This window comes from Drosophila innubila, chromosome X, assembly GCF_004354385.1.
Source record: "Drosophila innubila isolate TH190305 chromosome X, UK_Dinn_1.0, whole genome shotgun sequence".
Classification (NCBI taxonomy): domain Eukaryota; kingdom Metazoa; phylum Arthropoda; class Insecta; order Diptera; family Drosophilidae; genus Drosophila; species Drosophila innubila.
In genome coordinates this window covers 11,821,386-12,108,575 of record NC_047626.1, presented here as the reverse complement: position 1 = coordinate 12,108,575, position 287,190 = coordinate 11,821,386, and the positions used below count along the sequence as shown (strand labels likewise).

At 35.3% G+C, this 287,190-nt stretch overlaps 14 protein-coding genes and 3 long non-coding RNA genes across 24 annotated transcripts; 10 read left to right on the top strand and 7 right to left on the bottom strand.

Moving 5' to 3' along the window:
• The first annotated feature begins 14,503 nt into the window (after nucleotides 1-14,503).
• On the top strand, nucleotides 14,504-14,987 carry LOC117791263. The gene is made up of 2 exons (XR_004618036.1): nucleotides 14,504-14,637; nucleotides 14,885-14,987. It is a non-coding gene; the product is annotated as an uncharacterized LOC117791263 (long non-coding RNA).
• Nucleotides 14,988-27,334: 12,347 nt separating this feature from the next.
• Nucleotides 27,335-52,473, top strand: LOC117791224 (insulin-like growth factor 2 mRNA-binding protein 1). 6 transcript variants are annotated; one of them, XM_034630939.1, is made up of 7 exons: nucleotides 37,498-37,840; nucleotides 40,018-40,229; nucleotides 45,064-45,237; nucleotides 46,005-46,379; nucleotides 47,047-47,755; nucleotides 48,452-48,607; nucleotides 48,684-52,473. In XM_034630939.1, the coding sequence occupies exons 2-7, from the start codon at nucleotides 40,072-40,074 to the stop codon at nucleotides 49,128-49,130; spliced, it is 2,019 nt and encodes a 672-aa protein (XP_034486830.1). In that variant the 5' UTR covers nucleotides 37,498-37,840; nucleotides 40,018-40,071; the 3' UTR covers nucleotides 49,131-52,473. The 6 variants fall into 6 exon arrangements, with proteins under 6 accessions (XP_034486837.1, XP_034486854.1, XP_034486830.1 ...); XM_034630932.1 differs by having other exon boundaries at nucleotides 37,498-37,940; XM_034630923.1 differs by having other exon boundaries at nucleotides 37,498-37,940; nucleotides 39,845-40,229.
• Nucleotides 52,474-61,434: 8,961 nt separating this feature from the next.
• Nucleotides 61,435-69,711, top strand: LOC117790359 (coactosin-like protein). The gene is made up of 3 exons (XM_034629794.1): nucleotides 61,435-61,888; nucleotides 68,800-69,123; nucleotides 69,457-69,711. Exons 1-3 carry the CDS (start codon nucleotides 61,838-61,840, stop codon nucleotides 69,571-69,573), a joined length of 492 nt encoding a protein of 163 aa, XP_034485685.1. The 5' UTR covers nucleotides 61,435-61,837; the 3' UTR covers nucleotides 69,574-69,711.
• A 2,117-nt stretch (nucleotides 69,712-71,828) lies between these two features.
• Nucleotides 71,829-73,884, bottom strand: LOC117793574. Its single transcript, XM_034633928.1, has 4 exons — nucleotides 73,632-73,884; nucleotides 73,019-73,530; nucleotides 72,214-72,955; nucleotides 71,829-72,133 (listed from the first exon to the last, which is right to left on the bottom strand). The coding sequence occupies exons 1-4, from the start codon at nucleotides 73,712-73,714 to the stop codon at nucleotides 72,052-72,054; spliced, it is 1,419 nt and encodes a 472-aa protein (XP_034489819.1). The 5' UTR covers nucleotides 73,715-73,884; the 3' UTR covers nucleotides 71,829-72,051.
• A 276-nt stretch (nucleotides 73,885-74,160) lies between these two features.
• LOC117793616 (platelet-activating factor acetylhydrolase IB subunit beta homolog) lies at nucleotides 74,161-76,199 on the top strand. Its single transcript, XM_034633984.1, has 2 exons — nucleotides 74,161-74,735; nucleotides 75,153-76,199. Exons 1-2 carry the CDS (start codon nucleotides 74,340-74,342, stop codon nucleotides 75,432-75,434), a joined length of 678 nt encoding a protein of 225 aa, XP_034489875.1. The 5' UTR covers nucleotides 74,161-74,339; the 3' UTR covers nucleotides 75,435-76,199.
• A 274-nt stretch (nucleotides 76,200-76,473) lies between these two features.
• On the top strand, nucleotides 76,474-78,001 carry LOC117793416 (abscission/NoCut checkpoint regulator). Its single transcript, XM_034633726.1, has 4 exons — nucleotides 76,474-76,628; nucleotides 76,690-76,934; nucleotides 76,993-77,500; nucleotides 77,563-78,001. Exons 1-4 carry the CDS (start codon nucleotides 76,581-76,583, stop codon nucleotides 77,821-77,823), a joined length of 1,062 nt encoding a protein of 353 aa, XP_034489617.1. The 5' UTR covers nucleotides 76,474-76,580; the 3' UTR covers nucleotides 77,824-78,001.
• A 238-nt stretch (nucleotides 78,002-78,239) lies between these two features.
• On the bottom strand, nucleotides 78,240-80,877 carry LOC117793415 (glycosyltransferase-like domain-containing protein 1-like). Its single transcript, XM_034633725.1, has 3 exons — nucleotides 80,469-80,877; nucleotides 80,107-80,389; nucleotides 78,240-79,615 (listed from the first exon to the last, which is right to left on the bottom strand). Exons 1-3 carry the CDS (start codon nucleotides 80,548-80,550, stop codon nucleotides 78,868-78,870), a joined length of 1,113 nt encoding a protein of 370 aa, XP_034489616.1. The 5' UTR covers nucleotides 80,551-80,877; the 3' UTR covers nucleotides 78,240-78,867.
• A 640-nt stretch (nucleotides 80,878-81,517) lies between these two features.
• LOC117785316 (protein stunted) lies at nucleotides 81,518-82,666 on the top strand. Of its 2 annotated transcripts, XM_034623273.1 has the most exons (4): nucleotides 81,518-81,670; nucleotides 81,833-81,963; nucleotides 82,153-82,188; nucleotides 82,537-82,666. In XM_034623273.1, the coding sequence occupies exons 1-3, from the start codon at nucleotides 81,639-81,641 to the stop codon at nucleotides 82,164-82,166; spliced, it is 177 nt and encodes a 58-aa protein (XP_034479164.1). In that variant the 5' UTR covers nucleotides 81,518-81,638; the 3' UTR covers nucleotides 82,167-82,188; nucleotides 82,537-82,666. The 2 variants fall into 2 exon arrangements, with proteins under 2 accessions (XP_034479164.1, XP_034479156.1); XM_034623265.1 differs by lacking the exon at nucleotides 82,153-82,188 and having other exon boundaries at nucleotides 81,519-81,670.
• A 41-nt stretch (nucleotides 82,667-82,707) lies between these two features.
• On the bottom strand, nucleotides 82,708-84,874 carry LOC117785299 (peptidoglycan-recognition protein LE). Of its 2 annotated transcripts, none has more exons than XM_034623243.1 (6): nucleotides 84,630-84,874; nucleotides 84,270-84,525; nucleotides 83,887-84,198; nucleotides 83,413-83,526; nucleotides 83,293-83,357; nucleotides 82,708-83,229 (listed from the first exon to the last, which is right to left on the bottom strand). In XM_034623243.1, exons 1-6 carry the CDS (start codon nucleotides 84,633-84,635, stop codon nucleotides 82,873-82,875), a joined length of 1,110 nt encoding a protein of 369 aa, XP_034479134.1. In that variant the 5' UTR covers nucleotides 84,636-84,874; the 3' UTR covers nucleotides 82,708-82,872. The 2 variants fall into 2 exon arrangements, with proteins under 2 accessions (XP_034479134.1, XP_034479143.1); XM_034623252.1 differs by having other exon boundaries at nucleotides 84,634-84,874.
• Nucleotides 84,875-85,274: 400 nt separating this feature from the next.
• On the top strand, nucleotides 85,275-87,203 carry LOC117793567 (28S ribosomal protein S30, mitochondrial). The gene is made up of 2 exons (XM_034633920.1): nucleotides 85,275-85,831; nucleotides 85,883-87,203. The coding sequence occupies exons 1-2, from the start codon at nucleotides 85,368-85,370 to the stop codon at nucleotides 87,108-87,110; spliced, it is 1,692 nt and encodes a 563-aa protein (XP_034489811.1). The 5' UTR covers nucleotides 85,275-85,367; the 3' UTR covers nucleotides 87,111-87,203.
• Nucleotides 87,204-97,925: 10,722 nt separating this feature from the next.
• On the bottom strand, nucleotides 97,926-235,361 carry LOC117786406 (neuronal acetylcholine receptor subunit alpha-7-like). Its single transcript, XM_034624648.1, has 10 exons — nucleotides 234,851-235,361; nucleotides 169,819-169,958; nucleotides 148,606-148,650; nucleotides 143,108-143,217; nucleotides 138,253-138,433; nucleotides 112,139-112,214; nucleotides 111,708-111,902; nucleotides 108,053-108,139; nucleotides 100,210-100,319; nucleotides 97,926-97,964 (listed from the first exon to the last, which is right to left on the bottom strand). Exons 1-10 carry the CDS (start codon nucleotides 234,966-234,968, stop codon nucleotides 97,926-97,928), a joined length of 1,101 nt encoding a protein of 366 aa, XP_034480539.1. The 5' UTR covers nucleotides 234,969-235,361.
• A 1,322-nt stretch (nucleotides 235,362-236,683) lies between these two features.
• LOC117792453 lies at nucleotides 236,684-259,109 on the bottom strand. The gene is made up of 2 exons (XR_004618175.1): nucleotides 258,845-259,109; nucleotides 236,684-236,774 (listed from the first exon to the last, which is right to left on the bottom strand). It is a non-coding gene; the product is annotated as an uncharacterized LOC117792453 (long non-coding RNA).
• LOC117792459 lies at nucleotides 246,900-255,445 on the bottom strand. The gene is made up of 2 exons (XR_004618176.1): nucleotides 255,414-255,445; nucleotides 246,900-246,992 (listed from the first exon to the last, which is right to left on the bottom strand). It is a non-coding gene; the product is annotated as an uncharacterized LOC117792459 (long non-coding RNA).
• Nucleotides 259,110-266,404: 7,295 nt separating the features above from the next.
• LOC117786391 (cold and drought-regulated protein CORA-like) lies at nucleotides 266,405-267,301 on the top strand. Its single transcript, XM_034624612.1, has 2 exons — nucleotides 266,405-266,410; nucleotides 266,488-267,301. The coding sequence occupies exons 1-2, from the start codon at nucleotides 266,405-266,407 to the stop codon at nucleotides 267,277-267,279; spliced, it is 798 nt and encodes a 265-aa protein (XP_034480503.1). The 3' UTR covers nucleotides 267,280-267,301.
• Nucleotides 267,302-272,572: 5,271 nt separating this feature from the next.
• LOC117792498 (acanthoscurrin-2-like) lies at nucleotides 272,573-273,592 on the top strand. The gene is made up of 2 exons (XM_034632671.1): nucleotides 272,573-272,648; nucleotides 272,839-273,592. Exons 1-2 carry the CDS (start codon nucleotides 272,643-272,645, stop codon nucleotides 273,502-273,504), a joined length of 672 nt encoding a protein of 223 aa, XP_034488562.1. The 5' UTR covers nucleotides 272,573-272,642; the 3' UTR covers nucleotides 273,505-273,592.
• Nucleotides 273,593-277,139: 3,547 nt separating this feature from the next.
• On the top strand, nucleotides 277,140-279,103 carry LOC117791978 (antigen 5 like allergen Cul n 1). The gene is made up of 3 exons (XM_034631929.1): nucleotides 277,140-277,277; nucleotides 278,315-278,694; nucleotides 278,768-279,103. The coding sequence occupies exons 1-3, from the start codon at nucleotides 277,170-277,172 to the stop codon at nucleotides 279,018-279,020; spliced, it is 741 nt and encodes a 246-aa protein (XP_034487820.1). The 5' UTR covers nucleotides 277,140-277,169; the 3' UTR covers nucleotides 279,021-279,103.
• Nucleotides 279,104-279,569: 466 nt separating this feature from the next.
• LOC117789947 lies at nucleotides 279,570-282,943 on the bottom strand. The gene is made up of 9 exons (XM_034629163.1): nucleotides 282,692-282,943; nucleotides 282,530-282,634; nucleotides 282,323-282,466; nucleotides 282,054-282,165; nucleotides 281,867-282,000; nucleotides 281,673-281,813; nucleotides 281,448-281,609; nucleotides 280,908-281,369; nucleotides 279,570-280,005 (listed from the first exon to the last, which is right to left on the bottom strand). Exons 1-9 carry the CDS (start codon nucleotides 282,890-282,892, stop codon nucleotides 279,619-279,621), a joined length of 1,848 nt encoding a protein of 615 aa, XP_034485054.1. The 5' UTR covers nucleotides 282,893-282,943; the 3' UTR covers nucleotides 279,570-279,618.
• Nucleotides 282,944-287,190: the final 4,247 nt, after the last annotated feature.

The following is a 287,190-nucleotide window of genomic DNA, read 5'->3' as shown; positions in this document are numbered from 1 at the left end:
GGAATGGGAACGTGAAATCGCAATCAAGCGCTAAGGATCAGCACAGTACGTTGACGCTGGAGACCGGGACCGTCGCATAATCCGGCTGTCGCAGGATCAGAACACGAAGCGTGGATTCGCTCGTTCAGTCGGAACATTTTCGGCAATTACCCAAAAGTAAAGAAGCGAATTAATGTGAGAAAGCAAACAGAGAAAACAGCAAAAAAAAAAAGAAAAAAAAAAACAAATGCAGCAAAAATATAAAAAGAGTTTTTGCACCTGTCCAGTCAAATGCAAAGGAACCACAACGACAACGGCAACGGCAACGGCAACGGGACAACAGCCGGGGCGCAAGTAAGAAGAAGAAAAAAGTAAACGAAATTAAGGATAAGCAGTGCAAGGATCAAGCGAGGACAACCGCGCGTGCCACTAAAAATTCCAGCTTAATTTCGCGAAAGGTGCACACGCCGAAAAAAAAGAACCAAAAAAAAAATATATATATATACATATAAACAGATACCCCTGGGAACCCGGCGTGAATCCCCTTCAACACCGCTGCAGCTAGTGGGTGAGTCCAGAGACCAGAGTCCTGGCTCCTCTACATCTCTCTCTCTCTCCCTCCAGTCTCTCTTCCTCTTGCTTAACGTTGAACTGTGGCTCATTTGGCTAAATTACGCTACAATTTGATGTGGTTTGCTTAAGTAATGGCTCTAATAACTTATAAAATGGTTTTATATTTACATTTGAAATATTTAAAAAAATAAATAAATACTCTATGGGTAAATATAAATACTGAAACTTTTTTTTAGCATATCTTTAAATCGACCTAAGATTTGGTATACAAAATTTCTTTATGCTAATAGCTTATTTGAAAAAAAAATAAAAAATAAAATAAAATTTAAAAAAAAATTAAATTAATGCAAAAAATATTTTCTTTACCTATGAACCTATAATTGAGAACAATTTTCCAACTTGGCGTTGATTTCCAAAATTGATTTTAACCAGTTTTTTCTATAAATATTTAAGAAAAAATTAAAAAAAAAAATAACTAAAGTAGAACAAAAAAAAAAAAAACGTTTTATAAGGTCAACTTTTGAACAGTTTAATTTTTAATATAGCTAAGGTTTGCTATACAATTTTTTTATGTTACTTACTTATTATTAAACTAACTAAAATAAAATTGAAAAAAAAATTTTTTTCTTTAAACCTATAATTGTAAATAATTCTCCAACTTAGCGTTGTTTTTTAAAATAAATATTACACAATATGACTTTTGTAAACGATTCTGTAAATATTCAAGAAGATATTTTAAGAAAAATACTGAATAAGAACAATAAGTATATCTTTAAAACGATAACTAAAATAAAATATTAAATTAATAAAACAAAAACAATTTTTTCTATGAACCTATAAACTTGTGTGACTTTTCAAGTAAGGGCTAATTTTCAAAAAAATGTCTATTCATTTTGACTTTTCACTTTCCGTAAATATTCAAGATGATATTTCAATAAAAAAACATTTGGTCTGAGTATTGTTTAAAGTGTTTGGAATATATATTTAAAATTACAGACGTATATATTGGTTAGTTTCAAAGTGAAAGATTTTTGCCAGCTATTTGTCTGAAATGTGCCATAGTGCGTTGTCTAAGCTTTGCGTGCCGTTCGCTTTTTGTTCGCATTTCATTCACATTTGTAGCCCCCTTTTTGGCCGCATCTCATTGTTATGCATTTTAAATATGAATTTTTTATTACCGCCAGACATGCAACACACATGCAGCATTGCAGCATTGCAGCATAAATGTCCTGTTTCCATTTAATTTAATTTAATATTTTGTTGTTTTTTTTTTGGTCAGCTTTGTCGGTTTGATCCTCGTTTTCTTTTGTTGTCCAACTAAATGCTCGTTAATTCCTGGCGTTAATGAGCATGAGCGCTCGGGGCGCTCATCACATTGGGTGGCCTGCAGATGTCCTGCAGGATCGAGGACTCACTACACTCTGCACTCCGCACTCCTTCTCTTCCACACTCTACACTCTACACTCTACAGTCTACAGTCTCGTTCCTTGCAATTGTCATTATTCGGCAGCAATTAAAAGTTCTCCTTTGTGAGCGCTAATTAAGTGTCATTAACACTAAGGTCTTAAGCAGACAGAATCCTTAATAAGACTCATCAAAAACCTATAAATTCTCTAGACTGTTGCGATTTTTTTGTTTTTTATTTTTTCATTTAAAGTTTTCTCTTTTGCCGAAGAAAATAAAGAGATCTTTCGATGCATTTGTTGTAATTTTTTATAATTTAAAAACTTTTTAATTTAAATATCTATAACATTAAAATGTAGAATTTTTTTTAAAGGATTTTTAACAAAATTTATCATTTTTGCCTACCTCAGATCTAACTTTAATTTTTTTTTTCTTTACAGCTCATAATTTATATTTTATTTTATTTGTATTTTTATACTTGGTAATTTTTTCTTTGCCGACTGCTTTTAGTCGTGCATAAATAAATATATATAAAAAAAAAACTTGATATGATGATAATATTACAAGCTAAGTATATTTACATAGTTCATAATTTATAATAAAAAAAATGCTGAAGTTGTGAAAATACATCGAAAATTGCATTTCGCCAATTTCAACTACTTTAATTTATTGTTTAAAAAAATTTAATGAGCTTAAAAATGCTTCCTCTTTGCAATTCATTAGAGCTCGTTTTTTTTGTTACCTATATTTAAGTTATGATTTATTAATAATCTTAAAAATTGATATGCATTAATAAATCCAGAAATTAAGAAACAAAGTCGATCTTGTGATCATCAGAGTAAAAATTTTTATACACTGCTGACAATCAAATAAATTCAAAGCTTTTTATACAGAAATGTCGTTTTTTAAATCAAAATATGATTATTCTACAAAAAAATATTATTTATATATTATTTAGCAATCATTTCTTAGTTAAGTTTAAAAAAAATAAGCGCCGCAAGTGGAAAGATTATTTTTTAATATTTATTTTTGTGGGTGTAACTCAAAGTGACATTAACACTCAATATGAGTTTAATATTTGTTGACTCTGTTGCTTGTCGTTTCGCTCTTTGTCCCGCTGTCCTTAAACAGTTGTGTCTTAGCCCTCTTCTGTCTTCTTAGTCTGTCTTCGTTTCTCAGGGCTGCATAATGATCTGTTTGCCACAAATTGCTTTATCACTCGACGATGGGCATATTAATTACGGCGCTGCTTTTAATTGAGCTGCAATAAATACATAAATACATGTACATTTCTGTGTACCTACACAGTGAAAAAAATCCGAAATGCCGTAATAAAGTAAAACAAAATATTTCTTTAATGGTAATCTATGCAATTTCACTATTACTTTAAGATTGATGATTTTTATTATTTTACTTATAAAATAATCTATTTTTTTTTTTGATTCAAAAAAATAAAACTCAAGAAATAATTATTATTCTTTGAGTTTTATTTTGTTGTTCACAAATAATGATTATTCCTGAGTTTTATATTTTTTTGATCAAAATTAATCATAAGTAAAATAATAAAACTCAAAAAATAATGATTATTTCTTAAGTTTTATAATAAAACTTAAAATAAATAATGATTATTTCTTGAGTTTTATAATAAAACTGAAAATGATTACAGTTTCTGTTTTCAACTTGAATTTTAAAATGATTTTTTTTTTTTTTCTGTGTACATATGTTATGTATGCCGTTGTCAGGTTGACGCCCCAAAATGTTTGGCGCAGCATTAAGTGCAGCTCCTTTTGCCGCACTGACAGTGCCACAAAATGTTGCCCCTTCCTCCCTCCTGCCACCAATATGCTGGCTATAATTGCTGTGCGGCGTCGTCTCCAATTTCGGGCTCGGTTTCAGTTGTTGTTGTTGTTGTTGTTGCCACCGTTGCAGTTGCAACTGGCATGCAGATGCAGCGCGTGCCACACCTTGAAAAAAAAACATATATATATATTTAAATGAATAAAAAAAAAAGATAAAGAGGGCAACACTTGAATTCTGCCACACAAAACTTGCCCCGTTGCGTTAGCTGCAATCACAACACATTAAGCGCAGATTAAGACACACAACACACACACACACACACACTTGCAACACACAAAAGCGCAGTCACAACAACAACAACAACAAGAAGAAGAAGAAGTAGAAGAGCAAGAGGAAGAGGAAGAGGACGAAAAGCCAAAGACAGATCAGATTGCACATCGTCCTGCATAAATTGGCCTTTTGGCCTCTTGGCCGTGGCTGTGGCTGTGGCACGAGCCCAAAGGAGGCTGCAACGCCACAAGCTGCAACCAAAATGAGAGAAAAAAATACCAGAACCAAAACCAAAAGGGGTTGCAACCGTCGACGCATGCCACAATCGACGACTCTGGCGACGTTATGCAGTTTTTGGATAAAACTGCAATTGCCTGCAATTTCCTCTCTTCTCCCCTCGTTTCCTCTTTCTTGTTGCTGTCGCTGTTCATTCACTAAAGTTGTTGTTGCTCTTGATGATATGATAATTATGAGAAACTGGCGTAGGGATCAAGTTGCAACGTTAATTCCGTTGCATTCACCTCTGTCACTTGGCACTTTGCCACATTCCCTTCCCCTTCCTCTTCCTCTTCCCTCTCTTCTATGGCCTGCTATCTTTTCTTTTTTTCATAATTATAGTCTACCAGTCCGTAATCCGAGTCCCTTTACTTCGAATTAAAACCTTCAATTCAATGAAAAATTATTTATAACTAATTAATTTTTTCAAGCTTGATTTTACAATTGTATAAAGTTTCAAATTATATTAAAATCATTGTTGTAAAGTTTAAAATTATATTTAAGTCATGGTTATCTTAAGTGAGATATTTATTTATTTATTTATTCTAAAATTTTATTGACTTAATATTTTTTTAATAAAAATGCAAAACAAATGAGCAAATCAAATAACAATTTTGTATAAATATGTATAAGTAAAATTCCCTAAATTTTTAAGGGATTACAGTCTGGTTTTTCTTTCTCCTACCTTTCTGTTTATCTGTCACATCTGCCACATCTTTTTTCTCCGCCATTCTTCCCAACTTTATTCCCATTTTTCTCTTTCAAAATTTTGTAGCTCCACTTGATTCTTTTTTTTTTGTCTATTCTATAAGCTCTCGTCTGCTTCTTCTTCTTTCTTTCTCTAATGTCTCTTCTCTTCCCTCTCTTTATCTTATCTCCTTTCTTTCTCTCTTTCTCTTATCTCTAACTGTTTTGTCTACTTTTACCTATTCGCTTTCCTCTTTCTCTCTCCTGTCTCTACACAACTCTCACCACCTTTCCAACTTGATCTTCTGTCTGTTCTTTTATCACTCTTCTTTCGTTTTCCTCCTCCTCTTCTCTCCACTCTACACTCGCATCATCTTAGCTCCTCGAACTCCACTCTTCCTTTTCCCTCTGCCTGCTTTGTTTCTCCACTTACCTCTTAACTCTCACCTGCCCTCTTCTCATCTCTCTCGCTCTTCTCCACTCCTATCTCCACTCCTATCTTCCCTGTCTTCCTCTCTCTTCACCAGTGTTTACTTTTGCACGTTTCGTCGCCTCATAAAAGTGACCCGAAAACAAATAACTGTTGAAAATGAGCCGCGTTACCGTTAACCGTTAACAGCTATAGGGGTTGCCCTCTGCTCCCCTCTGTCCTTCTCTGCTCCCCTCTCTGTCCCACGTCTGCCAGTCGGCTTTGTGGCTCGTGCGGCTTGTGGCACGTTGCGCAGGTGCAGCTGACGTCGCGGCATTGATGTTGACGTTGATAAGTAAACGAACGGCAAAACCCCCTCACCCTCCCCATCCTCCCTTACTCCCTCCCCCTTCTCGCTGGCCCACTTTTAACCCTGCTCCTCCCCCGAGTGTCGCTCTGCTTTTTGGTACTCATTGCTCATTTGATGCATATATGTAGCATATACACATAGTAAAGTACTCGTATGTTGCATGCCACACGCTTTCTTTACAGCCAACTTGCTCCCTTGCGGCTGCATCTAACAGACTGGACGCCTGCTTGCATGGACTCTTTCTCCTCCTCATCCTCCTCCTCCTCCTGCTTCTGCTCCTGCTCCTTCTGATCCTGCCACGTCACGTCTGTTGTTGCATGAGATTAACATCAATCCAATCAGCCGAAAGTCGAAAATGTCGAAAGCCGAAAGCATTAAAAAGCAAATATTCATAACTTAAGCAGAACTTATTAAAAGCGCATTGAGGTCACAGAACCCTTTTCTGCATTTATTTAAGTACACAGCGATCGCTATTAATCGATAACAATAACGATAACAGCACAAGCTGAAGAACTTTCAGCTACTTGGAGAAATGAACTCGGATGTGATTAACGAATGCACTAAAATGACGAGATAGAAATAGAACAAAAAGGGGAGAATAATTAAGGAAGGAAACATAGATTAAGATATAGACACATGGGAAGACCTAAAGCGATAGATACTTGGATAAAAAAGATCGAAAAATACTTAAAAATTGAAATAAATACAGATAGATTTAGAGATAAAGAAAAAATTTAAGATAGAAATAAAATAAGTGAAAGAGATACAAAAAAAACTCAGATATTGATAGAGATATTTCTATATATCTCACAAAATAGATACAGATAGAGATAGAAATAAAGATAGAATTTGAGATAGAAATCAGGGAATCAAACCGAAACAAGTATAGGTTACGGTTTCGGTTCCGGTACGTCCCAAAATAATAACTGTTTCGGTAAAAGGTTCTATTTCAGTTTTTTTCTCTCGGTTCCGGTATCAGTACCACTACGTAACAGTACAGCAAATCAATTTTGAATCATATTAAAATTTTAAGATGTCGTTTTTTAATAAATATGACATCGAAATAAACAGACCTAGGGCAAAAAAACATGTTTTTGAACGAATTTAAAAATATTTGAATGCAGAATGTATTAAGAGGTTAAATCATGATCAAAATGACATTCCTCTTTAAAATCTGTTCAGTTTTGATCAAGTTATGACAGTTTGAAATTGGTCAGACTGCGGACTTAGCCACTTTACAAGTCCAAATTTTTGTTCAATTTCACATGATTTTTTACAAAAAAAATGAAAGGTCTAAGAATCAAGTTTAAAGTGTTGTTTTATACAAATTACTATATAAGGAGTTGATTAAATGTGAAAGCTTTAGATTTTAAATTTGAATTTTCGAAATTTCAAAGGGGGGACCCTTAGCATCGAAATCAATATCTAGCAGAATCTAGAGAAAAATATTTTTTTTAAAGAAATTATTAAAATTTAAATGCAGAATGAATTAAAATGCCAAATAATGATTAAAATGACATTCAGCTTAAAAATCGGTTCAGTTTTGACCAAGTTATGACAGTTTGAAGTTGATCACACTGCGGATTTAACCACTTTACAAGTCAAAATTTTTGTTCAATTTCACATGATTTTTTACAAAAATATGAAAGGTCTCAGAATCAAGTTTGAAGTGTTGTTCTATACTAATTATGATATAAGGAGTTGATTAAAAGTGAAAACCTGAGATTTAAAATTTTGAATTTTCGAAATTCCAAAGGGGGGACCCTTAGCATCGAAATCGAATTTTGATTGAAAATAATTAAATTTTCTAAATGAACAAAAATTGAATACAGAATGAATTTAGAGGCCAATCCATGGTCAAAATGACATTCCGTTTGAAAATCTATTCAGCTTTGATCAAGTTATGACAATTGGAAGTTGGACAACTCTTTGAGCTAGCAACTTTACCACAAATAAAATAAGTGAAATAGATACAGAAAAACTCAGATATTGATAGAGATATTTCTATATCTCACAAAGAGAGGGAGATTTAGAGATTAAGAAAGAGTTTTAGAAAGAAATAAAATTAGTGAGATAGATACAAAACAACTCAAATATTTATAGAGATATTTCTATATATCTCACAAACTTAAAGTTCGATTAAATTTTATAAACGATTCTTTTCTTATTCTGTATTTTCTTTTGGGTTTTCTGTAGAGTAAATGATTTTGATTAACTGCTGTGAATTCTCTTTGAGTTTTTCATAAAGAAATTTTACCGTTTGTTTTATTTATTAACAAAGACGAGTCTTCGCAAAATATATAGCTCCAATTTAAGATCAATTTGTAGAGGATCTTAAAACAATCTCTAATCCATTTGAGAAGAATTCTCACTTAATTTCTCTGCTTCTATCTTTCTCTTGCTCCATTTCTCTCTTTCTGGAACTGACCTGACGCCATGTTGCAGCATCCGCGTGACGTCAGCGTCTGCCACATAAAGAAGAAGAGTGTGAGATGGGGAGGGGAGGAGAATGGAGGGGAAGGAGAGACCGAATTCGTCGAGTGCGTCTTTTCTGAATGGAACTCGATGAAAGCAAGTTGAAATTCGCCGACAAAAATGTTGGCAAACATTTTTTACGCACTTCGCGAAGCAGCGGCACGGGACACGAAAAACGGGACACGGGGCAACGGGACACGGGGCAGGGGGACATGAGTAACGGGACAAAGGACACGCACAGTCCTTGCTACATTACGAGGGTTGCAATCTAATGAAATAATAATAATAAAAAGCAAAGGCTCACACAACAATACCAAATAACGCTGTGGGGTTGAGGAAATCGGTTAGGGGTAGGGTCAGAGGGTAGTGGAAGCTTACGTTAACCGTTTTGTGCCGATCCTGTTCAAAGTGCGTCAGACAGAGCGAGACAGCAACAGCGCGTAACGGGACACTCGACTTAGACGCAACTTCGGCTCGAGCCTCAAACCGAAGATGAACGCGACTTGGGGGGTGGCTAGACCTGTGGCGGAGGGGCGGGGGCAGGGGCAGGGGCGGCATTTACGCACTAGTGATGTAAATGCAAACTGAAATGGGTTTTTAAACATCGCCATTGAAAACATCAAATTCATTAATTTTCTATGCAAAATTTCCAAATGAAAAAAGTCTAACAGGGTTAATATCAATTCCTGGGCTTATTTATGCATATTATATTATTTATTTGCAGTTTTTAGAACTCATTAAAATCTTTACTTTCGTAATTTCGAAGACGAATTTATAAAAAGAGCGAAAAAGAACTGCAAAGATGCAAAGTTTTCATGATCATCGATATATTTTACTAGATTAATTGCCAGAAAAAAAGAAGTATTTAAAACATGATATACACTGAAAAAAAGACCAACTTTTAATATCAAGAAAATTCATCTTAAATATTTTGTTCTTAAAATAAAAACATTTTTTTAATGTACTAAGAATATTAATCTAAAAAATCAAAGTACTTAATACAAGAATAAAAATCTTAAATTGTAAGGAAAGTATAGATATGCACTATTTCACAAAAACAAATGGTGATTATAAATATAAAAATCATTTTTAATTATTTTTATTTTTTGATTTTAATTTTAAGAACATTTATTCTTAAAATAAGAGCTTCTTCTTATAAATTTCAAGTTCTCTACGCACTATTAGACCAAAATGCGTAGTTTTGAGACCAAAATCTTGATTTTAGAACATTTTTTTTTATCAGTGTGCCCAAGTATTCATTTTTACATCACTATTAGTTACTGCATCAAACTCACATTGGATTCCGAATCCGATTCCGATGTCGATTCCTATGCCGATTACTTTTTCAAATACGAATCCAACTACGCATTGGATTGTGGGATTTATGCGCGTTCCTTTTTTGGGGGTGGATGCTGCATTGGTTGCGTTAGCTGTTTTCATGGGTTGTGGCACTGTCCCAGGACCAGGACCAGAAACAGAACCAGGACGAGGACGAGGACGAGACAGGGGTACAGGGTAGTGCCGGCTGTAACATTCCAGGCATACGCATCCGCATCCGCATCTAGTTTCTCCCCCCAACCAACTTTAGATTTTTTTTTTTGTTTTTCTGGGGTTGAAAAACTACCGAAATTTCCAAAACGGGACGCGTTCAAAATGTGCGAATTTTGGGTATGGGGGAATGTCTACAATGTGTGTGTGTGCGTGTGTGTGTGTGTGTGTTGGGTTGGTAACAACACAGACGACACATCTAAACAACAACGTGGCAACAAATTTTTCGGGGTGCGCATTGGATTCAGCAAAAGGCGTTGTAAATGGGAAAACAGAAATCAAAGGAAGCAGCAGAAAACCGTTGCAAGGTCATAGACAACGTTTCCAACACTACCTTGAAAATGAGACACAGCAACACAAGGAGAATAAGCGAGATAGAGACATATAATGAGAGTGAGAACTGCTCAACCGGAACTGTAAGGTAACTTCTCATATCATCAACAATTTTCTTAAAGGAAAACCCCAATTTGAAGTCGTTTTTAGCAACAGCAAGATTGTAAACTCTACTTGTATGGTATATGCTTATCTAATTGGATCTATTCGATATGATCAAAATAAAATCTGACTAAATATCTATTTGGATTAAGAGCACAAATTTATTCTTAAAAAAAATTGTTAGAATTCCTAGAGTTATCAGAAAGTTTTTACTTTACTTAATAAATACTGTCAATATGATTAGTTACACAATATCTTATTTTATTATCTACAAACTATTATAGAACTATTTAGAATGATCAGATCGTACACAGAAAAAATTAAAAAAAATCATTCTTAAATTCAAGTTTAAGATTCTTGATTTTAGCAAGAATTTTTTAAGTATGTATTCAGAATATTATTGTTAAATTAAGATAAAACGTAGATAAAATGACAACAATATTAAAAATTCAACATTAAAAAGTCAAGGAAGCCTAAATTATTTGATATAACTGAAAACCAATCTTCCAGAAACACGAAAGTAAAAATATTGTTGAAAGTATTAAGTATTTTGTATTCGGTTTAAGAGAATCCGGGATTACCGTTCTTCGCTTCGGATTAATTTTAGCCCGGAATCCCAAATTTTCTTTTTCTGTATATCAGCTACAATAGTTTGAGATACAAGTATTTCTTTTTAGCGAATACGCTATAATTTAAAGAGCGTATTTGGAAAATGTTTTCGATATATTTTTTTAAGAAACCAGCGAAATTTCGATAAACATTTTAGCACTATTAACTAGAATCATTTCCTATAAATATACGACCATGTTCTCGTATAGTCACCCTTGTTGTGTTAGAAAATAAGCTTAAAATCAAATAAATCTTAAGCATGCTTCATGTTAACTCAATTTAAAACGCATTCAACTGACCATGGAGGACATTACATACTACAAAGATGGCAGGCAAACAAACAAACAGAATGTTGGCACTGGCGTTGCCAGACATGCTAAGCTAAAGCATCAATATGGCTGACGTTTACCGTTATCCCGGACAACAGTAAATGTCAGCAAGCAGACTATGAGCACAGCTAAATCCTTGAGATATAACAAGTTAAACATCTTGATGTAACCACGACAGAACGTTTATGGAATACTCTCATTAAACGTATATGTTATAATAAAATTCATTAAATAAAATATCTGCATAAGTCTTCAAATTAATCTTACTCTTAATCAACTTTACTTAAGTTTGCAATCCAGAAAGTTTTTCAATAAAAGAAATTAAATATTTTATAAGTTCTATAAGCTGGTTTGTATACTCTTCATTGTATTCTTTGGATATAATATATTTTCTACAATTCAAAATCAATAAAAATCAAGGAGAAAGAAATCATATAGATAGAGTAATATTATATTATATGGATAAAATAGTTCGACTTGAGTTTTTTGATTATGATAAACATAAATCGACAAAAGAGTTTAATTTAAGCTAGCATTTTAAAAGTGATTATAATTATGTTAGCTATGTTTATTGGAGAACCTTTTATTATCTTTAAAGATAAAGGCTAGTTATTATACAATAAATCAGGTTACTAATTATTAATCCTAATGAATGTTTCATACACTTTTAAATCCGTTTATTATAATGAAACTTAGTAGCTCGATTAATCGATATGACAAATATATACTTATTGATTTTGATTCCATGGAAAGTTTTTTATTATTATGAATTCTTATAAAACCTTAGATGATTTTAAGCGATAACGTATCCATATCGATTACTATTATCGATTTAATGATTATTATCTTAGCGGATGTATCTTTTTAAATAAGTACTCAAATGATCTTATCTCATTTGGTCCTATCAGAAGTGTCTTTTCCAAATGGACGGATAGACTTGTAGGACCTTCAGTTAGGTGATTGTTAAATCATTGAGGATACCAGTGTAAAGCAACTGAGAAAACTCAACAGTCAGCGACGGAGTCAGGCAAAGAGGAATACAGTAACACTCAAACACACACACACGCACATATATATATACATGTGCATAGACAGGCAGCTGAATTTTCCGTATTTTCCACAGCTCGCTTGTGACACTCACAGAGAGTCGCTGCCAACGCTTGGCGTCAGCGTCGGCGTCAGCTTCGCTGTCGGCGTCAACGTCGCTGCCGACATTGCCACCCTTGTAGTCAACGTGCCAGCGTACAAACATACACACATCTACATATACATACATATGAGTTTTCCTCGCATTTTCGTTTTCCTTCGTGTTAATTTTGGGTTTTTTTCTGCTTTCTGTTCTCCGCTTGTTGTTGGTTTTCCTTTCGTTTCGTCACAAAACATGAAATGAAAATTCGCTTTTCATGCTCTCACTTCACCCTCAACTTCGTTGAGAGCTCAATGTCAACGTCGACGTCGCTGCCAGCGTCGCAGTCGGCAAATGGCAAACCATTCACATGGAAAATATTCGGTTATCCGTTTGAAGCCGTATTTCTTCTTCAATGGAGGAGCACACAGGTCGATACAGTGCCGCCTAAAAGTATGGCAGCTCAGTGACAAAACATGTTACAATTAAATTAAAACTTTAATTGTTTAGTCATCTTAATTGTCTTAATAATAATGCTTTAAATAACTTTAAAAAGATTTCAAAAAAAGAAAATGTTTCTAAATGTGTAAAAAATATTCAACTTCAGAAGGAAGTTAACTTTAAAAAATGTATTTCAAATTTCTAAAATTAATATAATGTTAACTTACTGCAAAGGAAAATCTAAATAAAAAGATTCTTATATGATTTTATTTTTATGTAACAATTTTACTAAACAACAATTGTCTTTAATCTATAAAAGATTATTAATTTGGGGTATATGTTAAGTGTGTAGAAAGGTTGTGGATAAAAGGTTGTGAGGAGTTTCAGGATTAAGGTAGCAGCGAAAACAATAGATCTATTAAATATCTTAAGACTCTATTAGCTGAAAACTTTAATATTTTGAAAGAGAAGAATGTGGAAAATGTATATACAATTTGTGGTTAAAAGAAAGTTTGCTTGTCAAGACTGTGAGTTAACTGCTGGCAGGCACTATACGTATGCCTAAGCTGACAAGAACAGGAACCGTTAGACGAAGAAGAAGAAGAAGAAGAAAATGATGAAGCGCAAGAGGAAGAGTAAGCAGAGGTGGAAGGGAAATGGTTGCTCTTCGACTTGAACTTCGATTGCGACACTGTGTTTGAATGTGTGTGTGTGTGTACGGATAAACTGCCGGATAGACGCCGCACACACATACACACATACACGTGTCAGCCATTTTGGTTTGACGCCGCCGCAAAAACGAGAACAGGCACAACTTTCACTGAAAAAGGCAACGTCAGCGTCGGCGTCGGCGTCAACATCGCGCTGCGTTGCGACGCCAGCGTCAACCGCAGCAGCAGCAACAGCAGCAGCAGCAGCTGCGCCGCCTTCGTGTGGATTTTCCACAGAAATTTTCATTGAAACGTTTTAGCGTCCGTTGGCAGTTTACTCGTCGCCGTGCTGCGCGTTCGTTCGTTCGTTCGTCTCTCAGCTCTCGAATCCGAAACCGAATCCAAATCCAAATCCAAACCAAAAGAAAAGCAAAGAAAGCAAACAAAAAAAAAGAGAAGAATAAAAGAAAATAGCAAAAGCCGAAGAAGAAAACAGCGAAAACCGTTAAACGTCGTCGGTGCGTCACATTGTTGTTGTTTTTTATTTTGTCTGGTGCGAAAACACAAGTGAAAAGCAGTGGAAAAAGAAGAGCAGAAAAGCAAGCAAGAAAAGTGTCGCCCCGCAATAAGGCAGCTAACGAAAGCGATAACGATAACGCTAACGATAATCACAACGATAACGATAACGCGCCACAATTGATATTTATAATTGTAAGCAAAATAAAAAAAAACAAAAAAATATAGAAACATTTTCCAGTTTTCTTATTTGGGCAGCGGCGTCAGCGTCGCCGTCGGCGTTTTACGCACACGACACGCAGCTGCACGCTGTCTCGCTCGCACACGCGGCAACGCGCTCTTCTCTCTCCCTCTCTCTCTCTCACACACACACTCACGCACTCTCTTTCATGCTCTCTGTCCCTTTACACGCTGTTTCTGACTCCACTTTTCGTCTATTTTTTTTTTTTGTGTTTTTGTCACCTACGCCAAAAAGTAATCGATGAAAATGAATTTCCAAACTGTTTTCCTTGGTTGTCTTTTGTTTTCGCTCCGAAAATCAATCGAATTTAAAGAGAGTGATGTGCGCTCGCCTGCTCAGTGAGCGTTTTCCAACACTGCGTGCGCTTGATTGATTGAGTAGAAAAACGTAGAAAGCATTTGCCAAATTGTTGGGATACAAAGTCGAATCAAGAGAGTTGTGCGATGAGAAGGCGCCTAGGAAATAACAATCAACAAATCACAAATCACACATTTCACACGTCAGTTTCAATTTTCAATTTTCAATTTTCAATTTTTCTACCCGCAACAACAACAAAAATTATCCAAAAACTAAAAATCCAAAAAAGTATTTAAACACTATCAAAATCCGAGCAATTCTAATCTTCAATCTCATCATTTGTCGTTTCCATAAATAACACTCAATTTTTTTGCTTTTTATTTACGTTTCGGCACTTAAAATAATTTAAATTTAAATTCATTCATATGTATGTTCTGTATAATCTCTAGCCTATAGCCGAATTTTTTGATCAAGCTCAGCATTAGACGGCGCTCGTATATATACATATATATACCCACATCAAATCTATAGTGCATCTCTAATAACAAAAAACAACAGAAACAATTCGATCGATATACAAGAAATACTGATAACTCCTTTCGATTCAAAACAATCAACAATTAATTGTTGTATTTATTAAAGAGGGAGAGAGAGACATCTTGAGAGTTGATGGAAACTGAAAAAACAAAACAAAATAGCAAAATACTCAGCCAAAAACGGTGCTCTTCATTTTCATCCCAGATTAAACATCGACACATCTTTCTGGAAACTGGCAACATTTGGAAAACGTATTGGAAACCTCAACTTGCTATTCAACTTGATATTGAACGCGCTGTGAAATTAATACCGAACAGAAAGCATACAAATCAATAGCCAAGCCATCAATCAGTCAGTCAGTCAATCAGTCAAACAATCAAGTCAACTCAATCATCTGTAAGTATATATAGAATCCAATTGGAAGACTACTTTGTATGTCTGTCTGTTGCTTCTTCAATCAATCAATCATTGCCCTTCAATCAAATATCTATAAACTCAAGTACCACTGAATTATATAGAAAACTAGCTTTAATCCACTTATAACTAGAATATACACATGTTTACTAGTAATATAACTTGATTGCTGACATTTTTCAATCATTAACAACTTGATTGATAAGAAAGGTACTGAAAGATGTAACAAATACAAAATACTGTTTACGGTTTTCTATATGAAAAAAGTCGTAGCTATTGAAATTTTGCTAGTTAATCGGATTGGACTGATTAATCAACCTGTAGATCAATTAAAGTTCCCTAATATTACAATATATAAAGGATAATTTTGGGTGCTAAAGGCAGGAATAGATAATCGTCATAAAAGAAACCTAGACACGATTCTTAAACTATATACAAATCACCAACACTGCTTTTAATAGATAGGCTTACAGATAAAAGAAATATAAATTGTTCTAATTAATTGAGTATACTCTTGTTACTAGAGATTACACAGTAGGGTGCAAAATGTTACCCCATATTCGTAATCTACGGTAAATTCAAAGATATTTTTACCAAGAAACCATAGTTCTAAAATCAATTCCTAGTCCCCGCTTTTTGAGTTGAAAAATTATGCGTTTTTAATCCTTGCAAGGACGAAAGATATGTTTTAATGACAATTTGTCTTTGTATTTGAAAGTCCTGGTCCTAGCACGAGTTTTGATACCAACCTTGTCAGGATCGGACTGAAAATACTCAAGATATAGTAATAATTCATGATAAGAAATATACAAAAAAAAACACGTTTTTCAACTCAAAAAGCAGGGACTAAGAATTGATTTTAGAACTATGGTTTCTTAGTGAAAACTTCTTAAAATTGACCGTAGATTACAAATATCCCATACAAATCCATGCACTCTATTACACAGTGTAGATTTGTATACAAGGATATGTTTTCTCTAGAAAGATTTGAATAGCCAGAAATAATTTTTACTTAGCCTCTACAATGTAGATAAGAATTGGGATTTCCTTAGAATCTACAGTCTACTTCTTATTAGACTCTACAGTGTAGAATCAATACTATAGATTAAACAATTGCATAGTGGTTAACAATTCTACACTGAGAAAAACAAAAAAAAAATATATCTATGTTGTATGTATTTAAAACTGAAGTATGTATGTATGATGAAGATTGAAAAAATTGATATTGACAATCTACAAAACTAATGAGAAAGAATAGATAAAGGATATGGAAAGAAAGAAAAAAATTCTATTGAGTGAGAAAACTTCAATTAAAGCGAAGAAAAGCGTGTGAAAGAAGCAAATCTCGAAATAAAGGCACATTTGTGTCAGAAGACACTTAAGATCAAAGCTTTTGCTGTCTGATAAGTGATAAGAGAGAGATGCCACATGCCTGATGCTTGCAACATTGTTGTGGCCGTGTTGCAACATTGGGCATGCCTATTTTCGAATCGTTTTGGGGCAAATGCATCGTCGCGACGATGCAACGTCTATTTTAAATGTCGACTGACGACTGTCGACTGTGTCGGAAGGGGGCGTTGGAGCGTGCGGGGCGTGGCATGAATGAAGTTGATGTGTGCGTGTGTGTGTGTATGTATGGGATTATTGTGTCTAATCCACATTGCGTTGCGTCTGTGGCATGGCTAAATTTAATGCATTCTCAAATACCCCCTACCCACTACCCCCTCCTGCTACCCTCCTCCTCATCACTTCTTGCAATGTGTTGCGCATGGAAACGCGCAAAATGTTTTCAAATCAATTCGAAAAGTTCAACAGCCGCAAAATCACACACTGCGGAAGAAAGAGACACACACAGAGAGAAAGAGAGAGAGAGTACACTGAAAAAATACCAACTTACTAATACTAAGCAGGAACCCTAAATAATGATTATTATTTTTTTTTAAATACAAAAATCCCTCAAACATTATTTTTAATCAAAAAAATAAAAATCAATAATACTGATTATAAACTATTTTTATTTTGTAGTTTATGGCTTCTGTGTTAAACTTTTCGCCGATATGATTACATATTCTGGATCTATGATTTAAAACCTTTTATATGATACATCACATGTCGGCGAAAAGTTTTACACAGAAAAAACACTAAATCATTTATAATCATTATATTTGAGTTTTATTTTTGTAATCAAAAATAATGATTATCGGTGAAGAAATTTTGTAAAAATCATTATATAATCATTAAAACGTAATTTTTTAAATAAAACTTATAATGATAACGGTCCCTATTACTAAGAATATTAGTTTAAGGAATCACAGCTCTTAACATAAAACTAAAAATCTTAAATTGTTAGGAAAGACATATTTTATTAAAAGCCAAAAGTGTTCACGTGGTGCGCGGGTTCCCACTATTTTCAAGGAAAAACAAGGTAAAGGATATTTATAAATTTAACAAGGCGGACAAAAAATTTATATTAAAAAAAAAAGCAGAAACAAAAAAGTTAACTTTAAAATCTTGCTTATTTTTTAATATTTGTAGACCTAAATTTTAAGAACTTATATTCTTATAAAAAGAACTTGCTCTTTTGTTAAGTGATGTGAAAACCAAAATGTGTTTTCCAAAACTCTTAGTTTTGAGACCGAAATCTTGATTTAAGAACACTGTTTTTTATCAGTGTAGGGGCGAGAGAGAGAAAGAGAGAGAGTGTGTGTGCGAGCGCATGGAAGAGGCATAAAATTAGATTACGATTTGTTCGGGGCGCGCATTCCACAGACGCGGAAATGGCGCGTCTTGGACTTTGTCTGAGGTGGGTGCAGACAAATTCCACACCACCCCACCCCACACCAGCCCACACGCTGTGCTTCTACTTTCGCTTTCTTTCTCGCTTTCGGACTGCACTAACAAGATCAGTGGCAAAAAGCTTAGCGGCCAAAAGCTGCAGCTGGCAGCGTAACTGTACCGCGACAAAAAAAAAAAAAAAAACCATAAAATCAAATAAAAAAAATACAAATACTTTATGCGGTTGTCCTTGAGCTCGACGCGTTCTTCGTTCGCGTCCTTTGAGTGCTCTCGTAATAAGCTTAGAGCCAGCACTGACTATCTCTCCCTCTCTTTCTGTCGCTCTCTCACTCGCACAGTTTAATTATATAATATGGTACATACTAGTTCTATCAGCTTTCCCCCCCACCCCTTCTACTCCTCCTCCTCGCACTCGCGCTCTTTGCCCCGTTTGAGCTTATTGAATTACTTGTCTGCTCTCTGTGTGTATACGTGTGTGTGTGTGCATGTGTTTGTGTGTGTGTGTGTTTGTTCGTCTTGCCGTTTGCTTTCTTCATGCCATTTCGTTTTCAATTGTTTAATGTCCTGTTTTATGCTGTTTTCCTTTTTTTTTTCTGTTTGATTGTGGCGGGTTGCCAACTGGTCCTGTTTCTGTTGCTGGCCTCGTCCTCTTTCTCGTCCTCACCTTCTTCCTTGTCCTGGCTGTCGACTGACGACTCTGCTTCTTACGTTTCTACTTCTTCTTATTTTTCTTCTTGTTATTTAACTACATTTTTTTCACACGACACACGCACAATAGACACATGGATTTTGCATTTTGCATTCTTTTTCATAGTCTTGTTCACCTTTAACTGTTGTTGCTGCTGCTATATTTCATAATTTTGATTTGTTGTTTTTTGCTGCGTTCTCTCTCTCTTTGAGCTGATCTATTGCTTTAAGCTTTGCAATCGCTGCCGTTTGTTTGTGCAGGCCGCCATTTTGTAAGCCTCTCTCAGCGACACCCACACGCTTTGCACTCTGCACACACACACACATACACGCGTACATAAATCTGAGCTCAATCATTCGCCGTCTGGCTTTTGCTAATCTTGCAGTCGGCTCTCTTGCACTCGCTCTCTTAAACTTCTAGCACTGAGCTGATCTATTACTTTAAGCTTTGTTTTGTTACTCAATTGCCGCTGTCGCTGTCGACGTCGCAGCTACGAACATTTGCATTGCATTTTACATACATATTTTATTAGTTCATTTAACGTCTACTGGAAACAGTCGCCAACAAATCAATTGAGTTAATATTTAAATTAAAAGATATGTTTACTAAAAGTAAACAAAATTATTTTAATTATAAAAAGAAGAAAAAGAATAACTAAAATAATTTTAAAAATTATTTTAATTATAAAAAAGTATAACTAAAATAATTTTAATTATAAAAAATAATGAGTAATAATAATAAATGAGGATGTTCGCAAAATGTTATAATTGATTCGATATTGGATGCAAGAATTGGTGAAAGCTTAGAGGGTTTTATCTTTTACAATTACTTCTACTGCTCTCGCTCGTCTTTTACTATATAAATACATATTTTGTATATGGATGTATATATACATATGTATATATGTATGTATGTGTTGCTAAGCTGATCTATTGCTTCAAGCTTTGCTTTGCTTTGCTTGTCTGTCGCTGTCGCTGTCACTGTCGCTGCCGCAGTCGGCATCGCTGTCGCTTTTATCTGCCTTTCAAAGCTTGTGCACGCCGCCATTTTGCTAGTCTCTCTCAGCGACACACGCACACTCGTATACATTTGCAGTGCATTTTGCAATGCATTGCACACCCACGCACACATACGCACAAATATGTAAGCAGCGATTCGCAGGCTGACTTTTTTGCCAGGCCTCTATATTTCTCGCTCTCTCCCTCACTCAAGCTCTCGCTCCGCTCACTCTAGCGCACGCATTGGATGTTTGTGTGACGTCGCATAGCTTTTTATTGCATACTTTGCAGGGTTGCTGCCGTTGCAGTTGCTGCGCGCGCCATTTTTCGTGTTGCACTTGTTGTGCCAACACACACACACACACACACAGATACACACTGAGACTTGTGAGTAACCCTTTGCTGTGTGGCAAGCAGCAGCGAGTGCAACTGCAACACGCAACAGAAATCAAAATGTCGCTCTCAATGCCTCGTCTCTCATTCGTTGCACGCGCATGCAAATTCTTCAACTCTTCAACGCCCACAAGCATCCTTAACCCCTTGACCCTTGACCACAACACATACCCCAAGCCACTGTGGCTAAAAGAGTCTTATATTTGGACATAAAGACAATTTTGTTGTGGTTCAATATCTTGAACAAATTCTAATTTTCTAAATCTGAATACTCAAGATAGTTTTTTATTTTTATTTATTTTTTTAGGCACTACCTTTCATGCTTGTAGCTCAAATAAGTAAATAAATGAATATTATAAATTCTTTTTTACTTTAACACACAAATAGGCAAAATTTCAAGTATCTAGTTTTACATTTAGAGTTTTTAACAAATTTTGAATTTTTTTCAGTGGTCAAATTAAAAGAAAAAAAAACATGAAATTTTAGATTTTCTTCTAAATTTCAAGTCTTTTGATTTTATAAAAATATATTTTTATCAAAATAAATATAAATATTAAAGTTATTAATATTTGAATAATTCTTAAATTTTGTTTCACATGCCAAATTTCAATTCTCTATCTTTACATTTGAAGTTTAGGCCAAAAAATATCGCACTTTTCCCATAGTACAACCCTCAACCCCCTTCCCCTTTCCCTCGCTGTGCTGCAACATTGCACGCACTGTGTGTGTGTGTGTGTTTTTTTTCGGGCTGCAACAACAATGAACAATGTGAAGAACATGTTGCAACCCCTAACCTTTAACCCCTGCAAGGCTGCGTGGCCTTTTGATGTGTGTATGTATGTATGTAAAACAGGATGCACTTTTTGTTGTGCTTTCAATTATTGGCAAATAAAAAGGCATGCAAAGCTTTCAACTTTAATTGGCCTGTCGCATAGCAAAAGCCAAAAAAAAAAAAAAAAAAAAATAGCTGCAATCTGTCTATCTCACTTGCTCTCGCTATCGCTCTCGCTCGCTCTGGCCTCCCCTCGCCTCGTCTCGCCTCGTCTTCTTTCGTCTCTGTTGTTGCCCATTAAACGTCAATTAATGTCACCTTCAACAACTGCAATTGCAACAGCAACAACAACAATGATTAAGGCAACCCTTGAACCTTGCAACTTGCCCCTCGTTCCCCGTTCCCCGTTCCACATTTCTCATTTCCCATACCTCATTGCTCGTTTCTCCTGCTCCTCGCTGATTTTGTTTTGATTGCGACGCGTGCTTTGCTGTCACTTTGCTTTTGTCCCCTTTTTGCCATGCACCTGGTCTCTCAACAAGCCAGAGTGAGTGAGAGCGAGTGAGCGAGTGAGCGAGAGAGTGTGAGTGGGAGGGAGATGCAGAGAGCGCATGTTGCAAGACAGCTGCATGTGCAACAAGTGTCCTGCATTTCGCACGCGTGCTGTCCTTGAAGCGCTTTCCAATTATTGTTTTGTTTTGATTCAACAACTATAAGTCTCTCCCTCTCTTCCTCCTCCTCTCCCTCTCTCTCACTCACTATCTCTGTGTGCTTTTCTAGTGCAAGCAATTAGAGCAATATTGATACAAGTATTGTCTAGCTTGTTGTATTGACGCTTTTTCCAACATATGGCAAAAACTATAGCACGCAATTGAACTTAGCCAAGTGCCAAAATAAACAGAAATTATTATTATTATTATTTATTTGCAGAAAATATATTAGTTCTAAGCTACAAATGATTTTTTAAGCAACGTTGGCCATCTAGCTAAATAAACAAAATAACATTGTTTTAAATAATACGCAATTTAGGAAAAAAAAATTCTTAGAATTCATGAAAATGGAAAAAAATTTAAAAACTTGTAAATCTAAGCATATATAATAATAATAATAATACACGTAATAATAATACTAATAAGGTTTCTCTCAAAAAAATTATGATTTTGTTATTCATAGCTTAAGTAGGGCAATAAATCTATTCAATGTTGTTTGTGACTAAGAATATCCTTGTAGAATAAGAATATAAGACAAATAAATAAATTATTAAATAAAAATAACCAAGTGCCAATATAAACACAAAAACATACAGTTAGTCGAGTAATTGCTTAAAAAAATATAACAAATTGCAACTCTATGTTGCAATAAAAAATAAACAATCTTTTTTTAGCATTATATTTAATAACTATTTTTTATGTATATTATTTAGTTGCTTAGAACACGTTTCAAATGAATAATCATATAAATAACATTAACACACAGTCACTTGTCTATCCATTCATTAATTTCTGTATTTGATTATAAACCTTTTTAAAAATAAAACAACATAAATATTTTGAGTTTTCTTAGCGCTTAATTAACTTTCAAATTTTAAAATTAACCTATGGTATTTGTTAATTTTATTAACAAAAATTATCTGTTCTTTAAAACAAATACGTGTCGAACTGCAGTTAAAATTAATATATAGCAGACTTTAGCTTATTTAGGTTAGTTTAGCTGGCAGTTATAAAAACATCAATAAATCGATTGAAAAACCGAATTTATAGAAAATGTATACATTTCAATGCGACTTCCTCCTTTTTAAATAATAATCCTCAACTTGATTTACACTAAGAGATTCACTTTAAAGCGGAAGAAGATACACATACATAATTAATACTTAAATAAATTAATTATTTTCAGAATTAAAAAAGTTCTTTATTAATATTAAATGTAACTTCCTTGTTAAGAAATTGTAACTTTCTAGCAATAAGGGATTAAATTCGCTTTAAAAAAAGTTTATAAACAAATTATGAAGCCTGTAATTATTTATTATTATTATTTATGTAGATAAATACCACTTTTTAAAAATAATATTAATACTGTAGTCCGTCTTTAATTAATTTCCACTCTAACTGCATACCATTTTAATAAATTTGTATTGGAATTACTGTCTGCATTTGTTTACAAAAACATTAAGCAAAATTATAAAGAATTGTAGATTCTTAATTTTCATTAAAATTTTACATTTTTGCCATTTTATAGTTTTTACTAATTTCTAAAATTTGAAAAGTTAAAAAACAAATAAGTTTAAATGGGAGAAAAAGAGACTTTTAAAAGCACATTAGATAAATATTCGATTTGGTTTTCATATGGATTTTTTGTCTTTAATAAGTTCGATAGATTTAATTTGAATTTTCGAGTTTAAAGAAATACAAAAGAAAACTCTAAGAAAAGCTTCAACTTATTGTACTTGTTGAAAATTCCAAGTTGACACACGTTTCCACTTTGCCAGCTTTTTTGCCATCTTGAAATAAACATACATACTCGTAAATACACAAGTACATAAGTACTATCGATAGCTTATCAATTATCCTACTTTCAACAGTTCCAAGGATTCTTTAAAAGCTGTCAGATAAAAAGCTTCAAGCTGTTGCTGTCTTTTGAACTTTTGTTGGACATCTACAATACATACAAATGAGAATTTAAGAGAGGTATCTAAGCTTAACAGTTTGTCAGAAATTAACTTAAAGTGGCGCATACCTTGGCGTCTGCATTTACAGGGTATGCTTTGGTTAAACAAATGTTTGATATTTGTGCCAAGTTCGCAAGTACATAGCTAGATACATAGATACATACATATATACATTTGTACGTATGTATGTAAGTATCTTCAATTATATATACATACATACATGTGTGTGTGTATTTCGGTTCTGCAAACAGCTCAAAGCGTACGGCTCGCAGTTCACTTCCTTTGCTGCTTCCTTCTTCCTTTTTAGCGCTTAAGCGCCGCCGCCGTCGACGTCGTCGCCGCATTCAATTTTTTGGCAACGCCGACGTCGGCAGCGACGCAGCGCAACATTATCCTGGCATCTGCTCTCAAACTCACACACAAACACACACATGCACACTCGTTATTTCCAAGTCTGCTGTGACCGTAGCCAAAGCTCCCGGTTCCATTGCCAGCCTGCGCGTGCCCCTCTCTCTCTTTCTCTTTCTCTCTTGGCTCACTCTTCGTTTGAGTCAAAATTTTGAGTGGCTTACAAATTGAAAGAGTTTAGTAGTAGAAGCTCTGATCTTAGTTTGGCAATTATTGCAAAATTCTTAATCACCTAACGCACTCAATCTTGCTTTGTTTTCGCTTTTATCAATTTACTCATACAACACTTTGAGTCAATTCAAAATCTCAAGAAAGTCACTCCGTTTTTTCGGCTGACGGCGGCGCTCATTTCTTATTCCACTCATACTCATTAAAATTTCGGCAAAAGACACACTCACCTATACCTATACAAACGTGCACACAGGCATACACAGCGAGGGGCATACATAAAAACATCGCACATTGCTTTTGTATTGTGTGCTTGTCTTTCGCTTGGCTGCGGTCGCGTTCAATGCTGTCGCTGCCGCTGCTGCTGTCGCTGTCGCTGCCGCTGCCGCTGCCACTGCTTGTGCATATGTTTGTATGTGCTCAAGCATAGGAATTTCGGCTAAGGCAAAAGAGCAGAGCGTTGGCGGCCAAAAAAAATACTTGAGTGGAACTGTTAAGTGATAAATGTTACGCACTCCGGCTTCGCTCTCTCTCGCTCTCTCTCGTTCACTCACTCGCCTTTCGTCTATCTCATTCTCTGTCTGCTGCTGCTGCCGCTGCCCTCTGCTGCCGTCGTCGTCGTCGTCGTCAGAATACCGCATGCACGTCGTCGTTCATTTTTGTATTTGGAAACACAATTCCGTTCCGTCATTTGTATTTGGAACGCCGCAGCAGAAAGAAGGTCGACAAAAAGCAATTTTTATTGGCAGAATATTTTCGGCAAAAAGCACAAAAATAAAACAACACAACACACACACACACAAAAAATAAAGCGCAAAGAATCAAATAAAGTTTAAATATGCATTAACGTGTCGTCCGCCTCGTCTCCGTATTCGTTGTTCATTGTTTTTTTTCTCTCTGTTGTGTTTGTTCGTAAATAGTTTTTATTTTCTGTTTTTGTTGAAAGAAAAGCAAAGAAAAAACAACCGCAAAGTGATCTTGATCTGCAGTTGCTTCTTCCTACGTTCGTTCGTTCCTAAACGTAAGCAAAGAAATTATAAAAAAAAACAAAAACCAAAAAACCAACGACGCAAAGAAAAGAAAAAGAGCGCGCACAAAACGCCAAAAAATCGAAAATCAAAGAATCAAAATCAAATGAAATCCCCCACAAAATACCGAACATAAAATAGACAAGCGAAAATCATTCACATAAACATACATACATACTTGGTGTATGTATGTAATCACACACACACACACACTTGCACTTATTGCGATGTTTTTACAATTGCTAAATATGTACATATAACTAACAAATAAGTATGTATATTAAAACAAAAACGGAAATAAGCAAACTGTTAATTGTTGTTGTTACTTGTCAAATCAAATAATTAGCAACAACAACATTGGCAAAACAAAAACACAACAGCAACAAGAACAACGTTTTGACAGTAGCTGGGGGTGGGGGGGCTATTAGTTGCCGTGGACTGTGGGTTGTGGATTGTGGGCTGCGGGCCGATGCCTACATAGGTAGCATAGGGGCGGAGGAGGGGGAGGGGCAGCAGTAGCTTTTGCCATTTGGATGTCGCTGCTTCTGCTGCCGTTGGCGCTGACGTTGCTGCTAAAACTGTTTCTTTTTTTTCGTGGCATATTTTCTTGAAATGTGTGTGTGTGTGTATATGTGCGCGCGCGTGTTTTTGTCTCTTTTTATCGTCTTACAAATCTTAGTTTTTTTTTTTGTGGTTTTTAGTTGTGCATAAACAAATTTGCAAATTCATACATATGTATATATTTTTACATAATTTCTTAAATACTAATTGCAAAGTTTACTCGTTGCAAAGTCAAACAAATGCAAATTCAAAAAAAGTAAACGCAAAAAAATAACAAAAACAAAAACAGCAACAGCAACAGAAAAATATTTAAAAGTCGCTCTGACATCATCAACAAAAAGCATAAGCAGCGACAACAACTGCAAACACAGAAAGTAAGCAGCAACAACAACAACAACATTTGAGTAACAACAATCAAATATATATGTATATAAATATGTACATAGAACAACAACAAGTGTTGAAAATTTTTTATCCATTTTTGGGCCGTTTTGCAAAATCAATTGTGTTTTTGCTTTGCGCCTACTTTATTCACCACACAAACAAAAAATGCCAACAACAAAAACAATTGCCGAAAAAGCAACACCAACGCACACACACACAAACACAAACATACAGGCCAAGATCAAAGTCAACATGACGGCAGAGGCAGCGGCGGCGACAGCGGCAGCGCAGCAACTAACATCGCGCGCAAAGCTCGCTCGCTCACTCAATCTCTCCTGCACACTCAGTTTCAGTGTTGGACTCTACGCATTTAATCTCTTCTAATGCCCCTGCTCACGCGCCCACTCAACGGCATCGCTGTTGCGGACAGAGCTTTTTTGTTTTTGTTCTTTTTTTTTTGTTTCGTCTGTGTTTGGTTAGCAACATGTCGCCGGCCGGCCCGGCAGAGACAGAGATGTTAGGCCAGTGCGATCGCTAATCGCTGCAGCAACCAGCTGTTGCGTCGTCATCGTTACGTCTGAGCAGAGACTGCAAATGGCGCTAACAGTAGGGGGTGGGCCAATGGGATGCTCCCACTGTTAAAAGCGCTGTTAAGCGTTTGTTTAAATATGTACAAGAATAACAAACATAGTGTTTGGGGGGAATGTACTCTCTATGTAGCTGTTAATCTGTTAACCCTTAATACCATTTCACTGTACAAATAGTTACGTTAATTTTGATCTCTCATTTTTCTGTTGCAGGTTTTCATCCCCTTTGGGCCAAATTGACACATTTACCATTTCGAATTGTACAACATTCAAACGGGCCTAAAACCGAGCAAGATAAATTTTTTTTTCGAAATTCACCGGAGAAGACATCGAAAAAGGTTTTCGAAAATTGAAAATAAAGCCAGCGCGCGCGGGCAAAAAAAAGCTATAAGAAAAGCAAAAAGTTTAAACAAAAGCAATGCAACAGCAGCTACAACAACTAAAACGACAGCTGCAACAATAATAAATGATTAAATTAAATTGAAAGCACAATATTAGTTATCGGTATACAAAACAAATACGACGCCAAAACGAAAAGGAAAACGAAAAGGAAAGGAAAGGAAAGCCAAGGACATGAGTCAAAGCGAAAACTGAGAGAAAGCACAAAACGTCCTTCCTTTATTTTTTTTTAAAACATTCCACACCCCACAAAACAAGCGTAATAACAATAGAAAAATCTGTAAAGAAGAAAAGAAGAAACAACATCAATAAAATAATAACTAACCGGAAAATTCTCTCAAAATACGCCCAAAATTCCAAAGTGTTCAAAGAGTCGCAAAGTGTTAAATTCAATTAATTTTTGTTAAAGTTCTTAACAATAATAACAACAAATAATAATAATTATAATAGACCAGAAAACAAAGGCAAGAAATTGTTATTAAATATATACAGATATTTTTTTTGCACGTACGTCGAGTTGAACTCCTTTTCCAAAAAGAAAACGCCAACAAAAAAGTGCCCCCAACCCCCTCAAAAAAAATAACAACAAACAAACAACAAGACAGGAAATAAAAAAAAGACAAAAGTGAAAAAATTGAAATTGCAAGCAAAGTTTTATTTAACGCTCACGCCGCAGCAAAGTAGTTGAAGAAGAAGACGTAAAAGAAAGCACAAGAGAGAGAAGAAACAGCATCAAAACAACAACAAAAACAACAACAAGCAGCAGCAGAAAGGTACAGTTTTAAAGATGGCTTCCGAACTGGATCAATTCGCCGATTTGGAATTATCAAAAGAGGATCGTGAGCAAATCTTCGATCCGCCATTAGACCGGCAGCAATTGGAAGGTGCTGGCACCTCAAGGTATTTATCATTGTTCTCTATCTCTCCCCCCACCCCCAAAACCCTTTAAATTTCCTACCCCCTTTTTGCCTCATCTAAATATACATATATCGATATCATCTTTTGACAAACTTAAACACAAAATGAGAAAAATGAAAAATGATAAATGAAACAACTAACATTAAGAAAAAGAAACTCTCCAATCACAAGAAAAAAAGAAAAAAAAAAAACAAATCCCCCCTCTACATTTTCACTACTTTGTATTATCTCGATTCATCATTAGATCCATGCATAAATGTGTCGTCTCTCTTCTATATAATTATATACATATGTAGTTACTTTTGTAGTGCCTCTCTTATTAGTACTAAATATGTCCCTAAATTCCCTAACGTAGTTGTTGTAAATGCTTTGGAATTTGTACAGTTCTTCTAATTTTATTCTATGCAACTTTAACTGGGAGCTTTCTTTTAACCAAATGATGTGGAATGATTTAGTGAAATGATCTCATTTCTATGATTTCATTGTAAGCGCTAAATTTAAAATCACTCTTAAACTCTTGTCAATAATAAGAGCAACTCTATTTTTCTAAAATTGTTACATAAAGCTTCTTTTTTCGAAATGATCTCTTGTCACTAATTGTAATTTTCAAAACTTTAAACAAAAGCTTTCTAACTGAATGTAAGCTTAAAGTTGAAGAAGTCTTAGGAATGATCTTTTGTCTATGACTTAAATCAAGTTGTTTGGATTTTTTTTTTTTTATCAATTTCTTTACATAAACTATATATAGCTATAGACTTACTTTGGGAGTGTTCTATGCCTACTTGGTAGGGTTGACATCACTTGAGATTGTAGGAAAATCGTGTTTTTGGACGCCCACCAGTGGCCAATTAGTTGAAATACCCTGAACCATAACCTCAAGTAGTCTTTTCAAAATGGCGCAACAACAATGACAACAATTTTAGATGCGCCTTACTCACGCGCTGGTAACGCTAGTTTCATCTAACCCGTAACCCGTAACCCTAAACCCTCCAACTCCCCTTTGACTGAGAAACCAGAAACCGAACCTACACGATAGAGAGGGGGGTAGTGTCGGTTAGGGGCAGAGTAGGGTGCCAGAGCCTAGGCGAGAATAAAAAGCTCGTATCTGCAATCCACAATTGCACAAATTATCACGCCAAATAACAAGAAGTTTGCCTTTCTATGTGGCACACCCGCTGCCTGAGACTCATAACTGAGGCCCCCTCCCTCCTCCTACCGACACAAAAACCCACAGACCCTTTTTTTTTTTTTACTGTTTGTTGCAAACCTACAACGCTGCTAAATAGCAGCTAATTTCCTGTGATAAATTGGGCATATCACAGAAGCAGGAGAAGCAAAAAAACCCAAAAAAAAAAAAAAAGTACTGTGTTGGAAAAAAAAAAAAGCTCTCAGAGACCCAACTCACAAGCGAAATTCGACCCTCATCAAATCTTCTGCGAGTTAAGCTCAAGTGGTGTAAGTAAACACTGAGCCGTAGTAGATCAGAATAGGAATAGGGGAATAGTTATTATCATTGTCACATGCATCATGCTAGGATCTTCCAACTACCATCTACCATCGAGCATCTCTCATCTACCATCAACAAACTGCAACCAGCTTCCTTTTCTACCTGTGCCCAGTACTCAAGTTCACAAGGCACCCTTTCAAAGGAAGGATTTGCCGAAAAACAAAAAAAAACTAAACATTTATATACAGCCTCCTCTTCTGCCTCCTCCTTCAGGCTCTTCAATCTGCATCACAAGCGATCTACTCACAGAGATCATATCGCCTCGGGTTTGCTTATCAAGCTGACAAAACTGGCCAAAAATGTTTGAGGGGAGCCTTAAGTAGTCGAATTTTCGTTTAGAAATTTGCAAAGTCCAGATTCTATCTACGTAAAAAATAACAGTCGAAAATCTGCATAACTGTTTTGACTACATTTAAGCTCTTTATTTGTATATAAGGCAAGTTTTTTAAGCTCTTAACGGATACAATTTAATATTTAGACAGGCTTTCACTTTTGATTAATATTATCTTATTTGAATATTGAGGCAAACTTTATTTAAAATCGATCTATCAGACAAACTTTATTTAAAATCGATCTTTAAGTTTGATTTTAAAGCAAAACTATGATTTCCAAACGATCTGCGTTTGATACATGGATCTCAGTTTGATTTTCAGCGAAGCTTTTGCTCCTTAAAGCTCTTCGGTTGTAATCGATTTTCTTGTTTAATATTATGACTATGGCTTTTCAAAAATTTCGCTTTCTCTCTCTTTCTGATATTGAAACAATTTTGGATTGTATTTTAAACTATGTATTGATCCTTGCTTAACTTTGGGTCAAACTTAAGCTGTTATTGAGCTTTTAATTTCATTTTGAAACAAGTACATGGGTCTCTTGCTTTAAAACAATTTTGTATTATAAAAATTGAAAAATCTATTCATTTAATTCAAAAAAAAAGTGCATAAAGCTCGTCGAAAGCGATATCATAAATATAGGAGCATTATATCGCTTTTATATCGCTGGCAGGCAAGCTCAGGCCGCATAGAAAGCTCTGTAAAAAGCTCTTGTTAGTCAGCATTAGACGCTGAACAAGGCGATTGTTGCTATGAAACCGTGTTAAGCCGCTTGTTGCAACATCGGCTAAGCTCTGCGGGTAAGCGTCAACGTTGGCGTCAGCGTCAACGCAACGCCGGCGCCGTCAGCAAGCTTTTGCAGCGTCTCCAAAGCCGTTAAAAAGAGGAAACAACAAGAGGAGGAAAAAAAAAATACTTAACTAATTTCTAAAAAAAAAAAAAAAAAAAAAAATTTAAAGGAAATAAAAAAATGGAACGCAATGAAAGCACAAAACAGCCAAAAAGGAATCTCATGCAAAGCAGCACACACACAAGCACACACACACACAGCACACAACCTGAGACTGAAATCTTTTTCTGTAGCATTCGTTTAATCCGGCAAAGAAAACATGCCGCGGCGTCAGCTTCAGCTTCAGCTTTTGCTTCAGCTTCAGCTTCACGACACCGGAGGCTGCTTAGAAAACAGCTCTAACAAAAGGGTTGACGCAAAGAGATCTACACACAACATTGTGTGTGTGTGTGTGTGTGTGTGTGTGCTGTTGTGTGTTTGTAATCAGGTTTCGTTGCTGACGTTGGCGTTTTGTGTAGAAGCCTTAGATACTTAGGCCACAACTCGCTGCGTTTTCCCTCATTTCCTTCTCGGTTTTGGTTTCTTTTTTTTTTTTTTTTTTTGCCTCTTTCCTTTTTGGGCAAATTGCGAAACGAGTTTCTCACATTTCCGTGTGCATGCAACTTCTTGTCCGCCACCCCATGCAACATTTGTATTTTTAATTATACGCAAGGATTTTTGGGCATCCTTTGCTTCTAATGTTTGTTCACTTGGCAGAGAAGCGTCTTTCGCATCTCAGGATCACAACAGATCTCTGCTCAGTGGTGCGTTGTCGTGTCCTTTTTGCCCAATTTGTCGCGCATACAGTGCATAGATGGACAAATAAATGAAAAGGGGGGAGTACTGGGTTTTGAATACCTTTTTCTAATCGACATTGCGTTTTACCCTATTTTACTTGTTGCTACCTTTTTGGCTGTCATACGATGCGTTGCAAGTATGTGTGTGTGTGTGTGTGTGTGTGTGTGTGTGTGTGTATTGTATTTTTGTATCTTGTTTCTTTTGCAGGGAACAGGGGAATCTAATCCTTTGCTCGCTGCCTTGATATTGCCTCCTATTTGATTTCAATCGATTCATTATCATCAACCTACTTTTTATTTTCTACTCTTTTCATCTTGATACATCTCTTGTGCTGCTGATTCTTCTTCTTTTCCGGCGCGTCCTTTGATTGACAGTCGAATTAGTTGCTACAATTTAGGGGGTTAATTAGATTACGCATACGCCATGTGATCGCAGCTGTGGCAGCGATAGAAAATCTGACCTTGTAATGTGTGTGTGTGTGTGTGTGTGTGTGAGTCTACTATGCTCCATTAAAGACAAGACAGCACCACACCCCCCCCCCTCTACCCTCTACAGCTTCTCCAACATTTGTGTTTTTTTTTTTTGATTCAAACTCGTTTCACGATCTACACAAGAAAACAGCCACAACATATACATGTGTGTGTGAGCTATATATGTGTGTGTGTGTGATTTGTAGAAAAAGCAAATCAGCATCAAATGCGGCATTTGAATGAAATCGCAGCTAAAAAGAGTAAGAAGAGTGAATAAAGGCGGGGGAGGGGTTAATGCGACCTTAGGCATTAACCCCTTGTTGTGCGATATTTGTTGCGGGGGCGGCCAAAGGAGGGCGTGTCACTTTTGCTATGTTATTTTGCCCAGCGGAAGAGCAGAAGGACAACGAGTTTCTTCTGCTTCTTGTTCGGCTTTTTGTTGTTCCCAAAAATCCGAAACAGGATGCAAATTTTGGCAAGACAACCCAGAAACACACTAAAAAGAGATAGAGAGAGAGAATGGAGAACAGAGACCAGGTAGTTTATGCGGGTGTGTGGTGTGTGTGGGTGTGTGTGTGTTTGTATAGGACGCAGGTAAAAGGCAGCAGGGGCACGTTTAAGGGGTTGCACTGCCCTGCCCTAACTCTGTACTTGAAACCCAATAAAATCCAAACTGAACTGACTAAATTTCGAAATTAGCTTTTATCACTTTACACACTCACTTTTACTGTTAGCACTCTCTTCTTGAATTCCATGCACTAATATTCTCAAGTTGCGTTTTCTAACTAAAGTTTCTTTCTTAAGAGTAGCTTAAAGCTTCTTCTCTTTTCCTTTCACCTCGACATTCCGCTTATCTTCTCTTAAATTCCATGCAGAAAGAGAGAGAGAGAGAGAGTTTTCAATTGTATCCTGCCTTGTCTCGATCTTTTCTAAGTTCCACAGAAGCTTAAAGCTCTTCTTCAGCCCAAAGGGTTTTCTTTAACCCTCTCTTTACATCTGTCATCATTGTTTGTAAATCTTATACAGCAATGCTGGTTCAAAAATGTATCTAAAGTGGAGCTTAAAGCTCCTTCCCTCTTCCCTCCTTCCCTGCAAGAGTAAGTAGCTTGTTTAAGCTTTCATTTTGACCTTTCCTCCTGCCTTGCATTATTCTATCTAATTTCTGAATACGCTGCAGGAATACTTACCCAAAGTTGCGCCTTGAGATGAGCTTAAAACGGCTCCCTTCTTTCCCCCTCATTGCTGTACTTCCTGCAGATTTTAGCTAGACTCTCGCTATTAAAAACTTCTATGTATCCATGCGGCGTTTTCAACGTCTGCGTCGGCGCACACATGCCCTGCCCTTCATCCAAAAAACCCATTCTATAAGCATGTGTGTGTGTGTGTGTATGAGTGCCTTACTTGATTCTCATGGGCTCTTCTCACGTTCCGCTTATTTGTACTCATTTAGCGTGCGTTTGATCCACATTATTTCGTTTTTGTTGTTGTTTTTTTTTTTTATTTTTGAGTTTTTTTTTTTTTTGTTCTCTACATTTTTGTGTGCTCCTTTTTGTGTTTGTGTTCATTAGAAATTTCCAAGAATTCAACGACACAACAAACACACACACACACACACATACACAGCCAGCGAGTTTGTGGCACGATGACGAGATTCGTGTTACTGCTGGCTTAGTTTTTCAAGAATGCTGCTCTATACAGGGCCCACCACAAGAGCGACAGAGAGAGGGTTAGCGCACTGAGAGAGCAGCTCAAATCCGGGCAATGAAATCTCAAATTCTCATGGCCAGTGGCAAAAAAAAAAAAATAATAATAAAAAAAACTAAAACGAAAACGAAAAAAAAACAAAAACAGAAATTAATGCAAGCAATGAAAGAATTTCTTTACCTCTACAACGAATGCAACATTACAATATTATACAGTCAAACTTGTCTAGAATGAAAAATCGAAAAATTACTTCATAATCGTGGGAATTTATTTTATCGAATTGATTGTCGTTTACATTACTATAACAAAAGTTTTTTTTTTATTAATTTGAAAAAACTGATCTTCCAAATATTTGCTTCATTAAAGCTCATGCTTTGTACAAGCACACAATATACGTATCATTTTATAAAGGTCTATTTTGCTGGGCCTATTTCAAATAAAAAAAAAGCCCCCCAAATAGAGGGCAATTTATCATAAATTTAGCTAAAAAAAAAAATTAGATTGGGGACTCGACTAGTTTTTTTTTAAATCTTTGAAGTTTCCATACAAATTGCCTATTTTTGTTGTTGTTTTGTGCAACTTGTCACTACTATGGACCGTTTACCAACACTGGTTTTGCTTAATTTGTCGATATTATGGCCAGTTTACCAAGTACATAATGTATCTGTAGTTTTTTTTTTGAAAAAAATTCAATCGAAAAATAATATAATGAAAAAAGATATTTATTTTGAATATTTGGTCAAGCTCCAATTCAAAAAGAAGTTGGAGGAGCACTGGAGAAGCATTTATAAGATTTTTTATTCTAGTGAAGCGTATGTGCAATCGTAAAAAAAAAGCGTCGCAGGTAAAAATTTTTATTTTTTTTTTAAATAAAATAATAAACGTAAAATCTCCTCTTTAACAAATAGAATTCTGCAAATTCTTGTATAATTAAACGTTCAAAAAACATTTGACAGAGCTTTCATTCACTTAAAGCTGTGTTTACTGTATGCAGCTAACAAAACGGCATTTGTCTCTTTCTCGTCTTTGTATTCTGTCACCCTCGCTCTTTCTTTATTTTTTTTTTTTTAGTTTTTTTTGTTTATTTGGCTATTTGGCGCGCTTGTTGGCCAACTGTCGCGACACGTGCAACTCTTAAACTGATGATGATCACAAGAAAATATTGTAGAATGGTATTTTTGTTGTTTTGTTTTTTTTTTTTTATTTTTTGGTCAGAATTGGGTTCAATTCCCGATCGCTAACCCGTTGACTTGCGACGGACGGACTTTCTTCTTTCTATAGAATAACCGTTATTTCACCGGTTGAGCGAGCGACGATCACTTTCTTTCATGTTTCGATCCTTCGATCCTTTTATCCTTGCTTGCTTTGCAGCAGCTGCAATTTGCACTGCATCATCAACCCTTTTTGGCCAGCTCCATATGCTTTTCACTCGGCACTCTCTGATCCTTGCGCTCGACACGCAAACAGGAGCAGGAGCAGCAGCAGGAGCAGAAACAGGAGCACAGGTAGAAGGGGTATTACCTGAGCATTGTTTTGCCATTTGTTGTTGTCACCCAGCGCGAGTCTGCTGATAACGCAGGGGAAGAAAGCATTTCACTTACAGGCAAACAAAGCAACTTCAAAAAAAAAAAGGGTTGCAGCATAACAGTTTTATCTCTCCCTCTTCCTTTCTTTCTTTTTTTGGGAGAGGGAGTCAATTTTGCCACATTTTGTTTTTTTTTTATTTTTAATTTTGTTTGCTGCGCTCTTTCTCTGCCGAAAATTCTGTCGCGACAGCTGCATTGTGGGATCAACAGCCAAAAAGCTCAGAGATAGAAAGAGAGAGTGAGCAGCAATACTACCATTGCACTTGCAAATATGCAGCCCAGCAACACTGTTTGACAATAAATGCTGACACAGTAGCAACACTTGCACTTGCACTTTTATTTTTTGCAGATCAGCTACACTGTTCTATGACAAATGCTCTCAAACAAAAAGTGGAGCTTTTGCTTAAAAGAGAGGCAGTGCGACGACGACGTCGCTACTATTGTTGCTCTCGCTGCGCGTTATCAGCAATTTACGATCAAAGCTAACCAATGCGATCGGCCAGCCGGCTGGCTGTTAGCGTCGGCAGCGACAGTGGCAGCGGCTGCTGCTGCTTTTTTATTGGGGCCATTGAACTAACGAAATGTAGTCGAAATTTTTATTTATTTTTATTTTTAATATACTTAAGCGATTGTTGCTGCTGCCTGTCTGCTTACAACTGTTTTTACCGTTTTTCTTTTATTTACTTAGTTGCCAAGTTTTTGCCCGTTTTTGCGGTCATACACATACATACATACAATACGTACAAAAATACATGCGTACATACATATGTACATAAATATTTAGTTTTGTATTTGTTGGCAAACGTTAAGAACAAATTGTCCGGCGCCAGCTTCAAATGTTTGTGGCAACCTCGTAGACGTCACCGTAAGCAAAACAAAAATAAAACAATAAATGACCGGAAATAACAACTAGTTGAGACGCGCTGACTCTGCCTCTGCCTGTGCCTCTGTCGACGCCGCTGTCGCTGTCGCGCGTCTCGGCGCACGCATGCAATGCGAATGCGTGACGTAATCGCAGGCAGCTCGGCAAAGTTGTTGCACTTTTCGTACAAAGACAAAACGAAAACACGTAATAAAAAAAAATGAAAACAACAAAAGAAACGAAAGAGCAAACGAGCAAAAACAACTTTAACTTGACTTGCGAGAGATCTGCATGTGTTGTTGTTGTTGTATACTTGTCAGAGTGTGCTTGTGTGCGTGTGAAAAAGCGCAACAATTTGAAAAGAGAACGCGTGAGTGCGAGAGGCAACGCGCGAGCGCCAACGCCGACGCCAACGTACGTTGCTGCCGGTGGATTGAGCTTGAGAAGGCTGCTGCTAACGCTGCTGCTGTTGCCGCTGCTGCTGCGTTCCGTGCTTTGAGCTTTTGTCGCGCTACACTTGACAGCCATCAACAGAGTTGTCAAGGCTGTCAATTCCTGGTACTCTGCTTATATTGATGAAAGCTAGATATAACAGCACATGTGCATACTTACATTTATACACACATATGTACATATGTATATTTAAATGTTACATACATATGCATATTTAAATGTTAAGCATATCTATGGATATGTACATATATGTGCATAAAGCATATTGAAATTAATTAATTACTAATTTGAAATGCAAGCTTACTTAACGTTAACGTGCTACAAGTGTTGCCAGACGTAAAGTGCTTACGCGATGCCAACTGTTGCCCCTATCTGGCAACACCAAAAGAATAAAAGACGTTAAACGTAACGCATATTGGCACTTCTCCTACTTTATGCTGCTCCGCTGCTCTCTCCCCCTCTCTCTCTCTACTGCGCTGTCTTCTCCTCGTTTTCGCTTTTTTCGCAAGTGTTGCGCGCTAATCATGTTGTTGCTTTGCCTTTACTTCATAAACAACAACAAAAACAACAGTAACAAAGACTTTGGCGTTTATTGTCGCTTTGCAGCCGCGTAGCCGGCAGTTTGCCTCTTTTTTTTGTTCTTTCGCTCTCTCTCCCACTCTCAATCTCTCTGGCAACGGTGCTCCAAAGCGCTGGCACTTGCGTTTTTGCTTTAACGTCGCGTCCGTCCGTCTGTCTGTCCCTCTGTCCGCCCATTCGCCGTCGTCGCCATCGTCATCGTCGTCGCTTTGCGCCTTGCTCTTTGGCGTGTCTGTTTTAGTTTCAGTAGTTAAATGCTCTTTGCATTTTGCGGTCGTCTTTTTCCGAAATACGCGACGTAGTCGATACAACAACAACAACAGCGGCAACAACAAATACAAATACAACAGCCACAAAAACGACAACAACAACAAATTCAACGCAAAGCAACAGCAAAAATTATAAAATATTTTACGCCTGCTGTTGTTGGTGTCAGTGTCTGCGTGTGTGTGTGTGTGCGCCAGTGTATTTACTCTTTTTTTTTTTTGTAATAGTCATCGGTCGCTGGTCGTCGTGGGCGCAAAAAAAAAGAAAGAAAATAAATAAATTTAATAAAATACAACAAAAAAGTAAACATCAAAATTGTGTTGCGTTCTGCTAAATTAGCTTAAAGCTTTTAGTGATATTCTTATTGGAACAACAACAACAAATAGAAACAAGCTGTGAAAAGTGAGTGACGAGTGTTAGAAAATCATAAAAAGCAAAAGAGTAGAAATAACAACAAAACGTAGACGACAAAAAAGTGTCTGGTCGTTTTATTCTTCTTTTTTTGCACATAGTTTTGCGTAGTTTCGGTTTTTTCTCTGCGATTCCTTTATCTAAGTAGAAACTTACACAGAGGCATAAGGCATATGGTAGTGTGTGAAAGAGAAAGAGAGAGCGCAAAACTGACTTACATATGCATGTACCGTTATGACGACTGCAACAAGCCGGCGTTTGTGTGTGTGTGTGTGTGATAGTTGTTTTTTTTTTTTTCTTTTATTAAATTTTTGTTCTCTCCTTTAACGCTCGTCTCTTTTGGCATGGCAATTGCAGCGACTGCGACGTCGGCAATTATTGAACAAAAATGCGCTTAAATCAAGCAATGCATGACAATAAAAATCAATTTAAGCAGGATATAATTTGTATGTACATATATGTATATACTAACAGATAATATAATATGTACATGTATAGTATTGGCACACACTATTTTTATTTAACTAGTTGCGCCCAGTCGAAAAGCAATAAGCAAATAAATAAACTGACCTACTTTGCTCCACTCTGACTTGTGTAGTTCGTCGTTTTGTCCGAGTCTGTGCTCTGTCTCAGAGAGAGAGAGAGTGAGAGCGGAAGCGGGAGCGAGAATAATGTACAATTGATCTGTAGCAGGCAGCCTTGTTGCTTTTGTTTTCAATGCACTTTTTTGAAGTTCTCTCTCACTTTGCAGGCGCTTCGGCAGCATTCGGCTGAGCCGAATTATCAGCGCTGTCATTCGGCTAAACCGTATTATCAGCGCTGCCTAACGACATTTTTTGCTCAATTGCCGTTAAGCCAATGCTGCCCATGCGCCCACATGCAGTCAAAAAGTGTTTTGACAAAACCAAAAACTTGCAAAATTTATACTTCAGAATATTTATTTTAATTTTTAGTTCATTATTTATGGCTTTGATTCTTAGAACAAGTTTAAAAAAAAAAGATAAATCATTTTTATTAAATCAAAAACAAATGTGAACTTCTATTTTGTCAAAACACTTGCTGGACTAAGTGTGTGTAAATTATGTGGGCAAAGGGGTGGCAACAATATACATACATATGTACATTTATTTTCAACTGCGCTTCTTGCTAATTAGTCAGACACGTATTATACACACATACGTGTACCAACTGTGGAAACATGTAGTTTAATCAAATATTGAAACTGAAATCTACAAAATGTTAGCGATAACGTGGACTATCGATAGAGCATTTGCTGCTATCGATATGTTTTGCGCATGCAAGCAGTTTGTGAATAACGTGCGCAGTGCACTCAAAACTGTATTCTCGTGAGTCAGCGTCGCTGTCGACTTCGCAGTCGCCGTCGCGGTCGCAGCCTTTTGCCTTCTCTCCCCCCACTCCAGTTCGTAAGGAAGAGAGCAAGCAAGTTGCTAATGCGAATCAAAGCCCATACGCGTGACTAAAAGAAAAAGCAAGAAGCAGCAACAGCGCTAAAAGATCAACAGCAACAACAACAACAATGGGGGAACGAATGAACGAACAAGCAAATGAAATATAATCATAATCATATCAGTTCACAAATTCTGCTACACATTTTTATTTTATTTTGCTGCGTGTGATTAACAAATGAGCAAAGCAAAGCGTAAGAAGAGAACGTGTGCATGTGTGTGTAGAAATGAGCTAATGCCACTGCTGCTGCTCGGCCGCGTCTACGTCATGACCGCGACGTATCAAATTGTATTTGTAAAAGCACTTATCATGCTCCTCCCGCTCCTATTTCTGTTCGTTCTCTCGCTCTCGCATTCTCGTTGTGTTAGCATGTGTCTGTGTGTGTGGGTTGCTTAGTCTCAATGCTGTTTTTTGTCTCTTTGGTATAGTTCTTTTTGTAAAGTAAAGCAATAACTGCGAAACGAGGAACAACAACAAATAGCAAAAGTGGGAACTGCTATTTTTTCTACATACATACATATGCATGGCAAAGAGTGTGGCAGGTTAGCGGGACACACACGTAAACACACAAATAAACAAATATAAACATACATACACATAGAAAACAACACTAAATTACTGCAGCAGCAAAAGCACAAAATAAAACAAACTAAAAATGCACAGCAGCAGTAATTACCAATTACCCAACAACAACAACACCAACAATAGCAACAGAATAAATATCAACAATAATAATCATCATTATTATAATCATCATCTGCAACAACAACAACAACAACAACAAAATACGAAAGTTCCACGTTTTTATGATCGGTGAGTTTTTCAATTGTCTGACACTCTTTCCCTCTCCCTCTATATTTCCTCTCTTCGTCTTGCTCGTTGTCCTGGACCAACTAAGCGCTATTGCTGGCACTCGATTCGATTCGATTTTTGATCGATTAAATCGATTTTCAAATTATTCTTTGTGTAAATCGATATTGTTTTTTGAATATAGCCTGAAATAAAGGAAATGCCAAAATTACAAATGAATGGGTTTTTTTTTTTAAAAATCGATTGAAATTGATTCTAAACCGAACCGAATCGATTGGCAAAAAAATAGAGCATTTTCAGCTCTAGTGGAATTTGTGTATGTTTAATATTATATATTGTTAAAAATACTAAATACTATTAAACAGTACGATAGCATTGAAAACACAACATTATCAATCATTAAATCAATCAATCAAACGATCATTCAACCTGATTAAAACAAGGATTCCTTTAAAGTAAAATGCAATAACCCAATTCTCTCATTTAATCGATCGAGTATAAACTGAGTGTTATCGTATCAATAGCTTAACACATTTTCGAATTATCAATAAGAATTGAATGTTGTGTTGTTGCAGAGAATTTAGATTGTTGTGATAATAATTTGCATCCCTCTCTCTCACTCTCGGTTATCATTGCTATCATTACTATGGCTTGCCATATGGCCACGCCCACCATCCCCTCAGCCTCCTCAATTCCCACAACCCTCAACCCACAAGTGCGCCATTTTGTTCAGCGACCTATTTTTTAACTTTGTATGGTTAAAAAAGAAAAACCCAACAACAACAACAGGAAACAGGAACAAGGGTTAGATAAACATACATATATACATATGCACATGTATGCGTGTGTGCGTGTGTGTATGTATATGTATGTATGTGCTTGCTTGCAACGTTTTTTGCCGGCCAATTTGGGTCAAATCAACAGCAACAATGCAACTGCAGTTTTTGTTGTTGTTGTTGCTGCTGCTGCGTACAAGAAACAAGTTTGTATGTGCACACATACAAGTATATACATATATAAATATACAGCCATGTGCATATTAATAAGAACATCTTTTTACTAAATTAAAAGTTTATTTGTTTATTTATTTAGTTTCAAAATTTAATTATGAAAAATGTCGATAAATTAAAAATTTTAATTTAAATTAAAACTGAAATGATAAAAAAAACATTAAAAAATGGTGCAAGAACACCAATTGTGTTTAATACATATAGTGTTAAGACTGCTTAAGGAATCGATGATCTTATGACGATTACTCTGCTTATTTTACACATTTTTGAGTTAACTCAACAGAGTTATCAGGATCATCTCAAATCTGAATATTTTGGTATATAAATACTAACAAATTTTTAAAGCTCTTTTAGAAAACTTGAAAAGTAATAAGAGATTATTATAAGAAACTGTTCTTATTATTTTGCACACATCTGTACATTGTACACACTTTGACGAAGACAAATTCTTTTGCTGGTTGGCCAAAGAGGTGGATGTGAAGAAGGAGGTGGGTTAGGTGGGCAATAGATAAGCACAGCAAATAAATTGCAATAAAAGAAAATGCAACAACAACAGCAGCAGAAGCATTCGCAACTAAGTACAGAGAAAATGCCAACGACGAAAACTAACGGTAGCTTGCAGTCGACGCTGACGTAGCGCAAAAATAAGTAAGCAGCGACAAACAACAACAAGATTGCGACGCCCAAAGCAACTTGTGGAATGCTATGGAAATAGAACGGACAAATCCCACACACACACACACACACGCATGCAAGTATGCGTCATGAAATGCGTGAGTTTACATAAACGATAAACGAACGAAGTTGCAGCCAATACAAGAACATAAGAGAAACGAAAGAAAGAGAAACAAATGCAGCTATAACAAAACAAACAACAACAACAACGACAGCAGCCGACGCAACAGATTTCTGACTTTTCATTCATAAAATTTTCAATAAATAAAAAAAAAAGGAAGCAAGCAAACAAAGCGTGTGCACACACACACACACACACACGCATGCATTAAAATTAAACGATGCAACATGTGTGTGTAACGAGCGCCGCCTATCTACACATGTACATATTTATGTACAAACATATATGTATGTATGTATGTGTATATAAATAAATATGTATGTGCGTTCATTTAAAGCCAACACAATTTGTGTTGTTTAAACAACACAATGCAAGCAGCAGACGACGACTAGGCTGTTGACTGCGCTGCAGGCGCTATTGATTGCGAGACCTGCACACACACACACAGACATACATACACACCAGGCCTAATGTGCATTGATAACAACTCAGGTGTCTGTGTATGAGTGTGCGAGAGAGAGAGTGCCAAGCAGAGGTCATTTGCTTAGCTGCAACAGGCGCCAGCGTCAATCACATGTCAAATAAAATACAAAGAAAAGAAATGTCGCCTCTGCTTTTGCTCTTTTGGCGCCTGTCTCTCTCTTTAACGCTTACATTCGCCTTCTCACACTCTCGTTCTGCCTGCCTGGCTGTCTGTCGTCATATGAAGAGAGAGCAAAAACATAAGTGCGAAAGCTTATTGGTGCAGTAGGCGACGTCAACGAACTGCAGCAGCAGAAGCAGCGCAGCAGCGTTGACATTTGCATATTGAGGCTGGACATGGGTGGGCTACAAAGCGACACCCCTCGCTCTAAATACATGTGTATGAGTGCGTGCGTGCGTGCGTGCGTGTGTGTGTATGTATGTGACGTGTGACGCATGCGCAATGCTGCTTAATCTGTGCGCAACAGTTTGAGAGCACATGTGCTCTCCAAACTGCGCTCATCTGTAGAAAATGCAAGACAAGCAAAAGCAAGATAAAAAGCAACAACAACAGCAACAACAACAACAACAGGAGCAACATGAAGAAGGGGAAATAACATGCGCTAAGGGATTTGGCTACTCAAATGTAAAAATCTCACACACGAAACGAAAAAAAGAGCAAGAGTAGCAAATTTTTTGTTGTCGTTTCAACTTCAATTCCTGGAAAAGCGAGCAAAAAATATTTACATACAAACATACATACATATGTACAATCCCAGACGCAAGCAATTATGGCATAAACTGCAACAACAAGAAAAACAATAAATAAGAATAAAAATAAAGAGAGCGTCTGGCGGAGAGAGAGAGCAAAGAGAGACGACTGAGATACACAAGTGGCAATGGAATGCGGCTTCGGCTGCTGAAGGAGTCTGCCTGTGGCATGTGGCCTGTGGCATGTGGCAACTGTTGCTGCTGCCTTTATTTTGTTTTGAAGGTTCAAATACGCTCTCTTTCTGCTCACTCTCTTTTCTCTTAAGACACTGGCCGCTTTCATTCTTAAAAAAAAATAAATACCGAGCTGCCATAAAGTTGATATTGCTTCCAAAAAAAGTTTTTAAAAGCTTTGCTGAACTTGTTAAGGCAATAATTAAGTTGCAATTGATGTAAGCAAAGGGTATTTAAGCTTCGGTCTAGTGCTCTCTTTATTGCGCTCACGCTCTGCCTCTCTCTCTGTCTCTTTTTTTTTTTTGTTGATTTAGTTGTTCTTGTTTTGGTGGCTTTGCATCGTCGTCGTCTTTGGCGTCGACTGGAGTGAAATTACTTCCAAGAAAAATAAACACGATATTAAATGTGCAACATTCCAGTCGACGGCGTGGCAAGGCACCAACAACAACAACAACAACACTTTGAGATATTGCACTGATCTTGTTGTTGTTGGAGTAGCACCAAAAGCGCTTTTGCAGTTGTTGTTGTTGTTAGTGTTTGTTGGTTGTCTGTTGTCTGTTATAGCCCCGTTATGGCAACAGGATGTTATAAGTTGTTCCCCCCTCTGCCACCCCATTATTTCTGACGCTTTTCTCTGGTGTCTGTCATTTATGGATTCATGTGACTTACATTCTAGATAAATGCTTAGATACATAACTTACATACATAGTTAGATAAACAGATATGTAGTTTATGTTCCTTATAGATTTCAATATCATTCTCCTCTCTTATTATCTCTACATGACTGTTATTCTTATGCTTTTTTTATGGGGCTCAATAAATAATCAAATTTACACACATTAATTGGGATCTCAACTCTATAAAATAAACGTCATAATCAACAAAAAAAAACAACAATAACAAGCATTGCAATTCAGATTTCACTTCTGGCATTCCCCATATCCTTCAATATCGCTCTCGCTCTCTTTTAAACGTAAAACATGCGCAGCCAACTTAACATGGGGTACACTAAGCATAAATATTTGATTTGATATGTCTGGCAACGCTCTGTCTTAAAAGTGATATTTTGATTTGAATGTCCTAGCAACAAAAGTACACGTAACCGTCGCACTCTCTCTCACGCTCTTGCCTTTGCTCTCTCTCGCTCTCTCTACGCTCATTTATCTAACCCATTTGAACCGTTACAAACACGGTACAAGTAAAAAAAAAAACATGCAGATTCTCGCTCGCTCTCATATTTCACGCTCGCCATGTCTCACTCTCTCTCTCTCTCTCTCTCTCAATGTATAGATGTTAGTTGCGCTGTTGAGACTCTCTTTACTGACATACTGCTCTCGTTTCTTTTCTTTTCTTTTCTTCCCTTCTCTTTTCATTTCTTTTTATCACAATTATTAAAAAAAAAAAAAACAAAATCAATCAATTTCACTTTCATATTATTTATTATTTTAATTTTTATTTTCTTTCACTATACTTTCAATGTGCTTTGTTTTGTTTTTTGTTTCGCTTGTGCTTTTTGTTTCACTGTAACATTTTTGTTTGTTTCTGTTGTTCATTTCTCTTTTGTCATTTTTTTTTTGTTTTTGTTTTTGTTTTCGTGTGTGTTTTTACGCTATTTTCTTCACAGTGTTACGACATCAAAAATCTTAATAAGCGGCATACCGCTGCAAACACGTTTCGAAGACATCGAACCGCTACTGAAGCCCTATGGCATCGTCAAACAATGTGAGGCTATTTCTAGTAAGGATCAAAATACTCAAACAGTACATATTACATTCGAAAATCCTGAGCAGGCGCAAAGGTATATACAACAACAAAACAATAATAAAAAAAAAAATTATAATAATCATAATAATTTGCAAATCGATAACTTAACACTAGATTTGTAGAAAATCAAATCAATTTTGTGTACGCCAAAAACTATATCGAAAAAAAAACTTTTGCTTAAATCTAGTGTTAAGTGCAAATATATATACAATATATATGTCTATAATATCTAATTAAGTGCTGTAAAACGATCGATAGTTAGGCACGATGATTCGAGTGATCGTTCTTGACCTATCGTCAGACTATCGATTGCTTTCCAGCTCTCCATCTCAATCAATTTCTTTCTTTTCCCTCTCTCTCTCTCTCTCAAACACACACACACACACACATACATACTATATCTCTCCGTATGCTCTCTATTCCATATATATACTTATGTATGGCTAAATTTTTTGAGTGGGTGGGAGAGGGGGAGGAGGAGGGGGGTACAATGAGGCTGTGACTGGTGGGCGGAGCTTGTGTGATGTGTTGTTAGGGCGACTACCCAAAATTATTAATCTGCTTCTTGTTGTGTAACAAACATGTCTGAAAACCGATCTGAACTCTGATCTTCTCTGATCGCTCTTCAATTGAATGTCATCTCTCTCTTTTTATCTCAACACACTATACATATACAAACCTATATATATATATATATATATATAAATATATCATTCATTAGATTCGTTTCTCGAATATTCATTGTAAATCGTACTCATATATCTTTGTCTATATCCTATATCCCATATGTATCCAATGTAGAGCTGCTGGTGGTCTAAACGGCGTCGAATTTGAGGGCAGTAAACTGCACGCCGAGCAATTGGACAAAAATCAACGTCGCAGCCAACGTAATCAACGTAATCCGTATCCGGGAATGCCGGGACCCGGACGTCAAGCGGATTTCCCGCTACGTATATTGGTACAAAGTGAGATGGTCGGTGCGATCATTGGACGTCAGGGTAGCACCATCAGGACCATTACACAACAGAGTCGTGCTCGGGTCGATGTGCATCGCAAGGAGAACGTCGGCTCGTTGGAGAAATCAATAACCATCTATGGCAATCCGGAGAACTGCACCAATGCATGCAAGCGCATATTGGAGGTTATGCAACAGGAGGCGCTGTCCACGAATAAGGGGTAAGTCTGCTCATAAGCAAAAAAATAAAACAAGATAAAAATAATTATATCACTCAAAAAGTCTTGAAATTTAAAATAAAATATAGAAAGAAAATCGTAAAATCATATTAAATGAAAGAAATCTAACAATGATAGTAAAAAAATATGTATAACAAGTACAAAAATTGCCTTCTCACGATATTCCCTATTTGTATACTCCACATAAATTTGAATGATATTTGTATCAGGAACCGCCGTAATCATTATAAGTTTTATTTAAAAAATCACGTTTTAATGATTATATAATGATTTTTACGATTTTCTTCACGGATTATGATTATTTTTGATTACAAAAATAAAACCCAAAAATAATGATTAAAAATAATTATTTTTTTTTTGTTGCTCAAAATAAAACTCACTATTAGTTTATGGCTTCTGTGTTAAACTTTTCGCTGACATGTGATGTATCATATTTTTTGAGCGAAAAAAATAAAAATCATTTATTATAATTAATTTTGAGCTTTATTATTTTTTTTTTATCAAAAATAATCATTATTTTTGAGTTTTATTTTTTGGATCAAAAATAATAATTGTCGAGTGATTTTTTTATTTAAAAAAAAAAAGAATTATTTACGATATATGTATATATATATATTAATTTAAAAATTCCGCTTATAATTTTTATTAGGGAAATCTGTTTGAAGATACTTGCCCATAATAATTTAATTGGCCGCATTATTGGCAAGAGTGGCAACACTATTAAACGCATTATGCAGGACACGGACACGAAGATAACCGTTAGCTCAATTAATGATATAAACAGCTACAATTTGGAACGCATCATTACGGTTAAGGGCCTGATTGAGAATATGTCGAGAGCGGAAAACCAAATCAGTACGAAACTTCGCCAAAGCTATGAGAACGATCTACAGGCAATGGCACCCCAGAGTCTTATGTTCCCCGGTCTCCATCCCATGGCAATGATGTCGACACCGGGTAACGGCATGGTCTTCAACACGAGCATGCCGTTCCCCTCGTGTCAAGGCTTTGCCATGTCTAAGACACCGGCCAGTGTGGTGCCGCCGGCATTTCCAAACGATATGCAGGAGACAACATATCTCTATATACCGAATAATGCTGTTGGCGCCATTATTGGCACCAAGGGATCCCATATCCGCAGCATAATGCGTTTCTCAAGTGCATCCCTCAAGATTGCGCCCCTCGATGCCGACAAGCCGCTGGACCAACAAACGGAGCGCAAGGTCACGATTGTTGGGACACCGGAGGGTCAGTGGAAGGCGCAATATATGATATTTGAAAAGATGCGCGAGGAGGGATTCATGTGCGGCACTGACGATGTTCGCCTAACTGTCGAGCTGCTTGTCGCCAGCTCTCAGGTGTGTATATATCATCTTGATCATCCAATTACCATTTTTTTTCCCCCTTATCGATAGTTTATCTTATCCAATTACCCTTTTTTCCCACTTATCGATAGTTTATCTTAAATACAGCGACAGTTACACGATCGTTTGAACAATCGAAACAGTTCTGAAAATGCAGTAAATACAAAATTATTAATAAAACTTATTTTTCAATATTAATAAACTTTCACGAATTGGAACTACTTAATTTATTGGTCAATTTGAATTTACAAGAGTCCTATTAAAAAAAACTCATTAAATTAACATAAAAACTTTAACTGAAAATAAATAAAATGTTATACAGTAAAACTTATTAGGAAAATTTTAAATTTTTTGTATAACTTGAATTACGAAAATTGAAATTAGTTTCAATTATTGATGGATATCAAAACCAAATGTTGTCAATTATGATAAAGTAAAAGTAAATAAAAAGGAAAGGAAGTAAAGGTAAACGGAAAATAAATTGTTTACTATTCAAAAGTTGCTTATTGATGTTCGTTATTCAAGTGTTATCGATACCATCATCATTAAGAGACAATCGCTTAAACTTTGAAAACAATTTGAATTGTTGACAAATTGGATATCGAAAAATTTCAAAATTGTATAACAGTTTGGGTATTGTTTTATATAGTTTCGCCATTTTTGATATCTGAATTTCTGGCTCTCTTGCAGGTTGGACGCATTATTGGCAAGGGCGGACAGAACGTGCGTGAGCTGCAACGTGTCACGGGTAGCGTCATTAAGCTGCCAGAGCATGCGCTGGCGCCACCTTCTGGCGGCGACGAGGAGACACCTGTGCACATCATTGGGCCATTCTACAGCGTTCAGGTGAGTAAAATATAGTTGTTAAATAAAATATAAAGTTAAAAACTTGCATTAATTCGATTATTTGAACTTTTTGTAGTCTGCACAACGTCGAATTCGCGCCATGATGCTATCGACGAATCCACCTCCAGTGACCAAAAAACAGAAAGCTGCCAAAGAACAACAGTTGCAACAACAACAACAGACCTTAGCCGGCGCAGCGCCAAGTGGGACTCAACAACAACAACAACAGCAGCAGCAACAACAACAACAACAACAGTCGCCGTCGCAGCAGCAGCCGCTGCCGCTGCAATCGCATCATCAATCGTCGGCGGCGTCGTCGTCGGCGCCACCTGCGCATCATCAGCAGCAGGCGTCGTCGACAGCGTCTTCACATCAATTGCAGCAGCAGCAGCAGCAGCAGCAACAACAACAACAGCAACAGCAACAGCAGCAACAACCATCACCGCCACCCGGCAATGCATCGGGCGCCACACAGCAGCAACAACAACAACAACAGCAACAACTGGCGAGCTCACAGCAGTAAACAGTTGCCGGGGGGTTATGGGGAGGGGGCCAACAGATGGAGCAGCCCAACAACAACAACAATAACAACAACAATACAAATAATAATAATAATTACAAAAATAATAATAATAATAATCATAATTGCAATAGTTAAAACAATTCTCAACTTATATTCGGATTTGTCAAGGCAGTTTTCTTGTACGTTTTATTCACTTGCAACAACAACGATAACAACTGCAGCCACAGCAGCAGCAACAACAATAACAATAACAACAATCAGCACAGCAAACGTCGGCATAAAAAGAGAATGAACGAAAGAAAGAAAAACGCAAAGGATTAACAGAATGCGATCTCTCTCGCTCTTTAGTATAACAGCTGCAGCAGCCGATTTTGTGTTGTATAACAGTTGTTGTTAAACGAAAGCTTGTCTCGTAAAAGAGAGCCCAAAATAAATGCTATTAACGTATTGTTATACTATGCCCTAATTGTTATACGTCAAACTGTTATATGTGGCGATTTATGCTGCCGCTAAGAGAGTAGACTGGCATTTTTGTTATACACACACACACACAAACACCACACATCAGTTAAAGTTGAAGAAAACTTGAAGAATGCCGACAGAAAACGAAAGCGAGTAACTGTAATTGGAATAAACAACAACAACAACCACAACAACTTGTGCTGTAGAGCAGCCCCCGCCACAGCAAACAACAACAAAAACAACCATTGTACATCATTTGAAAAGGAAATTATACAAAAACAACAACAACAACAAGAATACAAACACTACAAAATGAAAGGATAGAAAAAAGATGAAAACTAAACAAAACAATAAAAAAAAAAAAATACAAAAAATCAACAAAAAACAAATACAAAATTTAAGCCGTAAAATGCAGTTAATTTCGTTTTTTATATATAGAAATATAAAATTTAATTTTTTATGAATTATTTTATTTTTTTTTTATTAAAACCATTTTTAGTAAGCGTACATTAAGTGAAAAAAACAACTACTACTACAACAAAAAGTAAAAACAACTAAGTGAAAAATAAGAAAACAAAACAAAAACCAATCATTTGGTTTATGTGTGTTTTTTTGATGTTTTTTTTTTTGATTTTTGTTTGTTATAATATCGAAAAATTCAAAAAGAGAATAGAATGTCAGAGAGAGGAGGACTAATGAGGAAAACTGAAAACTGTATGTTTTGTTTATATAATTATAATTATTACTACTACTTCTAAATACAACTGCGGTCTATTTATCTACTTTGTTATCATAAAATTTGTCGTGTATTCAAACAACAACAACAATCACAAGAAAACGAAGCGAAATTTCAAGCAGGTGTCAACTTCAGCCCACCTCAACAACGACAAAAACAAAAACAACAACAGGAAATCTAAACTAATCAATGGAAACGAGAACCTGTAAAAATAAAAGAGAAACATGAAAACCAAAACAGGATAACTAATAATAATAACAATCACCATAATAATAATATTTTTTGGAAAAGAAAAAAAAAACAAATTCAGATTTAGATGGTCGAAATAGAGAGTTTACGTCTATATATAATATGTATTCTGTACTCGATGTAAAGGAAATAATGAAGCTTGTAAAACACACAAAAAAAGATCACAGCTCATGCAACTGTTATACATCAGGTATAACAGCGATAAACACACACATACAAACTATGTTGTGTCTCTCAACCTAATGCCAACCAAGCAATCTTAGTGTACAGCTGTATAATAGTTTTCGAGAATTGAGAATTTGAGAATTTCGAGACGTGAATTTATGAAAAAAAAAAAAAAAATGAATTGTTAATATTGTTTGAGCGAACTAAGAAGTCTAGAGAGATAGAGAGAGAGAGAAAGAAAGAGAGAGAGAATGTAATGTGTTTGCCTTGAAACAAAAATAACGGTGCTGAAATGTTAATTTTTTTTATATAACGATAAAGCGAGCGACAAGTGTTACATAACGTCTTATATTAAATGAAATGAAATAGGAGCAATGCGAAACAAAACTGTTATAATTCAATATACACCACACTCACACACACATACACACACACACTACACTACCTTACACTGTACATCTAGTTTCACATAGTTTTCAACATGTCTTTACTTGCATTTGTTCATAGAAATACAATATCATATATATTTAGTGTATAACAGTTATATCAATAGAGAAAGAAACGGTAACTTATGTAACTGAATCGGAGCAACAAACAATCAAACAACAACAAAACCAAGAAACCCAAGACAATAGCCCAATTTTGTTGAAATATGCATTAAAATAGTATAACGTGACGTTTTTTTTTTATTATAACACTTTTATTTTGTTTATTTATAAATAAATACATACATACATTAACATATACATATATAGATATATACAATAATACAATACATACCTACATTAATTAATCATCTGCTTTTTGTTTGTGTGTTTCGTTTATATTTTTGCCTTACTTTATTTTAGTTAGAGTCTTAGAAATAGTTAACAGCAGCAGCTCATATTAGCTCAGTTTGTATAACACTTGCAATATTCAACTGTTATACCATAACAAAAATCAACATTTCGGCCAAAAAAAAAAAAATATATAAAAAAAATCACTAAATTAAAGTTTCGAAAAGAATACAACAAATCAAATCCAATTCGAAAAGAAATTTTCAATCAAAAGAAGGTAAAAGAACAGCAGGAGAAGATAAGCTTTTTTAGGGGCGATTTAGGACAGATATTTTGACATACATACAATACAATACGATACGATATGATACATAACAAAAAAACATGTGTAAAAGATCTATTGATGAAGATTGAAAAAGTAATTAAAATACCTCAATGTAAGTGCATTATCTTCTACGACAAAAACAAAAAGATAAACAAATGTTAAAACCTAACGAATATGTAAAGTGTGAGCTAAAGCTAAACAAAACAAACCAACTAATAATAATAATGATAACAAGAAACAAAAAAAAAAAACTATAACTAAATGAAGAAATACAAAAAGAAAATCATAAAGATAATTATGATAGTTTTAAGCAATGAAACAAAATAAGGATTAAAGAACCTAAAATGGGCTACATACTATAACAAGAAAAACAACAAATAACTGAAACAACAACAACTACTACAACAAACAACAACTAGCAACAACAACAACAACAACTTAAAGGCATATCAATAAATCAAGTGAAATGCTTAACACAGATTTCATGTTCATGAATCCCAGCAAGTTTTTTTACTGTGAAATCGGTTAGCATAAACAGTTCCAGTAATAACATAAACAACAACAACAACAACAGACTTGTAACTCCGACCCAGATATTGACAACAGACACTCAGATCAGATTAGGAATCATAAGGAAAGGGAACCGAAGACGAAGATAAAGATACAGATACTAAATGAGAAATTGTTAAAGTTTTGGTATTTCCTATATATGTGAAACCTATATACAGTCTTTAAGTGAAATCTCAAGTGTACATAGGCATATATATATATATTGATATATATGTATATATATATATATATACGATACATTTATAAATATTATATATTATGTATGTATGTGGATATGTTGGAAATGCGAAAACCTAACTTGTTTTTGTTATAAATGATAACTTAAATTGTAATCTTTTTTTTTTTAACATGCATACATACATATATACATATGTGTATATATATATATTATATATATAATTTTTAATTTTTTGTCAATGGCGTCTTGAAGCATAGTGCATAGGAAAAAAACAAATGTCCAAAGTTGTCAATACAAAGAGAATATACCTTATATATATATATATACTATATAGACAGACCTATAAATGACCTATACTATACGATGATATGCATGATTCTTGGTGATGATGCCTATGCATTTTATTTATATATATACGAAAGAAAGAAAACAAAATGAAATCGACACAAACAAAACAAAACCAAAAAACAAAAAAAAAAAAAAGAGTAAAACGAATTTTTATAAAAAATTCCAAAAATGTAAACTAGATAAAACATTGGCAATGTTTTTGAACTTGCATTGTTTTTATTTTGCATAAAATTCCAAATGCTGAAGCAAGAGAAAAGAGAGAGAGAGAGAGAGGAGCAGCGTGGTTGAGTTAACTAACTAATTGCTCTGTTTAAGGGGGGTTTACCAAAACACTATTAAGAAATATATATACATAATAATTATAAACGAAGATAAAGACAAATTGAAAGATATAAAGAGAGACCACAATAGAATGTGAGTTAAGCGTGCGCGTTGAAAACGACAGCGAGAAATGAGAGAGAGAGCGGAAGAGAGCAGCAAAGAAATTATTTTTTAGTATTTAGAGGCTATTTTATATCGTTATTAAAAAGCAGGCAGAGCGAAGGAGATAAAAATGAGGGGAAAAAAGGGATAGAAGAAAATTAAATTTTAACTTGAGGTTGAAAAGAGAAGAGCAAATAATAACAACAACAGCAGCTCTGGTTGCATGTGAATAAGGTGGCAACTCTGTGCGCACGTACAGTCGCCAGCCACAGTCGATAACTATTGCTTTACAAACTTATCGGTAGCTCAGGAACATGGCAGGGTGTTGGCTTATCAATTCTGAACTTGATTCAAATTCATTCTATCATTTACAATATACATATATGTGAACATATGTATCTTTTTGGCCATTATTTGTAGTTTGTCATTTCTACACACACCCACACACTCACACACACACACACACACACACAAAACGTAGACAGAGACAGCGACATTGACAGAGGACGAAACAAAAGTCAAACGGGTTTTTTTTTATATATTCTTTTCACACTAAAAACAACAACCACAAAAGAATGAAAGAAGGAATCAATAAAAGGAAAAGCAAGAACGAATGAACGAGGAAACAAAAGTTAAAATTTAATTTTTCTAAAAGTACTTTTTTGTGTTGTAAGTTGTGCCAAGTACTGATAACGTTTAAGGTGTGATAAACTCGTTTTAAAATTTAACAACTATTTAAACTATGACTAAAACAAACAAAAACAAAAAAAAATTTACAAAAATTCAAAAAAAAATTATTATTATTTTTATAAAAATGCTTTCGATATATATACAACATACACACACACACACACTCAAACTCACACACACCAGACTTCAAAAGTACTTTGACATTTGATTTGACAGCAACAACAACAACTACCACACAACAACAAATTGCTTTGCTATTACAATTTACTAATTAATTTATTCATACATATATATATGTATATGTATATATATATCTCTATATATGTATACCTATATATATCTATATAAATATACTTTTTTTCATATAATTTGTTAACGTACCTATAAAAAAAAATTTTACTCTTTGAAGGATAAAAAATCGATTTAAAACTAAATTTTTAAAATGAAAAAAATTATAAGAGAAAAGGAAAAGAAGTGAGAAGAATAAGATGGGAGGATACTTTTTAAAAGGGCATATTTTTTTATATACATATATTTACATATTTACATAAAGTTTTTAGCGGTACAAACATCGTGAGTACAAATCAATATTTATTTTTTTTTTGTTTTCGGTTTTTTTTTGTCTTTGATTATATAAAAAAAAAAACAAAATGAATTTAGGGGTTTTCTTAAAACAAAAAAAAAAAAAACAAAAACAAACAAATATTGAGAGAATTTGTTTTGAATTGTTCAATTGTTAGGCGAGTAAAAGTTAGGATGATGAAGGAATGGAGAAGCAGTTGAAACACTTTTTTAAACGATGATTAACGATGGTTAACGCTATTTAACGATGATCACAATAACGATATAAAGCGAGTTTTAAACATAGGCTTTACGACACGCCTAGCAAGTTGGAAGAGCCGAGCAAAAGCAGCAGCAAATAGCCAAAATAAAGAAAGCCGTCACCTCACTCACACTAAATACCAAAATAAGAATTGAAAAAGTGAATGAAAAAAAAAACCAAATCGGATAACGATATTACAACAAAAAGGTATTCAAATGAAAACTCTAAACAGCGCGCCGAAAAGTAAAGAAAATGGAAGTAAAAAGTAATGAAAGAAATATATATATATAATAATAAATTACAAATGGGGGTTCAATTTCTCTTAAAATGCTTTTTTTTTTTTTGTTAAATTTATCAAAAAATTGAAGTAAATTTGGACGCAAAATCAGTCAGTCAGCAGCAGCACATTAAACGGAATGAAATGGAAATGAAACAAAGCAAAAAGAATAAGAAAACAAAACATAACCGGACATAGAATGAGATACATAGGTCAATGTTATAAAACAACCGATTAGAACCGATCAAGATCAGTTTACCTAAGCAGAAAAGAACCGAAACGAACCGAAACAGAACAGAATCAGTAAAATTAATCCTCGGATACGACACAACTGTACTAAAAAAAAAAAACAAAATTAAATTGAAATATTGAAACGTATGGCATGAAACATGCACATATATGAAGAAACTGTTGTCAAACAATGCAACAATAATAATAAAAGAAAAAAGAAAACAAACAAAATACAATAAAAATAACTACAACAACAAACAACCACAACAAGAAAACTATTCAAATGAAATGAATAAAATATTCATACATATATATTTTTAGCATTTAAGCGCATACAAAACAAAACAAAAAGAAATACAAAGAAAATATGAAAAACAAGAAAACAGAAATCAATATTGTCAGCCGTAAGAATTTACATACATGTACTAAAAAAATTTTTAAACAAAAACAATGTGAAAAAAAATGATAAAACATGAAAAAAATCTAAAGAAAAAAAGCCCACAATCTAAAGAAAAAAAGCCCACAAATTACATGCATACAACATACACACATACGACAAGTACATAAACAAATACGATATGCGATTATATAGTGTACAACAAAACACACTTTATATACATACATGCAAACCCTCTTATTAGTATATGTGTATTAGAAACACCCACAAAAAAACTACAGCAAATTTATTATACACTGTTTTATGTCCACTAAACAATTGGCTAAACAAATAGATTTATATATATATATACCATGTACTATAGAATACGAGAGATATTCAAACCGAAAATAGTGTGCAAGGAAACGAAATGGAATTGAAACACTCCGTTTGTTTCGCTTCATTATTGGTTTTGTTCTTTTTTTTTTTGTATGTATATTTTGCATATCTTTCACATTTCACATTTTTATTTTTTCTATTTCATTCAAAACATATTTAAATTAATAATATTAATAATGTTTTTTTAACTGTAATAAATTCATACGGTAATCAACTGGAGACTGAGCTACAACATATATTTAGTTACCGTTATGTTTATTGCATTTGAAAAAATTCACAACAACAACAACAACAACACACCTATATACACAATACATAAGATATGTTAATGACGATAACCCTTATACATATATATCCTTTTATACTAGATTTCATGAGATAATTTCAATAATTTTATTGATTTTTAATATTCATGAATTCCATAAATTGCAAAAAATTCATTTGATGCCAAGGCCATTTCACAACACAACACAACCAAACTCACACCCTCATACCCCCACCAATGTGCACCCCTTCCACTCCCCCCTTCCCCCACACCACAAAAAAATAAATAAATCCCTTTAAAAAACATCCAGTAAACGATTTGCCTGTGTGATAGTAGTTTATAATTAAAATCGTTTACTGGATCCGTTCACCACACACCCTATAAAGCACACTTAGCCACAAAAAAAAAAAAAAAAAAACACCACATCGCATTTTAAATGGCAAGAAACGTAGAAAACCACAAGGAAAAATATTATATAAAATACATACATATAAATAATTCGAAAAGAAATAAATATTATAATAACAACAAATGGAAAGAGTTGAATATTAAAAAAAAATCCTACACAAGAAATATAATAATAATACGAGTAACACTTACAATATATTTTTATTTACTTTAATTATTTTTAAAGTACCTATTCTGTAGTTTAAAGTTTTTTTTTCGTCGTCGTCGTATACATGTAAATGTTAAGTTCATTAATTAATCTACATAAATAATCTACATGCTAATGTGGACGGAGAGAATGTCCTTTACATTGTACATTGTATCTACATTACAGCGCTAAATATCTATAAATATTATAAACATACAAAAAAAAAAACAGTAAAATATTATTAAAAAAAACCAAAAAAAAAAAAAAAAAAAATTGTTGATCTTTTTATTTCAATTGGTATTTATTTTTCTTTTAGTTTGTGGTTCAGTTTTCGTCACCGGTTTCGTTTCCGCTTCCGTTTTTGTTTCATTTTCAGTTGCAGCTCAAAGAGAGTTTCAAATGTTTTATTGTGTTTCATTCCATTTGTTTCGGTTGCGGCGCTATTCAAACAATCAATCAAACCTCCAAATGATGCCAATGCGTTAAAGGGCCAAAATGTGCTTTCCCAATATGTTGCATGTTGTATGTATCTCCTCCTATATATATATATATATGTAGGTAACTTAACTACCCCACGAGCCCATGATTCAAATCAAATCAAACCAAAAAAATACCTTGAATTTAATGTTTATGTATGTGTAAAAGCAAAAAGTAAAATACAAGTAAAGAAAGAGCTAAAACGAAAGAATGAATATGAAAATGAAACAAAAAAACAAAACAAAACAAAATACACTAGAATCAAATACAATTAAAGAGAATGCATGTAAGTACATTTATATAGGCATACATACATATACATATACGATACATACTAACTAAAATATAATAAAATATTAAATGAATTAACTACCTCAGCTTTGAATATTTCTATAGAAATGTTATTAAATGTATTTGAATGGGCGACAGTAAGGAGAAACTAAAGAAAAACTTAAGAAAACAAATTAAAGAAAAATGGCATTAAACCAGTTTTAGAGCTGCATTTATATACTAGTAACAATACTAATTATATTAAGTGTACGTTTTGCATATTCCTATATAGTTAAATAAACATTAAAAGCAAACTAAATAATATTTAAACATACAAACATATATTAAAAAACAAATAACAATAATTTTGCGTCCATTTTTGTTGTTTCCTATACAAAGAATGAAATGAAAAAAAAAAAAATTATCATAAAAACAGTCATTTTTGAATACATATATAATTGTTTTAATTGTGATCGTAATCAAATGCAACAAAAATCAGATCCAGTTTCAGATGCAAATGCAGATCTCATGGATGATACACTACTACATACTCCATACAAACAAACAAACATACATACATGCATATTCCTATACACACATACTAAATATATCAACAAAATCTGTGTATGTTTTGTACTTTCTGCCATTGAAAATAAAATGAAAACTAAAAAAAAAATATGAAAATAAGCCAAGAAATTAAATTAAAATCCATAAGGAAGCTTTCTCGGTGTCAGTTGTGTCATAGTTTAGATTCAATACAAACTAAGAATTTAATGAAGAATATAATTAAAATTTAAAAAAAAAAAAAATACAAAACAAATATTCGCAAACCAAAAAATTAACCATATTATTTGCAAGACTTGCACCTAAAAATACAATAACTAAATGAAAAGGTCAGTCAGTCCTATATGGCATATTTATGCTAAATTTTCTCCTTTTCGGTGTAATTGAATGTTAAATGCTAGCGCAAAATGTGAAAAATCTAACAAAAAACAATACAATACGAACGCATAAAACATTAAACAAATTACTTATATACAAAACAACATTCAAAACTAAAAATTCAACACGCTTACACACTACACTACAATGCAACAAGAGAAATACTCGTGCATAAATCCAAAATTGATTAATCAAACAAAAAACACAGCTACAAAATGTTTAAAAACATCCAACTACAATTTTTGTGAACATGTGAAAAATAAAAATCGAAAAGAAATTTACTCAATAAATGATTTTTCGTATAAATGACTTGTGTTTAAATATATATATGGCGGTTAACAGCACTGTTAGAGTCTATCGGTTTGCTCGATAAGTCATGTTAGTTACGATCAAGACTATTAACAGACTGTTATTAAACAGCATGCTATTGGAAAACATGAAAATGTAATTAACATAACTCAGAACTGTTTATATTTCAAAAATGCTGGCGTAACGGAAAATTGATTGCTCAGTGGCATTTAAATCAATTGCTGTAAGAAATTAAAAAACCAAACCTTAAATTTCTTTTAGCATTGCATTTGCTATTCACACTCTATCAATACATTGACTGTCGGAATTGCTAACTTAGTTGATTTCAGTCTATTCTTTTTTATTTTTCTTCAAGTGTTATGCCAATTGTTTGTTCAGACTGCGAATAAAATGCGAATACAATGAGTATTATCTGCATTGTTGTACTCTGATAACACGCGAAAAACAGCTTTGCTATTAGATTGGCAATGTTACTAGTTTCTACATAAGATGCCTACATACATACATATAAGTATATTCACACATGTTTGTCCCTTGCTCCCTGACACTTCAATGGATTAGTCATTCCAGTACCTGGAAAATTCTTTGCAATTTTTTTATTTTCAATATGTTTTTTCTGTTTAATTTCCGAAGTTATAGAGATATACTTATATGGTATACAAACAGATAAATGATAAGTTCTCTCTTTATTGTTGCAGTGAATTTTATTGCGTTATTCCTTCGTCTTATTTCTGTCTTTCATATTTGTTTCTTTTTGATTGCTTGTTCGCTTGGCCTGATAAAACGTCGTGGCTGACGCTGGCGACGATAAGCCCTGCACCGGATAAGCCGCAAATGCCCCTAAAGCCCCCTGCCACAGCCGACCGACACGAATTGCATTGCACAAATACATACATATGTATACATATACACGCATAGCTGGCATTGTCGGTTAGTACGTGCGCACTTGATTGCAATGTGCCCGTCTTTATTTTCAGTGTCTTAGTCTCAGTCTCAGTCTCATTCTCAGTCTCATTCTCAGTCTCTCACCTCTCTCTCGCTCTCGCTCTCTCTATTCTAGGCTGTTGCCGTCAAGGCTGATGCAAGGCTGATGCGGCACTGATTGCTTGCCGAAGATTCCGTTAAACCTACACCTGAACTTGCAATTGGCCAACCCGTCGATTGACTATGCAACAGTGTCCAACATAAAATCATTTATCTATTTTCGAGCAATATCTATAATATTCCAAGTTCCACTTATCCATTTACAAGCTTCTTGGTGATTAAAATAAAGTGTTGTAGAATAATCTGAGCTAAGTAGTATTTAATACAAAACTAAAAATCAATTTTTTAAGTATGTATTCATACGAATTAAAAACTTAACATTAAAAAAGTCAAAAAAGCATATATTATTTGATCTAATTGAATACAAATCTTACAGAACGCCTCAAACAAAAATATTGTTCAGAGAAATTGGTCTTGATTTGAGTATTTTGTACTTGGCTTAAAAGAATCCGGGATTACCGTACTTCTGATACCGTATGGGTTTAATTTTAGCCCGGAATCCCGGTTTTTATTTCTGTGTTCTGTGAAAGAACCAGTACATACATACATACATGTATTCAAAAAATAAAAATATTGATTAAGAATTAAAACTTAGTTTGATGCTCTACCACCGGGCCAACAAACCAACAGATATTCCTTGTCCAAACTTCAAAGTCAGTTTTGTGAATGCCGAATTAGAAATCATTATGGTTGAAATTGTCCTTGAAATTGGGTTCTTTTTTTATTAAGGCGAGAACGGAATGTCTTAAATTCTCGTTTTTTACAAAGTTAAAATAACCTTTACACATTTTGAGTACGAGTTTGAAACATGTAACTACTACTTATTCAAACACATGAAATACGTACGTTTTAGCAAGTATTTAACATATATATGTAAGTACATGTATTTATATATATGTATACGTCTGTGTGTACACAGCGTTAAGTGAATCCTTAATCATCCATAAATGAAATGCTGTTGCATAGTGCTGCTGCATCCTCAATCGTGCCCCCGCATACACGACCAGAAATACGCAGCATACATACATACACACACACACACACAGGCGCGCAGCATTGGCCAAACATTTTGTCAACGTCTCTGTTGGCGTCGCTGCCCGCGCACTTTCAACTCTGAAACTGAAACTGAAAATAAAACCAAATGCGTCGCTGTCGCTAGCTCTATCGCTCTCATTGTATCGGTGCTCCACAATGCGCTCCCACTTGCTCGGTCACTGCTGCCGTCTGCCGAATACCGAACACCGAATACTAAATGCCGGCTACGAGCTGAGAGCTGGCGGCTGCGCTGCTCGCTTCGTATTTTCGACGTTATGCTTTGTGCTTGGCGCTTGTCGCTGCTTCTGCGTCAGCCACTTCGTTGGAGTTGCACGCGCTGCCGGCCGCATTCGTGAGCAACAATTCGTGCGAGTCGGACGGAGTCGGTTACTCCGATTTAAAAGAAGAAGCCTTTGCCTTTGACATTGTTTTTTTTTAATATTAATTTTTATTATTAACTTTTTGTTGCTGTTTATCGTGATATATTCGCCATTTTTGTACATTTTCGTCGCGTCGTTGTGTTCTTGTTGTACTTAGTTACTAAAAAAGCAACCAAAAAAAAAAAAAAGAAAATCAAAAGATACACCAAAGCCAAGCGGCAAAAATTCATTGAACTCTCACTTGAGTGCAGCGCAGCGCAGGAGCGACCCAGCAACAACACACAGAACACTACAACAACACTACAGCATCCCAGTCCCAATCCCAGTCCAGCAACAAGAGCAGCAACAACAACAGCAGCAACATGTCAGACGGCATTGAAGTTGAACAAATCGTTGAGAGCAAGCCGAGAAGGGTGAGAGATACTTTTACACATGCATCCACATACATACATACATACAGTAAGTCAAGCAAGTGCTTTGACAAAATCAAAGTTCACATATTTTATTTTATTATTATTTTTTAACTTGTTCAAGGATACAAAATAAATCTTTTTTTTTAAGATAACATTTTAATATATTTGATTTTGTCAAAACACTTTCTTGAATAGCTGTAGATAAATTCCCATATTATACGTTGATCAGACAAAATAAATGAATAAAAAAGGAGATTTTTTAATAATCAAAAATAAATTTAAATAAAAAAATTTGCATTTATTTTGTCAAAAATATTACATGACTTACTGTATATATGTAGGTACAATACATATGTATGCATAGGTATGTAAGACAATATTAAGACAAGCAGAAAGAATTAGACTCGTAAAAGATGCGACAAAGGGGCAGAGCGTGTGTGAGAGAGAGAGAGAGTGAAGCGCAAGAGTACGAGAGCACATTAGCTGGCCAAAGGAAGAGGAAGAGAGCGAGGCTGTGTCAGACGCGCTAAGAGTTGGAGCCTCAAGCCCAAAGTCAAGTGTGTGTGTGTGTGTGCCTGCGCATACATATATTGATAAGTGTGTGTAGATGAACCGGCCAGGGCCAAACACACAGGCACACACACACACAGACATAGCCGGTGCCGTTGCCAGACAATAAAAACTTGAAGAAGGAAGCAAGAAAAGGCAATAAGAATAAAAATGTATATTTTTGGCATTTGCCATTACTGCGGGGGAGGCTGCAGCATATGCAAAGGGTTAAGTTGAGAAACAGCAGCAGCAACAACAACAAAGACACACATATCAAGTTCAAGTGCGCAACGGCGGTGGCGACGGCGACAGAGGCAGCAACGTCGCGTCGCAGCTGCACTTGTGCACAAAACAGTTACGCTGTACAGTGGCTTCCAGTTTATTTGACCCACTACTTTTACATATTTAAAATTTTAATGGCAAGTAGATATAAATCAAATGTAAATGCAGTTTTGTAAATTAATGCTTAAACTTGAGTTGAACATTTTTATATATATATATATTTTATAATTATATCTGAGTTAAGCAGTAAAATCCAATCAAAATTATAAATGTAGTGTCTCAATGGAGCTGTAAGCCACTGTATATATTTTTACCTTCTTACCTACATATACACGTACATATGAATTTTTGTACATGTGTACTAGTATGTAGACATATGTATGTATTTACAGTTTTATCTAAAAATATTTATATCTTATCAAGAAAACTGTTGTGATTTGCTACAGTGGCAACTATCAATGGCATATTGTTGCCACTGTTGGTACAGCATTTGATTCAAATGCTGATATATGTAGCACTTTAAGTCAGTAATCTGTACTGAGTACAGTATGAATGATGATTCGATTGATTCACAGTGAGTCATAACAGCTGCAATGCCACAAAATGCGAGTCCACATGACTCAAGAGTTAATCACAGAGTTTTTTCCTTTTTTTTTTTTTTTTGTTTTCCACTTGGTTTTCACAGCAGTTGCAAACTAATAATTTAATTTATTTACATGCAAGTGTGTGTGTGTATGTTGTGTGTGTATATAAGCCTAATCTGTCGGAGCAGAGACGCACCATTTACGGTTATAGCTCAATCAATAAGTCAAACAAAGCGCGCACACACAAAACACAATAAAAGAGCCATGAAAATTGAAACGAAATGCGTTCAAGCAGGCTTCGACAACAACAGCAACAATATCAAAAACAACAACAATAACGCCAACAACATTATAAAATTCAATGCCAATAAATAATACATATTGAATATCGTTTTGAGGTACGCAATACGCGGCGTATGCGCAATGCCGCAAACTGCTCCTCATATCAATGACAAACTTCATACCATACAATAAATACAATTACAATACATAACTGTGCCTGATATACAATTGTGCAGCCAACTTAATAAGCATACATATTAACATACTTGTTAAGTTGGCTGCGCTTCCGGATGCGCCAATTTTGGTCAACGATTTGCAACTTCTACTTATTGTTTTAAGTATTTCTCAATACGTTGTGAGTCACACGCACACAAATCAACAACTGCAACAATGCCAACAACAACTGCAACACAAGTTCATTCCTTTGTGTTTCAGCCAAAATAAAGTAAATAAAGTAAGCAAATAAAAAAAATACTGAAGAATTATTAATACATACAGCAAAAGCAATATAACAACGACCGCGCGACTACCAAAAAAGAACGACCTCCCCTTCCTACCACACCCCACACCCCTCAACCCCCTTCGGTGGTATTGCCCCTTCCCCTTTTGGCCACATACCACTTGCCGTTCCTTCCACTTGTCACGGGGCAAATGAACGCGCGCATTGCCGCTGATTCATGCGAATTTTGCCGTCAGTTGCATTTTTATTATTTTTACACACACACACACACACACACACAAACATACACATTTGGAAAATGTTTTCGAACGCAAACAGCATATAAGTATGCAAAACAAAGCGTAACAGATGTTTTCCCCGATAATTCTTCAGTTTATGATCCATCCAAAAACCACAGCAACACCTTCAGTTGCAGCTATATACTATATGTGCAGCATGTGGGTTACAGACAAATATATTTAGAATCTCCCCTGATATAAGATCAGGCAGGCAGACATTTACCATCGCCTCACATTTCATTTAATGAAATTTACAAAGTGAGAACATGCCAAAAACATAACTTTAATGATTTAATACAAATAAAATAGATCTCTGTTGTATAATCTTCTACAATACAAATGAATATTTGTCAATGAATGTCAATTTTTATGTATTATCCAAGCACAACTATATTTATAATACAATATGTTCACAATTAAAAATAAGAGTTTTATTAAGATTTTAAATTATTGTTCAATACATTTTTGACTAAGATTATTTTTTTAGATTTTGATATACATATTACATTTTAAAAAGAATTAATCTTTGCGGTCGGTGAATTCAATTATTCGTTAACTTTGCAATGTTTTTAACACTAAGTCATAGTGAGTAAAACTGAAATACACTCAACTTCCTGATTGACTAATCCTTTTTCAAGAACTTGACTGTGAGTCACAATTTGCGGCTCTTGTACTTGCCACATGCTGCTAAAGTTCAATCTTAGTTTTTTGTCCTCAGCCACGCACTTACTATGTATAGTAGCTGACTCAATAATGTTTGTGGTTGTTGCTGTTGTTGTTGGCGTTGCGTGTTGCATTTAGCACAAAGTCTCATTGAATTAAATGTGGAACTTGATTTGATTGTGACCGACGCTTATCTGAAAATGCATTAGTCAACATTAAACAATTTCAATGTTGAAAACCACATTCTGTGTGTATCAGTATATCTATAAGCGTATATATATTTTTACTTATATATCGTTTAGGCATTTTTGGGTGTCGCTTACGTATCAGTTTTTTTTGTTTTTTTTTTTTTTGTTTTCATTAGCTGCACATTTTTGATTAAATCACCGGGCCAAAACAAACAAAAAAATTGCTGATACAGTCACACATACATAAGTAGATACTGATACTGATATTTATAGATATATATACATATTTCATATATATTTACTTATTATCGCCTGGCATTTTAGTTGAGTAATTAAAACGAAACAAAATGTTAACTAAAAGCAAACAATTGCTTAACTAAAGTGTGCTCGATCAGTTAATACCCAACATGCGATAATTTCTTGAATAACTTATGTGTCTATAATGCTATAATGATATGAAACTTTGATTATCTAGATTTCACTTGTAATTATTTAAGTTTAACTAAGGATTTTGACCCGAAAATAATTTTAAAATGCATAAAATGAATAAAGTTCACTAAATTGGATTATAGATCTCATTATAAAACATTATTCTACATTATTAACCATTTATCATAAAAATTTCAACAAAAGTGTTCAGGCTAAAGGTAAATTTAAGGAAATTAATGTAAATATTTAATGTAATAGTCAAAAATTATATTGCATTCTGAAAAAATATTCTAAAAATCCCATTTTTGTCTTTAAACTAAAAACTTTCAAATACAAATTTTTTTAAATTGATTGTAATATCTGCTCAAAGAAGATTCTTGATTTTTCACATACTAACGTTATTTCTACTGCCAAGTTAATCAAAATTTGATGCCACCATAAAAACGAAAGACTAACTCTTGAAATATCTACAAGTTCGGGGAATAATATAATACAACATTGCACACACAAGCATATGGGCTTAAGATTAGATAAAGATAACGACTAAAAGTCGCATGAATTAAGTAAACGTAATGCACTTGGCAACAAATCTCGCTCCCTGGTTGAGTGTGTTTGTGTTTGTGACTGTGTCTGTGTTCGATAAAGAAGTAATCAATAAATGTTATACTATTATTACAAATAAGTGATGGTAACCCCATGTCGACTTATCGATCGATCACTTTTGCTTTCGTTCCATCTGGATACAGAATTAAAGTTCAGTTAAGACTACATACAGAGACGAACATTAATTAGAAGAATTACTTGAAGATTGAAAGATTGCTCAACACGAATTACCAAGAAGAACGAGCAGCAGAAGAAGAAGTGGGAAGAACAAACAAGTGTCGTTGGAGCTACTATAAATCAATTTCGATGTCGTTGTCATCGTCATCGTCGTCGTCGTTGGTGTTGTGGCTTATCTGGAGAATAGGGAATTGAGATTACATTTTGCGTCAATGCTGCACCCGCACAGAGACCCGAAGTCACACCCAATCCAATCCCGCACCCCGTTTGTAAAACAAACATACATCAAAATACACATCATACGACTTTCTATACTATATTTGTGGTTATATCCGACACGCCCAGTCTGGGAAATGGCCTTATCAGAAATGCCGTTAATTGTTGCGCTCCAAATTATGATATCTAATTTAGAATACGATATGATACGATCAGCAGAGTCATAATTCTAAATTTATTTCTCCTATGTATATGCCAAATTGAGCAAACAGTTAGTTTTATTTCTTTCTTATTTTTGCATCTCTTTCTCTGCGTTTTCTTTCTATTTGGCACAGTTTGGCATCATTTGTTGCATATTTTTTAGTTTTTTTTTTGGGTAAATTAATTCAGCTAGAGTTCGACCTGAAGTTTTGTCATCGGTCGTGAAAGTCATTTCTTTTCGGCGTTCTTTTATTTCTCATCTTTCTAATCGTTTCGCTTTTCAGTGCGCAACTTTTCTAATTGATTTTTCTCACAGCTCTCGAACAACAGCAATCAAATCGGTCAATGAACGCATTATGTTGTGTGTGTGTGTGTGTGTTTGTGTCTTAGTAAAAAGCTGGAGACAGTTTTTCGTTCATCTTTAGCTCTTGTTTTTCGGATGCTCATATCTCTCTTCCAGTTGCCAGTTCCCAAAATCAGATCAAAACCCAAATAAAATACACACATACATCATCATCCATCTCCCCATCATCATCGTTTCCATTCAACACGAACATCGCCTCGTTTCGTGGGGCGACAACAAAATTATCTTTAAACCGTTTCAGTTTTTCCGTTTCTTTTTTTCCTCATTTTTTTTTTTTTTTTTTTGTTATTGTTCATTTTTTCTGTCGGCAGCTGATTGAAAAATTGTGAGGCTTAAATTGTTTCAAATGGAGCAAAACAATGCATAAATCTTGATTGAAGTCGACTCAGCAAAAGATACATTTCGTAGATACTTTCGATGTGCAGACACAAATCTATGGAGGAAAGTCTTTCTTAGCACTCGTGACGTTATGTGGGCTTCATTTCAACCTACAAACTCGAAATTATATTGATAAATTATTGTGATGCTGGCACTCTAAACTGTATTCAATTTATTTCTTTATGCTTTTTTTATATGTCAGTGTAAATATATATATATATATATGGTTTTCCCCTTATTACTCAATATTCGTTATGTTTGATCTTCAATTTTTTTTTAATCACGAAGTTTTTATTACTCGCTTTGGATTTGTTTTCACATTGTTGAATCATAAAACTCTTCAGTCTCTTATAGTTTAAACTGTTCTCCATAAGCGTCATGAATTTTCATTGGAATTTGTGTCGGAAAACATTCAAGTACATTCTGAATAACGGTCGTTTACCTTATCGCATGCTTTATACTGTGATTCAAGGTTTAAATTGAAAAAAAAAACGTAAAGTTTTGGAAATAAAAATGTTTGTATTAAAACTAATAATTGATTGTTAAAAATTGTATTCACATATATTGCTATTGCGTAGGTCTCATCAATATCTACACCCTGGCCGATAGTACAAGCGATAGTTTTCTGCACTAAACACGTGAGCAGCACTGTGTTTTTGTGCGCTTCTTTATACACTTACGTGCACAAATATATACTCACTTGTAGTGTTGCATTGCTTGTTTTCATTTACTGCATTTTAATTTTCAAGGAAATCGAAAACAACAAATTTTAAAAACAACAACAAATATGTTGAATAATTTATGCAACACTCTTGAGCTGAACAAATTGAAGAGTTTTGTGCAAAATGTAAAATGCATTGGCGTGATTGATTTGTAAATTTATTGCTATTATTTTTATTATTATGGTTATTGTTATTGTTTTGGCTCTTGGCACGGAAACGAAACGCAAACGAAAACGAAAGTATCTGAGAGGCGAGACGCGCAATGTATCTGATGGATACGTGCCATGCTTAAGACAAGTTGAAAGCACTTGGCGCTGCCTCAATGCGCCGACGCGCCACATACATTAAACATCAGCCTTAATCCCACACGATAATCACGAAATTCACAAAAAATATAAAAAACAAAGTGGTTGTAAATACAGACAAAGTAAATGAACTTTTGGGGGGAACTGGGAATAGCGTATTTGCTGCCACCACTAATTGTGCATATATAAAACAACAAATAAACATGTAGTATAATCCTGTGCCGTTATAGATGCCACTGGCGACATCATTGGATAAGGATGCCATACGCGAGGCCTACGAGGATGTCCGCTCCGATCTCACAGACACCGAGTGGGCGGTCTTCAAATTTGATGGCGCACAGATAATTGTCCATGGGCGTGGCCAGTGTTTCGAGGAGTTCCGCCAACAGTTTGGCGATTCGGAACGCGCTTTCGGCTACATCCGCATCCAAATGGGCGATGAGATATCCAAGCGCAAGAAGTTCATTTTCCTCACGTGGATCGGACAGGAAGTGGGCGTCATACAGCGTGCCAAAATGTCGACAGACAAGGCGCTCATCAAGGATGTGCTAAATGTAAGTGTTAAGTATCAAAAAAAAAAGGTTTCTACGACCCATAAAGATTTTATACCCTTACCGATCACTATGGCCTTAACAAATATTTATATTGAAAAGATTGGATTTAAGCATCTGCAATAAAAATTTAACGATTATATCCAAATTTATTCAGTCTATTTAAAACTTGTTCATAATTTAAAATGTTTAACCATGAAATGAATAATTTAAAAAACAATCAACTTTTAAGTGATCATTCCTATGGCTGCTAATTGATATAGTCATCCAATCTTGTTCAAATTATTTTATCATATTTATTTCATAAATTTTCTACCTTTCTCCGTCTATTTATAGAATTTTGCCGTGGAGCTGCAGGCGGGCGTGGAGGCTGAACTGGACATTGAACTGTTCCGGGAGGCATTGAATCGCGCTGGAGGCGCCAACTATGGCACCGGCATCCGGGACAATTGAGCAGCTGCCCAGCTGCCGCCGATTGGCCGACAATCTTCATAATTATTTTTTTTTTGTGTGCAACCTCTTCAATTGCTGACTTAACTCTGCTACTTTTTTTACTTAATTATTATGAATTAATTTTATGCGATCTTAAAATATTTACTGTACATTTTATGTAATATGTAATAAACAATTAAACAAGAAAGAAAACAAAAGTCCAAAGCAGTTGTAACAACTTATTAGGGAAAATCTTTAATTTCAGCATTGTGACTTGTAAAATTGTTGAGTAAAAAGTCGCAACAGTTTCAAACTTTAATAATAAAACCCTCTAGATCTGGGTTTCGATTTTAATACCAAAGGGTCCCCCCTTTGGAATTTTGGCATTTGAAAATTTTAAATCTTAAGTTTTCACTTTTAATCAACTCCTTATAGCGTAATTAGTATAAAACAACACATTAAATTAGATTCTGAGATCTTTCATTTTTCTGTAAAAAATCATGTCAAATCGCACACAAATTTAGACTTGTAAAGCTGCTAGGTCAAAGGTTGGACCAACTTCAAACTTTCATTACTTTGTCGAACCTGGACCGATTTTCAAGCGGAATGTCATTTTGATCTTGGTTTAGCCTCTAAATTCGTTCTGCATTCAAATTTAATTAATTTTGTAAAAAAAATTATTTTCCTCTAGATCATGGGTTCGATGCTAAGGGTCCCCCCTTTGGAATTTTGAAAAATGAAAATTTTAAATCTCAAGTTTTTACTTTTAATCGACTCCTTATATTGTAATTAGTATAAAACATAACTTTAAATTTGATTTTGAGACCTTTCATTTTTCTGTAAAAAATCATGTCAAATCGCACAAAAATTTTGACTTGTAAAGTTGCCTGGTCAAAGGTTCAACCAACTTCAAACGTTCATAACTTTGTCAAACATGGACCAATTTTAAGCGGAATCTCATTTTGATCTTGATTTGGCCTCTAAATTCGTTCTGCATTCAAATTCAATTAATTTTGTAAAAAAAATTATTTTCCTCTAGATCATGGGTTCGATGCTAAGGGTCCCCCCTTTGGAATTTTGAAAAATGAAAATTTTAAATCTCAAGTTTTTACTTTTAATCGACTCCTTATATTGTAATTAGTATAAAACATAACTTTAAATTTGATTTTGAGACCTTTCATTTTTCTGTAAAAAATCATGTCAAATCGCACAAAAATTTTGACTTGTAAAGTTGCCTGGTCAAAGGTTCAACCAACTTCAAACGTTCATAACTTTGTCAAACATGGACCAATTTTTAAGCGGAATCTCATTTTGATCTTGATTTGGCCTCTAAATTCGTTCTGCATTCAAATTCAATTAATTTTGTAAAAAAAATTATTTTCCTCTAGATCATGGGTTCGATGCTAAGGGTCCCCCCTTTGGAATTTTGAAAAATGAAAATTTTAAATCTTAAGTTTTCACTTTTAATCAACTCCTTATAGCGTAATTAGTATAAAACAACACATTAAATTAGATTCTGAGATCTTTCATTTTTCTGTAAAAAATCATGTCCTATCGGGCAAAAATTTTGACTTGTAAAGTTGCTAGGTCAAAGGTTCAACCAACTTCAAACGTTCATAAGTTTGTCAAACATGGACCAATTTTTAAGCGGAATCTCATTTTGATCTTGGTTTGGCCTCTTAATTCGTTCTGCATTCAAATTCAATTAATTTTGTAAAAAAAATTATTTTCCTCTAGATCATGGGTTCGATGCTAAGGGTCCCCCCTTTGGAATTTTGAAAAATGAAAATTTTAAATCTCAAGTTTTTACTTTTAATCGACTCCTTATATTGTAATTAGTATAAAACATAACTTTAAATTTGATTTTGAGACCTTTCATTTTTCTGTAAAAAATCATGTCAAATCGCACAAAAATTTTGACTTGTAAAGTTGCCTGGTCAAAGGTTCAACCAACTTCAAACGTTCATAACTTTGTCAAACATGGACCAATTTTTAAGCGGAATCTCATTTTGATCTTGATTTGGCCTCTAAATTCGTTCTGCATTAAAAGCTAATTAATATCGTTAAAAAATTTTCCCTCTAGATCCGGATTTTGATTTTTATACCCTACTTATACTTATACCAAAAAGTATCATACAACCGTTTTTGATATAGCTGCCATGCTGCAGAAATTTTTTCAGAGTTATGTTTTAGATTTCACTTACCTTATCAAATGATATATATGATATATAATATGATATGCTATTTCTCCATTGAAATAATTTAATTTAAAATGCTTGGATATAAACTTGGCTATCTGTTTACTGAGCTGGCGTCGGTTATATATCGTTTAACCAACGAATACAAAATGTGTTTTTGTTGCAGACTTATGTCTAAGTAAGGGGAAAGAATTTAGAGATGAGTGTGTGTGATGATTGATGCTTTGATAAATCGTGGGATGTTTGTTGATGAAATGTTTAATGTAGTGTCTGGGATGAAGAAGGCGTTTCCCCGGTTGCTTTAACGATCCCGAAAGAGTACTGAGTGTAGGGCATCAATGTCCACCTCCACACCCGACGAGTTGGTGGTCACGGTGCGAGAGCTGATCAAGATAGAGATGGCGAAGGGGAGAGAGTTAGTAGAGCATAGACTTGGGAGCAAGGAGTATAGCTGACAACTTACCTCACCGAGTGGGCACTGCGATTGGATGAGTGTGGATTGACCAGGACACAGTGCATAGGCTGGCCATCGAACTCACGCTGATGATAGGCATCCACAGCCATCTCAGCATGCTCCAGCGACTTGTAAATGACCTCGGCGGTGCCGGGACGCACCACATGAGCATCGTACATTGGTCCAATGTCGTTAAACAGCTCCCTTATGTCGGCTGTTGTGACATTTGTGTGCAGATTGCTAACAAGCAAACGATAGCCGGGCTTATTGTTCACCACGCTCAGTGGCAACGGCATTGACATCGATGGCGGACTGCGACGCTGGTGCATATTCATTGATGACATGCCGGCTGCAGCCTGATGTCCGCTGCCATTCTCATTGGCATAGATGCCATGGGAGACGCGACGGTCGGGCTCGTTGCCAAAAAGGCGGGCGCGTAGCGAATCTGGTAAATTGGATGTTGCCACCAAATTGCGCTGTCGCCGCTCAAACAGTTGCTCGCCATTATCACCATGGCCAACATGGCCAAGCGGTGGCGGTGGCAGCGAGGGTCGCTCTACACGATTGCGTGCCGATTCGTAAATGGAAAAGGGATCAGCGGCCATAGTGTTGCTGCCGCCTGGCGATGTTATTTCCACACCGTCCATTTCGAGGTCATAGCCATCATAGGCACGTGCCAGCCTTGGACGCGCCACTCCCGCCTGTTGGCTGCTGTTGTAGCTGCCCATGTGCAGCGTGCGTGCAATTTCCTCTGCAAAATGCAAAAATGGAAAATGTGAGTCAACCAGTCAACAATTCAATTGTTGTTGCTTACCATCCTCCAGCTGCTGCATGTTGTCATAGTCCACATAGCCGCGTGGCACAAATGGCTTGGCGGCAGCATTGAGACGACTCGATTTGTAGCCACTGTGTGTTGGCATTTCATCCTTGGGATCCCAAAGTGTTTGCACCATAGCGCCCGGCCGATTTCCGACTGTAATTATACGTTGACCAAATCGTCCTTTGTGCACGCCACCTCCAATGCCTCCAATGCCACCGCCACCTCCTCCAACTCCAGCTCCAGCACGACCAACGCCAGTTACTCGCGATTGCATGCGCGATGATTGTGGTGGCAGGGGCATGGGCAATGGCATGCGCTCCTTCTTCCGCTCGAGCAGCACGTTGCGGGCATCGATGCCAGAGTCGCGTATATTCTGATTGAGTATATCGCGTGCATCGACTATTTTGGCGCGCGTCTTTTGTATTATCTTGTTACGTGCATCGAATGTACGCTGATGTCCGGCCGGCTTGTTAAGCGGCTTTCGAGGCTTCATTTGAACTGCATTGCTGTGTACAAATCAAAATCAAAATAAACGGCCAACTCAAATTTTTACCAAAATCAGCGCCATTTTCTTTTGGCCTTTTTTTTAGATGTGTGTAAAACTTACAGTCTTTTTTCATTGGCCCGGGGAGGGGGGTTGTGTGTGCGCTTGCGCTCGATTATTTCATCTAGGCTGAGGTCCACGTCCATGGTATTCTAATTGTGCACTCCGCACTTGCAATTATTCGATTAGAAAACTTTGTTCTCCATGCAATCAATATGCTTAAATGTTACAACAAAATTCTACAGTTGCGATGTTGTCTTGTCGTCGTTGCCGTATGCAGCCAAAGAAAAGTGTCAAGCGGCGGCTAGAGATGCAACACTATCGTCCATAATATCGATTGGCCAATTAGCAATGGCAAGCTGTTATCGATTGTAAAATTCAATTTGTTTATTACGTTTACTTTATTGATTATGTCGACTATAATTTTGAAACTTACATATTTTAAACATTTTTATTAACTGTAACGCAGCGACAAATACAACGGTTAAAAATAAGATACAATAATATCGCAGAATTATATCGATATGGATACTATCGTCAGAAAAATATATCACCGTCAAAAATATCTATCGATATAGTAATATTATGAACAACCCTACACAACTCTAGTTGTCAATTTATTCTTTTGGTAATAATTATTTTCACCTGCACTCGCTATCCGAGTTCTTGAGTGTAACTCACTGCAAAGGTGTCCCCACTGTAATAAGAGCTGTAACAGCGTCCGCCGCATGCTGAGTAATAAACAAAAAACACCGCAACAAATAAGACAAGATGAATCCCTGCGCTGTGCCCACAGCCGTGCCCGATGTTGACGGAGACAAGCGCTGGCAGAGTATACATCGCCGGTTTATATCCGATTGCCGCGAAAAGGATCCCGATGTGATATTTCTGGGTGATTGCATATTCGAAACGCTGCAGGACACCGAAACCTGGAATCAATACTTTGCACCACTGCACTGCCTCAACTTTAGCATACGCGAAGATCGCACCGAGCACGTACTCTGGCGCATCGAGAACGGCGCCCTCGACAATGTCAATCCCAAAATAGTTGTTCTACACGTCGGCACCAACAACGTGGGCAACAGTGCCGCCGAAGTTGCCGAGGGTCTGCTCGCTAATGTCGCCAAGATACGCCAAAAACTGCCGGGTGCCTATATTTTGATACCGGTAAATACCCGTATTCGTACTCGTTACTCGTACTCGTACTCGTTTGACTCCCTAAGAATTCCCAATTTGGGGGCAAGATACAGTGCCTCACAACTTATTTCAACCAGCACCTAGCACTTATAAAAGCAGATTTATTAATTAATGTTTTGGCTTAAGCTTAATATTTGAATTTTTTTATGTATACATATATATATATTATCAGAGGTGTTCCAGAAATGTAAAAAAACCGAAAAAAAAAGACATAATGTATGGATTTTGGTTGGTTTGCAGTTGATTTGCATTATTGGAACACCCCTGTATATAGTAATATAATCACAGTATAGTTAAAAGTGTAGTATGGTCATATAAATTGTGAACCACTGTATGTATGATCCGAACCTTATCGACATCTATATTTAAATTATATTTTTTTTACAGTCGCTGTTACCACGAGGACAGCACCCGAATTCGCTGCGTGACAAAAATAAAGAGATTAATGAATTGGTTAAGGAGCAGACAAAGGGATTGGATCGGGTGCAAACCGTTGCCATCGACAAGGGTGTAGTGCAAGGAGATGGCAGCATCAGTCACCATGATATGTTCGACTATAAAAATCTAACCAATACCGGCGCCCATAAAATACTCGAACCTTTGCATGATTTGCTATCGCAAATACTCAATGAAAATGAACTAGAACGCGATCTCACTCCATCTGAATAGTTCTCTCAATCATGGTGGGAGCATAATGAGATAAAGTCATGAGAGAGTATTCACTCTCATTAGCTTTACCATATGCTCTCAGCTAACTCAATAAAAAAACAAAATCAAATATTAAAAAAAATAATAATTTCAAAACAGATGAAATAATACCAACAAAAATCCAAATCCACTCCAGCTGCTTGATATTTAGCAATGAAAGTATTTACTCGTGCATTAATCGGAATTGATTTTGTTTTCGTACACAAAACGAAAGTTTCCTTAACCACATCATCATTATGATATTTAATTTTATTTTCCTCCCTTCTCCCCTCACACAGTCCGTTAGATTTAAGAAATACCTAATAACAACAGGATATACAAACACACGAGAATTTTGTATTTTGCATTTATACTAAAATATAATTATGATTAACATACATTTAACTTAATATGCATAGTAGTTTCATGGCCGCCAGATGAAAAATGAAACTTACATTCCCTGGAATTTTTCAAAATATTTCATATGTAGTCTTTTAAATATACACATTCTTATATAAAATGTAATATTTTTTTGAAAACAAAACTCATGAAAATTCACGTATTTAAGCTTGCAAGTGTCGGCAATAGGACACACAATCCCACTAATAGTGTAAATTGGATGTGCGCCAGTAGAAACTTCCGGCGTATGGTGATGAAAATGTGAAATATGTGAGATTTACATCTGTGGCAGCTAAATAGGAATACAGTTGCTGCTTGTAATCTTGAATAAATGAAATGTCTTAAGTATTTGTGTGTATCTTTATATATAAATTAATGAGAGCCTTCAATCGCGTCAAAATGAAAAGAGAAAAAAGATAGTACTGTTTCCCGGAGGGAAAGTAAATCTACAAAACCTCACAAGAAATTGTTTTGGTTTCACATGTTTTCAATCTTCCCGCAAAAATTAGTTTTTTCTGCCCAAAAGTTGGCATCACTGGTGCCTTAGAGACATGGAGTGCTAAATATCGAAGCTATCGATAGCATCAATATACAGTATATATCGTGACTCACAATTTGTGAGCGCTGATTTTGTCTAATAAGACACTTTTGTTTACATTTATTTCTTCTGTCCTTCTTGCAAACTTTACAAAGAGCTGACGTTTTTTTGTTTTTTGCACTCGTTACAAAATGAGTTGCTATGGATGCAGTCGCAAATATGGTCTCTTCTGCAAGGAGGTAAGCACTGACAAAGCATGAGTAAGCTAATTGGGATTAATTGGATTTGGGATTTGTATAGCACGGTTGTCCCAACTGCGGTTACTCCTACTGCGCCAAGTGCCTGAAGAGGCCAATGCCGGTGCCACGTCAAGCCAACAAAGTGCTCAACGTCTGCCTCATCTGCTATGACAAATTGTCGAAAATGCAGGCGGTCGCCGATGCCGAAAAGGTTGTGGACTGTGAAGCTCTGCCTGGTGAGCTGGTGACCAAGTTGCGTCTGCCCCCAAAGAGCACAGACATCGAGGCAGCTGATGCGCTTTTCGAGTGAGTATGCGGGCTATTCTCTACTGTTCATATAAAGTATCTGTTCATGCATTTCTAGCAACGTGCTGCCTTCGGAGGAACTGGCTGCTGTGCTGGCGCCCATAAGCACTACGGCGCCTGACGAGGTGACAGCAGCTCCAACAGCTGCAACTACAGATATTGACGAGAATCTGGACAGCGCCATAAGCAAACGTTTGCAAAATCTAAAGGCTGTGGAGTCGACTGATGACGAGATACGTGCACGTCTCTCCAGTTTGAGTGGCATGCCGCATCAAAAGAACTATGATAAAAAGGATCTTCTGTTGTCGACGGACAAACGAAGCGATCAGGACAAGATCAAGGATCTGCTGCAACAGTTCATGGGTGAAACTGAGCTAGATCAACGCATCGATGTTGAACGCACTGATGCCATTTCTGATATTGAAAGACGTTTACGCGCTTTACGCGATGCTCCCATTGAGGGTGGAACTGGAGCTGGAGCTGCAGCCAGCACATCGGCCACTAATACTCCCAGCGACAATGAGGATGAGAATGATGAAACTGTTTTGCAAAATATCATGAAAAAGGTAACCTTCTCTCTATACTCTTAAATCCACTGTCTTCTCACGTTCTCCGCTTACATTTTCAGTATGTCGCTGAATCACGTTTGCCGGCAGAGGCTGTTCTGGACGCGGAACTGGGTACGACACCCAAACCTAGCACTAATGACACCGAGGAGCTGCCCTGGTGCAACATCTGCAATGAGGATGCCGTCTTCCGTTGCCTTGGCTGTGATGGCGATCTCTTTTGCGCTCAATGCTATCGGGAATGCCACGACGATGAGGAATATCGTGCCCATGTCAAGCAGAAGTACACAATGCCACCAAAATTTAAAGAGAATCATTTCTGAAACATTTATGTTACCAAAGTTTTGTTGAATTTTATTTTACTCTCATTTATGCTTTGTTTTTCTGTTCATTTTTAAACTCGTTCTCCAAGTAAATTAGCTAGTTTTTTAAGCCTGTGTACATACATGTGAATATGTACTATAACTGTCAATATTAAAATATTATTTGTTAAGCTATAAATCATTTGTTTAATTAACTAGTTCTTATAATTAAAGAAAAGGTTAATTTCTGTCTGTAGAAAAGTATTTAAAAATCAAATCGAAAGTCATGAAATAGAAAGGGACGAACATAGGATAGAGAAACCGGCAATGCTCGTGTTTAAACAGACAATTTTCAACCTCGACTAAAATTTTCCATAATTAAAAGTAGACTGTTCAAAAATTTGCTTTAAGATACAGCTACAAATAAATCTCTTAAATACACTTTCTTTCACAGAGCATTTAATCCAAAATCATATAGCAATAAAACGTTAAAGATAATTGTTTATAAAAAACATATGTCTGTGTGTGGATCGCTTAGATCATAACAAAAGCAATTTTAACTTATTGCTAAACGCATATTTAATTACAACAACATGCATTTACAGCATTTTAAGTAATTGTTTTGGCTAAGAAAAATATATTGACATTTGTTTTCAATTTTTAAGATCTCATAATATCAATGCAGTTGTAATAAATGATGTTAAATTTGTGACTTACATCCATTGCCAAAACAATTACTTGACATACTGTATATAGCTGCTAACAACTGTATATAAAATTAACAAGTTTTAAGAGGAAATCGTAAATTAGATAATTGACAAATATTGAAATGAAAAAAAAAAATAAAATCAAGTACATAAAATCTGTATTAAGCTATCAACCTATATATACATACATATATGTATAGTTTAGTCTGGTAAATTGGTCAGTTATGATTACTTTATAATTTGCATATTGGCTTATGAACTAAATTCGATGCGTATTGCACAAAACAGCAACTGGAATTCTCATATTATATATGTATTTTAGATATCATCTTAATTATATATGTTTATAAGGCCCACTTTAAACGGAAATGCGCATCTTTTCCAGATATTTGGGCACCAAGTGTTGTGCCGAGTAACGTTCAAAGGTAAAATAATCAAAGAATTTGTCACGATGCCGACGAAAGATTTGGGGATTTCGGCACCAATTGTAAAGCATTTTGATAAGCGAATTGGACGTATTATATAGATTCTCCTTTGGATAGATTTCGGGATAGACGAGCTTATTGGGGGCAATCGGATAGCAACCACAATAGGTGGCTTCCAACATGGCAACACCGTAGAACTCATGGCCAGCCGTCGAGATGACAATGTCGCCAGTTAACAAGGTTTTAATATACTTCTCGCGTGTCAAGTGACCAAAGTTGATCAGCTTGGCGCCCAGTTTCTCCTGAATGCCCTCAAAGGCCTCTGGTATCGCCTGATAGCTCTCTCCACATATTGTCACCTTAAAGTCAACCTGTCGCTTATTCAGCTCCATTAAGACTTCCACCAGCAACTTGGGATTCTTGTCATGCTCCCAGCGATGTGGCCATATCAGATGCAAGCAATCCAACTCCGTGTTCAACTCCGCCGTGTCCATAATGTGTCGCTTGTTGGGAAACGCATGAAACTTGATCGGAAAATACAGTACTTCGCATTTCTTTTCGATGCGTTCACGTATGTGCTTCAGTTTAAAGTCCGGCTGTATGTTCAGAAAGGGCTGCACATTGTCCAGAAATGACATGCGATTGAAGTTGGAGTTAAAGAGGACGATGTCCGCAGCCAGGCTGAAGATAGAGAATTCGAATTTATTTATTTAATATTTAGTGTAAACTAAGAACAGTTGATTAAAATTTAATAAAAACTGTAAAAAATGTCTATAAGTTTTAAATTTTTTCTTAATTTTCGTGAATTGAATTTGAGCATTTTTAATAATTTTTGGATTCTTACAATATTTACATTTTACTGCCTATTTGTATATTTTTAAAAAGTACTTCAGTACAAATTTTCCATAGTTTTATTTAAAAAAATTAAATGTTCATGAAATAAGTTTTTTGTCTTTTTTTTTTTTTTATTTTTACTTAAATAACAAATTTTCAATAGTTTAAATTTAAAAAAAAAAAACAATGAAATTAAGTTTTTCCTGCTAATGAAAATATTTTAATAGTTTTTGGATTCTTACAATTTCTCTTGTTTTTTGGTGGAGCTTTTGGTATATTTTTTCAATGATATTTTATAGGTATGAGTTTTTTCAATAGTTAGTTATGAAAATAGTTACCAGGTGAGAATCTCATTCAAGCCATATTGACAATCGCGCTCTTTCACCTCACGTACGGGATAAACCAGTTGATTCTCATGGAAGTAGACAATCTTCCGGCAAGTGACGAGATCGGGACGCACGCCTATCAACTCGGCCAAGTTCAGCACGGAGCTCGTGATGAGCACTTTGTAATCGTGCTCCGGCGGAATGAGTTGCGAGAAATACAAAGCTGAGGTGCGAGCACGCCAGTGCCATTTCTTGGCGGGAAGACTGAATATCTCATAGTCGGCCTGATTGAGACCTGATCAGATCAATAAAAAGCATGTATATATAAGTACATAAGTGTGTCTGCAAGTTCAACAATAACAGATATTACTTACACTCGACTAACGTATCTATTAGCTGCTTATGGCTGCCACCAAAGAATGGCTCAATGATTAAAATTGGCGGCTTGGCAGACATTGCACTGTACCAATTGGACACTGGGGACTGGGCACTGAGGACTGGAAACTGAGAATGGGAATGGGACTAGGCGAGAGAGTTGTGCAATTGACAAAAAGTGCGTTCAGTCTAACCTTAACCCTTGGCTAGACTCGTTGCACATGTTTTCTCACATATTCCATGTAAACGTAAATACATTAATCACTGGCAAAAATCAATTCATTACGATCTTAGCTTGTCGTCTCGAAATAACATATGTTATGAATCTGATTCTCTATAAATGTTAATTTAAATATTAAATTAACTGGTCAAGTTGTTAGTCCATCGACCATGAGTGTTAAACAACAACTGTTTCACATGTGTGCAAGCGAGACACAACATAAACAAAGCTGTCAGACTGAGTACATTTGCAGCAGCAGCAGCAAAGCATCGATGTTATATCGCTATCGCTTCAAATGCAAACAACCTAATCTTTGTTATCGATGGTAAACTGATTTTTTGGATAAAAATTATAAAAATTTAGTTTAACATTTTAATGAAGGTTTGCAGTTCGTCAGCTTTCGGAAAGAGAAAATATAAAAATTAATTCTAGAAAAAATTTTTTTGAAAAAATGTACAAAAATTCAGAATACCTTTTTCGGAAATGTAAAATTTTTTTAAGTAAAAAAATCAAACCAGATTGGAAATTTCTACTGGAGTGGTAGCCCGAAAAACAACGGCACTTTTCGTTCACTAAAACAGTCGTTTTTCAGAGTTGGCGCCATACAGCGATAAACTTAAACTTAGGTATTGCAAATATCAAAATACCATAACTTTGCAATGCATTAATAATTTTAAGAAACTTTTAAATTCGAAGTTCCATAAAATTAAGATAAGCATTTTACTGAAGGTATGAAAATTCCCACAAAAGCTCTGCAAAAATGTTAAGTTACCAATTTTGTCACTTGACCCAATGTGGTGCATATTGCCAGATCGGTGAGCTTAACAGGGTGGCAACTTTTGGTCCAAAACAGTGTTTCCGAACGATTCGATACAACTCTAGCCTGGCAGTAGGAAAGGTTCGACTTTTGTGTTCATCGTGCGAATAATCTGCAAAAAAATTTGACAAAATGACCAACGCCTGGAGAGCAGCAGGACTTACGTAAGTTAATAATATACGCACTTATTTGCAGCATACAAAAGTTGCATAGCAGCGGCATTGTTATGTCTGGCTGCGTTTGCAAGCGTTACGTAATTGTTGTTTGCTGAAATGTCATGCACATGCAGAAAAAATGGCTAATGATAATATTTGTGCATGTTGCAGCTACATCCAATATTCCAACATTGCGGCCCGTGTCCTGCGCCAAGCTTTGCGCCCGGAAATGCGTGTGGAAGCCGCCAGACGCGACGCCAGCCACGTGAAGTTCACTCCTTGGGCCAACGGCAGGCCAGCACGTAAGTAATCGTTGTGCAATCCACACACAATCCACACACGATCCACACAGACCGGGCTCTGTTTATGAATTGCTCCAGCAGTGTTCGCTGGATATGAGAGTGGATTATGTAAAACCAAATCCGATCTATGCAGTTAAGCAGTCACACAATTAAGTCTAAAATTTATATATATATTTATGTCAATTGCAGATGAAAAAGATTAAATTATCAGTCATGTAGCAAGGTGTAAGTTATTGAGCTACCCCGCGTTAAATAAAGTTAAAATAAATGTATCAAGTTCTAATGCGTCTGTTAAACCTGCATAAATACTAATTAGCTTTACAGCTCCCAAAATTCCCAACCAATACTTTTGATTAAATGTGTTTCTCGATGATATATATTTAACAATATTTCTATCGATTCCCCCCAAAATTGCGACTGATTAAAGAAAGAAAGCTATTCAAAAAAGTCTTCTCTCTTGTTTCCATTTCTATGTTTGTATCAATTGATTAACTAACTGCAAGTCTTGCCATTTGTTGTAAACATCCGATCAATATTAATATAACTATATTCTTGTTTCATTTATAAATCCAGCACGCAAAGCGGAAACTGCCTAGATGATCCCTAATAAACTGGCGGCCAACGAGATTCGACGGCAATCAGCTGAGATGTTTCCATAATTAAATTATACGAATTAAAAGAATATTAAATATGAAAACAATTTGAAAAACAACAAAAAAAAACTGTCGATTAATTGATTTTAAATGCATGAAATTGTTATACTGTTGCCAGTATATTTATATATTTATATAAAGACACAAAAAAATGGTAACAACAAATTATTAAATACTAAAGCCAATATTTGTCCAGGACAATCACCAATTTATATTTAACGAACTTCAGTTCGAAATGTCATGTAAATCGCATCTGTTAATCTTCCTGAGCGATATTATAGAAATGTGGCCAGGTTTGGATCTCCTCAAACAGTCGACGACCCGGACTCTCGGTCGAATTGCATTGGCAGTGACAAATTAGCCGGTAATCTGGACTTATATGACCGTCCTCGACGCCGCGCGCCAACAGATTCCGGCACATATTAAGCGCATCCGTTGTGGGCAACTCACGCATAAAGCATCCAATGAAACCAAAACCCAGGGCTTTTTTATTATAGCCCAGGGTGTGTGCTCCCACAGTTTCCCAGCCACGACCCTCGTATACATTGCCATCGCAGCCGATAAGAAAATTATATGCAATGTCATTCCAGCCACGACCCTCGATATGAAAGGACTATAATTAAATAGACAACAATTAGTCACATTTTCTTAACATCCATCCATATTTTATACTCACCTGAATGTCGCGGATTAATCGCACATTTATGGCTCTTTTCTCGGAGCTCTCGGTGGCAGTGTGTACTACATTAAGTATGGAGATTAGTTGAGAAAATCTCAGATCATGTTGGATACTTACATATGACTACATATTTAACGGGCAGCTCTAGTTTTACGGGATCCTCCATGGGCTTTTGGGCTAGCCAGGAGTGTCGGGGCACTATGGAACATAGCTCTTTGGGTAATTTGAATTCTAGAAATGTGGAAAAAAATTAAGATCGCTTAAGACGAGTCCTTAGTCTTAAATACCCGTTACTCAATCTAAATATGTATTAATTGTATCTATAAAGCTTCAAGTGTAACAAAAACTAGAAAAATTATTTAACGATTGTTATGTTTATCCAATCTTGAAGCGATTACGAGGCAATATTATGAAACCATGTGTGTTAAATCGGGTTACTCTATCTCTTTACAATTCTCAAAATTAGTTTTTAACACAGCTGCCGATGCTGATTAAGAATACCTTGCTTATACTTAATATACCCTTGAGTTCCATGAGTAACGGGTATAATAAATAATGCGATTTTCTCTGGGCAAATGTGCTACTGCTTACTTTGGCTACTGATAAAAACATTGGCACTGACACGTTCCTCGGACTCATCCAGCTCCTGTTCCTCATGGTTCTGTTCCGGATCTGGCTTATTCACCGGTGACACCTTTCGACGCACTCGACGATGTGTGTTGCGGGGACGTGATGCTGCAGGGGTCTCAGCGATGATCTGTATGTTGCCGTTGATGTTGGTGACATTGCCAATGTGAACGTTGGTGGAATTGCTGATGTTCACATTGCCCACCGTTTGAATGCTGTTGATAGAGTTGATCAGATCGCGCAGTGTGTCTCTTATGATGGAGCCTTTGCTATCGCCTATTGTTAAATGTATTTATAAATAAATTGTGAACATATGTATATGTACACTATATATGTTAATGACTCACCCATTCGTGTGCCCAGTGCCATGGTGCTGACTTCTTCGCCAGCGTCGTCATCATCATCATCATCATCATTGTCTTCTAGTTCGGTGAACGTGTGCTCACTGTATTTATAATCATCCAAGCTATCGACCACCGATGACTCCGCAATCGATTCCAGCTCATCCTCCTGGGATTCCAGCCATTCTCGAGTGCGCTCCTGCGCCGCTGTCAATATTGGCATATTGGACATTTCTTTTCCTTTTAACACTTTTTCCCCTTTCTGAGCGCGTGACGTCCACAATTAATTTTGATTATCAATATTTTAATAAGAGTGCTATGCACAATAGTATTTACATGTGTACATATGTTTATATTTTTACATACATACATATATTGATTCGTAGTTATTTGATAAGTTTCCCACAATATTGATAAGATACTGTGGTCAGCGAATTTGGTATGGTGAATATATGCAGCAAGGACAGTTGGGATTCACATTCATCTGTGATTTACAATAGAAGCTAAAAATAACAATGTTTAGTCGTTTCACATAATTTCACAAATACTGTGCAAAAGCAAAACAAAGCGATCGTCATTAAAGGACTAGTATGCTGTTAACCGATATTGCAAGCAAAATACGTATAGACAAAGCAAATCTTATGCAAGCGAAAGTTGTTATTATCTAATCTAATACAAAATTTTCTTAATTATTTAATTTAAATATGCATGTTGCCTCATTATTCAATATGGCAAAAACTGTTCATCAGTCTACGCAGAATAATTATTTAATGCAACACATAATGTAAGTGTGGCAAAAGATTTTATAAAATTTAGCAATTAGTTTTCTGAGTTTGTTTGCACGGATTTAAATTTGCTACATTGATAAATGTTTGCAGGTGAGTATGTTGAGCTGCATACTCAGCTGTTTACGATGTATTGCACGGCTGCCAACGATACTTTCTAATGAAGTATCGATAACGTGCGGTTTACAATTTGACAGTTGCTATCGTTATCGTTCTTGCTAGGCCCGATGTCATAACCTCGTTGGCGGCGACTTACGGCTCTGCCATTCCTACTTTATTTACTTTAATAATTCTGTATTAAACTTGACGAACAGCGAAAATGTTGACGCTGCGCCGTGGAGAGCAGTTGCGTGCGCGTCTCCATGCAGTCTGTCGCCGCTACTTGGCCATCAAAGCGGAGCCCAAGGCTGTGGCCGTCGCTGATTCGGAGTACAGCGCAGAGCCGGAGTATCCACCAATTCGGGATACCAGTTTTAAGGCACGCAAGGCGCAAACGGCTGCCGAGTGGCACAGTGAGATACGTGAGGTGGCCACCGTTGAGGAGAAAATGATAAAAGTAAATATGCCGCGTTATTATGGTTACAAGGTGGTGGATCTCACCGACTCCTCCGTGCCCTACAATGCCCTGCCGCTGACGCAACACTACACGCGCACTGTGCTGGAGGAGCTGCCGTTATTGCAGTCCACAACGGAGTCCGACAACAAGGCGAAGATGGATGCAATTGTGAAGGCGGCACGTGAGGACGTTATTGAGGCATTGGAATACGCTCACGATCTCTACAAGTAAGTTGAGTGAGTTTTAAGGAGTACATCGAGTATAACATGCAATTGCAGGCATCAGCTGACGCTGCTGCAGACGCCACCAGATGCCGTGACACGGGAACGACAATTGACACAGATCATCTTGGAGCAGATTAATCGAGCTGCTTTGCAGGTGCTTAGCGCGGACTACGCGCACCTGCAGGATATCGAGATTGATTACAATCCACGCCACGAGGCCTTTTGGGCAGTCGGTGGCGTCGATCCCCCCAAGAATGTTGTCAAATCGAAAAAGGGCCGAGAATGGCAGAAAGAAGATGCCAACGACAGTGTGGACCGTCTGGTGCAATACACCGGTGAGCCGTACCTGGCGCTGCGCCATCGCCATCAGCTGCCGACGTGGAGGACAAACGAGGAGAGCGAGAACCTGGCGCTGGCCAAGCAGCTACCACGATATAAGCACGATGCACGCACCTTGGGCTACAGCACAAAGCATCAGCATGCGATTAATGTGCCCGGCTATTGGCCCAGTGCCAATGCACCCAACTTTGGCCTGCTCTCGTTCCAGTCGCGTGCCCATCTTCAGCTGCGTCCCAAATCCTATGGGGAGCGTGATGAGCAGGAGGCATTGCATGCACTGGCAATTCAATCATCTTATGCCTGGCTGCTGGCACAGGCTAATTACAATGGCTTCAATACCTACAATGAGTTGACCTATCCGCTGAACACTCAGACTGTGATCACCAATGGACGCGACTGGAGTTTCTACGAGTATCAGCTGAATACACTGCTCATTCATGGTTCAAATGTCGATGAGAATCGCCGTGTGAATTTCTGTCGCGGCACAGCAGCACAGCCACTGTATGCTGAAATCTCGCCCGAGGGTAAATGTGTGGACTTTAATGAGGCGACGCTGCGTCAGTTGCTCATCCTTTACAGCAATGTGCCCAGCATTCAACGTACTGCAGATGAGCTGCTTCCCTATGTGAAAGGACCGACGCTGCGTCGTGTCGCCGACTACGAGCACGCGGAGAAACGTGAATTTCTTGAGCAAATGTTCAAGCATTTGGCGTCTAAGCGACAGCGTCACTTGGAGCTGCCTGAGATCTACATGTGGGAGAAGCTCTACAAGATCGATAACAGCACACGCAACATGGAGGCGCGTCGTCGTTTCTTTGAGTTGGACATTAATCCGTGGCGTCGCACACTCGACCAGCACGACAAGGAGTATGTGCCGCGTGCGGTGCGGCCGGGTGGACGCAAGGATCGCGAGGGTCGCTTCAAGAAAACCTACTATCCATAAACACTACTGTTGTCCCATTAATATTTTTTCTTTTTTTTTAATTTTAAAAGTGTAGCAACTATTAATTAAAATAAAATTGTTTTGTTGTACAAAGCAACGATGAAATTTCTCTCACTCTCCCCCATTTCTCCATGTTCCGGAACTCAGTAATGCAACTAATTCTTTATTTTAAAATTATTAAGGAAAACAGCAAATATTTTGTATTCCAGCCCAGTTGAAAAACAATTTGCATTTGTTTAATTCCATATGAATTTGCATTCTTTAATATCCGTTTTATTCTTCTGTTTTTTTTTTATTGTTTAAAACATTTTATTTAATTGCATATTGTATCGTTTCTTGTGTTTTATTTACTAAGTTAACATTTTTTTGCCGTTGAGTAGTTGTTGGCATTTTAAATTTTTTAGTTTTTTTTTTTAAATTGCTTGTTTTTTATTTTTTTAGTTTCTCATTTTATAATGCATTTCTGTGTATTTGTGTGTGTATGCAGTACATTTACTTTGTGTTTTGTTTTTTTTTGTTTTATTTTGCTTTGCTTTAAACGTGTTTATCTTTTTTATTTCTAAAACAAGTTATTTACTTTGATTTTTTAAATTTGGATTTTACTTTTGTTTTTTTATTTTTATTATACAACCATATGCTTGCTTGTTGTTGTTGTTGTTGTTGTTTTTATGTTCATGGTTTCGAATAATAAAAGTTGCGGACACACACAACAATCGAATACGAGTGAGAATATTCATAACTACAATTTGAGGCCTTGTTTGTTGTAACGATTTATTGTCCTAGACCAAATGAAGTGTCCATAGAGCCCCGTTTCCAATTACACTTTCTCAACGATTTCACCAACAAAACTTTTAGCAAATTCTTGTATTTTTACGTTCGTGCCAAACATGTTACTTTAAGATAAAGTGTGATTGGATTCAGTTTAAACCATACGAGTTTTCGTAAAGGTCAACATTGGGATTAATGCCTTATTAGAGAGGTATGCCACATAGGCTGCAATTCCTGTCACAACTGTTGTGCATTTCACTTTCGCAACAATTTCGGGGCAAAAAGTATTTCCCTAAAAGGAGTTTGGAAAAGGGAAATAAAAGCTGGTGAGATAATAACTTTGTTATGATCTATCAAATTGCGATATTTTTGGATGTTTTACTCGTGTGTGTCTTGTGTCACAAACTATAGAAACTGCCCTCGCTGTTGTGTGGTGTATGTGTGAGTTGTATATATGCATTATAGTTCTACTCTTTCAAATGTAAGTCACGCTCCTTATTTGCAGCATTTTGCCTAATCACTAATTAGAATTAAGGATTTATAGATGTACTTTCTACATGCTATATTAAAATTACATACTTTTGGCTTTTCAATTATTTTAATTTTTTTAAGTATATTTTATATTTATTTATTGTTTTTTATTTAGCACTTATTTGAAACACAGCTAATAAACATGTGTATTTACTTCAAGTTTTTTTTTTTCATTTAATTCATTGAAGTTGTCTTAGAAACTAAGCTTAACTTAAGTACGATTAGTTTCTAACTCATCACGAGCATGAACACACTGTACATAGTAGAGTATCTGTGTGTCTGCTTGTCTCTCTGCCGGTCTGCGACTGTGTATCTTAAGTATTTAGTTTAGATATTTGCTTTACACCAACATCACTTGCAATGTTTATCGTTTATTTGAAGTCCATTCCGAATATTACTTTCGCCTCAATTCCCTAAAATTCCTTTTTGGCATAGTTTTCTTTCTTATCGTGTTTTTGGCACTTTAATTTTTTCCATCTATGGATTGACGCAAAAATAAAATTCGGAACAGTTATTTCTGAGTTAATTTTATTTTCTATTTATTTTGTGCCTATTAAATTGTAATATGAATTTAAGACCTCGAATTTCATGACATTTCCTTTGTATATTTGGAGATAGATTTAGAAAGATTGGTAGAAAGAGGGAAATATATAGACAAATCATGTATCTTATGCTTAGATTTTGTTCTTCGAAGAAACAATTTAAGAAAACGAAACCCAAACTTAATATAAGGAAACTAAGCGACCCCAAGAAACTGTACTGAAACTAAATAAAAAAAATAAATGTGTATATATAATCCTTTCTCTGATCTGTTGTTGAGGTCAAACTCTACGTTTATCAATTGAAGAATTTAAAGAATTTGCAATTGATTTTCATATTATCATTTATATTTTTTTTTTGCTTAGATATGTGTAGGAATGAAGCTAAGCCAGTTCTATGGCATATGTATTACAAAGTCGATTGAATTAGGTTCTTATTGTTGCTTGATTGCCAATCCTAAATACTTGTAGTAGTATGTAGTACTTATAGGGATAGGTACTCGTATTAGAACGCCTGTGCCTGTGGATTAGTCTTTAAAGATCTCTAAACTAAAGCAAGTTTAATTTCTCCGTCATTTTATAAGTAAGTAAGACTTGTGTTATCATTTTCAAAGATTTTTTTTCACTTTTTTTTTTGGAAACCGAATAAAGTTGAGGTTCTTATTGAGTTCATTGAGTAAGCCAAATCTATATATATTATTATACTCATCTGTGTATTTTGCCATTAGGAGTGTGTCGAAATTCCTGGCATTTTTTCAATTCGATAAACCGTTCTAAAGGGACCCAAAGATCGACAAAATTAAAAATCATATCAAAATCTAAGTACTTCCATAACCTTTTTTCCTATTGTCAAAATGATATTCATATGTATAATATATATACATAAGTATTACATATTATTGATTTGGCGATTGTCTATACATACTTGTATAAGATGAAAGTAATTACTTAGGTGATAGTTTCAGTTAATAATTCAAACAGAGACGAGACTCAAGCAAGAGTACTAATTACTGGAATGATTCGATTGATTCAAATGATTCTATTTATTCGAATTATTCAAATGACTCGATTGATTTGAGTGTTCTGATACAGCGACAATTGTTTTTTGAGCAAAAGAGCTCGAGCAAAAGCTATAATAATTAAAATGATTTAGTTATTCAAATGATTAATATGATTTGTAAAAGAAACATATGGAAGTATGGCGAATTAATGAAATTGCTAAGAGTTTATTTCATTAGATTGAATATTTTACGGTCAAACCCATCTTTTTGTGAGTATAGTAAGTGATTTGGAATTCGAGGGAAATATTTATGTAAAAACGAATTTTGTTATTGTTGTTGCTGCTAATACTCTTGTTGTTGCTGAATACTTTCTGTGTGTATGAAACCATTTGCATTATTAATTAATACATACATACATATATTTACTAAAAAAAGTTGATCAAAAAAGTGTTACTGTTCGTTTTGCATTTGGGTTTTCTTGTTCTTCTGCTTCTATATTCGTGTTGTTTTTTTGTTCATAAATTTAATTAACTTATCTCAATCTAAAAAAAAAAAAACAAATTGTACAACAAAAGTGTATTATATTATTTTCTTTTTGTTTTGTTTTATTTTTTTTGGCAATGCTACGAGGAAAAAATTACCCTTTAGTTGTTGTTGTTGCTGTTACTGTCGTTGTTGTTGTTAGTGATACACTGGCCTTACCGTTATGATTTCTTAGTCATTTTGAACTCTATTTGCATCTTTCATATTTGGTTTTGAATTGCTTCTGGGTGTAAATTCGCGTTCAGTTTTAATTGGCTTTTTATTTAAGTATTCAAGCAGAAATTTAGTTAAGTTTTTTTTGTTTAAATTCCTTATTTAAATTTAGTGTTTATTTAATTTAATTTTAATTAAGATTTAATTTAAATTTTAGTTTAATTTTGTGTGTATTTTTTAGTGCATACTTTAAGCATTTAAAATGTTGTTTAATAAGTATTTATAATTAGAGACATAGTTCAAGTTAGCCGCCGCGCATCGAAGTGTTTGCCTGCCAGCCAGCATGTTGGTCTTAGTAACTTGCGCCGGAGTGTAGCACAAGACAGATAAGAACGGTTGCACAGACATCGATTGAGAAAGGAAAAATTTCGAAATCTCTTACAAGCTACCAGGAAAGTAAGTGGGGATGATTTTACCTATGTATATCAAAAGTAAATGCAAATAAATTTGAATATACTCATCAAATTTATAAATTCTTATAAAAGTAAAGTTGAATTCTTGAATCATTTTTTTCATACCTAAGTGTATCAAAAGTTGAAGTAAATGCAAAATTAAAGTTTCTCTCTAGTGAATTCAATGAATAGCAGCACGCATTATGATATAGTTCAGAAAATTTACAGTTGTATTTGTACGAAATACTTTAGGTATGTCATTGTAATTACAACATAAGTTTCAGCTTAAAATTTTTGTAAAATACCAAATTTACATTGGTCGGAAGATTATTTGAAACGTTTAACTATCTTTTAATTACTTATTAAACCTATTGAAAGATTGATATATCTGACAATTATAATAAATCTAGGTATTGCAGCTAAACATTTTTAAATTATTCCTGAATTTTATTTGTCAGGCCACGGTTTTTTTTCTCAGTAATTAAAAACTCTACGAATAAAAGAATTTTTGTTCAACTTACAGCTTAACATATTTTCGTAACAGGCAGTTTATTAGAAGTGCGCTTTTATAGCATTGAGCTTTTCGACCTTATTCCGAGTGTGCTTGTGTTGCTTTTCTGCCAAATGGCTGTGCAAGCTTTCGACCAACAAACGAATGTTTATGGCTGATGTTTGTTTATGTGTGTGTGTGTGTGTTAGTGTAAGGTGTTTGTCTCAAACTTGAGCAGAGCTTTATGTGCAGTCGCTAGACGACGCTAAAAGCTCCGCTGTAAGGCTAACAGACGGCTAACAGTTATTGGATATATTCGTTAAATGTTGCATTTAAATATTTTTGTTTTTGTTTTTGTTTTAAATTTAAATCAGTTTACTTTTCAAACGACTTAGTTAAAGTTCTCATGCAATTATTTAATTAAGTTTCTTTTAGCTTTGAGTTTTATTTATTAGGTTTTAACTCTTTTTGTTGAACGTTGCGTTTAATGCATGCTCGGTTTAAATATTGTAAGTAATTTATTTATTTGTTGTGTGACCTTGTTTTAAGATTTTAAGATTAAGGAAGACCTTTGCCCTTGTGCATAGCCCTTAGCAGCATTTTTTATAATTTATTTTTAATTATTGGTGTTCGGTTTTTGCAGCTGTTGATTTGTATCCTATATATGTATATGTGTATTGCTGACTTTTGCATGTAATTGGCTGCCTAATTGATATATATATATTTGCAAATGTGTGTGTCTTGTGTGTTGCTTTTACTATAAAAATACAGTTATTATTGTAGCTTACGTGGCTAAAAAAAAAAAAACAAACACGGATTTATCAAGTTTGATTTGCCAATCTATTCTATATATATATATATATATATGTATATATGTATATATAGTATATAGCTAATACTTAGTACTTGTTTATAAGAAGCATGTCAATGTGACACAAGAAATAATAATTCGTTTACAGCGTAAATGTTCTTCGGGGTCTGAATGTATTATATTTGGCGTATGCTAGGGGTATTCCCCGTTATCGTGTGTTGTTGTAAGCCTTATGCAAAGAAAAATACATACACAATGTCTATTATTTGATTTTCATTTAGAAAAAAAATCTTAACAAAAAATAACCGTATGTGTGGTGTTTGATTGTTTTTTAACCTTTTTTTTTTAAGTTATTAATTTTTTGTTTATGTTTTGTAGTATGTCTGTAGACTGAATACATTTGTTGTTGTTTTACGCTACGCACGAATTTGCTGTTAACTTTTTGCTGTTCTTTGTTTTGAAATTTTTCGTTTAAAAATTTATTAATCTCTATATTATATTTATATATTCATTTGTTTATATATATGTATGTATATATAATATTATGTGTATGTAGCTTAAATAAATGTCATATGTATATGTATATTTGACTAACCTTTCGCTCTAATGCTTTATCTAACACTTACGTCTAAGTACTGTAATTATTATTATTGTTTATTATTCTTTTTGATTTACTTTTTTGTTTTTTTTTTTTTTCATTCAAGTTTTATTTTTACTTTTTATAAGCTTTACTTAGATTTTTATTTTGCAAAATTCATTTCCATTTTGTTTCTGTTTCATTCCGCTACTTTCCGTTTATATATATTTTTTTGACTCGTATATATGTATATATAATATTTAAAAATAGTTAACTTTATACTTTGTTTTCGACTTCTAGACTTAATCGCTTACTTCGCTTTGATCTTTCACCTGCTGCTTCCTAGCATACATTTTCTTCCTCTTTCTCATATACTTGTATTACTTAGCTGATTCATTTCCATAACATTTTGTTTCATTTCCATTTGTATTTGTTTTGTTTTCTTTTGGCCATGTTGTTTTCTGTATTCAGTATTCAGTTGTTCAGTTGTATTTTGTATTCATAACATAATATCAACAATTTTGAATCGAATCAAATTGAATCGTTTTATATTCAGTTTCAAAATTGTGCTCTGTTTTTGTCATTATTAGTATTATTTTTAATGGTTTTTTTTTGTTTCTTTTTCATTGTTCTCTGTATCTCAATTTAAGGAATGCGGTGCATGTTGTGCTTGGAAATATCAAATAAGTTGGTACAAAACACATACTTTCAGTGTTGTTCCGATTTACAATTTCGCTAGAACTTAACCTGCAATTTTAGCATCGTCTTAGTTAATTTTCGTTAAAATTTAAACGTCATTGTAATTCAGAACAGACCTGTACGGTACAAGCTAGGCTATAACTAACTATATATCGAATTGGTAGATAGATATACATAAACAGGTTTTGCGTAATGTGCGTTTGCCAATGTTGTTAATTATAAAATGACAACTACAGTCGAACTGTGCTATAAAGAACATGTAAGGAAACGATTTTACTTTTATGTTTTACAAGCGATATCCGAAATGAGAATCGTTTGAAATTAGCACAGCTTGACTGTTAATGTTAGTAATTGCTTTTTGTTTGTAATTTTCGGATAAAATCAAAATAAATTTAAAACATAATAACAAGTATGTATTGACTGTGCATGTGGGTGTCAGTGTTTGTGTGTGTGTCAGTGTTTGTGTGTGTGCTTGTGTGTATGTGAGTGTATATGCCTTTGCGTGTGTGTGTGTCTTGGTTCACATTGAATTTGAAATTTATTGTGACTGGTTTACGTTTTGTTCATACATTTTTCTATCACAGCAACATATTTGTATACACTATTTTACATACTAAAAATCAAAATTATAACAACAAAAAAATAAAGACAACATCAAAAATTTTAGACTTAAAAAAATTAACTATTTTACAATAATTTGAAAGAAAAAAAAATGATAATTATTACGCCAGAGTTGGAAGTTAATAGTAAATTAAAAACAAACTGTCGTACAATTTGTTGAAAACTTTCATTTTATTGAAAAAAGTAAAATTTATAAATATTAATTTGGTTTTCGTATATAATTTTAGAATTGTTCGAAATGAAGTTGAAATTGAAAAGCATTTACTTGTTTATGTATTCTTTACATAGATTTCTTCTTTTTGATTTTATTTGTTTACTTTTGCGTGTGGATTTCTTTTCGATGATGATTATTTTACAAAAGTAGAAACAATATTTTGTACGACTTGAGTCAACTGAAGGATTGCGTAGATCGTTGATAGCTGTGTAAAGGCATCAGTATGGAATCTCAGATAGAAAGAGAGAGCAGCATGGCAGATAGACTTCGTTGAATGGGCGCCTGTACATACACGTGCGTTAACGACAAAGAGAAAGGTAAAACACACCGCATCCAACGTGGTCTATAACAGGTCAATCGCGTGATCATTCTCAATAATTCAATTAATTCAGACTTGAAAAGAATATCGCTTTCACCAACAAAAAGTTCAATTTCAGCTAAGTATTGAATTTCAACCAACCTGAGATCAGACAAGCGCAAACATTGAGTACAGCGCGCCGTTGACCCGCCGCAACGATCCGAGTATCAGTGCGAAATGATACCGCGAGATGAGTTTTTCTGGTGTGCGAACGGCATTAAGGTGCATACAGCGACATGAGCATCCTACAGGACCCAGCACCACTGCCATCGTCGCCTTGCCTGTGAGAATAGCTCATTAAATGTATCAATCAATCGCAAAGTCAATCAATCACTCAATCTTCTAAAAGTATGTTATTTGTATTCTCTCTTCTATGCTAACAAAAAGTTATTCACTACTGCTTATATGGAAAACGAAAAATCATGTTATCTTGGTAAACACGCACGCGCGCCGTTGACAAAGTTGATATTTTTTCCCCCTTTTTCTTTTTTTATTCACTTCCATTTTGATACATTTTGATGACTTTTTTTTTCTTGATTATATGATTACTTCTGCTCGTTAACTTATGAATTATAATCACTTTCATCCCATACTATACTATGAGTGCGATTAATATTTATACCCGTTACTCAAAAAATAAGTCAAAGGGCATATTGTGTTCGTAGGAATGTATGTAACAGGGAGAAGCAGGCATCTCCGACTCCATAAAGTATATATATTCTTGATCAGCATCAACAGCCGTCTGTCCGTCTGTCTGTCTGTCCGCCTAGATCTCAGAGACTATAAGAGGCAGAGTTAACAATTTTGGCACACAGATTTCTATAGGCCCCACGCAGGTCAAGTTTGTTTTAAATTTTTGACCCGCCCCACCACAACCAAAACAGTTTTTCAGATAATACAGCTTTTATGGTATTCACATATAACTATTAATAGCATTATTCTAATATCACTTATATTTCAATCAATCAGAGTCATCGGCCAAAGCACACTTCGCTGACTCTGTTTAACATTTTGTTTAGTCTTCTCCTTGATTGGTTTTTTCAGGCGCAATAAAAGACGGCAAAGTGCTTGTGTGCACATATTTTATAGCAAAATCAAAGGCAAAAGCAAACGCCAATTATTGCACAACTCAATTGTAAATTAAATTGACGCGTAAATATTTTCAATTCGTTATAACTAGCAGTCAATAATATTATGAAGCTGTCAGCTGTGTTAAAGCAGTAAACCCGATTAAACTACTATCTATAAAATGGTTGAACCAATAAACAGGGGTTCCTACACAAATTGACCGTAATGACATCAAAAGTAAGTATATTTGCTTATTTGTGTAAGAGTTTTCCGATTTTACTTTGGCTAATGACCATTTGATAATGTTATCAGAAAGAACAGTCTACTCTGTTGATATTACGGATATAAAACAAACTGAATCTTTAGAACTGCAATAGGAATAATACATATTGCCAGCGGGGCGTATGCGTGATATCTTCATTCACTTCAACTGCACTTACGACTTGTGTGTCAGAGCCTAGAGCTAACCTTGGGCCAATATTTGATCAGTTTATAGAATCAACTTCGTTTCATTTGTTTATTGCTTGTTATCAAATGTTTTGATCGTCGTGTGTTTTGTTCAAACTGATAAGAGTTTGCTGCTGCTTTTCTTGAATACCGTCTGGCAAGGGTTAGATGTATTTGTGCCTGTCAAAAATCAAATTATAAAGCAATTAAATTTTTGACTGCCAAATAAGTTTTGTCTGCCGGAATAATTTATTGCCGTGCGTAGGCAGGCGTCATAAACCCATAAATGAAACTGTGAAAAAATGATTGTACTGTAAATACAAGTGCGAAATTTGGGCGGAGCAATTGTGTACACAGGAGAAAAGGATGAGAATTAACCACGAGTTTTAATATGTAGTATACAAAATTAAAACCAGTACCTTGGGATAGCATATTAAAATCTTTGTTAAATATTATAGTTTTAATGAAGAAAAATTATTAATATGAAAAAAAAGTAGCTAAAGTGGTATCAATTTTAATAATGTTTAATTTTGCTCACTACAAAAAATTGAGGATTATAGAAATCTGCTAATGATAAAGTGATAAACTTCATGGGTTTCTAGCTCCTATTTGTTACCTAATGGTTAGCTATTATGCCATTTCACAGTACCCAAGTGATTCTCACTATCATCTTTTCACATAAAAAACACATTTTACCCTATTCTGACCATTTTAAATGGGCTGGGGTATAAAAAAGAAACGGTAACAGCTGTTTGATTCTCATACTCTACACAATTTCTACACTATTTTGTCGCTTGTTGTTTGCTGTGTTTTACGCTTGTTTTCTTTCTCTCCACCTTTTCGATTTTTTATGATGTACAGCACACGCACACAGACACACACACACGCACACACACTCACACTATCTGGGGATGTGTGCTGGGTTCCCCTATAGCTGCCTCATAACTGCCAACACGTGTCAAACTGGGGCGACGATGACGCCGACAAATCCGGTCAGAACAGGGAAAAGGGAGGAGCAGGTAGTGGTGACGGAGTGATGACCCTGACCTAGCCAAATCGTTTTGAGTGTCAAAGGCAGCGCTGGACTCTTCGACTGCGGACTTTGGACTTTGGACATATGCAAATGCAGCTGTCGACTTGCCCGGGGGGCTGGCTGATGCATATTTAAAGGGTTTTAAGTTTACTATAAAGAACGCCGAACGACATTGATTGCCACGGCAAAGCAAAGTGGGATCATCCCTCCCTATATTTCTTTGCCTTTGTCTCTCCATCTCTCATTGAAAAGTGTACGTAGTTTTGAAATACAATATTTACACTTTGCAATTTATTTTAACACGTATACGCCGTATTGTACAAACAGCTGTCGTGCTGTGACAATGCTTTCTGTGACATTTTATCAGCATGTCATGCAAATACATTTTCTGTTTTTCTTTTTCACACTCCAACTCTGTCATTCTAGATTTATATTTGTATGTTTTGCATGTCCTTCAATACGCATCAAAACTGCAAATGATTTACAGCACGCTTCAAATCTAAACCCAAATCAAACCCTAACCCAAAAAGAGACATAAATCGATTTCAGCTGTCCATTCAATTAGCTCAACCCAAAGCATATTGTTGGCCCATTTTACACCCAAGAATCCTTTTAGCCGTTCCAAGCTGTTGCCACTTCGATTAGTCATAAAAGAAAGAAACGAACAAACTGAACTCTTCAACTACATTTCGTCTGTTATTGCTGTTGCCTTTTTTTTTATTGTGCTGATTGAGTGCTGATTAAATAGGATGCAACAGCAGCGAAATTTTTGTTGTTGTTGTTGTAGTACGAAGATAGTTAGTTATATAGTTAGTTAGTTAGTTACAGGGAGTGAAAGATAGTTGAAGAGGCATTTGAGTTGAGTAGTTTTTTTTTAAGCGTTGAGAGTTTGCCAGTTAACGTAGTAATAGTAGTAGTAGTAGTTGTTGTTGTTGTTGTTGTTATTGTTGTAGTTTTGTAGTAGTTGTTGTTGGCCAGAGTTTTTGTTAGAGAAATAAAAGTTTTTGGTGTGATTATTGTGCTTTTTTTAATATTTTTTTTTCATAGTTTGTAATGCAAGTTGTAAGGTACAAATACAGATACGTATAAGGCAATTAAGTTAAGGTTAAAGTTAAGATTAACGTTAAGGTAAAAGCATGTCATCAATTGTACTAAATATGTAATAACTAAATGTGATAAGTTTGTTTTAAAACACAGACACATCTCTGTTTGACATACCAAGAATTGTTTATATATGTAGGAGTTTAATATATTATTTATTTAAAATTTAACTTTAAGCTTTGTTTTTATATATTTAACTTTAAATACCTGCTTAAAATCATAAATATAATCTGAATTTTGTTTGGGAAACTCTGTTAACTAGGGGTCAATTTTGTTGATGATTGATGACGGATTGATGCATGTTTCTAAAACCAAATCTAATCTCAATTGGATGATACAAATTGAAGTTATAATATCTGCAGTTTTTCTTCTCCAAAGACTTGGTATCAACTTAAGATAAGCATGTGAGAGTATTTACACGATGTTTGGTCGTGATTCGAGATGTGCGTGACTGTTGAAAGCTATCAAAAATATCGCATTCGCTAAAGCTCTTGCAGATTTTCATTTTTGTCGATTGTAATGGGATTATGTTTACTATTCTGATTCAGTAGTTTTTATTCGAAAGACGTTCAAATATAAATATCTTTAATTATTGGTCAAAATATTAGAATTTCTTTACTGAATTTTAAATTTTTATATAAAACTCGCTATAAATCTTTGTTATCTAAAAAAGGCTCCAATCTTTTTTTCTCTTAAGCAAAATTTAAAAAAAACATATTTATTACGATTTTCGTAGGGCTTTCATTAGCCAGAGATTCGGTATTTTCTATTCACCCATTATTATCAAAAAAAAAAATTAAAAGTTTATTTAATTATTTTTCGTTTAGTATTTTTAAAAATAAATTATACAAATAATATTTCAACTGCCGCGCACACCTCTAGTTTATCTTGTTAACGGAATTGATAGATGGTTCTAGATCTTAATGGGAATTACCAATAGAAAAAGCTAACTATACATAAAATAATTAAGTAGCATTTTTTCGCTCATCTTTTACTTTTTTTTTGTTTTTCTTTTTTTCTCTTATTATTGATGACTTGCAAAATGTTTTGGCATGCAAAATAGTGTAAAAAGAGAGTATACGGCAATTGTTAAATGCAAACGAGGGAGTTGCTGAGTAATTGGCAATTTCTGTTTGTGAGTGTACGAGTATTTTAATAGAGTTCTGCGTCTAAATGTCTAACACTATACATAGGTGTTAGATGTATAGTATATATTTGGTATATAGTTTGTATTAAGTACTTATAAGTATGTTAAAAAAAGTGTTTTCAAGTTTTCGGTATGTACAATGGGGAGAACTTAATTTTTTGTTTGTTTTTTCAGGTGACGATTTTGTGTGGTTTTTGGGGGTGTTGATTGTTTTTGGGGTATTGGTTGGTTGTTGTTGTTGTTGGTATTGGTATTTCAAATATTCGATTGAAATGTTCGTTTCGTTCATATTCATTTTGTGACAAAACAAAAGCAATCGATAACGTATCGGTATCTCTCAGAACGCTCAAAAAACCCAAAACGAAAATAATTGTTAGTTGAAGAATGTTGAACAAAAGTGGAACGAACACAAAAAAAAAGAGGTGGAATAGATATGATATATATATTATTTGTTTGGTATTTTTTTATGTAAAGTAAGTAAGTAAGTAAGTAAGTAGTTAGCAAGTAAGTTAGTTAAATTTTTAGTAATTTGAATATAAATATTACCCATTCACTCATTTCATGCGTATCTGGATTTCTATGATGATAATTGAGGATAAGTATGGTTGACACAACTGATGAGGCCACCATAAACATAATGCAATTGAAATAAGTTCCTAGAAGGACACAAAAATGACACAAAAACGTTGTGGTAATAATATTCATCGATTTCCATTCGATTTCCATGTATCGAACTCGCAATATTCGATACAATTCTATTCTAGTTGTTTTTTTAGATTGTATATTATTATGTGTATAATATCATTTCGAATGCGAAATCAACCTCGTAAACTCCCTGAATTTACTTAGTGTGTATATAAATAGTTGTTCTTGTTGTTGTATTTCATTATTATCTCTTCTTGTGTGTGTATGTGTGTGTGTGTGGGTGTGAGTGTGCTTTTGTTGTTGTTTGTTTGTTTAAGTTAAAGAGAAACTTTATACACATTTCGTTTGATCAGTGTTTTCTGATCTTATTTACAAAATTCGCATTGAAATTTGGAAAAATATGTAAAAGATTTGTTTAGTTTTTTTTTGTCAGTGTATTCTTGTTGTTTTAATGTTATTTAGCTTACTAAAGTTTAAAGTTAGAGAAAAAGTTCAAAGCAGTATATTGAAAAAAGAAGTATAGTTAATAAATTTATAAACATTGTACATATATATCTTTTTGTAAAGTTTTATTGTAATTGCTTCAGTGAGAAAATTAAGTTATATATTACAGGTGTTTCTTGACTTGCCCAAAAATATACTCAACAGACAAAAAAAGACAGAGACAGGTAGACAAAGAGTGAGACACCGACGGCGACAAAAAGAGACAGAGACAGAGTGGGACAGATATATATATATATATTTTATATATATGTATATAGAGAGAGAGAGAGAGAGAGAGAGAGCTAGACAAACTTGTGGCTCAATTCAAAGTGTCCTTTGAGTTAGGTCCTTTTTCTTTGAAATGAACCGCGCGTTTGACTTGACGCCTTTTCTATTCCTTTTTTCTTATTTTTAATAATTAATTGTTATGTTGTTGTTGTTGTTTTTCTTTTTGTACAATTTTTCTTTGCTGTTTTGTGACTAATTGTTGTTCCTTTTTTGTTGCCCTGTTATTTTATTTTTGAAGGTTTCTTTATTTTTTGTGCACAACCAATTATCCGCAATCATCATTTTTGTTTAAAAATCGAGATCTGATTCGGTTCTTCGAAATTGTTGAGCTGTAAAATTTGATGATAGACATGGGTCTTGGGCAAAAGGTGTTGGTTAACTACGGTTTTGTTGTACTTGTAATTTGTGATTAGTTTGGTTCTTGGGTTGTTGTTGTTGTTGCTGTTGTGGTGGCTGTTGTGGTTGTTGTTGTGGTTGCTGTTGTGGTTAGTTATTTAGTTAAATGGCAATTAAATAGGAATGGATCTTGTTGTAGGTATTTGAGTGCGTTTTTTTGCCGTTCTTCTTGTTTTTTTTTTCTTTTTATTTTAAATTTGAATTCTTTTTATTTTAAGTCTATTTAATTGCATTTATTTAGTTTATGCACAGTGAAAAATGTGTAGAATATTTACATAAATATACAGTTAAATATATATATTTACAGTGAATTAAATAAATTGTAAAACAAAAATGCAATTTTCAACCTTTCACTGTGCATCTTAAGTTTAAATATGTTGCCATTAAGCATTTACTTTTCAGTTTATGGTTATTACTGGTTATTTGTAATTGGTATTGTTGTTGTTGTTGTATCTGGGGCACATACACTCCACTACATAACTGTTGGCTTAAAGGCGCTCTAAGCATATGATTATTATAATGTATATGTAGGACAGTGTAGAGCAACTAGTCGCATATGCAAATAAGTATATTATTATTATGAGGTTTTTTTTATTTTTCGTTTGAATATTACCTTTAAAAAACACAATTTATGGGCAGTTTATCACACATACATACATACATACATACATACGAACGACGTACGTTTCTACTATAAACATATATACACATACGTATGCGTATGCATATGAATAGGTATGTATGCTAAAAAAAACTAAAAAAAAAAAAAAAAACAAACAATTTCTTTGTGTGTGTGTTTTATTTACAGGTGTTACAGCTAGAGTGTGTATATGTGTGTGTGTTTGTGTGTGTGTGTGTGGATGTGTCTATGATACAATGGTAGTGTATGTGTTTGTTTGTGTATGTGTATGTCTGTGACACATACATATGCATGTTGTCATATGTTTTGAGTAAGCGAAACACCATCAAATGAAAAACATATATATATTTTGTGTATCAAAAGTTAGCAATTATATTTGTTTTATTGGATTATTCATGGGGATTACTTAAAAACAACATGAGCGAGAGCGAGAGAGCGAAAGATAGAAAGATAGAGAGAGAGAGAACGATTTTTACTACCACAACTACAGCGCACAGAGAATTCGAACGAAACTAAAACCGATTCTCCAACAATTTCCAAAAGTAAAAACGATAACTCCAAATAATACAGGATTAATAATAATAATAAGAAGAAGAAGACAAAATATTTACACATAGACGTTCAAGTTCAAAGGTTAACCCTGCCACTGCCTAGCTAATATACCCCTTTTTTGGAAAATTTCAACAGGTATTTTGCCAATCTAATCAAAATTTTGTGATATTTTTTTTTCGGCCCGCATTTGTTTACATGCAGATTATGAGAGCAAATATTGCTGCTATACAAATACATATATAGTATATATATGCGTGTGTAACTGTGTGTGTGTGTGTATGTGTATGAGCGAGCCAAATATACAGTTCAAGACAGACATAGCAAGAGAGAGAGAGATTGAGATAGAAAGAGAGAGAGAGAGATAGAGATATATATTTATATATATAAAGACAGCGTTTAGCTCAATTATTATTATAATTTTTAGCACGGACATTTTATGTATTAAGTTATTTACATAGTTGTTCCCGTGTCGGTGTGTGTGTGGGTGTGTGTGTCCAGGTATATGGGTGTGTCGATGTGTGTGTGTGTCTTTAATTGCAAAAAAAAAAGACAAAGTGTGACCAGACTGTGCGACAAGTTCGTGTTGACGTTGACTTTGGCCTTCCCTCCCTAATTTAACTATTTACTGCCCCATCCAAAACACCCAACAGTCGCCATCCCCAACCCCATTCCGCCCCGCCATCCACAAGTGAAGTGAACGACACAGACATTCATATTCATATACATTCACATTGGTATTCATATGTTATGCCATGTGAATATGCAATATAAAGTTGAAGATAGTCAAAGTATTCATCAAATTGTTTTTTATTTATCATATGAGTATGCTGTGAGTGTTGTATAAGTGTATGCGTGTGTTTTTGTGTGTGTTCGTGTATGTGTGTGTGTGTGTGTGTGTGTGCTGGAGGTTGTGGGGCTGGGGTCGGCGGAGGACTTGGGTTTTCTAGGGCGGGCTTGTCAACAGTTTATAGGCATTTGTGTTCTTGCATGCCAACAAGAACATTTTTTCTTTTACATTATGTGGTAGTGGACCTTGGCAAATAACTCTCGACACTGGCATTCATAAATGCTCGAGTACTCGTTGTACGCAAATCCAAATCCAAATCCAACACAAAAAAAAAAAAAAACAGAAAAAAAATACAGAAATCACAGAAACAGTAAAAATAGTAGTTCAAACAAATGATATAGTTTAAAGAGTATATATATTGAGATATATGTATATATATAAATATATAAAATGTGTGTTTTATGGTTACTAGCGAGTTTGGAGGAAAATCCCAGTTTTCACCGAGTCATTTTCTTGTGAATCTTTTCGAAATCTTCAATTTCTATTCAAATTTTCTGATCGATCATGCGTTTTGAGTTAGAATTTCCATACCAGTCCTCGGATACGATAAGAAAGATACAAGATACGATATTCAAGATACACATACTACGATTGTTAAAGAGTATGACATTTCGTTACGTTACGTGTCAAAAATATGTGTGTGTGTATGTGTATGTGTGTGCGTGTAGGTGTGTGTGTGTATTTGTGTTGTGACAATATATGCATTCAAATATAGTAAATATTTAGTGCAATAACTTCTATAGTACCAACTGTGGATGATAAATTTGGCATATACGACATACGATATACATGATACAATAATAGAGTTACCACTTGACATGCTTGGATATGGGATTGTTATGATCAGGGTCTTGTACTTATAGATTTGTCGATATTTTTTTTTGGTGTCAGCTGCAGGTAGATAACGTCTCGGCAGTTTAGCTATAAAAGGATAAGGAAATACGCCAAATACGCTGAAGAAATTCCAGGATTGTTCATTTTGTACACACACAGTTTGCGAACTTACCTTTAAAAGTATTATGAAATTTTACTAAATGTTACTATATATTATAAATATGTATTTATATATACGTATGTTATGTTTATGGGCTACGGTTAATAATATTGTTTCATTAGCTTTTGATCATGCTTCGATGATGATGATTGATCAAACAAGTAACCCAACTTCCAACTTCCAACTTCACTATAGATACTCGATACTCGATTAGTTTGTATTCATTCAATATGATGTTTCTATTGATGGCATTTAATTGAACGGTGTTTGTTGTAGGTATACGATTATATGTATGTACAGAGCAGCTTACTTTTAGGGTTGTCAATGCACTTGCTAAAATTCTAAACACACATACAGCTTCACAATCGCAATTCGCTCGCTAAATCAGTCACATCTCTAATATCTATTTTGTTATGTATTTTTTGTAAGTGTATGTTATATTTATGTCTATGTTTGTGTCTACTTGAGTCTAACACAAATGCAAACAAATCAGTTTAAAGTTTAGATTACTTGTTCTAGCAAACGATTTTAAGACAATTCAAAATAATGTATTCAACAATTTGGTTTCTCATTAAAAACGTTAAATATAAAGTATATAGCTTGCTTCATTCAATTTGCTTTGAGAATCCAAAGTTCTTTAAAGTAGAGCATAGATTTTGATTCTAAAACTATTTCTGCATTTTTTTTATTTTAAAGTATCTTAAGGTTCATATTTGTATTTATCCATTAACCATTAACCATTAATTTCTGAATTTATTTTTTTATTTTAAGTGGTTTTAATTAAAAAATAAAGTTGAGAAAGTGAATACGAATCCTTTCCAAGTTAAAGTTAAATTAATTCAATTAAACGAGTAGCAAGTATATTTAAACTATATTCTCAGTTTTATTTACATTAAATGCTTTTAACTCGTTTGCGTTGACTTTGCTCATTTTTCATTTAATTTTCATTTTAATTTATTAAAGCATTTACAAGTTCGTTGAACCTGTTTTGGAAACCGAATGCATTTGTGCCAGACTGTGTAATGTATCTATGTATGTGAATACAACGTGAGTGGTGTTATGGTTGCTATTGTTGTTTGTTGTTGTTGCTGCTACACTAGCTGCATCTACGTATACAATTGCAATAAATAATTATAAACTACTCGAGTAACACATTCGTATTCGTATTCGGCAAGGTTGAAAGCGAAACTTTCAAATAAGCACCATTAATGACTGCAAACACACACCTTAAACTATGTAAATAACTATATGATATACTTGTAGTACAAATACACACACACACACACGCACACATTCACATACAGATACTCTTACAGACATACTACATACACGTAAATATGCAGTTACAATTTCAGCATAATAATTATAGTAATGCGTGTTCGTGATATGAATTCGAGTTTCGATTTCATCAGAGAAATTAATGGCAAGGACTAAGACTAATAGTTTATCAGCATAGCGACTAGTGTTGTATAGTGCAACGAAGGCTTTATTGCACTTCTGCACACTGTACAGTTCAATTAGAACTAATTGTATTTTAATGTGGGAATATGATAACTACTGTCTGATCTATTCAATAATAAATTTGTGCTTTCGAAGCTAACCTCAATTGTGAGCAGTGTGGTTAATTGCGACTAGTGTTGGAAGGTGCTAAGGAGAAGTTAATCTGAGCTACTCTAGTTGTACATTTAAAATTTAAATAATTTTGTATATATATAATTTAATATTTTCAATTTTCAAATTTTCAAAGAGGGCTTTAACTTTAAAATTTTCAGTACGAGATTTCAAAATCTTTTTATGATCAAGCGATTCTATCACCTGAAACTATCTGTAGGTGAAATTTATACTTTTAGCTTGAGTTTGTATAATTATTTATTTAAATTTCTCAGATATAAGGCTTATCATTCTTAAGCTGCATTAGTTGCAAATAGTTTTATGTGTTAATAATACGAAAATGAAACATGAGGCTGGCATTTTGCAGAACTGTTTCTTTGGCTCAAGTTGGGCACGTGATTGGGATAAACTTTATCTGTGCGTATCGCATACATTTGGAAAGTTTATGGAATCGCTTAAATCATGGCCTCGCCTTTTCCCCGTCTTGCGACGCATTAAATGAAATATTAAGAAAACAAACAACAAACACCAGAAACCAGAAATCAGACTCTAAAAGATTTCAGAACACCAGCAGAGAACGCATCTCCTTGCCTCGCAATAAACTTCTCGCCCACATTTTAAGTTGCTGCCATCCTCATTCTCATCCTTATTCTCATCCTTATTCATGGAGTTCAGGACAAAGGTGTGCGCTTGCTGTTTGAAACTTGAAACTGGCCAATTTGTTGTACGTGTTTATTGCTTTCAATCTCGATACAATAAAAAAAAAAAAAAAAAAAAAACTTCAAATTTGAAACTAATAGCGCTGCAAATCTCCACTGAGAAAAAGATGGCAAGCTCTCTGATTCCATTGTTGATTCACACATACTATATAGTATACATATATATACTACATCTAATACAATATCTTGCCTTCCTTATTCTTTATTAGTTATGCGTTTATCTTGTGCTTTTATCCTTGTTTATTAATAAAAAACTTTCTGTTTCTTTCATCTGACCTGACTCATCTTTAATTACAGTGCTCATTCTCTCATGCTCATGTTAAGTTTAACATGCACTTTAGCTGCATGTCTAAGTATTGTAGTTGCTACTTAGTAGTGCCAACTTACTGTCATGGCGTTGCCAGATATATTGAATGTTATTCTAATTTGCTGTGAAACTGTATAAAAACAGCCAGATATAAGTTCAGTGATGCCACTGTTAAGAAATTTATGAAACGTTGCCACCTATTCAATATTTTAACGAGTTTCAACAATCTTCTACTTTCTTAATAGGAATTGCAAAATTTCTTGACATGACGCTACCATACTTTTAAGGTTACATAAATATGCATTTGAAATTAAAGATGCCGGACACTTGAATGACTGAAATATTTTCAGTGTTGCCACCAGAGGTACAGTACAATAGCATTTTTAACATGAACATGAGAAAAAAGACTCTACACAAACATACGTATTTGTCTGTGTACTCATGATGGTATAAATGGTATAATGGTATATATAGGTGTGTGTATGTACAGGTGTATCTGTGTGTGTGAGCGTATTTACGAGTAGTTGTACAACATTCGTGGAGCAGTTGAAGTTTGAGCACCTTTAAGACCCAACCGCAGAGTATATAATAAAATTGAAAAATCAAAAAAATAAAATGAAATAGAGAATCTAACATAAAAAGAATCCAATGTGTTTGTATGTATAATATATTAGCTGTTGTTAATAGAATGTGAAAACAGATTTCTGGGCAGTTTTCTTTAGATGCTTGTATTTGTTTATTCTTTTTTCTCTTTTTTCTCGGCTGTGCGGAAGGTAAGAATCTTAACTGATTAGTTCAAGTTGAGCTGAATAATGTTTGAATGTGCGTTAATTATAATATCGTTTTTTTAATGATATATAATTTTTACTTTGCTTTTGTTGTTGTTGTTGCTGTTGGGAGGACTTACCGAGCAGCGGAACGGCATCGGATGTCGCTGGCATCGTTTCCGCAACCATATTCAGGAAGACTGTGAGCGATAGTAAAATAGTAACTCCTGAAAGTATGCAGCAAGTTTTTTATAAGCATTGACACAGCGAGTATGTTGGTGTGTGTGTATGTGTGTGTGAGTGTAGTTGTGTATTAAGGTGAAAAGTGAAAGAAATATAGACAGAGAGATAAAAAGAGAGAGCGAGAAAGAGAGAGAGAGAGAGAGGATTGTAGAGCATAAATATTATTATTATCAATACGGTTATTATTATGATTATTGTTATTGTTGTTATTGAGACTGTGAAGTGTTGCCAGACTGTTTGAATTTGAGCGTTAGCTCTTCCTGCGTCGACTGTCGCTGCGGCTGCGCTGCATTGCTGCAAGGATGCATATGAGATCACGCATTTTTTGTAATTGTCAACATATTTTTTTTTCTCCCGCTTTTTGAATTCGCATAAAAAACTACTACCGTATTTTCTGCGCTGAACCTCAACGTTGTCCGTCGCAAGCAGTTACAGTTCGAATTTCGTTGTTGTCACCAAAAAAACTATGCTTTTCCACCCACACACACACCACCCACACATACTGGCAACTTATCATTATTTATGGACAGCTGGTGTTTGTCAGTGAGTGCTTAGTCCTTATCAAACATTCTTTGCTGCCTTTTTATACCCTGTAAACTTAAGATACACCTGAGAAAGGGTAGTTCAACTATTTGAAGATGTACATAACGATCAAAAGGGCGCGTCTGGTTCTTAATGGGGTATATATTTATACTCTTTTGAGTATTAAAACCAAACATTCGAGTTTTTAAACTTCACGTAGCAATAAAGTGTTACAATTTATCCTGACCTTTTTTTTTAACTTAGTTTTAAGTCTGCATTTCTTTTATTTTCAACATATCTGAATATATATTTTTGAGCACCCTCGTCCATTTTTCTATCACCCAGCGAGCTCAGCAACTCTAAGAGCTAGATACCTTAAATTGGACGTGTTGTTGTGTATTCATATACTCTACCATGCGGTTTATATCTACGCTATAAAATCATCATTCATCACGGTCGCATAATAAACACAAAATTATTTTAAGAAACTATTTAATAAAATGTGGCGCCATCTAGCGCTCATAATTGGCAGGCAGTTTGTTTGTGTGTAAATGTATGTATTCGAGTATTTTTAGGGTTGTGCACAGGGTATCTTTTGGTCGAGCAATAGCGATAAAGAATTCTTAGTTTTACGGTTTTGTTCTGCGCATATTTTATGCCTTGCTCTTTTGAGGTTATATAAATTATGTCAAAAGTCAGCAGAGGGGGTGGCGGAAAGATGGAAAGGGGGAGGGGAGGGGCGAAGGGCACAGAGGCCGCCGAAAGTGTCGGGCAAACATAAATTAGCCACAGGGTTTTACGCAAACTTGTCTATTATGCATGAACCACGGCTGACGGCCCTAATGCGTTTTCCTACACACACACACACACACACACACACACACACACACACACACATCACACACACACACACACACACACACACACACACGCTGGCAGACACGCATGTCAGGGGGGTCTATGGAAAATTTTTAAAATATGGCATTTTGTCGGTATTTTTCACTGTTTTGTTATTTATATATATTTTTCTTTTTCGTTGGCTGCAAGCAAAACTTTTGCTGCTGTTTCGTCATCTGCTTCTTCTTCTTCATCTTCTGCTCATAAACGCGATATTTGTATCTATATATATGTACATATATAAAGACTTATATATTTATACATACACATGTATTTTCGGCATAGAAGTATTGTATAAATTTTGACATGCACCATATGCTGCGCATGTTGAAAGTACGTGATGAGCTAGATGATGGTGTTGCATGTTGCTGGGAGTTGTGGCACATGCTCTGGATATTCTGGATATGAGCTGCAAAGCATTTTGCCACATTTTCGCATAACTTTTCTTAATCCAAAATGGTTGTCTGTCTGTCTGTCTGCGTGTGTGAGTGTGTGTTTGTGTGTGTAGCTTGGCAGTTGCCTAAAATTGGTTAACAAAATGAGCAGCGGGATATAATTCTTTAATTAAGAGATCAACGGGATCGTTGGAAATGAACATTAAAACATAAAAAAAATACACTTATTAATTTTAAATTTATGAATTTTTACATCAATCTCACTTTGAGCTACAATTTGCAGTGAATTCTAATACACTTTAATAAACTTGCTAAAAATGAAAATGCAACACCTTTTGTATAACTATTTATATACCCTGCATTCATTAAATATCTATAAAGGGTATTTTAAATTTGCATTAATATATAATCTGCATTATTTGTCAATTTATATCAATGTTTTCAATATTTACATCCAATATTTAATAATTTTCAACACTTTGCTTTAATTTTAGTATTATCAATATATAGTTTTGAATATTAGCAAGCTTAATTAGTTTTGATATATTCTAAGTACTTCAGTACGACAGAATTATTTTTCATTAATTTGAATAGTTAAGTTGAAAAGAGATTGAATTACAGGGTATCGGTAAACTCGGCCAGCAGTACAAAGTGGAGCAAGTCATTTTCGTTTACAAACTTTCTTTTCATTTATGTACTAATTTATTTTTTTAAATTTTTTAAAAAATTAACGCTGGAAAAATTGTTCAAAATTGAAAATAAAATTATAAAAGTAGGTTTTAAATGAAAAAAGTTATAATAAATTGTTAAGCATTATTTTTAGCTGAATATTAATAATAAAAGAGTATGTCGACAATGTTTGTCAGTTGATCACATCTAAGCACAATTAACAGGGTATACAGTTGTGCGACTACTTTACTCATTGATAGTAAATGCAACCGAATGCATTAAGATGTAGAAATGCTATATTGTAAATATTTTGTATTTTAGCTGCGCTTCTTGACATGGTTAAATACATATATAGAAATATATAAATATATGTACCTAGTATATGAATATATTTCTATATAGTTGAAGCTGAGGTTCAAGGGGTCAAGGCTTTGTGCTCATTTCATTTGTGTGTGTGTGTGCGTGTGTGTGTGCGTCTGTCGTTTTGTCGTACTGAAAGGTGCAGCCCCAGTAGTTGTGCCATATTTTACAGTTTTGCCAGCGCTGACTTTGATTACAAATGATGGCGCCTTCTTTTGTTATAGCTTGACGAGAGAGTGAGTGGAGAATAGAGAGAGAGAGAGAGAGAGGGTGGCAGAAAGAGGAACAGAGGGAGAGTGTTGCCATTGCCAGCGGGCATTTTGCATATGAGTAGTTAGTCAAGGTTCGCCTGGGCGTATACGTAATATGCGCAATATGCTCACAGTCAACTTGTGTGTCCCAGCAGCCTCTTTTACGCTTCCGTTTCGCAAAATATTTACTCTATATGTGTGTTTGAGAGTATTTCTGTGTGTGTGTGTGTTTATTTTATAGACGGAATTTGATTTATAGAGCATGCAAAAGGTTATTCTGCCTACAGATAAAGTCGAAACAATTAAATATCGAAACGCACACTTTACTTTTTACTCGTAAGGGGTTAAGCGTATTTCTGTTGTCTCTGTGTGTGTGAGTGTTTTTAAATTATTATTATTATTATTATTACTATTATTATTTTTGTTTTTTGGTTGGCTTAATTCTTGTGGACACTTACCAAGCGATAGCTTCTCACCAGAATCTGGTGGCAGTGTAAAACCTAGCAATGCCATCGAGGCGATCAATACGCACGGCACAATCAAATTGAAAAAATAGTATAAAGTTTTGCGTCGTATCAAAATGGCGAATGTAATGTCAATATAAGGTTCTGGGCAGCAATTATAGTAGATTTCATTACGTTTACCGGGCACACCTTTTTAATTTCGATATGTATATATATATATATATATAAAATTAATATATATATAATTGTTTAAATTTTTTAATTTATAATTTACAATTGTTGATGAGATGGAGGGGCATATGCAGAGAAGAGAAAATGAAAATTATTAAATATATATTGATTAGTATTAAATATTTTTCAATTTTATTAACTACTTGAATTTAAGTTCACATTCTTATCACAGTCATTATCGTGATTTAACTCACCTAACAAGTCCCATTCACCGTTGGTTATGAAACTTGAGATATCACCACCAGCTTCGTCCTGTAATTGTAGATCCAACTGCAAATAGAAAGCAAAAACAGAAAGCAAAGCTTATCATCAGTTTATGTATGTGTAAATGTATGAATTTTCTATATGCTTATACTATAATATGTATTTAATCCCCATTTGTTGTTGTTATTCTTTCATTTATTCTGCATGGTGGGATTTGTGTCGAAAGTCCAGCATAAGAGAGAAACAAGCTTAAGCTGTTGACCAAAAAGGCTGCAAAATGTAATAATTTTATTACCAAAACAACAACACATACACATGCACATATTTACTCAAACTAAATACTGCTTAAGCTGCGCTAAAGTCCTCAACAAAACCGCTCAGTGGTTTCCCCCCTACCAAGGTCTCTTATGTGTATGTATGTATGTGTTTGTATCTTAACACATACATACCCTTATACTTGAGATAGAATCCAAAAAGTTGGCCCAATTACAAATTGATTTATCGCACTTATACTTAACAACAGTTTATGCGATTTGGTTTTTCCCAAGTTTTATTTGCTGACGACAAGAACGAGAACATACTTAACTCCAATAAATAACTATATTTAACTAACTTAATCAAATGGCAGACTAAAAGTTACTCAGTAAAAATACTTGTTCAAAGAGATGTACAAAGAGTACTCGATACTATCGTAGTACTATCGATGTGAGTTGTTTTCTGGACGATGTGAGTTGTCTAGCTAGACTTAACAATAAATATTAATTATGGACGAGTTTCAACATTTATTATTATTTATTAGCAGTAAAATATGTTTTTAAAGGGTTGAAGGAAAATTCAATACACTTGTTACCCACTTAATCCCATTAGACTCTATTAAGAAAACAATTTAACGATCTTATATTAATGAAAAAGATTTTTTATTAGTGCTAATTTTATCGTCAAAGAAAACATCTAAAAGATACGCTTGCAAATAAGAAAAGTTTATGGTAGAAACTAGCTATATATATATTTTTTTTAATTCTATTAAATTATTTATTATTTTTTTTGTTACAGTAAGAATTTCTATTAAATTATTAATTATTTTTTGGGTGACAGTAAGAATTTCAGCTCACAATTTTATTCAACTAAAATAAAGTTAATTGAAAATGTAGTAATGTTTATTTTGTTTACCATACAACAAATGAAACTGTGTAGGGTTGTCGTGCTTCACAAATATAAAACATTTCTGCATTGCAATGTGCATCATTCAACTGTCTTACATTTGGATTAGCTAACGAAAAGACAAGATGATCACAGTGCTCTTGATTTTTATAATTATCAGGTTGTCCGGGTGCCCAAAAATTGGCAGTTATTAGCTTTCCCGTCGAGAACCAAACATGGCGATCCTGTTTGGCCAGATCAGTGCCAGATGTCCAATATTGACTGGGAGAACTAAAGGAATTCAGAAACTGAGTGATGGCAAGCCATTCCTCAGTTGTCTCCAAGCTGATCAAATTTGCATCCATTTGGCGACAGATTTCAAAGGCAGTGAACCAGTTTGCTTTTGTTTTATTCTCAATATAATAATATCCATTGGCGATCTTAATAAATGGTGCCGATTGCAAATCCGTAGCATCTAAATAGATACAGGTTTACTTCTAGAGCAGGTTGTAGTTATTTTGGGGTAAATGAAACTTACCATTCTTTATAGTGGGTGTTATCGTGTGTCCCAGACTTATGGCAAGCCAAGTGAATAAGGTAAAGAGACGTGTTGAGCTCCTAAACATCTTGTATTCGTTTTTGAATAGTAGGTCTCTTATGAGAGGCTCTTTTATACCCACAGCTTGGCATAAATATTTATCAAGCTCTTGTTTTGTACTCATTTCACTTTATCGTATCACCTGAACAAGCTGTTTCAATACTAATTACATTTTACATTTCTTCAATTTGAATTGTTAGATAAGCCAGCTATATCAGTTTAAGTTCGTTAATGAAATATTCACAAATATCCGGAATTCTCTGGCAGTATTTTAACACTAATGTGTTATCAGTTGATAAGAGTGAGGTGCATAAAAGTGAAATGACAACAGTTGATGTACAAAATAAAAATTTCTCTGCCATCAAAACGTTTAAGAATACTGTAACAAAAAGGAGTTCGAAAATGAAACACTGTTCATTGGCACGAAATGGAGAAAGGGAGCTGGAGTTAAGAGTTGTTGCGACTGTTAAAAGGGAAATTTGAAAGACGAAAAAAAAAGCAGAGAGGAGAAAGATTGATTTAGCAGCCAAACGTTTACGAATGGCACACAAAAGAGAAATCGTAATAACTGCAGTATGTATCTAAAACTTATTTACTCAAGGAACTACAGGGTATCCACGCATAAGTATCTACTAAACAAGAGTGTGTACTACATATATCTCTAACTGTAGTATCATTATGTCTTTTGCTGCCCACAATGCTGTCATTTTGTCAATAAAAAGTCATATAAAACTCACACATAACTGCTTAGTTTGTGTGTGAGTGTAACTTGTAGAGTTTGGAAAAACAAACAAAAAATCGCTTTTCTTACTTGTTTTGCGCTCAAATTTTGGGTTGGGTAAATAGAAGTATAATTCTTTCTTTCTTTCGGAGGGATTCTATTTTTTTTTGTTTTTTGATATTCTGACATACCATATTCCATGTCCAATGGGCGTCATTTGGCTGTTTAGTTTGCTCTTTAGATATACATACATATGTGTGGGAGAAGGGACAATGGGGGTACAGATAAGTTAAAGATAGGGGAGAACGGGAAGCTGGAACTAGGGTTCATAAAACTTTTCTCATTTAAATGTTCCTAACAAAAGAGGGCGCTAGACAAACAGCAGCATCTCTTTTGCTTTGTGCAAATCAAGTCAAACACACACACACACACACACACACCCATACACTCACAATTAAATTGTAGCTATGTATGCTTAAATGCATTTATTCATTTTCTTCATTTAAACGTCTTGGAAATTGCCAAAATGTAATAAAGTATAAAAGATTTCTAATTAAAACTATTTAGTGAGTGTGTGTAAATAGCTGCGTCACAATTGCTTGATTGCCAATATTAATGTGCTCATTTAGTGCCCTTTGATATCTCATTTAAAAAAGGTCAAAAAGTAGGATTTTTAGCTTACAATTTTAATTGACAAAATGCGTACAAAATCTAAGCAGATTAAAATTGTATGAATAAATTTAATAATAAATTTTTCGAGACGAATATTCTTAGTTTTAGTGAATGTATTTAAATAAGTGAATGTATTATTTTATAAATTTAGTTTATGTTTAAACTGAGGTTAGCTTTGAAAAGAAACATTTTTTAGAATATTCAAAAGTAAACTCTTGGTTCAACTATTGATAAATAGTTTGTGTTTCAGCAGATGTTCAAGAGCTGCTTTTGGATAATCATAAATAGTTAATTTTAGTTTAAATCGTAGTCTTCATACACTCACAGGGACTGCAGTCGGGAAATGAGCTTTCTAGATGGAAGGGGCGGAAAGGGTGTTAGTTTGCTTAATGGCTTTTGTTATGTCCGTTAAAAAAGTGTTGCAACATTCTCGCTATTTTTTTTTTTAAGACCAACTCTCGGCCCCTTGGCGCCAATTTCCCCCATTTTCATTTTATGGCCATAAGGGCGTATGCTTTTTCTCCTGCACTGCGTTTGAGCTTCATTAAAAATTGAGACGCCCGCAGACAGGACTTTTACTTTGGCTGCCATCTGATATTATGATATTATGTTTATCTTTCTTTTTCACTAAAGCTCTCCCTTCCTTTTCAACAAAGACAGACATTCTGTCTCTAAGTTAAAAATATTTGCGAATATTTGCAAGAAATACATTTGTCCAACAGCAATTGCGGATTTTCATCGTTTGCTTTTTTTATCTGAATATTAATGATTGATCTAATTAAGTTGACATTGGGAAATCAAATACCCTTTCTTTGGACATTTATGTGTACAAAGATCAAGCTGGGAAATTTGTTAATTAATAAGCAATATCAAAAGTGTGTTCTAGTGATAAGATTAATTTTGTGAGTATAATAACCCTGATCAATTTTGATGGCAAAGAACTCATGAAGTGCGGTTATTAAATATACTATGTACCTTAAAGGGATTTGTGATACTAAAAAGAAAATAGTTATGGTCCTTCTTTATAAGCAGGTTTTATAAACTTAAAAAACTGGAAATGCGGATTCATGTAATGTAAAAAACAAATTTGAACTGCAACCTTAACCAATTGAAAACACCCATCATTTATGTTATTTACTCAACTTTTACATCTATGACAATCTGTTTACATGTTAAAAATACTCTATAAATCGAACGAGCATTAAATTAATATTATTTTCTCTTACATAACATTAAATAAGCTTCTGATTGCTTTTACCTGTAGCTGTTTAGTCTACTCCTTTAAAAATTTCAGTTGAGAATTAAGGCTAATGGAGACTCGATTTCGTGGAAGACAAGTTCTGAGAACCGTGTTGTATATTAAAACTGTCGCTGATTAGCCCAAGACGACTTTTATTTGTTGGTCGACCCTAGCTTAACCCTTTTTCGTCTACCCATTTAACTGTCACAGACTGAGCCATACAAATATATACATACAAACACACACACACAAACACACACATACAAAGGCTGTGTGACAGCAGCCACTCAATAAACTTGAGCACGTAAAGTTTTTGCATCAACATAAAAATAAAACTCAAGTCGTTGGCATCGCACAATTTGCTAAGCTGCGTTTACCTATTTTGGTATTTTTCGTGCTTCTGGTATTTTTGTTCCGGGCAGTACACATTTATGGGATAAGGATAAGATGTATGGGCTTAAGGGGTTATAGGGGGTAATATCGGGATAATGTGTTCTGGCTTACAGATGTTGCCAGTTTTAAAGTTTTCTTTTTGTGCGGTGCTAAATTTGCCTTTGACATTGACGACATCATTTTCGCTGGCCGGGTTTTAACGTTCCAAATGCCAAACGGCCAAAACTTCTCATATTACACAATAAGCTTTAATCACTCATTAAAGCTGCATATTGTTGTTATGACTTTGGGCTGCGTAGCACTCAAGAAAACTTAAAGCTTAAACCAACAATGAAAATCTTTAAAGTCTCACAATCAGCATAGGCTATCATCTATATATTCTTAACTTACCTACGAATCATTACACGATTAAATTTGGTGTTTATTATCAGAATAAATTAGATAGTTTATCCGAATTATTCTTTCTGAAAAATTGCTACAGAAATGCTAATGATAACGATAATGAAAATAGTATCGCTTAAACGGTTATATTAATTCTACTTTTCTTTATAGATTTATAATGATACACTGCTAATGATATTGCTAAGGCTAATGCAAATCCTTATACTAACAAAAATCCTAATGCTTTTACTAATTATATTGCTAAAGCTAATGCTTAAACCGACGTTAATGCTGATGGTAAAGCTAATGCTAACGCCAATACGATTGCTAATGCTAATGATAAATCTGAAGCTAATGATAATGGTTATGCTATTGCTAATACTAAGGATAATGCTAGTGCTAATGATAATTCTAATGCTTTTAGTAATGGTAATGCTATTGCTTATTTTGCCCATCTAAATGCCCATTTTAATCCTAATGCTAATGCATAGACTTACGTACACATTTCTGCTTATGCTAATACAAATGTTAATGCTGGTGATAATGGTAGTTCAATTAATATCGCAATTGCTATTATTCACTCATCAATCATTATGATTGATGCTTGGCAAGTGCAATTAAATGTAAATTTGCTTAAAGGTTTTTTTGGTAAGTGCATATTGATAGGCAAAATACGTAATATCAAAATGCACTCAATTCTGGCCGAATCGCGGCACTCGAATCAAATCAAAGGAATGCAAGCAAGTCAACTAGTCAACATCACCATCATCATCATTATTATCAAATCATCATTATCAGCAACAAAGTCATCATTTTGCTGGCAGGCAGAATTAATCGTTAGAAGGGCAACGCCATCGAAATCGACTTTAGCGAGAAGTTCGTCTCAGTACAATGGGGTTGATGGCATCAGAGGGGAGGTATTGAGTGTTTTAGCGAGCAAGAAAGGGGTCGGCGGTGATGGGGGGTGAGGGGTGTGACAAAGAATGGCAAATGGATTGAGGCTCAGATTTTGTGCTGCACAGATAAGCACTTACGACACAGCCAGGGCCATTGTCAAAAAGTTTTAGCGATTTCATCTGCCCGCTGGTGTTGAAAGGGTTGGGGGATGTGACTTGGTGGCAAGGACAAACGGCTCCTTCGACCGGTATCTGGTTTTTTAGCTATATGCTCTCGCTCAGCTTAGCCTTTGTCTCAGTTACAGTTGAACTGGCATTGAATTAATTGCAATTGCTTGGCGATGCCAAAGACGAAGATAAAGACGAAAGCGAAAGCGAAGAATGAAGCAGCACTTGATGTTTACACTGCTCGGCAAAAAGCACTCGACCCGCCAACCAATAACAGTTGCCAGTCACTGTAATAGCTACATGAACAGTTGCCGAATTTGTAGCTATACCCGATAACATCTCCAGCAATAACTGTTAGACTAAACGTTATAGTAACTGTGGGGTGTACTTGTAGGTACTTGTATAATAATAGTAACTGGAGAAGTTTAAATGCCCGTACGATTAGCTATCACAGTAGGAAGTAAATAAATAGTTGGTAAGCTAGCTTGCCATTAACAGTAACAGTAACAGTGACAGTAACAGTAACAGTAACAGTAACAGTAACAGTAACAGTAACAGTAACAGTAACAGTAACAGTAACAGTAACAGTAACAGTAACAGTAACAGTAACAGTAACAGTAACAGTAACAGTAACAGTAACAGTAACAGTAACAGTAACAGTAACAGTAACAGTAACAGTAACAGTAACAGTAACAGTAACAGTAACAGTAACAGTAACAGTAACAGTAACAGTAACAGTAACAGTAACAGTAACAGTAACAGTAACAGTGACAGCAAACAGCAACAGTACACAACAGTAACAGTAACAGTAACAGTAACAATAATAGTAACAGTAACACTAACAGTAACAATAACAGTAACAGTAACAGTAACAGTAACAGTAACAGTAACAGTAACAGTAACAGTAACAGTAACAGTAACAGTAACAGTAACAGTAACAGTAACAGTAACAGTAACAGTAACAGTAACAGTAACAGTAACAGAAACAGTAACAGTAACAGTAACAGTAACAGTAATAGTGGGAGTACAATTGAGAGTGACGAAAACAGTTGTTGTAAAACTAACAGAGAATGTTTTGTTTGGTTAACAGTGACACTTACAGTAGCAGAAGTAGTAGCTGTTATTAATATAATTAAAAGTACAGTAGCAGTTACAGACATAAGTAATACAAATAAAAGTAGCAGTTCCATTTAAGAGCAGTAAAAATAACAGTAACTTTAATTAATAGTTAATTCACAATGCTTTAACAGTAACATAAACACCAATACTACAACTAAAACGAGAACAGTTACCGCAACAGTAACACTTCCAATCACTTGCAAAATTGCAGTTCCCATTTCGCTATAATTATGTGAAAACAGTGTAAAGAGAGTTGCTCCTGCAAGGACATTACATAACGTCTCACAATGGAATTGCCGTCAACGCCAGGAATAATTAATTTGTGTAAATAGGACTTTGGTGAAGTCTTAGACGCTACAGTACTTCTTATACTGTCGAGAAATTTTTGGTAACCGGCTGCATTTGAAACAATTAAATTTGGCCAAAAAGTCTTTTGTGACAATCGTCTGCCTTCCACTCTTCCCTCTCTACCCAACGAACACAATATAATGCATTTGCAATTCGAAATGAGAGGAAAGGAAAAGAAAAGCAAAGAAAGCAAGTATGAATATGAGTATGAGTATGAGTACGAGCACAAGTACTTATCAAAGTTGTGGGCTCAAGTACGAGTACCGAGTACTGAGTACATATTTTTGACGACACTTATTACTGCAGTGGACAGCCTTTAGGGCTTCAGTGGTTTGCTTGGACGGAAGCACTCAAGGTCGCGTTGCTTGAGCCGCTGGAGAGGCGCAACTTGTCGCATATTTATCTAGTTGGAGTGGGGCTTAAGGGCAACTAAAAAATACTTATATAAAATATATACACACACACACAAAGTCACTCGACAACAGTTTCACTCCAACTGTTTACGCGTACTTGTGCTATACCCTAAGTCAGTGCTTGCTGTGAGTTGAATCTACATTCTTCATACTACTTAAAAACATCTTAAAGTGCATGACGGAAAGATATGTTACCCTGTGCTCAGGGTTTTTTAATTTTTATTTGTTCCGATGCTGAGTAAATTTGTTTCTTAATTAACTACTGCGTTTATAATCCTATAACTGCGGACGGCAGTCCACGCTAAAAATCTTAAATTGTTAAGAAAGTAAAAATACGCATTATTTTATGTTAAACAAAAAATGGCCGCGTGGCGCTCTGGTTAGAGAAACCGCTTCAGTTGTGAAGCAGTCGGCGCTGGTTCGAATCCCACTCGTAACTAATTGAAATAACATTTCAAAAATTTCCAAGACGGAATTATCAATTTTAAAAATCATTTTTAATTTTGGGATTTTAATTTAAAGAACATTTATTCTTAAAATAAGAGCTTGGTCTTGTTTAAAATTTTCTTAAAAACCAATATGTGTTTTTTTAATCTAAAAATTTTATGTTCTCGAAGCATTTTTTTGACCAAAAATCGTAGTTCTGAGACCAAAATCTTGATTTTAGAACATTTTTTTTTATCAGTGTAGTTCTTAAAGTCTCTGAAAACGATTTGCTCATACAATCGACTATGCTAGAAAGAAAATTAATATGATTAGTTAATATTCCTAAAACATTTTGTAGAGGGTATTTCTTTGTCGTTGTTAGCCTCTCATTATTCCATTTGATTGCTAGTGTTTTGCCTTGCACATCTACCTTGAATTCGGTTAACTTGGGCTGCAGTTTCACGTCCAGAAATTTGTTTACTTCGCTCAGCTATGCGCTATTTACTTAACAACCTCTGTTGACGTTGTTGTTGCTTCGTTGTCGTTGTTAGTTGTTTGTTTTTGTTTTTGTTTTCGTTTTCTTTTTTTTTTTTTTTTTGCTTTTGGTTTATTTGCAATTTGCATACACTTTTCTTTTTGTACTCGTAATTGGGTAATTTAAATGTTGTTTGAAGTTTTGCACAATATTTCCTCAGTGTTTCTTCGCTTTGTTCGTTACAAAATGTAAACTAAAGTAATGCAACTATCAAAGCACTTATTGTTAGTAAAATTCTTTTATATCTATCAATCAATTGAAGTGCATTTTTTTGCTATCAGTACGAAGAAGACAAATTGAAGTGAAATAGTTCAGTCAAAGTTGGATTAATGGTAAGTTTGCTAGAGCGTGACAACATTTAAGTATATAGCTTATATTTTCTCAGTTTTATACACTTATATTCTTGAGTAACATTTCTTCAATATTTTCCTTTTTCAAAGTACTGTTAATTGATTTGTAACCATAATATTTCGTCCAGATATAAAAATAACTTCAACAAAGCTTACCTTAACCTCAATCATTATAAAACTGTTATTCAAATTAAAGATAAAATCATTATATCATTATTTTAGCTTTGATCTATATACATTTTTTTTAATATATGTTCTTCACAGTGAATTGTTTTTCGGCAAACATTTAATAAAATAATAATTATTTTCAGTGCCTGTTTGGCGACAAGAGCACAGACAACAGTGACAACAACAACAACAACAGCAGCAGCGACAACAACAAGAAGGACAACAATGCTAACAACAATGGCAACAGCTGTAAGTAAGTGGCTAAGTGAGTATGGCCAAGAGTGCTTATTTGTTCAAGTGCGCTTGAATGAGAATAGCATAAGAACAGCAGCAGAAAAGCAGAAGGAGAAGCAGATGCAGCTGTAAAAGATGCCGGACGAAGAGCAGCAGAAGGAGCATGAAGAGCACAAGATAGAGATGGAAAAGCAAAAGTGACAGTAAAACGTTGTAGGCTAAAAGAATGCTGACAAATTATAACTAACATTCGCTCGTATTCATCATTTGTCCGGTGTGGACTACACTAGTCAACACACGACTTGGAGCTTTTCATAATTTTGAAATTTGCAGCTAGTTCAAAACAATTTCATCAGAAGGTTAATGTGCTTTGATTTATATAGAAGCTCGATTTAAAATTAATTTATTGTATATTAACGTCTAAAAGCAATCATATTTATTAAGATTTTAAGTGATAGCAATAAAGTGTCATTTAATACGCCTGTTAGGCTCTACACAACCTGAGCTTTAAAGCTTCACAAAGCTCTTTATTAATAAAAGTCTTTGAAAATCCTTATCAAACTTGAATCTACATTCTTTTAAAGAATCATTAAGAGAAAACCAGGGACTGTAATCATTACAAATTACTTGGTAATGATTGTATTTAAATTTTTGACATTTTTCTTTAAGGACAATTATTAGTTTTGAGTAATTTAATAAAACATACACCATAATCATTATTTTTAATCAAAAAAAAAAAAAAAAATTATCACAATTTTTGATCAAAAAATTAAAATCAAAAATTATTACTGGTAAAAAATTAGCTTTGTGATTTCTTCATAAGGATATGCAATAATATTGGTGAAAAGTCGAACACAGAATCCGTAAATTACTGTTGAGTTTTAATTCGAGCTAAAAAAACTAAAATCATTTTTAAACATCATTTGTGGTTTTTATTTTTTTTCATAAAAAATAATGATTATTTTTTACATTTATTTTTTGATCAAAAATAATGATTATTTTCGATTATCAATGGTGTAAGTTTTATTAAATTACTCAAAACTAATGATCATTGAAAAAAGAGGTAAAATCAGAAATTTAAAAATCATGGCGGAAATGCACAGATTGTAAAATAATAAAGATTTTGGTGTGAATCAATTTTTTCTAGGACAATTATATGTTGGTTTTTTTTTTATTAAAAAAAAAAGAAAATCATTATTTATGGTCACTGGAGTAAACATATTGAAGGCTGGAAAAATAATTTTCACATCACATAAAATACAAGTATGTTTTTCAAACTACACGTAATTTATCAATAAATAGTAAAACGTTTGTTATAACAATGTAAGTATGTTTGATTTTAGTGTGTTTCTAAACATCTTCTATTTGAAATATTTTCCGCTTTTACTCAGTGTGTGTAAATGCTGTGTGTGTTGAATTTATGTTTGTGGAGCTTCAAATGACAATTTGGCAATAGAATGACTTAAGGAGGTCCTTAGCCTAGGACGATGGCCAAAAAAACATACGCAAAACTAAGAAAAAAAAAGTAAAACGGATATAAAATTGAAATTGAAATTGCATCAACTTTGCCAACTAACTGAAGCGAGTCTTCCGTCTCTCTCGTTTGCTCCTGCTCTGTCTCTTTCGTTGCCTAGAAGATGTGCACACAAAGTTGTTTATGACACATTTGGCATGTCAACATTTTGGTTGCTGTTTGGTCGTCCTCTCGGTCGATTCCTCCAACCCTTCAGCTCTTGGCCAACTACATATTTTTGGTCATTGCCAACTGGCATTGTTTTTGAGCATTTGTGAATTGTGAATGAATGAATACATGCGAGAGTAAAACAACAGGCACAAATGAAGCGAATTGCGTTTTATTCGAGCACATTTTGTTTGCATGTTGCAATTATTGATATACAAACAGGTCAAAAACAACAACAAAACATATCAAACGTTGGCTTAACTTATACATAATTGTTGTTTGTTTTCACAAATTTATTAAGTTCACTCACGTGCAGAAATAAATCAACCATGAATACGCACACTCACAAATAGTTAAGTATATTTGGTAAATACAATATAAGAAATTAGGATGTTGATCTTGTGAGTAGCCCTCTTTTAATATTTATTCAATAAATAGTTAAACATCGAGTAACAAATGCAAGCATATTAAATAAATAATTGAAAGATTTGTGAATGTCTGAAAAAAGGAAAACTTAAAGAGAGCGTTTTTTAAATCCAAAAATATTCATCTTAAATTTTTTATTTTTGTCAACTTTGAGAGATATATAGAGAAATAATTTATTTTACAATCAAGATGAAACATATTCCATATTTTGATGAATTTTCTGGTTTTCGGAAATTTTTAGTTTTTAGACAAGATTTTTAATTTTTGACTTTATTAAAGTCAGTGTACTTGTCTAATTAAATTGTAAGAAGAAATTAAATCTGAAAAAAAATTTCACCAAGCACTCGACATATCGATATTTGTCGATATAGATTTTTATACTGACTTTTAAATATGTTAATTAATAATTCTACTAAATGTTAAACATTTCATATAGTAAATAATTGCAAATCTCAAACAGATCAGTGACTTGGTGAAGTTTGATTGAAAAAGTTAAAAGGCGGAAATTTGAACATTACATTGCACATACCGAAACTTATCGATATTATATACGTTTATCAATAATATCCATTAAGTACTAGAGTTCTATGGTAAGTCTGCTTTCCGCTGACTGACTGACTGAGTTTATATTAAGCGGATTTTAGTAGATGTTGCAGCTTTGAGTTTGCCTTCGACTATGCTGCCACCGCTTTCCCCCCCGCCGAATCGCTGCCAAGGACTTAATGACTGTTTTGTTGGCGCCACAGCGCACAAAGTCAGTGATAGGGATTGGCATAGGGATAGAGATAGGGATAGGGATAGGGATTGGAATAGAGACGATGCGGATGAAGAAGATGGGCAAACAAAAATGGATAGAGTTGATGCCTAGATGTTGCCAGCAGGCAGCGTATAGTTGCAGCCTCCATTTCCTGTCATCGTCTGTCGTCCATTTCCACCGTCCACCCTCCTCCCTTCTCTCTCTCTTCTCTCCACACTTATCCCTCATCCGTAGACCGTTGTCCGTTGTCCGTTCGCCGGCTGTCCGAAATGTTCGTTCTGTCTGATGCTTTTTGTCAGTATTTCAGTGCAGCTGCAGCATTTAACTATAAGTAAAAGTTTTGCTGGTTGCGCCTGATTACTTGCCACCCATTCAACCTAGGCACAGCAAGAGATAGCGATAGAGTGGGAGAGAGAGGGGGAGAGAGAGCAGTTTGCCTTGGTTTTAGCTTCGATGCCATTTGCGGAGCGTTGCGCCAAAAGACAATGGCAGCAGCACCCTCAGCCCTCAGCCCTCAGCCCATGTCACCCCCCGCCTCCATCCTGTCACCCTATCTTGTCTGCCTTGTTCCGTTTTTTTTTTGATACCCTTACAAATGGTATTATAAATTGCTCGCAACTAAAGAAATTTTAATTTAATCAAGATTTTAATTCATCTGCTACAAAACTGAAAATTAAACATATTATTAATAGTATTGATTATTTTTTGCCAGTAATTTTTTCAATTAGTAACAATCATTTCAAAAAGGGTATCACATCTTCGGAGTGCCAAGCATAACTTTAATTCCCTGCTTTTTTTTTTTTGTTTCCTGCTGTAAAAAGTCAGTGTAAATTATGAAAATACTCGTTCCTCGTAATTTGTTGAGCCTGTGTGTATGTGTGGTCTCCCTCTCCCTCTTTGTCTCTTTTCTCTCTCTCTCTCTGTACTCACAGCCAAGTTTTCACTTTTTTGCTTTACGGCATTTTCTTGTTCTTCTTCTCGCGTTCTTTCCCTTACTTGTGCTATTATAATTTTCTCTGTCACATTAAAATGCGGTTGAAATGAGCAGGAAATGCGCGCGAATTCTACTAACCCAGATAATCTCGGGGCTGATTTTAGCATTTTCGCATTCTCGTTTTTAACTGTTGTAGTTGAACAACAACAACAACGACAACAACAACAACCACAGCAACGCATAATCTTTGATTCACCCTTTTGCTTTATTATTCTCTCCATTTAATTTTACTGTAGTTCTTCGTATTTTATTTTATTATTAAACATTTCTGCACTTTCATAATTTTCAATTTCGTTAGTGCTGCTGTTGTTGTTGCCACTGTTTGTGGCAGCGCTTTTTAATTTAATGCAACATGCAATTATGCGCAGCCATCTTCGGGCTGCCGCCTGCTAATTAGCCACCGCCAACTGAGTTTCGCCAATGGGCGTGCCACGCCCACGCCCACACTCCCCCAAAAGAAGGGCGGTTTTTGTTAAATGCATGAGAACGCGACGCGGCGCACGCGGCGTATGTGTAACGAAAATATCTTTGGTTTTGCCTTTTAGCAAGTGTGTGATATAACAAACTAATCTCTCACTCTATCTCGCTCTTTCTCTCGTGCTCTCTTTCTCTCTCTCTCTCTCTCTGTCAGAAAGCTTAAATCTGTTCACTCTTCGTTCCTCTGCAAAAAGTTGTGCATTGTAAATGCCGGGCATTCAAAATGTTTTGACCAGTTTTGGCCGTGTGAAGTCCTTTGTTGACTTATTTATTCATTCAGTTAGCAGTTGAAGCCTACACAGCACTGCAGTTTCTTTCTTTTCGAAGCTAACAATTTCACTTGAAAACAACTCGAATTAAGTGCAAACAAATGAAAAATTACGATGAAAACTGTCAGTTTTAAGAGCACTTTAGATTTGCAGTGAATTTTGTTGAAAAAAATAAAATAACAGAGTTACATAGGGAAGTAAATAGTTCGAAGAAAGTTTTTATTTTTAGAGTCTTTTTTTTAAGACAATGGTTTCTTGTGCAACTTCAAACTTTCATAGCTTTTCCAAAACTCGACCGATTTTCAAGCGGAATGTCATTTATATCATTGTTTATCCTCTTAATTCATTCTGCATTCAAAATTAAATAATTTTGTAAAAATAATTATTTTCCTCTAGATCATGGGTTCGATGCTAAGGGTCCCCCCTTTGAAATTTTGAAAAATGAAAATTTTAAATCTCAAGTTTTCACTTTTAATCGACTCCTTATATTGTAATTAGTATAAAACAACACTTTAAATTTGTTTCTGAGACCTTTCATTTTTCTGTAAAAAATCATGTCAAATCGGACCAAAATTTTGACTTGTAAAGCTGCTAGGTCAAAGGTTCGATGAACTTCAAACGTTCATAACTTTGTCAAACATGGACCGATTTTTAAGCGGAATGTCATTTTGATCTTGGTTTGGCCTCTTTATTCATTCTGCATTCAAATTTAAATAATTTTGTAAAAATAATTATTTTCCTCTAGATCATGGGTTCGATGCTAAGGGTCCCCCCTTTGAAATTTTGAAAAATGAAAATTTTAAATCTCAAGTCTTCACTCTTAATCGACTCCTTATATTGTAATTAGTATAAAACAACACTTGAAATTTGATTCTGAGACTTTTCATTTTTTTGTAAAAAATCATGGTAAATCGGACCAAAATTTTGACTTGTATAGTTGCTATGTCAATAGATGCGCCAACTTGCAACTTTCATAACTACGTTTAAGCTGGACCGATTTTCAAGTGGAATAACATTATGATCATGGTTTGGACTCTGACTTTACTCTGGAAACGAATTGAATCAAACTCTTAAAACAATTTCTTCCCACTTGATTTTGGTTTTTATATTAATGCAAATCATTTTAAATCTCAAGTTTTTTCTTTTCATTAAATCAAAAATATAAATCCAAATATACTTGATTTGGATGTGGTATCCTGGAAAAATAAAATTATAGTTTTAAACATTATAAGCGTTACGATCCCTGGCAAATATACAAAGTATACAAAATTAAACTAGTTCATTTCACTTTTAATATTCTGTAAATAGTAAATCTAAAAGTCCGTTTTGAGTTGAAGTTGGATGACACACAAGGAGTATAATTTGCAGCTGTCTAATGCAATCCATGGGGGAAAGAGGGGTTAATGGGAGGCATGTTGCCGATTGCAGCCCGTTGCCTCAACTGATATATTGATTAGTGCGTTCTACGCGTAGGACATGTTCCGGCATAAATGTAAGGAGTACGCATAATGCTAAAATGCCAAATGGAAAAGCAGGCTAAAGAAGGAAAAGGAAAGAAGGGGAACGGCAAGGAAAGAGGAGGCGCATGATGGCACGGTAAGTGGCAGTGGCCCAGCGGTCCTTTTACTGCCAAAAAAGACTCCAGAGAGACAGAGACGGAGACACAGAGACAAGGAGAAAAATGGAGGAGGCACACACAAGAGCACAGGAGCACAAGAGAGCAAGAGCAACGACAACAGCGTGCTGACCATCTATTATGAGGAGTCAAGCACGTCCGGCCCAGAGCATTGGCCCTCATGCCCGTTGTTGTAATTTTGTGCGTACTTTACGAGCCGCAGTTTGTCGACTACGAGTATTCCCCAACAGCAGCTGACCCTTTGGGCCAAGCTGAAGCTGAAACTGAAGCTGAAACTGAAGCTCGACCCAGCGTACAAGCATATATTGTAAACCTTTTAAGGCACTCTGTATTAGCCGGGTCCAAACAGCCTGTTCCTTTTGTCCCCCTCCGACACATTTCGCAACTACTGCAAATAATCCCCGCCTTTGCACCCAGATCAACCTTATTAGGCGCCTTGTGAGTGGGTCAAGCTAACGAAATATGTTTGTTATCTGCGTTCCGCTATAATTCTCAACTGTGTTTTTTTTTTTTTTTTTTTTGGTGCGCATTTTGCTTGACTCTTAAAGCAAGAAAATACGGCTATAATTCTCAACAGCTTCCCGCTATTTTAATTTTTTTTAAGCGTAGTCGATTTTTTGTGGTGAATTTCTTAAAGTTTTCGTTTTTCTTTAAAGACGTGCTCGTTTCGTGGTGCCAATTGTCTGAATTATGGGTTGATCAAATGATAATCCAACTGACTAAGTGACAGAATAACTTTATGACATACGAATTTATTAATTTTAATTTTTTTGAATTTAATACTTGTTTTAAATATTCACGATTATTGAAGAGCGACTCCTTAAGATTTGACCCTAACATGAGTTCCTGGTTGGAGCTCCCCTTGAGCTTATCAAAAGTTCATAACATGGGCATTTCCAATATTGCGATTCCGGAAAAATATGCATTTTTATAAATATTTAAAATCGACTCTCTATATGCATAATAAAATATAAAAAAAAAAATATATATATTGACGCTGCATAAAAATGCTTGTTATTTGAAAATTGACTATTGTTAATTTCATGAATATTACACAATTAAAATAAAGCTTAACATACAAATCTAAAGCGTAATTCTTTATCAAATTTCGAAAAATGGGAATAAAGTTTTAATGTTTTGTATTGGATGCGTGTTAATCTTATTTGACAAAGTATTATCTACTTATATGTGAAACTTAATCGACGGGTCTTTTACCGATATTCGCTTTATACACGTATATGCCTATATCTGTAATCATTTACGAATGAAACTTAAGAGCTCATTAGGATACCCTGCTTTTAAGACGGCGGAGTCATCACTTCTAATATCTTAAAAAATCTACTAGATACAAATGAACTAATCCACGCTAATGGTGCTCAGTCAAATTCACAGATTCACAGATTAACATTCCTGTTCGCATTCCCATTCAGAATCAGAATCAGAGTCAAAGGCAACTTTCATTTCGATAAATTTAGCTGTCGCTACACACACGAACCATAAGTGGGTAGTCCCGACTATGAAAAGGCAACGTCATTGCCATGATGAGCATGACTATGAGCAGTAAGAGAATGAGACTGAGAATGTCATGGCAAAGATGTGGAGATGTGGAGATGAGAATGTGAATGTGGAGAGATGACTAACATAGATGGGCATAAAGTCCGGATACTGTTGCTCCTACTTCTGTGGCCATTTTTGCATTTCACTTTTTCAGATTTGGCACTCAACGTCATTGAGCCATTTGCACAAAACACACTTTTGACAGCACCAAAATAAGTGTGGTCGACTAGCGAATACCCTAGACATTTATTGTAATGTAGTCAATATTAGTTTTTTTTGTGTTAACTAATATATAATTTAAAAAAATTCATGAAACTTAATTTCTTAATCCCAATAAACTCAATATTCAAATGATTATAATGTATATATGACAAGCGAAAATTGAAAATAATTATAACCCTGGGCAGGGTATAAAGAGAAGCAACAGCAGCGACTAGAATGTACATAGATACGGGTAAATGCAGATGCGATGAGTTGGGATGAATTTGTATGGCACTCGGAGAGACGAGGCCTGCCAGGGTTGGGTTAGACAGGAGCAGGGTTTGAGATTTGGGCAGGAGATTGGGGCCGTGATTGGGATTGCGACTGCGACTGCGAATGCGATTGAGATTGGGGTTAGGGCTATTGGGTCGGGGTCGGTGTTGGTGTCGGTGTTGTTGTTGGTGTCGGAGTCGTGAATGAAGCGCGACTTCAGCTCAAACATGTAACGGGGTTGCCTTTGTCTCTGTGCTGTGAAGAACTGTCTGACAGATTTTATACCCTAACATTGGGTATTTTAATTCTGTCACGAAGTACTATAAGTAACACACTTAAGGAGACGTGCCAGATCCTATAGAGTATACATATTCTTGATGAGCTGAGTTTATATAGCCTTGTATAAAGGAATATTTCTCAGTTTTAGTAAATAAATAATTAAAGACTTAATTTTTTTTAATAAATCTTGAAACAGCAAACAAAGAAATCTTATTAAAACTCCACCCATTCAAATAAATGTATATTTTATTATTTATTATTTGCAATAAAGAAATAACTCGTAATATTCCATACCCACCCAATTTTAATATAATACCAGCTAAAATTATTGAACCGGATACAGGAGCTTCAACATAAGCATTTGGTAGTCTTTTTTTTGGTTGGATTGGTTTCAATCCGTTGAAATTCCATATTCAATATGATTAAGTTTGTGTTTTTTTTTTTTTTTTTTTTTTATATTTGCATCAATTGTACAGATTGTGTAACTGTAATTGATTTTTACATCCTGAACACATTAAGTTACAATTGGACTACTAAATTTTAAAACTATCGCAAAACACTCAGTTGATACACTGCTCTGCAAGGGTATCAAATCTTCGTTGTGCCAAAGAAATCCTTTCTTTTTTCTTCTCTACTTTTTCGGCATTAACGTGCCGCGAGTTGAGGGCAAAGTCGACCAAATTTTATTGCAATTAGTTAAAAACGTGGCACGACACACACACACACACACACACAGACACATGCAAGAAGTAGGTGGGGGAGAGTATTCGAAAGCAATTAAAAGCTTTGTCAATAACTTTGGCCAAAAGGATTTATTGAATAAACTTTGCCGCTGTCACTTTACACTCAACTTGGAGTCAAGTTAAGGCGCAATAAATTGAAATGGCGGCCGATTGTTGCCAACTGATTATCAACATTTTTCAAGGGGCGGTGTTTTATTTAAGGAATAGACGAGAAGAAAAGGGTGGCAGCTAGTTGGATGCTTAAGCATATTGATTTACGCAGTTGCTCAATTATAATGGCATGTCGACTTTATCAAGTGACATTAACTGACTGACGCCTGACAATTGACAAATAAAAGACAGAGAGCGACATCTTCTCACCTGCCAGCTGCCACATTCCACCTGCCACCTGCCAGCTGCCACCTGCCACATCAGGGCGTGACAAGCAGCAAGCAGGCAATCTATAGCGATTTTAGCGATTAGTTTATGCCTTCATCGGTTGATAAATGTGATATTTACGTTCATATTAAAATGCTTGACAGGCCAAGTCAAAGCAGAGCTACCCTCTCTCTCCCCCACACGCTCTATCCCCTCTGTTTATTGACCGGCTGTGCCACGTCTGATGTGTCCATATCCGTATCCTGTCCCCCTCTCCTCAACGTCCAAGCATTTTCATAAAGCCCGAGCGAAAAGTTTGGCTTGCGGCTTTGTTACTCCGCCCGTGCCCCAAAAACTCAATGTATTTATTTTTGATTAACTTTCCCGTTTATTGTTTCGCTTATAAAAAAAAGGCAGGATAAAAAAAGAAAAAAAAAGAGAAAAAAAAAGACAGGCAGAAGCCGGAGAATAAACAATAAGGTTATTCACAGTTTCATAAAAGCTTTTTAACTATGGTTTCACTTCATTCGGAAAATTTAATATGTACTCGCATGCTTCAAGTGCTTCGACAGACTTTCACTCAAATCCAAACAGCTACCAGCGAAGTAAACACGAAATTTAATCGCTTTCGCTATAATTCCACAAATATTTTTACTTTTGGGAACGTTCAGAGTAAGCAAATGCAAAAGCGATTGAGTAATTCGGAATGAACCTGATGTTATTGTTATTAAATGGAAAGTTGATTGATGATAAAGGGAAAGTTGATTGATGATATGATCGATTATCAACTCGATTGTTCTGATAAATATCGCTTTCGTTCCTGTTTGCTGCTATCGATCTTTAATTTATTGATATTTTACCTTTCGATCTATTTATGCAAAGGCTTAGTGAACGGGGCAAAGAATTTATTAATATAAATGTAAGTGCTGACTCTTTTTACGGACTGACTCTTTTATCGATTGTGATGTTATCTTTAAACTAAATTTTTATTTTAATTTAAATAGCCTGTTGAGAATATTGAAACAATTGGAGAGAAAGTAAGCTATATAAACATAATCGTAGCTATATTGATAAATATTTAAAGCAACACGTTTCGATTGTTGTACTATCGATAGGTGTTTAAGTTAGTTTTCTTATAATATTGCTAAGCATTTTGAGTAAGTTAAAAAATTGTTGGTTTTAGTAGTAATTAATTTTCTATAATTCATAAATATAAGTTAACCGAAAAATAATCCAAAATTTTTATGTTTGTCGCTTCAGTAACAACATTTATCGATTGCTGCTGTTATCGATCAGTCATAGGAACTGTTTGCAGTTTCCGTTGCAAGTTTCCGCTGCGTTTATACGCAGAAAATAGATATTGTTTTTGTTTCTGTGATTGTTTTGGCCTTGTTAACAAGCGGTAAGAGCTGAAGTGTGTGTCTGTGTGTGTGCCAAATCTGTAGCTTTTGTCGGTTGTCGGTTGCTGTTAGCTGCAGTTAGTTGTTGTTGTTGTTGTTGTTGCACAATGCGGCAAGGGAACGCATCTATGTATGTAGTACTTGCAGCTTTTGGCATCTTTTGAGCCTCAAACGCGGAATGCACGTGGTTGCCTTTGTGCGGTATCTGTGTGTGAGTGATTGAGTGTGTGTGTGTGCCTGTAAGTGTGCGAGTGTGTGTAGAAATGTGTGTTTCAGCTGGTTGCTGCTTTGCGCGACTTTTGAGAAACGTTGCAAACTACATGCCTTCTTTTTGGTGCCTCTTAATACTATACTATATTTTTTATTTTCCATTTTTTTCATTTCTTTTTTCTTAATATTTTACGTGTCAACTTTTGTGTGCCAAAAAATGTGAGAGGCGAGTAGAATGGGAGCAACAATGTTGCGTAGACGCTTATGAGAAAATGGCAGAATCCTTTTCCTCCACACCCCTTGCTGCCTAAGCCCCTTCCTCAATTGCCGCCTCTGACTTTGAGTTGGCAGCAAGCTTCTAGCTCGTTTTTGGCCTTTCTTGGGTCCGTGTCTTGCCATGCAAATTAATGCACTGTGCGATGGTGTGTGACGACTCTCAGTGTGTGCGTGTGTGTGTGCGTGTGTGTGCGTGCGTGTGTGTGTGTGTAAATAGCTCCTTGTGTGTGTCTTGAGATTGGCATGCGTTGCCAAAATGGCTGCCAGTTTTTCAGCCAGCAAAATTTTTGCTGATTAGAGTACACACACACACACACGCACACACACACGCACACACACACACACACACGCACACGCACATACGTGTATGCAGGCAGATTGACACATGAGTTATGTGCCATGTGTGTGTGTGTGTGTGTGTGTGTGTGCTTAAGAGTATTTGGCACTTGTCTTTTGCCATTACTTAGAAGAGTTTGCTGCAGCAATGTTGCCAACTCTAAATACCCTGTAATCTAAGCATTCCATTTATGAGCGCAGCTCAATATTATTTTATTAAATTTTTATTTTAAATTGTTTTTCTTGAATTTTTAGGCCTTTACAATTAAAAATAAAACAGTCCTAACTTCTTAAACAGTTTTTTAGCAGAATCAGGCAAAAATTATTATTTTTTTTTTAATTTTCGTAAATCTAGTATGCATAAATATAAATTAAAAATTGTATTAGCAATTTTATTTAATTTGTAATGCTCTTTACAGGGCATTTGCTAGTTGAGCCTAGTTTTTGCACATTTAGTTGTTGCAGCTTTTAAGCAAATTGATTATGAATTTTGTCGATATCTTCGCTGTGCTAAAACCACCAAAATGTGCAAGTTTCTTTTCCAAATTATTTAATTTTCCATGTGGTTAGCGTTTCTTTATCTCTCCACCTCTTTCTCTCTCTATCATGTTCTCTCCATCTCTTTTTCTCGCTCCCGCTGTGTGTACATATTAGAAATTGTGCACTGAGCTGCATTTGCATTTTTAGGCATTTCGCTTGGCAAAGTATTTAATTGATTTTCAGTGTTTGCGTCGTACTTGAACAGACCGTATTGGTTGGTTTTCTATATGTATTTGTAGAGTGGGTAATGTATAGATACTTGTTTTTATGTATGTGTGCCTTTATTCAGAGATTATAAAAGACTTACTGATAGTTGAAAAATTTATTTTTTTCGTTTCGCTGAAAGATTTTAAGAACCACATTTAAAAAAATATGTTATTCACATTTCTTAAAATTTAAAAGAATGTAGCTTAATAGTTTTTTTTAATGAATTTTCCACTGTTTCAAAATCAAGCTGTAGTAATAAAATAATATAAACTAAATTGTAGATGGTATTTTAATTTTAAACTGCAAATATTTTTAATTTGACATCCAACTCAGTAAGATTACATTTTATTGCTCTATGTTAAAATGTTAACTGTCGCTGTTAAAGCACTGTTAAATAGGTAAAAGCGGTGCATAAAAAGCGTCCAATTATTCAGGCAATTGACAATGATAAAAAAAAACATTGGCAAGACATCTATCTAAAATCTAATACACAATCCAACTAATTAACTAATTAGCTTGATTATTTATTTATTTATTAGATCTGCCTCCAATTTAATTACAATAATGAAATCTGTGCATAAGATCAGTTAAATTTTGTTTTGGATTCACAGTTTTCGGCTCTGGACTCCGTTTGACCCTCAAGTTATCCGCAAAGTTTTCTGTATTCTCATTAGCATGATAGGCGCTGCGGAAATGTATGCATATTTGAGGTTATGTTTCTAGCGGAGCTACGGCTAGGTCCGAAAGGGGTCTTGTGGGCGTTGAGAAGGGGGTGGGAAGGGGAAATACTGGCATCGTTTTGGGCCTGTCTCGCCATACAATATTTATTATGGATTGCAATGCCGGATATCCGGTATTACAAATTATGCGCGTTGAGCGCATTGAATGAGTTATGTGTACGTGAGTCTGTGTGTGTGTGTGTGTGTGTATGTGTGTGTGTATGTGTGTGTGTGTACGTGTTCGCTTGGCATAAGAAACTGAACGTTGCTGAATGCTTATAGTATTATTTTATTTACGAGAATTGTAGGCTATCTTTTGACTCTCTGCAAATGTATCTGGCTACATACTATCTGTATCTGCGTGTTTTCCGTATGTATCTATCGTATCTATGTCTCTGTGTGCTCTTGTGTGTGTGGTACACCTACCATAGTTTGGTCAGGTGTCAGCATTAATTTATTGTTGCCTTTAAATGTAATTATTGTCGCATATTGGCAGCGTCATTACTTTTCCCTCTGTTGCTGCCAACTCGATCAAATTAAATCCCTCTGTAGTCTGCATTGCCCCGACATCCACTGCCCCTTTTGCCACAACTAACCAAATTGATTAAATGCAATAATTTAATGAGCTTTCCGCATTCATTATCAACTCGCATTGCTTTTATTTAATTTTTTCTATTACAACAGCTGCATTCACCACACAATCGCATGGACATGGGGTATAATGAATGATGTGGGCATAATTAATATGTTTAATATTTATTTTTGCACTTAATTTATTTAAGATCTATGTGAAGCTTAATGATATTTTAATTTATGTACTTCATGAATGAATTTGAGCTAGTTGTTGAGCATTATATTTTATGCGAACATTTTATTTATTTAAAATATATTCTTTCCTTATTTAAATTACATTATTTTCACATATATTATGCTTCTTCTTTTATTTGAGACTAAAACCTTTATTTAAGTTACATTTTTGGCGAGTTGTCAGCTCTTTCAGCGTAGCCTTCTTTCTTCATTTGAGCATTAAGCTCATATATCATCTCAATTTTTGGCAAAAATATACATTTTTTTACCGGACAAAAAATGTGCTTAATCTTCTGTGAAAAGTAAATGCTTTATTTCCATCTACCTGAAGGTATTTTGCTTAATTTTTCTTCAATGTCTTCTCAGAGAATCCCCTAAGTATATTTAATAAAGGCTTTTTAATAAGTTTTCATGTGTTTTCTGAAAGTTATGTGATTTTCAAATGATTATTCTCAACAAAATGTCATTTGAATTTGCACATATTAAATAATTTTGCAATTTATTGACTTCAATTTTCAGATATAATATTGTGGCTGTAGGGTATTTTGATTTAAAATCATTTGTGTGTTTGTTGCGAATTGAACTGTTTAGTAAATCGTGTATTTAAATGTTTGTTAATTTGTCAACAGAATGCACATGTGACATTTGATTTCGTTCAACTAATTGAACTGTTGTCGTTAATGCATTCAGCTAATTTACACAAATTATTATTACAATCAGCGTAAAGTTTGTTTATCTGACTGAACTAAGTTAATACTTTAAGCAAAAGCAGATTAAGTTAACAGTTAGTTGGCTTGGGTGTCAGTTAGGGTTAGTTTTATATATACGGATAGAAATGTTTAAAAAGTTAAAGAAATTGAGATATTTTGATTTTGATTCAGTAAAATGTATGATAAAATTTGCATTGCTTAGAATTTAAGAAAGTGACATTTTGTGGCACTTAATGTACATCTATGGTCACTTTATTATGTAAGTCAATCGATGGGTTAATAACAAAACAATAGCTTATGAAATAACTTTGCTGACACATCGAACTGTGGCAAAGGAAATGCAATTTGTCATAACTTCCAACTAGTTTGATATCACGAGATGTACATACATTTATATATATGTGTGTGCGTCTGTATCTGTGTTTAGTGCGTCTGTATGGGTATGCGTGTGTATAATTGGTAATTCGTACAATACGCATCGAGAGAAACGCATAATTAATGAGTGCTCTTATCGAAAATAAATAGCAAAATAAATCAAGTGGCTGTAATTAATTTCTGAGCCGACATCTTGATGCTGGCTTCGATGGCGACTTATTTAAATTAATTTGCCGCTTCATCAATAAAATGAGCAAATATATTAATATATTTGTTGTTAAACACAACAACAAAAACACTTTGATGTACTAATGTAAATACAAAAGCCAATTACAATTTCAAAACCATTTTATTGGATTATCAAAATTAATTTTAAGTATTATCAAATAAACTTTTATTTGAAATGGCAAAGATTAAACATGGTTTTGCAATAATTATTGATTGAGATTATAATCTGCTTATGATGTAATACTGAGTCTTTTGTATTAAAATGTGTGAAGCATTAAATGACATTCAAAGGTTTTTCATTAATTTTATGAGCTGTCTAATTTTTTGATTTACATGACAGCAAGAATCAATTATTATTTATGTGGAGATAAAGACTATATGGAAAGGAAATTTTAAAGGTCAACTTTAAAAATAATTGATGCTGATGCCTGAATATAATCGATTTGCTCATCGATAGATATCGATAGTATTCCAATTTTTTTTGATAACAAATATAGGTTCCGATTTTGGTTTCTAACTAACTAATTATGATTAAAAGACTTGAAAACTTGTGATTTAAAATTTTGAATTTTCGAAAAACACAAGACAAATCAAATTCTGTAAAAAAAGCCAATTATTAAAACGATGTGGTTTGTTGTTTTATCGATTTGAGCAATTGAATGAAAAGTAAATAAAATTGTTGCTTAAATTTGAGGCTTCTTCGACCAAAATAAAGCCAGATAGAGGCATAGAGTCAGGCAGATTATTTATGAGCTGCCAGCGACAGGCGTAGACATACAGCTTATGCTATATATATATATATAGTTCATTTGTATATAGTAGTATGTTATAGAGGATAACTTACCTGAAAGCCATCGTAGGTCCAGGAGCCAAACTTCATCTCACAGCGCTGATCATCGAAGGGGAACCAGGTGATGTCAATTTTGCACGTGGACTTAAAGATGCCGGGTGGCACGTAGAGGCAGCTGCCATTGTTACGGACTACCACATTGGTGGCATAGGTGCCATCGAATCCCTCGTCCGCGCTGCAAGCAGAGTCAAAGTTTTTGCAACAGACATAAGTAATGGATATAGCTGCTTGAGTATGTAACAAGTACACTGATAAAAAATTGATTGTCTCAATACTGAGAATTTTTTCCTAAAAACTTTTGCGGGCTGTTGAAAGTAATTTGCCAACAGTTGTAAGAAACTGTTATATTAAACAAATAACTTATTGGCGGAACTGTCATATGCGGTGAATATATATTAACAATAGTTCACAGCTTCTTGCAACTGTTATACGTATGTGTTATACAACTGTTATACAAAATTGTTATACGAACATAGTAGACAAGCTAAACTTTATTGCCTGCTTTCTGCACTCTCATATGAACTGTTATACATGACTGTTATTCGCAATTCTTTGACACAAGTTTCACTACCTAATTTTGAGTGGCAAAGTCATATGAATATAAAATATAAATATTCCTAAAAAAAAATTAAGAACCCATTCACATTGAGACACCACTTATTATTGTATTTTTAGTATTTGAGTTTTTTTTTAAATAAAATATTTAAGAGGAATATTCTTGATTTCAGAAACCTGTCCTTTTTTTTATCAGTGTATGTAAGAACTCGGTAAATTCATGTATGTGTGTGTGAATGGGTGTGTAGTTGGTGTTTGAACTAAACTGGTTACGTGTTTGTGCCACGTTGACGCATTTAATAAGACCCAACCTTTTTTACAGTCGGATTCCCGCAACGGCGCATATGGAAATTTATGTAGCACACTTTTGAGCATAAATCATTTTTGCACTGCCAGCTGTGCCGCCAACTCTCAGCCGCTCTCTCTCTCTCCCACACTCATTCTCTGTGAGTGTGTGTGTGTGTGTGTGTGTGTTGGTTACGCCATGGCACTGATTAATGATTAATCCATAGGCAATGCGTCGCCTGAATTTCTTACACTCATTTCTTACGGTTCAATTTTTAGCGCTCTCACACAACTAATTTAATATTTATTAATTATACCCATTGAAGCGTTGTAAATCGGGTATACATAGCAGGCTAGTCGCGCATACCCAACATTGGAAATTGGTATTTTATCAAGTTTAGCCTGCGCTTTTGAAGTTTTCAACTGTTATACGCAACTTTTATTCGATTATCCTATGCAGTAGTACACTTTTGCGTGCTGTTGAAAGTTATTTGCCAACAGTTGTAAGAAACTGTTATATTAAACTGTTATAACTTATTGGCGGAACTGTCATATGCGGTAAATATATATTAACAATAGTTCACAGCTTCTTGCAACTGTTATACGTATGTGTTATACAACTGTTATACAAAATTGTTATACGAACATAGTAGACTAGCAAAACTTTATTGCCTGCTTTTCTGCGCTGTCATATGAACTGTTATACATGACTGTTATTCGCAATTCTTTGACACAAATTTCAATACCTAATTTTGAGTGACAATGTCATATGAATATAAATATATATGTTATTTATAATATTAATTTTTTTAAAATTATTTTCTTGAACATTTTAACATTTTGTTGCTTTAATAAAACATGTCGCAGCTGTTAAATCTTTTAACTGCTGCCTTCTTTTTCTCGGCTTTTGTCATTATAATTTATAAAGCCCCCAGCCTTTACCTCCTTACCGTATCGCTGCCTTTTTCGCTACTTTTGGCCCTATCTCTACCGCTTCTCCTGCCTCGACTTTTGTCCTGCTTGTGTCCTTTACTCTGCCCTGCTCTGGTCATGTCAACAGTAAAATTATGATTCATTATGCTGGCGTGCCTTCTATTGTAGTCACATCATCAAAATCTCAAACATCTTGAGACACGAGATGGCACACACACACACACACACACACATACTCATGCAAGTTGACTGCTATCATAAAATACTTATATTTATATGTTTGTATGTATTTGTTCTGTGGGCTTTTACAGCCTTTGCTGGCATTGTTCTTACTCCTGTAGCTGTTGTTGTTATTGTTCACATTGTATGTCCCTTTAAGTGTTCCCCTCTTAATTGTACTTGTCCGTTTCTAGCTTCTCAGTTTCAGCTTCAGCTTCAGCTTCAACTTCTTTAGCTTTAGCTTCTTCCTTCCAGCAAGTCATTTACTTTGTCATAAAACTTGCCCAAATACGCATTAAATTTTCTGCGTTTACTGCTACGCCAGCTGCTCAGCTCAATGTTGCTTTTTGGTGGAAGTGTCAGGACGTCAGTTGTCCCACTTTATTTGCCATAAACTAAAATGCCACTTGTACAATTTTAAAGAGTAGCTGCACAGCTGCAGCATAATAGATTAGACGAGCGAAGGCAAAGATTAACATTAACATTATCACCGAAGCAACATCACCTTGTCAGCCCCAAATATTATGGCCCAAAAAACTATGCTATGATTTATGTCAACTCCAGTGTGAATCTTCTTTACTTAAGTAAATCGCAAACACATGTTTTAAGTGGAGGACAAGGAAGTCTTAAATTGATTCTTTTACATATTAAAGCATTTAAGGCCGCTACCTTTCATTTATGGTAATTTTTTTATAACAGCAATATTCATTGTCAACAAACCAAACTGCTTACAACAAACGACGGTAAAAAATACCTTTACATTCAAATTAATATTATTATAGTAAATAAATTACTTTAATTAGTTTTTAAAATTTATTTTGAATGAGAAAATATATTTGCAAATTGCGAAATATGTATTTGAATGAGAAATATGTGAAAAGTAGTTAAGAGTGCTTCAACAAATTGTCTGACAGCATTGAATTTTAAAAAGAATTTATACTGTAATCATTGCATTATAATTTAGTTTTGATTCATTTTAAAATACTCCTAAACTTACTTAAAATGAAACTTTGCCTTTAAGACTTGAAAGACACAAACACAACTGCGCATATTATATACTCATAATTAAATTTGATATCGAACAAAAATATAAATTAAATTTAATTAAATTTTATGCTTTCGGTCTGCGTTTCACATGCCACAAAAAAACCGCAATACCTCTTTGAGAGAGTATTAAATGGCGGCAGTCAAATAAAACATGTGTGCACTGCGGTTCGAAATATTTCCATATATATTACAATGCACAACGAATGAGGGGGAGAAAAACGGCTGGACAAAAGGGTAGTGCTATTACAATAAAATTGATAAGAAATAAAAAAAAAAAAAAAAATACAAACAGAAACAGAAAGAAATGGGAAGGATAGAGAGAACATTGAATGGGAAAAAAAGAATATGGCAAGCCTAGGCAAACAAATGGCAGCTCATAAACCTGAAAGGGATTTTCAAAAAATAAACACAATATCGTTATTATCAAAACGTTGCAAATGCAAATAAAATAATATGAATAAAGCAATAAAGCCACAGCCACAAAGCCAACAAAAATAACAACAAGGACAAGCAGATACCGCAGGATTTTATTGCGGAATTATAAGGCATTGCAACTGGTCATAAAAAAAAAATAAACAGAGAAAAGGGCCCAACCAAAGTACAATTCAATTGAATTATCTACCTTCGCCTCCTTCGTTTTCCCCCCACCTGATCCAGGTGCCATCAGCACATACGCTGTCTTATCGCTTAAGCCCCAATATAACAGCCTACATACATACATAAGTAGGTGTCAATACATCGAAGTTGCAGATAAAGATGACGAGGTGTCTAAGTGCCAAATGTGCGGTAACAACTTTTTTGTTTATCGACTCGTAATCATTTTTACGGCTTGTCATCATTTACAAATATCTTACCAATACCCCGCAAATATTAAGTTGGCTGAAGGGTAAATATATGAAACGTATATTCCGAACAATTTCAGAACAATTCAATAATCAAAAGAGTTAATTTCTTGTACGTACACTGATAAAAATAATGTTCTAAAATCAAGATTTTGGTCTCAGAACTAAGATTTTTGGTCTAAAAAATGCGTCGAGAACTTCAAATTCTTGAATTAAGAGAACACATCTTGATTTTAAGAACATTTTAAATAAGACCAAGTTCTTATTTTAAGAATAAATGTTCTTAAAATTAAAATCAAAAAATAAAATAAATGAAAATTATTTTTTATATTTATTTTATTTTTTTATTTTTAAATTTTGATTTATTTATATTTTATTCTGTTTTAGTAATTTTATAAATGTTATTTTCATTTGTTACGGGGGGGATTCGAGCCGCCGCCTACTGCTTTACAACTGAAGCGGCCTCTCTAACCAGAGCGCCACGGTGCCATCATTTGTTTGATACGAAATAGTACCTATTTATACTTTCCTAACAATTTAAGATTTTTATTCTTACATTAAGATTTTAAGATTTTTTAGATTAATAATCTTAGTTTTAGTAATTTTGGTCTTAAAATAATCTTATTTTAAGAAAAAAATATTTAAGATGAATGTTCTTGATTTTAGAGCTTGGTCTTTTTTTTCAGTGTATTTAAAAAAGTTAAAAGTTTTCGAACTGTGCTGTAGGCTAACTGTTAGTCAAGCATACTCCACAAGAGCCTACTCATTTTTTTTAAAGTGTTACTGCAGTATTTGTTATGTTCAATGAAGTCAAAATACTTTTAAAGATAAGTAGACGATTATTGACACTAAGAATCAGCCGGAAAATTGAACAGATTCGTAGAACTGTTTACACATTTAAAGGGTATTAAGATTTACATAAAATTGAAGGATCTTAGAATTATAATTTCTGTCATATTTCAGCTCACCTGTTATACATAAGCACATCTGGTTTCCATAAGCGATGTGGAGGTATACGTAAATCGCGTACACCGCCAAATTCACTTGAATTCCAACGCAGATTCATATCGTTCCATTCCTGGAAAAAAGCGAAAAGAAAAAAAAAACCAAAACATTTTAATGTGGTAGAAAACAAATGAAAATTTCAACCAATGTTCTTTTGTTATTACTAAATGTGTGTGTATGTGTGTGTGTGTGAGTGTGAGTGTGAAAAGGGTCAGAATATTGTACAAACAGTGTCAGTGTCAACAAAGGGATTTCTGTCGTTGATGGCCGACTTAATTAATTACAGTTTGTAAATAAGGAACAATACGAACAATAAGGCAAATACTCTTGCAGTCTTGAATCTGTATCTAAATTCAGTATCATCATCAATTTCATTTAACTCTCTATCTCCTCTCTCTCTTCCTCTCATATTTGCCAAATTCTGTAGTACCTTGGAAGCAATTCAAACAAAAGCATTTTATTGCCCAAGTTAGGAATGCGATGCATCCTGTAGATACTTGTACAACATTTATGTTATGTTCATTTTCAGCATTGAAGCCAATTTGTGATTGCCTTGGGCGCAGCCAACTTAACATGTTTGTTTGTATACTTTGAAAGTCTGGTAACGCTTGCTTGTTGTATTTCACTAATCCCCATAAATTAATGAATTCTCGAGGTACATGTGGCAGGCTTTCAGTTAGCCTATATATATTTTAGTTCTCATTCCAAATGAACTTGTCGTTAAACAATAATTATTATAAGAAGGGCTTTGAAAGATTTTTAAAAATTTTATATTTAACTTTACAAACATTTAATGGGTGTAAAAAATTCCTCTTAATTATTCATAAATGCAAAGAGCTTGATAAAAAGTATAGCAAGGTGCAGTTCTCAACCAAAAGAGCTTCTCTTGTATCTAAGTCTACTCTTTGTCGGAGTATTTATAAAAGAAAACAAGGGGGCTCTGCCCCCTGCTCGCTTCGCTCGCCTACCCCCGGCTCGCTTCGCTCGCGGTGAGGTGCGGCTACAGTCGAGCACGCTCGACAGTAGGATACCCTGAGCCCATGTCCTCTTTATAAAGTTGATTGTTGCCCATTTTCAATGGGCTCAGGGTATCAAAATTACACACGCGAAACTATGAACAACTTTCGGTTTTCTGAAGTCACTGTGCTTATCACTGCAGACTACGTTATTAATGCCTCACTGAACTAATACATCACTCGATGATTACGACTTGCGATTTACAATTTATCAATTTCTAATTAATTTTAAATAAGTTTAATATAATAAACTTTAATATAATAAACTTGTTTAAAATTAATTAGAAATTGATAAATTGGTAAATCGCAAGTCGTAATCGTAATCGCTTGCAATCGATGTAGCGTGTGTCAAGAGTAGCCACAAACTACAACTTTGCTCAGCCTGCAGTCTGGCAGCACCCATTTTCCTCTCTCACTCTCTCCCACTTACGCAACAAATTCAAGCCTGCCAAAGGCTGCTGCAGTGCGCGAAATTTGAAATAAAGGCAATGTCTAATTTTATGAGATTCTTAAAGCGGAAAATGCTAAGTTTTTTTTTACAACGATAATAAGCAGATACTTATTATATATATGTGTAAGGAATCGAAAATATTAATAATTAAAATTATTATTTTGCAGCTTTCAGTGCTCGGCAAAGATGCAAGAGTAGTGCTGCAAAATGATCGCTATTTCTCTCATGCAATTTCATACATACATAGCTATCAGCTTCTGCTGATTTTTGCCATGCAAAAATACATATTTATATATTAACACAATTATATTTTAATCAAATTGTATATTTGTATATACATAAATTATACATTAACATTTTCATTACATGATATCGATAATATTTTTGCTTATCGCTTAATTCTTATTTGGTAACAAAAAAAAAATGGGTACTTATTCGTTCTGTCTTTGTGCGCGCCTTGCATACAAACGTGAATATGCTGTCTTGCTCGCACGTTTGATTTGCCATCCAAATGTAATTATTCAACTAAATCTAAATTCCGAAATAACTTCTTTATTTATGGGTCAATCGCTTTGAAATTTTCAGGGTCGTTTAATACGCATACTTCTCAACTGATTGTTCAGTTAGGGAGTGCTATGTCAAAAATTGCGCCTGTAAATCGTTTTGTGCAATTTGTGGGCGAAGGGGGCGTGGCACCTAAAATTGGAAACAAACTTGACCTGCGTATGGTATCCAGGAACCTACATAACAAATTTGAAGTCTCTAGGTCATATAGTACTTGAAATCGAAGCCCAAAAGAAAATTGGTACTATTTCTTACTGTGTTTGTGCGCGCCTTGCATACAAACGTGAACATGCTGTCTCGCTCGCACGTTTGATTTGCCATCCAAATGTAATTATTCAACTAAATCTAAATTCCGAAATAACTTCTTTATTTATGGGTCAATCGCTTTGAAATTTTCAGGGTCGTTTAATACGCATACTTCTCAACTGATTGTTCAGTTAGGGAGTGCTATGTCAAAAATTGCGCCAGTAAATCGTTATTTTTCAATTTGTGGGCGAAGGGGGCGTGGCATCAAAAATTGGAAACAAACTTGACCTGCGTATGGTATTCACAAACCTGCATTCGAAATTTGAAGTCTCTAGCACTTACAGTCTCTGAGATCGACGCGTTCAAACAGACGGACAGACAGACGGACAGACGGACAGACGGACAGGGCTAGATCGACTCAGCTGTTGATCCTGATCAAGAATATATATACTTTATGGGGTCTGCCACCCCTCCTTCTGCCTGTTACATACATTCTGCCAAACACATTATACCCTTTTTTGCCCATTTTCAATGGGCTCAGGGTATAAAAACTTGATCAATTTGCATTTTAAATACTTTTCATCTCTGTTGTATTTCGTGCCCTTTCCTTTACTTGTTACTAATAAGCCACATATCAATTAGCCGTGACCAAATAGTTAGTGAGGTTCCCTCTGGTTGCAACTATCTCTCTCTCACATACACTCTCACTCTCTCTCTCTCTTTGTATGGTTGGAGATGTGTGCAAGTATGTGAGGTGCTTTAATCATCAATCATCGTTAAGTGCACATTTATGGATAGATGGTCACCCACTCTTGGCATGTGTGTCGAGAGAAAGAGAGGGAGAGGGTTTCTATGCATGCTTGAGGCATGTTGTAATTGTATTGGTGGAGCTGTCCAACGCTTATCGTAATTAAATTTGTTGCTTTTGTGACACTTAAGGCGATTAGCGCATCGATTCCTTATGTGAGTCTGTAGAGAACTGTTGGTTGTTCCCATCGTTGTCGTTGTTCTTTTTCCAGTTTGCATTTTATCGTATCGATTAATCAAATAACATAAGTGGCAATTGCTTTCCAATTTACCTTTCGTTCCTTTTCTTTCATTCAATTTCTTACTCAAATTATTATTATTATTTTGCGTATTAATCATTTGTTTATGACCCTTCTTCGATTGCTACCTTAATTAGAATTGCCACACGACTGAGTGAAACTAATTTATTAACAGATCTAAGGTGCTTTTACAATTATAATCTATATTGAACATCTTCGATTGCTAAGGAATTTTAGTGAAATTAATTTTCTATCTTGCATAGTACAACAACTTTCTACAATTTATATCCGTAATTATTTAACTGAAGATACGAGCAGTTGTTTCTAACTATATAATGCTTTTAATCTTAATTAATTTGTATACAGACTTATAATATTTTTCAATGTTTATGTGACAAAGTTAATGGTTTTTTCATGTTTTGATGAGTTACGTTTATAAGCGGACAAATCTAAAATTAAGTAACTACTATAGTTGTTTTTTTATGTAGAAGTATCTCAAAACTGTGGTTTAGAAATATAGAAAACAGTTACTTATAAATGTCCGCATATGATGAAATCTATAAAATAGATTCCTAACAACTTAAGTACTATAAAGTTAGAAGTTGTGTTTTAATTATTAATAATATAAAACTTGTTATTTATAGGTTATTTTTATGATACGATAACGGTAGAAACTCTAAGAAATATAGGTCTTAAATCGTTGTAATCATTCAATTCTCTGCCTTCCTTTTTCTTTTTCTTTTGTTTTCAAATATATTTGTACGAAAAAAAAATATTTTTTAAATATACAACATTTCTATGAAAATAATTAATGGCAACGCAGGAAAAAAGCGTCATTCATTTTTTGATGGCTAATTAATGGAAGGAAATGTGTCTTGAGACTTGCAATTTTCTAAATATTCCTACTTGCATGTAATGGCAAGTGGAAAGTGGTAAGTGGCAAGTGGAAATTGGGACGTGGCAAGTTGGCGAATGAGTTGGCAAAGTGAAAATTAAAGAGCTAACAGTATTTATTGCTTAATTTGAGGCTGATGACTGCTGCTGTTCATGACATTTCAATTAAAAGTGCTACACTTGCCATGGATATGTATGCGTGTGTGTATATGTGTGTGTGTGTGTGTTCTACAGAGCCCGAAGAGTTTTTGGACACAATTTGCAAGTTGCAACAGGGTAATGGGGCAATGGAGAAAGTCAGGCGAATGGTTAATTGGGTTGTCACTTAATTTGCCAATTAATTGGCAATTCTCTTATTTTGTTGCCATAGATTGTCAGTTTCTGTCACAAGAAAAAAATATATATAAACAATATATATATATACAGTTGATGCAGTTGCATGCAACAAGCAATTAGAATTTCGTTGCACATTTTTTAGCTGTTCTGTTTTTCATTTTGCTTTTGGTTTAATGCTTCAGCTGCGTCTCAAATGGAAATAGAAAGTGGACAAAGTGTGGAAAAGTCGGCGAGGAAATGTAAGGAAAATGGAAATGAATTCTACGTCTGACGGCATTTGTGGAATTTACGCAATTTAAGCTATTAAGTGATTCCTTTTGCTGTTGCTTCAAGTGTGAGTATACTCAAATAATTTAACAAGTGCCACTTTTATATCTTCCGCTCCCTCTCTCTCTCTCTCTCTTCTCTTTGCCTCTATCTTGCTTGTTGTTGTCTTTTGATAAATTGCGGCAATTTCATTTGTTGCACTGGCGGTTGAGAGAGCATCGAGAGTATTGAGCCTAAGGCCAAGTTGAAATTTATGGCTTGAAAGGCAACAAATCTTTTGGCCAAAAGACTCATGTGTGTGCCATACAAGAAAGCCCACAACAATTTGTACTTTTCATTTAAATAATGTCTCATCCTACTTCTTGATTTCGATTTCCTTCTTCTCCACTTATTACTTAATATTTAGCTAAGCAATAGAAAACTCTAATATTAAGAATTTTCCAATAATATCAAATTTTTGAATAGTTTTTGTAAAATCTACTATATGTTACAATACGAGTGTATATTGGTACAATGCCGTCAGTCTCAGTATACATACAGTATTAAAAAGTTGTATCTTAATAAAGTTTAATAAATTATTTGCTAATTTTATAAGGTATAACAGAGTATAACTTCTCCACAGGAAATATTTTCCAACTTACCAATTTAAGCCAAATATTTGTTATGAGCAACTGATTTTTTTCATCCTGAAAAGAAAACAAATGTAGAAAATAGAATTAGAAATTAGCAAATATTTACATGCATATATTTCAATCAATTTGTGTACTTATCAAAATGCAATGAAGCTATATTAAATTAAGTTTTTTGTTTGATGTCTCATAAAAAGACTGGTGCACACAATTTAGAGCTCATACTCAAATCGATGACACTAGAACTGTATTCAAGGTAAACCAATAAGAGGCAATTCAAATAAATTGGAAGTGAAATCAAAAGAAAATTATTTCTTTCTTTTATTTGGTTGTCTGTCTAAATACACAGACAGTAAGAGAGCTAGAAATTTCTGTGGAGTTCACATTCTCAAGCGAAAGACTTTACCGACAGTTCTATGCAAATGAATGTAGTCACATAGAGTATATGCAAATAGTTCATACCATTATTCAGATTTCAGCTTCACAACGCAAAGTTTTTTAAAGAAAATTGCTAACGAATCAAACTCAAGATGATGTGAAAACCAGAAAAATATTTCAAGTTGAAATCGGTTTAGTTTGAATAGAGTAATTAATGTTTGCAAAGGAGTAAATTTAATTTCGAGATTTTAATTGTCATATGAACATGTTTTTATAATACTAAAAATGTAAAGATAAAGTGATTGAAGTATTTGAATCAAATTAAAAAAGCAAGAGCTTATATTCTTAAGTCTGGAAAATAGGATTGTTAAAACATTTGCAAATATTTTTAGACCCCGGGCTTAAAAAAAGTGCAGGTTTCTATTAAGTTTGCTTTAAATAATATGTGCGTAAAAGGCAGAAGGAGGCGTGGCAGACCCTATAAAGTATATATAATCTTGATCAGCATCAATAGCCGAGTCGATAAAGCAATATCCGTCTGTCTGTCTGTCTGTCCGTCTGTCTGTATGAACACCTAGATCTTAGAGACTATAAGAGCTAGAGACACCAAACTTGGTATGAGGGCTCCTCTATATTGAAAGGCAGATCAAGTTAGCTTCGTTTTTTGGATCGGTCCACTATATCATATAGCTGCCATAGGACCAATCGGCCGAAAATCAAGTTTTTGTATGAAAAACTTTTATGTCTTATGAGATATCGTAATCAAACTGATAGAATATTTTTTAAATTTGGTCTTATATAGTCGTATGAATATTCTTAATTTTTTCCAATCTTAGCTTTTGCCATAGTAAGTACGGGGTCTCCGACAGTCGAGTATGCTCGAGCGGAGCCCCCTAGTTATTTCTGGTTTGTATTTTGATTAGAAACTCTGGGAATACTTCAATGATTGACCATATGTTCTTTTTGTATTTAAATTATTCTTTTGAGAATAAAGATATTCAATAGATCATTTATGAAGTAAGTAATCTATATGATTTTTACTTTTTTATATTTCAAAGAAATTTGCATTGGGCAATGAAAACAGTTTGAACTTATTAAAAGAAATATTTAGTTTGAATATTCTTTTAGTTTGTGAAAAATACTGTTACAGAATTATGCTTATTGAACTGTATTAAAGCTTCTTTGATGAACTGAAAGTGAATAAATGTGAGTGTTACTTGAATGAATAAGCATATTTCATATTTTAGCATTCATTCAGTTATGAATACAAAACAAAGGAGACAAAGAGCGAAGGCAAAGGAGAGGGGATGAGAAAGCGAAAGAGATGAGTGCTGTCAATGCCAGACTTGGACTAAATGATGTTGAGTGTTGTTGTTATTGTTGTTGTTGTTGTTGCTCATTAAAGAACGGAAATCAAAATAGACAATGAGCTGACTAAATTGCATTTGATGCTCATTCAGAGACGAGGAAAACCAAGAGACAAGTATTTACTTGGCATTTTCATATTCAAACTGCTGACACTGACTGTTGTTGTTGTGCTTCTTATTGTTGTTATTGTTAGCTGCTGTTGTTGTTGTTGTTGTTGTTGGTGGCATACTTATGTAGCGCAATGATTAACATATAAATTAAAAATGAATCCGTCGAAAGTAACGCTTTTCTTCGATTTCTCTGCTTTCGGCCATTTGCCAACGTGCCCAGCATGGCAAACTTTTTTTGCTTTTAGCCAGTTTTGAGCAGATACCAAATATTCGGCGAACAACTGGACCAGCAGGCAAAGGGCCAATTGTTAGAATGCTTAGAATTTTGGCATACAATGTTGTACATTGGTAGCACAATGTTTGACCTTTTGGCTTATTGAGGGGGGTTATTCACTGGTTTTGACTGCTTCGGACCAAAACGACGGCATTTTGTGGCCTAAAGCCAATTTGTAAGTGGCAACAGCAACAAACGAGAAAATCGACGAATCCCTGATAATCGCACTCAGCCCTCAGTTTTAGGTGACGAATGTGTGCTTGCGGTTTGTTAAATGGCAAACTGAAAGCGCGGCTGGCCCCAAAAACACACACACCAAATCAAGCCCAAAACACACAGCAACAACAACCACAATTCTAGCAGCAACCGCAACAACAACAACAACATTGGCAAACTGTTTAAAGGCGGAAGTGTGCGTGGCCTGAGGACATGAGTAGGAAATTGTGCAAGATCTGTTATAAATTGTAAAAAGCCCAGCCACGCCTTCAAAGGCGGACCTCCCTAAACACACACACACACACACACACACACACACAACAACCGCAAGACTGAGTCGGCTTAAAGCGAAGAAAATTTGGCAGCTCAACAAGGCGATGAGGTGAAAGAGTGTGTTGCATGTGCATGTCTCTCTTTCTCTCTCTCTCTCTCTCTCTCTCTCTTTCTCTCCAACTTCCCCTATTTCATTTTGTCTGTGTTTCTGTTTGTATTTCCGATTTGTGTCCATGTGCAAGTGTTATTTTGACTTTGATGCTGATTTTCAAAATACACCCTTTATTTATCTGATGCTTTAGTATTTGTATATTTAAATTTAGAGAGAGTTGTTGTCCACATTGGAAGTTATTGCTTTAAAGAGTATAAATTGATGGTGAATATTTTCTACTAGTTATCATCAATCTAATGAAATCTAAGTTTTTTACAAACCAGTTTATTGGGGAAAAAGCGTTTAAAAATTTCATGCTACAGAATATGTTTGAAATATATTTGGTTATATTAAATTTTGGTAAGATTGTTGGAATTAAAACTATCGATAGTCTAACTCACAATCGATAGTATAAGCTATAGAGTAGCCTATTGATAATATTGCCAGTTTTTAACATATAAACATTTAATTAAAATTTAATTAAAATTAATTAAAATTTTTCAACTAAAAGAAACCTTCTCAATTGAACTCAACTACTTGCTGTAAAAATTTTAGGTTTCTATGTCTTACGGTTTGTTTAGAAAATGGAATAGTTCGATAAGAAATTGATAGATTGAACTGATTAATCTAGCCAGTCGTTTCTTGTATACTCCATTTACAGGGTATATGCAGCTCGAATACTCAACGGCTTCAACACTTCAGGGTCAGTTGCCACATTTGTTGCTCCCCATACAGTAATAACTGGATTGAATGGCATTAAAGTAAAGACACGTTGGGCGGATATTATCGCTTACTGCAACAACAGGAACAACAATGAAAATAATATCATCAAAATGAAAATAATCGTTGACAATTGTCATTACAAAATAATGCTGTATGTGTGTGTAGGAGTGTGTGTGTGTGTGTGTGTGTGTGTGTTCGTGTGTGTGGTGATATGTGTGTGTGTGTGTGTGTGTGGTGATATGTGTGTTATCCCTCAGGTTTAATAATCGGTTGTCGTTTATAAGTTTATGTCACTGATTGTACCATGATTATCAATCAATTTTTTTTTTTGCCAACGTTGTCATTTTTATTGTTTTATTCTCCCTCGCTAAATGCATGTCATTTGTCATGTACATGCGAATTACAAGTAACTCCCCTGCCGACCCATTCCCCTCTAACCCATCACCACATCAGTCATCACAATCAGTGCAAATTTGTTTGCCTTTTGTCAGTCGATGGCCCCTTTCTATATGTGGGTGTGAGTGTGTGTGTGTGTGTGTGTGTGTGTGTGTGTGTGTGTGTGTGTGTGTGTGTGTGTGTGTGTGTGTGTGTGTGAATGTCTGTGTATTCACTTATGTGTACTCGTATGTTTGTAACTTTATACGTTATTCATAATTATTGTTAGTCTTTTGTTGAAGGATTTCGCAATCAGTAGAGAACAATGGATTTGCGCTCTTGCTTTAATTAAAATAAGATACTTCTTAATATATTACTTATATATGTTCATTAATCATTTATATACATATATTACGATCTCATTTTGTCAATTTTAATTCATTCGAAATATTTAAATTAATTCATAGTTAGTTTTTTTTATTCTTATTTTTTAAACACAATTTATTAGTTGTTGCTGACATTTTTATTTTAATAAAAACATTATGAAATATTTATCAGTCACTGAGTCAATGACTTTTATATGCAATGCTAATAGCCGTAGAAAAAAACAAAAACATCCAGTTAAATTTACGAATCTATGACGAAGACATATCCTGTAAAGCTCTAATTTTATTGAGTCCGTCTTGACTTAATCCTTTCTCACTGTTTTATAAATGAATAAGTAAGTTATTACTCTAGAATTTCCCAAAAAAATAGCAGTAACTAAATTTTAGAATATACTTTTTTATATCTACATTGCATTTATGTATCCACTTTTCTTTATAGGACTTATATTAATAAATCAATTATTATTCTAAATTATTTTACAATTAATTTAATTAAATTAAATTGAAGATATTTCTGCAATATCAAATATTTTTGATTAAATTTGTTTGTATGCTATTAAAGTTATGCAAAAACTCTATACAAGTGTGTCAACCTACAAGTGACTAAAACCATGGAAACATCTGCTGCAGTTGCAGTTGCAGTTGCTGATTGCCAGTGTTGGTCAAGTCACGTTACACTCTTTGGCCTTGTCACCATGGGGGGCTAAATACAGTGACTGAGAATGAGCACCAAAAGCAACACAAAAAGAGCGCAAGAACGTGGGGTTGAGAAAGAAAGTATTCGAGAAATTTGGAGAAAACTTGAGAGAAAGGTAAAAATTCATTGCCATTGCCACTGCACTATGGGATAATTCAACGTTTTTTTTTTTTTTTAATAATTCAAAATTGAAAAATGAAAGTAGTTTATGTTTTTATATCAAAAGTATGAACTATTATTTGGAATTGTTATCTGTTTTCAAGCTTTCTTAATCTTTGAGTAAAATATTAGTCGACTTAGACTTTTTATACATTAATAAATCTTATTAAAGTTTATTCAGTAGAGCAAAAAAAAAATTTAAAAACTAAATTAAATTTGAGGAGCTTTAAGAATCTCTTTTACTCCAAAAAAAATTAGAATTTAGCCTCTAGTGCATCAAGTGCAGTTTTTAAATCACAAACTTAAAACACGCAGCTGCAACGTGTTGAAGTTGACGTTGACGTCGACAGCGCTGCGTCGTTGGCATTGACATTGCTGCTGCGGACTGCGACTGCGACAGAGACTGCGACTGCTGGCGGTGCTAAAGCAAAAGTTGTTCTCTTTCTAGTTGGGGCTACGTTTTTGAGTTCCGCTGGCATTTCGTTTTATTTTCCATTATTTTTTGTTGTTGCTACTTTTTTATTGCCATTTCTTTGGCATTTCGTGCAGGGTGATAAGTTTTCTTCAAAGGAAATTAAAAGCGAAACGACAAGCGCCCATTTGGTGAGTGTGTTGAGTGCGCGGCGGGTGGGAAACGGGGAGGGGGAGGGGGAGGGCTGCTTGCACATTTCCGTTGTGTGTGTGTGTGTGTGTGTGTGTGTGTGTGTGTGTGTGGGTGTGTGACCGTCGACATTTGCCTTCACCTTGACTGGGCTGATCCCCCTCAAACTACCTCAACTTCACTCTCCTCACAATACATATACATATATATGCGTATATATATATATATACATGTGCGTGTGTGTGTGTTGCTGATATGGCAACACAAGCTGGCGATAAAAGTTGCTTATTGGAAAAGTTGAGCGTTGCAGCTTTAAAGCCAATTGGCAGCCCGGCGCTGATAAATGGCCAACGATTTAATGTCCGACTTGCAATACAAATACGCTATATATATATGTACATATATATAAGAGCAGCCAAAAATACACAGAGCGAAAAGAATCAATCCAATCTTATGAAATTTAAGTTCTTAGTAAGCTTAAAATTAATAAAGTCGAAAATCTCGTTTTTATTTCAAATACAATATCAGAAAATGTAATTTGTTTAAGTTCTACAATATTTTTACACATTTAAGTTATAATGTAGCAATTTTTTTAAATAATTTTAGCTTTATTAAGTGTTTTATTTGACTCAAGAAACTTTTCTCATAAAAAGTTATTTGTACTTGATAATAGAAGTTAAGTTTTAAGTTATTTGATCTGTTATAATTGCCTGCTTACGAATTGCCAATATTAAATTTGGGTTTGTTTAAATTTAATTTAATTACGTCATTTTTCTCTCAGTGCATATGTACATTTATTTAAGAGTCTATGAAATGGAAAAACTGTGGCCACAATGCAAATCAAAGGCAATGGCAATGGCAACCGACAGGCCGCGTTTTTGTCCACGTCCGCAGACGAAGAATAGAGAAATTAGTATTGTATGAGCATACACGGTTACATACAAGTACACACACGCACACACTCGCACACACATCTAAACAATCAAAAAGCTCACCACACAGCGTTTGCTTTAGCGTCAAGCTCTTTAAGCTCACGTGGCGCTAGCTTTGTTTTACAATTGTCTGTGCAAACAGTGCATGCATAAAAAAAACGCACTCAAAGTGGAACAGCAGCCAAAGCAAAAGCAAAAGCAAAAGCAAATGCAGCAAGCACAACAGCGATAGCGACATGGGAAAATGTAGAAACAAAAAAAAAACACGACGAGGACTTGATACCCTTGCATAAAGTTTAAGTTAAATATAGTGACAAAAATCCAAACAGTAAATCGAATTTACAAATCGAAAAGGAAACTTTTTGAAAAAGTATAATGGGAAAAGTTTGAAACAAATTCAAAAGCAAAAGATTTAATTTTTTAATTTTGATGCATAATTAACTTAGAGGCAAATTGATAAAAATAGACATTCGAAGTTTATCAAAAAGTTGTAGTGGAAAAGTATAACACAAAATTAATAATGTTGGAAGAAAATGTAATTTTCCAAATTTGATGCAAAATCTAATTAAAGTTGAGTTGAGTTTATTTTTCATAGTCATAAAAATAGTCGAGATAAAGTTGTTGAAATTCGCTTATGCGATTTAATTTTACTTCACTGGTTAAAAATGCCAACACTGTGATTTCCTGTAGCAGTCTTAATACAAAAATCAGCGCAAAACTATGATATATCTATATAACTATATTTTGGTAAATCGCAGACAAATTAGTCAATTTTCAACATTATCTGAAAGCAATACCAATTTTGATGGGAATAGCTGCTGAATATGAAAATGAGTGGCAACTTATTAAAAAGTGGGAATTTTAGGTTTTCCCTATTAGTTTCAGATATCAACTTTTTGTGACGTTTATTGGAAACTGTTTGTGCACAACATTTTTTAAAGCAAGAAATTTATTTAAAACCAAGCCTGCAAACCGGTTTTGAACCGATCCTCGTTGAACCGGTTCGGATCATGAAGCGAACTCTTGAACCGCTTTCTAAAATAAAAGGTTCGGTTCGAAAAAAAAATAATTACATACATTTTATAGTTTTCTAATATTACGCAATTAGTTGAGACTTTGGATTGAAATAAGTCATATTTAAATCTTCAAATAAATAAAAATGATCATCAAAATTTAATGTATTTAACAATAAAAATATTTTTTTTGTATGAAATTGAACCAAGGTTCGAACCCAAACCGTAGGTCACGGGGTATATAATCCAATTCGCGAACCGAACCGATGTCTTGCTCTATGGTTCGAACCGCCAAACCGAACCTTTAACAAAATTTTGAAGGCTTGCAACCTTGTTTAAAATCCATTCGTTTTGTTTAAATATGTAAATTTTCAAATTTGAAATGCAACACACTTAGTGACAAAATGCTAGGACTCTCTGTAAGGGTATAGAAAAGTGCACTACGAATGCAGAAGCTAAATAACAGCAGAAACCACGACAGCAGAAAACACACACACACACAGACAACAAGAACAAGAACAACCACAAACACAGACAAGTGTGGCGAGAAAAGGGAGTAAGGGAGAGTAAGAGAAGGAGAGATAGAGGGAGAGAGAGAGAGTGAGAGTGAAGCAGCGTGTGGGTGAACAGTTAGCAAGCTGAGTGCTCTAGCCAAGCACCAAAACCTCTTGGGCTCATACTCCTCAGTTGCTTTGGCCAACGTTAATTGAATGAAACTAAGTGTGTTTGTGCATGTGTGTGTGTGTGTGTGTGTGTTGGCATTGCTTCATTTAAAAATAGCTCCTTTGTTTATGTTGCGGACCTATTTGGGTTGCATAATTTGCACAGTTACATAAATACATATACACATGCATATAGTATGTGTACACTCTAAAGCTCTGATTGTTACACATGTTATGTACTGGCGCTGTGACAAAAGCTGACAGCTACAGCCATTCACTTGCATTTTGCATGCTGTGAATATAAGATTATTCAATTGTTGACACAAAAAATTATTAAATTTAGTTATGTACTTTTTTTTAATTTTTTTTTTTTCACCTTATTTTTTTCAGTGTATTTATGTTTATGCTATGATGATGATATTTTCATAAGCCGCAACATTTATTATGCCATAAATTTGCTACTTTAAACATAGACAGACGCCCAACCAATCAAATTTAATTGTGGGGTTGAATTTCCATTCCCCGCACCCCTCATAAATTATTACATAATGTGGAAAAATGTACGTTAGTATTTATTTATGATACATTTATACCAACGAGAGAAGGTCGTCTCTTGATAATTTTGTGGTTGTGTTTGCAACAATTTGGTACGCTTGAGGTAAAAATTAATTATCCTAAGTTTTTCCATTGTGAAAATAAAAGTGTGATAAAAACAGTTTAGAATAGGGGTGACCATATAATGGCATGAATATCTAGTACAGCAAATAAAACAATGCAAATGGGGCAGGAAAAATGTTAGATTTGATTGCACTTTCAATGGTTTCGGAAAGTAAACCGCAAAGCGAACTAAGCAAAAACTAATTAAATACTGTAAAACAGAAAGCCGATGAAAGAGTGAGAGAAAAGTAAAGAGCAAATGCAAAAATAATAGAAAACACATTTTGTGAAATAATTTGAATGATCCGTTGAATGAGGCCACCAAAAAAATGTAATTAAACGCTGCCAGCGATTAACGACCAACAAGCTGGCTTATTTATTTATTTTAATTGAATTTGCTGCAATTTATTTGCCGATCGCAAAGCTGAAGGCAAAATGAGCAGAAATTTTTTTTTAAAATAATCAAATATTGCTGCTTACCACTTTATTGCGCAATTATGCACTAATTTAAATGCTTTCACACACATACACATACTAGTATGCATTTGCCTAGTTGATAATTAATATTGTAGAGCAAAATTTGACAGATATATAAGAAAAATATATTAAACTTTCAAATTACGAAACGAACCAAAAGCAAAACTGCGAAATTAAGTTAAATTAACGTGAGAAAACTGGTGAAAAGGTGAAAAAATTGGGAAGATGGTTGGAGTTTTGGAGAGAGGAAAAAATAATTGTTGGTGGAACTGCTGAAAAACTGCGTGTGAAAAAGCACATCGTGGGGGAATCCCCGGGTGCATAAGGGGATGAAGAGGGTTAAAATAAAGGTGATGAAAGGGGATCTGTGAACAGTGTAAAACTTCCATTTTGTTGTTGTTTTGTTTGCTTGTTTTGTGGCGCTGCGTAAAATTAATGCATGCAAAATTCAACAGACAAAACAACGAGAACAACGGCGGTCGGACGAGAGGGATGGTGTGGAGGGATGAGGCGGGGGTCGGGGGTAGTTTGCACTAGACATGTTGGCATTGGCGATAAATAATTTGTAAATTGGCCCGCATTTTGTTTAGCGTCAAATGCAATTTGAAATTGAAATGAGCGACAACCAGGAGAAACACAAAGGCAACGAGTGGCGAGTCGAGTGTGGCGAGTAGAGTGGCATGCCAACGAATGGGGGCGAAAATTCAACTCAACAATTAATTAGAGCACTGAACAAACCACACACATTTCACACACACACACACACACACTCACACACACACGCCAATGAAACATTCTGCGGGTGATAGCAATAGGTAACATCTGACCACACGTTGCACCTGTTTCCCCTCCCGTTGACAGAAGAAGCACATAGAAGAAGAAAAAAAAGGAATACAGTTTGCATTTGATATTAAAATTCTGCTTTTAGATGGAATATACCTTGGGAAACTATTTATAAGAGGTGTATAAAACTATGTCTGTGTCCATCAGAAAAGACAATAACAAAAAACTTTTCATCTTTAAGCTGATACTGATTTGAAGAATATTTCTAATAGCCTATTTTCACTACAGCACATTTGGCTCATTCGACGCCATTTTCATCATTCGGCCCGAGTGTGGACTTCATTTCAGTACAAAATCCGAATGATCTTTTGGCTTATTCATAATGAATGTGAAGATTTTTTGTCATTCGTCCCGGCGAATTTCAGTATTTTTTTATCGAACACGCGATGTTTATCGATAAACTCGTGAAAAAAAGCAATTATCACCTTAACCAGCTTTTTTCTTCAATAAAAACAATAGGCATTAAATTTGCGCCAATGATAATATCAAAATAAATATTAAAGTGTTGTTATTGTCAGCTTTTTATAATTTGTGCACCGAAACCGAACAGCTGATTTGCTTTGGGTGAATATCAAATGTCTTAACAGCTTCACATTTGGTCGTGGACAGCCAAATATGAGCCACATTCAAATGTGAGCAAATGTGGCAAAAGTGAGTGGTCGTGGAATTAGCCTATTATTCGCTTCTTAAGGAGTTATTATATTATTTTTCTTTATTGTTTTTCTATGAAAGCAAATTGATTCTCTATTGGGATCACTTGCACTTTACACCAATGCTGTCGACTCCTTTAACACTTTATTGTCATATTTCATTCAGCTTTTCCTTTTTTCTTCTTTTTTTTGGTGGCAGAATAAATGACATAAATGAGCGAATGGCTTTTTAAGCGCTTATGCGAATGGCATGTAATTAATTAATGATATCCCATTTTTCTTAAATTTGTTTTCAAATACCCTGCAAAAAAATATCACGAAAAACAAAAAGGGTAGAGGTTTATTTTAATTTGCAATGTCCCAAGAATTCCACATGAACGTGAAAATGATTAAGTGTAAAAGATCAAAAAATCATAAGATCAAAAACCATAAGATTTTTTATACAAAATACAGGTAATCGTCTAGTCGAGCTTTCGCAACTGTTTTACACAAGAATTTCAACATTTTTGTTCTTGGTCTGGTCATTTAAGCCAACCAACAAACAAACAACATTACTATTGGCCACTGGCTATGACAACTACAACAAGCACAACAATAACAATGATAACAACAACAACAGCTGAAAATGGCGTAAATCGTACACCAAATTTGCAGAAAAGTGGAGCAAAAGCATCGTTAATTATTTCGACTTGCATGTTGTACAATTTTAAACGAGGGTTGCCTGATAAGTATAGTCAGCTTAACAAATATTCTTTTGTATATGCTTGTGTGATACCCTGCAATGGTCAAATTTAATCAACAGAGATGGAAGAGCTGAGATCCAATTCACGATGAGGCGAAGAAAAGGAAAATTAAATAATTATAGATTGATTTATGTTATAATACTTTTACTTTTTTCCATACTTATCTTCAAATAACTAAACATTTGATATTTGGGGCATGCTAGCTTATAAATTATAAGCATATATAGAAATAAATATTTATATAGTATAATATCTATAAATATATAAAATATTTACAATTTGAAAATAAATATTCCCCATTTTGGCTGTTTTGTATTTAACAGGGTATACAATAAGCAATAAGTGCACAAAAATTATTAAATAAATGCTGTTGTTTTTATTGAGCTGCCACCAAATACAAACCCAACAAAAAGAGAAAGCTCTGCTCGGACGTGTTTGTTTATTTGTTGAATTTATGAGTGTGGGCGTGGCCAAGATCATGGTGTGGCTGACCAGCTGACCAGCTGACATGCAGCCATAAACACATTTATATAAATATTGCACGTGGTGTGTGCGAATTGTTGTTTGTATGTGTGTGTGAATTACATATGTAGATCTGGCAAAAAGCAAAATATATAGCATACTTATCTGCGCAGGCTGCGTGCGTGCTTTAATAATGACTTTTATGCCAAGAAGATGTGAAAGGAAGATAGCACAACGGCAGATAAAAAGAGAGAGAGACAAAGTAGAGAGATAGAGAGGGAAGATAGGTAACAGTAGTTGACAGTGACAAGCGCATATGGTGAATAGATTTAACTGTGGTCAACCTACGTAATTCCAGTTAAAGTGGACGACGTATATGTATTGTGTGTGTGTGTGTGTGTGTGTGTGTGTGGGAGAGGGGTATTTAATGGAAGTGCGGTTTATAGATATTCTTGTGGTTATGTAACCACTGAACTACTCAACCACTCGACCATTCAGTTCTCCAGCTTAGTGTGCGTTCCTTTTTTTTTTTTTTTTCCTATTTTTGTATTTTAGGAGGCTCTGTAATTTGATATGCCAAAGTTTTTCGACACTTAGTGAAACATATTTCAGCGACGTGCCTTCATTCATATTTAATTGTTTTAATGCCGTCAGGGCTTTTGTTTTTGTTTTTGCTTTTGTTCTTGTTTCTGTTTTTCGTGGCCCCCCCATCGAGCGACAAATGTCAACCATTTGCCGCAAACACAACCCACAATGACAACAATAACAATAACAACAATAACAACAACAACAGCAACAACAAACACAGCGGGAGCTAAATTGTGGAGGCAAGTGAAAAACTGCCACGATTATGAATTCATATGGCAAAAGCCAAAACGGCAATTAAATGCCTCCAGAAAAATATATAAATATAATAAATAAATAAAGCAGCTAAAGGCCAAGCATCAATTGTGACTAGGCAACAATTTGTTATCGTAATACGTTTATTATGTTTAAACAAGCGATTATCAGTCTTTAATAGTAAATTTCACTCGTTTATATTTAATATTTACTTTCAAGACTTATTTAATTATTAATATTACTTCAAGGATCTCTGAAACTATTGTGGACTATTAAGACTTAAGTTATTCCTATATTTTATAGTTCATTTGATTTAATTTAACTTGTTTCTCTCTAACCTCTATTCATTGCACTCTACTTTTAATTTCTTTTTAATGAGATCTTAAGTTCACTAGTTTCCTATCATTTTTTCTCCATTATTGGACGTAAGCTAATGTGAAATTCTATTGTGTTTTTTGCAACACAATATAAAAATTATCTAGATGTATGTTACATTCAAAAATAAAATCTATTTGTCTTTAGCTATTTCGAAGCTGGAAGACCTAATAATAATTTAAGTTTTTACTTTTAAATTGTTATTTCAGCTTACATTAATATTATAGACTTTCCTAAAAATATATTCACTTATTTTAAACAAATATACAGAAATTAAATGAAAATAAAAACAAATTTGTCTTAACAAACTCTTTAAGACTAGCTGTCGACCATCGAAAGTGTTGGAGTTGAATAATTAAAAAAAAAAAAATGCAGCAATGAATAAATGTGGCAACATTCTTAATTACACTCATGCTTCATGTTTCTCATTGTTCTGACTCAGTAATTGTTAGTCCGTACAAAGTGTATTTTCTTCGTGTGCATACGTGCTCTTATGTTCTGTACGCTTACGTATACTTAATATCAAAATGCAAACTCAACAGGACATTGCGAGTCATGGCTGCTTGAAGCACAAGCATTACTTTAAATTGTCACTCAAAGTCAGGTTGTGTGTATATGTGTGGGTGTGTGTGTGTGTGTGTGTGTGTGTGTGGGTGCATTTTGTGTGTGTTATCAACTGGATAACTATGCGTAAAGGGACAATTACACGCATTACGAGCAACAACGCCAGAAGTGTCCACACACACACATATATATACACGTACACACTTACACACCCACAGCCGCTTAATCGTACACTTGTATATAAGAATAAACATTAGTTTTACTAAACATAAATGCTCCTATTTTGTCACATAAAGTGTCAACCGTTGACAGTCTCAACTTTGCACAATTTACGACATTTGCCGGGGAATTCCTCTTTTTCAACCACTCGCATCTCAAACCTAACCTCACATTGCAGTTGCCAATTCACATTTACATTACAATCATGCACACACACACACACACACACCTACACACACACACTAAGGCATCTATTTATTCTTGATAGACGAAGTCTGTAACCACAACAGCTGCGTTTAAACTGCTTTCTTGTTGAGGGGGAAAGTTGCTTAGCTTATTTGCAGTGGTAGGGCAGAGAGGGACGGAGAGGTTGATGAGGTGATGGGGGGACATGGCTCGTTGTATTGGCCTTACTGTTTGTCTGGTCATTTGTTATAAAACGACAGACACATCACGTTAATTGCCAATTAGAAATGTGAAGCATTAAGTAGTTGTTTATTATACACATCTATCCATGTACTTTGTGTGTGTTAAGTGTGTGTGTGTGTTAGTGTGTGTTTAGTATACTTGTTGTTATTGCTGTTGATTGAACGACCAGCAAGTCGAATGTGAATGGGGTCGTTATTAATGCTTTGACCCTCTAAATTATATTAGACAAGCTCAGGTGTAACAACAAGAGATTCTTCAATAATGAGACTTAGGTGCGAAGGGTCAGTTGAGATTAAGTGATAGATCAATCCGGTCATCGATTAATTCTTCCTCTTGCTTGACCAATGTCAACGACTGACATAAATTGAGATCACAAAATGGAAGAAACTTGGCTACAGTAATCACTTATTAAGACATTGGCACAAAGTGACTTGTTAGCTATGTTTAAGTCACATATTATCTATGATTATTCAAGTGAGTCCTATTAAAACTAGTGATTTTAAGAAAAATATTTTAAGAGTGAAACGAGGTCAGTAACAATAAAAAAAAGGCATTCAAGTTTATTGTAATTTGCAAATATAAATTTTAAATTTGAATTTTAAAATAATAACACAACGAATTTTTGATAAAGTAAATCAGGAAATGCCCGTTCAACTAAAATTGGCTGCCAGCAATTTTTATATCAAGATATTGTTGCTTTTTACCTGCAAAACGTTGGACAATTTAATCAATGAAAAAATATAATAATATCTTCCTAGATATGTGAATATCTATTGAATTGATGAAGTAGCACAAGTTTTGGAAAATAAAATGGCAAACTCATGACAATAAAAAACAAGAAAATCTGTTGAGAGCTTTGGCATCTTATCGCTTAAATTGCACACAATTTACACACACACACACGCACACGCACAAATTTTTGTTTTTGATGTGCGCCGAAAAAGAACCGGAAACGGATACAAATATTTCGTATTTTTCGGTATTATGGACTTCATCTAGCTTGGATTTTGTGGCATAAAGCAACAAAAGCCGTTGGCTCTACAATCAGGTGTTGCCCTCTTTCAATTGTTGTTGTTGCTGCTGCTGTTGTGTGGAAGGCGGGGTGATGGTTTTGATGGGGTGGATAAATGTAGACAAATTGCGTATACGGCACGTAGCACACAAAAGGTAGCATCAAAATTACTTTAAAAACACAGGCGGCAAAACGATTTTCAGGAAGCAGACAAAACGAGAAATATAACAGACAGACAGAGAAATAGAGATAGAGAAAGAGAAAGAGAGAAGAGTAAGACAGGGAGACAGACACTGTTAAAAGTCGCAATGCTGCGAGAAAAAGGCGCAAATAATTTCTTGGCGAAATAGTTCCTTATCTTTTTGCTACTTGGGGCAACTAACTGTAAAAATGGTTTCTATGTTGCAAGGGGCGGCAGGGGAAAGGGAGTTAAAACATTTTTGTAATTTTTACTTGCCTTGAACTCGACAGCTGGCAGCTAAAATAATTTTGCAACGAATGATGTCATTAAACAATCAGCTGGCGTCTGTGCGAGTAACTTGCCACCATGTTGCATGGTTGCATGCTGTTTGTTGTTGTTGTTGTTGCTGTTGTTGTTGTTGCCCACGCCCGCGCACTTACAAGCTCCGCTGAAGTCATCTCAAGTGTGACAAATATTGTTGATGCATACTTTTGGGCCATAAAAATCACTCATACGCAACGTGCTCCTCTCGCTGTCGTCGTCTACTCGTCGCTTTCACTCGTTACTTTTTTTCTGACTGGTTTCTTCGTATTTTTTTTTAGAATGTGGCATCCATTAAATGCCAAGTGCAAAGTGCAACAAAAGTGCTGCACAAATGACAGTGCGAATGTCGAAGGGTGTGTGTGTGTGTGTGTGTGTGTGCGTGTGTGTGTGTGTGTGTGACTATAACAGCAGCAAGCACTACTAAAATGGCAAGTATGTAGCAATAGCTTCAGATACACACACACACACACACACACACACACACTGCTAGACTAGACACACACATACACATACATGTCACGCACACACACACACACACACGCACACGCACACTAGAGACCTGGAGGGCTTTTGGTCTCGGGCTTAAGGCGCTGCAGCTGCTGCCATTGACAATTCTAAAGAAATTTATGTTCGAGTGAACTTAACAAAAAGATGTGCAACTGCACACACGCCTCCCAGTCACGCCCACATGTAACAGACTAAGAGAGAGAGCGAGAGAGAGACAGAGAGAGAGCCTTGCTTGTTGCTGTTGCTGACCTGATTGCTGTTTAGCTGATAAGCTCCCACATACTCACATCCCACTCGTAGACTTGTGGGAAGGCAGAACAGGCGTCACTTATCAAGTGATTTATGTTTGTAATTTACTAGTGCACTGTACATACAGAAGCACAGAGAAAGAGAAACAAAGAGTTAAAGAGAGAACAGCAAAGAGAAGGAAAACAAGTTAGCATGTTTTAGTTGAGCGTGCTCGATTGTAGGTTACTCGCTAACCGCAAAATAAAAAAACAAATAAAAATAATATATTTTTTCCGATTTATTCATAATACCATCAACAATTGACCTTTGCTGGTTTATAGGCTATTTCCACGACCACTCACATTTGTCACATTTGCTCACATTTGAATGTAGCTCATATTTGGATTTCCACGACCAAATGTGAAGCTGTTAAGACATTTGATATTCACCCAAAGCAAATCAGCTGTTCGGTTTCGGTGCACGAATTATAAAAAGCTGACAATAACAACATTTTAATATTTATTTTGATATTAACATTGGCGCAAATTTAATGCCTATTGTTTTTATAAAAAAAAAACAGCTGGTTAAGGTGATAATTGCTTTTTTTTCACGAGCTTATCGATAAACATCGCGTGTTCGATAAAAAAATACTGAAATTCGCCGGGACGAATGACAAAAAATCTTCACATTCATTATGAATGAGCCAAAATGATCATTCGGATATTGTTCTGAACTGAAGTCCACATTCGGCCCGAATGATGAAAATGGCGTCGAATGAGCCAAATGTGCTGTCGTGGAAATAGGCTATTATACTTTAAGCTATAAAATTTTTATAAAAAACAAACAACGAATTAAAAAGACAATATAAAATTATGTCTGATTTGAGACCGCAATTACAAAATGCTAAAACAAAATTGTCTCTAAAATCAAGTTATTATAGACTGTTTATAGGATCATAGCTCCATTTCTTGCCTGTTACCTACATTGCCGCAAAGTTATTATACTCCAGTGTGCGTTTGGGCACAGAGTACGAAAAGAGAGACTTGCTCACATAGTCCCAAAAGTCCTGCAATGGCAAATTGTCAAACAATGCGATGCTTTTATTAGTTAAGTCACAGCGAGTTCACTTGGCAGTGACCAGTGGCCATTCTAGACCCAATCCCGGTCCCCAGACAGGGCCCATTACTATTACTGTCAAGTGTATGTTGGCATCACTCGATTACCAGGCCACAGTCCAGGCCAGACCCACGCCATGTTATTAACTGGCTCTGGGATTAAATTTGGGTCTGGGATTCGGTTTTAGATTGAGTTTTGGGATTGGGATTGGGATTGGTAACGGGACTAGAACTAAGGCTGCTCAAACTTAATTAGCAGCCAAGGCCAAAATGAAAAGATAGCTACTTCGGTTTCCCCGTAATCACAGGTCACTAAAATTGCTCGTCATTAGCAGAAGCAAAAGCGAACGCGTAATGCTTTCACTCGTTTATTTAAACTACGAGTAATTAATGCAACGTAGGCAGCGAGCACGAAGATAAAAACTCTTTGTCCTTTGTTCGACATTATTCAGTGCCGTGCATGGAAATTCGAAATTACTGAAGATTAGAATGAGCTCAGTTAATAACCAACTCTTTAATGGTAACAATGCAAATTAATTACTCGCTACTCGTTAGTCTTCAACTATTTTAATTTAGTCACTAATTTTTGTGTGTATTTTAAGGCTTCTCTGAATCGTCGATATCAATTAGCTCTCCACTAAAGATAATTGCCATGCGCAACTCGTTGCCGTCTATTCACAACTCGTTACATACTCGCTTTTGTGTGTGTGTGTTTCTAGGCTTCTTTAAATCGTTAAAATCAATTAACCGCTCGTTAATCTACTTGCTGAAGTCGTTGCTTTCTACTCGCTACTTGTTGATTGATTGATAATCGGCACTCGTTACTCTTACTGCTTCGTTTCTCGTTACACGTTGCAATTAAACTGAATTTAATTAAAAATGTTACTTGATACTCTTGACGTTCAACTCCTCACTTTCAGTTTGGAATTCCTTTTTTTTAACTCGCTACTCGTTCCTGTCTACTCATTACTCGCTTTTCTCTACAACAGTTGCATATTTCGTTGTGGTTTTGTTTACTTGTTTCTTTTTGCCACTTCTTTCTATTTCAAGAAGCGCGCGATTCCACTCGCCGCTTTCCTCCTACTCGTCACCTATCGCTTTGTAATCAAAAACTGTTTGTAAACATTGCCGTGGCCGAGTTGATTGTGTGTGTGTGTGTGTGGGTGTGTGTGTGCTGCTGTTTTACGGACAGCGGCGCTTTTAATTAGCGCACTTCGAAGCTCACTTTATCAGGTACAATGAGCAGCGGACAGCAGAGGAAAAGCGGAAAGTCAGCAGCATCTACATTTGCTTCTGTCCGCTTCCTTCTACCTCATTTCCGTTTCATCCAATTACGGCCGCTTTGTCATTGTTTGCATTCTACTGATGCGGTTATTCAAACTTTCGACTTTTTCACAAATATACAGCTAGACTGCACTCGTATGCTGCGCAGACCACAGTCTGATAGAGGCCAACGCCTTCCTAGAGTTCAGCATCTCCATCATCATCATCATCATATTCAGCATATTCAGCATATTCATCACCATCATCGTTAGCATTATCATTACGTATTTTTGTCTGCTATTTTCATTTGCGCAAACATTTTTTATTTTTTTGAAAATCAGATCAGACTGTAGGCCCAGATTAATGAATAATTTTAATATTATGTATTTTAATTAAAACTAAATCAATATAATTAAATTTATGAACATATGACCAAAAGGAAATCTTTAGAATAGAGTACGAATATTATTTATTAAATTAAACCCGAAATTCATAAATATTTTGCATATTTGTGTAGTAAGTCACATAAATTAATGAAGCTTATGATTGTTTAGTAATATAATAATAATTTAACAGTAAGTACAGGATATTTTCTTAGTAAAGCAGTCGAGCTCAGTCTGCTTATGCAAACTGCTAACATAGTTTTCATAGTTTCCATGTTTCTGTATACTCGAATTAATGCAATCAATTGCATTGATAAATGATAATGTTATAAATCAGAAAAATTAATGATGTGCTCAAGAATTTTACAGGGTATTTCTTTAGTTGGATCATTTACATTGATAAATGATAATGCTATAAAGCAGAAAAATTAATGATATACTCAAGCATTTAACAGGGTATTTCTTCAGTCGGCTCCATGCACCGCCTTGTTGAGATTTTCATTTGAATTGGGTAACGAAACTTGGACATGTTTGTTGGTGTTGATTTGGTTTGGGACCATTTAAAGCTAAAAGCTGAGCTCAGCTGACGGTCGACAAACATTTGCCAAATGATGGCACGTTACCAATTTCCAAGCTGACTTTCTGTACGAGTGTGTGCGTGTGTGTATGGGTGTATGGGTGTATGAGTGTGTCGTGCGTATTTATGTGCTTTTTGCAGCCAATGTCAATGGCCGTCTGATGTCCTCCTGTCGCTGCCGATGAACGACATTATGCGCCAGGGATGCCAAATTCGAATAACTCCAGCGACGCGTGGAAGACAACACAAAATGATGCCATGAGTGCACATTATGGCCATTAGCCAGAAGTGCCAAGTTTCCACTGACGCAGATTATGAATGTACCATGTAACATGTACATACATACATACATATGTATGTAGTAATCTGTGTGAGAGACTGTACCGTAATTGTAGAATTTTATCAGGCACTGTAAAGGCATAAATGTACCGAGCATTCTGCTGTCTCCCTTACTTTGTCTTTTTGCTTGAGATATTGTCAGTTGGTGATTTGTTTTAGAGCCTGCGAATGAGCCTCAAATCGTTACACTTCATAGCAGACATTCCAGGAAATGGCACAGCACTCAAAATGTGATAATTCACTGCTGCTCTAAATTGTCACACAGAATCAAGTGAAGCATGCTTTTTAATAGACACTGCAAAATAGACATCTCAAACAAAATGGCATTTAAATCAAGCAAAGGTATTTATGCCACAATTGAAATCAAGTTACAAGAGGAAACTATGTGCATTTTTGTTGCCGAACATGAAATTAGATTTAGTTTATTGTGTAAGGAAAATAAAGTAACAGAATAGTTTTATATATATTTTCAGTTAGTCCATGAATCACATTTTAACGAAAACAATTTGAATTTTTCATAAAGTTTGAAATGTAGATCGATAAATAATACAAACTTACTGATAATTAGACCGATTTATATCAGAGATTCAACTAGGACAAACTAGCTTTAATTTTCGTACAATATGTTAAAGTGACGCTGTTAATGTTCAACCTAACAGCGGCTTAACATTTTTCGATTGTAGTTGCAATTGAAGTCAAGAAATAAGAAATAAACTCACCACATCGATGATTTGCATTAAGGTTAGGCCAAAGCTCAGTTGCAATGGATCGGATTCGTTTACCACGGGTCGCTCCAAGCTATTGTAGTTGTCCAGCAGGGCGTGGAGCAAACGCTTTTCATGCGGACCAGCGGAGCAGGCTGCAAAGGGATAATAGGAAAAGAAAAGAGGAACATAAAATACCATTTTAAGACTTGTCGACCCCCAAATATACACTGAAAAAAAGTGGTTAACAAAGGAACTAAGACTGAAGTAAATAAAAAAATGTTAGACTTATGATTAAATATACTATATGTCCTAAATATTAGCATAAGCTATTCATTTGTAAAAAACACCTTTTGCATTACGTTGGGAATATTTAATATGAATTATAATAATACCTAATAATAATAATAATAATAAAAACATCTAGAATGTAAGACCATTTTTGTTGTGGCATTTTGAATATGTTTTTTTTTGGCATTATTTTCTAATAAAATTGTTTTATTTAAAAAATAAAATAGTTGCAATATTAATGGTTTTCGAAATCTATATATTTTTAACAGTGTACTTGTAGTACTCGTACTTATATGCAGCTTCTCAGCATCAGCGTTCAACAATGTTACGACTCCAATAAGAACTTCGAACTTAAACTTCGACTTGCCACTCAATTCAATTAAATGAATGTAACTGTGACTGTGTGTGTGTGTGTGCGGTGTGTATGGTGTGTATGGTGTGTGTGCTTTTTGTGGGTGTGGCAATGACATTGTTGGGCTTAGAGTCAACCAACCGTGGCGGCAGTTAAACCTGCATTAACGTATCGTTGTCATTGTTGCTGTCACATCCCTTCCTCCTGCTCCTACTTCTTTTCCATCTCCACCTCTTCCCGCTTTCCGTTATCCTTGTGTCCCCCCGTCTCCTTGTTGCTGCTGCCAATTAAATTTGTTTAACCAATAAGTGGCTTTGGTTCGGTTTGACGTTAGCAACAGTTTTAGCCCCAGCAGCTTAAGGCAAAAGCCAGAAGCCAGAAGCCAGGAGTCAGCCACAGTAATAGCACCTGTTTCAGCTCTAGCTTCAACTGCTCCTGCTCCAGATTCCCCTCAACCAACCTCACCTCTCATCCAATTACAGCTGCTGCTTCCCATTGTACATTGTAGCTTATAAAGTACGCCAGCCAACGGATTTTCCTTTATTTTTTTCTTCATCTCCTTCTTGTTTTTTGCAACCAGCTTTTCCACCATTATTCGGTTACCTGTTATTGCAAAATATTCATGGCATTTTGTACCTTGAACTGAAAGCAAGCCGCTTAGCATTTCATTTTTACCACAGCACCAAAAAAAAAAATATATATTTACAGAAGGATTTTTGGCAATAAGTCTTTCGTACTAAATTAACAGTCAAATGATCTATGAGTAATTTAATTCAATTTCTTGGTCGACATTGTCATAATTTAAATATTTCCATAATATTCTTTTGTAAAATTTCAGCATTTGTATTGAATTTGTATGGATATTTTATTTCTTTGTGCAATTTAAATTTCCTAATTGTTTTCCCCTGCGTCCAATTAATTAAGCATAAATAGTAATTTTTGGCAACCAATCTTTTTGTTTATAAATACAAACATATATTTTATTCAACATTTTCTTTTTTTTTGTATATTCACATGTATCTGACTGGCCATTATAATTGTTTTATATGTGAAATATATGTTTTCCCATTGCAGACAGTTAAATTGGGATAATTGCTTATTACGGGCATTATTATGTAGAAGGTTTCTGCGATTTTGAAAGTAAGTATATGCAAATAATTCACACAGATTTTAGACACTACATAACATATATTTGGCGAAGTTTGCTTTACAAGCATATATGCATATATAGGGTATCTCGGTAGTCGCGTTCTAATGTACATATGTATCATTATATATTTTGCCAAATTTTTTTTTTGATTTAATTTGCTGTCAAAATGTGTAAATATTGCCCAACAACAAACAAATAAGAACATTTTTCTGTGGAATAAAATGTCCCAAAAATGTAAGGGTTATTTTTTGTAAATGGCGGAAATTTACAGCATTAAGCGAAATTAGTCAAAACTATAAATAGATGTATCTGCAGCTACTAAAATTTTACTATCTGTGACTGCGAGAACAAAATTGTTAGATAATTAACTTATTTGAGACTCTTTCGAATCTTGCAAGTACGAGTATACCCCTCAAATATTGGATAATTAGTCTTTTAATATTTTAGAATTAAATCAATAAAGAATTTCAAGCAATGACTCGGACTTGCAGTTTTGATTGTGACTTTAATTGTAATTGTAATTGTAATTGTAATTGTAAGATAATGTCTGCTTTGGGAACTGACAAGGTCAACTTTGTATTAACTGTTCTAAGTTGTTGGTGGTGTTAACCCGATTGCCAGTGGGACAGGTCATCGGATCATTATAGACAGTTACTTATGGACCGCCATGTGCTGCATATTAAAGGGCAATCAAAGCAGCGGCAACAAAATGTGGCACGTACTGCCAACAGCCCGAAAGTTGGCCAGCAATAACAATAGATGAAGTTGAAGCTGGATGAGAAGTATAGATGAGGTAATGGGGTATGCTAGTTGGCAAGGTAACTAAATAATTCATGGCATGCTTGAGGCACATCTTCAGCTGTCGACGAGGCGACTTCCAAAACAAGTTTAGTTTATTGATGTGCCAAAAACTTATTCCTCATACTTGCACCATTGCGTGCAGTAGAAGCTGCCCCCAGAAAGTGGGAGGGCAGGGTTCAGCCTGGCAACTACTTTACAACTACTCGAACTTACCGAATACCAATATGAACTACTATACTATATACTCGAAGCACAACATTTTTATCGCTCACCTCGAGAAAAACTTTCTCTGTTTATCCAAGTGTGTGTGTGTGTGTAAGTTCATAAATCTACATAAATGTATATCGTATTATGCAAATATTGGATGACTTTTAATGGCTGCTAACTTATATGAGCCTGCAGCAACAGTTCTTAGCTATGTTTGACTAAAGACACTTATGCAACTTGACATACCCTGTAACGTCCAAGAACAAGTTTAAAAGAGTTTATTAGACTCTGCATTTGAAAATCTTACGAAAAAGCTATTTAATATAATGGTAATACATTTAATAAATAATAAAAATTACCAAAATAATATAAATAGTAATTATTATTCTTATAACGCATGTCCTATCAATCTATTCATATTCAGTAGTGCATAACAACTAAAAGCTACCCTTTTTTTTTTTTATATGTATTAATTATAGAGTATAAAATTGTTATTTCCTAAAGCTTATTTCCTTACAAAAAAATATATTTATAGGAAGAAATACTCTGATCAATTAAGAGCTGTATCAACTTTTGATGAATAAAACAGAATTGACCACTTATTAAACTGGTTTGAGTAAAAAAAAGTTGGCTAGGACGACACGTATACGACTTTAATCTAAACCAAGATTTTCTTTGGAGTGAAGATTAAGAAACCTAACCTCAAACACTTGCAAACTCTTGTAGGGTTGCCACAGTTTCAACTTGCGACTTGACTTTGGAGTTATTCTCAATATATTAACTTAAATTGTGTTTTTTTTCTTGGCCACATAACGGGGCAATTTGTTAACTTGGAATTTGAGCCAATCTTTGCATATATAAGTAGGTATTTTTTTTTTGGTATTACATATGTTGTTGGTATTTTTTGTTGTATATATTTTTGGCAATAAAGTGTGTAAATCGCATCACGTAGGCCTCATTTTAATGTAAACACTGCCACATATGCGATTGGATTGAGCTCTGACTAAGGCATGTGCAGCAATTTGTGGCACACAAAACAAGTTCCCATTTCAGCTGTTGTTACGTGTGGCATGCATCAGCGATTGTCCCGTTTGCTGCAAAGACTTTATTAATGAATGCCATTAACGTTCTACGTGCGGCCTTGTTGTCATTTTGGCATAATCGAAGCCTTGTTGGCCATGGCCATGACAGGGCACTAAAGTGCCAAGCCATTAACGGCTGCATGTCAGCAACGATGTGGCAAGTGGCAAGTGGCAAGTAGCAAGTCGCAAAGCAAGCAGCAGGCAGCAAGTGCCAAATAACATTTGTAATTACGGCCCAAAAAAAAAAAAAAAAAAAAAGAACAACATGTATGCAAGTCTACGACTATAAAATACCCGTTACTCAATTTAAATATGCATTTATTCGGTATACGAATTTTAAGCTCTAACGGAATAAAAATTATTGCATACATTTAGGCACTCGCATCCCTTAAGAACTTGAAACGGTCATAACTATTAATATATTAAGTCGATCTTAATATAATTAAATTAGATGACTGTTAATAAGGAAAGGAAATATTCACCACCAAAAAGAGCGTAGTATCTTTAGATATGTGGGGGCTCTGCAATTTGTTCCAATTTTATATTGATAACGAATCGAATACAATATACCCTTCTATTCTACGGGTAACAGGTATAAACAAGCTGATGAATTGCTTATCATGGTTTGCTCTCAAGGAAATACGTCGGACAACAACAAATGTAATGGCTAATTGCAATTAATTGCTCAATTAAGTGTTGCAATCTCACTTTCTTGCTACATGCCACTTGGCCCATGCCCCTTTATTTGCCACTCTCAAGCAGTTTGACTTGAAAGCTCTTAAGAGTGCAACGAGTATGTCAAAAAACAAAAAAAAAAAAAACAAGTGAAAACGTTTTGATCGAGAGTGCTCGACAGTGTGATACCCGCTACCATTTCTTTACTAAAAAAAAAAAAAAAAAAAAACAAATAAATAAATTTTTGTTCGAAATAAAATTAATTTCACAAATTGAATGTATTTTTATAGTATAGTTTAATATAAATAAAATATCAATATCTTAAGTAAGATTCATTAAAAAGAAATAATTTTTTTGTTAAATTTTTGTATAGGCTTAAAAATAAAGGATAAATGTAAAATAATTGAGAAAATGCAATAAGGTTTGTGTATACATTTTTACCAAGGCTCAAAACAAAGTTTTATAATACAATATTTAATTTTATAAGATTGAAAGTACCTGTAACATACATTGCCAACAATTTATAATACTCGTGTGTTCTTTGGGTACTGGGCATAAAAATTGACAGCACGCGAAAGCTGTGCATCAGCTGTGCATTTGTTTGGCCTAAAAGTGGGTGATGTGGCAGTCTGGTGGTTGGATGGTTGGAAGGTTGGGTGGTTGAGTGGTTTGAGGTGGTTTGAGGTGGTTGGTAGTTGTGCTTGTGGTTGAATGGTTGGGCAGATGCGACAGCAGATGCCATAAATTATGCATGGCACACACTTTGCGGCTACTTGGTCCCCACTTGACAGTGGCAGCTACTGTGTGGCAAGTGGCAAGTGGCAAGTGCCAACAACAACAACAACAACAACAACAACAAACGAGCAATGGCTACGGCAACGATTGTGTGGCACTGACAGTGCATTATCATGCAGCATATGTAATAATCGCAATAAATTTGATTACCTCACTAGCATATTTCGAGTGTCTGTAGATTGTATGATATATGATGATTTCTCTCTTTCCCACTACTCACACACTCTCCCTCTCTCTCTCTGCTTCTCCCTCTCAATCGCATGCATTGATTTGAGCTATTAGCCTACCAACTGGAGGCTGGAGAAGAAGGCGAGTTGATTTGCCAACCTACACGTAATTATATGGCTAATATCAAAACTAGCACTTAATGCGAGTAGGGGTTGATAGGAGAGGAAAGAGAGGGTAGTAGAGCTAAGGGGAAAGGAGGAAGCTTGTCTGTCAGAGCACTAAAATTTTACGCATTAATGGCCAAATTATACGAAATCATTTTCGGAATGCAATAAATGAGGCCGCAACTTAATTCGTGCAGCGAAAATAAAATGTAATGTTATATTTCGATGGCGCTTTAAATGAGCAGCCACTACTTGCAGAGACACCCGTACTGAACGCCACCCCCTCGAGACACCCAACGCCCCCTACTCATCCCTCGATAAGCCAAGCCGAGCAACCGCGCAACCGAGCGATAAGCCGTGTCGCGGCCGTGCCAGAAATTTAATCGAAATGCTTTTAGAGACCCGTCTACGGCAGGCTCTCTCTCTATCTCTCTCTCTCTTCCTTTGTCACCCCTCTCTCTCACACAGTGTGTGCAGTCTTCTTCTTCTAGCTATCAACGACTGTCATCGGCAATGCAAACAGCAACCACAAAGTTCCACCTACTTAAAATGTGGTGCGATAGTTAAATTTCATTAGTTCTCGACAAAGAAACGGAATTCAACAAAATATCTAATTACCATCTCAATATTATTCTGGTGAATATGGCTAACAAATATTATTGTCTAGTGTGCATAGTACTAGTACAAAAAATGTGACTTGTAAAGTTGTTATATCCAAAGTCTGAGCAACTTCACACTGACATAACTTTGTCAAAACTTAACCGATTTTCAAACGGAATATCATTTTGATCATAGTTTTGCCTCTAAATTCATTCTGCATTCAAATTTAATTAATTTTGTAAAAAAAATCATATTCCTCTAAGTCTTGGGTTCGATGCTAAGGGTCCCCCCTTTGGAATTTTGAAATTTTAAAATTTTAAATCTCTAGTTTTCACTTTTAATCAACTCCTTATATCGTGATTAGCATAAAACAACACTTAAAACTTGATTTTGAGACCTTTCATTTTTCTGTAGAAAATCATGTTAAATCAGACAAAAATTTTGACTTGTAAAGCTGCTAGGTCAAAGGCTCGACCAACTTCAAACTTTCATAACTTTTTCAAACCTAGACCGATTTTCAAACGGAATATCATTTTGATCATGGTTTGGCCTCTAAATTCATTCTGCATTCAAATTTATCAAAAAAATTCAAAAAAATCATTTTGCTCTAAATCTTGGGTTCGATGCTAAGGGTCCCCCCTTTGGAATTTTGAAATTTCAAAATTTTAAATCTTTAGTTTTCACTTTTAATCAACTCCTTATATCGTGATTAGCATAAAACAACACTTTAAACTTGATTTTGAGAACTTTCATTTTTCTGTAAAAAATCATGACAAATCGGACAAAAATTTGGACTTGTAAAGTTGTTATATCCAAAGTCTGAGCAACTTCACACTGACATAACTTTGTCAAAACTAAACCGATTTTCAAACGGAATAACATTTTGATCAGGGTTTGGCCTCTAAATTCATTCTGCATTCAAATTTATTTAATAAAAAATAAAATTATTTTCCTCTTAGTCTTGGGTTCGATGCTAAGGGTGCTTCCTTTAAAATTTTGAAATTTCAAAGTTTTAAAACTTTTGTTTTCCCTCAATTCTTCTTAGAACTCATCGGAGATTACGAATTTTATAACCGCTTTGTGGCGAAAAAATTGACCCACTCCAATATACTATATATATTCTACTTCAAAACCTCAATACTAAATGTAAACTGTTTATAAGCAAACTTAACCAATCTTAGAGCAGAATACAGCTATATAAGCTGACTAATATATTTTAGCATTCCACACACAACTCTATCGATATGCATAAATCGAGGGAACAGCCAAAACTTTTCTAACGCAAATCCAAACTCAATTAAATTGGAAGTTGGAAAACTCAGAATCCACGAGTATCTCAAAGTGGCATGCATCAAAAGTTTTTCGGCTGCTTTGTTAGCCTTTTTTTTTTATCTTCAACTTATCGTGGAAGGAAAGCTGCGTTCATATTATTCTCTCTGGCAATGCCAAAGCCACCCAACCACCAGACGCACATAAATTACACCACAATACAGAAACCACCAACAGCAAAAACAGCAGCAACAACAACAGCAACAACAACAACAACATGAGCAGCTGAATAGTTTCGCTAGAGAAGAGGGAGAGAGACTTTACAATTGTTTGACTTGACTGTAAACTATGCCGTTGCCTAACTTTCTCCCTATTCCACCTAAATCTATACCTAAACCTAAACATATTTCGCCTCAATCCTTATAGCTACCCTTCTTTTTATTTCCTTCGCTTATTTTACTTTTGAAATTAAGTGTGTAATGCATTAAAGTAAACTTGACAAACCCTAATATTAAGTCTATGCTCTCAGTCAGTTAAAAATCAGACTTCTTTTTAGTTAAGTTCTAATAGCAAAGATTGCTCAAAATTTGATTTACTTTGATTTTCAAAACCTAATAGAATTTTCGGATATTTTTTTTTTTTGTGAAATTAAAATGCTATATTTATTTATTATTACATTTTAAAGAATCTGCAATTATTTGCAAGGGTATCAATTCTTCGGAGTGCCGTAGAATAACAGTTTTCTTTTTTGTCTCTCTGCTTTTCTTTCCACCAAAAACGTTGCAGTCTCTCAGCTTCTGTCTCTGTCTTTCGTTGCAGCTGATTTAATTTTAGATACGCATAATAATTGCGCTGTTGGTAATACGGGAAGAAAGAGAGATAGTCTGGGAGAGAGAGAGACTGAGAGAGAGGGAGTGAGAGAGAAAGTAAAGGATGAGGGTAAAGTGCTTGGGTATTAAAAATATTTGCATTTTCCTCATTGGAATTCCCCCAGCTAGACGCGTTTTTGGGCGTGTCCAAACTAAGTACTAAGAAAATGCCTGCCGGCTTGAGGCGCCACTCAAGTTGACGCCACACAGCATAGTTGAGGGGTGAGGGAAGGAAGATATGCAGGAGGGTATAACGGTCACTTCCGTCACATCCGTCAGAACAACATCCGCAAGCATTTCACCAGCTTCCGCTTGGACAGGCGTTGATGTTGGCTGTTGATGACAACTCGTTAGGGTTGTCATTGGCCAGCGGGCAACCCTGAAAGTACAGTAATAGCTAGGCAGGGGTGCGGGGAGAGGGAGCGTGTATGTGTTTTTGGCCATGGCAATTACCAGGTGCCGGAAACTGGCGCCCAAATTAATGTTAACGAGCCAAGTTAAATGCTTAAATTGTTTCTTGCCACACACACACACACATACGGGTCATGGGTTAACTTCGCTCCCCCCCCCACCACCATCCACCCCCCGCTGTGCTAGCATCTTGGCACCCCGAAAAACTCAGCACGCTGTCAGTTTTGTTGTTTTCCTCGTATCGGCAGCAAAAGTTTTCCTTTTGCTTTGCCTTTCGCTTTTGTGCACCTTTTCTCACCTGTTTGCATGCGCTCACCTGTTTACCTGGTTTATTTTTTCACCGTACTTTCTTCCTTCCAATTGTCTGTGTCCTCCGTTGTCCCCTCCCGTCCGTCGTGTCTGTTTTTCTGTCTGTTTGCGTGTTCGCTTATCGCTAACAGCCTTCAATTTAACAATTTCACTTTGTCACGTGCCCGGGTCTAGGTCCTGGGTCCTGGGTCCTGGCTCCTCACCCCATGTCCTGTCACGCCCACTTCGCACCTTCTCTTCTTCTTCTCCTCTCCCGCTCTTCACCTCATTTTCCCTTTTGGCTTTCCTCGAGTGAAATATTTAATTTTTATCTTTTTCTTTTCATCTAGTTTTGCGGGTCCTTCTAAAAAGTTTTGCATTCTCATGATTTTGGTCTCTTGGTCCTTCTTTTTCACTAGGAACAATTATGTGCGTCCTTTCTGCCTATTCACACTCTTTCCTTCCTTTCTTCTCCTCTCTCTCTCACTGTCTCTAAAAACAATCACGTCGCCATCGATTTGATACGCCGATCTTGAGCTTTAAGTATTAACAATTTATTTTGCTAATTGAAAATTTGCTTCAAGTTCAAAGTCTGCTGAGTAAAGGCAATGTCTTGATACCCTGTAAATGGCATAGAAGTAACTTGTATGTTAAAAAAAAAAAATATGAGTAATTAAATCTTGAAAGTTATCTTAACTTTTATACGGACAAAACAGCATTTCAGTTCAGTTATTAAGCTCTGTAATTTTTTTCATTTAGCAATTCTAGCCAAATCTATTAACTACAAGTCCTAACTACATAGATCAAGGTTAATTGTTGAACTAACGTCTTAAGTTATTTGTATTTTTCTAACACACACAGCTAAAGTCTTTTTTAAATAAAATGTATAGAAATTAATGTCAAATTTAAATTAGTTATAATATATACTTAAGGCTTAAAAGAATAAAAAGAACCGCATCAATTTTTAACCAAATCTTACTAAAAACATTGTTGGAAAGATATTCCAAAGGTAATAGAGAGGATACAAATCTTATTAAAAATTATTATATAATTAATATTATTTTTTTAGGGTATTAGACGGTCGACTCTTCCTCTCACTGTATATTTCTTCTCTGTCCAATGTGCAGCACTTTAAAGATTTTCTGTTGTGCCATAAAGCAAAAGTGTTGACAGACACATCAAAGTTCAAGAAACTTATTAAACGTCACACAGTCACACCCACACACACACACACTAACACACACACACACATACACAGTTAGAGAGAGGGACACCTATCTGAAGCTATACACACCTGCTTTTAGCCACTTAGTGTTTGACATGAATGTGCCACTAACGAGCAGAGTATGTTGCGAGTGGCGAATGGTGAATGGCGAATGTTGCACAAACCGGCGAGGCACGAAACAAAACACACACACATACACACACACACACACACACACATAGCCAAGTTCCGACTGCTGTCTGTACAAACATGTGTTGCTTGAGATTTGATTGAGAAGAGAGGGCAGGAAAGCTGTGGTGCAAGAAGGTTGAAGGATGTCGTCAGTTTGTCAAAGCAGTGACAATTTTAGTTACACGAAAGTAACAGCATGCCAAATTTCGAAACTGTGATTTGTGACTGTAAGTGTGACTGTGACTGAGACTGTCACTGTGATTGCGTTTGTAACCGTGACTTCAACTGTGATTGTCACTACTGCCTCAACTGTGATTGTAAATGATTTTGTAACTGTTACTGGAATTGTCACTAGATCTGCAACAGTAACTGCTAGTGAAGGTATAACTGCTATTGTAACTTAAAACATAATTGCTACTCTAAGTGCAACTTCAACTGCCACTCGGTAACTGCTACTGCTACTGTAACTGCTACTGTGACTGCTACTTTATGTAATACTAATATTACCGTAACTGTTACTGCTTATTTCCTTATACGCATAGGTGGAACAATTTTTGTGGCTTGAATGTAACTGTAACTGCTACTGTGATTATAAGGGCAACTGTGACTGCAGCTGTAAGTGTGAATGTGACCGTAAATGTGACAGTGTCTCATTAATCGCAGCAAATGGCGGGACAGGTGACAAGTCGAGGCAGTCAAGCAGCTACCCCAAACCGCAATTACAGCTGCTGCCCCCCAGGGTGGAAAGTAGAGGGAGGCAGGAAGGGAGAAGGAGAAGGAGACGCGGCGGGATGTAGAGCAAGCCAGTCAAACAAGCAGAGCTGCTGTTAATAATTTGAGACCCGCAGCAGACAGAAGTGCACTGATAAGCGGATGTGTGTGTGTGTGTGTGTGTGTGAGTGTGTGTGTGAGTTAGGTAGCATTAGAAAATGTGGAAAAATAAAAAGGAAACTTATGGAAAACTGAGCAATTGCTGGCAATGAGAAAAGCAGACAATGCAACAACAATAATGTTAATACGCTTAGGAAAAGCCAGCTTAAAACTCACAAATACCACTGTGTTTGTATCCCCCTCTCTCTCTCTCTCTCTCTCTCTCTCTCTGCTATTGCATGTGTGTGTAGTGTATAATGACATGCTCTTCAAAATGCGTTGGCGTTGACTCCCATTGTCTTAAAGTGCCCAGTCTCCATCTTCATCTTCATCTTCATCTCAGTCTTCGTCTCCATCTCCATCTTAATCTCCTGAGTACGTAGCCTTCGCATTCGCACTTATCTTTCGCTCTCTCTCTCTCCCCTTTATGGCCAATCTCTTGCCATCGTGCTCTCTCTTTCCAACGCTTCACTTGAAGCAACAACAAGACAAGTTTATTATGCATGCAACTGCCATTGTTTTTGCTTTTGTTGCTGTGCATTGTGGCACAGACCTTTGAATACCCTGTGTATGTGACAGGACGAAGGAAGCGTGACAGATTTCATTAAGTTTTTCATTTATTTTGGATTAGCATCAACAGTTGAATCTATGTAGATTGTCATGCTCGTCAGTTTATATGAATAAAATAATTTCAGCAACTCAGCAAGAGCTAGAAGCACCAAAACTGATATTTAGACTAAACATATTTATGTGTAGACAGCACAAATTTAATTCAACTGACTTGAGTTTTAAAACGTATTTTACTTAATAAAATACGTAACTGCCTTAAAGATTTCATCACGATCTGATGACAAACTCGATAGATATTCAAAAAACAATTTAACAAGGAAGAATAAGAGAAGCGTCGTTTGAACATAGGGTAGCGTTTAGTCGAGCACTACCGAGAAAAGCTTTCTTATTTTTATCCGCTGTTTTTTTGTTGTTGAGAATATTGTTTTAAGTTGGCTTTCAAGCGACGCTTCACATGGCTCCCCAACCCCTCCCCCCCACTTCATCCTGCCCCACCTGCTCTTCTCTCTCTCTCTCTCTCTTTCCTGTCTCTTCTAGCCTCCTCTCCTCATTTATACCGTAGCATGAAACGAGTCTGTGGTTTTGCAGCTGTCATTCAAGTGAGGAAGTTGTTTAGTGTCGCTGCCATTCAGCCATTGAGGCGTATTATTAAGTGGCATGCCACTCGCTAAAACGCCACATGCTACTTGTCCCATCATTCCCCCTCTTGTTTTTTTTTTGGTTTTTCATGCAGACATAAAAAGTTGTCGGTTCGATCACAAAGATTACTGATCTTGCCATTGAACTTGAAAATTAAACTACATATCTTTTGTTTATTTATTTCTTACTTGTTGTTACTTTAACTTTGTGCAACATAGCGTAATTCAAATGAAATGCATTCAATGTAATTCTAAAAATGTATTAATTTCATAAAAATTTTAATAAGGGGGAAAAATTCAGCAAAATTATAATAAAGTAAAGCAATATGTCACATTGGTTTGATATTAAGTTTAAGAAGTTTAATGTCTCGGAGGAGGTAAGATTCTAATTCCATTATAATTCAGGAACTTTGTAACGTCTGACATAAAAAAAAAACACATTAAAGGAGTTTGCCGTTTCCGTATCCGTTTCCGTTGCTTAAAACGATGAAAATGGAGTAGAAAAAAGTCCAAATGCCATTTATCAATATGATGAAAGCCCCCATTCGCTAGCACTTTGCAACATGTCAAAGACTCAGACATAACTGTAAACATATATCGCATATATGTATAATATATACAATTTCTGCTCAATGTAAGCCACCCATCAAGTTGGTTTGACTTTCCGCTGCTAGCTAAAAAGTTAAGAGTTTCGAGTTACGAGTTACGAGTGTTTCTTTTGACATTTTCCTCCTTCTTCCGGATGTTTTTTTTTTTAATGGTCAACATATTGCGGACGCTTTATTTGGTTTTAATTTTGCGGCAATGCTAAATGCATGCCATTTTATTTACACACTCCATTTGTTGTTGTGTTTTGTTGCACAACTTGAACTATGAGTTTATTTACATTTACATTAATTTTGCGTTCTTTGCTTTTGGCTGACTTTCCGGCTTTTCTTTTCTTTACTGTTTTGTATTTATACATTCTGTTTTTTTTTTTTGGGTTGCAACCACCAAGGGTCTTGAATAGCTATGAACGTTGCAACAATACTTGCAACACAACAATGGGAGCGAAAAAACAGTTGCTCGTCTGACGGCGTTAACTTTACTAACGCCAAAAGCACAGCCCGCACTTCATATAATTCTTTACTTACTGAACTTATAAAGTTTGCTTTCATGTTGCACACACACTCAAGCACACACACAGATACACACGCACAGACACAGACTGTCTGACATTCGTTTTTTATGGGCTCAGCAGCAGCAGGAGGGCGACTTGAAGCGACACCGGACAACGGTGCGTATGATTAATGCGGCGCAACTGCAGTTTATTTGGCCAAGCCAAGTCCCTGTAATCTTTGCCCCTCACCCTGCTCCTTATGCATTCAAACAAATTTAGCTCGTTGCCAAAGTCTTGGCAGCTGCAATGAAATTGAAATAGAGCTTAAGATTTAAAGCAAAGCAAAGACAATTTCCTTTGTAACGTTTCTACGTTTCATGCTATTCATAAATCAAATATGACTAATATTTCTTTGATCATTTTAGTTTTTGAAAAATATAATTTAAATCATTTTAGTTTTTGAGCAACGAGTGAATTGTCTACTCGTTCATTCAGCAATTTTTTTGTTGCTAAAATTTGTAACGAGTGAACTGTAAAATGAGTTTCATATGTCTAATGCCAATTAGAAATCAAGAGGCTAACTATCAAAAGTTAACTCGTTCCATTTGGCACTTATGAACGAGTAGCGAGTGTAAAAATGTAAATATAAAAAAAAGCTGCTTTATAAATGACAAGAGTTTGGATTAGCCTGTCCAAAAGTCTTGTTGTCTAATGTTGCATCTGTCGACCTGCTGTAAAATACAACGAGATGTAAGTAACGAGTAGGAAGTCAGCATGTCAAGGCATTTCGTTGTCTAACTGCTTGCATAACTATGCGAGCAATTATTAGCGAGTGATTTAATGAGTAGCGAGTACAAATATTACAAGTATATTCTAACATATAAATGATTTACGTGTTATTGAAATTCGTTTACTATTTCAACATCTCTTGAGCTATAACCCAACGAGTAACGAGTAGTTTGATGCGCAGCAAGTAAAATTACTAATATATATATACGTGTACTTGTAATAAGCTGCCATATTTACTCGATAAATATTTGGACATCTCTTAGGCAAATGCATAACTCAACAAGTAACGAGTAAATAAATGACTAACAGTGCTGTCAACGAATAATGAAAAGTTAGTTAATTAACTGACGCTTTGTTAGGTTGCAAATGTGCATTTCACATAATTCATTAATTTATAATTCAACGAGTAGCACACGTAAAGCACGAAAAGCACAAATAACCAACAGTGAATGCATATCGTAGCAGTTGTAATTAAATATAAAATGATTTGTCAGTGCACGTAGATAAATTTGTCAAACGAGCTCGCTGGAATGTCACATAATTAAACGAGTAGCATGTTAGTTGTTAGCTGTCAGAAGGTTAATTAACGAGTGAAACACAAACACACACATGCACATTCGTTTGCTCAACAAATCACTGCAACGAGTCGCGGGTTTGTTGTCACTCTTAGATTATGAGTATATGAATCTGTCAGACGTATGAGCTCGTTTACATTTCTCTTTGTCTCATGGCTTAGTCACGGACTCGTTGATTACATATTTTTGACTGTGAATATACGAATATACCCGTATGTTATGAGTACTTTTTGTGTGGGTGTGTAGGTTGCATGCAACGCTTGCCTGCCACGTTTGTCGTTAACTTTTCTAATGCCGACTTGACCGCCACAGCGTCAACTTTTGCGCACGAGTAATTCGCCAGAAAGAGTATGGAATGAGTGGGGAGGAGAGGAGAGGGAGAAAGAGATGGGGCAGCTACTCGTCCGTCTCTCGGTCTGTCTGTCTGTCTGTCAACTCGAATTGTTGGCATCATGTTGGCAAAAGTAGGTTTTCTTGTTGGCAACATTCCCAGTGAACTTTTACATAGAGAAAGAGCGCTGGAATGTAGGCAATAAAAATGTGAACTTTTCCTCTATGGAAATTCAAGCACAAGCGAACTCGACAGTAAGATACTCGGTATTTGTGTCTTTGCGAATATTTAGAAATATTTGTATGAATAGAAGTTGAAAGCTTTTTTGGTATTTGAATCCTAGTTCAAAATAAATTTTACATTTACTTTTGTATTTTTCATTTGACAAAATGTACATTGGCTGGCAAAAATTTTCATATTTTATATACGAACACAATTTGTATAAACGTACTTTATATAAAAGTCTATATATACCCCTTTATGTTTTAGGTGCTGAGTACAACAAGTCGCAGTCGCAGTCAGCGTCGCAGTCAGCGTCGCTGTCGACGAGTTCTGTTAATAACAGCAGTTATTACTTAAGTCTCTTGTTTCATTTCAATTTCATTTTTTGTGCCTTGCTTGCACATTCTCATTCATATTCACATTCATCGCACTCGTAGCATTCACATCACATATATTGCTCGCTTTTTTTTTATGATTTAAATATTAATCATACGCCTCATATGCTCTACTTATTTGTACATATTACAATGTCGACTCGAATGACAGCTGGCTTCTCTGGCGGTTCAGGCTGCAGGCACGCTACATAAATGTTATGCAATATATGTTGCTTCAATTGCCTACTCTTGAATACCCCCACCCCCATTCTCACTCCCTCTCCCCTCTCTCTAGTTGCCCCCTCTGTTTCTCTCTCTCTAAAAACACAAACTCATGTTGGTTTTGTCATTGCATTAGCATAAAAATGTTAAGTCCTTGTAATGGCAGCAACAGCAGCAGTTTCTCTTATCGATTTTTAAAGCAACTGCAAAAAGGGAATTCCCCTCTCTCCTCTTCCCACTCTCGATCTCTCTGCTATGCCTCGCTTTGTACACAGTCTAGTTTCAGTTTTTGTTTTAATGCGATTCTATTTTATAGAAATTGAAATGCTTTTGGGCAGTGCAAGCGAAATCACAGTTACAGTCACAGTCACGGCTACAGTCACAGTCAGATCTCCCTCTCTCTCTCTCTCTCTCTCTCTCTCTCTCTAAAGTTGCAGCTGCTGCAACTTGCTTTTTTGTATTGCTGTTGCTGTTGTTGTTTCACTTATGTTGTTCTTGGGCTTAAAATGAGTTGAGTCCGTTGTTATGGACAGCATCAATTAAGTAGCTAAAGTTTTTGGCCAAAAGCCGGCTGACGCACTTAATTTAGTTGAACAATTGCACAACTTGCACAATTCTTGTTGTCTGAAAGAGCAGACGGACAGACGGTCAGACGGACAAGTTGATTAAGGGACTGACAGAACTGACAGTGTGACAGACTGACGGCAGCTTTAAAAACTAATTTTATATCTGTATAATAGAAGGTTTAATTAGAGTGAAATATAGTTAAGATATATTTTTATACTATATGTACATATGTATTTATGCTTTTTAAAAGTTATGTTAGTTACATAAAGCTACAGTGTTAACTTGTTCACTAAACATTTTACATTATACTTTCAATTCAATAAATTGTTATCAATTTAAAGCATATATTTGAAGATATTTTTAAGAACAGATATGAGATTTGATTTCTATTCTTTTACATAAATTTGCGACATGTTGAATATTTAAATAGGTTATAAAATTATTAAAGCTAGTTAAGCACACATTTAATTTTGCATATAGAATTCCTGTACTGTTAAGCGGCTTGCGTAACCAGCGTATCGTATCAACTACAAAGAAAAAAAGACCAACTTATTAAATCAAGAACATATATCTTAAATATTTTGTTCCTAAAATAATTAACAAATTAAAATAACATTTATACAATTACTAAAACAGAATAACATGTAAATAAATCAAAATTTAAAAATAAAAAAAAATTATAAATATAAAAAAATAAGTTTTATTTATTTTATTTTTTTAATTTTAATTTTAAGAACATTTATTCTTAAAATAAGAACTGGGTCTTATTTAAAATGTTCCTAAAACCAATATTTGTTCTCTTAATTTAAGTATTTTATGCTCTCGACGCATTTTTTAGACCAAAACTCTTAGTTCTGAGACCAAAATCTTAATTTTAGAACATTCTTTTTTATCAGTGTACAAGTACATTCCAATGAATTCGAATTCTCTAGGTAGTGCAAACTTAATTAATACTATAAATAGAATACAAAGCTGATTTTAAGCTGATTTCGTAACCAGCCTAAGTAAGGGGTTGCTGCGTGTGAGCTAGAATCAAGGTTGTGGAATACCCCTACTCCCTAAATGGTTTTGTAGGCAGCGTAAGCTTGCACCACAATTCCAATAAATTCAAATGTTCTAGCAATTAAAGCATTGTCAAATACAAAATATTGTATAAATAATTGCTTGATCATTGGAAACTTTTGCTAATTTTAAGCCGCTTTCGTAACCAGCGTAAGCAGACTGTACCGTTACCGTATCGCGGGACAATCGCAAAATTGAAACAGTTTGCAATTATTGAGTTGACTGCTCGCACTAATTTAGTCAAATCTAATTAATTATTCGGATGCTGTGCTATCGTTATCATTAAGCGACTCATCGCTGCCCATTTTCCATGTACAGTTTTCGCGAAAAATATGCACTGACATTTTCAGCGTATTTGTTTTTGTTGTTTACAGTGTTGCTGTTGTTGCTGTTGTTGTTGTTGTTGTTCCCAAACTGTGTGCAATTTTGGCGCATAGTTCGCGCAATGAAAGGCTTAAAAGCCGTTTATATGGAGTGTTCAACCACCCACCCACCCACACACACACACAGACACACACTTTCACACACGTACATAAAAGTATATTCGATTTGGCGTCCATTTGATAGGCGGATTATCGGAATTCCAATATTAATTTACATACTTTGCACTTCATTGCTGAATGCACGCGTAATGTGTGCAGTGTAATGAACAGAGAAAGAGCAAGAGAGCGAGACAGGGAGAGAGTGAGAGAGTGAGAGAGCGAGAGAGAGGTAGTGCCTGGTAGGACTCTTTGGTAGAATTGTTAGTTGCCGTGGTCTGCATAAGCTTTTGAACTGATATAACCCGCTTCCCCTGCCCACAATCACACCCTACCCTAACTAACCACCCACCAGCAGCAGCACCACCCCCAGCTCTTACCACTTTAACAACCCCTAGTAGCTGCATCTCTCTGAACCACATAGCTCTCATCCGGTTGCTGGCAAAAGTAATTTGCATACAGAGTCACAGTTGGCAAATGACTTGGCAATTTTCGGAGCCCATGTTATGGATGGCAAAACCAAGGGAGAGACAGGGAAAAAGATAGAGAGAGAGATAGAGAAAGGGATAGAAGTGGTTGTTACTCATCTGACATGCAAACCGCATTGCAAAGCCGAAATCGTGAAGTGCAACAGCGCAATTAATAACAGGCAAACGGCATCTCAGCATCATCATCAGCATCAGCATCGTAAAGCGTCGTAAACCAAAGTAAAACCAACAACGATAACCAGACAACCGAGTGGCACTACCACAACACCTTCCACTTGCCACCTACCACCTGCCAACTGCCACCTACCACCTCAGTCTACCCACACAATCTTTCTCATTCCCAGCTAAATTCCCCTCAAGCATCCTCCTTCCATTCGTGAAAGTCCTTGTCCTTGTCTCGCCTGTATTTGCATGCAAATGGCATGGTTAGTTTTTTACGTAAAAAAAAAAGAAAAGAAAAATAAAATAAAAGATAAAAGCGTATCCGTTAGGCTGCGTTTTATGAGACTGGAGACCAGCAGAAATGGAATCAGACTTAAGATTTGTGGTTGTGTTCTGCTTCCGAAATAAGTATCTAGTATGCAAAAAGGTGCACCAGCTCCTTTAAGGCGTATTATCAACTCGTAGAATCGGGTAGCCGAAAACACAAATCTATTTTACTTTCTCATTCCGTGACATTCAGATTTTCACGCGCTATACCAATAAATTATGGTCCACTTCTTGTTATTTATTTTTTTATTCGAATACAATTGTTAATAGGAAAATAGTGCTTTTACCGATATCCACACAAGGGTGTGATTTTTTATAATACTTAGTCTAACTTGATTAGATTTTTTAGTGCCATGATAACAGTCAATTTAAAGCTGATTTAGTCAAGTACAAATTAGTTTCTTACAATAGTTTTGAAATAATTTCCCAAAATTTCAAAAAATACACTAAAATGCATTTTTTTCGTTGAATGAGAAAAAAATAAGATTCTAATTTAATTTAAAATTGTTATACAATATTTACTATAGCACACAACTCATAATATTTATTTTTCTTTCTAATATAAAAATTAATTTCTGTTTAACAATTAAATATTGAGAATAAAACATATTGAAATGTTCCTTCATTTGAAGAATTGTAATAACTCAAGTATTTATTACCTGGTTATTTTTTAACAGCATTTTCACAACTAAAACTCAAACAATGTGGTTACAAAGTATATTGCCGAATTTTATAGCAAGTTCTAAATGTATTTCGCCGCATAGAGAGGAGGAAAGAGGAAGAAAAAGCAGACAAAGAACAACTTTCGACTGTTTATAAAAAGAATTATTTGCGGTCGTAAAATAAATTGAAAGTTTTTACTATCGAATTTGCGAATTGGCAATTGACAAATTGTAGTTTGCTGATTATTTTAGAGACCTTGAAATGCATACTTAATGCGATTACTAAAGGGGAATGAGGAGGAAAATGAGGGGGAGGGGAGGGGGGATATTATACGAGTATTGTGTGTGGTAGGAAAAAGCGATAAATTCCATTTGGCCTTATAAATATTTGAGTGCAACGTATTTCTGAGTAGATAACAGCGAAAACTTGTTTAGCTCCTGTCGCAATTCCATTATCATTTTCATTTTCATTTCCATTCTCATTAGAAACTTGAGAGAGAGAGTTTGGTGATTGTGAAATGTAATGTGAAACGTAAGGGTATATAATGAAGGGTATATATATATTCTGATTAGAATAGAAGCAATAAACTTAACAGGGTTCCGTAGAAAGCAATCGGATCAGACGACTATAATATATAGTTTTTTTAAAGCAAAGTTTTGCATTATAATTAAATTTTTTTTTTAATTTTACCTATTATATTTTTCACATGTATTAGATTAATTATAAAGCGGGCAACTATAACACATAAACTGTTATTGAAATCTATAAAAAAAAATGTGGCAAGAGTTATATATAAAAAAAATATATCAATTGATTATATTCAACGTAAGATCACAACATTTTGTATTTTCTTTAAAAAATTTTCTATTGCAAAATAAAGTTTTTGAAGGCAAATTTTGTAACTTTTGATAAATTTAAGTAAAATTAAAAAAATAAGCGTATTTCTACTTCAGCGTGTCGAGTATAGTTTTTTCTGCTCATTTTCATTTACATTTTCCATGCTGGCCATAAATGCTTGTTACAGCCAGCAGATGATTGTTGCTGTTGTTGTAGTTGTTGTTGTTGTTGTGACGGCGTTAATTAAATTACGACTCACGGTTTGTTGTCAGCGACAGCTCGAAAGAGATTCTAATCGACAAAATGAATACCAGCAGCAACAGGAGCAGTCAGAGGGAAATCTGGGGGAATGGTTGTCATCTGATCTTATCCCGGAGGCTTCATTTCACATTTTCACATTTTGTCTTTTTTTTTTGTTTGTTTTTAATGCTGCTTACCTGCCATTTTGTTGGCAAATTCACAGTCATTTCGCACACACACAACAACACGAGACAAATGAGCAATATGCAACACCCGCCACCCTTCCTGCATCTGTCAACTCTATTCCTTCCCTTATATTTAGCATTCCTTCTCTCCTTTGCTCGTTGTCATTGCCACGTTCCAGTTTTCGAGTTCTTACTGCAATATTGCCGCATGATTGACAGACTTTATGCCCGTATAAAAAAGAACAAAAATCAAAAAACACCACGCCCACAACGCCCACTACACAGGGCCAGCATATGCAGGGGCTGACATTATACTCTGGCTCATAATTAAAATGTGCACAAGTACAACAACAACAAAGGGGGAAAGCCAACGAGTTGAGCATTAGTTTTTTGGCATCAAATATATCTCCACAGAAACTTCACTCACATCTCTCTCACATGCCGCCCATTTGCTGCGCTTTGTAGGCGTGGCAGCAGCCTTGCAATATATTAACATGCCAGCCATTTACTCACTCTCCTCCTTCCCTCTACATTTCCCTGTCTGTCTGCTTCTCACAAGTCCAACACTCGCAATTTGAAATCTACACTGAAAAAAAAGTCCAACTTCTAAAATAAAGAACATTCATCTTAAATATTTTGTTCTTAAAATAAGAACATTTTAAGACCATATTACTAATATTTAGAATATAAAACTAAATAATCAAAGTTCCTTATACAAGAATAATAATCAATTAAATTACTAGGAAAGTAGAACTATGTATTTTTTCATACACTCGTAACAAATTCAAATAAAATTTATAAAATTATTAAAACAGAAAAAAATGTAAGTAACATAAATCGAAAATTAAAAAAAAAAAAATTATAAATAAAAAAAAATCACTTTTGATTTTTTTTGTTATTTAATTTCAATTTTAAGAACATTTATTTTTAAATTAAGAACTTGGTCTTATTTAAAATGTTCTCAAAACCAAGATGCAGTTTCTTAATCTAAGTTTTTTACGTTCTGGACCAAAATTCTTAGTTTTGTAACCATAATCTTGATTTTAGAACATTTCTTTTTATCAGTGTACCTCTTTCGCTCTCTCTCTCTTTCTCTCTCTGTCTCTTGATCTGATACTTTGAAACATTTTGGTGACTTTTGTCCAGCCTATTTCAGATATTTCGTGTTTTTGTGTCGTCTCTCACATTTGGGCATCCTTTTGTGGTGCCACACAATATTTCAGATCCCCCGCCGAGGGTACAAAATTCGCATTATATAGGCATATTTTTATTTTTTTATGCCCGGCATGCCGCCCTCCTGCTGTGTGTGTGTGTGTGTGTGTGTGTGTGTGCGTGTGTCTGTGTATTTCATATGTTATGGCGCCACATTTGTAAGTCTTTCGTGGGCTTCTTTGCCTGCTCGGAAAACTGAAACAAAATAAACGACAGAAAACACATGCACAGCTGCCAAACCAATTTCAATATTCATTCTCGTTTCCGCTTCAGCTTCAATGTGCAGAAATTTCTTACTTAATCTTGGTTTATGTAATTTTTATATGCCTATGTAAGGTACACCCACTCAATTTCCCCCTTGTGCCACAACTCCCCTAGGCTCCCACAACATTGCCCTAGGCTGAGCCAGTTTCAACTGACTCAATGCCTCTAGTTGTTCAAAGTCCTCGAAATTCCTATCTCCGTAGCACCTTCCCTCTGTCGCTGAATGAAGCCAAAGCAATGGTCAGGCAATGGCAATGTCATTGCACAGTGCAACTAGTGTCATTTGTATGGAATGCTTCACTTAATTACTTGATTCATTATTTTATTTCTACAAATTTTTATAAACATTTTTTTTTATTTATAATACTTTCTATCACTATAAATATCAATACTTTTTAAATTCAATAATTTTCTTACTTTACTTTATCTGTATTTTTATAGATTTTATTAGGAAATAAGTAAATTTTATTTTATTTTTCTTATATAACCTATACCAAATGTATCAAAGACTAAATAAAATAAAATAAAATATTAAAAGTATTATATATTTTTCGTAATATCATTTAATTTCAGCTGTCAGAATCAAACTTAATTATTTTCTGTCAGTGTTCTCAAAAATAACGAAAAGAGCTAAGTATATTAATTGTTAAATCGTTGGTCTAAACTATAAGTTTTTGAATATAATAATCAAATCAAATTTGTTGACAGTCTTAACGAAAATAAGTTCAATTTTCCTGAAACTCCAATCGAATGCATATTCTCAACAGCTGTCAGTTAAACAGTGTAACGCAATTGATTTGAATGTAAAAAATATCTGAATGGTTGGACTTTAAAATTTAACTTGATTTTAAATCTTAATAAAAAATGACATGATATTTTGAAATAAGCAAGAGACAGCTGGCTTATTGAATTTCAAATTAATTTAATTTAGCAACACAATTGCCCCACTGTGCGATGTCAGTCCAGTTGTTGTTATTGCTGCCACTGTCATGCTGAATACGGCAAGATTAAAAGCAAAGTGCTTGAACAGTTTCTCAAAAAAAAAAAAAATAAAGATTGAAACAGAGAGAAGAAAAAGGGAAGGAGAAAGCGAGAGAGCGAGAGAGCGATAGATGGGATAGAAAAAATCGGGTGCACATGAAATGAAATAAAATGATGGAAAAGTCTTAAATGTCGGCTTAGTGCGGCTCAGTGAGACGGCGGAAGCCGTCGCTGAATCTCTGATAGAAGCAGGAACAGGAACAGGAATAGGCATTGGGATTGGGATTGGGATTGAGATTTGAGATTGAAGCACTGAGCGGTAGTGGAGGAGGTAAGGAGGGTTGGGGAACGCGTAGCGATACCGAGAATTGCCACTCCTTTGCATGTCTCGACTTAATGTGGCTTAGTCCGGCTATTGACCATGGCCAATGTGCTGGACGTTAGCTTGTCCTGACCCGGTTTGCCCGTCGGCTTCATATTTGGTGCATGTTCTCCCGAGTTTGCCAGCATATTTTGCAATTTTTCTGATTAGCTTAATGGATTTATGCGCTGCAGTTGCCACATTAGCACAAGCCAAGCAACTGCCGCTGTTGTTGCAGCAACCTTTTGTTGGCCAGGCCAAAAGCTCAAATTGAGTTTTCCCTCAACTTTTGTGCTGCCAAATTGGCAGTTGAAAATGCATAAGTTAATTTAATATTGTATGCACAGTCTATCCATGCAGCCTTTGGCCAAACACACACACACACACATGAACACATCCAATTTGCATGTTGTTTCAACTAATTTAGCCTAGTTCCATTACGACCAACACTCCAAACAATTAACTAACCAAACTCTATGCATGAATGTTGCATATCATCACTATCGGCCACAAAACTGACGACTGTCCACATAAATCAGCTTAAAAATTTAAATCTCTACCTATCTCTGTCTCTATCACTCTCTCGCTCTCGCTCTCTCTCTCTTTCTCTTTATCTTTCTCTGTGTACTTTTGTATTGCCTCTTTTTTTTTATTTTTTGGTTCCGGGTCTTTGCTCGTTATTAATATTTTTATGGCTTTGACTGAGTTGTTGAGTTGTCTGTTGGCACAGCTGCTTTGAAGCCGCAAACAGCGCTTAAATACGGGCGAAAATGTAAAGCACGATTTGAAGATACCCTGTATTTGTAAATTAAAAAAGAAAAAAATCAACTAAAACGTGTTTTGACTTAATGCGTATACTTAATGTGTATACTTGATATTGAAATTACTATTTAATTTAATCGAATTTTAAAATACAAGTTAAATACATAGTTATAAATTAAGAAAAAATTCAATTAATTAATTTTATAATAATCTCTAGCAATGAGACTCATTTTCAGTTGTTAGCTATACCAAATGACCAACTTAACACCCTAATATTGACTTAATTGATCTTAATTTGTATAAGTAATATATAAATAATAAGCAAAAGCCACCAAAATCGAGCAACACTTCAGGAATCAATCTTTAATTCCATTATATATTCATTGCACATGCAGCAGAAAAAATAGTTTTTTCTTTGAAATTTAAGTCGAGCTTAAATGCTATTAATAGTAAATTTTTATGTTATTTAATGTAAAAGAAAAACTTTGAAAAATCATCTAGAAAACTGTATATAAAGCTGGAATTTAAATTTTTTTTTACTCAACATTTCCAATTTGTAAAACAATAATTCCATTGCATTATAAAAAAAGAAAAAATTTCAGTTATTTGTGATGGACTTGACAGGCTTCAAAAACGGATCTTTTGAGGTTACCAGATGGATTTACAGATTGTTGAATTCAGTGTCTAGTAAATTATTCATATGTCAACCATAGGGTATTTATTTATGCATATGCTCTTTTCTGTCTTTTCTTTTTTTTTAACAACAAATGCAGCGAATGTTGCAAAAATGTTGTTGTTGTCGCTTTTACAAAATGATTAAACGGCGCGTTGCCCAATCGGCAATTGGGGACAACGTTGCCACACTGTTGATTTTCTTGTGTGAGTTTATTTATTTTTGGGTTTTTTCATTTGATTATTTTCGTTTATTTTCTTTCCTTTTTTTTTTTGTATATTTATTTCCATTATGTGCGGACGCTGTTGCAGTCGCAGTCGGCGTCGCCGTCGCAGTCGCAGTCGACGTCGCAGCAGTCACAGTTTAATGGCCATGCAGCGATAAATGCGGATTGTGAATGGGAATGGAATTGTTATGGCATCAACTGGATGGGACAGGACAGATATGATGGGTACAGGGATTCGGTGAGATTTTGGGCAAATGTTGAGCGAGCGAGAAAGAGAGAGAGCGAGTGGGAGTGAGAGGGCAGATCAAATGGTGAGCCACAAATGCAAAAGCGGTCGCTTTATGCGCTTAACGGTCGAGTTAAGGCTCTCTGTCTCTCCCTCTCTCTCTTTGTCTCTCTCTCTCTCGCCCTCTCTGTCTTCTGTCTGTGTGCAGCATTTTGACTGTTCGCCGTTGAATTTAACAACTTGGTATGTCTATACAAAATATCTGCTGCCTTTACTCCATGTCCTTATGCCACATGCCACATGCCGCATGCCACATTCAGCTGTTGTCGTTCGTCTTTGTCGCAGTCAGCGCGTTTTCTGCGTTTCGAGCTCTACATTAAAATTTATGTCAGTCGCAAGTCGCGACTCTCAACGCGCATTGAGTTATTTATGTGACCGTTCACTACACTTACCCTCCCCCTGCCCCTGCCACTGACCCACCCAATCCTTCACGATTCCCCATACACTGTGCTTAACAGCTGAACTGCTTCAATAAACTTGTTAAGTGTTTTTTGCCATTTGCTTTTGGTCAGCCAAAAGGCGTCGTCAGTTTGCATCGACATCTCGCTCTTAGTACTTTCATTTTATTTATGTTTTTTGCAAGGGAAATTATGAATTCTTTTGTCGTTGGGCGGACACAAAAATGCTGCAAGTAATAAGCGCCATCATCATCATCATCAAGAAGCGCAACATTCGGTGGCAAGCTATAAAATCCGCAACAGAATGTTCCTAATGCAAAACTTTTTTATATCAATTTTTGGCTTATGCTAAGAGGCGAGTGGCGTGGAGAGAGTGAAGGGAGGGGATAAGGGACGGAATAAGGGTCATGTTTGGGTGCAGACATGACATAGATAACTATTTTTAACGACTGCTCCAATCGATGGCAATCAATGATTTGCACGCACACACAGACTCCATGGCGACTTCCGCTTCCATATCCTTATCCCTATCCTTATCCTTATCCACATTCATTTTTCTAGCCACCATAAATAAAATACTACACTTTGAACATTTTTTGCACAAAATTTATTTTTTTTTTTGGTCTACAATCCTTTCGCTAATACAAAGAAAGAGAGAAATAATTTTAAAAAAATAATTCTTACCTTATCTTACGAAATTTGTTATATTTAGAGAAAGATTTCTAAAATTTAAGATTTTTTAAGGTTTAAGCGAAAAATCGAAGCATGTTTGGGCAATTTGATGGTAAATATTTCTAAAAACGACTGTGACTGCCACAAAAGGCGGCAGCTGCTGAAAGTCAACTCTACAATTCACTTTGGTTGGGGAAAACTCTCCAAAAAATGATGTCGGTTTTCATTCAACATTCAGCTCTGTAAAAATGGCAATCCTATTAAGCCAGCATGTTTCATGCCACATGCTGCATGCAGCAGCCACTGACAAACCTAAATGCTGATCATCAATTTAGTATTTTTTTTTTTTTTTGTTGTTTTGGACAAAGCAAACTCGATGTAAGAACAACAAATGATGTTGCACGAATGATGCTAACAATTTTTGTCGACGTGTGGCAATCAAAAATGTGCCATGCAACAAAAGAAAGCCAGACAAACAGACTCGAAAGTCGAAAGTCTTAGCCGGAGATTCAGCTAGATTTTGCAGCTGTAAAACTTGCAGCTTTTCAACTTCAATTTCAGCTGCAACATCAACATCAACATCAACTTCATCAGAGTCAAGTTGAATTCATTGTTTGGCATTATTGCTGCGCATTATTTTGGCTAGCTTTGCATTACACAATACTCAGATGGAAGTCTAAACGTAATGTGCATAAATCATGCAGGCAAATCACACACACACACACACACACACACACATACGAGCTCTGGCTAGATGGCCTAGTCATTTGTTAGAGGATTTCACTTGCTGCAACAACAACAACTGGCAGCTGTTGCCACACAATTTTTTCACATACTCGTGTTTTTTCCCTCAGTTGGCAAGCAAGAAAACAAACATTTGCCGCATTTATAACCAGGCGATGTTTCATTCTCTGCTTTCCTCAAATTGATTTGTTAGCCTTATTTACTTATCCTATATGTCTGTTCCTCCATCTCCATCTCCATCTCCTTCTCCTTCTCTTCTATCTCCATTTACTTCATTTTACTTTTCCTGCCAACTTTTTCACATATGCAGCCCATTGTCGAGCTACACGTATTTGTGGCTACAATTAATGAAGATTTGCTGTAGGCAACACGTCCCTATTTCCCCTGCATCTCCTCTCCACCTCAAGCTATCTATTCCCCTCAGCTCTCCCCTCTCTGCCCACCTTAAGCAACAACTTCGGTTTGCCAAAATGTGCTTTGCTTTCGGTAAACTCGACGATTTTATCTTCATCCCGCTCGACAGGCATCAACATAACTTTTGTATACCCTATAAAGCACTTGCTGACAGTCAATGAAGTACATAAAATTTATTGTCAAGTCTATTAAAAATTTGAATAAAATTTCTTTACTTTAAATCGAATCAAAATTACCATTGTAATTTTAAAAAATTATTTTCAAGTCTATTAACAAATTGAATAAAATTTCTAACATTCAAATCGAATCAAAATTTCCATTGTAATTTTAAAAAATTATTTTCAAGTCTATTAACAATTTGAATAACATTTCTAACATTCAAATCGAATCAAAATTACCATTGTAATTTTGAAAAGCGACAGAAGACTTGCCCAATTTTCTTTTTTATGTTTATGAAAAATATTCACACAGATTTTGTGAAATTTACTTTGAAATTGGAAAAAAATTCCATATTTGTCTGCTTTCCAGCTTATTAACTAAGCATAATAAAAAATTCTATAGCTTTGAGTTAATTACAGGGCATCTGTGAGTCGATGTTTCTTAATTACAGTATGTCACTTTGTCTGCTGAAGTTTCTTAACAAGATTTGAAGCAAGTAGTTGTATTTTTTTATACTATATTTTTACTGATGAGCCTCAAAGTAACTGATTTGTGTTTGCGTTATATAAAAAAATAAAAAAAAATTGACTAGTTTTTAAATATGACCAACTTCAAACCTTTATACCTTTGTCAAAACTGGAGCTATTTTTAAGAAAAGTCCCATTTTGGCTTCTCAGTTCATTTTTAATTTCAAATTTAATTTATTTCGTTACAAAAAAAAAACAATTTCCCCTTAGATCTGGGTTTCGATTTAAATGAAAGTCGAAAATGACAAATATGGCTCTCCAAGGGTATCAAGTTCACGGTGTGCCGAAGATAACATTTGCTTTTTGTTTTTAGACCCTGTACTTAAAAAAAGTACAGGGGTCTATTGGGTTTGTTTTAACGAATATGTGCGTAACAGGCAGAAGGAGGCGTGGCAGACCCTATAAAGTATATATATTATTGATCAGCAACAACAGCCGAGTCGATATAGCAATGTCCGTCTGTCCGTCTGTCTGTCCGTCTGTCTGTCCGTCTGTATGAGCGCCTAGATCTCAGAGACTATAAGAGATAGAGACACCAAACTTGGTATGTAGGTTCCTCTATATTGCAAGCAGATCAAGTTGCTTTTTTTTTTTTTTGAATCGGACCCCTATATCTTATAGCGCCTATAGGAACAATCGGTCGAAAATCAAGTTTTAGTATGAAAAACTTTTTTGTTTAATGAGATATCGTAACCACACTGATACAATAAGCATATGACTTGGTTTTATATAACCTGTCCAAAGTAAATTCAAATCGGACCACTATTTCATATAGCTGTCATAGGACCGATCGGGCGAAAATCAAGTCTTAGTATGAAAATCTTTTATGTTTTATGAGACATTGTAACCAATACGATAGAATATGCATTTAAGTTTACTAAATATTTTTTAATTTTTTCTATTATTAGTTTTTGCCATAATAAGTACGGGGTCGCCGACAGTCGAGTCTGCTCGACTGTAGCACCGGCCGACTAGTTTATAGTTATTTTTGTAAAAGATTGTTGCATATTCTGAATGGGTTAAACAGTGGAAAGGGGAAAGGGGAAAGGGGGATGTCGATGCAAGCGGCCTCGACGCGCGCTTTTAGGTAAATCGCTTCAAATGCCGCTTGTGCTTATACTTTGTGGCACATGCCGCAGCCCCGTTGTATCCGGAGTTGGCGTTGGAGTTGGAGTTGGAGTAACAGTAAAAGCAGCTGACAGGCACAGTTGGGGAATACTGCGAGTACGTGCCGTGCTTTTGGTTAGATTTTAAGTACACTCTCCGTCGCCATAAAAAATGCACCAAAATGCGCATTTGTGACAGCTGGACAGCTGCAAGGAGGGGAGGGGAAGGGACGCCAACGGCAATGGCTATGGCATCAGCTTCTTGACACGCCCCTTCCAACAAAAGCACAAAATATGAGAGAGAAATGGAAAACTCAAGTGATTTAATAACTGTCTGTTAGCACACACATATTTTCATCTTCATATTAAATAGCTTCCTTGGAACGAGATTAATATATGTTATATTCTTATTGCATTTCTCGTAATTGAAGAGCCTTTTGCATAAAGTCTCATATGTTGTGTAATTGGACTCTTAACTTTTAGCTGGAATTTGCCAGTCAAGTGAACTTGATGTAGAAAAAGCGACTCATAATAATCCTCAACTGTTAACGTAATTCTTTTAAAATGAGCTCTTATGTAAGTTATTAAAATGCGCTCTCAATTGTCAATGCAACTGCAATGTTAATAAATTAGATAATTGGATTGAAAAAAGTGTTATATAGGAATACGTAATGTAAAGACACTCTCAAATTTTTACTTTTCAAGTCAGTAGAACAAGACAATGTTGTAGAAATGTTATCACTGAAAAGTTATTTAAATAAAGTATGTTATGCACATGTTATTGAAAATGTTAATATAAAAATGTTTATGAACTTTAAACTGTTATATAGAATTTTTTATTTTTGTTGTATGTTAAGGCACTGTCAACTATTAACTTTTTAAATCAGTAGAACAAGAAATGTTATCACTAAAAAGTTATTTATATAAAGTATGATAAGCAGATGTTATTGACACTGTTAACATAAAAATGTTTGTGAACTTTAAACTGTAATATAGAATTTGTTATTTTTGTTGTATGTAAAGGCACTCTCAACTGTTAAGATTTCAAGTCAGTAGAACAAGATAATGTTGTAGAAATGTTATCACTGAAAGATTATTTATATAAAGTATGTTAAATAACAATATGTTAAGCACATGTTAATGAAACTGTTAACATAAAAATGTATGAGAACTTTAAACTGTTTTATACAGTTTGTTATAGTTGTTGTATGCATTGTATTAAATTTGTAAATGTGCTTAAGCGAAAACCCGATAGCATATCAACGTGGTTTAAGGGAAGAACACGGAGAAGTGGGGCAAGTTGTGGCGGTGGTTGGGTTACACAGAAGAGTCGCTGTTGCTGAGGCTGCAACAGCAACAGCAACAGCAGGAGTGGCAATGTGGCAAGGGCGCTTCCTTGTTTTGATTTATGCGTTCACTGATTCTGATACACGTAAAATGCCTTCTCAGTAGTCCATAGTCCGGAGTACGCTTTTGATATTCCGTAGTCCGACCAAGGCATAGGCATTGGGTCAGGCAAAGGGGAGCGTGCAGGTTGCGGCAATGGAGTGGTACAGAGAGAGAGAGAGAGAGAGAGAGAGAGAGAGTCTCTCAGCGAGGACTAAAAGCCGTGGCAAAATTATTAGCAACATCAACGCCAACGTTGGCCAATTTCAATGTAGCCCGCATACCAACTGAGGTGAGGCTGTTGGCGGTTTGTGTGGTTTTGTGGCTCCCACTCTGTCCCACTCTGTCTCTCTCCCTCCCTCACACTCCCCATCTCACTCTCTGTAGAACCGCACGCTGTTATCTTTCAGACCGCGTTCTGTGGATGAAACGTTTAACTGGATATTTCTAATTTGGCGACCAAAAATTAAAGCTAACTTAATTATACAAATTGATCGAGTCTAACTCTTCCTTTCTCTCGCTCTCCTACTTCAATTAGTTGCCGAACACATATTAATTTATTTATAAAAATAGTACTCTAATCTGCAGATTAATTTGAAGAAGTTATAAACAAATATAAAAGTACTGTTTATAGCTTTAAATTAATTTTATTTTTTTTTGTTATTATTATTGCACATAAAATTTTAATGTTCAATTGCCTAGCATTCAACGCTATGTTGTTTCTTTTCTCATCCATTTTTATTTTATTTTCCATACTCTTATTTGTACATTTATCTATTTTTTTTATTCAACAGCAATAAGCCAACTTCTAGTCCTTTCTTTCGCTCTACGTTGCGTATGCGTAATGTGCGTTCTCTCTCTTTTCTTTTATTATTATTAATTTCTATATTTATGTAATTTTCATTCTTTAATGTTGCTATTTTTTTTTTTGAATGAACAGCATTAAGCTAAAATTTTGGCACACGCTCTACGTTGCGTATGCGTAATGTGCTTTCGAGATTTTCACTCTATTCATTTTCTATCCAATTTTTTGTTTTTGTGGGTTAGCGTTTACAAAATTCCGGGTTTGGAGCTAGGGCGAGTTCAATGGCCCGTGGCACAAAACTGCGGCAAAAGATTCTGCGGCGAGCGAGCAACAATAAATGAAAAATGCCGAAAAAACAAAAAGTTACTCATACGCCGCGTTGTGCCCGGCGAAACTGCAGCGGCGACAATGTCCGCTGGGTTCAGTTCAGTTCAGTTCAGTTTTTGTTGAGTTTTGTTTATTTTGGATATTTTTTTATTATTTTTTTTTTTTTTGCTATTATTTTGTTTTTACAATCTGCGAACCTCTGGCACCCTTTGACCTGCTGCCGTCTGCAGCGGAAGTTCGGGGTGTTGATAAAGCGGAAGCTGCGATAGTTGTACCGCAGCTCCTGTCTGCTGCTGCTGCTGCTGTTGTTGTTGTTGTTGTTGTTGTTCCTGTTCCACGCTGCACTCGAAAAACTCTGGGGCACTTGCATTTTGTTGTCGTCGTCTGGTTTATTTGTGCCACACGTTGCCATTCTGCATCATTTTCTCACAATTTTCGCTGTTTTTTTTCCCCATACTACCTCCCCTCCCCCCACCACGTTCGCTTACTCTCTTCCTCCCTATCTCTTTCTCTGCATCGCCTGCATCGACAAATGTTTTTTTCTTTTTGCAGTTGCTCACGCGTAAGCGGCAACTTTTTACTGTTGTTGTTCTCTTACGCTACACTCAGCGCCATAAATATGCAGACGAATTTTATTTTAATTTTCTTTGCTGGCCGTTGCCAATGCTATTTTCATTGTTGTCGTTGTTGTTTTCTCACAGCGTTGCTCGTTACACTTGAAAGACATGCACAGAGGACAAATTGGAAAAGTTTTATACAGTTTTACACACTCACACACACACACATGCACGCTTATCGCCCATAGGTCGAAGAAGAACATTACAGCACACACACACGCACACACAGAACGTATACGCAAAAGTTTTGGAGAGTAAAAAGAACCCGCATAAAGTTAACCTGATGACATTGATAATGTTATTAACCCAAAAATATGCACATATATATATTCAGATATGTATATACAACTACTACAAATGCGTTTTTAAAAATCTTGCAAATCGCCTTGACAGTCAACACTCGCTTTGAATAACACAGGCAAGCACTTGCATTAAGGGTAACCTATAAACTTGATTTAAAAATTAAATGTCAATTTATTGTAATTTCATTACAAGTGAGAATACGAATGTAAGCTGGCACCAGTGTTGCTTTACTTCTCCTTGTAAAAATTATGACAGACAGTTTTCATTTTTTTTTCTTCTAGAAATTGTTGTTGTTGCTTTCTGTCTTAAATTTCCATCAATCTCTCCGACTAGTTCTAGTTTATTTCTTTTATGAGCCTTACTTAATTTCAATTATCTCTTTCTCCCGCCTTTTCTTTATCTCTCCTTCACTTTACCATTTCTTTTCATTTCTCTCTTTTTTTCTTTCTCTGTAGCTAGTTCTATCTGTAACCTTTCCATCTATAGATCTATTTTATTACCTTATCCTTTTTTTTTATTTTCCTCTATTTTGCACTGAATTTAATACTTTATATCTCTGTCTCTATCTATCCCACTCTTATACTGACTTTTTCTCTTAATCGCTCTCTCTCTCTCTCTCTCTCTCTCTCTCTCTTTCTCACTCCCACTTAATACTACTGGCATATTGAGTTTAACTTACTCCTCATCTTTCTTTCTTATTACGCCTCTCTCTTCCATTCTTTCTATATCTATCTATAATTTTATCTAACTATTTTTCTCTATTAATCTTTTTTTCTTTTGGCTTGTTTTTCACTTTATCATTCTCATGTTTCACAATTTTTGTCAGTTCTCTCTCTTGCTCAGGTAATCTGTGCTTTTGTCTCTCCTTCTCACACATTTTCATCATCTTCAGAAAATTCATCATACAAACAATTCAATTTCAATATATTTCGCACTGTCGCTGACGTTTTCGTTGCCTTTTTGCACTCACTGTAGACAGTGCACAGTGAAGTGAATGCTGTCAGACTCTTATCCTGTTGCCTCAACACAGCGGTCACATTTAAGTCAACAGTTCTACCGAAAAATCGGCCGCAAAAAAGGACGACAAGTAAGTACAGCATAATTTTTATATTTGTATGGTCATTTTCCACACACTTTTCCTCGCTCCTCGCACTCTTTGCTCCCGCTGGCCATAATAAAACGAGTTGCACTTGGTAAAAGCGGCAAGTTGTTGTGCTTCATTATTTTAAATGCTCGCCGGAGCAATAAAAATAATAATGAAGGCGGATGGCAAATGGCAAATGGCGAATGGCGAGTGAATATTAAAAGCTATTTACCAAGACTACAGTCACGAGAAGTCAACGGACAACGGTGACACCAACAACACCATCAACAACAACAACAACAACGACATCAACGACATCAACATCAGACTGAGCAGTTTTAATTACGAGGCATAATGAAATTCGCTTGATTTATGTGCGACGCTGCAAACGAATAACATATGGGGAATGAGAGAGTAACACAGAGAATACTATTGTCAAGTGAGCTCGACAAAGAAATACTCGTTAATTGACATTCAATATATGGACAATTCTCCAGAAATGTCAACCGCAGCCAAAAACTTAAAGTTGATCAAAAACTCACAACTTGTAAAACTTTCTTCCAGAAACATTTTCAAGCAACATATTTAAACATTTTACACATTAATTAGCTAATGAAGCTTGAACATACCAACTGCACCTTTGAATAAATTAAGTTTTTCCAAATTTTTGCCTGTCTGGCCAAAAGTTGTCTTCTAAAATGAAGTGCTTGTATTATAATGATTTTTTGACGATATCTTTCCATTAGGAACAAACATTTAATGTAAATGAATAAAAAATGACCACTTCAATTCTAGTAATAAAGCTTCTTACTCACTTAAAAAGTTAAAATATAAATTATACGAAGTAAACAAAAAACATAAAAAACATGATGGAACAAAATGTCGCGTGCGACATGTTGCGTGCGAATGTGATTGGAGTTAAATAAAAAACAAACTACTTAATAGTTTTGAATCAAATAAAAGACAATATTAAGATGCATCAATGCACAACATTTTAAAGTCGCATTAAAATATTCCCGCAGGTTTCGCTGAAATCTGTGCTTGAACTGTTCGTCGCGAGAACGACTTCTATTTTGAGTCGCATGCGAATGCATTTGTTTTTTGTTATTTTCATGAAAAAGAATCATTGACCAAAATCAACCTTAAGACCAATTACAGTGCTAATCATTGGCTGCATATATCGCCTATTGTCAACATTCAAAAATGTTTTGGCATATGTTTTTTTTTCACTTTGAATGCGTACGAATGTCACATTCGACGACATTCACCAAAATTTTGTAGCTGTAGCTCTTATGGTATTTAATGTCCCGATAATCGAAATGCCTTTTTCTACTTGTTACATAGATTGTCACAATTTTATTATACTTCTCTTCACTTTAAGCATCAAGTGTATAAAGAAAGATAAAGTGAGAGAGAGAGAAAGAGATGATGAGATACAGGTTAAGGGATAGACAGGTGGCAAGTCGCAGATAGATGCGGGTGTGCAACATTTCAAGAGCAATGCCAACATGTTTATGCGGCTGATGTGGCTGCATTTTAAGAAGAACTCGCTGACAGCAGCTGCCGCCAATTGCCAGGACAATGCAACACAAAATGCGCGTCTGTCATACGCGGCGTATGAGTTATGCAAGCAACACAGAAGCCGCAGAAACCGAAGGACGACAACAGAACCACATGTGTATGGAATGTGTGTAACAATTACATTCCCAACACAAAAAGGCAGAGAGTGAGAGTAAGAGAGAGAGAGAGAGAGTAAGAAAGAGAAAGAAAAAGTGTGAGAGGGAGAAAGGCAGACAACAAGTTTGACTTTGGGTCTATGGGCAAAAACCGCTTGACAGAACTTATTGAAATTGCATTTGGCATGTAATCGAGTAATCGAGTGCTTGCGATTCGACAGCTTATAACGATAACTACATTTGCGTGTGTGTGTGCAAATGGGTGTGGCACTTATGGGGTGTATGGGGAATGGAAAATGTCATGGAAATGCCCATACAGTACACATACATATATGACATGATATTTAATTAATTTTATGCTTCGATTTAATCGATAACTTACTGGAAATGCAGCTCTTTTATAGACAAATAGCCTGATTGCTCTGGGTTTAGTATTCGTAAGTTTGAAATGTGGTTAGTGGTTACTTTAAATGTCACCCAAAAAAACACTGTCAACTGAGAGAACTCTAAGAATTTGTAATAAAAATTTAAGCTCTAGAGTCTCTTAGCATAAACGTTCCACTTAGCGAAGCTATACTGTACATCAGTTATGTGAATATGCTGAAATTTCCAATCACATCTGGAATTCGCAATTCTAACTGAAAATATTTCATTTCGTTTAAATTTGAACATTTTTTTTTTGCATTGCAACATGATTTTTTTTTGTGTTCAGTTTTGATTTTATTGTAATTTATCAGCTGTGGCAAATAGAGTAACAAGCTTAAAACTTGACACTACTAGTAGCACTAAATACTCATACACACTCATACACTCATGCACATTGGGGTAGACAAAGAAAGAGAAAGAGTGAGGGAGAGGGAGAGGGAAAATTGGGGCAAGGTGACAAGGGAGGGGGCACTTTGCATCGTGAAAAGCGTGTGGCAAATGCGTTAAATGTCGCTTATCTTGATATATTCAGACACGCACACACACACATACACACACACATCTCTCACACTCATAGACAGCGGCAGGGGCAGGCAGATAAAGGCTGCCACACACGTGCTGTGGCTGTGGCTGTGGCTGTGACTGTGACTGTGGCACAGTAGCAATGTGGCACTTACGCAAACATGCAACGCCTGCAGCACATTTCCAATTCAAATTGCGAATATTGCAACAAATTTCGCCATTGAAGCCCCCTTTTTTGTCTTTCATCCCCCTCCCCGACTTCCTTGTCACGCCCACAAGTTGAATGTGGGCGAATGGGCAACGAAAAAAAAAGAATTAAAATCAACGAGGGAAAAATCTACGCTCAATTTCGTTTTGTTATGAGCGACGTTTTGCAAGTTTTGATCGATGGTTGAGTGGTTGCCGAAGAGGAAGCCGAGTGGGTAGACTAGGGAAGGGGTAACAGGGGCGAGTGATAGGGGGGAAGGAAGAGGAAGAATGTGGGAGAGGGCGACAATCGCAGAGGATTGTGAGAATGTTAAGCATGGTCGCTGGTTAGCTTTGTGCAACTGTCCCCGCTCTCTCTGCCTCTCTCTCACCCTTACGTTACCTCTCTCACTCCCTCTCTCTCTCTCTCTCTCTGTGCCTCCGCCTGTGGCACGTTTGTATGTGGGCGTGTTCAGCTGCTCTTGTGGCAATCATCGCAATCGCACGGAATCAATTTTTGTAAAATGTTGCTCTGCGTTGCCACTGCCTTGTTGCAGCTGTTGCAACCGCCCTAAGGTCCCCTCTCTGCCCACACACCACACCACATGACCCTTAGCCCACCACTTTCCTATCCCTTTTCGCACATTTTCCACTGCCCGACAAAACATTTGAAGTGCTGCCCACAATGTTTTTCCATGTTAGGCGCATTTGCGATGATTGCGTGAGGCGCATGCGATTAAAAACTCGTGACACGAGTTAAGTGAGGTTAAAACTAAACTTTACTGTTACAATTGGCAAACAAAAAGAATAGGACAAATGATACGAAATTAAATTATATAATATACTCAAATAAGACCAGGGAATAACACCGTAGCCGGTATCGGAACCGTTAACTCAACTGAATCGGAACTGAAACTGTAACCGAAATTAATTCTCTTTCAAGAACAGAAAACCGAAGAGTTGACAAACTTCCAACTGTCATAACTTGATGAAAACTGACCCGATTTTCAATCGGACTGCCATTTTGATCATAATTCAGTCTTTTAATTCATACTGCATTTAAAATTTTTTAATTTAGAAAATTTTATTATTTTTCGACTATCGAACCATGGTTCTTTGTTGATGATAAGGGTCCCCCCTTTGAAATTTTGAAAAATGAAAATTTTAAATCTCAAGTTTTCACTTTTAATCGACTCCTTATAGCGTAATTAGTATAAAACAACACTTTAAACATGATTCTGAGACCTTTCATTTTTCTGTAAAAAATCATGTCAAATCGAACAAAAATTTTGACTTGTAAAGTTGCTAGGTCAAAGGTTCGACCAACTTCAAACTTTCATAGTTTTGTCAAACTTAGACCGATTTTCAAGCGGAATGTCATTTTGATCTTGGTTTGACCTTTTAATTCATTCTGCATTCAAATTTAATTATTTTTGTAAAAAAAATTATTTTCCTCCAGATCATGTTTTTGATTTTAAAGCTAAGGGTCCCCCCTTTGAAATTTTGAAAAATGAAAATTTTAAATCTCAAGTTTTTACTTTTAATCAACTCCTTATAGCGTAATTAGTATAAAACAACACTTTAAATTTGATTTTGAGACGTTTCATTTTTTCGTAAAAAATCATGTCAAATCGGACAAAAATTTTGACTTGTAAAGTTGCCAAGTCAAAGATTTGACTAACTTCAAACTTTCATAGCTTTGTAAAAACTTAGCCGATTTTAAAGCGAAATATCATTTTGATCATGGTTTGGCCTCTTAATTCATTCTGCATTTTAAGTTAATTTATTTGGTAAAAAAAAAAAATTCCCTCCAGATATGGGTATAGATTTTAATACCATTGGGTCCTACCTTTGAAATTTTGAAAAATGAAATTTTAAATCTCAAGTTTTTACTCTTAATCAACTCCTTATATCGTAGTTAGTGTAAAACAACACTGTAAAACATGATTCTGAGACCTTTCATTTTTTTGTAAAAAGTCATAAGGAAATATATTAGCTTGTAAAAATTTCTAGGTCAGAGGCTTGAGCAACTTCGAAGTGTCATAACTTTGACAAAGCGTTACCGATTTTCAAGCGGTATGTCATTTTTTTAATGGTTTGGCATCTCAATATATTCTGCATTCAAATTTTACTCAATTCGTTCAAAAAATGTTATTCCTCTGGATCTAGATATTTACTTCGATGCATAATTATTATAAAAGTCGTGAGTGTCGTGTCGTGATAACCAAATTTGTTAAATACACCTAATTTAATGAAAAGTGCGGGGAAATGAGATATTATATTGGGAAAATGAAATTATTGATTCTAAAACGGAATTTTTTTTGTCTTTCGAGAATTTTAAGGTTTAATCACGAGCTCATCTCTAGATGCAGATGCACATGCTTAGAGCGAACGAGAGTTGAAATTGCTGTTTATAGAGTTGTCGCTGGCAGCAAAGAGTCAAAGTTGTCAACACATACCACAAGCCACGATTGGAGTTGAGTTTGCTCTCCCCACACCTCTCTCTCACTCTCTCCGTTCTCTCTTGATGCTCTCTCGCTCTTAGTTTCAGTTTGAGGCCAAATGCTGTTTACTTTACTTTCGTTTGGCTTTTTATTAGAATTTGTGTGCATGCAACAACCACAACTAACAACAACAACTCTAACTCTAACAACAACAACTACTGTGTTACTTTCCGAGGTACTTTTTGTGGGCCTTTGACTGCTCCCAGGCGAAATTTATTACTTCTTTAGCCACAATGGATGGCTCTTTGACAAAACTTAAATTGAGCCGACCCAAGGCTTGTAATATCAGAGGGCAAAGTTGATGTCAATGAAAGTAGACGAGCATGAGAGTGAATTTCCCATTTCAACTGCCTTCCCCTTTCCTTCCCTACCCCTCCCTAACAAGCGGCATACATAAAGTGCACAGCATAAGCACTTATACTTAGCTATACTAACTAACTAACTAAGTTGCTTGCCAACAATTTATGTTTTAGTTGACAAAAGTGTTTAGCTAATTGCTCGACGAATCAGTTGAAAAGTGCAGTCGATCTTCATGCATATTTCATCTGTCTGTCACTCGTTTCTACCCCTTTCTATCTCCTCTTCTCCTCTACTCTCTCTATCTCTCAATGTCACTCTCTCTCTGTCTTTCTGCTCATCACATTTGCGCTTCATGCCTTTAACTGCAATTAGTTGCTTGACTTTGATGGGCTACGACACTTGCATTTATACTTAGCCTTTTCCCCCTTTTCCTCTCCTTTTTCCTCCTCACCCCTTTTTCCTCAACTAACCATAAATAATACCAGTCAATTTGTTTGATGACGTTTAAGAGCTTAATTGACAATGCAATGTCAGCAATTTGATTAGTTTCCTATTAATTAAGCTTTTAAATCTTGCTTGTTTGACTTTCTCATTACTCGTTACTTTTTATGCTGCTCTTTTCAATCCGTAATTCTCAATTTACATAACAGCTTTATGAACAGAATTATGGACGTGTACCTCTCGTTACTAGCTACTCGTTAACTGCTAACGAGTGCTGCTCCTTCAACTCGTTAATCTACTTCTGTGAGTACTTCTCTCTACTCGTTGTTGGTAGTTCTGATCGTCGAATGATTTTACATTTACTCGTTGTGCTTCTTGCCTCACATGATCCTCAATATTTAAGAATTTGGGTGCAGATTTGAGAACATTAGAAGCTCTTGGCTGCATTCGCATTCTTCCCATTCTCGCGACTTGATACTCGCTACTCGTTACTTGATTTTCTTCTTTTCTAAAATGCTGTAACTACAAGCTTACAAGCTATTATATTTAATTTGTTTCTTTATGTTGATTGATCTTTGTAATAGTAGCTGTTTTTGAATATTAAAGGAACTGTAATACAAATAGACAGGTAGAGAGAGACACAAAGAAGGTGTAAGATAAGGACCAATAAGTTGACCATAAACAGAAAGATAGAAAATTGCAATTGCAGTACTGCGGCAATCGCTTTTTCCTGCAACTTGCAACAATTGCAACATGGAGAGAGCGACTCTTAAATGCATTATCGCCGCCATTCACGGCATTATAGGCGGGCAAGTAAACACCATTAGGACATCAAGTGTTTTGCCTCAACTGCATAATTTAGTCGACGCTTGAACGTTGCACGTTGCACGTTCAATGCTGCCAGGCTGCAAGCTCTACCTGCCTGTTTACAGCTGACACCGCCGACACCAGCAACAACCACAGTCACTACAACAACAACAACAACAACAACAACAGCTTGTGTCTATTGCCAACTTGGCGTTGCAAGTTGCTCGCGTATGATTATGACGACAGTTGCTGCCCCACTGCCAGGCTTCGAGTTCAGAGTCGCGACTCGCGAGCTTAAATGCCACAGCGCATTGGAGCCGCGTGTAAATATTTAATTTGCCACTGTTGCCAGTTGTCAGTTACCAGTTACCAGTTGCCAGTTGTCAGTGGCAAGCTCAGTCTCTGTGCCCCTGACTGTGGCAATCACTATCATTGCTGGCAGCTTGTGCCAAAGCCAAATTAGCCAACACAGCAAGCCACAAAGCTTTGAATTACTTTTCGCTGCTGTGATCCACTTACTCGACCCGTGAATTCCAATTAGCTTTACCTATTTGACTAGGCTATCAAATAATGTGCTTGTTATATCGATTTCACCTTATATAATAGCCAATTTATACAGAGAATTTTGATAAATTCTAAACCGTAAAAAAGCAAAGTTGATGGGAGATTGTAACCGGAATACGTTATGCTTTATGCGATTAAAAACTATTAGTTACCCTACTTGCTTACTCGTTTTTTCTTATATGTTACTCGTTACTTTGCTCGCTTACTAGTTGCTTGTTACAAGCTACTCCTTAAATTTTTGCTTACTTGTGACTCGTTACACACAGTTACTTGTAAATTTACTCGCTTACAAAGTGTTCGTTACTCGTTGCTTTACTTGCATACTTGACTCTTGCTACACTTAAATCGTTACTTTACTCACTTACTTTGTGCTCTTTACAAGCTACTCCATAATTTACTCGATTAACTGAGATTCGTTATATACTACTCGTTGCTTTACTTACATACTCGTTGCTCGCCAAACGCTACTCCTTATTCGACACACGTTACACATTACTCGTCAACAGTTCTCTACTTGAATACTCGTTTCTTTTTACTCGCTAGTCATTAATCGTTACCCGTTACTCGTTACTCGTTGCTCTTTCCCTATTTTTTTTTCGCATTTCTTGCACTTTTTGCCTTGTCGACCACTGTTTATGTCATTGACCCCAACGAGGGCAGTTGAGCGGCCAGTTGCCTGTCTGATGGCTGTCGAAATTATTGTCACGGTGACATCAGCAACGAGTGCATCTGCATGTGTGTGTATGTGTCTGTGTATGCACGTGACACTGTCTGTGTAGCTATGTTTGTTGCTGGCTGTGGCATTTTTTAATTGCAGACACAAAACTGAAGGCGGGCGTGTGGCAGGCGACAGCATGATGTGGCAGGTAGCTGTTGCACACAGCGAGTGCTGTGTTGCAAGTGAAGCTGCAGGCCCCATTTGTATTCATGCGGTTTGTCTGTAGACGCTACTTTAAAAGATGGGCCAAGTTAATGCCACGCTCGACTTGAGCATGTTGCTCAGTTGTTGTTGCTGTTGCTGTTGTTGTTGTTGTCGCTCTTCTTCTGCTTCAGCTTGTTGTTGTTGCTGTTGTCATTGCCGCTGACAGGTGACGGTGACAGTCGACTAATTGGCCCAGCATCAGACCACGACCCACAAGCTGGGCAAACAGTCAGTGAAGCAGCAAAGTGGAAGCTTTCTTCGAGCGTTGGAAGGGAGGGAAAAGGAGGAGTAGTGTTGGTTAGGTAAGGGGCGGAGTGCCTTTGGTTTTACATTTCCGTTTCCGTTGTCGTTTAGCTTGATGTGCCAGCCATTTTTCACTAAGGTGCAAAAGATGTCGCCTCTCGCTATTTTTTTGCTCTCTTCACTTCATTTTACTTCTCTCTACTCCTCTTCTTTATTTATTTGTTGTTGCTTCTCTTGAATTAACAATTCATTCGCCAATCAATTAATCAAACTATCAATTAAGCCAAATACGAGTCGATTTTCCATTTAACGTTGCAACGTTAACGTTGTTGCAACCGATTGATTGTGGCACCTCCGCTTAATGCTGCTAAATGTTGTATGTTAGCCCGTTTTCTATTTGTCAGACGTCACTCACTTTACTCGATTCATTCACTCACTTGCTCATCCACTCACTCACTCACTCATCCACTCACTCACTCATCTATTCATTCATTATTCATTTGGGCAGCTTTGAGCATTCAATTGCATTCACTTGCTCACATTGTTGATCTGTTTCAATCCATTTTATGTTGCTGCTAATTTCGTGTCAATGTTTGTTCAGTTTTTGATCTTGATTTTCAATTGAAATAAGTTATTGCTTTGAACGTTGACGGTGCTGACAACTTGACGGTAAATTTGTATTTTATCGAGATTTATCTTAATTGTGTCCATATGCTTTAGGGTTAAATTTAATGTATGTTTAAAATATATTCAGCCAATTTTGTTTAATTGAGGGAATAATTTAACAATATTCTAAACTTGTATCTAGAAAAGTTGATTATCGCTATAGATGTTTGACAATTAATTCAATGCTAATTAAATGAATCGCAAAATAGCTTCGATACAACAGAAAACTCCAATAATTTCCCACCTTGGTGTATTTCATATGCAATTTGTAAATCGAAACTTTTATTAACTTTTATTAAAAGGTAAACGAAATTAAAATAGAAATGCCACTGAGCAACTTTCTCTATTATGTGTATTTAAAAACAAGAGCTTATTTTTTAATAAAGTCCTCCAATATATGTGTTTATAATGAGTGTTTAACTCATATGAAATGCTTATGAATGTGGTTTATAATTGCAACCTTTTTTCGCTATGATTTAATGCCTTTAAAAAGCCGCTTTAAAGCGAATTTAAATAATATATGGAATTTTAAAGAGCATTTAAATAATCAACTGAGGCTTTTTTCCCACTGTTTATTGACCGCGAGCGACTTCAAGTTAATCGCAATCCGAATCGATTTACAACCAGATGTTAATTTGGAACTTTAACTTATGAGCGAAGGATGGTTTATTGGTTTTAAGGTATTGCTGAAATTGGTAAATACAAAGGTTGTGCCTATTGCATATACATAAATGCAGAATTATTCATTTTCATATTCATGAGGTTTCTTGTTTGCCTTGAATGAGATATCTCGGCAAATGTATGTTGGCACATGTATGTATGTATGCATAAATATGCATAACAAATATGATTTGCTTACACGGGTTATAGAATGGAACTATGTATGTATATGTATGTAAATGGCTCTAATTTAGAGGAGTAAGCCCAATCCAGCTCTGTCTATAAGCTGAAATCATCATTTTATATATGTACATATGTATCTGCATTTGTATGCTTAGTGTAAATAATAGTATATATGTATTTATTTTCCGTTGGCTCTTTAAGAATATAAACAGAACCCCCGAGCAGCTGGCTAACAATTGCAATTGTTTTATTTTTCAGTTTTCCCCCCTTTTTTTTATTCCGTTTTGCAGTCAACAGTTTCAATTGCCAGGCAGGCCACAACTGTTGGCCATGGCCAGGAGCTACAGTCAAGTTGGTTAACTAGCCGCGCCAATCGCTGTTTCAGCAGCTTCCTTTTTTCTTTGCTTTCTTTGCTTCTACTACTTTCTCTATAACATATAATAACCGTTGCCAGTCCTTAATTGAGGTCGAGCTAGCCTTTAGAGCATTTCATATTTCATACTTTTTTACTCATTAAATAATCAATTAAATTACGCAAAATAATTGCTGAAAAATTGAAAAATCAATTAATTTTCCTACCTGCACTCGAGTTGCCATGAAATTATATAAAATAAAATAACACCAATTATTGAATAAAATAAAAATATTTGTTGACTTTTTAAGCTGATATAAACTTACATAAGTATGTTTGAGTATGTTAAAAATATATTTATTCGATGAATTTATGCAGTCACTCAATTATTGATTATCGAGTCACTCGTGTCACTCGTTATATTTTTCTCGCTTATAATCACTCGTTGGCTTATCTATCTTTGCCTACAATTCATTGTTTCCAACCGTTTTTTACATCTCGTTGTCGTTTTCTGTTTGATTTTCTCTCGGTATGTTTAATCTCTCTTTGCCTTGTTCCTTGTTATACATTGTTTGCCTCTAGTCATTGATTACTCGTTACTGTCGAGCACTCGCTCTTTATGTCTACTTGTATAACTCCTGGTTATTAGAGTCTCGTTGATACTGTCTCCTCATCTTCTACTCGTTGTTCAGTTCTCGTTAGCTTTCACTCGCTGTCTATCACTCGTTGCTTGCATCTCGTTGCCAACTACTCGCTACTTGAATCAGTTACCTATCACTCGTTGTTTTTCTTTTTAACTCGCTCACTCAGTCTCACGACCATTCTCACACTCGTTGCTTGTCTCTGGTTTAACCCACGGGATTTACACAGCAGTCAAAATAAGCCCAGAGTGTCAGGTTGAGTTAAGTGGCCTGTTATTGCCTGATGTTGTCTGGGCTGCAAGTTTATGATTTTCATATGCCTGTTTCTCTGTTTAATTCAATTTGCAAGCCAGACGCACTCTAACATGTTTGGGGCTAAGTAGCTTTAGCTCCATCTTTATCGCTCAGTGACTGTGACTTTAATCAAATTTACCGCTCGAGGGAAAGAGACAGCTTTTGGTGAGCTACAAATAGACTAAAGTAGTGCAAATTTGTGGAAAAGTTAAGGCCATAAACTCAACTGCTTTTATGTGACATACACTAATTATGATTTTAATTGCTAATACGCACTGTGAGACAAACTAAAGACCGCTGGGACAGAGAAATTGTAGCAACTGGTACTAAGAGAAAACAAAATTCCAACACACACACACCGGCTCATATCATGTGTGGTTTCTCTCTTTACTCCTTTGCCAATTGCCTTGACTTTTGTTAACAACAAAAATACTTTGCTCTGTCTTTATCGCTCTTATAGCTTTTTCTCTCTGTCGCTCTCTCTCTCTCTCTCTCTTTCTTTCTTTCTTTCTTTCTTTGTAAATGTGTGTGCGAAAGTATGTGCTGAAATTAGCAAAATTATAGCTACTTATGCGGCTTGGTGTTTTCTTAGCCATTTCTGAATACATTTTTGGCCTGGCCAAAAGAAGACGCCGCAGTCATTAAAATGCTTAATGTGAATTTTCCCAGACGACGGCGGCTGCCGGAAAATGCTTTGAGGCAGTTGAAAGGCCAAATACTTCAATTGCTTTCTGTAGCCGTTATTTTATGCCCTGTAATTGGCATAGAAAGCAGGCAGGCATATTTGTTTGACTTTTAGCCAAAAAAAAAAACATTATAAGGAGCACAATTTTAACAGAAGTTACAATACTCTTTAAAGAAGGCATAGCATTACTATATGTATTAAGTAGCTGTTGCTTTATACCCTGTAATAATCATAAGAAATAAGCTGCTTATAAGTCAATTAAAATAGGAATATGTGTGATTACAAATTTGTTCATAGAATTTTCTGATATTTGCAGAATTTTTCGAATACAATCAAAATGAGAAAAACTAGCATGATATTTAATTACCACAGACAATTTATCTTTAAATTTTAATATTAAGAGAATAATAGCCTGTTTTAACGACAGCACATTTGGCTCATTCGACGCCATTTTCATCATTTGGCCCGAGTGTGGACTTCATTTCAGTTCAAAATCCAAATGATCATTTTGGCTCATTCATAATGAATGTGAAGATTTTTTGCCATTCGCCCCGGCGAATTTATATCGATGTTTATCGATAAGCTCGTGAAAAAAGCATTTATCACCTTAACCAGCTGTTTTCTTCAATAAAAACGGTAGCCATTAAATTTGGGCCAATTAAAATATCAAAATAAATATTAAAATGTTGTTATTGTCAGCTTTTTATAATTTGTGCACAGAAACCGCACAGCTGATTTGCTTTGGGTGGATATCAAATTTCTTAACAGTTTCACATTTGGTCGTGGAAAGCCAAATATGAGCCACATTCGAATGTGAGCAAATGTGTCAAATGAGAGTAGTCGTGGAAATAGCCTATAAGTCTAAAGCGCTTTAAATTGTCAGCACATTCAGATTCATGGATCAATAGCAGCATTGTTTTCTGAAAATTTATCTATAACATGGTTTTGCATTTCGGGTTCCCTTCTGTCAGCAATTGCAGGGCATTCCATGGCTTAGAATCTATCAATTGACTATTAAGGGCTTGGATTGTACGCACATTTTACCTGGTACAATTGTAACTGCTGCAGTCATAAAATGTGGTCGACCGACTGGCATACAACTGGGACACATACAAATAACGCCCACTGTTGATTTACTTGCTTTTCGCAGGTGTTGCAGTCATTGCTCCTCTTTTTCTCTCTCTCTCTCTCTCTGTCTCTCCCACTGTGCGTCTGCTTAATGGCTCTGCTCTACATAGAGGGTATTTGCAAGTCGTTCATTCACATTGCCGCTGCACCGCATCTCCCCCCTGTCCCTCGCTCTGTTATTCTTTCTGTCTGTTCGCTTGCTCAATAAATATCGTAAATAAATTTCCATTCAATGGTATTTTTTTTTACATGTTGAATTTATCCCTCACTTCCCTTCTCCTACCCCTGTCCCCTCTTAACATTTTTCTTTCTGCCTGCGTGTGTGTGTGTATGTGTCATTTATTTATACTACCGCCATTTTTGAGCATGGGTGTTTTATTTATTATTTACATATCCGTTTACGTTTATTTATATAAAATTGCTTTTTGTTCGCATTGCTAACGAATCTTTTTTCACTTTCGTGTTCGCCAAATGTGACGCTTCATTTATACACACACACTTTAACAGTCAATCACACACACACTCACATCCACACACATATTAATGTTTCAGAACAAGAACCGATGAACATCAATTTGAAGTTGTTTAGTTGTTAACTTATAATATAATCAAAATTTTCTATAGCATACTTTTTTGTTTTCGAAGCTTTAAAATTGTGCGTTTTACAACACTGCTATACAGCCTTTCATGCATTGGAGAAATTTTGTGAAAATAATAAGATAATGGAATTTGGAACAGAGTTCCATTATTAAATAATTTTATTTTGCATCCCTTTACTCATAAATAGGATATAAACTGAGATATAACTTATATGGAGTTACTCATGATTAGATATTGGATATGCAGTCTGAAAATCATAGAGTTGGCAACCTAATCGATGCAGTAATTAAAAACTTATGCAATTTAGTTTCAACTTAATTTCTTAACGTATGAAAATGGAAAATTAATTCTGCATTGAACCTAACTGCAAACAATTTAATTTTTCGTTTTACAACACTTTTTTGGCATCACTAAATGGGCCACTGCATGTAATCCCCAATGCGAATAACGAGGATTTAATACTGTGGCAGCATTTTCTTTTTTTCTTCTACTTTTTTTCCAAAGCTCAGGTGGGTGTTTGGTGTGGTTTATGTAGTGGTGGTGGAGGGGGTGGTGGTAGTGGTGGCGGTAGTGCTGACTGTGTGGCAATGGTGTTGGTGGCTCAAAGGAAATAACCACAAAAACAAATTCAGTGGCCACTTTGTAATTTGATCAACGTTCGCTTCATCAGTGGATGATGATGAGCCTTCCTTTCAGTTGGAAATTCAATCTTCATTTCCTGCAGCAGTTCCGCCATTTTTGCATACCCTGTAGGCCATGCTACAGAGGGTATATGGCTGGCAAATTAATTGATAAGGTCTACTCAAAACGATTGTTATTCTTTTGACATAAGCGCATTTTTGAAGCTATCCCCATGTATTACAGGGTATCTAAAGGTTACTTATGAGCGACCCTTCACATTGAAGGGGCCACTCGAGGGGCGTGAAAAGCATTAGGAGGCTATTTGAGCTGTCTGCGTTGATAAAAACCAAAAGGATACTCAGTCGTGATAAAAGGAAGCACTCGCATTGCAATGCGGGACAAGCAGCTAAGTAGCGGTATATCCTAACCCCAAGCCCAAGCCCCACCCCCCCATCTCCCGCCATCGTAGTACCTAGCCGCTAGTCTATCCATTTGTCTGGCGTTTAATCCATTAGAAATGCATTCACAAAGAACAAAGCTGTTCCCAAACTCTCGTATGCCTATGCCAATGAAGCTTACAATGAATGTGGGCCATGCCCACATGATAACGCCCACAACGCCTAACCAATATGCGCATGCAGGCTTTGCTTTTTCATTTTCCTTTACCTCTCTCTCTCTCTCTGTCTCTTTCTATTTTGCCCTTCCTCTTCATTCATTTCAGGCACACAAAAAAAAAAAACAGTGGAAACACAAACTTGGTTACTTTGCATAATTTATTAAATACGAGCTGCACTCCCGCTTCACTTCCCCTCACCCCTCACCCCTCTACCAACCCCCATCTCTTTTCTCTAATCCCCTTTCCCTTTTCTCAATTCCACTTTCCTTCATCATGTTCGTTGCCATGTTACAGTTTGTACTCCCGCCTTTTGTTACAGATCTCTGCTCTCCTTACACTGATAAAAAAAAAAATGTTCTCAAATCAAGATTTTGGTCTCAAAACTAAGAATTTTGGTCTACAAAATGAGTCGAGAACATACAATTCTTAGATTAAGAAAACACATCTTGGTTTTGAGAACATTTTGAGTAAGACCAAGCTCTTATATTAAGAATAAATGTTCTTAAAATTAAAATCAAAAAGTAAAACCAAAAAAAAAATTTTTTATATAAATAATTTTTTTTTTTTAATTGTGATTTACATGTATAAAATTTTTATTCTGTCTTAATAATTTTATAAAAGTTCTTTTTAATTTGTTACGATTGGGATTTGAACTGGCGACTACTTAATATGTTCTTATTTTAAGAACAAAATATTTAAGATGAATGTTCTTGATTTTAGAAGTTGGTCTACTTTTTTCAGTGTATATATTCAGTGTTTTTGCGCTTTTGCTTTTTTGAGCAGTTTTTTCGAGCTATTTTTTTGCCTGCTACTGTGCGCTTGTCGCTCGGTTTTCTTTTTGGATAAAATGCTTATGCTAATGTTTGGCACATATCCATAGTACCCCCCTTGCAGGGGACGCCTCTGCTTGATATGCTCCTTCTAAAACACGTGCAAATGCTGCACATTTAATGAAATTCGCGCAGTTTTTCTCTCTTTCTATCCATATATGTATATGTGTTTGTGTGTGTGTGTGTGTGTATGTAAGACTTTAATGAGCTTACTATGCGGGTACACACAAACAGAGAAAGGGACAGCAAGAGGCTGTAAGGTATTCTGTATCCACTCTGTATTGTACTTAAATTGCGTAGTTTAGTTTTGTTCATTGAAGTCTTCCGGCACTGCAAGTAACTTCCTCATTTGACGCTTAGATACCCTCTCTTTTTGCCCACTCCTCCCTTAGCTGCCTCAAACAAAGGCTGACAGGGACGGCGAGCGGGGGCTGGGGTCAGATGGGGATGAGTTGGAGGTTGCCTACTTATGCAAATGTCAAAAATGCTCCGCAGTGCAATGACAGGCGCCCTCATCTCGGTTCTAAGACGACAGCCACAAGGCATTCAGCGAGCGAACTGGAAGAATGTGAGCGACAAGGGGGTGAGAAAGAGGGAAGGGGTTTAAGGGTGGAGAAGATGAATGCCTGAAATCGCCAATGTGAGCTTAAAGTATTTTATGCTCTATGAACAGGCTGTCAAATGAGGTACATTGAATTAAGGCAGTTAACAACTAATTTAAGGTGAACAATTCAAGCTGAAGAGAAGTTATCGATAACAGATAACATATACATAACAAAACGATAACAAATTTAATACCGAAAGTACATAAACAACTAGAAAGTTGATACGTAAATACAATTTTTATTTAATTATATATCGATAAACGATAAACGATAAAGAAAATATCGTAAAATCGTCAGTTTGTTGACAATGCAGGATAATTTTTGCCATGTTTGTTGGGGTTGATAATTTAATTTAATTTTTTGCAGAATTCACCATCTATATAACCAAAAAGTTAACATATTAATATATATTTTTCTATTTTATGCTACCCCCTTGACCATTTTCTTAGGGTATGCAAATGCTATTGACTTTGTCTGTGTAAGTCTATCAAGAAAACCAACATCAAACTAATCAAAATTTCAAATTAAAAACTAATATTAAATTTAAAAAATGTTGCTCTTATTTTTTGAAATTTATAACACCCGCATTAGCATCCCATACTACAGGGTACTATGCAATAGCATATAATAGCTTCAATCAGTCAGGTTTTAAGCAGATAAGTTATAATATTTCACAATAGATGTGTTTTTTTTCAGTGTTTTAGCTCACATAACTTTTCAATTAAATTTTGGATATCGTATTTTAAAGTAGCTTTTCTGTTATTTAATAAGTAGCAATGACATTTCATGGTTTATAACTCACTTTACTTTACTGTTAAGCGCTTTAAATCCTCAAAATACGGAAAGAGATTTCCTCTCTAGAGAGTTTCTCCTACAAGGTAAATACTTCACTTTAAAACTTCTCTATAAATTCGTATTCAATTTACCTTTTTTAAAAGGGCTCTCAAGAGATTGATATGGCGCGTAGTTTGAAACATAAATCAGAGCTTGCGTTATTCTACACAAACATGAGTTTTGGGGGGTTACCTTTGTTTCGGTTGCTTTCCACTCTTTTTTTATTATTTTTTTAATCCGCGTAACGTTCAACCGCTTTTATTCCCCAAACCGAGGAAGCTTCTTGGCCATAATTTAGCTTAGAATTCCCAAGCGGCAGCAGCTCCTGCCAAGCCAAAAGGCAATGTGAATTGTTTTTCACACACACACGCACACACACATACACAAAGGCACACACACATGCATACACACAGAGGTATGTATGTGTGAACATGCTTATAAAGTGCATAGTTTTCCATAGAAACTCGAGACATTTTAATCGACCGCCAACAGTTTCAACTGTGATTCAACTTTGCGGTTATTTAGCAGCCATTCAATGGTATACAAAGCGGGTGGGAGGGTAAATAGGTGCTGAAGGAGAGCATCCTGATTCGGTCCCCTTTCGTCCCATCGTCCTGTCAACCCGCGTGATGCGTCACGTTCTTTTAGGAGCATTCGTTGCAAACTTGCTTCAAGTGTTTTATTTTTCTCTCCTTTTTGAATTAGTTTTAAGCCATGCCACAGCATGCTGCCGCTTCATCTGCTTCTGCTTCCCCTTCGTCTTTATCTTCATCTACATCTTCTTGTTCCTCTTTCCACTCTGCTGTCTCGCCTCATTCTGTTTGGCATCGCAGCTGCTTTCTTTTCAATTTAACGCCGCTCAAAATCGATAGACATGGAAGCAACTTTGACTTTGACAAATTTCCTCGGCCCCAAAGTTTTCGTGAATGAGCTTGCACAGCATATGAGAGGCAGGCAACATTGTCTATGTTGCCACATGCCGCCCTTTGCGAGAAACCAATGCAAAAATCAATGTGACTAATGTATTTGCCTATGTCTTGAGATTTCTTTTCTCTCGTCTCATCTCATCTGTATTTTCCCTCTTTTTTCTTTTTTGAAATATGTAAGTGATCTCAGATCGCTTCGAGCATGAAATGAAGTATTGAAATACATTACGTGAGTTTGCAGCTCAGTTGAATCTTTATAGAGCAGCTTGAGTTGCCGGAGAGGAAAGAAGAAAAAGGGGTCAGAAGGTGCTTAGTTCGGGGGTCAATTAAACTGGATGAGACAGTTACAATCAGAGCTTAAAATCAAATCACTGTCAAAGACTAATTCAGCGTGCAACGCAAACAAGCAGCAAGTGTGTGTGTGTGTGTGTGTGTGTATGTGTGTGTGTGTGTGTGTGTGTGTCCGGCAAAGGTGCAACATCAAGAGTAACTGGAACTTCAACTGCAACTGCAACTGCAACTCAATTTGATTTGCACTTGTGTATGTACACATACAATATATATGTGTGTGTGTGTGTGTGTGTGTGTGTGTAAAAGTATCTGAGAGCTCAGCCCAAATCACAGTTAAGACTCATTCTCAATTTGGTGAGCCTTACTGACTTTTGGGATGTTGTGCTTGCATTGTGTGCCACACTTTGTGGCAACTGTCGCATCAAGCTCCACCGTTTAGCCACACCATCTCCCTCTCTCACTCTCTGTCTCTCTTGCTCCCTGTCCCTCTTCCATTTTATCACGCTACAATAACAAAACACTTTGATTTATTAGCACAATCTTTGGCGCGGCAAAAGAAGCAATCAAATACACGCGAAAACTAAACCGCAGCCAGTCTGGGGCCGCACAGTGGTGCCAAAAGTCTGCACACGCATAAAAAATGTAATTAGCAAATAGCGGCTTAAGTGATGTGCACATAAAACAGACAGCTTTATGATAAAAACAAAAACAATAAAATAATAATTGCTCTTATTATCAAGAACTTTATTTAAGAATCATGATTTCTGGGTTCGTTGCAATCTTTTGACCAACATTCTCAAGTTTTGAGCTAAAAATATTATTTTTGTGCTTTTAAATTAACTCTTTTTAGTTGGACACTAGAACATTCCTCTAACGAATTCGAAGAAAAATATCCCTATCTTGTTTGGGAACTTCATTATACAGATTTACCCGATTTTATCTTGATAAAGCAAATAAAATGTGTACTTAAAATCAATTTGAAGCTCACTATAGAGTTAAACCGCATAATATTGAATATGCGATGATATAAAAATAGCACTGACATCTTAAGAAGGTATTAAATTAAAAAAATAATAAAATAAAAATTTTAAAGTTCAAAATTAAAAGTTAGTATATCAAGGCTGCAAACCGGTTCTGAACCGAACCTCGTAGAACCGGTTCGGTTCTGGTTTTTAAGCAGCCTGAGCCGGATCATGAACCGAACCCTTGAAACTATTTACTTTGCGAGCCCGAACCTAAACTGAACCGCTTTCTAAAATAAAAGGTTCGGTTTGAAAAATGTAAATAATTACATTAATTTTATGGTTTTTTAACATAACGCAATTATTTGAGACTTCGGAATAAAATAAGTCATCTTTTAATCTTAAAATAAATTTTAATTATCACAAAAATTAGATTTCTTTAAAAAAAAATGTTATTAGTTAACAAAGTAGAGAAAGTGTATAACAATAAAAATATTTTTTTGTATGAAATCGAACCAAGGTTCGAACCCAAACCTTGGACTCACGAACCGAACTGATGTCTTGCTCTATGGTTCGAACAGCCGAACAGAACCATTAACAAAATTTTGGAGGTTTGCAGCCTTGAAATATACATAAACCTAATAATTTTTTTTAAATTTTGCAACAATTTTCTAACAAGAGACCGAATTACCATTTTCATTGTTTTTTCAGCTGTCTGAGACCACTGTACGTTGAAAAGGGCATCGATATGCGCATAGATAGATGGCAAGGTGGCAAGGGAAATGTGAAGGGGATGGAGGGAAGTACGAGTACGTACATGGACTGCTGGTCGCATCTGTATTCGACGGTTGCACTTAGCTGCCGGCATTTATAGTCGCAATTGCTGTTTGGTGTGAATGAGAGTGTCACTGTGACTTGGAGAGGTGTTTTCCCTTCAGCTTGTTACTCAGATACTCTCGTTGCTATGTATGTCTGTCTGTCCGTCTGTCTGTCCGTCTGTCTGTCCGTCTGTCTGTCTGTCTGTCGATCAGTGACAACAACAACAACAACAATGCTAATGTCGAGATGCGTGTGACAGGATAATAAAGGATGCTTTTGTCGCAGACCCAACCAAACCCAGGCCTATATAGACGGCACACAGTTCCACAGACAGTCTGGCCACACTAATTTATGGACCAATGCGCAAATGCATGACATGCCAGAGTTGTAAATGATTTCAAGATGGGCATACTAAATACGTTGTGTTAGCTCTCTCCCAATCATACAATCTCCTAGAACAAAGCCCAACCAACTGTACCATAATATCAAACCCAAATGCTGTTGTTCCACAAATATACTAAATTATTCATTTCGTATTATCTTGCTACTTAGATTTAGTCAGAGTAAAGGTACAAATTATATTCTTATTATAATACTACAAACATTTTTGCGGTTAAAATTTAAATAATAAACTCTTTTGTAAGTATTACAAATACTAATAAGTAATACAGTACCTAATCTACATATTTGTTCTTTTTCGAAAAAGACTTGATCAAAGCTAACACTAATTATAGGGCAACTATAAGCTCGACAAATATTAATAGCCGATTTAAAAAAATGTGCCTTAAAATATAGTTCAAACTTATATGCTCCACACTTTAAAGGGTATTTCCAAATCGAGTTCTACAAACCAGCGAATCTATTGTTATTATAATAAATATGTAAAATGAAATTTGATAATTTGCTTTGCAAAATACCATGAAACTAAGTATTTGCATATTAGAAAATACTTGAGAGCTGCGCAAGTTATTGAGGAAAATGGAAACCTGCTTTCCCTAGCTGACCAAAGGCAGAATGAATGGATATCCGACAAATGATAGCTGATAGAATAGGATAAAAAGGGGCGGGAGTAGTATATTGACACACAGATGGAAATGGATATGGAGATGGAGATATAGATGGAAACTGACTCTGAGACTTTGACTGTTAGCGGCAGTGAAAGGACAACGACATCGACACCAAATCTCATACAATGCAAATGTAGAGAAGCGTGACTGCAGCCCGATAGAGAATAGGGCACACGGCGAAAAGGGAAGGGAGAATGAGACAGTTGAGAGAGGGGAATGTACAGTGTACACTCAATGTCACGCTCGTGCCGCGTCAAACATGACTGTAAATAGCAACAACAAGGAAATAAACTTAACTTCGACATGCCAAAGATTTGATACTCTTGATTCTCTTGCACCGATCAAGCTATACATATATATAGTAGTCCGATTTAAACTAGATTTAGTTTTGATGTACAGTCTGTAAATTTGGTTGAGATATGTCAAGTATAAACATAGGTTTTCATACCTTAGATTAATTTATGTTCACTTCCGATCATTCCTGTAGCTGTATGATATGGTATTAAATAATAATTTATTTTTTTCAGGCGGTATAAGACAATACCAAATAAACAGTCCACTAGTTTAGTTGAGATATTTCATAAAACAAAACCCACAAAAAATATGAAAACTAAAGACTATTTTTAACCGATTGTTCCTATGCTATATGATATGATTTGATATAATATATGAAGCTTTATTATATAATGAACCAAATTTAAATAAATTTAGTCAGACTAACACTAAATGCAAATCTTGTTTCTATAGTAGCTATAATATAGATTCTATATTATAGAATATGCTATATATCTAAATATATGCTTTATCAATATACATCCTCAATGCGCTACACAATTCGTAACAAAATTAATATACCCTATGAGAGCGTAGAGTAAAGCGTGCAATTTTTTGTTGTCAAAACATTCGCTTGCCTGCAAATTTGATGATGTTGCCAACGTGGCCCAAACCAAAGGACAATCTCATCCTGTGTGGGCCAGTTACAGTTCCAGTTGCAGCTTTTGCATTTTCAGCCAAAAAAAAAAAACAAAAATGAATTGAATTCGCCAAAAGGAAGAACAAACGTAGCAGACGGAAGAAGGGACAGTGAGGGCACAGGAAGACAGAAGAGAAGAGAGAAGAGATAGGAAAGGAAAGAGGAGTAAGTGCAGGAGTAGGAGTAGGAGTAGGAGTAGGAGTAGGAGTAGGAGTAGGATAGGAGGAGTAAGTAGAGTAGGAGTAGGAGTAGGAGTAGGAGTAGGAGTAGGAGTAGGAGTAGGAGTAGGAGTAGGAGTAGGAGTAGGAGGAAGCTGCACGTGCTGCTAACGCATTGAATAACGCAGTGCTGCCAACTTCTGCACAAAAGTTTAAGCCAAAATCGGAAAGAAGGCAGCACAGAAAGACGGACGGCGGGACAGACAGAGGGACAGACGGAGGGACAGACGGAGGAAGAGCGGGACATGGCATAGAATGGTAGAAAGAAAACAAAATGCGGTGCACGTTTGCCAAATTGAAATTTACCACGCCGAACTGCAGCGGCTGCAACAGGAAAAGCTGGAAAAGCAGTTGAAAATCATTCAAGCGAGCCGCAACAGACAGAAGGGGAAAAACTGGGCGTGGCAGGTTTACAGTGCCTCCGAATTCGCCTCTGTCGCTGCCTCTGCCTCTGCTTCTACATATACTATTGCCAATGGCTTTGCTTAGCGTCATGTTTGGCCAACAGTTTCGTTGACTTGGCTATAAACATTGATGCGCAGCAGTCGATGGGCGACATTCACTATAGAGCTAAGCTATATATATACACAAACATATATATATATATATATATTTATATATGTCTGTCTGTGTGTGTGTATTCGTGAATGGGTATTGCCAAATACGCTGCCTGCTTTTGTTGCACAGTGAAACAATAACCAAATTTGAATTTCTATAATAGTACTATACATAATCAAAATAATATGTTTTATTTTAAATGTATATTTATACCAAAATTCTTTAATTTTTTGTTACTATGCTAAAATTTTGTTTAAAATAAATGTTAACAAATTAATAAACTTTCAAATTTGATTCACCCTTAAATGAAAAACTTTAATTTTTAATGTCTTGCTCACAGATATTTTTTACAAATTTGAACTGTCCGAATAGAGAGCAATATTAATATTCAATTAAATTAAATTACAATTTATGATACTAAATAATTTTCATTTTTAAATTAAACTAAAATTCCTAAACACATTTTAAATTAATTTATTTTACTTATAATATATTTCAATGAAACATTTTGTTAATGCTTGCTAACTCAAAAAAAATTACCAAAATAAAACAAAATATTAAAAATATTTGCATATTCAAACTACTGAAAAAATCGAATTTTTGTAGTTGTTATATGGTTAAATTTAGGTGCATTCAATTTTGTTATGTCTTGCTCCACTGTGCAGCTGTTGTTTGGTTCATTGCTCTCAACTCGGTTGAGCATTGAACTCAATTCGCTGGGCGCTGGTCGAAATGCGGCAAAAGTGGTTTTTACTTATATATGAATAAACATGCATACCTGTAATACTCACACTCACACCCATTATTCACACGGATATTCGTAAGTCAGAGTGAGTTTGTCAGCTTGCATAATTGAGCATTTGTTTAGCTTATTAATGCATTTGTTTTGAGCTGCAAACTGAATCAAAGTTGCAACACAATGTTGCAGCTGCTTTGGTGCAACAAAGGTGTTTTATTGGCAATTAAAAGTGAGTTTTAGAAAACGCGAAAGGAGCATAAAACACACGACACGCTGACAACATGGCCAACATGGCCAACATGGCGAACATGGCCAACATGGCGAACATGGCCAACATGCCTGATGGCTGACAAGTGTCAGTAACTAAACACGCATCAGCACGCCCAGGGAATAATACTGACAGGCGGCAGCAGCAGCAGCAACAACAACAACAACTAAACAAGCTAAAGAAGAAGTAGAAGCTTGTGGCAGGCAACAGGATGCAACAGCGTGTCCAATAGAGAACGACAGAGATAGAGATAGAGAGAGAGAGAGAGCGCAAGTTGTAACATTTTCGAGCGGCATCCAGAGGCGCTTGTCAAGTAATTTGTCATACTTAATTGCAACACGCCATGAAGTTGCGTTTGTAATGTTGCAGCTGCTGTCAGCAACAGTTGCAGCGGCAAGAAAAGAAGCACTTACAACAGGAGAGTGCTTGCAACGGGAATGGGAACGGGAACGGCAGTTACCCCTAAGCTGCATTAATTGGGTGAGCATTAAGTGCTTGACTGGGGCACATTTATTCCCCTTACCCCCCCGCCTGCCACTCTCCCCTATTGCTGTTGATTTTCTGATTCGAAAACCAAAGTCTGCTGTCAGCGGCAAACGACAAACAGCGCGCAATTTGCATTAGCTTCGAGCTGCTGCAACATTGCGTATACGTAATGTTAGCTGATTTCAAACAATTTATGCAGCAAATTGGCAACAACAGCAGCTAACACATAAATCACCAACAGCAGCAACAACAAACCATTGTGATTAACTGCCAACGCAAATATAAAAGTTACAAATTAAATTTTAATTCAAACAAATTGCCTGAAATGCAAACAGAAAACCTCCAAAAATAAAAATTCCACTTTAAATTTTCATAAAATTTCCTGATTTTCCATTTGTTGAAAAGCAACTAAAACAGAGAGTTCGATTTGACCAGCTGCAAATTGTTGGCAATAAAAGCCATTTATATATTGATAGTTGCCAAATTGTTAAATTAATTTGATTTATTATTGCGAATTTTATTTCTACTTTAATGTTGTGTTGCAATTTTCTTAATTAATATTTTGCTTTGAGTTGAAATAGTTACCTTAACTGCTAATTGAGTTATGCATGTGTATATTTATAATTTATCAACTTTCTATCATAAAATCTTGAGCTAACATTTTTGACATAAATTCTTGAAGTTCTTTGAAATTAAGTTTGCAGCTCGAACAGAAAAAAAAATTAGATTTATACACTTCAATAAATTTTAAAAAAAATATTATTTATTAATTCAATAAAAAAAAACCGAAGCCAGAACCGATATTTATTTTATCTATGAAGAATTTTATCTTATAAGAATTTTTTGACGTCAACGATTTTACAAAAATCTTGCTTGAAACCGAAGAGATGTTCCCAGAAATGTATTCTCAAAGTGCTTAGATATCGAATATGTAAATAGCTGTCAGGTTTTGTCTAAGCATAATATCCCAGGAGAAATTTAAAGAGCGACAGTTACCTCTCCATTACTTGCGTCCGTTGCGAGGGTAGCTTTAAATGATATATTTATGCAACATGCATATAAGCTGCAACAAGAGAAAAACAAACAAGTTGCCCCACATCAGTGGCAAATGTTGCATGCATTGCACTTTTGTCTCTGAGCTATGAAAACTGTTATTGCTTCAAATTTGTTGCAATGCGTTTTTATCAGAGAGGCAGAGAGAGTGAACGAGAGAAAGAGAGAGAGAAAAAGAGAGAGAGAAATACGCAATAAATGGCAGGAGATATTCCACAGCAACAGTTGCAGTTACAACTACAGTTACAGTTACACTCACAGTCACAGTTATAGCTACAGGTACATTTACAGGTACAGGCAAGAGTAACAGCTACTGGATAATATGACAAAAGGACAATGGGACAAAAGGAGAGAGCACATATCGCAATCGCATTGAGCGCGATTCATGAATATTTATGCCTAAAATCAAATTGAGGCAACCAGTGGAAATGGCAGGCGTAAAGGTAAAGAGAAAACGAGAGAGAAAACAGACAGACAGACAGACAGACAGACAGACAGACAGACAGACGAACGACGACAGACAGACGAACGACAGACAGACAGACAGACGAACGACAGACAGACGAACAGACAGACAGACGAACAGACAGACAGACAGACAGACGACAGACGAGAACGACAGACAGACAGACAGACAGACGACAGACAGACGAACAGACAGACAGACACGAACGACGAACAGACAGACAGACGGACGACAGACGAACAGACAGACAGACAGACAGACAGACAGACAGACAGACAGACAGACAGACAGACAGACAGACAGACAGACAGCACGAAGGGATGAAAACAGATAAGGGCTGCTGGTGGTAGGAGGTAGGGGTGGGGTTGGGGGTGTGGTAGGTGTTTGCAACGGGAGCACAAAATTAGCATGCATATTGAAGGCGGTCAGCGTTTGGCACCTGGCACACAGCCACTGAAAACCTGGATGGGAATGTGAATTTGGATGCGGATGTGGATGTGGATATAGATGTGAATGTGTTTGTGTGTGTGTGTGTGTGTGTGTAGGGATGTGGATGCCACACAGTACTGGATGTGAAGCTGAACGAGCATGCCACTAAATGTGTAAGCTCGCAAAAAATGCTCTCGTGCATGGCCAAAGATAAAAACAGGGTTGACAAAAGCAACAAAAAAAAAAAGAATGAAATATAAAATCCGCCTGGAATTCATATAATAAAAAAAAAAAAAATAGCTACACGTTTGCGAGTGTGTGTGTGTGAGTGTGCTAGTGTGTGTGAGTGGCAAAAATTCATAAAACTGAAAGAAACACAGAGAAAATATGTAGAAATACTTGGAGCAACAGCAGCAACAAGCAAGGATTATTTTCAAGTGGGTCCAGCCAAAAATTTGCCAGGCATGGGGCAGCAACCAAAAGCAACAACAGCAACAACAACAACAACAATGAGCGGCAAGAGTCGTGTACAAAATGAATTGAAACGTGCCACAAAAGTTGTTTTATGCATAACTAAAATGCGACGAACAGCCGGCAAATCTGACTGAATGTGAATGCCACATGCCGCATACCACATGATACATGCCCCACTGCGTATGACGAGAAATGTTGCCCCAACTGATGGGGCAGCTGCTGTGACTCGGCCTCTTCCTCTTCCTCTTCCTGCCTCCCGTTGCAGCAGCAAGTCTTGACAAATCCCAACTAATGAAGTGTGGGTCAAGCTTATGCAAAACGCCCTGCAAGACAATTGGATATGCGAACAATAGCCAAAGGCGATTACACTGAGAAAAATTAGCCGGTTTCTTAAATACAAAAATTATAAAACGCTTAATTATTTTTTTTTTAATAAGTCAATTTTAAGAGATAAACACAAAAAATATAAAAATATCTAATAGAAAATTATTTATTTTGATTTTAAAAGGAGTTGGACCTTAATTTGGTCAGTGTATCAACAGTAAATGTGCATAATGCTATTATTTAGAGTATGTGTGGTTCTATCACTAACCAGATGTCTTACACATGAAAATTTTAAGGTAGCATGTATATGATAACCATTAAATTTTATAGAACAAAAGTAATAAAAAACTATTTAAGGATTTTGCAAAAAAAAAAATTTTCAAAATAAGCGCAAGATATTCCTCTTGAGGGCAGACCTTTCCTAAATCTCTCCCTCTTTCTCTAAACCTTTTTGAGTCAGATCTACAAAATTTAAGGTATATTTTCTAAAATCTCAAATTTTTATGGATTTTTTTGTAATATATATAGAAATATATATTTTTATTTTAACTTTCGTATTTTTTTCATTGATAAGAAAAAAAAAAAAAAAATTTGTATTATTTTCTCTCAAGAGTTATTCGAGAATTTGATTAAATTACAATTTATTAAGCAGTAAAATTACACAGTTAGCCAAAAATTTATATTTTTGTTGGTATTTATTTTATTTTTAGTAGTATTAGTAAAAATTCGTATGGGAAAATATCAAATTTATCAAAAAATGAGCTCTGTAGCTTATTTGAATTTCTGAACCCAAGGACTAATAATATTTCCTTTCTTAAGAAGACTCCTACCTCGGTTTCTTCACCTTTTACCTCTTCTACACGTATAATACTAACTTTTTCATCGACACCGCGAAACCTTTCTGAACATTGTTGATTACTTGTAAAATACAAGACAGAATATACATGTCGATAATATCTCTGATAGTACGACCTCATCAATCTCAGCATTATAGGCAATTCAGGGAGAATTTCCAACTCTTCATTTACCTTTTGGCATTGGTTTTTTGGAAATGCAATCAGTGTACCGTTGCTGCCGTTCATCAATCTAATTGTCGTTCGTTTTGTGAAATATACATATAGCCCAAAAATTTGCTTGCCAGTCAACTTTGAGCGATTGTCAATGGCAATTGTATGGGGCATGGCTACTTGCAACAGCGGCAGGAACAGCAGGAACTGAAGCAACAACTCGTTGCATCCACAAAAGCAAAAGGGTGCACTTTATTTGTCGTTCCACTTACCGCAGTTGACTTTGATTTGTGCGCGCATTCGGGCAAACAGTTGAGCAGGAGTTGCCCCTGTGCCTCCTACCCCTGCCCCTACCCCTGCCCCTGCCCCTGCCCCTGCCCCATGTGTCTCGTCCCTTGGCCCTGTGAGTGCAGAAAATGCAATCAAATAAACAAATTGCCAGTCGTCAGAGTCAGAGTCAGCGTCAGCAAACTCGCTCTCCACATTCACAATCACATTCACAATCACAATCACATTCAGGATTCACATTCACGGATTGACGATTCACAACGGCATCAGAGCATCCGTCAGAGCGAAACATACTCGCAACATGAACTCTGTGGCAGTTACAACAAGCGGCACAGCGGTGCTTGCAGGCATTGCCCAAAGCATTAACGCAAATACGAGTCTTGTTTAATTTGTTGCCACGCTGCGTATGCGTAATAAACATTTATTAAGCACACGCCGCGTTTGTCACTCCTGGACGTCGTCTTCTAACAGTTGAGGCAAGCAAATAGCAACAACATACAAATAACCACCCTCACACACTCTCACACACACACACACACAACCAAACGTTCGTATTTAAGTGCAACGCGATAATTTTCAATTATCATTACAATTACTGCAACTTAAGTGCGAATTATTGTCAAATAAAATGACACCGTTATGTGGAAAATTGAAAAGCTTAATTACAATTAATTGTTAATTGTTCCAAAGGCTAAAAATTGTAAAGTGCAGTTATTTCGAGAACTTACATTTGAAACATTTAACTTTACTTTTACTGTCATTTAATTATTATTGTAATTAGTAGGCACTGAACTAATTTTAATTAATTGTGTAAGGGTGAATTAAGAGACTACAGATATGCACCGCTTGAGCTCTAGCTCGCAACTTAATATTCATTATTGTTATTAAACTGTTATTAAAAATGTTGACATTTAATTACATTTAACGTTTACTTTCAAAATAAAATTACTATCAATCAATTAAAAAGAGGAATTAACAGCCATTATATGCAGATTAATAATAAATAATATTTATTTCTCAAACGTATATCAAGATTGAATGGATTTATAAAACTACTTGGACGGAGCTACAGTCGAGCATTCTCGACCGTCGGAGACCCCGTACTTACTATCGAAAAAGCTTAGCTTATAAAACAAACTCAAAAGCATATTCTGTCAGTTTGTTTACAATATCTCAAAAAACAAAAAAGTTTTTCATTCTAAGACTTGATTTTCGTGCGATCGGTCCTATGACAGCTATATGATATAGTAGTCCGATTTGAACCAACTTCGGTATGGATGTATAAGACTAACTTAAGCGGGTACTCTATAAGTTTGGTTATGATATCTCATAAAACAAAAAAGTTTTATATACTAAAACTCGATTTTCGACCGATTGTTCCTATGGGCGCTATATGATATAGTGGTCCGATCGAAAAAAGAAACAAGCTTATTCTGCCTGCAATATAGAGGAATCTACCTACCAAGTTTGGTGTCACTAGCTTTTAAATTGTTCTTATAATTTGAATATGAAATATTCTAAGTCGATTTTTAGGCGGTAAAGGGGGTGTGGCCAAATTCGGAAACAAACTTGATCTGTTTGCAATATAGAAGAGCTTACAAACCAAGTTTGGTGTCTCTAGCTCTTATAGTCTCTGAGATCTAGGTGTTCATACAGACGGACAGACAGACAGACAGACAGACAGACGGACAGACGGACATTGCTATATCCACATGCTGATCAAGAATATAAAAAACAAACCTAATAGACCCCTGTACTTTTTTTAAGTAAGGCGTCTAAATATGTTACAATGCGCAAGATTTAAGGAATTATTTGTTAATCCTCCCACATAGATTTATATGTTGTATGTATGTTTGGGCGGTACTTACCTGGCAGCATTATTAGCATTAGAAATCCGAGGGCATAAGCCAGCCAACTGCTGGCTTTCATCGATGTGTGTGTCATCCGTGTGAAACTCATTCTCATAATGGCTATAATGAGTCGCATTTGAGTACAACTTGAATGCTTATAATTGAGCAAGCTTCCTTCTCTCTCTCTCTCTCGTTTTCTCTGTCTCTGTCTCTGTCTGTCTCGTTTTTTTTACTGTTTCTCCGTTTCGTAACTTATCTGCTTTGCTTTGCTCTGCAAACTGAATTCAGTCCATTGCTGCAGTTCGATCAATTGCTATTTAATTGTTGCTATCAGTGTCTCTTATCAGCCGAAACTCAAGTCAATGACTTTGCCCCAACCTGTGGCATGCGGCCAAACTGTGGCAAGTGTATCCGTTTAGCTAGACGACATATGGCGCATCGATCAGGCGAGCGGGGGGAATCGATAAAAACTTGAGGACACGCTAACCAAAACCGAAACCGAATCCAAACCCAGACCCAGACCTGAACCTCAGACTCGAGAGTGTCGGATACGGCTGGCGGATACGCCTGTATTTTTTTGGAAACGAAAACAATTTTCTACGGCAATTGTTTTTTTTTTTTATTTCGATTTGGTTTTTCCTCGAGTTTTCTTGCTTTTGCTTTTCTTTTTTTTCCCTTTTTCCTTGGCTTTTTATGAAAGTCTGCTGACGCTTGCTAATGCCACTTCTGCGCTTGATGGGACGGCTCTTGTTGTTGTTGCTATTGTTGTTTTGGTTGTTGCTCTGCTTTTTGTTGTTGTTGCTGCCCTTATCTGTGCTACCTTTTGCTTTGCCTCTTTTTTTTCCTCAATTTTCGCCGCCGTCACGAAACTTTTACTTTTGGCTTGACGCACAATTTTGTGGCTCTGCCATTTATCAAAAAAAAAAAATGTAAAAGACGAGAATTTGGCGGGCTTTTTTTCTTATTATCGTTTGTTGTTGGCCGGAAATCGAGAGAGAGTCGTGCGTATGTGTGTGTGCTGGTGTGTGTGTGTGTGTGTGCTTGAGGGTAGAATTTCTCAGACGTTGTCTGTTCGAATGTAACGGCAAGGTGTTCGTATGCAACACATTTGTGGCATCTCCAGGCGGTCGTTGACCTTGACTTTAACTTTCAACTTTCAGCTTGTCAACAGCAAACAAAATTAATTTTTTTCGATGAGCGAGAATCGGTATCGTTATCGATAACGCAGTCTGATTGATGGTTGCTCAATTATTGCGAGTTGTTGCCGAGTTGTTGCCGCTGTGGCATGCAACACACATATATTATGTATGAGCTTGTTTCGTTTTGTTTCGCTTCCCCTTTTTTTTCTTTTATTTTTGTAATGTTGGCTATCGAGAGTTGCGCTTCCGTTTATTTATTTATTTTCTTTCTTTCTCGTATTTTTTTGTTGTTGTTGTTGTTGTTGAGTATTTCCGTAACTTGTTTACGGCACTCGCTGCCTGCTTCCCTTTGGCTTTGGCAAGTTTTGATTACTTTGTTCTGGCTAACAAGTAGCTGACTTGTCACCACTTCGATTTCGATTTTGATGGCAAATATTGTCGTTGTTACTTGCCTCTATTACTCTCTTTCGCTCTCACTCACTCCCTCTCTGTCTCTTGTGTGCCTTTGCAAGTGCATTTAAAATTCAATTTGAAAATCGAATTTGATTTCGAGTTTTCTTATTGCACTTTGTTCGTGCTCTTGTTCCTGTTCTTGTTGTTGCTTTTTGTTACTTTGTTTTCCAACGAAAATTATTTCAAAAAGACTCGTATGCACATTTATTTATTGATGACCACTCCAAAGACTTTGTGCACAAAATGATATTTCATTGCCTTTTGCATATCGAATTCAGTTGATTCAATTTAACTCTCGCCTCCTTGTCGCTCAGCTCCAACTCCATTTGCATTTGCATATTTTAAAGTAGCTGCAAGAGATTGTAAAAAAATAGACAGTTGGAAATTAATTGAAAGTATGACAAATTAGTTGAGAATATAGAGAGTGAATAATGAGGAGACTTGAAGGTTTTTAGGTTTGTGTTTTAGTGCTTAAAAGTCGCATCTATAAATCAGACAACTTTCAGCATATTGTCACTACTGATTCCAGCACATTTACAGCAATAATACACCACAAGCACACACACTCACACACACACATACACATACGAGTACAAAAAGTCATGCACACTACGCATAAATTCATTTTTAAATAGTGGCCCATAAAATGTAACTCACTGGCTTTTTTGAGCCTGTATCTTGCAGCCAAAACCGTTCAGGAAAAAACTGAATTTATTCTACCCTGTCTAAATTCGCTGTAATTTATATACATTTTTTTTTTGAGAACCTAACTCTTTTTTAAGTAATTATTCTCAAGTTGCAGTTGGGATATTCAGTTTAGTACTGCTTTGCAGCCTGGATTAGAATAAGTACAAATGATATTTATCCTTGTGCTACACACAGGGTATCTCTAGGTCAATCACACTCGACAGAAGCATTCATGTTTGCTTTTTTTGTATACTTTTTATTGGTATTTGAAATTGCGCTCTCATTTTGGCATTAAAATTGCAGCAAATACTTTGAATAAATGCGGCAACCGCATGACAAATGTCTTGCATTAAATATAAAATATGTCCCAACGGACTGAGCCCAGGACCCGACGTTGTCCTATGTCAGTGTCCAGTCCATTTTCAGTTGAGAGAGTTCAGTGCAGTCGACGTTGCTGCATCGTTGTGTGACCCACAAAATGCATAAATACAGACGCACAAACAGACAGACAGGCAAACGGACAGACGGACAGACAGACGGACAGACAGACAGACACTGTGTAGGATCGTAGGCAATCTAACATTCAGTTAGAGCTAACATAAAAGGTTCTGGTTATTTGGCAACCTACCAATTTTCTAATATGCCGCAATTGGAGCGATTCCCTAATACGGGCACATTTCAAAAGTCCTGCGATTGAAAAAACCTCAAGAATTTTTATACAATTTTAAAATTACAATTTAATGACATCTTTTATGACGGTCTAAAGTGTTACTCTTGACGTAACTTATCAAAATAGTGGATCAATAGTAATAACTAAAGAAAGTATCAATTAATATCGAATAAAAAACCGAATTTAATGTAAAATATTATAATATAAATATTTTATGACTGTCTAAAGCGTATATATTTAAAAGAAATACCTAAAACATCCCAAAAAGTATTGCAAACAAGAGAAAATGAGCCTTAAAATAATTAACTTTCCATAGAAAATACAAGTACAGTCAGATTTCCGTATTTACAGTGCTGTGCAATTCCTTAACGAGCGGAATAGTGTTAACCAATGTCAAAAAAAGAAATTTGAGAGTCAAATTAAGTTCAAAGTAACACAACTTCACATAATAAATACAAACATATTGAATGTACAATATGTAGTAGCTATGTTCCACAAAGTTTCAGCAAGCCAAGCAGTGTTGCACAATGTTCGTAGTTTCCAACAAATTTTCCGAATAACATGTAAAAAAAATACATAAATCAATTTTACAGAAACATCAATCGCCTTTATGTCTATTATATGCTAAAGAAAATATGAAACCCTTTTTTTGGTTATTGAACTTTGTTGCCAAGATAAGATAACATATGTCTGCCCTCATGGTACAGTACACACACAAAGATAGAAACAAGTTCACATCGTTATCAGTTGTGTGAGTTAAGGAGCTGCCAGCAAGCGTTTTTCAAGTTTACTGACCAAATAGGTCAACAAGAGATTGAGCCTATTTTTGGGCACCTTTTCTCATGCAATAAACTACAATAAATCAATTTACTGCCACATAATCTGAGTTTGTTTATGCCGAGACACACACAGGCACACTTACACTTACACACACGCACACACACACATACATACAAATACTCAAAGACGCAGCACTCACACCTTGAGGCTGTAGTAAATGTTCGTATCACAAATTACATGACGCTTATCGTTAGTTTTACAAGCTTCTTCCTTCAGTAAACGCTTCCTGCCTGCCTTTCAGACTGACTGACTGACTGAGTGAGTGACTGACTGATGACTGGATGAGTCCTCTGGCTCAATTTGTTTGACTGCCACAACTCGAGTCGACTCGACTCGACTGAATGACACGCCATTCCTTGTACGCATTATCTGAGGCGCCACAGCCTCCCACGCAACTGATTGCTGTCTCAATATTTTCCCTGTTGTGTGCTCCTCATTTGATTTTGTATGAACGGTTCTTTGGGAGTCTCTGGACTGAAACCTTACTCTGGCATTATTGGCTTTTTTTTGTATATTTTTATTTTTTTTTTTTTTTTTGTTGCCACTGTCAGTTGTCGACCATTTATCATATTTAGTCGCTCGCTTAAATGCGCCTCAAAATTCTGTTTAATTTAACAAACAACGTGGCAACATCGTTAGTAGATTTAAGTATTCTATAGTTGCCATTTGGCGCAAATAAACACTTGAATAACTTTTCTATTTATCGAGCGAAAATGCCAAACGCAATTTATGTGTTCTTTGATTAACTGAAAATGCTCTATAAATTATCAATAAACAGTGAGTAAACGACTTCTTCGTCCTTTTTTACTATCCGAGGCAATCATGGCGTATACGCAACAAGCGCTTGGCGACACTTTGAGAGAATTGCCAGAAGCACACACACACCCACACACACACACACACAAACACAATTCGAAGTGTGCGGTTAGAGAAAAGTGTACATTAAAGTCAAGGATTTTCTAGATTGTTTTATATGGATTTAGATATGGTTAGAAAAGCTATGAGAGCTTTAGTGACTATAGTAAATATTGAAGCCAGTGAAATGTTTCTGATTAATTGTTTCTTTTTTTTTAATAATAATAGCAGCAATAAATATGAAAATGTTTTTCATTCTAGTAAACTTTAAAACACTGTCAGCAAATTCAATTTTTACTTCTGTTGCAAACTTGCCTTTATCATCTTTTTTCTACACTTTTTATTTGGTTCTCGAGATAGATGGACAAATTGTAGACAGTTTTGTTTAAATGCCAACCACAAGGGGGAAGTGGTTTTAAGGAAATTAATGGAATACTTTGTACGAGACAACAAGCTAGTATTTGAAGAAAATACCCGCTGATAAATGACTCAAAAGCATTTAAAGAAAAGCTTTTACTAACTTTATCACTCAGTGCACAATTTATAAAATAAATCAGGAAACAATGCCAGCTGGATACTTATCAGCAAATAGTAGAAAATGCATGATTACAAATTGAAATATGCTCAAACTTAGAAGTTGATAGCTGATAGAAATATTCATAAAATATAGAAATAAATTCTCGCAACTTATCAATCAAATATGTGAACGAAAGTGAATGAATTTGATTGATTCGTTTGAATAATGTGATTAGTTTTTTCGGTTGTTTTCTCGGGGGCGGAATATGACAAATAGTCGTTAGATGTCGTATTTCAAATTTGTGGTATAAACTACGACTGTAGGTGAGAGAGAGAGAGAGAAGAGAGGAGGCGAGAGAAAAGAGTGAACGTTGGAGATAGGCAAAAAGAATGACCCGAAAGAGCGTGCGTTCAATTAAAAGAAGATGAACGAGCATTAGCACAGCAAGGAATCGTTTTCAATTGGGTGGCAACACCCAGCCGGTGTGGCAACACCCCTCGACAATGATGCGTAAAAGACGCTGAACTGGCAACCCAAACGAGGGAGCAATGAAGGATGGGGGATGGGGGCATGGCCATCGAGCATTGAGCACTGAAATCCCATTGCCTTTGCTGCCTTACTGTCTTTTGGCCTTCAGCCCTCGGCTTTCAGCTTTAAGCCAGAAGAAAAAGTGTGGAATACGGCAATTATGCCGCCGGAAGAGCAACAACAACAGCCGAGGGACAGAACGTTCATTAGGATTACGCAGGCGGCATGCAACATGAGGCATGAGGCATGTGGCAGTCACAGGATAAACATGCAGCCAACGAACCTACCGATAAGTCAACGCCAGGTTGACCACTTTCAACTCAGTCTTAATGCCACAATTAAGTGAGAACGTGTCTTTGCAGAATGCTCGATCAATAGATACTGCTTACATTTTCAAGCACATTAAAGATCTGCATTTAATGTAAAAAGTATTTGTGAAAGATTCGAAGCAATTTAAATTTAAATTAATGCCAGAAATTAAATACGAAACTAATGTACAAAATTAAATAAATTAATGTATTAATAAATGTATACATAACTAATAATTTTGTTGAATTTCAAAATAAATATAAAGCAACCAAATGTCTTTAAATCTCTGACATTTCATTCGATTGTCATTAAAATCTCTAAATATTTGCGAAAACTTTTAAGCAAAGCTTTACCCGAAATTTTGCATACTTTCTGATGCTTTGTTAATTCAAAAAGCAATTAAAACGTTCACTAGATATTTAGCAACAAACAAGTTAAACAATTAGCAATTCTAACAATGAAATCTATTGTTGTTTAAGGTTGTTTATGCGCTGCAACATTTTCTTAAATATTGCATTTCGAAACTCTATAAATGAAACAAGTTTGATGAAAAAACAAACTTAAAATTGCATTGCATAGTTTTTGGGGCACTTTGGGTAAAAATTTACAATTGTAATTCAAGAATGTTGTGTGTTTGAGTGTGTGTGTGTGTGTATCTGTGTATGTGTGTGTGATGTTTAATTAAATCAGTCATATGCGTTGACTGTGGTACGTTTTAGCATGACAATAGAAACACGACTCCGCTTCCCACCCTGAAAAAAGCCCAAAAAAGGCGAAAAGTGACAGAGACAAACAGAGAAAGAGACAGAGACAGTGAGTGAGAGAGATAGCTCAGCCGTTGCTCACATGCCCAGTGATTCCCTGTCTGTGACTTATCATTTTTATTAAAGGACACTAAAATATTTTCACACTGAGACGGCAAACACAAAAGGCATCCCTCATCCCACCCACTTCCCACCCACTTTATCCCATCTCTTCTCCTGCTTCTGCTGCTGTTATTGTCGAGTAGGCAAAAAAACCAAACAAAATTTATATGTGCTAAATGTTTTGCTGCTGAGGCTGCAGCTCTGGCTGAATAGGAATATCTGGGAGTTTATTATCTCTCTCCCTGCCATCCTATGCCAATACCCGCCTCTTTCCAAACATTTCATTTCTTTAAGCCCCAAAAAATATTATTTCTTTAATTTGTCTGCTGTGCGTAACACAAATCCTAGCAAAAAAAAAAAAATAATAATAATAATCCAATTTAATCAAATAAAGAAGAAAACACTTCAAATGACATTTGAGTTTTAATTTGATTTATTCTATTTTTTTGTTAATCAAATACTTTAGTTTATACAAGTCTGACAAATATGGTTTTTCAAATAAAAACCATAAGAAATTTTTGCTTAAATCTCTGAGTAGTAATTTGTTTATAAACATGTTGACAGTGATTAAATTTTATCTTTAATTTTAAGTTGAAATGAGATTGTTTTACATAGATTGGTAAACAAATTTTAATTTTATTAAGACATAAGCAATATTTTAAATGTAGGCATAATTAAATTAAACTAATTTTGTAGTAAAACTCCTTTGGGACTTGAAGTTTGTAAATAACAGGGTTCGATTTCCACACTGCTACGTTAAAAAATCTGTAATGTTTCTATCCTGTAAAAAAAATCCTGCTATGTCACTGTAAAAGCTTTACGTATAATTAGCCTAAGGCGTTCTCATTAAAACAAATAAAAAATATAAAAAAAAAACCTTTAACTTGTTTTTTTAATATTTTTTTTAATCTTGACAGTTTTTTAGATAGTTAACAAATAATTCAAAAATAAAGATCCATTGGGCTTAAATATTTTGAATAGTAAAAGAAACAAATGTTTGTTCCCATTTTGTAAGCAAAACAAATAGTAGAATAACTGTATTATGCCTATATCTATATGACCGGCTTTATCAAATTGTTTTTGGCTATAGCTTGGCTTTATGTTCGTGGGGAATTAGAATGAGGCCTCGTATAATACCCATTATGTGACCAGCTCTGCTGACTAAAGTTAATTGAAATGGCTGTGACATAAAACATTAAACATTTTTGTTGTTGTTGTGGTTGTTGTTGTTGCTGTTGTTGGTTTTGGCATGTGCTGATGGTAGAAGCATCCTTTAGTACATCCTTCAATGTAATTTCAGCATCATGTTGTTGTTTGCTGTTTGTTGTTGTTATTGTTGCTTTTGCCTCACTCTGTTGAGCAGCACGTGGAAAGCAGGAAAAGAGAGGGGCGCTTGTAATGGAGGGGCGGCTGTTTGAGGGGGTGTGGCCTAGCATAGTTTTCAGATAAATTGCATTACTTTGCATTTTTGTTTTGTGCTTTGAATGAAATAAACAAAGAGGGAGCAGGAAGAAGTGGGAAAGAAATGAGAAGGGGAGTGGGGGGAGTCGGGGGAACTAACAACGGAAAGGAACGTGGCACATACGAGTACCCAGCCGTACATAGGCGTTGGCCTCGATACTCAAATCAGCGACAAATAAAACTTTTTACAACATCGCCAACACACAGAGCAACACACAAAGACAGACAGAGAAAGACACTCAGACAGAGAGAGAGAGAGAGAGAGAGGGACAACTGAAGAGACAGAGTAGGCGCTTACAATGTTGGCAATAGAGTGAAAGAGTAGAAGCATTCAAAACACGAGTCCTTCTTGGATTAAGGAAACATTTTTGTTAGCCTTTCGAGACGGGGGCAAAGGCGGTAATCGAAATTGAAAATAAAAGGCGAAGTAAAAATGAAAGAAAGAAAAAAAAACATATATTACAAAATGAAAATGCACACTGGGAAAAATGGCAGACATTGCAAATAGCACATGTGTGCGAAGGAAGCGTATCCTGTGTCCTGTGTCCTGTGCCCAATATTATGTGGGCCAACAATGAAATTATATGTTAAGAAACACTCAAGAAGAAGAAGAAGAACAACTATTAGTGAAATATATCGAGTTTATTGCTTTCGTTAAATCGCTTTTTAATCGTTGCTCTCCCTCCCACCACAACATGTGTGCCCGACTATCGTCTATCGCTTATCGCCTGTTGTTATCGCAATCTTTGCTATTTTTTTTTTTTTTTTTGTGATGTATTGTTTGTGGTCTGGCCTATATGTCAGTCATGCAATGCTTGACAAAATGATTGATGGCTGTTCGCGTAGCGAACATCTCCCCTTCCTCTCACACACATCCTGGCTCACTCTCGCTCATTGCATGCTGCCAGCAACAGCTGCGACCGCAACTGACTTATCAAAGAGGACACAACAACACAACTTGCAACAGTGGCAACAGTGGCAACAGTTGCAACACAAAAGCGCAATCAAACCGCAAGCATTATGCATCCCATTTTACTTTCTTTTTTGTATTCTTCTTCTTCTTCTTTCTCTGATTCCTTTTAATTCACAAGACAAAGTCAAAGCGAGTTAACGAGACTTTGTGATTTGAAAAAGAAGAGAAAAAGCAACTTTATACGAAATTTTGATATGATTTTGACCAAAATTCTTTTCTGATATTAAAAGATCTTTATGATTACAGATAACAGTTGATGAGATTTTTAAATTTCTCTTATGTCATTTTTAAGCATTTCTAATAAAGTTCTTGACATTTGTGATCTTTAGCTAGCACACAAAACATTTTTAAGAACAAAGTAAATAGATAAATAAATATAAACATTAAATAATGATTATTTTGTTTTTTTTTTTTAATTTAAAAAATCATTCACTTCTAGTAACTGTAAAAAAAAATATAATATACCAACAATTTTCTTTAAGGATAATCTATGCAATTTCACCATGATCTTAAGATTTATAATTTTTATTATTTTACTCATAAAATAATCATTATTTCTAAGCAGAAAAATAAAACTTAAGAAATAATCATTATATTTGAGCAAAAAAAATTAAACTCATAGCAAAATTATTATTTCTTGAGTTTTATTTTTTTGATCAAAAATAAAACTTATTGTATTATTTTGACTTTTTTATAAAGAATATATGGACAAAATTAATACACATTCCTAGTCAGTGAACCATTTTTAAATTTTAATAAAAAATTCTACAAATTTTTAAAAATTATATTTCCAATAATATTAATAATTTTCATATTAATTCTTTTTTTAATAAAGTCAAAAAATACATTCACTTTTATTTTTGATTCTAAAAAATAAAACTCAAGGAATAATAATAATTCTATGAATTTTATTTTTTGATCAAAAATAATGATTATTCCTGAGTTTTATTTTTTGCTCAAAAGTAATAATAAGTAATATAGTAAAGCTCACAGAATAATGATTTTTTCTTCAGATTTATAACTTATATAACTTATATAACTTACAATGATTACATTTTCTGTTTTGTAGTGATCATTTTATTAGCTTCTTATGTAATTATAATGCGGCAATAAAGCTTACAATTAAAGAGATATTATTAATTTTCTAATAATACATTGTCTCATCGAAAAAACTGAAATAAAATGCTGTGTAAAATATTTTAATAATTAAAATGATTAAAAATATCGCTCCTTAAAGTATGCCGTAAATTCAAAGGCGAAATGGAGGCGATATTTAGATAAAATTTACGAATTCTAAACACGCATAAGTAGAAACTTGTTGACTTTAGAGCGCAACAACTTATTAGCTTGCTAAAGGAGAATCAACAGAGATTTCTCATATAGAGTAGGATAGTAAGAGGAAGAGGGAGAGAGAGAGAGAGAGAGAGAGAAGGAGAGAAAGACACCTTCAAGCACGTTTTGGGGCCAAGTAAATTTGTGTAACGTTTGTTTGCCGGAGCTTAGAAATGTTCCAATTCAAATTGGAAATTCATTGGTTGAATGAAATGTGCAGATTAACTGTAAATCGTTGCATTTATTATGTAACATACACACACATGTGTATATACACACATACACAATAAGATATTGTATGTGGCATATGTACAAGGAAATAAGTAAGAAAACTATGCGAGAGAAATGAGCACATATATTTATTATATACTTCAAAGGTGTTTCTATGTGCGTGTGTGTGTGTGTGTGTTTGTGGGTCCACATGGAGTTTTTCCTTGGGTCAGTGACACAACCTTTTTTGTCTCACGTAATCAGGGAACGCAATCGCGTCATTGGGCTTAGGTTCAACAGCAGGTTCTGAGTCAGGTTTAAGGTTTTAGGTTCGCCCGATTTTGCAAATCGAATTTGTTTCACAATTTTTTTTTTATATACATATATTTTTGTGAAAGAAATTGCGAGAAAAAAAAAGGTAACACGAACAATGCCCGCAAACGGTAAAATCTTGTGCATTGACCTTTTTCCAAGCGAATGACGACCCCATGTTAACAAAAGGGGTGGTGGCCAAGGGGGTGGTGGCGAGGACATTGCCAGTAATCCTTGGGCCAACTATGTGTAAGTGTTTAAGTCTGTGTATGTGTGAGTGTGTGTGTGTCTCTGTCTGTCTGTCTGTCCGTCTGTCTGTCTGTCCGTCTGTCACAGTTTGGTAGCTTAATTATTAACTAGTTTTGCTTTTGGCCTAACCTAAAACATAGCAATTAATTGAAACAGCTTGCCAAATGGAGCGCTATAAAGTCTGGTTACGCTAACGATACATAAATACGATATATATATATATATATATATATACATTTAGGTATGCCTATATATAGACAACTGACTTTGTTCGATGCAGGGGACATGTCGTGGTTTTGGAATCCAAACGGCAAACGGCATAAAATGTCAAGGACGTTAAAATTTACGTTTTGAGGTTGCCACGCTTCGTTTGGCACTTGGGTAACGGAGCAACAACAACAACAAAGACAACGACAACAATAATAACGAGAAGAACAACAATAACAAAAGCAACAGCAAGCACAACAACAAATGATACTCTTATGGCCAACATTGCTAAGCCAAAAACCTTTGCGACAACCAATTCCATATAAAGCACATACACTTTTACAAACATTCAGCAAACGCAGCAGGCACACACTTCTCTTCCTCTTCCCCCTCTCTTTTTCCCTTTCTTTCTCTCTCTCTCTCTCTCTTTGCCGAACTTGCGCTATCTCTGTCTCTGTCTTTGGCTAATAGCGCGTATGAGTAATATTCCATGTGGTCATGCCTGAAGCGCCTTACGGCAATACTAACGAGTGCAACAACAACAACAACAAGCTGCAACACGAATTTATTTATTTGCCTCCACCTGTCGCCTGCAATTGTGACTCGCACCGCAGTCACAGTTACCAACACACACACACACACACACAGATATTTCTGGCAGCTACTCTTGCTGTGGCTATTCAAAGCCCACGCTTGCAACATTCCCATTCCATCAATAAAAAAAAAAAAAAAAAAAACATTGTCTACCTTTTAAGCAATTCTGGTCCAAAAATTAAAAAGAAACGGTTTAAGGATTTTGAACAAGACAATTCCGTTAATTTCTAGCACAACAAGTACTTCCTTAAATCAATACACTAATCACTAACAGTGTTTCATTACAAAAATATTACAAAAAAAAAAGGAATAAAATTTTTTTAAATCTATTCAAGTAATATTAGTTATTTATAAACAATATTTTTTAACTATTTTATGTGTTAATTTTAATCTTGATGTTAAATACTATCGTAAAAAACGTGAAAAGTATTCAAAATATGATTAGAGAATGCAGCACTAGCGCCATCTGGTGTTCGTAGTTGCCAAGCTGTTTGCTTGTCCATTTTGCCATGTTTTATTATCAGTTATTCTGTTTGTATGTCAGAGTGTGTGCAAATAACGATATTTTACGTACTTCGAATATCTCAGAGTTAGACACAAGGTATCTTCAAGTCGAGCGCTCTCTACAATATAATTCTTACTTGTTTGAAAATGATTTTCCATGAATTTGTGAATCCGGCATGTCTATAAAATCTGCAACAAATTTTATAGCACACTTTCTGGGGCAGTAAATACGAATACTCTATATTTAATTACTTTTAATTTCATAGAAATTTGCTGTGAAATTGTGAAGCAGCACAGACTGGCGACTGGCGAGTAAAACTACTGAGATTATCTGGCAATTTGGCTATTGACCCGGACTAAGAAACTGGCGACAAACCCAAACTGTTGAAAATTTTCCGGATACAAATCGAATGCGTTGCAAAACTTGGTGTAAAAAAATTAAATCAACAAACAAATAAAGGAATACTTTTTTTTTAACTGCGTTTTATGGCTTTCGCAGAAAACTTAAATTGCTTTTTTAAGCGCACAAAAAGTGAGAGAAAGAGAGAGAAAGAACCAGATATAAGATAAAGAGGTAGATTGAAAAAGTGAGAGGGTATTTGCAATTCCTCAGGCATTATGTAACACTTTGATAGCTAGCAGCAGTCACAACATACCCCAAATGACAAATTCTACAGGGTACCTTTTTCACAGATCAACTTGTTTGTCTAAGCTGATTAGGTAAAGTAAATGCTGCTTGTGATCTGTTATAATACGCATATTTAGCACATGATTTTACACACACACACACATGCATACGTACATACATATGTACATACATACAACGACCTCAGCCGGAGTTAGCATATCGGCCGTGTTCTTGTATAATTGGAAGTATCTTTCGCGAACGGCGGCTAAGTAAATTCATGCATAATTAAGTGAATTGCGAGGCGGTTACAATAGCAAGTGCCTTTACTTGCAGCGTGTCCTGTGATCAGGAGACTCGCATTCCCTTTTTCCCCATATTGTTTCCCACTCCCAGTCCCTTCCCCTTCGCTTTGCCATTGGCAGAGTAGTGTCCTCACATGCATATTTAATGTGGACACATGACTCAAAAGCCCGCAATTAACTTGCGATGAAGGGGCCACTCACTCGCTTATTTCCACACAATTAAGAGCAGAGCAATGATGATGATGATCCAAATAATGCTGATGATGATGATGATTACTCTGCCACTGATGAGGATGACAAGGACACAGTTGCGTTGGATGGATGTGGACAACGATGATTCAGAGATTGTTCCCCAAAGAATTAACACTCGCAATTCTCTCTCTTTCTCTCTCTCTCTTTCGCTCGCATACACACACCAAATGCAAATTGTATGTGAAATTAAAGTTCCCCGACTCAACGCGGCGTATGAGTAACTTTGAGGTAACTAAAAAGTGCGCATATCGCGTATACGCCTTCAATTATTAAAGTACCAGTCGACCATACTTCCCACTTTTTTACCACTCTTTGTACATTCTTCTTCCACTTCTTTACTCGCTTTTTTTTGTTGCTTTTGCTTTTTTGACGGCAGCAGAAAATGAAAAAATGAAATTAGAAAACAGAAAGCAGAAAAATGCAGAACGAAAGTAAGAAACTCTTGCAAGTTTGTGGCAAAATATGTAACGTTTTTTTAAAACTAAATTGGATTCCATGTGATTCGATACGATTGATTAACTTTCATAAGCAACTCAATAATTGTTAGGACAGAACTTATGCATATATAGTAAGTATATGAATTATTCCTACATATGGTAATTTTTAATAACTCAAGTAAGTATGTTTTTAATCTATTATAAATATTTATAAAAAGTAGCACATTATTCGTAGCATTTTTTGGATAGATCTGAACGTGTGCTATAGCTAATTCTGATAAAAAAAAAACTATCCTAAGATATTTTTTCCATTTAAAAAAAAATAAAATAATTTTTTTGTACATTGGTATTGGATGCTTAAAATATTATGATTTTGTTAATATGTAGTATTAAGAATAAAAAAGATATTTACTTTCCTAAGACTCTTTAAGATGTTTGGTTTGTTTTTTTTTTTTTTTTTTTTAATTGATTTTGAATTTTTTTGCATTTTTCTGCATTAGTTAATAATTAATTTCTGTACTTATTTTCAGTGTATCACAGCTGCGGCAATGCTTTCCCGTGCACCATTGTGAACGGTCTGTTTGTGATTCTTTCAAGTTTTTCTTATTTTCCTCGCATATATTTTTTTCGTTCCCTCTTTGGTTATTTTTCTCGTTTTTCGCCTTTGCACTTCGCACTTTTACCTGCTTCTTATGATTATTACTTGCTGTAAATTATGTTTATATTGTTGGAGCGTGTGCAAAAGGCAGCCAGAAGGCATAAGTAGCAAGAGAGAAAGCAAGAGAGTGGTTGAGCGAGGAGAATGAAGCTTTGGGCAAGAAACAGGTTGCAATCATAACTGGCGACAGCATAAACTGTGCTGATTATGTGGCGCCAAGTGGCCAGCAGGTGCCAAGGTATTTTCGAGTACGAGTACGAGTATGAGTACACTGCAAAGAGTAGACTGTAGATACCACTTGGGTGGGTATGAGAAACAGTTGGACACACCCCAAAGCCAAAACCGAAGCCAAACAAATATATATACGCTATAGTCAAGTGCCCGACTAAAATGTTCCCGTTATCAACTTTAAACTACAAGACTTTAAACATGACTGCATACTTCAAGGCGCTTGCGTTGCATTTTAACTAAAACAACTGTAGGATAATTAATTATAATAATAGCAAGAGTTCATCATTTAAAAGAGCGTCTTTTTTTTTAACTGTTGGAGTTGCTCTCATAATCTCTGAGTTACAGACGGGACAAATAAATAAACGCAGAGAAGAAGAAACGAACTAATATGCTATTTCCACAACGACTCACATTTGCCACATTTGCTCACATTTGAATGTGTCAGATTTTTGGCTTTCCACTACCAAATTTGCCATTCACTCAAAATAAATCCGCAGCTCGATTTCTGTGCAAAAATTATACAAAGTTAAATAATAAACATTTTCATTTTTTTTTTGCAATTATAATTCATTCAAATTTTTTTGCTAACTTATGAACTGAACAAAACAGCTGGTTAAAGTGATAGTTGCTCTTTTTCACGAAATTATCGATAAACATAGCGTTTTCGATAAAAAAATACTAAAGTTTGCCGGGACGAATGTCAAAAAATGTTAACATTTATTATGAATGAGCCAAAATGATCATTCGGATTTGGTACTGAAAAGAAGTTCACATTCGGACCGAATGATGAAAATGGTGTCGAATGTGCCAAATGTGCTGTCGTGGAAATAGGCTATTAACCAGCTCGGCTCGAATTTCGGCGCTGATCAAGAATTGATGTTCTGTTACATAAATTGCTATGAATACCATATACCCTTGTTCTCTACGAGTAACGGGCATTAAAACCCAAACCAAAACCAAAAGCAATAGACGTGTGGCAAGTTTCCGTCTCTGTCTGAATCTTGAAAGCACCGCACGCGGTTTTCTCTTGTCTTTCCAAATTTCGGCGAGTTGAGTTGAGTTGAGTATTCATTACGGTTTAAAGTTTAATGAATTCTCGCGCCGACGTCCGAATAGAGACTGAAAAGATAGCGAGAGCGAGAGCGAATGAGACAGCGAGCTGAAATTCTCACTGCAGTCGCCTTGGGGCAACTTGCCGCTTAGTCATTTATGTTGCTGTTGTTGTTGTTGCTGTTGTTTTTGCGTACAATTTTATTTGATATCAAATGGTTGCTATTTTTAATTAAATTATCTGGGGCAAGCAAGCGGATTTTTGCAGTTGTACACAGCATTTGGACAAAAGTTTCAAAAAAAAAAAAAAAAAAAAGACCCTCACTACCTTCAACCCCCTCCGCCAAGTTGAGACCCGAATTTCGGACTCTACTCCAAGTGTTTGGCCAAGTTCGCAGCATGAGGAAGGCACATTTATGCCAGGCTTCAGTTGGGCAAATTAAAAGCCAGCCACTAATTAACAGCAAATAGTATACTCGTATATGAAAATAAAATGAAAATGAAGAAAAACAAATGAGTACAGCTGCCAGTTTACCCTAAAGGATACCCTTTACTCTTTATGCAAAATATTCAGAATATATTACAAATAATACAATCGATTCTTCAACTCCAAAAAAGGCATAACAAGTTTACTAATTAAATTTAAAAATATAGTTATGTCTAAAATGCGATAAATAGTTTCCAAATACCCATTTCTAATCAATTGATGTGCACAGGGTATTGTTCAATATTGCTACAAATTGGAAAATACTTCACACAATCAAAAGGGACCGAAACGTGCCATAATTATAATGGAAATGCTATATTTTGTTTCGATTTAGTCCATGACTTTTATAAGTAACATGACAGTGTACTTACTTATGTATATACTTATGTGCTTACATCATTTAGTTATATACGTCTTTCACAAGAGCTTTCATGCTGGCAAAGTTCCATTTATATTTTTATACCATTGAAAATGGGCAAAAAAGGGTATAATGTGTTTGGCAGAATGTATGTAACAGGCAGAAGGGGGCGTGGCAGACCCTCAAAGTATATATATTCTTGATCAGGATCAACAACCGATTGAGCCTTGTCCGTCTGTCTGTCCGTCTGTCCGTCCGTCTGTTTGAACGCGTCGATCTCAGAAACTAATAGAGCTAGAGACTTTAAACTTGGTATGTAGGCTCCTGGATACCTCACGCAGAGTTGTTTGTTTTTATTTTTGGATCGGATCACTATATCATATAGCTGCCATAGGAACGATACATCCAAAATGAAGTTTTAGTATGGAAAAGTTTTTTGTTTGTTGAGATATCAGAACCAAACTGATGGAATATGCATCTGAGCTGGTAGTTAACATACTGACCAAATTTGGTTCAAATCGGTGAGCAATAACTTATAGCTGCCATAGAAACGATACATCGAAATTTAAGTCTTAGTATGAAAAAGTTGTTTGTTTTTTGAGATATCTTAATCAAACTAATAGAATATGCATTAATGTTTGTTTTGTACATTCTGACCAGATTTGGTTCAAATCGGCTCCATATATCATACTCCAACTCCTGTCCTACTCCTATTGTTAATAACAATACTACTCCTCTAGGTAAGTTTGTTTTGAGCTGTTATACTGAGTTAGCTCAAATTTAAAATTTCCGTTCTCCCTTATTTTTGATAGCATTCCTACTCTTGTATAAACTCCTCTTTCTATTACTGTAACTACTCCTATTCCCACACCTCTTTTGCAGCAGCAATTTCTTAAATTCTCCGCTACTCCAATTTTTACTATTCTTTCTACTTTGACCTTTGCTTCTACTCCTATTACTACTTCTACGGTTCCATCGCTAACACACTTCCCCATCTATGTTCCTGAGTCTACTCCTATTCGAGCATAAAAACGAAGCATTTATTAAAAACCAAGAGACTGCCTCAAATTAAGCTCTGGTTGCCGATCCCATGTAAAAAGTAAAAATGCAAGTCAAAGCGTAATGTAAGGAAGGAAGGAAAGTGCCATTATTGCTTTCAACAGTCCAGGGGATTTTCCTTCCCTGTTTTTTTTTTTTTGGATACCCATCGGACGCACACTCATAAAGCACGCTAGACTGCACGCCTTTCATTCTCATGTGTGTGGATTGTGGATTGAAACTGAGCTTGATTCACATATGCGTTGCCCCTTAAATATACCATCAAGTCAAAAGATACTTTGATGAATATGAGCAAGAAGAAGAAGTCGTACATGAGATAATGCTTTATTATTTTTATACTCTCACTAAGTGAGATATTTAAACTTTAACCTGCAATATGTCTAGTGGAGTTTTATGAGGACATTTGCGACTTTTGTAAGAAAAAACATTTTATTTTTTATCATTTAAATATAAAAATTGAAGTTGTTTATTAGCAATCACACTAAATAATCATAAATTAGCTTTCTACTCACGAATCTTGACAAGGAGAAACATTTTAAAAATTCGAATAGAGTTGAATTTTTTGAATTTTTTGAATCAATAAGCTTATAACTAACATATTTGAAAAACTTTAAATACAAAATGCTTGTGAAATTGAGTGTACTTTTTACTGCAGATAGGGTATCATAATAGTACCCGTAAAATGTCAACGTGTCAAAATATGCCAGCAGCTTCCTTCCGTTAACGTTGTTGAAACACAAAAAATATTTTAGCATACACACACACATATACTTACACACACATACACACATTTAAAGAGGGCAAGTCTTGAATCTGCGAAAGTGCGTAGCAAAACATGAAAATGCAGAGCCTAAAAAAAAAAAGGAGCAGAAAACGGAGCAGGCGGAAACGGAAATGCTGTGAATTGTATAAGCGTAGGCACTCAGGGAGTGCATGTATGAGAGTATGAGTGGGTGTGTGATGTGTGTGTGAGATGTGTGTGTGATGTGTGTATGAGGCCATCCTAAATAAACAATTTAACAACTTGAAAATTCCATTTATTAACCTTTTTCCGCATAATAAAATTTGAAACCTTTCTACACGCACACACTGCAGAGAGTGTTAGAGAGAGAGAGAGAGAGAGAGAGAGAGAGAGAGAGAAGAGAAGAGAGTGAAAAATGCCTTGCTGAAGAATTGCAAGAAAAAAAGAGCAAAAAAAAAGTATTATCAAGAAAAAATGTGCCAAAACAGAAGACAGCAACAACAAGTGAAACAACAAAACACATACCAATACGTACAACAACAACAACAACTGGCAAAAGAAGAGCAACAAGAAGAAGCAACAACAATTTGCTGGAGTGGATTAATAACAAAGTCAACAAGGATAACACGCCTTAATTATGTATGTACAGGCGTTAGTGCGCATTGTGGGCGTAAACCAGGTGGACGACTGAAGGGCAAATTCTTTTTGGTATGCCAATGGGAAGGGGTGAAAAGGGGCAGTAGCAAAAGGGGGAGCATACACTCAGAAAAAAAAATATTCCAAAAATTTTAGGAAAGTGTGATTTATTACGAAAGACGTAAATTTTAGGTAACGTTTGCCTTAAAACTAGGTAATTTTTCCTAAAATATCATATTTTAGGTCATACATTTTAGGCATTTTTAGGTATAAGATATACCTCAGAAATTGGCTTTTTTCCTAAAACACATTTGTCTTATTTAACCATGCTTAATTAGACAGTGCTATAAATTGATCAAAATTAGAAGACCTTTTCAGAAATATTTAAAAGACATATACAAAACCTATTAAGTTAGCGACTCCGTTGAATTTGAGAACATCTTAATTAACCTACCTATAACAACTTAGGTACACTAAGAAATTTAGTAAAATTTCCAAGGTCCTTCGGAAAATATCCTTAGAGACGCTGAGCTGAAACTTTTCTGGTCTGAAAATCTAAGTTCGAGTTCCAGTCCCATAAAAAAATCATATGAAAAACAGATTTTAAATTCACAAAAATAAATAACCAAATGCAATGAAGAAGAAAAAAAACAAAATATATAAAATGCAGGGTAAAAAAGCAAATAAAGAAAACAAATAAAAAAAAAAGAAAAAAGAAAAAATAAAAAAAGAAATAAATTTGAAATATGTTTTTACTTTAATGCAAAAAAAAAAAATTTTTTGGTTAAAAATGACCTAAAATGGTAAATTATACACTAAAAATTTTTAAGTAACGGGGCACCTACATTTAAGTCAATTTTTCCTCGACTGTTTTTTTAGGTAAAATGTCCTAAATTTGTAGGCAATTTTCGGCCTTTAAGGTAATATTTTTTTCTGAGTGTAGAAGGGGAATGAGTGAAGGAAAGCGGCACAGGAAGAGGAGTGCAAATGTTTGCGGCTGAATGACGTAAATTGTAGTCAAACAGCGGCAGAAACAACAACAACAAAAACAACAACAACAACAAACAGACAAACAAAAGCCAAAGCAAAAGCAGAAACAGTCAAGCAGCCAACTAACAAAAATACACGTAAGTATCAAGTACAAAATGTAGATGCGGGCTCGTGGCGCAACATAGAATCCTGCCACATCCCCATCCCCCACTTGCCACATTGATGAGCAACAGCAACTGTTTGGTGAGCGGGCGGGGAAGGGAAAGGGGAAGGGGGGTATTCTGTAAAAAGCAAATACTTGTTAACGAATGCGGGCAAAAGCCGCCACAGCAAGCGAGAGAGAGAGAGGGAGAGAGAGAGAGAGGGGAAAAGAGAGACAGTTGCTCTTCTGCTCGTATTTTCATAAATTAATTTCATTTGTGATTCCAACTGCCAAAAGGACTCTCGATATATTCCTGTCATTGTCATTGTCATTGTTGTTGTTGTTGCTGTTGTTGTTGCTGTTGTTGTTACTGTTGCTCTTGTTGTTTTTAATTTTTCTGCTTAATTGTCGTTGCGAATTTTAAACGAATTTCAAGCTTCCACTTGAAGATTCAAGTGTCATTTGTGTCGAGGTATCTGCGTACGTTAATCTTCTGCTGCATATTTTAAATAAATTTAAAAAAAAAGCATCCCTCTATCACACCTGATTATATACGAATAAGTCCGACGTTATATAACACTGCGTTTTTAACAGTATTTCGGTTATATGGATATATCAACGAACTTCAATTTGCTATTTATTTAAGGATATTAGCTGGCAACAAATTCATAAACATTTAAATAATGTTGAAAGACTTATAATAGTAGTACTGTGCAGGTCGTATATGTAGAAGCACTTGAAAAATATTTTACTTACTATATTAAAAAAAATTAAAAAAAAAAAAAAAACAAACTCCTTGAGCTGAAAATCTAGAATATTACATTAACCATCGAATAATTAAAGAAAAGAGCATAAAATCGAAAAAAAATAATTTCTCACATTTGAAAAAATATATTATATTTAAAATATGAAACTTTATAACATTCAATAAATTGATGTAGGTGTTTTCCACAAATTTTTAGAGTTTTTGAAGAGAATTGCTTTTGAAATCAACATTTCGAAATGTCTGTGTTCCTTAAATGTCAGAGATTTAATTTTTTAAAGTCAAACAAAAATTGGCTGTCTCGAGAAAATTATTATGTTTAACAATTTTATATTTTTATAAGTATATATTTTTTTATATGTATATTTTTATATTTTTTTTGTACAATCTACAAGCGAATTAGGCTTAAAAAAATTGATACAAATAGTTAAAAGGAACCTATTGAAAGGACGAGTGCTGTAGCATCAACCAGCATCAAACTGCAAGAAATCCACAGCAAATAACTCAAAAAGTTGTCGTGGCAAGTGTTTTGAAGTAGCAAATGCTCAAGAAGTATTATCACAAGGACACGGTGAAAATACCACTATAATTCACAAGCAGTTGAAGTGCGAGTTGAAGGATTAATAAGTCCGGTGGGAAATCAACTTGAACTTGAGATGAGCAAAAATTGATAAATACTAACAAAATAAAAACTTTTGCAAACTGAACGCTGTGAATAATGTGGGAAATACAAAAGGAATTTAATTAAGGAACAAATACAAACACTCATAGATACAGATACACACGCATACATAGAGACACATAAATATGCAGATTGTTCAGAATTTCAAATTGAAGTTTTCAGCTGGTGGAAACTACACGCGGATTTTGTTTTCCCGCTGCACCAATTTAAATTCTTAATCACATCCATTAGCCCAGACGGACAGACAGACGGACAGACAGATGTACAGACATAAAAACAGTTGGACGACTGACTGACTGACTGACTGACTGAAGAATATACAGATACTGTCATAATTTAAGGCATTCTACTTCCCTAGCCCGCTTTCGGCTCATTGAAACCGAATGCTGAAGCAACAATTAGAGCCCATTAAAATTGTATCATATGAAATTGAAGCGTTAATGAAAATGTGTTGACATGCAATTACCACAGGCTCATTCCTATTTTCTTCCTCTTTTCCCCTCACTCGCACCTGAGTCCAAAGCAAAAAGTTGAAGAGAATGAAAGCGAAATGTGAGTAGGCAGAGAAAGCGAGTATCAAATATGAATAGATGCAATTAAAAAGCATTCAACGAATGAAATTACGAGTATGAAGACTTATTTTTCATCTCTTCTGTGTTTTGTTTTTGGCATGAAATTTCGTAATTGCATTTTGACTGCTAAGTAGAAGTGAACACAAATCTTTAGAATGCGATCTCTCATCAAATTGCACGGGAAATAAGTACGCCCAGCATTTGCTGCCTCCGGCAAACAATTAAGAAGTTAAGAAGTAACATTTGAAAAATTGTTTAATAATAACAGTCGAGTTTGTAATAGATCGGAAAATTTCTGCAAGATTTTATATTCATATTCATATTCATAAGGTTGCAATTTTCCGAGCCGTTAAGACGTTTTTCTCAGCTTTGCTTTCGCCATCAATAAAAATAATATGTATTTAAATTTTTCCAAAATAATTTTTAGGATAAATCGACTTTTCTAGCTTACTATTGGGAGTCCCAGAAATTGCAGCGCTCTTCTAATTTTCACATTTGCCAAAAAATAATGAACCCAGAACATTTTATGTTATTTGAGAAATACTTTTTTGAGATGTAACAAATATTTAAGCACTGATTTTATTTTTCTTAGTTTTTATAGGCACGATTGATCTTTTCCTGTACATATTTAGGATCATCATATATACTGTAAATCATCAAAAATAAAAACTTATTTTGCAAGCATTGAATTCTTAAAGAATTTTGGAGTATATCAACAAAAAGTAAACTGTTGTGTATTACACTCTTAAAACAATTTCAACACATTTTAAACAATTATGAACTTGTTGAAAATGAAAACCAAAACTGGTCAATTTAACTTAATCAAAAAGTATTTTAAAATAATTCGTAAAGTATTTAAACATAATTTGGCATAATTTGTGTAATTGTTGGATTAGCTTTGAGCTTATGTTCAGCTTTTTCACAACAATTACGAGTGCGAAACTGTTTTGATTTTCGCTTTCGAAACAATTTAGAAACTGTTTAACGAGCCAATAAGTATGCTATGCATATGTGCTAGAATTTGAGTCCAAAAGGGAAGTTGAAACTACACTATGAGGCTATTTAACAAATTTGTAAATATGAAATTAGTTCAATTTGTATAATTCGCACAATTTGTATTACCGAGCACACACTCTCACACAACTCTTCAACAACAACTAAAAACCCGTTTAGCTAGCCAAAAAGTAGACAATGATAATTTGGAAGCATTTCGAATCCAAACAGGAAAAAAAACTCAAATAGGAGGAACCTTTTTTTTTTGTTGAAAATTACTTTAAATTAACTAAATTGCGGTCTTAATTTTAAGGAAATACGCACCATATTTAGAAACATTTGCAGTTAGTCGATTCGCCAGCGTAAATTTGTTTCGTTTTCTTTTTGGTTTGCACAAAAAGTTTTGGTCCAAAATTTAAATTAAGCACAATTCTTAATGGAGGGCGGAGGCAAAGCCGTAGTTTGAGTTTGAGTCCGAGCCGGAGTCAAAGTGGGAAGGTTCCTTTAAATACTTTTGGAAAGTCATTAGGCTCTTCGTCGCATTAATTTGAACTGAACGGAAATGCCTTTGAAGCCCTCCTCAAAACTTGACAATAATCATAAAAAATTCAAATAAATTTAAGAGTAAGGAAAATGGAAGCGGAAAAATAATGCAGTAATCCAATCGAATTGGTTGACATAAAAATTGCGGGAAATTGTTCACAAGGATAACGTGTATAATTGTTTCCTCAGCTTGTGCTGTGTGCTTCACTTACAATTGCACCGAAAAAAAAAAACGGTGTGAATCAAAGAAATGCACCAGAAAAAAAACAAATCAAACAATAGCAGCTTTGATTTCGAGCTGATCTGGCCGCGATTTCAACTTCGATTTCGGCGTATTCAACAGACGTGGCACGTGGCACGTGGCAAGCGGCAAGCCGGACAACGAGTACGTTCAAAACTGTTGTGTGTTGACTGAAGATGCGATATTCGAAATAAAACGTTGATGGGGATGCGACTTTGTCGACCGCTTCATGCGAGACCACGACCTCGACTGAGACTAAGACTGAGCGGCGTCAAGCACGAGCACCGTCAACGTCAACGTCAACCACGACCACGGCGACGACGACGACGACGACGTCGACCACGACCACGGACAATATAGTATTTATTATGTATATGATGGGAGACGGAGACGCGACTCGCCTGGCTGCACTGCTTGGACTAAAACATGAAATTCTAATTCAACAGCACTGAACTCAAGCGAACCCGAAGCCGAGCCCAAAGCCGAACTCAATCGAACCCGAACCCGCAGCCGAATCCGAACCCAACTGAATGGAACTGTGCCAGCCACGTGCAGTCTGTTGACTTTACAGAATCCACGAAGCTGAGCATCCTTCGCGTTACGAAACAACAACAGTCATGTTGACAGCTCTGTTCGACGCTCTGTTAACTAACATTTGCCGGAATGTTAACAAATGTAAACAAATAATAAAAACGCAATGCTGACGTCGACTTCATTCGCTCCCTCCCACTGCCTTTCGTTTATATTCGTTTTCGTTTTCGCCTTTTGCCTTCGTCTTCGTCTCCGCCTTTCTTTTGGCATGCTTCTTTCACTTCTTTCACTTCTGCTGCTACTGCTTTTTATTTCGCATCATGCTGCGGCAACCACGTGCCACTCCTGTGGAGCAGCTAAATGCTTCAATGAGCTTGCCATTGAGGCTTTTCCTCCAAAGGATTTCCATGTTAACTCAACTATACCCTATAAGAAATTCGACTAGTAACACTTAAAGTACCAAAGTTATGAAAAACCAATTAGAAGATCAAATTTCCAAAAGAAAATTGAAACGCCAAATCAAAAATCAAATGTAGTATATTTTATTTAATTCGCGTGCTACTTAGTTAAATATTTTTAGATTTCAGATTTTTAATTCCAGCAACCGTTTAATATTTTGCTGAACACCAGAAATACTCTAAAATAAAATAAAGCGAACAGCATAAAATATAACAATTTTAATATAATTTTTATTACTTAAAAATTACTTACTTATTACTACTTAAAAATTTTTATTATTCTATTTTTATATTCTACAAATTTAATCTAATAATCTAAGGTACTATATATAATTATATTGGAGAGTATCCTTGATTTATAACCTATCTGACTTGTATTTTTAAATGCAGGGGATTCCATATTTTAAAATCCAATTTTCTTTTAGCTTATGAAAAAAAAAATATCACAAAAATCGTACAACTTCCGATTATAATTAAATACTTAACACTGGTCTAGACCCGGCGTGTTACCCTTAGATCTTGAGGATGTTGATAAATGCGAAGTGGGCGACATTGGAATATTTTTTAATTAAGTAAATGAGCAATAAAGCAACGTTTGGAAAATCGAGAAGCCAAAGCAAAGTCTATTGACAAAGGCCAGAACAAGCGTAAAAAGGAGGAAGAAACAATTTAGTGAGAGGACTCTTTGCAGTGCCGGGGGAAGTGAAAGAAAGAAAATGTAGAGATAATACACAAGCAAATTCAATAGAAAGGTCACATCTCGTAAAGCTTAGTTCTTAATTATTCTATTAGAGCAATCCTCCACTTTCCCCTTTTCATCGTTCGTTTCGCCCCAATGCACAAAATGAGCAGTTCTTAATTAATTGAAAATTTTTTAAAGCCTAAAAATATTTATAAAATCTTTTCTAAAATCTTCTTAATATTGAAAACAATAAAATCAAAAGGGTTTTTTTTTGATACCTAGGTCTAATGAAGGGTTTAATTAAAGCCATTTTGAAAATATATTTGCAATATATTTGATTATTAATTTATAAAAATTTTTAAATAACTAAAATTATTTTAAGCTAAAATTTCATATTTTAAGTTTAACTGCCGTTTCAATTATGAGTTGTTTCCATACTAATGCTTTTGCTAACATTTCGTTAAGTTATTCAATGTTAACATAACATTTCGTTAAGCTTACACATTCGTAAAGTCTATAGTTCGTTGAGTGTGGAACGCATTTAAGGCAACTTTTGTGCCAACTATAAAGATCTGTTCGACCTTTAAAAACTTTTACCATAAAATTTTTGTCCCAAAAAGTTGACAAAAACTTTAACAAATAGGTCGAAAATTTTAGAGCTTTTATTAGAGACCCAAACCTCTGTCGAAAAGCTTAGTAAAGCTTTTAACGCTGTGTGCGTGTTGTTTGCCCCAGTTTATTGACCTCAATGGGTAAAAGCAACTCTTGTGGCTTTAACCCCAAAGTGTTTTCAATGAACACACACGCACACTCAACGCTTTGGTCAAAAGATATACCCTGTACCAATTTCTTAAAAGATATTATGAGGAACGTTGTAAAATAACATGATATTAAACAACCTTTTATGTTTGCAATTATATTGCTAGAAAAGATTGTTAAATTCGCATTTAGGTATAGGGTATCTTCTGACTTGTCATGAAACTTAAATATCGCATTAACTGCTATTCTGATTAGTTCTACTGTATAGTTATAGCAATTAAAACTGGTATATTAAGTAAATTGCGATTAACAAAATTAGACGATAGATATGTGATCTGAAATATCTATTTATAGCTCAAGATGTTGTTGTGTTATATAAGATTAGATTCAAAAGCAATAAACCACAGTCTACCAATAGATAACTGGTTTAGATAATAATGCGTGACAGCTCATAAAACCTTCTTTAATAGCCCGAAGACACATACAAATCCACACACATAAAAACCATAATAATTAATAATAATTATGATAATTATTTTGAATAGTTTTGCATAAATTAAAACGAATAACTTTATTTAGCATACGAATAACAATAGTCATATTCATATTCACCTTTTATTATAGTATTCATATTCGTATTAAGTGATTAAATTTGTCGAATATTTGAAATGATTTCAGCTGCATTTTTTGGTCTCTGCACATTCATAAAATTATTAATTAATGAGGGAAATACCTACAACCAAAGGCAAAGAAAGTTGCAAAATGTAAAAAAAAAAAATTATAATAAATTGAATTAATTTATCAGCTAAACGGCAGTGAAAAGCAAAAACAGAAATAACGACAACCAACATTGGCATTGCATTTAGGAGTCGTAGTTAATTAGGCAGATGTACACATCGCTTCATACATAAATAATACCTGCATATATGTATCTATTTATATATACATCAATATATTCACATCTATACATATAATTTAAACTTGTTTCTGTATTTTATTTGTTTCTATTATTTTCGGCTTCTCTTTCACTTTGACCCTTTTTGTTGGTAGAGTTTTGGCTTTAAACACCCATTGGAGATTTGCATAATTAAACCATTTAATGTGGTTTGCCAATTTAGCGCATTAAAGATTCAGATGCGAATTAACAGTGAAAACGTATGAAATTTTGAAAACGCACACCTACCCTATACACGTATATTGGTTAGTAGTTCAAAATGTTAAGTTCATCTTAAGTGTAAGCAATTTAATAATAATACCAAGAGTGAAAAATTGTGATTTAACATTTTTAATTATTTAAAATGATGTTAAAAACGAAACACAGGTCTAGTGAAAAATAATTTTTTTTACAAAATTAATTAAATTTGATTGCAGAATAAATTAAGAGGCCAAACCAGGATCAAAATGACATTCCGCTTGAAAATCGGTCCATGTTTGACAAAGCTATGAACGTTTGAAGTTGGTCGAACCTTTGACCTAACAACTTTACAAGTCAAATTTTTTGTCCGATTTGACATGATTTTTTACAGAAAAATGAAAGGTCTCAGAATCACGTTTAAAGTGTTGTTTTATACTAATTACGATATAAGGAGTCGATTAAAAGTGAAAACTTGAGATTTAAAATTGTCAATTTTCAAAATTTCAAAGGGGGGACCCTTAGCATCGAACCCATGATCTAGAGGAAAATAATTTTTTTTACAAAATTAATTAAATTTGAATGCAGAATGAATTTAGAGACCAAACCAAGATCAAAATGACATTCCGCTTGAAAATCGGTCCAGGCTTGACAAAATTATGAACGTTTGAAGTTGGTCGACCCTTTGACCTAGCAACTTAACAAGTCAAAATTTTTGTCCGATTTGACATGATTTTTTACAGAAAAATAAAAGGTCTCAGAATCACGTTTAAAGTGTTGTTTTATACTAATTACGATATAAGGAGTCGATTAGAAGTGGAAACTTGAGATTTAAAATTTTCAATTTTCAAAATTCCTAAGGGGGGACCCTTAGCATCGAACCCAAGATTTAGAGCAAAATTATTTTTTTTACAAAATTAATTAAATTTGAATGCAGAATGAATTTAGAGGCCAAACCAAGATCAAAATGACATTCCGCTTGAAAATCGGTCCATGTTTGACAAAGTTATGAACGTTTGAAGTTGGTCGAACCTTTGAGCTAGCAACTTCAAACGTTCATAACTTTGTCCGATTTGACATGATTTTTTACAGAAAAATTAAAGGATGATTTCAGATGCTCAAGTCAAAATATTTTATTTCTTTACACCTAAATATTATTGCAATATTTCTTAAAGTTGAAGTAAAGTGTATTTAATAGTCCATTAATTGCTCAAATTAATTACAGACATAATTAAAACATAACTTAGCTTATTCTCAATACATTTCAACAGTATCTGTTAGTAAAGAAAAAGTTTATCAGAGTACAGGGTATATGCTAGTCAACCACTTACAATTGGACAATTTTCTGCTATATAAGTTAAACCGGTTTCCATCGAAATTCGCACAGCTTTTGGCAATGATCGTAAGATCTTCAAATCTCTTGGGGCTGCATTTTGGCTTTAATGTGTTTGGATTTGGTCTAGTGCCGACAAAAGATACAACAGCTGATCAGCTGAATCTCAAAATGAGTGTCAGTCTCTGTCTGAGTGTGTGGCGTCTGTGTTGCATGTGGCATGCTTTACATTTGCCTTATCACAGATGGCCGCAAGCCGAGCGCGAGGCATGATTAATTGGGTCGCTGATTGGGGCGGCAATTAAGAGCTGTGGGATTAAATGCGACACTGTTACAACATCCGACAGCAGACAACAAGCAACAAACAACAGACAACAAGCAACAAACAACAGACCACAGACAACACCAATAACAGACAACAGACATCAAGAGACGCGTCCCCAGGCAACTGAAACTCGAGTGTCGACTGTTGGTCAACTTGACTTTTGAATATGTACTCGAACGAGTATACAAATGAATGCATGCATACGAGTATGGTATACTCGGACATACTTGAATGCAATTAACTTTATTTCATTAAATCTTTAATTACTTGCAGCTTTATAGAGATACAATACATATGTAGCATAGATAGTTCCCTAGCTCTAATTATAATTTGATTAACATTGTCAATTCTTATTTTCAATGCAAACAGCTTAACTCAAAAACAAAAAATATTATAATATTGAAAAAAAAAATAATACAATGCTTTACTTGAGAAATGACAGCAAGAACAGATTTAAATGTGAGTGTTAAAAAAAATATATGCATATTCAACTCTCATTCTTTCTTTCTTTTACTCTCATTATTCTTTTGACTTTCTCTTAAACTTTATCTTATATATATACTATACTTTTTAATTGCATTTTTTAAAGAAATTTGTGAATAATTTTGCATTTATTTTTACATATTTATTCAATCTAATAAAAAATTTATATAATTATCATCTCCTGAACAAGTTCTTTTCGAATTTCACCCCAAAACCCTTTGCCAAAAATCAAACAAAATATATTGTTATTCATAAGAAAGTTTTGCAATTTGTGTAAATAACGTGACATGCGCAAAAAACACAACGGGTGTGAGTACTTTAATGAAATGTACTAGACTAGAAGTTACCCTCTTGGAAATTGTAAATATAAGCGTTATTGTTATTATGTTTTACTGTCTTTAAAAGAGCATACATACATAAAAATAAATTACTTGAAACTAAAAATTATATATTAATATGACGAATATAGTAATAAAAACACTAAAAACAAAAGCATAATTATTGTTTTTGCAATAAAATATAATAAATGTAAAGCTTAAAATTTGGATTTATAATATATAATATCTATTTTAACAATAACAAAACAAAATTAAATATAAGTTAATGTAATATTTTCTATTCTTTTTGATCTTATAGAGTTTTTCAAATTTTTTTTTTTTTTTTTAATCTACGCTGCAAATCTTCTAAATCTTCACTAAAAACACATCGCTTCTAAATTGAAAACATTAAATGTAGTTATAAATTTAAAATCTGTGTTAATATTTCTATTTGGAATTATTTTAAAAATAAAATTGCTGTTTCAATTCAGAAAAATTTGCAATTTCACACACAATTATATATAATTTATAAACTTTATTAAGTAGAGATAAAGCAATGCACTGTGTAATTAAATTTGGACTGAACTTAACATGAACTTTAACATGCAGATGAGAAAAATAAATATGTGATTATACGATTTATTTATTATACCATATATATAAATTATTTAGAAATCCGATTAGATATTCCAGGTCGCGAACTCGTTCAACGTTGGCGTTGGTCTTCATCATCTACGTTGTTGTTGTTGCTGGTGTTGATCGTTGTTGCTGGTGTTGTTGTTGTTGTTGTTGTTGTTGTTGTTGTTGTTGTTGTTGTTGTTGTTGTTGTTGTTGTTGTTGTTGTTGTTGTTGTTGTTGTTGTTGTTGTTGTTGTTGTTGTTGTTGCTGCTGCTGGTGTCATCTTAACTCCACGCATTTCTCTTTAGGTCGCAATTTTCTTCGTCGTCTGTTTAGGTCGGGATGTCGTATATATAGAGGCCAACGAGCATGCTATCAATATTAGTAACTAACTAAACCTCAAGGTTTAACCTCGTCTACAAACAAGAGCTAACGCTGAATCTAAACGGAATCGACAACACAATGAAGGTGAGAAAGGATCGCGTTAATAGAGATCAAAGATCAAAGATGTAACTATTTTAATAATTATTTTATACATCCTGCAGCTGTTCGTTTGCCTGATTGCCTGTGTGAGCTTGGCCCAAGCTGGCTTCCTCGGTGGTGGCGGTGGTGGTGGCTGGTCCTCGGGCGGTGGTGGTGGCTATTCCGGCGGTGGCTACTCCGGCGGTGGCTACTCCGGCGGTGGCTACTCCGGCGGTGCTGCACCCACTGTTGTCAAAGTAATCCACGAGGAAGGTCACGGACATGGACACGGCGGCGGTGGTGGTTTCGATCACGGTCATGGACATGGCGGTGGCTTCGATCATGGACATGGACATGGCGGTGGCGAAGTCAAAATCGTCAAAGTTATCCACGAAGAGGGACATGGACATGGACACGGCGGTGGTTTCGATCATGGACATGGACACGGCGGTGGTTTCGATCATGGTCACGGACACGGCGGTGGTTTCGAGCAAGGTGGTGAGGTGAAGATCGTCAAGGTCATTCAGGCTGCTGGTCACGATGCGGGCTACTCCCACGGTGGTCACAGTCACAGTCACGGCGGTGGTTACAGTCACGGCGCTGGTCACAGTCACAGCGGTGGTGAAGTGAACATTGTCAAGGTGATCCACGAGGAAGGTCACGGACACGACGCTGGCTTTGGCGGTGGACACGGACACGGACACGGATTCGAGCACGCCGGTTACGGTGGACACGATCATGGTCATCAGGCGGAGGATGTGAAAATCATCAGCGTCATCGGCGAAGGTGTTGGCGGTGGTGTGAGCGGTGGTGGTGATGCCGGTGGTTGGTCGGCCGGCGGTTGGTCTGCCGGTGGTGCATCTGGCTGGGATTAAGCTAGACACAAGCCGCATTACACAATCCACAATCCACAATCCACATCTCCACACACACCCACCCAGCCCCTCCCCTTCCCCCATTCCACCACTCCCCCCACCACCATGTGATATGCCTGGCATTCGACTCGCTTTGTTTCTGTTGTACGAGTTGAGCAACGGCATTAGCCTTGTAGATGTTGTTAATATATCTTTAATCATTTTTTTTTAATCATCTTAAATAGTTTATTAAATTTACAACTATGTTGAAAACCAAAAAAAACAAAAAAAAAACAAACCAAACCATCTTTTTCTTAACCTTCCCATGAACCATTCCAAGTCATTTATTATGAATATCATGCATCAAGTTCAGGGTCGAATCGTGTTCATAATTTTCTTAGCCCTTAATGATGCCAACTGCTGTGTTCCATCATCAACAGAAGCCCAATCAAGCAATTAAGCCATTTGGTATTTGGTAATTATCAATTGCATCATCATTATGATTATACCCGTATCTTCGTGATGGAAAATTTTACATATCGTATTTTCCAAATCATTGCTCAATTTTACAAATACCAAATTTAAATTGTACAACTTTTTGTAGTAACAAAAAAAATTTTGATTTATTTTTTAAATTATTTATATATTGAATTAAAATATATTCTTCACAAAATTCAATATTAAAAGTTTTGGGACATGAATATGCTTTCGTCAATAGACTTTTACCTCGTGTAGGGGTATTTCTATTTGCTGAATATACTTACTAATTTAAACTGTGGAACTAAGCAACTAATTTTTAAAATCTTTTTGCTTCATTATACGATCAGCATTTTATTTATCATTTTGGTCTAATACAGAAAATTACAAATTGGAATCGTATAAAAATGGAGTTTCCTAAAAATCAGTCATCTCATAATGTAACTTTAAGTGCTCTATAGCCCAAGGGTGACAAATGGGCTGTCAAAGCTCATACACTGAAAAACAACTTCTAAAATCAAAAAAATTACCCTTATAAAAATTTTTCTAAAAAATAAGACCATATTACAAATACTATAAATATTAATCTTAAAAATTAAGTATAAGAATAAACATCTTAAATAGTTTGAAAATTTTAAATATGTCATATTTTATTTAAGGTCAACAGTCGTCAGTCCTGTGGCGCTCTGGTTAGAGTCGTCGCTTCAGTTAAAGGCAAGCGCGGGTTCGAATCCCACTCTTTCAAAAAAAAAAAAAAAAAACAGTACTATCACTTTTTTTAAATGACCATAGCAGAATTATACATATATATGAAAGAATTCGGCATCGGAGATTTCATAACATTTTATAACAACAATTAAAGAGTTATAATTTCAAAAATCTTCTTTATTTTTTTAACTGTTGACTTAAATTTTAAGAACATTTATTCATTTAATAAGACCTTGGTGCTATTAGAAATGTTCTCAAAACCAAGATGTGCTTTCTTACTTTAAAAATTTTATGTTGTTGGCGCATTTTTTACTGAAAGTAATACAAAATAAAACAGTGGATTTCAAATAAATATAACGCATTAAATTGAAGTCCGAGGCTGACTTGAAATGATAATGATATACGCCACACGTAATAATAATGGCAATTCGTTAAGAGGGTCGGAGGCTCTGCTTTAAATAAGATACCCATTAATATTTTGGCGTGTAGTGAAAGGCGTCGCATCGCATCGCATAACCCCCAGCAAAATGGAGCAAGATAATTTATTTATTACGTCTATTATGTATGCTAGACTCATCTCCAACAAGAGATGCTTTTGTTTTCATTTGCTTTTGGCCCATTTTCCTTTTTTTTATTAGTTTCGTGCATATTAAGTTAATTTAATAAGCCATTAGATTTCACACACATCAGAGTGCGTTCATATGTGAAAGCAGTGTTGTAAAACGTCTCTTTGTTGAATTACTTTTTATAATAAGAAAACTAAATTACTAATTTCAACTATAATTTGAAGACTAGTATAATGTCTAAATACACAACTATCACAGTTTTAAATATAAAATAATAAGTAAAAACGATTAAATTTTAGCAAATAATCAAACCGCATATTTACTCATTTGACTGCAGTGCTGTAAAATGTCATTAGTTTAGTTAGAAAGGTTTTATTTGTAGTCCGATACATATATTTATACTTTTATCGCATAATATGTACATTAAAACGAACTGAATGACTTTATTTGTAATCTCTTTTTATCGTTATTTGTTCATCCTACAAATTTCACAATGTTTCGTTTTCCTTTGTATGGGTGTGAGTGTGTTAACGTTATGCAAGAAATAGACAAGAAACCCGTTTTGGGGATTTCTTTAAAGTTAAGTCAATAAAACAAGCTTTAAATGAAGTTTCGTTCACCAAAAAGCGAACCTTCATCAAAATACTTTGCCTGTATTTGAAGATATTCTCGTAAATTAAATCAACTTTAAATATTATATTATAATCTTCGGCTATGGTCAGTTTATAGGTATGGTTAGGTTTAAAGTAAGATGTCGTGACTTCGATGAATTTTAAGGCTTCCGTCATGAACGAAACAAAGATGAAGCAATTAACGAAGCCGAAAGACGGGAAAATTATTACATTCAATATTTGCCATCTATCAAGTGTCGAAACGAAGGTTTCCCCACCCACAACCACTGTTCGCTTCTTCTTCTTCTTCTCTCTCTCTCTCTCTCTTTCTCTCTCTGCTCTTGGCTGCATGGTTCATCATAGCTTTTAACTGCTTTGCAAAGCAGTTAAACATTTTGTGGAGGCCAACAATTAATATGCAAGCCGAGTTGACTCCCTCAAGCATCGTTTTTGGTGTCGGAGCATAGGAATCGGAATTGAAACAATGAGATGAGAGTTATTGTATTTGGCACAGGGAACATGGTATACCCTAATATGTATATTAATGTAAGGTATTATATGTACCTCAGTGAAATAAGTATATGTGCATTAACATTATTGAAGATTATTTTATAAATAAACAAAAATAATAGATTCAACTTTTTTATTTATGTACTATTATTATTCACTAACAAAAACATCACATTTTATTTTCAATAAAATGAAGAAATTGAAAAGTATTGAATTAACAAGTTAAACTTCATATGAAATAAGTATATGCGCATAAGAGAAAAGACAAGAAAATAAATTATATACATATATAGTATATATATACACTTTTTTAAAAGGTGAATGTGGCATACACTTACCAGTTGTATTTATATACAATGATATGATTTAACATATATTATAATTTTGCAATTTCCAATACAACATGCATATAATTAAAAGCTATATTATTGTATTAAGTTTAGTGAGATTTAAATGCCATAAAAATATAAATGATATTTTATATATATCGTTATACTGCATATAATATACCCTTAACAATAAACTGCAAATCAGCTTTTTTCATCTTTTGACATTTAAATAAAAAATTTTATATAATTTAAATTGATTATACAATTTTTGATTTACCTCCAAATAATCTCTTGGTCGCACTTAATTACAATATTTCTGAAATGTTATTAAATTATTTATTGAAAACCTCACTTTTCGAATGTTTATCTAAACCTCAACTTGAACCTACTTCACAATTCTCAAAACCAACTGTTTATAAATAGAAATAAATATCAAAATAATAATATAAATATTATTAATTTATGTATATTACAATAGCTATCTTATTTACATAATTATTGGCATAATTAATGTAACATATATTCTATTTCGGTCAGGGTATCATTGAAGGTGGAGTTCGATTGGAAGTTTAAAGTGGAAAACGCGTCGCTTTTAATCATTTTGTTATGTTATCATCAAAGCTGTTGTTGTGGCTGTTGTTTTTAATGTTATTGTTGCTATTTTTGATGAATTGCATAACGAGCTAATAAAGAGCACTGCCAAATGGCTCGCAGTTACGATGGCTCTGACACTGAGCTGAATAAGTTAACGGCTCGAGGGTACAGCTGACCAAAGCGGAGCCGAAGAGCGAAGATTGAGCTGAAGACTGAGCTGTAGCTGTAGCTGAAGACTGGAGGCTATCGACCAACACCCAATGCTTAGCTTGAATGGTCTCTGGTCTCTGGTCTCTGGACTCTGGTATCTTTGCCGATGTCATAATCCGATGCGAGAGCATCGCGTGGACAAGCAATTAGTATGTCATACATTAGCATATGATTCGTGTTATGTTGAGAGAGATGAAAAGGGAAGAGAGCGACAAGGGGGAGAGAGTACACTGATCAAATAAATTTACAACATTTTTTATTTTTGTCTCAAAACTACAAATTATCATCTAAAAAATGAGTCGAGAAATAGAAATAAAAATAATAATAATAGAGTAAAAACCAACGCTGCAAACCTCCAAAACTTTGTTAAAGGTTTTGTTCGGCGGTTCGAACCATAAAGCAAGACATCGGTTCGGTTCGCGAATTGGTTTATATACCCACTGAACCCAAGGTTTGGGTTCGAACCTTGGTTCAATTTTATAAAAAAATTTTATACATTTTTTCTCAACATTTTGAACTTATAGCATATTTTTTAAGAAATCAAATTTTGCTTATAATTTAAATTTATTTGAAGGTTTAAATATGACTTATTTTTATTCGAAGTGCCAAATAATTGCGTAATATTAGAAAACCATTAAATTTATGTAATAATTTTTTTTTTCGAACCGAACCTTTTGTTTTATAAAGCGGTTCGGTTTAGGTTCGGGTTCGCAAAATAAATAATTTCAAGGGCTCGGCTTATGATCCGGTTCAGGCTGCTTAAAAGCCCGAACCGAAGCGACTCTACTATATTCGGTTCAGAACCGGTTTGCAGCCTTGTTAAAAACTATTGTTGTAAAACCATTTGATTTTTGTATTTGTATTTATTTCTTAAAAAGAAAAGAAATGAAACAACACTGCTTAAAAAAAATGTTTAAAAATTTTGATTTTGTCTGAAAAACTACGAATTTTCGTTAACAAAAACGAAAGACAAAAAATTCTTTTCAAAATCAATAGAGAATAAATCTTGATTCTTGTACTTTTTGTATTTAATTGCCCTATTTACGTAAAATAATCTATGTTACAAATGAAAGCAGTTTTTTTCAGTGTAGCTGCGGGAAAAGGGGATGGAGCAGAAGACAGAGATATGAAACAAGCTGTAGTTGTTGCAGGGCACAAAGCGCAAGACGCGACTGTAGTCAAAGTGCGGGACGCGACTGTAAACGGGGTTGTGGCTGCTTTTGTTGTTTGTACTCAAACGGTGGCTCAATCTGCGGTTTGGTGGCACATAAAAGCCACTGACGGTGCGCTGGATTGGCACAGTTGAAGTTCAGCTAACGTCGCAAACACACACGCACAGTCACACCTCCTTTGAACACACACACACCGAGTGAACCAATATGAAGGTGCGTCCTGTTATTTGTTTGGCTATTTGGCTGGAAATCTCGTAAACGGATTTAACGAATTTCCAAAACAATTTAAAAACAAATACATATATTTTTTTTTCAATTTTTTTTATGTGAAGTGCTTATTTATTTAAATGTTAAATTGTGTTAAATTGTTGTTGTTTTTTTTTTCTATTTGATAAAAAAAAAGGTATTCGTTTGTCTGCTTGCTGCATGCAGCATGGTCAACGCCGGCTTCCTTGGCGGCGGCAGCGCTCTTAGCTCCGGCGGTGGCGGTGGCGGTGGTTGGTCATCTGGCGGTGGTGGCGGCGGTGGTTGGTCCTCCGGCGGCGGCGGCTATGGCGGCGGCTATGGCGGTGGTCATGGCGGTGGCGGCGGCGGCGGCGGCATCAAGATCATTAAGGTCATCTCAGATGGCGGTGCTGGCGGCGGTGGCGGCTATGGCGGTGGTCATGGTGGTGGCTGGTCCGCTGGCGGTGGCGGCGGATATGGCGGCGGCTATGGCGGTGGTCATGGCGGCGGCTATGGCGGTGGTCATGGCGGTGGCGCCAGCAGCGTCAAGATTGTCAAGGTCATCTCTGACGCTGGCGCTGGCGGCGGCGGCTATGGCGGCGGCTATGGCGGCAGCTATGGCGGCGGCTATGGCGGTGGCAACTCTGGCTGGTCCGCTGGCGGCGGTCATGGTGGCGGCTACGGCGGTGGCTACAGTGGTGCCAGCTCTGGCAGCGTGCAAATCGTCAAGGTCATTTCTGATGCCGGCAGCAGCGGTGGCAGCTACGGTGGTGGCTACGGCGGTGGCCACAGCAGCGGTGGCTGGGCACCTCAGGGTGGTTGGGCCCAAAGCGGTGGCTGGTAATAACCGAAAAAGCCACCATTCTTGTTTACCGTTGTGATAACCCAAATTGAACTCTGTCACCTTTTTTTTCGCCCTTTTTTTTTGTTTTTTGTTTAACTCTTAAATTGTAAATACTCAGAAAAACAAAAAAAATAATAATAATAATAACAAAAATGATTAAATAAATGTCATACCGAAAACATGTGAAATGTTGTTTTAATTTCGCATAATAAATAAATCATACGACCCGTGTTCGTTAGGCGCCTTCAGGTGTTTCAGTGTTAACAGCAAGAATTCCCAAGACCCGCTGGCCAAATTCATTTGCACTGTTCAACATGCTGTGACATGGCCAGTGCTGCCAGACTTTTACATAAGCTAAATATGCTAGACTTAAAAAAAAAAACCACATATTTTCAAGGCTGCAAACCTTCAAAATTTTGTTAAAGGTTCGTTTCGACGGTTCGAACCATAGAGCAAGACATCGGTTCGGTTAGTGAATTGGTTTATATACCCCCTGAACCCAAGGTTTGTGCTCGAACCTTGTTTCAATTTCATGCAAAAAAATATTTGTATTGTTATACATTTTTCTCTACATTAAACTACTTCAATTTTTTTTTAAGAAAATTTATTTATTTATTTCAAACAGTTAACGAAATTGCCGTTGAAAGTCTGGCAACGCTGCATGAGTCATTCAGCTGGCAGCACCACAACATAAATAGAACAAAGTAATTTAACATGTTCTTGGGAAAACCAATTTAGAAATTGTTTAAGGAGGCAATAACTATGATGCCACTTATGTATAGTATATGTTATTCTTCTGATACAAAGCTTTGCAACAACACTCAAGAAAATACACACTAGAAAATACCCTGTAGCAAAAGCTGTATGTCGAATGAAGAGTTTAAACTTTAAAGTATCTTATACTATGAAAACTTATTAAGAAAATATCCTGTCGATATCAGAAAATATCCTTGATTCTTTCTCTCTACTTATTTTTTTCGATTTCAACGAAGAGTTTTTTATTTTAGAGTATCAGATAATTTCTTTTTTTATATCCTATCCCAATGCCAGAAATTTAATATCTTTAAATATTCGATATTAAAGGGTGTTGCGCCAGTCGTTCAATGTCAATTTGATGTATGCCAAACTGATGCTTGAGTGTGACTTTATTGCTTTTATCTTATTCATAGTGCTTATGAGCTCCGAGACTTTATAAGCTTAAATTGAGCTTTGAAAGCAAACATGCACAGACTGGCACAGACATGCATAGACGTGCTTTTGTCGTAAAACTTATTGGCGTAAATATTGTGTGTACGTTTATTGATATCAGATGCTGTTAATATAATTTATCAAGTAAAATCAAATTAAGCTTAGCGAAGGCGCAAGAAGTAAGGGTATATAGAAAAATATAAGTAAGTACTAATGGATACCCCGTAGCACTGATGAACATAATTAAGGGAATAGAAGGGAAATCCCCTTTAATAAATACTCTACACAACTAAAAGATACTCTGTAATACAACCATATGGTTTAGAAACTACAAATATTAAATTTTATTAAAATAGATTAAGCAAAAATTAAATAATTTTTCACGTTCGAATATACTGGAATGGAGAATATCTCACAAAAACGTAGGAGTTTAAATATTCATTTTTATCAACATAAGTCTTAGTCGAAATATGAATATGTTAAGAAGTTGGAAGTACGACTAAAAGTTACGCTGTAATAAACTAATATAAATACATTTTTGTAACAAACTGTGTAGAATAAGCTATATATATTTTTAAGATATAAGAAAATACAAGACTAGTAGTTATCCTAAAATAAAAGTATGCAAGCTTTGAGATTTATTAATATTGAAACATAAAATCTTATATTTATTGAAACAAATTTGCAGGTAGAAGAAAAGTAATCAGTGCAATAATCAATAATAATAAACTGTTGCATGGTCAGTATTGGAGTTTGTCAGCAATCGACTGCAGAAGTTGCAAGCAACATTTCAATTAATGTCTCGTTGCAACTGGGCAATCATCAAAGCTTCCCAACGGCAGCATTCTGTCAGCTTTGAAGCTAACAACAATAACAACAACAACAACAGCAACATCAAATACAGCTTCGATACGCAAAGTTAAATCCTGAGACTGATTGACCCGCGGTGAGACTCTCAAAACTTCAATGGCAGCCTTTGACGGAAATGGGGAGAGTGAAAGAAATGAAATGAAATGAAAGGGCAACGAGAAATCAAAATCGAAGTTGCCTTCAAGCCAAAGCTTGACATCGTGAGATGTAAATGTCAAAGTCAGAAGGTAAAGCTTCTGACTACAATCAATTTGAATGCACTTTAAGTGTTGTAAAGCGTTTGAAACCCGCTGCTAAACAATTCCCTCTCGTATTCGTAGTTAGAAAAGAAAAAAAACGCAACGAAATTTGTTGTCACAATCAATTTCACTCATAAATCTCATATATGTATTTCCTTTTTCAATTTTCATTTTTATTCACCGGGTTTTTTTAGTATTTCTCATGCTTCTGTCAAAAGTTTAGTTCGATGACTTGACAGCTGACTGTCAGCATTAGTTGGCAGGACTTGTAAAATGCATTTGCAATTGTCAACTGCCAGATGTGCACAAAGGTGGCAACCCTGCACACAACTAACATGTACAATTTTTGACATTTGTATGATAGTTGTTGTCAAACTTATAAATATGTTGAAATTAAGTCGAACTAAACTAATTTCTATTCAGAAATTCTTAATTTAACACAACTTTTATTTATATTCTGACTTATAAATTAATATTGTACATTAAAATAATAGTACAATAAAATTTCAATATTTATAAAATTGTTAGATTTTGTATAACTCATTATAACTAGTAAATTTTACAATTTTTTTTTTAATATAATCAACTCGATCAATAATTCAATATGTTATCCTTCCACTTTTTTTCAGCCATTGTTCAGTTTTAAGTACTCTTTATATGGTTCACAAAGTTTGACTTCGTGTATGGCAAACCAATTAGCCTCGACCAAACCTAAGAGTCGGATAATTTATAGCAAAACGAAAGAGACGATAAAACAAAGGTATGAAAGATGATGACGAACATAAAGAGGACAAGGAGGAGGTGGTGAAGGAGGCGAAGCTAATTAACGCAAGCTGTAGCATACTTTTAGGTGTGACTGTGGAAAAGAGGTGAGGTGGTCTGAAGCACAACAGCTGCGTGCAAAAATGTATTACGTATACGTAACGTGTGCAAATATTACGCATACGTATGCATAGGAGTGCGTATGCAAATGTATGTGAACAATCAACGGGTGTTTGTCTCATTGTTGTTGTTGTTGTTGTTGTTTTTCGGTTTGCTGTTGTTATTGCAATGGGTCTAGTTTTAGCAAAAATAACTCACTTTTGATTTGTATAGAGTCGAACGTAAACAAACAACAGATGTCTCGCTGTTTCTCTGTTTCTCTGCTTCCCTGTCCCGATGTCGAGATGTCAGAGCCCCAGATAATAACGTAATATGCAATATGAAACCTGGAATGCAATATACCAACCGTATGCCGTATACTTCATTGTCTGCCATTGTTTAATGTGCAACCTTTGACTATAAATATCGCTCAGCTGGCGGTGTCGCACAGTGGCAATAACATCCAGGCCCACATTCAGTCCTAAATCTAACTACAGCCTCTTGCCAATGTTGCTCCTGCTTTTTGTGCTCATTCCTTGCGCTGTGGCACAAAACTACTGCGATCCAGCTCTGTGTCCGGGCGGACTGCGTCATGTGGTCTGCGGCAATAGCGGCGTAAGTAAGACCAGAATTTAGATCTGCACTCACTATGGATAACTCAAACTGAACTAAGCTTGCGATAGAATTCGAATAAAAAATTTCCAAACATTTGAAAGTTACATTTTTTTACCGAATTTCAAGAATTTTCATAATTTTAAAGTTTAAATCTCTTCAGTTCTAGAAGTCTGATGTTAAAGATATACGGGCCTATTTCGGTTTTCACTTCCCATTTTATAGATTTTCATAAAATGTATTTTTTCACGTTGCATTTAAGCTGAGCATTAAAAAATTATTCTTTTTCACTGTACAGACTTAAATTCACCAACTCAAAGTAAATTCAATACTCCAAATGTTTTCGAAATTTAATAAGAATAGGCTAAAGATTTTAATTTTCGCTAAATCCTGATAGACAAATTAGATAGATAGACAAATTAAGCATCGAATCAGTTTGTTTTTTTATAATTAAATAGATGACTAGTATTTCCGATTTAATTTTTCATTATTTCATCATTACAATTAATTTCAAAAATGGGTTATTTTACTAAAACAAAAATATCCCAATTCCTAGAATTTTTTTTCTAATTTGATTGGATGTAAAGTAAAAAATATTTAATATTTAATTAAGTAGCTGAAATTATATTGAATGTTTATATAGAAATGGTAAAGATAGTCAAGATATTATAAATGAAAAATAATTATGTATGAAACATTCAGTATTTTAATTTTTTGTATAATCATATACTTTTTTTATAAAGAACGCAAGCGATTGGAATAAAAACAAGAGTATCTTTAGTGATTGAGTGATTTTCAATTTTGTATTTATGCATGTACATATGCACATACTTTGAATATTTTGCAATTTGTACTATTTTAAAATATTAATTAATACTGTTTGATTCGTTTGCTCTGATTCGATTGAGCGACTGCAAAGTTGTGTGAAGCAATTTAATTTTGTTTGTAAATATATTTATTTATTTACATTTCATTTTCAATATTTTGTTTATTTATTTACTTATAATTTCCATTCTGATTTTGATCTAAATAATATGCAGCGTTTTGTCAGTGGTTGCAGTGGGGAATTTGTGCCGATTGATGGCCATATACCGCTGATACTGCAGCTGCACAATGAGAAGCGCAATCTTGTGGCTGGCGGCGGTTTGACCGGGTTTCCCAGTGCTCTACATATGGCCACAATGACCTGGGACTCGACACTGGCACAGTTGGCGGCCTACAACACACTGCAATGTCGGATGGCCCATGATGAATGCCGGAATACGCAGACCTATCGCTATTCCGGGCAGAATCTGAGCGTACTCTACACCCGTAGTGGGGATATATCCGAATATCTGCGTCAGCGTATTCAGGGATGGTTCGATGAATATCGCTATGCGACTAGTGCCGATATGGAGGTTTATAGGCCACGAGGAGGACCGTAAGATAAAATATATATATAATATAAATCTATCGATAAAGATAAATTATTCCGATTACTTTGCCATCCACAGCGCAATCGGACACTTTACCACCATGATGAATGAGCGTAATAATCGCATAGGTTGCGCTATCACCCGATACACGGACTCGGGAGGAGTGAGTGCCACACTCCTGGCCTGCAACTATGCGGTGACAAATGTCCAGAATAATCCCATCTATAGGGCTGGTTCACCTGCCTCCGAGTGCATCAGAGGTCGCAATCCAAATTATTCCAATTTGTGTGCGGATAATGAAGTCTACAGTTATAATACCTGGGCCGGTTAAATCATTAGTGATATATTTCAGTTTTAAACTCGATTTCCCCTGCATGAAAAGTTCCCATTAAAATAAACCATTATTATATTTAACACCTATGCCTGTCCCAAATTGGGGGAAAAGCTTATGCTGAACTTTTATAATCCTACCAGCTTTTATTTCGGTATATCTTAATATCCCAACTGGTAAATTTTATATCGTAAAACTCAAGCTCTCCAAATTATCCGCAGCTGACTCGCTTTAAACTTTGCTATAAATAGAATTTAGCTATAAACTATTGAGGGAATTTACAATTTTCCCAGGTTTGCCTTTACTTAAGGCTATAAAAATCAATTAAATTTTGATGGTTGCTGTCTTGGCTAGTCATTTATTTTGTCTTTTCTAGCAAATTTGGTTTGTTTCCAAGCTAAACAAAGGATGTTCTGTTATGGTTATATCAAGTATGTGAACCAGTTTAATGGTTCGAACATTAATAACAAATTTAAATTCCTCTTGAATTTCCTTTTTTTTTCATTAACAAAAATTAACTATTTTTTTTGATATCAGAAGATGGTAGCTAAATATTATTTATCATAAAGTATAATAATATAAAATTTAGTATTAAAATTTAATGGTGTATGTCATGCGATGATCCCTTTGACTTAACTATACGAATTATGATGGGTATATCCTCGATTTTGGTAGGATTTGTCATTGAATGTGTGAATTGCTCAACACAGTCTTCCTTGAACTGCGCCCATTTGCGGGTCTTGATAAAGTCTTGGAAGAGTGTCTCTCGTGAGGGTATACAACGGTCCAAGTAGAAACGCATTCGCTGCCAAATATGTCCAGGATTTTGGTCATCCTCCATAAGCCAATATCGTGGAATTAACAAACACTGCACTGTCGTTCGAGCCATGACAACACGATGATCGCACTTCTCGCCAACCCCGAAAAGGCCACCGAAGCACATGGAGCCAACGTCGATAAAGTGTGTGGCATAGTTTGCATCATCCTGAAGTTGTAAAGAAAAATTTATTATTTATTAAAATGGCAAATAAAAAGAATCGTCTTGTCGATTAATCGACAAATAATATATCAAGTTGGAATTATCGGGATTATCCTAAACTCTTATTTTTTTGATGAAGTGCCAAGGAAAAAGTATGAATAAAGTGTGGACACTGATGGAAAAAATTGTATTTCCAATTTTGATGCAGAATCAAATAAGAGGCCAAATTGTGATATAATTGACATTCCGCAAGAAAATCGGATAGTATTTAACAAAGTTATGACCGTTTTAAGTTTTTGAAAAATTGTCAATTGTATTGAAAAAAGGGACAGTGATGGAAAAATATTTTAATTTTGATACAGAATCAAAAAATAACATAATAATTATAAAAAAAGTGTTCCGCAAAACAATCGGTTCAGTTTTGACAAAGTTTCAACGGTCTGAAGTTTTGAGAAACGATCAATGGGAAAGTATGGCGAAAATGGACAGTGACCAAAAGCAGGGCAAAAATCGACAATGAGTGCAAAAAAAAATTTATTTTCCAGTTCTGAAAGTTCCGAAAGCGGGGAAAAATAGACAGTGTGGGCAAAAAAAATATATTTTAAAATTTTGATGCAGAATCAAATTAGAGGTCAAAAGAAGATAAAAATGACATTCCGGAAGGAAATCGGTTCAGTTTTAACAAAGTTATGTCTGTTTGAAGTTTTGAAAAAGTGTCAACGGGGAAGTATGAAGAAAAAAAAAATTGTTTTCCAATTTCGACGCAAAATCAAATTCCACAAGGAATTTGTTTCAGAATTGACAAAGCTTGACAGTTTGAAGTCTTTGAAAAAGTATTAAGGGAATAGTATGAAAAAATTGACTTTTTCGATAGTTTCGCTGTCATATTGATAACAAAATGAGCTTACCAGCTGCTTACTCGATGACTTTATCGTTGATGTGACACTGCTGGGAGTCGAAGAAGCTGTAAATATTTCCGATTCTTCCGATTCAACTTCTAAAGTTTTAAATTGACTGGATTTGCTTGACAATTTGCGAGGCATCGAAATGTTTTCTCTATCGTTGTTTTGACTAGTCTGACTGATTTGACTAATTTTACTTCCTCTACTTGATCGACGTTGTAGGGTATTACGTTCTCTTAGATCACGCATAGAGGCGAAATCATCATCATCAGATAGACTTTCATCATAATCTTCAAATAGTTGGAATTTCTCGATACTCTTTTCGTCTCTAACAACTTTTATAATCGATTTCATCATCGATCGACGATTACGATAATGCATTGGCTGCGTTTCTTCAACTTCAGGTTTGGGTTTCTGATTCAGAAACTTGCAATGTGCTTCGATTTTAGCAAATTCCGCCTTGCGTTTCTGCATGAAAAATGAATATTAGATAATTGAAAAAAAATAATTAAAAATTTTGATAATATTTCAAATGAATTTTCGCACCGCTTTCTTTTTATTGTGTCCCATTTCATCCAGTGATGAGCTTGAACGCAATAATTCTCGAACATCGAATGGTTCCGGTTTACCATCATCTTCATCATTATCACTGTCGGACTGAATAACTTGGGGTAGTTCATACTGTACTTCACCCTTCACAAAGCTCAGCTATAAGAAGTGGAATTAAATCTACAATTGCTTTTCTCCAACTTCTAGATTCAAATAACTTGCCTTCATATGAAGACATTGCAGAAGAACGCATTCACCGCTCAATACAAAATGTGCATGAAGAATGCTGTCCTTTTCCTCCGGATAGATTGTATCTAATGGATCGTACTGTCGAATAAGTCCAAACTTACAGGCACTTACAATCTGCAGAAAAATAATTAACGCCCATAAGTAATCTTAGATATTCATATTCATGCCTGCGATTCATTCATGAATTTCAAATAGCTCAATGATGCAATTGCTTTCTTTTTCTCAATCCAAACTTTCTTAACGTGTGGCATTAGAATTGTCCTGAAATCGATATCATCCAGTACCAGAATCTCACAATTAGCTACGAGATAATAATTATTGCATGAATAGTTGGGAATATATTTTTGTTTATACTTTGTGCCTTATATGTATTCATTCTTAAATCATCCTCCAAGAGTTCAACCTCACCGATCCAATCACCTGGTCCACAGAAGGCTTCAGGCTTCGATTCATATTTTCGTGTAACCTGCGATAAGCAAAAGAAATGAATATATTATAAGCAAAAGTGAATGACTAGCTGATACTCTGTAAAAATGAAGAAAAATGCAGTAATATTAAAAAAGAATTATCTTAAAATTCCAAATTTAAATAAGTATTTTATTTTGGAAGAGCGCATGGCTAACCTTATTCAATATCTTCCTGGACATTTCGATTTCACCGCTAACTACAAAATAAACGCAGGTAGGAACATCTCCCTCCTTCATAAGGACACGACCCGCACCAAGCTGCAAAAAATGAAGATGCGGCACCAAACGAGCCCGAATTTTCTAGGGAATACACATGTACACGTCTTTTATACATATATTCTAAATAAAAGAATAATCACTTACCGGTGGAACTTGTGTAAAACAGCCAAGACCTGCAACGATTATACAAAGTTTCTTTCTCTCTTCAATGGTGCGACTGTTGTGCGATGAAGCTAACAATCCTTTTTGCTATGGATCCTTAAATTATATGGAAAACTGAAAATTATAATAACTTGTGCGACTTACAGCCATGGTCAAAATGCCAGTCTTGTGTTTCTTTCGCACCAACATTGCCACATTTTTCTTAACATTTAATGTAATACCACCCTCTTCCACTTCGTTTATCCATAAATTGTTGGCCAAGCCCACGCGAACTAATCTCTTAAAGCGCAACTTGGCATTCTTCTTACGCAGGATCTCATCTCCTTCCTTATTGCGCTTGGACATTGTCTATAAAACTAAAATACCCTCAAGTATTCAACTTTTCGTTTCGTTTAATTGTGTGGCTTTTTTTTGTTGTTTGTTTGTATGAAAAAGGGATTGTCAGAAGAATTCCATGTTTGAATTAAAAATAGAATACATGTCTACTAAGTTAAATGTTTTTTTTTTTAGTCTTAAATACTTTAGATCACTTGAATATAAGAAATTAAATGATTATGGCATTTTAGGGCAAAGATTGTACGGGAAGAATCTGCTGAATTATATCAATTCTTAAGCTACTACAACTTTCTGATTCAGTTGATTAAATATGAAGAATTACAGGTAGTAGCTTGGGACAGGAAGAAGCTGAAACAATGGTGTAATCAAGGCAAGATAATATATTCAATTATAGTTTGTCCAATATAATTGTCGTGTACTTTTTACTCTAGCACAAAACTCACTCAGAGATAAAACTCAAAAGTTGTACCCCTCAAATGCCAACTCAACTCACCACTCTGCGCTGCACAAAAGTCGAACGCAAGCTTTTGGGACATTGCCAGCAAAGCAGCTGTGGTGAGTATGCAGACTGAGTGAGTGAGCGTCGTGGTGAGTGTGCAGCCGAAGGGAGCGTGAGTGAGAGCGAGTGAAAGAGACTGAGAGAGCGCTTGCACTCAAGCCTAGGCAAGCTGTTGAGCTGTTCATTTGGATGCTTAGCGATGTCTCTGTAATTTTGCCAACGACAGTTCATTACGGTTTTCGTTTTCAAGGATAAGCGATGCCCACGTCCTGGCAGCTCGCAAAACTCAAAGCTCCGACTCAAAAATACAATTGTCGTGATTTCTACTGTAGTTTTTTTGGGTTTCGTTTCGTTTTTTTTTCATTTTTGTGGTAGTGTGTGTGTTTCGGAATTGTGATTGTGGTCGACTTGTGTCGTTGTCAAGTGCTTAGTTAGAGCAAACAACACGCTGCCGGAATGCGGTCCACATTCTACGACAAACAACAGAAACTTGCACAAAACTAAGAATCAATTAAAAAATATAAATAAAAATCAAAAAACATAAAATAAAAACATAAATTAAAGTTGCGCGCGCTAAAAATAATTTTTTGAAATTTATTTTCAAGTGTTGTAATTTTTGTTTTTTTTTTTGCCAAGCAAACAAGTGCGAATTATGATAATGATGGTGATTTTGAAATGTTTTCAACACGAGGATAAAGCTTAACTCAATTGCAAAACTATCTAACCAAACTAATCGCATTAGCGCATTTTTGGAATATGTTCACAACACGCTCAATTTAACGAGGTGAGTGATAAATATATAAAAAAAATAAATAAAATAGAATAAATAAACAAAACTAATAAAAGTCAAAATTGAATGAAATCAAATCAAATCTAAAAAAGCATGGGAAAAGAGAAAGACAAATAGCATTTTCCAGTTGTGAGTTTATCCACTTGAAACTGCATCCTTTTTAGGGTTCCGGTTCCGTTGTTTTGTGAATCACACATTTCCTTGGCTTAAGGCATTAGATATTTTTAAAGCATTTCTTTAACCGGATATTTTAGCTTGCATTGTAATCCTGCCCAGCTTTCATACGTTGTTAAATATGTAGATTTTTCAATAAGTCCTTTCTAACAGGATGCAATTTATGGCAAGTCACACATAAATCCATCGATTTGAGCATATAAATCAAATGCTTGGCTTTGATTTAGCACACCTCCTACCCTTTTCCTCTTCCTTTGCCACCTTTTTTGCCGCATTTCTTCCCCACATTTTTCACATGTTCATGATATTTGGTTGTGAGTTAAATTAAGTGTGAAATTAACTGTAGTTGTGTTATCGCATCAAGTCGACAAGTTGGCAGGCTGCTTTTCAAAAACTGGCCACGCTCTTTAATATACTGTAATTGGGCAGGGTTGCCATATGAGCACAGGTATTATTAGCTGTCAGCTTTGTTATTTATTAGACAGGTAGTTAAACTAATTTTCATGTTTTCTTTTAAACTTCTACATGAACAAATAATTTCTTTAACAAATAGTTGTCATGACCAAGTAAAATATGTCAATTTTAACAACAAGTTAAAGTGAATGCCAATGTTAACATGAAGAATTAAAGTAAGGAAAGTATGACTTATTTATATTCTTGACTTTACTCAGTTTTTTAAGTTCTCAGCATCACAAATGGAAACAGATTTTAAGCAGAAGTTAAAGAATATGTCAACATTGAACTTATGTTAAGGCAGAGGAATAATCATTAAATTATTCAGTAAATTAAAATATATATTCGAGCCCATTTCTTTCCAATTGAAACATACTAAAAGCCTCTTGTAAGCAAGAAATCTTTCAACAAACGCACTCTCTGAAATGTATAATTAATTGCACTTTGTGTAAATGAAAACTGTTAAATTAATAATATTGATTTTAGTTTAGCCAATATATATCTCAACTTGACCCAAGGATACTTGAGTTGAATAGAAAAGAAGCAACTAGAAAGTCGATAAGTGCAACATTCAAGAGCAGTTAAAGTTACCTTTTCTAAATATGTCCACTTCTATTTGTATTTTTATCGTTTGTTTTTATTTCTCTCAAATATTTGATCTTAATTGCCCATTACCCTCGGAACACATTCCCCTTGCCAATGAAATTACACAGCTTTTGCAAACTTTAATTTGTTTTAACTTTTCAACAAATGTTTTTACCTTGACTCATCCAACAACTTGCAAGAACTATTTTATTTCAAAGTGTCACGACTTGTTGGATAACCTGTACTCGTAATCAGTTCTAAATTACTTTGACTTCTCATTGTCGTAGATAATAAGAGATGAGAGAAATTCTTTGCTGAACATTGGTTAAACAGGTATTAATCTGTTGGTAATGAGAATTGAGAAATGTGACAATTTTGGACCTGGATAGACGATAAAGATATAAAGTTAGTCAAGTGATTTTTGTAAAAATTTAAAAATTTATATATATATATATTTTTTTAACATATTATTCCTTTTTTTTAACGTGTTCGAAAAACCATAAGTGACTATATAAACACAAATAATGTTTATAAAATATGAAAGATTGAATAGGTTTTATTTTGAAAAAAAAATATCGAGAACATACAATTCTTAGATTAAGAAATAACATTTTGATCAGGACCAAGCTCTTATTTTAAGAATAAATGTTCTTAAAATCACAAAGTTAAAAAGTAAAAAATTATTTTTTAATTTTGTTTTAATTTTTTAATTTGTGTTGGTAATTTTATAAATGTTATTTTAATCTGTTACGACGTCCTTACAACTTAAGATTTTTATTCTTGTATTAAGAACTTTGATTTTTTAGATTAATATTCTTAGTATTAGTATACGGTCTTAAAATGTTCTTATATTAAGAACAAAATATTTAAGTTGAATTTTCTTGATTCTAGAAGTTGGTCTTATTTTTTAGTGTAGTATAATATATCGACCCTTAAGAATTGAAAACAAAGCATAGCAAGTAAACTGTAGATAGAACTTTTGAAAATAAAACTTTTGAACAATTTCTTAAGAGAAATCGTTCATAGATGGAAGGTCAGCCCCAACACCAACCTCCCCTCTCCCCTTGTGTTTCATTTAGCTAAGACAGAGATTATCAAATTCCTTGAATTACAAAAGAGAGAATTCCGGAAAATGCAAACACAAAGACATGATAAGTACGCCGTACTTACATGAGGATATACGTGCATGTATGTGAAGCAATTACATATTAGTCGAGGACCAAAAAAGCAGCAAGGAAAAAGGGCAAATGAAAAAGGAAAAAGGGTGTCGGAAAAGTTAGCTAAAGTCCGTTGGCAAAGTCATAATCCGACAATGTCAAGCGGTTGTGTCGGCGTCCTGAAGAAGTTTCTAATCTGACTCATACGCAGAGTAGAAGAATTTGATGTAATGAGCACAGCATGCGTTGTAGCTGGAGAAGAAGGTAGTAGCTAAGGGATGAGGTTGGGTCACATAGTCCCCGAAAAAAAAAATGTGTACAAGACTTACTCGTAATGCGTAGAAAACAAAACAAAGCACGTTTTGCACTCAATGGGGCACAGCAGGTGCTGCACTAACCTAACCCCCATGTGCCACAAGGGGGTTGGGGAAAGGAGTGGGGACGACGGGAAGAAAAAATGAAAGGACGATGGGAGGAATAGGGAAAGTCAGATCCCCAAAATCCACGGGGTTAGACGCAGCGTTAAGCGTTAAGAGCTAGTTAGTCAAAGTCAGGTAAAGTAGAAGAACAACAAGAACAAGAACAAGAACAAGCGTAAGCACAAGAAGAAGCATAAGTAAAAGTATAAGAAGAAGAAGAAGAACAAGGG

What these genes read in the sequence shown, in the direction of transcription:
- LOC117791224 (XM_034630939.1), top strand. Translation starts at nt 40,072, where the DNA reads ATGCACAGCAGCAGTAATTACCAATTACCCAACAACAACAACACCAAC. An exon ending in GTTCCACGTTTTTATGATCG is followed by an intron (nt 40,230 to 45,063) that starts GTGAGTTTTTCA and finishes TTTTCTTCACAG; the next exon opens with TGTTACGACATCAAAAATCT. An exon ending in GGCCATTCTACAGCGTTCAG is followed by an intron (nt 48,608 to 48,683) that starts GTGAGTAAAATA and finishes AACTTTTTGTAG; the next exon opens with TCTGCACAACGTCGAATTCG.
- LOC117790359 (XM_034629794.1), top strand. Translation starts at nt 61,838, where the DNA reads ATGTCAGACGGCATTGAAGTTGAACAAATCGTTGAGAGCAAGCCGAGA. An exon ending in TTGAGAGCAAGCCGAGAAGG is followed by an intron (nt 61,889 to 68,799) that starts GTGAGAGATACT and finishes GTGCCGTTATAG; the next exon opens with ATGCCACTGGCGACATCATT. An exon ending in TCATCAAGGATGTGCTAAAT is followed by an intron (nt 69,124 to 69,456) that starts GTAAGTGTTAAG and finishes GTCTATTTATAG; the next exon opens with AATTTTGCCGTGGAGCTGCA.
- LOC117793574 (XM_034633928.1), bottom strand. Translation starts at nt 73,714, where the DNA reads ATGGACGTGGACCTCAGCCTAGATGAAATAATCGAGCGCAAGCGCACA. An exon ending in CGGGCCAATGAAAAAAGACT is followed by an intron (nt 73,531 to 73,631) that starts GTAAGTTTTACA and finishes ATTTGTACACAG; the next exon opens with CAATGCAGTTCAAATGAAGC. An exon ending in CGCAGTGCCCACTCGGTGAG is followed by an intron (nt 72,134 to 72,213) that starts GTAAGTTGTCAG and finishes TATCTTGATCAG; the next exon opens with CTCTCGCACCGTGACCACCA.
- LOC117793616 (XM_034633984.1), top strand. Translation starts at nt 74,340, where the DNA reads ATGAATCCCTGCGCTGTGCCCACAGCCGTGCCCGATGTTGACGGAGAC. An exon ending in GTGCCTATATTTTGATACCG is followed by an intron (nt 74,736 to 75,152) that starts GTAAATACCCGT and finishes TTTTTTTTACAG; the next exon opens with TCGCTGTTACCACGAGGACA.
- LOC117793416 (XM_034633726.1), top strand. Translation starts at nt 76,581, where the DNA reads ATGAGTTGCTATGGATGCAGTCGCAAATATGGTCTCTTCTGCAAGGAG. An exon ending in ATGGTCTCTTCTGCAAGGAG is followed by an intron (nt 76,629 to 76,689) that starts GTAAGCACTGAC and finishes GGATTTGTATAG; the next exon opens with CACGGTTGTCCCAACTGCGG. An exon ending in TGCAAAATATCATGAAAAAG is followed by an intron (nt 77,501 to 77,562) that starts GTAACCTTCTCT and finishes TTACATTTTCAG; the next exon opens with TATGTCGCTGAATCACGTTT.
- LOC117793415 (XM_034633725.1), bottom strand. Translation starts at nt 80,550, where the DNA reads ATGTCTGCCAAGCCGCCAATTTTAATCATTGAGCCATTCTTTGGTGGC. An exon ending in AATAGATACGTTAGTCGAGT is followed by an intron (nt 80,390 to 80,468) that starts GTAAGTAATATC and finishes TGATCTGATCAG; the next exon opens with GTCTCAATCAGGCCGACTAT. An exon ending in TTGAATGAGATTCTCACCTG is followed by an intron (nt 79,616 to 80,106) that starts GTAACTATTTTC and finishes CTCTATCTTCAG; the next exon opens with CCTGGCTGCGGACATCGTCC.
- LOC117785316 (XM_034623265.1), top strand. Translation starts at nt 81,639, where the DNA reads ATGACCAACGCCTGGAGAGCAGCAGGACTTAC. An exon ending in TGGAGAGCAGCAGGACTTAC is followed by an intron (nt 81,671 to 81,832) that starts GTAAGTTAATAA and finishes TGCATGTTGCAG; the next exon opens with CTACATCCAATATTCCAACA. An exon ending in GGCCAACGGCAGGCCAGCAC is followed by an intron (nt 81,964 to 82,536) that starts GTAAGTAATCGT and finishes TTATAAATCCAG; the next exon opens with CACGCAAAGCGGAAACTGCC.
- LOC117785299 (XM_034623243.1), bottom strand. An exon ending in TGTTTTTATCAGTAGCCAAA is followed by an intron (nt 83,527 to 83,886) that starts GTAAGCAGTAGC and finishes CCACATTTCTAG; the next exon opens with AATTCAAATTACCCAAAGAG. An exon ending in GATTAATCCGCGACATTCAG is followed by an intron (nt 83,230 to 83,292) that starts GTGAGTATAAAA and finishes ATTTAATTATAG; the next exon opens with TCCTTTCATATCGAGGGTCG.
- LOC117793567 (XM_034633920.1), top strand. Translation starts at nt 85,368, where the DNA reads ATGTTGACGCTGCGCCGTGGAGAGCAGTTGCGTGCGCGTCTCCATGCA. An exon ending in TACGCTCACGATCTCTACAA is followed by an intron (nt 85,832 to 85,882) that starts GTAAGTTGAGTG and finishes ATGCAATTGCAG; the next exon opens with GCATCAGCTGACGCTGCTGC.
- LOC117786406 (XM_034624648.1), bottom strand. Translation starts at nt 234,968, where the DNA reads ATGCGACTCATTATAGCCATTATGAGAATGAGTTTCACACGGATGACA. An exon ending in TGGTGAGAAGCTATCGCTTG is followed by an intron (nt 108,140 to 111,707) that starts GTAAGTGTCCAC and finishes GCATACTTTCAG; the next exon opens with GAGTTACTATTTTACTATCG. An exon ending in CGATGCCGTTCCGCTGCTCG is followed by an intron (nt 100,320 to 108,052) that starts GTAAGTCCTCCC and finishes GTGTCCTTCTAG; the next exon opens with GAACTTATTTCAATTGCATT.
- LOC117791978 (XM_034631929.1), top strand. Translation starts at nt 277,170, where the DNA reads ATGTTGCTCCTGCTTTTTGTGCTCATTCCTTGCGCTGTGGCACAAAAC. An exon ending in TGGTCTGCGGCAATAGCGGC is followed by an intron (nt 277,278 to 278,314) that starts GTAAGTAAGACC and finishes AATAATATGCAG; the next exon opens with CGTTTTGTCAGTGGTTGCAG. An exon ending in TATAGGCCACGAGGAGGACC is followed by an intron (nt 278,695 to 278,767) that starts GTAAGATAAAAT and finishes TGCCATCCACAG; the next exon opens with CGCAATCGGACACTTTACCA.
- LOC117789947 (XM_034629163.1), bottom strand. Translation starts at nt 282,892, where the DNA reads ATGTCCAAGCGCAATAAGGAAGGAGATGAGATCCTGCGTAAGAAGAAT. An exon ending in CCAGGAAGATATTGAATAAG is followed by an intron (nt 282,166 to 282,322) that starts GTTAGCCATGCG and finishes TGCTTATCGCAG; the next exon opens with GTTACACGAAAATATGAATC. An exon ending in TGCAATGTCTTCATATGAAG is followed by an intron (nt 281,610 to 281,672) that starts GCAAGTTATTTG and finishes CACTTCTTATAG; the next exon opens with CTGAGCTTTGTGAAGGGTGA.